At 41.5% G+C, this 257,004-nt stretch overlaps 3 protein-coding genes across 4 annotated transcripts; 1 reads left to right on the forward strand and 2 right to left on the reverse strand.

Annotated features, from left to right (window-relative positions):
• Window positions 1-44,200: 44,200 nt before the first annotated feature.
• Window positions 44,201-130,134, reverse strand: MSRB3 (methionine sulfoxide reductase B3). The gene is given in 10 exon segments (XM_065855961.2): window positions 44,201-46,912; window positions 52,041-52,138; window positions 84,124-84,152; window positions 94,505-94,582; window positions 96,337-96,445; window positions 105,923-105,994; window positions 110,109-110,235; window positions 129,906-129,977; window positions 129,979-130,017; window positions 130,019-130,134. Coding segments are annotated over 10 exon segments (879 nt in total). The 5' UTR covers window positions 130,109-130,134; the 3' UTR covers window positions 44,201-46,747.
• Window positions 130,135-131,081: 947 nt separating this feature from the next.
• Window positions 131,082-180,004, reverse strand: LEMD3 (LEM domain containing 3). Of its 2 annotated transcripts, XM_065842549.2 has the most exons (13): window positions 178,417-180,003; window positions 157,630-157,667; window positions 155,250-155,316; window positions 147,526-147,593; window positions 145,643-145,722; window positions 145,419-145,567; window positions 143,253-143,354; window positions 142,173-142,275; window positions 141,767-141,945; window positions 134,307-134,388; window positions 133,713-133,818; window positions 133,536-133,614; window positions 131,082-133,287 (listed from the first exon to the last, which is right to left on the reverse strand). In XM_065842549.2, the coding sequence occupies exons 1-13, from the start codon at window positions 179,924-179,926 to the stop codon at window positions 133,124-133,126; spliced, it is 2,727 nt and encodes a 908-aa protein (XP_065698621.1). In that variant the 5' UTR covers window positions 179,927-180,003; the 3' UTR covers window positions 131,082-133,123. The 2 variants fall into 2 exon arrangements, with proteins under 2 accessions (XP_065698621.1, XP_071658590.1); XM_071802489.1 differs by lacking the exons at window positions 155,250-155,316; window positions 157,630-157,667 and having other exon boundaries at window positions 178,417-180,004.
• Window positions 180,005-198,955: 18,951 nt separating this feature from the next.
• WIF1 (WNT inhibitory factor 1) lies at window positions 198,956-241,609 on the forward strand. The gene is made up of 10 exons (XM_065847832.2): window positions 198,956-199,145; window positions 199,272-199,411; window positions 222,395-222,503; window positions 226,558-226,698; window positions 230,619-230,714; window positions 232,216-232,311; window positions 233,578-233,673; window positions 237,757-237,852; window positions 238,434-238,529; window positions 240,779-241,609. Exons 1-10 carry the CDS (start codon window positions 199,013-199,015, stop codon window positions 240,898-240,900), a joined length of 1,125 nt encoding a protein of 374 aa, XP_065703904.1. The 5' UTR covers window positions 198,956-199,012; the 3' UTR covers window positions 240,901-241,609.
• Window positions 241,610-257,004: the final 15,395 nt, after the last annotated feature.

Raw genomic sequence — 257,004 nt, forward strand, 5'->3', positions numbered from 1 at the left:
CATGAGAACAAGGAGACTCTTGTGGGAGCCACAGCCGCCGAGTCACTGGATCCGTTATCCCAACCCTAGCACAAGGAAGGGACATCCATCTTTCTGCTCCTTCAGCTTATGGGAAATAATTCCTCAAGGTAATAATTCGGAAATACCGTGAACCTTTAATTCTGTACCTTCATAACAAAGAGCTCTCAGATTCCCTGATGAAAAAGGGAATGCTCTATATCTGTCTAATACTACATTGCATCCAAGGCTCCCTGAATTTATTACAACGGTATTAACAGCAGTTTATTGAATACAGGCAAAATAGTCAATAAGCCCCATCCACAAGAGCTGGAATACCACGAGGTACTCTGGCAGTGCCGAGAACTGTCCTGCTTGACCAAGACAATGCAGTCGCCTTCTCTATTCTTGGCAAAATCTACATGCATGATCTCCTTTAAGCCACTGCAACATAACAGCCAAACCTGAAACAAAAAGTATGGACCTCCTTTGCCAAAGAAGAGGTAACCTGACACCAACAAACAAACTAACAAACTAACAAACAAACTCAGGTGACATGAAAGATATTTAACTGAGTATTGTACAAAATGCTTCTGGCTACTATGAAATTTAAAACTGCCAAATCATCTAGGTATGACCTCCGACAGGAGAAATTAAGTCTGTGACTCAGAGTCCTACCCCAATTAGTGTTTAAATGCCAGCTGTCCATCTGCTGCCAGACCTGGTGAGTGCTGGATCCTGCCTTATGCGCATGTCAGCAGAGCTGAAGTGTTGCTGAGCTCAACCAACAGCCACCCTTAAACCCCTGTGCCTGCTCCTACCTGCTGCCCATTGGGTCCTCACCATATAGGATACCTTCTAAGGCCACTGCCCTGAAAGAAGAGACTGTCCTTTCGCCCCCCAGAGAGCCAAGAAATTACCTCTCCCAGACCAAAACCTCTTTCATTTTTGTGGTACCCTTATTACAAAAGTGGCCTTTCCACTTCGTCAATCACTGCTTCTTTTTTCTTATTTTGTCTTGCCATGTTCACTGCTTATCGGTTTACTCAGCTTTGAGTTTTACTTGGACTTTGAGTTTTAAAGGTTGTCAACACTGTAGGTGTCAACTCTTTCAGAGCACCCCGAATCATGGGAACCAGGTTTGCTGCCACCCTGTGCCACCCCCCATCCCAAAACTGCCTCCTTCCTGTGCTGTATCCCACAGCTGGGGCTTGGATGGGCAGAGGCAAGCCCTTCTGGGCTGGGACAAATTACACTTAAAATGAGGGGGAGAAAAGGAGAAAAAAAAGCAAGAGCCCTGTTAGCTGCAATTGGCAGCCACTGTGTATACAGGAGGACCTAGAGAGCTCCAGAAAGAAAGCATTTCTCTGTGTGCTTTCCAAGATTTGTTTTGAAAAGATGCCAGGCAGAGATCTGCAGAGCTAAGTGGAAGTAGCAAGCATGATGGTGACATCTTTAACCCTGGCCAGATACCAATGGGCTTTTACAGGGCCAGAGCGATAAGACTGGTAGAAGATTATTTTCTTGTTGTTGTGAAATCTCATAGTCCTTGTTCTTGATAGCTGTGTAGGTATTTATCCAAGAATATGTGTTAAAGAAATACCTATGTCACTGAGACAAGAGCAGCCACCATAATTTATATGAAAAAGCTGACATTGCAGCATTAAGTAAAAAAAAAAATCACGACTTTTGCCATTTTTAAATCACCTCTGGGCAGGATATCCAGTCAGACATTACCACAGCCCAATTAACCTGATAAGAGGAGAGACAGCAGCTGACATTCAAAAATACACAACCCTCTCCCCTTGCCTTGTGGGGAAAGAAAAAATAATGAGAGTGGGATTATAAATTTGTTATCATGTCTATTAATAATCAGCCCAAGAGCATGCAGAAGAGACCTTTTGACAAAGCAGAAATTAATAAGGAGTAGTTTAGGGAGATCTGCTTAGAGCAGATTAGAATTGTCTTTGAAAATGTTTCCCCCCTCCCCATAAGATGCTTGGAGTTGCAGTATCATCTGAGGGGGAAATATTGCAAAGACTGCCAAAAAAGCATTGGAAGAAAATTAATACAGAGAGGAAAGGCTGTGACAAGATGGTTTTCCAAAGGTTATGGGCCTAATGTTCAGAATGTCTCTAGTTCAGCCTTTGTCCTACCAACAAAAGGTGCTGAGTAAAAATAAGCTATCTTCTGTTTCTACTTGCAGATATTACTGAATTGTATGTAGTAATTTATTTCCTACATTACATACTTTTTTGGCTTATAAGTGAACTAACATTGAGAGATTCACCATATCACAAAAAAAGTATGTCCCAAAAGGGTCATGTCTCCAAGTTTTTATTTCTGCTCTAAGTGATCAAGAAAATTCTTTTGGCATGCAGGACAGAAGGGCCAGCGTGAAGCCTGTGGAAATTAACAATGCTTCAAATCAGAGGGAAGAAGGGGAGGAATATTTCAGAAAATGAATACATGCAAAAAATCAAAGGTACTAGAAGTCGCCACCAGACACTAGAGTGAGAACTGGGAGTTAAGGGTGTTCAGTGCTTCAAACAAGTGAGAAACGGAGCCAGGGAGGGAGGGGAAGAACAGGGCAATATTTTCAGTGGCAAATTACATACTGGACGTATATAAATATCCTTAGGCAGACATGGTCAAGAAAAGGCAGCAGACAAGAAGACGACCTACCCAAGAAGACAAGCAGTAAGACATGCTGATGAAATTATGTATTTTCCTGGTGTAATGCCACTGCTGCATATCCTGTTTCCTTCTGGTCAGTTAGGTATGTAAAAAACAAACAAAACAAAGCAAAATTCACTAGTGCTTTTTGTACTTCAAAGTGGAAAGAGAGGAAACAGAAAAAGACATGCTGATTCCAAGGGTACGCAATAAATCAACTTGTGTAGAAAAATGGAGGCTTATAAGGGTCTATTACTGAAATAAATTCTCTGTGCATGACAAAGCTTCCTAGCTTAACGCTGTCACTGATAGAAGGTACCTTCTCTCATGTACATTAAAGCTCATCAGAAGCAGTCTTGTAATCACACCACTTAAGTTATTGCTTCCTTTCCAAGCACAGTGTAATCAGGAGAGTGAAGTGCTCCTGCCCATCATATCCTAGCAGCAAGGGTGGTGTTACACAAAATAATGGCTTCCAAACCATCTACAGAAAACATGCTCAAGGGCCTATACCTGACAGCTGAACACAAGTATCAGCTTGCTGTTTCTCTGGGCAGAGCATCAAATCGGTGAGTCACCCTGGAAAGGTGGGAATAGAGTTTAAGGAACCTGGCAGGCATCCCCTGGTGAACTGCACAGCGGCTTAAGACATAGGAGTCCTTGTGCTGCTGCCTTCCCTCTCCCCTGGAGAAGACCATACCCACAGCAGGGACTGTGCACCCACACTGAACCCCAGTGAAGGAGGCTGCTCTGCAAGCCTTACTGCCTATGGTTCACCGTGCACAGAGGCAGGGCAGGGCTCCTAGCTGTGAGCCAGGGCTGAAGCACATCAAGCGGGGCTACCGCCTTTCTTGCAGCAGTATCAAGGCTGCAGGACTCTTCTGAGATGTTGCTGGCTGCAAGGGCAAACAAGATGTGCAGGCAGCCTGAGCCCAACCACCATGGATGCCCGGAGCTGATGCCCAGAGCTGATGGCTCAGAAGCTGCTACATGGCCACACCAGGCTGAAGCCTGCTCCCTGGTCCAGTACCTCACGGTCAGAATACACATGTACTCTAATTCAGGAGCGACAGCAGCTTTTTGTGATTTAGCTTACACTGTGTGGGACAGGTTTATCATGTCTGCTGGTTAAAATGTGTTTCAGTACATGCTTCAGTGTACATGATTAAAGACTAGCCCTTAGTGTGAAGCAGCAGCAAGTTTTTGTTTGCTTTGTTTGTTTTTTTCCCCAGGATTCAAAGCACTACTACTTTTTCCTATGATATTTGATGAGGCTAATGTGAAGTAAAATAATTGCCTTGCAAGAAGACCCTAAGTAAGAACATTTGTGAGCAATTGCATGTGATAGGTTCATTCTTAAAAACAAGCAAACAACAATAAAAACAAACAAACAAACAAAAACCCCCAAAACCCACACCAAACACACAAAAACAAATAAACAAAAAAAGAAAGCTTAAGTGTATGGGAGTAATCATCTGCATGAAGAAGGGAAAGGTGGGCTACCTTTAGTTTCTGCAGTGTGAAATTCTGTGTCTTTTCCTGTGTCTGTGGAATTTAACACATATTATCACTCAAAGTGTGACAGATATGTTTTAGCACAGCAGTAAAGAAAGTCTTCCCCTTTCTATCTGCTCTCCAAGATACCGTAGTAACACAAACCATTCCTCTCTCCATCTGTCTGTACAGCTCCTCATTATTAACTGTATTTCCCAAGGTTCAGGAGTGTCTTCGGTAACCTTGGAAAGTCTTGTTTTCAAACTCAAAATGTAGTTTCTTCCCTGATCCTTCTTACGTCCCCCTCTTTAAAATGAAAGGCTCTCATTCATAATTACCCTTTCTTTCCTCCTCTTTTGCCAGTTTTCAGTCCAATATGCTCATTGTCCTTCTATTCCATGACTTCAGACCTTAGACATTTTAACCAACAGTGGAGAATGTTGTCAAATGCTTTCTGAAAAACGGAGTCTATAATATCCTTTCCCCTTCCTTACCAGGGCAGTAATTTCCTCAAAGAATTCCAACAAATTAGTTAGGCATGATCTCCTTTCCCTGAATTGATGTTAGCTGTCTTTAATCAAGCTCTGCTTTTCCAAGTGTTCCCTATTTGATTCCTTAAAGGAGTTTCGAAGTCTTTCCCCTCAGTGCAGTCAAACTGACAAGTCTGTTTTTTCCCAGTGTCTGGGAAAGCCGCCTTCTTAAGAAAAATAGATGAAAAATAAATGTCCAGTAATTTCAGCAGGTTCCCACCTAGAGACACTTATTCACTCAAAGTTTTAAGCACAGCTTTAGCTGTCAATTGGGGGGATGCATACTAAGAAGGTGAGAGTGAGAACAGAGAGACACAACACCACAGATGACAACTTTGTATTATTGGGTTGTATATTTTGAAAGCTGGGACCAAATGATAAGTATTTCGATGAAGTCTGAGCTTTGCTGGATAAAACTCATGTCCAGGTCCTCTTGTAGGCAAACAACACTGGGATCCATACCAGCCTACAGCACTTCCCTGTGGACTTTGCTGGGGAACATCTGTTGGGATATGAGGTAGTTTGTGTTAAAGCCTTCAGTGCATTTATGTATTTATTGAGGCTTTGCAGGCTGTTCCCCAAACTAGGCTTTCACTTCAGGTGTGAGTAAATTGGGGAGAAGGGTTATGGGAGATTAGCCCCCCTGCTGGCATCAGCATTGCCAGCCTGCATGTGGCCTTGCACACACATATGCTGTGGCTCATGATCTGGCTTCACGGTGGCACGAGCCTCTCCCCACGCACTGTTGAGAGCAACTGCATCTGTGTTGACATCATTTATGTGACACACAGTGCCATAGCCTGTTTCCTGCTCTTGGTGGACATTTGCTGGCCATGGCCAGTAACCTCTGATGGCACTTGGGACCAGCCCTGAGGACCAGGCAGACCACAGCAAGGTAGGAGGCAGCACCCCCACATTTGGACCTTTTCTGTCCAGCCTCACCTGCAGTGCCCCAGGGTGGGGTTGCATGGGGAGCCTGGCACAGGGTGCTTACCATACCCTGCCACTCTCAGGTCTGGGTTTGACTTCTTCTGTAGCTGGGTTTCACCATAATCTCTCCATAAATCATCCATTTCTGCAGAGGCAAGCTAAATTCCCACTGTTCTCCAGGGACAGAGCTGGCCCAAATACAGTAGGAGAGCTGCTGCGGGGAAGGCGACAAAGGCATGACCATGCATGGTGGCCTTGCACCTGGTCATTGCAAAATGCCCCATGCATGTAATTGTATCTGAGAAAAAGAACCCAGGGATTTTCACCACCATCACTGGTAGGAAAAAGGGAAATAAAAGAACCTCGAATAAAAGAAGGAGGTTCTGCTTCTTGTGAAGTAAGAGATCTGCTCCAAGTCATGGCAAAAAGCACATCCCATGATACATTTTGATGCAAATTTGAATTGTATGCACTACATGTTTCTTAGGTTCCAATCTCTGCAAGTGATACTGTATTGATCTAAGTTTAGCAATAAGAAATCCCTGTATCAGTAGGTTTCTTCCCAGAGTGAAGACAATTGCTGGATTCCCCTCATTTCTAAAACAGAATGTTAACACAGGCTGTTCTGGGAACACATCATTTAGTGCCCAAAAGGAAGAGATTCTGGTGGCTGCATCTTTCACGGATAAAGAAAACACAGAAAACAGTAATTAACTGTTTTACTCATTGTATTTTAAACACAAGATAGCCCTCAGAGTTGTTCCTTATGTTTGAGAGAACAATATCCACTACCTAGTTCTGACTTTTTCTCCTCTTACTTCCTTCTTGCCACTAAGAACTATTTATAAAGCATCCTGAAAAGGGACTCCTGGATCACTAGTTCTAATCTGCCAGCATCATAGGCAACTGCACTAAGTAATCCCTTTCATAAACTCTCTCTTAAAATCCTCTTCCTCTTAAACAAAAAAAACCAAACTCCCTTGAAATAAAAAGACAGGTTATCTGCTCCTGGTATTCCTACAAAAGACTATTCAGAAGTTCATCTCTCTCCTATTCTGATTTTCCTTCTTGTTTCTAGACTGCTTTTTAAATGACCCATGAATGTCCATTTGTCTTTGTGCTAAAATTTTCCTTTGACTTAAATATATTGTCTTGTTTTCTGAAGGCCTTCTTTCCTTCTTACTTTCTCTTTTTACTATTCTCCTTCATTTCTTGCTTCTGCTCTCTCTTTTGCAAAGTCTTATCTCATGCATGACAGATTGTCTAGAAAAAATGTTGATGGATCAGGCACCAAATTTGTTCCACTGGGCTGAAATACTCTATAATTAGTTTTGATACATTAGAGAGGACGTGACTCAGATACATCAGCTGAACTGCGCATAACTGACCTTAACTTGTGGCACATATCAGGTAAATCATATAACTTCAAAACTCAGCAGAAGGGATTAAAACTAATATTTGAGACATGTTAGGAGCATAAGCATGGTCATCCAGTTGCATTGCTTAGACCTGTTCTGGAACAAAATGCAGTAGATATCCCAGCTTCTGCAAATCTTACTCTAATTTCGGAGTGGGAACTGCAGCTGGCAGCCGGTGGTTCCCAGCACAGTTCTCTCCCCAGCCCTGGCTGGAGACCAAGAGGGAATGGGCAGCCGAAAGTGAGTTTCATAGCATTACTTGGGAGACCACACCATACCAATCTTATTATTAACTCCTGCAGTGCTAATGAAGGACAACCCTGCATGACTGGTGATGCAACAGAATAAGGACACTTTTAATTATATTTATAAACTAGTTGGAAAATATATCATGTATTGTCCTGGTTTCATGCAACAGCCAGATAACGCTCTCCTTTTATAACCAGCAGCTTTTCACCACAGTGGCTGCACTGTGTTCCAAGGATGCCCAGTGCATCATAGGGAACCCAAAAGAGGAGCAGACCCACTTAACCTCTGACATTTCAGCCTTATGACAGCTCCAACATGCAGCATTAACTCCATTATTAAATCTCAGCCCAACTCAGAAGGTGTTTCAAAATCTCCTCCAGAAACAATAAAATGTTGCTTTTAAAAAGCCAGGCATGGTGGTGTTTTGATGGGCCATTAAAAGACACATACTGCTACAATTTGATCATTTGCCTGTGTTACCAAGACATACAGCAGCTTCTTCCTTTTATCAGACTTGACATTTTCTGATAGATTCCTGATTGACCTCGCATTACTGCACCTGGAAAATGTATCCTTGCTACATATCTGGCATCTTATTAAGATCCACATTCACTCTCTGTTAAATACTACGATTCAGCTGATTTAAAACACTTTGTGTTTGCCTTGAAAACAGGCCTTCAGTTAAAAACATGCCTCCTTTTCCAATTCCTTTTCATAGCCTGCTTTCCAATGCTGACTGCTGGCCTGGCTCTAGGTAGGCCACCCCACGCCACCCTCCCCTAGTCCCTACCAGGACTCTACATGAGTGCGGACGTGAGTACAAGAACCTCATTATGTCTCTTTGATTCCCACCGTGTCCCTTGTCCTGACTCAGCATTCCAGTGAGAGCAACGTGATGGCTGCCATCACTGTTGCTCACCCATCTGGCGAGGTTTCCCCTGCAGTTTTTTGCCTTCAAAGAGCACCAACACCACTTCCCTGGGGTCTACCAGATGCAGGTTAGTGGTTCCCTGCTTTGTACTACGTGCCCATTGCAAAAGGACTTTCGGAAGAAAACCACAGAGAAATGAACTGTAAGTGTATCCTGTCATCCTCCTATGGTGGGCTCAGACTCACAGCACTGTGAGCCTGCCTCAATGAAAAGTGATTTCTTAGCTGACATTTGGGCATGCAGAAGGCTAATAAGTGCTTGCACTGCTTTTCAGCCAGCTAACAAAAATCAATTGTGGTTTATATCTAGTCTTTACCTCCATATGCATCGAGGAAATAGTCACTGGTATTGTCCATTGAAGTCATCAGCATTTTTTCCATGGCCAGTCAACTCTCAATTTTATTCTCAATAGACTAATACGGAACATATGTAAATTGGACTGTAAGAACATATTTAGTACGTTTAGATTTGAAAAATGAAGTTATGATGAACAATGAACATCAAGGGGGAGGGGGAGAAGATGTCTGGGAATATTTTTATCAGGGCACAGCTAATCCGCAACCTGGATGTGCTGCTCCCAGGTGACCAAGATCTGACTGGGTTTCAATCACAAATGTGGCTCCTTTCATTTCTGCTTTAAACCAAAGTAAGCTTGAATTCTCTGGGCTAACCTACATCTTTTTCTCATTGCAGAACTTGGCACTATTCAGTACAAACAGCATGACTTGCTTGAGGAACTGCAAGAGTAATGAAGGCTGAGGCTTTTTGAGCCGTGCCTGAGATGCATTAGCAAAGCTGTGGGGCAGTTCTCGCAGCACCTGCTCGGGCTGCTCCTGGCGGCACTGGGAGCTGTTGGGTTTTCCCTTTCCTCATCCCCAGATGAAAACAACTTTTCAAGAGGTGGTTCCAACTGCATGTTTGATTTTGGCAAGTAATGGCTGATGCTTAGGTGGGAAGAAAAATCATACTTCCCTTTTCATTGCGTCCTCTTTACCTTAGTTTCACTCCACATCTGGTCCTCTTAGCCCGTGCCTCTGCCTCTGATAGACCTTTTCTTCTCTTAGTTTCTCTCTCGTTATAACTTATCCCCCTCTTATGTTACCACATTTCAGAACCGTAATAGCCTATCATGACGTTTCCTGCTATCATTCCCTCCTGACCTCCTCACCTGTGGTCCTGGTTGCAGCCATAATCTCTTTGGGAAATGGACTTTCCACTGCCTCCTTTTTGCATCTGCTGGAGGGGGGGCTCCAGCCCTGCTTGCTCTATGCACTAATAACATGACTAAAAGTAGTGATAACAAGCAGCAAGTTCACTCCTCACCTAAGTAGTTCCTACATATTGCTTCTTTAGAAATTACATATCCAATAGCAGAAAATGGGAATTAAGCTAGAATATTATGTGTTGTCAATTCAAGGAACAGAAGTCACCTCACCTGAGCTGCACTGCTGGCCTGACACAAAATTAATTTTGAATTTAAGGGGAATGAATTTTTCATGAACCGTTTGAAGATGAAATTACTGAAGAAATTAGTGAAAATTTTTGCGTAACAATCAACAACAAGGAAGTCCTGAACTGATCCTGAAGAGTTCGCAAGTCAAAAAAGTGCTGAACTTCATCCAATAAATTATTCATTGTGAATTGTTCGCACAGCTGTACTCTACTTACAAGGGAAGTTCAGGGGGTCTAATAATCCCACTTCATGCAGAATATTTTGTTACATGGGGAAAACGGCGATTCAGAGGATGCTTAATTTTCATGCTCTTGTAATAAATTAAGAAAATGTTTGATTCTGCATTTGTGAGGGAAACACTTTATTTTTCTTCAGTGCCATGAACTATCTCAGAATAGTTGTTTAATGGAAATTATCAGCACGGTTGCCATTAAAAAATCAGTATTGGTCCAGCAATTACTACACAATCCCAAATGATGTAGCAGAGGAAAATATATTTATCCCAGAGACAGTGTGTGGTAACTTATGGTAAAAGTTGCTTCTTTAGGAGCAGCCACCACAACTCCATCTGTTTTAGCTAAAATAACTGTCCAAGTGACCCCAATTTCAACTTTATGAGACTCATATTAATAGGGAATCTGAAGAAAATGAGCCAGAGTTTAGCTTCATGTCACTACTCACATTTTCAAGCTCTTTATCAAGTATCTCTTAAAAGTGTCCTGTATGCTAGAGCTCCAAATGCCTGTCTGTAAGTGATGGACTCGTCTTTAAAGAAACAGGTCCACTTAATGTGTCCAGATACAAACATGAGCCTATTGGTGCATATGAACTAACATGTCACCCTGTGATTGATGTTTCCCTATTACTCTGCCAAAGTACATTAAGTTAAGCTCCTTTTCATCTCCACAAATAGTAGGGACTACAGATGGCCCTCATTTGTAATCCTCAGGAACCAGCAAAACCGAGCGATGCAAGAGGGTGCTGGTACCCACTGCCTGCCTGAAACAGATTAAGGAGGTTTCTGTATGGAGCAGTGTTACAAGAATAAAGTAACATAGCAAGTAGTAATGGAAAAGAAGGGGTGCTGACAGTGGCTGTGAGCATTAGCAAACTGTGCAGACAACAATACTTTCTAAGCAGATGCTTGTATTGGGTGGTGAGTATTTTAGCAGCATGCATAACTCAAATCTGTGTGCTCTTTGCCACTCATCTCCCATGTGCCATGATCAACGTGCACCAGGGGAAGCCACATCCACTGCTTTGGTGGTATCCTGTTCCTGCTGAAGCCCATGGCTAACTTACTCACAACAGTCATGGTCAGAATTTCATCATGGACCAGAGCTTGTCAAGGTCCTGGGTGAGAGGCAGCAAAAGGAGTCTAACGATTGATGGGCACCTCTCAAAGTGTTGTTGGTTTTTTTTTTTTCTCTGCAATGTTTGTATAGGGAGCATGAGTGCCTTAGGGGCTGGCCAGATGCCTACTTTTTAAGGTTATACAAAAAAAATCCCCTGAGGCTTTGCACTCAGGCTGTTTGCTAGAGGCTCCCAGAGTAGGTGTCATGGCCGCAGTCGGTCAGGGGAGCTGCACTCTGACAGTTCTGGGAAGAGGAGCCCTGAGGCGGACTGCAAGGCTGTACCAGTTCAGGCAATGCAAAAAGGCCAGGAAACCAAACATTTGGGAAATCGAGTGCTGAAAATACTTTCCTTGGGTGGACATAATACCAGCCCTTGCAGGACAACTCCAAGGCATATCTTCTCAAAGGGCTACACTGTGTCAGCAAAGAGAGAGGAGAAAGGTCTTGCCCTACCTTCACTGGGATGGGGACACGCAGGACCCAGGCTGCTGGACTCTTCCTTAGGGTTGTACACACGACACTGATTGAAACCAATTTTGGACACGGCATGTGTGTGCCTGCTCGCCAACAGACATGTCCTCTCGCTGTCCTCAGAGCACAAGTGTGCAGGGTCCACGTGGGCCAGTCCTCGGCTCTGGAGCCTGCCAGGGCTTCTGTGGGAACAGCAGGGGCTGGGAGGGGGACACGGATCCTCCTCTCTCATGGGTATCATTTTACCTCACGTCAAAGCTATTTCCATCTCTCATATAGAGGGAGCACGTTGTAACGCAGATGGTCTTCGCTTGACGCATGTTACAAGAGTGAATTTATGTCGTTTCGCTTTTTAAAAGAAGATAAAAAAGTGAAGAAAGCAAACGCAATGGTAGTTTTTGGTGAGGGATTTGCGAGGTGGGAAGTGAGCTCCCGACCCGCTGTGGCAGCCGTGGCTGTGAGCAGACGGTGCCGAGCGAGGCTCGGAGGCCAGACAGGAAGGGAGCCCCAGCCTCCAGACAGCATGAGAGATAACCACCATCTTTCCAGACATCCTTATCTGCTCCAGCAAAGCGCTGGGACTGGTCGATGGACCTTCTCCAGGGAAAGCCACACAAAATTCCTCAGAGGTCCGCGCTCAGCTGGGAGAATGAGGCTGGAGTGGGTTTGCACTCAGAAACTGCAGAGACGGGGATATCTGCATCTTCTGCAGGGCTGCCGCTTGCAGCCACCCAGGAGTCTGGCTGGGCTGGATTCTGGCCATGTGACAGATGAACCAATACCATTCTTCCACATTTTCACATGACGTAGTCTGTGCTGATTGAGGCTGAGAACAGAAACAGCTCCTTCTGGAGCTGGTGCCAATCTCTGGCGCTGCCTCAGTTTCCCTTCTGCATCACTCACTGCCAGCTCCATCAGTGCGATGTGCTGCAGCTGGCCCCCAAAACCCAATATTTCTGCCACAAAAGTCACCATACAATACGAACTCCACATCTGGCTGTTCATCCAGGGTACTGACACAGCAATATGATTCCCAACATCCCTTCTTTCATCATGTTGATGGTCATCACCTTGCATGTTCCTCACTCCTTTCTTGCCTCTCTGTGCAGAAAGAGATGCATCAATGCCTGGGATAACCCAGGGACATCCAGCCTTCCTCTCCCCATGCCTCAGCCTGAGCAGGCACATACAGCCTTTCTGTGTGTCCCCAAGCACAGCGAGCAGCTTGGTGGCATCTTGCAGCCCTGGGTGGATTTCTCTTCATCCAGCACCCCCCTAGGATGCCCAGGGCCCTCAGTATCATGGTCATGGTTGACAGTTTCCCACCACCCTTCATCACTCATGTTTCTTTCTCTCCTGCCACCACCACAAAGAGCCTCGAGACCAGCTTTCAGGGGAGACGGAACAGTTTGGAAGCTCTCTCTGACCCCCAGGTGGAGAGACAGTGGGGGAAGAGGGAATGGTGGGCAAGGGAGGAGGAGAAGATGAAGTGGTGGGAGAAGTTGGAGGCTGGGAGCACACTGTGCGCAGAGGGTGACTCTCAGGTAAAGGGCTCTTTCCCCCTTCATCCTAAATTGCAAGTAGCTTTTTCTCTCCATTAAATAGCAAACTTCATAGAATTGCATAAATTTTCTTGTCAGAGATCCAGTCTCGGATGTTGCATTCAATTTACTGGCATATCTTTATCTTAATCCAGTTGAATTTAGATAAGACTTTTTTCATTATCTCTGCAGAACCGAGTGTCTCATCCCAGAGCCAACTGCATTTTCCTCTAGAATAAAGCAGTTTGTGTAGTAAAATACATTTTTTAACAATTACATTTATAGATTCCAATTAGGACGAGGTTGAAAATAAAGATACAGTGAAAAGATAAATACACTTGGGTGGTAACTAAGTATTGAATACGCAACATCAAAATACACCAGTGATTACACAAGCATGTAATTATACAAGCAAAATATCCATATTCGGGTTATATTTGTGTGCATAAAAGCATGCTTCCTTCTCTTATCTGAAAAGGCTGTAGGTTGAACATCTGCATCTGCTTTTCAAAACAAAAAAGACTCCTGAAATGGAACGCATTAGTGCAGGATGGTCTGTATTTCCAGGATATCTGAAAAGGTAGTAAAAACAGCATTACTCCCTTCTCTTAAAATTTAAGTTTTGCAGATACTCGGATGTTTCATATCTACAGAAAGAATGTTCCCTTTTTCATACAAATAGCTTGATCCTGCAGCCGCTCCATAACCATATGGAATGAAATTGAAAACAAAAGCCATTTTCGTATCTGCTGTCAGTCTTCATTTAAAAGGTGGAGCTGAGTGAACCTTCCTGTTCACTTTCTCAAGAACATTCCTGTGAATAAAATTTTTTTTGCCACGGAATCAAACAATTGTGGTCTTTCACATGCAGCACAGTTGGTACTGATGTGGCCATGTTCACTCCCTGGGTTTAAAAGGCTTGCGTGAAGAATCAAGTGTTTTAAGTTCTCCCTCAGCAAAGACATATGTAGGTACCTTACCGAAGAGAAGGACAAGAGTCTTGGAGAGGAACTACACAATATATTCCCAAAAAGAACCCAAAATCTGTCTGTGCTGGTATTAATATGCAGTACTGAAGGAATTTGAAGGAACCATGTGGGGAAACTTTTATTAATATTTTTAAATCTGATTAACTCACTTCATTTATTGTATCTTCTATGAGAAAAAAGGTGGATCTTGCCCCCAGTATTTCTTTATGTTACACAGAAGATGCAATCCTGCTTTTCTGAACAGAAGGAACATCACAAAAAAGGATCTGCTTTCTCGTTAATCTCTTCAGAGGGCTTAGCTCCTGTGGTGCAACACAGCTGCTCATTGCCACAGCATTCAAGGGCATCCTGGAAGGTGTCTGGGCCAAGAAGTTCAACCACGGATAATTCTGGAGAGCAAGGAACAAAAACTCTTGCAAGTCACCAGGGTTATGTAGAGGCTAATGTTATTGGACTAGCAAGTGGTTTGCCATAAATCGAGACAGACTTTTCTCATCACAAATTTTGTTATGCTAAAAGAACCTAAAAAAATATAAAAATATGTCATTTCCAATGGCACACACAACTTCCACTTTTTATCAGCCAGTAGGTAACCTTTGCAACATTGTTGGTTTACTATGTGTCACTGTAGAAAAACAAACTTACATTTGCAAACAGTGTTTTAAAAAAACGTGGAGACAAGCAGTTCACTACAAAGTTATTGTAACCCTATAAAGAGTTCAGCTTTCCCCCTTCACTCTCTCTCTCTCTCTCTTTGCTGAAATCTGTTCTAGTTCAATGCATTTAAGTGGAGTCTGAATTTTCCTCTCCCAAATCTCTGTTTATAAATCTCAAATGCTGACATGAGCCCACAGTTTTTTCTCTTACCAAACATGCCCTTTCCATAGGATGTAGGGTTTTTTTCCAGGGGCTAATGCAGGATTTCACACAAACGAGCCAGTCTTCTGCATCCCAGTGCCTTATTCAATTTCTGGATCATCTGCTCAGCAGCAGCATTTCAGCTGCTCATGGAGTTTTCTAGCATCATGCAGCCTCCGTTGGGTGCATCGAGGCTTTTATTCCATTGTTGGTTTCCCCGCTATGCTGCCAATGGCTGACGGCACACATATTCCCCCTGAGAGTGTGATGGACTGTGTATAGTTCACCAGGGACATCCTGGAGGTTTGTGAACCGATGCAGGAAATATTGTCAACTATGTGTTAGTGATATATCCCAGCTCTTCTCATGACTCATATCTTTAAAGGTTTCTTGTTTGTTTTTTTTGTTTTTGTTTTTTTTTTTTTTCCTTTTCTATTCCAGCAATTGGTGATGACTGGAACAGACCAAATCTGGTCATTAACCAATAAGGATTTAGTTTAGAAATATCTTAGTTAACTAACCAATTTACTTTCAGAGGACCATTTGAGAAGTCATTTATTTAGTCCCTGTGATCATATCCTAACAGGATGCTTAATTTACAGCTGATTCATCATCGTGCATCTTTAAAAAGGTGACACCCCCAGGAGTTCAGCTGCACAAGGCGAGATGAAAATCAGCCATGAGGAGCCACAGGAGGTGGAGGAGAGGGAGCAAGTGGCAGTGCTGCCTGGGGAAGGTGCTTCTCCTGCACCACGGGGCAGCTTATTCTCCCTGAGCCCCCCAGCCCAGCCCTGCACCCGGTCCTGACTGCAGCTGGATGTGTCTTGCAGACAAATGCATCCTGCATGCTCACATGTACATGCCTTGCACCCTCACATATGCATCTTGTGCACTCATATCTCACACACTCGTACACACGTCTGTCCCCAGCCTCCCTCCTGGTGTGGTATCAGGCCTTTCTTCAACACCTCCAAGAGAAAAACCTGACAGTGAAATGAAGGACCTTTGTCTCCCGCAAATCTTCTCCTGGGCATGTTGGGAGGCAATACAGTGGAACAAAGAAAACTAATTAATTTTTTCTAATCAATCAGCCTTTGCTAATAAAGTGTGAGCAGCTTTCTCTCTCCATGTCACTACAGAAAAATGTGATTTAACTGCAACTGATTTTACTGTTGCTTTACCAGTGACAACAAAACAAATCAGGCAAATAGATGTGATTGTCAGAAGCAGAACTCCTGGCTCCAGCCCGTGGCAGCATCACCTACACCAGCAGCCCTTTGAGCCCGTGGGTGCAGCAAGGCACTACCTGGTGCCATTTTTATGAAATCTTGTGCTTTCCTGATCCCAAATGTCTATCTTCAACAGGGAAGAGAGGCTGCCTACACAGCCCAGACATTTCTGGGCGCAGGAATGAAGTTACTTATAAAGGAGTCCAGATTGCTAAAGATGTTTTGGTTGTATTTTAATTGACGCTGACTTCAGTGTAGTTAAGCAGCCAACTATCCAGAGGAATTTGGTTGATTCCATCCTGGCTATCAGATATTCTCCTACTTTTCCACCAGTCCACTCCCGGATTGCAGCACTGTGAGGCAGGATCACCTCCGCCTTTCACCCTCAGATACATGGTGTGAACTGTGGGACTGTCATATGCAGGGACAGGAATTGAACTCGATGATCCTTCCAACTCAAAACATTCTATTATTCTATTTAATTTAATTAACGATTCTATGTGCAGGCAGCGTGGGACCTCAGGCTGGGCTGAGGACACGGGGTGTACCTACAGCACAGAAAAAGGAGGGTCTATCACTGTTAGAAACATACTGTTTTAAAAACAGCCAGCTGCTTGCTGATACCTGGAGACAGCCACTGCCACCAGCTCTTCAGTGGCAATTTGATGTATTTGTGATGGTTTCATCCAAATTATTAGTGAATCAGGATGAACAATACATGAAAAGATATCCCATAAACTTGGTGACGAGCTAAAGAGACTGACCACCTTCTCACTGTCTTTCTAGCTTCTGGATAAGACCTATTGTCTGGACAAAGAAGGTGACTTTGGGCTTTTGACAGATATTATACCCTATTCAGTAAGCACAGATATTCTGTAAAAGGAGTCATTTACCAGAACACAATAAATCCGTTACAACTTGTTTGCTGGAATTCAAAGTGACAGGCAGTGTAGCTAGCTGCAACTTCCCAGCTACACACACAGTATCCCAGATCAGAGAAAAATCCACAAACCGTGGAGAAGTGGTTAAAGCTATGATAATTGCTACAGTCATGTATTTTCTACTGGCAATGAAATCAGCCTGTAACTCCTGTATGGAAAGAATTATTCTGTACCACTGTCCATTGTTCTGGATCATTACCAGGAAACAGGGTTATTACAAGATCAGGTCTCTTCTGTTAACCCTGGCAAAGAAAAGAGATACATTTTGTTTTTAAAATATATTAAAGAAAGAAGAAAGTAAAGCCTTTCTTATCTGGTGAATTGCTACTGTACACATTCATCAAAAAGGAAAAAGTCTTTTTTAAAGGACATCACAGGCACAGCATGAACCAAGCAAAACCAAGAAAAATCAAAGTTAAGGCAGGCGCTGTGTGCTCAGCTAAATCAGGGATAGTATATTATATCTTTTCAAGAACACCAGAGCTAAGCTACTCTGTGTAGCTCTGCTAGGGAGCAGCCACATCCATTATGGACCTTTAGCAAATACCAAGCATAACCCCAGCCACGACGCGGTGAGCTCCTACTCTGTCGCTGCTGTGGATGTCCTCTCCCTCCAGCTTTGATGGTGGCCTCCAACCTTCAGTAGTTTTGTGCCATGAAGCTCAGCATCTGTGCTGAAACATCTCCATAAATCAGGAGCCAGAGTCCCCTCTTGCAAGACACACCTGCAGCCAGAACTGGGGTCTCTGTGGCTTTCCCAGCACTGGGTCAGGACTGCTGTAATGTGCTGTTCTGATACACTAGCATTTGGGAAGTTTTGGTTCATTTTTTTACATTTAGATGAATTATAACAGTAAATAACAGTGAACACATGCTATAGATTTTGCTGTAGTATGCACTTATACACCATTTGTTGCATTATAAAAAATAAAACAAGTAAGTCAAGGTGACAGTCATTACACATGCTTTATTTTAGAGAAGTGGAAGGATGACATTAAAAGGAGACAACAAAGAGGTCATTTTCAGCATCATTGCCTCCCCGTGTGACATTCTTTCTGGTGCATGGGAGGAAATGGAGCTGTTCCCATACTATTCCACGTAACATTTCTTTTATCTGCTCTAGTCATCATTTTCAGGTGCTTTTTGTTGTTTGCTGCATGGGAAGCAGATTTTCCCTCCGCTGACACAAAACCATAAAAAGGAAAGACTGCAAGATGAGTAGACAAAAGTTTCCAGCCTCTCTCACTGAAGTGAGAGGCAGGGCAAGAAAGGGCTGACAGGTTTTCACCACATGGACAAAACTGCCCTGGCCTGTGTTGTGGCAAGAGGAGGTGCAGCAGGTCTGGGGGTTGCCCACCCTGCCTGCATGTACCTGAGTACTGTGGGCGGACTTTGGAGATGCTGTGCTCAGTTGCCCTCTCCCAGGAGCCCTGCTGTTCCTCAGCCAGGTGCCATGGGCTCTCCTGCACCAGCACGGTGCATCCTGCCCACATCTGTGGCTTGGCCCCAGGGCTCATAGCTGGAAAATGGGTTATCTTGGGCAGTGGGAACACTCTTCTGGGCACAGTACTCAAAAAGCTTGTATCCCACCTGGCAGGCTCGCACAGTCAGCCAAATTTGCACATGTACACCCAGAAAACATGATCTTTTAACGCCTCCTTTCCTCTCACGAACTCCCCTGCCACCCCTGTTGCCTGTGACTGTCTGTAGTTACTTGGATGTTGAATTAGAAACATTAAATATACTCTTTGATCCTTCACTAGAAATGGTAGCCCAACATACTTGGCTGTTGGCAGATTGTGGGGACTGTATGTATAGGCCTCTAAAGCAAATATCTTTGGTTTTGTATAGAAACCCAGCTGTGCTCGTGCACGTGCCATGGCACATACTGCATTGAAGTGTGATGACAATTGCAACTGAAAACATAAGATGCTTTGAAGGCCTTGTAACTGAAGCAAAAGAAGAAAAGCCTGGGCTTAGAGCCCATAGTGATCAGTACCAGGCCATGCACTCAGCAGAAAACTGCCTTGTAACCGGCGGCATTTTACAGACTTTCTAATTGGCTTCCAGGGCTGGTGGCTGTTGCTTGTGCAGAATTGGAAATCAGAGACATGTGGGGACAACCAAGCTGCTGAGGTCTGTGTTGCCTGGGTTTGCCTGCAGCTGAGTGGCAGCAGAGGCGTTCCCCAGGGGAAGTGAAGCAGGGGAAGGAGGGCTGGAAAGGACAGGCCACTATCCACGGCTGCTTGGGAAGATGCCTTGCCACACCACTGCCCTGCATCTTGGCCAAGGGAATGGTGTTTTCTGCTGGTGGCAATGGTTTCATGACATGCCTATGCCTTTTTGGGGTGGGAGACTTTTAACAGGAATTCAAGAGGCCAGTTCTGCTGCTGAAACTGCCTGCGAGCCCACGGCAGCCTTGGCTGGGATGTAATTGCTGTGCCACCGGCCAGCACAGGCCTGTGTAATGGGGATTTTGTGTTTCTTATCTTACCTTATTTGGCTTTCCACAGATGAGTTTACTCTTGCCCTCTCCCTGTCTTTCTCTCTTTCTCTAAATACATGTCTGTACATACCCTATAAGTATATGTAGACCAAAACACACTCATTTATGTAGTGTACTTGTGGTAGTGTTGGCTTATTTCCCTGGGTTAAAGGACTACATGCTAAAGATGCCCATATATGTTTGAATATTCACACAATCCTTTGGCAGTTATTTACTGGCAGTTTGATGGGCTTAATTTTATTTCTTGCTGGTAAAATTTGGTGTCATCAACTTACACTTGCTGTCCAGAGACCTGGGAAACTAAATGCCACATGTCAAGGAGCAGGAAGGACTAACCTCTGTGCTTACCAGAATTTACCAGGGCTTAAATAAAAGAGGTTTACAAGAAGAGCTGAAACAGAGAGGGAAACACAATAAAGCATCAGCTTGGAAAATCTGGTGAATCTGCCCAGACTCAGAGAAAACTACGGAGAAAGTTGCTCTTCCACACCTGAAATATGTGTGGATTCAGGGAAGACTGCAGTTTATTCCAAGCAAAGTAATCACACCCTTATGGCTTGGCAGAAAGACCCAAGATATCTATGCTGGTATTTTTATTAGATTCAGACTAACACTATCTTGCCAGATACTTACTGCCATCTGTCTTCTTCTTCTCCACCACCCTTCACTGTCCAAAAATGCTCCGAAGTACTCCAGCCTTTTGAAATAAGGAGCAAGAACACAACAGTGTCTCTTAGAGACATATCTGGGTAGTCAGATATTCCTTCCCTGAAACCCTCCCCATTTCCTCATGTTAACTCAGCCCAAATCTTGCTTTTCTTCCTACCTCTGCTGGCTCCTGGGGCTTCTGGAACACAAGTACTCCATTTCTCTCGATTTTTAAATGCAAGTATTTTTCACCAAAAGAAAATTCCACATTTGGTTGCAACTGGCAAAGAAATTCCAGCTGGTGTGGTCAGTTCTTTGTGCTCCTCCACCTCTGGCAAGGGCCTGTCTGAAGCTCTCCCAGCCCAGTTGCCCTTCCATCTGTCCTGTCAACAGCCACCAGCACTGAGCTCTTGCCTTTTCCAGGCTTCCGTCCCCCAGATTGTTCATATGCATGTAGGAAGAAAAAAAATAATATATATGTATTTTTATACACACACACACACATACATGCATCCAGGGAGCCCATGGGAAAAGGGAAGGAAACAGAGAATCCTCTGACTCCCCACCCACCCATGGATGCACTGAATTCAATAACCAGAATCATCATGTGAAGTACCCCAATAATAATTTTAAAAGACTAAATGAGGGACATCGCACAGAGCCTGTGCATTGTAAACTAAAGGCACCCACGCCATGGATGGTCTCCAGGGAATCTCCACATTGGGATGAGACTCATTTTGAAGGCATGGCCAAGCTGTGCCATCTCTGAGGTTCAAGACCTGTCCAGAGAAACCCTGGCTGGCCCCAAGTTTGAAAAGAACTCTACTAGCCAGAGGTCTACTAAGCTGTGTCTTTCTTAGCTGGCCTACAGCAGAAACCACGAAGCTGTGACAATTCTGACTGTTGAACCACTGGAAAATTATACAGGACCAATATTTTCCTAATATATTTACAACCCCTTTTTCAAGAATAGCTTGAGGTCATGTGCCCGGTTTCATTGTTTCCCTTAAAAATACTAGTTCTATATAACAACATCAGTCTTGACTTGTCTTCATTTTCATAGAGCTTTTTTCATAATTAACAAGAACATTAAATCAAGAGAGCACTTGTTTAACATTTCAACACATTTTTGTCTGAAGTGATTCACTCAGCTTGTTTTCCTGGAAAAGGTGTTTTCTGGGCCTGTAATCCCCTAGGTATGTGTTTCATCTTCCAATATTGAGCTGGTATGGACACATGGAAATGAAATCTTATCTTGTTGAATAATATCTAATACCATTTCCAGAAAAAACAATAATGATTTGGCACCTCTCCAGCCATTAATGCTTTAAGAGTAACTAACTCCTCAATATGCAGAGTTTTCACCCTTCTTCAGTACAGGAACAAAAAGTCCCAGGCACACGAGGCAGGAACAAGAAGTCCCAGGCACACCAACTCATTTGCCAAGTTTCCTAAGCACCACATCATCACGTATTTCATAGGTGCTCATTGTCATAACAAAGATCATGGTCTATTCCTTGGTATTCATGTGGTTATCTCATGTAATTAATGAACTTGCTTGCTTTTTCCTTCTCTCTTTGGATTTTTACTTCAACAACAGGTATGAACTCTATGCATACTACAGGGAAGGTATTTAATACACAACAGTTGTTCTTTCACATGCAAGTGGTTCCTATAAAGAAACCATCCATCACTGCTATATAATAAGCCACATCTTTTTCTGAATGGTCTGTCCTTGTGAACTGACAAATGTGGAGATAAAGAATATCCACTGCAAAACAGTGGATACATGCAAATACCAAAGTTACTCCTGGAAGAGTTATTAATTTGAGATAAAACTACTGAAAGTTCCCAGAGAGCTTATGTGTCTAAATCCCATTTTCAAAAGCAGATGATGTCTAGAACAGTAACAAGATGTAGATGTCTAATCAACACAAATAACCTAAACTCTAATGTGGTTGCCCCAGACCATGTTTTAGATCTTCAGCCCTTCTGTCCCATGCCATCTGCATATTCATACTCTTGTTAGTGACATCCCCTGGGCTCGTATCTATCCATAGGATCACCTCAGAGCTTTTGAAGCTCACTCTTATTTCCTGCACAGGTTAATCTCTTTGATTTATCTCCCTTCTCCCACTGGTGACTGGTATGAGACCCACTGGTATGAGACCCACTATGGTGTCCAAGACCCATAAAGTTCTTCACTGCCCACCAAACCAACATGGTTTTTAACTAGTCAGGAATTGGAAATTGATTAATGGTGGCACGTCAAAAACAATATATTTCATGAAAATATTTTCGATTCTGGAAACTTTTGCCATCCCCAGACTGAAGTTTTCTTGGCAGTCTTGCAGGTTGGTTGTACTTTGGCAGAACCTGATAAGCAGCGAAGCTCTGGGTCAAGAGCCATGGCTCCCAGGGTCTGCTGCAGAGCTGGGCATGTGGTAGGTCTGGAGGGACAAGAAAGAATGGGACTGAGGAGTTTCAATCCACCACACATCCCAGGAGCAGTCCAGGGGATGCTGCAGAGACGCCTCTGACACCTTTGCACTTCAGACTTGGCAGCCATCTGCGAAGACACCCCACCCCCAGTGAGCATATCTGCTGCATTTGGCTTCAGAAGAAGTGGAAAACAATCTTTTGAGCTTCCCAGAACAAAGTATTTTCAGCATTTCATTTCCACAGAGAAGGTAAAATTTTTTTAGGCTTTGTTACAATTCGGAATGAAAACTGTCTAGAAATGTCAGGATTTCCCACAGAAAGAAAATGCCAAATTTTCACTCACACTAGCCTTAAGTCACTATTTTTAAAATCATTTTAAAAATTTAATAATTCACTCCCAAAGCATGGGAATATTGCTAAATATTCTGTGGAAACTGTAGCTTCAAAGCCCTTGCTCCATATGAAGATATTTCAAATTTCTGCACCGACATCCTTCACCTGGAAGTCATCTCATCCGTGTGTGCCTCCCCATGACTGTGTGTTACACTACTGTGTTGTGGGGTACTTCTGTCCAAGTATGGAACTATGACAAGAAAGGGAATGTCAGCCTATCTGTTTAAACTAGAATTAAATGAAATTTCAATGAGCAATGTGTTACAAAACCATAATAATTCGCAAACAGAAAGGACCTGTTTTTCTCTGGACACCAGAGGGAATTTGCCACACTTTTCCTGATAATACAGAAGGATGATGTATGGTCAGGTCCTTTTGTATGCATGGGTTTCCTAATTTTTCCTTGTACAGTTGTGGTGGGTTGACCCTGGCTGGATACCAGGTGCTCACCAAAGCTTCTCTGTCACTCACCTCCTCAGCTGGACAGGGGGTATAAATAAAAGCTCATGGATCAAGAGGAGGATGGGGAGAGATCACTCAGCGATTATCATCATAGGCAAAATGGACTCAACTTGGAGAAAATGAATTTAATTTATTACCAATCAAATCAGAGTAGGGTAATGGAAAAAAAAAAAAAATCTTAAAAAACCTTCCTGGCATCTCCTGCCCTCCTTCTGTGTGAGAGGAAGGAACCTGGCCCTACAGAGGACAGCCTCCTCCATGGGGATCCAGTGGTCAGCGAGCTCCAGCTCGCAATGGCCAGCATCGTGTCCAAACATCTCCTTTCCATCTTAGCTACATGTTCCACACTCCTTGTTCTGAATCCCTATGTTGTGGCCTGCACGGGTAAGAATCTGGATATATAAATGCAGAATAAGCTGAAGCTACAAAAATTTTCTTTCTCCTTAATTCATTAAACTGGGTATTGCAGTGGAGGACATGAGTCTCACATATTTATCATTGTTATCTGGACATAATCACATGCTTTTGCTAAAGAAGATCCAGATTCTTTTGTGGACCTTCTTAACACACCTTAACTCCTAGCTTCTTGATACCTGCAAGTGAATAATTCTGCTTGCAATAAAAAGTAATCTCCCAAGAGGCCCTCTGATCTTAAAACAAATGCTGTTTAATTCACCACTCATTAGGAGTGTATCTAGATTGATTTATTGAGCACTTCTGACCCCAAATCTTTTGAACAGCATTCCTTCATGATTAAACAGGCAATGGATTTGGGCAACACTTCTGGCAGGCAGACTGGAAGAACACAAGTGATTCTTAAAAACATTCATATCATGTAACTTAATGAAAATATACTACATGTTGGCATGCACTTGGCCCAGACCAGAATGGATGTTTTCTAGCAAAGGCTCAAGTAACTTCTGTAGTAAATATGGCCAGAACAATTAATTAATTATACATTTGTGGCTGTCCCATCTTTGTGTATTTTGGAAATATGCAGTCACATTCAATCAGTCAGAAAAATGGCAATATCTTTGGGTCCAAAGGAAATCAATGTTTTTGGTAAGTAAATGACAGTCTGTGGCAGCAGAAAGTATTATATCCTCTAGAGGAATCAGTTTCTACTTGCCACTTAATATTCAAATAACAGAGAAATGGAAAAAAGCTATCCCAAAAGTCTTTTATAAGTGACTGGCTACAGACAAATGCTTTCTAGATGAGAAAAACAACCTTTTTTGCTAGTCGTACCCAAGTAATTACAAGCATGAAGAGACTTGGCCTCTGTTCTTTGAGCATGTAAACAAAAAACTTTGAACCTTGTAATAAGAACCAAGAGCACAAAATATAACAGCCTGCCATATGCCTTGCCATTCTCATTTGGCTGCAAAAGCAGGATGAATCCATGGTTGCTCTATGGAATAGGCTGTTGGCTGCCTGCCTTGTTTGGCCAACAAAGGCATATGCAGTAAATCTGGTATGTGCCTTCTCTTCTGGCTTCTGGTTAACAGTAGAGTGCAGTATCTGGCTTGTCTCTCCTTGCAGAGATCCAAGAGCAGAGAATTTGCCAGAATATTTGCATCTACGTAGATCATTAAGAACAAATGTTGCTTTAGGTGCCACTCAAATGCTAAACAATGCCATCAGCTCTCATGACTTTATCAGAACATTCCCCCAAAAAATCAGATCTCATGTTTGCAGGAGATTAAGAAATTGGTGACAGGCTTGGTTAGTGATTTTCAAGGATGTAGACTGGGTTTATCACAATCAACTTTATGCACCGAATTTCCCAAATCAGGTACCTATTTCCAGTGGGCTTCCCCTGTGCATAGTGGAGAGCAAGGGCTCCTCCAGACAATGAACTAGGAGACAGCAGGAGGTTACAGTGGTTAAGGTCCTGAAGTAGATATCTGTTGCTTGAAGTTAGTAAGAATTGAGCAGAAAAGACCCACAATGTTGAACACATGTCAATAGTAAGGATCTGACGGCACAAACAGAGGATTTTGCTGTGTGGTGTAGGCAGGTTCCTGTAAGCATGCTTCATCTGGGACATGCAGAATCAAAGTTTTTCCCAAAAGAGGGATCACTGGGCTGGTTCCTCCAGCTGTTGTGTCAGGTGTCAGAAGGGTCAGAGAGCGGCATCCCTTGCTTTGTGAGCATTCACATGGGTGGGAAGGGTGAGCTAGTTAGACAGGTACACACATCTCCCCAGGCTTCCCTGCACACAGGCTCCTGAATTGGAGTCAGGTTGTCCTCATCGAAGCTTTGGTCCCAAGAGAGCTGACCCCTCCACAGGTAGCTCCCCAGAGCATGAAGTTGGGCATGGCCCAGCTGCTTGCGAAGGTGGGTGCCATGAGGGGCAGCCCATGTTTCTGTAGTGGGCAGAGTGGCTGGCTCTGAAGCCAGCCATGCTTCCAGTCCTGCTGTGGCATGCCCTGCTCCGATACGGTCGGCAGGCTCTCTCCTGAGACACCAACAGAGAGGAACAACAGAGAGGAATGGAAACTGCCCATCTCCACACGCTGTCTCGCCCAGGGAACAGGACTTCTCTTTAGTGCAGGCTGGGGAGGAATCCTTCACTCAGTAGGACCTCCACACCCAAGCATGACACAAAGTCATTAATTACCTTGCACTGCTAACAACAGGTGACAGAAAAAGCTTTATATCTTACACCTGCTCGCTGAAAGCACACGGAAAGTTTGTTCACTCTTCTGAGACCCCTCCAAGGGGCCACACAAGTGGTGAGCTGAATAAAGCCAGTTTCAGCCAGATCTGCCTTTCGCTTGGGCTTTCTGGATGAAAAAATATGTGGTACATGAAAGAGCTCTTTGAAGTGACTGATGTTGATGCTGTAGTGCATTTGGGTGAGTGCAGAGAATACCACAGCTGATGGTGTCAGGAGTCTGGGGGGCTCTTCCTCCTCACACAGGGAGAAGCTGAGGATATCTGAGAGCCCTTTCTAATATACTATATATCTATATTTAAAGGACTGGGTAAATTTAGCTTCTGCTGAAAAAGGAGAAGGGTTCATGACACGGTGCTGAAGGAAGAACAGCATCTGTCACTTTGCAGTGGTGCTGTGCCCTGTCTCACAGCATGGCTGCGTTGTTGAGCCCACCTTTCCCTGGGTGGCTGCTACAAATTATTCTGATGGTGGGCTAGATTTCTGACATTGGAAAATGTTCTTCACAGATGTCAGTGAGTGGATTTATTTTTAACCTAAAGAAAATCTGTGATGTAGGGTCTCCAGAATAAAACATACAAGCACCTACAGTAGGTGATAATTTTAACAGCAACTCCAAGAGCTGCCAAATGATATTTCTTCTCTTGGTGGTGAAATAGTTAATCATGCTAGAGATGGAGTCTTCCATGTAGATCTGTTGTAAGGTAATTTGAAAGAAAGGGAAAAAGAGCGTAATGAAAAAATAATAAAGAGAAAAACATCAGCTTTGTGTCATATCCAGAGCCACTAGAAAATCCACATCATGAAACAGACTGAAAGTTTGTGCAGTTTATAGAACTTTCTTTGCATTAGGAGGTATTTTAGGTATTATTTAGAAAACAAATGTTTAGCGTCTCAGGCTGAAGGTGTAACCAAGAAGAAAATCCAGTCTGTCTCCTCCCATCAGACTGACAGGCAACCACACGACCACCCTGCCCCAGCTGAACCCCTCCTGGAATGGCTCTGCTGGCTTTAGGAGAAGCAGGTAGAGGTGACCAGTGGCACTTTCTTCTGGGAAGGCAAAGGTTGCAGAGGATGGGAGCTGGGTGACACAGCAAGGTACTGGCAAAGGAGCAGGATGGGGCTTGTGTGCGAAGAAGAAGCAGGAAAGCTGGAGAGTGAAGGAGATGCATGAGGTCACCTTTGAGCCCTTTATCCCTGTCATTCCTTTAAAAAGGGAAACTCTAGGGCATAAAGGAACCCAAAGATGAATCCAATCTGTTCAGCTGGAAGCATTTTCCCATTCATAAAGTCATGAATACTTCTCAAGTATTTCTGTGTGATTAAAAAGAGGAAATGCAAATACAGTATAAGCTTTGCGCTATGCGATTAGGACTGTAATAGTTTTACTTGGCTTTTTAAAAAATGGGCCTGATCCTGTCCCAGTGAACATGATGGGAGGTCAGTTATCAAGCCACAGGGGGGGAAGATAAAGCTCTATCTGAGTTGCTATTTTTTACCCTTAAAGTTATTCTTATTGGGCCCAGCCCAACTTCATCTGAAGTCAATGAAAAGACTCCTGCTGACTTTAATGGGAGTTGGATTGGCCCTATTGTCCTTTGTTGAGTAAAGTAATTTTAAAAGGTCAAGAGGTGAATTAAAAGAAAAAGAAACAACTACTTCGATAAGCTTTATTCAATGTGCTCACCTTATAGAGAAGAAGTGTTGTCTTAGCTGGTGAAAGTAGTTCAAACTAGTCCTTGTAGACTCCGGCAAGGATAACAAAGTATGGTTTTACTCAAAAAGACAAGTGGAAATGAAAATTGCTGAGTTCTGATTTAACAATCTCCCAGTGGCTTCTATCTGCTCAATTTACAAATAAAACAGACCCTAAAGTTAGAGCCTAATCTCAATGAAACCGACCTTGTGCTGATGCAATTCCACTGACTTTAATGGATTTCTCATTGATACTTGAATGGATTTAGTTATGATTGACACTGATGTGAGAGCTAAAATCAGATGCTGTGTTTCTAATCACTATGGCTAGGGCTCAACTTAAACTACGGACATCTTGCTCTGCTTTCAGTGTGGTCACTTCTCCACTTGCGGCTGAAGAACCTAGTAGCCAAAGTGGCAGCGGAAAAATGTTGAAGGAGGATTAGTTAATAAACTTGTTGATGGTGTAAAAATGAGTACAAGTGCAGCTCATTTTCCAAGTGCTGCCTTGTCTCTGAAGGACTAAGAAGATAAAAAGGAGAGAAACCTACAGCATGTTTTCCAGTTATGCTGTGTGAACCTTCTGGGTTTTGATTTGTGCTCTGGTTCCTCTCCAGCTCCACAAAAGCAGACCACAGGTTTTATCACCACATAGTCAGCAGATAAAACTATCAAATGAAAAGTTGCTATTTTTACACAATACCTTTTCAGAATCAGTAGCATTGTAAATTATAGACCCATCTCTCTCAGAACAGCTCTCGTGCACCCGCTGTCGGAAGATGCTGTTGGCAATCAGCTTCACAAAATTTTTCTTTTCCAGATTATCCCTCTTCCAGGATGCGTTTTAGGATCCAAAGAGCATAAAACATGCTGAATTTCCTGGGAAACGGCTGAAGGAGTTTGGTTTTGATTTCTTTGCATTGTCCTTCTAAATGTTTCATGCTGTGAAATTCGGATTGTCTTCTCTGCTACAGCCAGTAGCAATAGGAAAATTAAAGTGTACCCTCCCCCCATAATTTATTGCCATTTTATATATTACAGAAAATCTCTAGCAAGCTGAGATGAATCAGAGCCATCTTTCCAGCAGATGGTTAAAAAAGAAGGGAGAGAAGGATGGCTTCATTGGGCTAATCCAGGAAAAGGAAAAGCCCTCTGAGCAGTTCCCTTTCCAGGCAGGTTAACAGCCCTGTGCTCAGCAGGTTCTGACCATCAATGAACTAACCCTTTCCTCCAACCTCACCTCCTGCTGGGCAGGAATTCAATGCATGAGCATAGGTCAGTGTTAATGCCATCTTGCTAAAGGCATCCAGCTTTCATTCACAAAACAAACCACTTCACTGGGTTCAGAGGGAAAAGGAAGCAACCCAGAAGAAAAAAAAAATGCGCAAACATTTTCTATTAAGTGAGAATCAGTTTACCATATAATACCAGTCTCAAAAGGGTTGAATCAAACATTGATATAATATATCTTTAAAGCATCTTCTTAAGTGAGAATCAAGGAAAGATTATTTTGCCCATGTCTAAGCTTAATGGCACACTTACAAAAATAAGATGAGAAACTACAGCTGCAGTGAACACTTGCACTGCCCGCTGCAGTTTACAGAACAAACATTTGGGATCTATCTGGCTAATCATGATATATTTTTCATGTGATCATCTGTTTATGCTTCTTTGGTTTATATTTCTTGGGACTGGGCTGTGTGCCAAGGGGCTGGGGGCTGGAGTCGGCAAACACCCCCTCAGCCCTGTGGGACCCTCGGCGGGACCCTCGGCCACAGCTGCTCCAGCCCCACATGGGAACAGGCCCCCTCCACGCTCCTCCTGCTCCCCGGCAGCCCATCCCCGAGGATGCAGCACTGCTGGGAGCTACACAGCCTAACCCCTCCTTTTCTTCCCACAGCCCCTCTTGCGCTGGAGCCATGGACTGGGCACGCATTTGTCAGGACATCTGCATATGCTGTTTAGTGCACATTTTAAGCAAAAAATCGCGTGGTGCCCTGGGGTAGCTCGATTAGGAGGCAAGACCAGCGGTGGAGGCACACGTTTCTAGACTTGTTTCAAAAAAATCGTTTTTTTCCTGTGTGGTTCATGCCCACCAACCCCCACTGGTCAGCAGCAGCATGGGGGACTTGCCGTGGTCGCTCACCGTGTCCCCAGAGGCTCTGTACCATGGTCTCTGCACCAGACCACCCTCTCTATGCATACATGACTCCCACAGGTGTTGTGCCAGGCAGAAACCTTCATCTTTCAGCCATGTGCATCTGCAGAGGCTGTCCTTTCCACCCCGGCTATCTGCCCTGTGCCTCCCCATCCGCAGTCCCACAGCCTGCTCATGCCCCAGGGTCTGGGGCTGATTTCTGCCCTCCTGGACCACAGCCATCAGGACCAGACTGTCCTGATCAGGGGGTGGCCCAGATCAAGTAGGTGGAGGTGCTGCTGTGCCCATCGCAACCCCCATTGGCCTCCATAGACTGGACTCAGTGTGTGCTCCTCCCTAAAGAACAGGTGCAGCAGCAACCTGTTGCTACTTTGACAATCAGATCGCCAAAGCTGGAGAAACAAAATCAGGGTGAAATTTTGGCTAAAGACTCTGGAAAGAGGCCAGCTGCATGTGAAAACTTCTGCTTCTCTCCCTTAGAGGGAGCACAGCTTGTCCAGAAAACGCTGAAGCAGATGCAGTTCTGTAGCGACTGCAAAATTAAGAAGTTAAAGGAACCAGAAATTAGTCAAATAATGGCCTATGCCTCCAGCTCAAAGCAAAGATGATTTTTAGAAGTGGTGCTGCTGGTGGTCTGGCCTCCAGCTGTGATGCAGCATAAGTGGGGTCTCCTCAACATCACAGCACTCCTGCCAGGTGGGTTCGTACCATGACCAGGATGGTTCTAGTTCTGGCAAAGAACTAAATGACTTTGAGCCCCTGCCCAGAGTGGCTGGGATCATTCTGTACCTTCGCAGGCTACAGCACTTCCCTGCAAGCACAGCTCCGTGTGTGGAGCCAAAGAAAGTACAAAAAAGAGAAGGAAATACAAAATGAACCTGGACAAGGCCACAAATATATAGCTCCATAACAATGGCACACACTGTATCTGGTTACTCTGCTGATGGTCACTGAAGCTATCCACTTTCCTGATTAACAGGCAAATAAATAATACCTTGTCACCTCTTTCTTCTCCTTCAAGTAATTGTCACACAGCAGCCATGCAGCCCCAAGCCCCATTGCTCATACAGCAGATCTGGGTCCAGTTCCACGAGAAGCAGAGCCAGTTTAACCTCCAGACACATTGCCCCTGAGCCACATCAAGTTCTTCAAAGCTCTTTCTGATTTGGAGAACTAGGGTCCCATTCAACCTAGAAAGCACTTAGGCTGCATTTCTGCTTAGCAAAGAGGAGCCCTGTGGTTTTTTCACTGTTCAGCTCCATTTCCCAGCTATGACTGTGTTTAAGCAATGGTCCTGGAAGACTTCTGCTTCCTGGAGTAGGTCTACGATGTAAGAGGAAGCCGGGAAGACCTTGAAGGCACACACTAGGTACTCCTGCCCATTTCCAGCCTGCAACCACCTCCTCTTGAGACGCAACCTCAGCAGCTCTCCCAGCAGAAGCAGAGGACCTCAGGCAAGATGCTGGGGCAGAGACATGAGGCCTGTGGTGTGTTCGTGCCATGCGTCCTCCAGAGGTGCTCACCCCACCTCAACCAGGCTGGGGGCTTGTGGGGTTGTCGCCTCTCCCAAACGAAACTTCAGCTGGGACCTTACCCTTTGCTGTGGCAGTGGCTGGAGACCTCGTGGGTCCTTCTGTGTACACGGACACCGTGACTCTGGGGGTCTGGCATATACAAATCGGGGCTGTTATGCCCTGCCTGCTCTCCCAGCACTGCAGGATTTTGAGGGATGGACATCACCTCGGCACCCAGAGAGCTGTAAGCAGAAGTTGTCTCATCTACTCTCACTCCTGGCAGGATCCAAGCCATCACAGGCAGAAAACAGCTCCTCCTCACATCCCATCACCAGGAGAAAGACAGCCAAAGTTGCCCTACAGAGCAGCCTCCTCATCTGAAGAGAATTGTGTCTATACTCTTCAAATGCCTCAGACCTGAGAACCTGACTCACAGGGCTCTGCAACCTCGGTGGCTCCCAGCAATGCCCAGAAGAGCAGTGCTGCACATGGGACTGTCATGCAAAGCAGGACATTAAATTCCTGGTTCAAAAGGGTGAGTGAGCATTTTCTATGCGGTCTCTACCCCCCCTGAAGATGTTTGCTTTGCTCCTTGTGCTTTCCCTCTATTTCCTTCCTCTCCATTTTACACCACTAATACGTTATGCATAGACTAGCAATGAAACTGAAGAAATGAAAATGCAGTCTTGGCAGCAATAGCTCTCAGACTGTGCTAGGAGAAGAGCAAGGTAAGATGGGTGGCTGAGAGAAGGGAGCAGTGCACTTGTCTGGTTTGTGGTCCCCTACAGGGAAGCCCAAGTGCAACGGGCTCTTCCTTCCTTACGTCCCCATAGTGGAGCACTTAGGTCTGTGAGAACACCTTGGAGGTGCAGCAGATCAGAACCATGCAAATTCAACCCTAGCACAATCAATTGCCACCAAAATTACTGGTATGTGTCCTAAGACAAGGAAGTGCAGTGAGGGGCTGTCAGAAGGAAGTCACTGTCTCAGACTTGGGATGTCCCAGCTCACACACTTTTCTAGAGAACTTATTTTTCATCTTGTTTAGAGATGGTTACGTAGTGTAAATCCTCTTCCTTGTTGTTCACCATCATCAATGAGTTTTTCAGGGCCTGGAGGCCTTTTCCCCATGTTGAACGTGGTAAGTCCCATGAAGGTGGTGGGGATGGCTGAACAAGAATACAATTGGCTGCCAGAGAGGCTGGCAGTTGCTGCCTTGGCAATTTTTTGCTTCCCCAGACATTTTATGGGAAAGCCAGGATGTTCCCTTTTCTCAAATCTCTACCTTAAAACACAAGCCCCAGATTGCTTAATGTTCTGGGTGTTGAGGGAATTTCAGTTCCCTGCAGTGGGACATATGTCTACAGAAACTCTTTGTAGTATTTAAAACTTTCTGTAATATTCAAATTTTCTCTCTCTTTCTACAATAGCAACATGAGAAAGCGCAAAGCCTCGCATATCTGATGATTGCACAAGTGGGAATTTGGGGGGTGGAAATTATTTCAGTCTGATCTTTCTCCATGATTTTTTATTTAACTCTACATTCCTCAGTTCAGCTCTGCTTAAATGAAAAGTAGGAACAATGATGTGGCCCCTGTGTGAGGAACAGACTTGGAAGAGACAGTCCCTGGGAGAGCGCAGGTGCTGGTGGCCTCGTTTTATAAGAAGGGGACTGATATCCACCAGTGTCTGGAAACGCCAAGTATATTCATACAAAAAATAAATCTCATGTGAAATACAGGCTTTTATGGATCATCTAGTAAAGATGAACGTTTTTTGTATCATATTGCTTACTAGGAAATAAAAAGCAAAGTGCACTGACAGGGTGCATTGACGGTGCCTTTTCTTCGGCAGATTTTTATGTGTTTTCCAGAGTCTTTAATTCTCTTATTTCAGAGTCCCTCTCACTGTGGATTTATGACATGTTTCCTGCCTCCCTCCTCCTCGTCTGTTCCCCCATCTCTCTTACTTGAACTACTTTAAAGTGACACGTTGACGCATATCCATGTGATGAAAGTGAGCACATAGCTCCAGACCCGACAGAGCATGTTTCTCTGCAGCTCGGTGACCCCAGACCAGCCAGCACACCCTGACAACATCTGAGCCCAAATGCAGCAGACAGGCAGAGGGACACCCACCTGGCAAGTAAGGCCACGAACTGGGAGATGGAAAAGCTTGGCCTGCATGGAGCAGTCAAGATATTGCCTTTTTCAGCCCCTTGAATGCCTACTTGGGGCTGCTGCGTGAAAAGTAAAACTTTTACTGCCATTAAGTCACAGCCCATGATGGCAGCAGTTTGATGGTCCCGTCTAGAATAATTAGCTTCTGGTAACTTCTGTTACCTACAACAGAAGTACTCAGCTTAAAAACCCAAAGCCACCCTACCACCCACCAGCGCTGTCACCAGTGACACATATTGTCCACCCGCAACCTCCCTCCTCACCCTTCTTCTAAGCTCAGGCTACACCTACTTGGTCAAAACTCAAGTAAGGGGCACACAAGGCCAGCATGCAGACCTAAGGGCAGAGCGTGTCCCCTGCATGCCCATGCGTGTCTGGGGACTAAAGCAAGGACGACAAGTTAAAGATTCCCTGCTCTCAGCATTACTGCCTGGCTGACCTCAGAGGGTTCATAACTGCTTTTGTGCCTTAGTTTCCTCCTACATAAACACTATGAGTCTATCTGTTCTCATGGCTTTTAATTTTCTTCCTTTCTCCCTATGTTCCTTCCCAATTCTTACAGATTCAGCTCAATGTCCAAGAGCATCTGCATTTGCTAATGTTTTGAGGTGAAATTATTTGAAACACCTTTTTAAGTCCTTCTGCTTCTCAGTGCACCGAGATCCTAGCGCCAGGTCCAGATCCACAAGTTAAGCACATCAAATGCTGTAGGAGATTGCTTGCCTCTCCCCACCAGTGCTCATTCGTGTTCCCTGGCATAACCCAGGGGATCCCCTTCCTCACTAAGACATGCTTATCCTTAGGGCAGCCTCACAACTCTGCAAAAAGCAAAATGCCGAACACCTTTACAAATACAGTGTTTGTTAGTAGCTCTTCTCAGGACCCCTGTTCCCAGGCAGCCTTTCCAAAGGAGGGCAGCAGCGATCATTCATCCCACAGAAAGAGCAACACGTGGCAACTTGCTGCCTTTGCCTTCTGCTGGACTGAGGCTTTTGAGAGATTTGCAGTTTCAAGGGCTGTGTTCATTTACCTTTGGAATAATATGGCTGCTTCCTGCAGCTTTAAAGAGGCTGCACATAGCCTGGCGACATCACCATAGGGAAATTTCTTGTTCCTGGTCAGTACAACCAGAAGTTAAATCTCAGATGTTCTCTCTGTAAATGCTGCACCCAGAAAAACTTTATGGTGTCAGAGCCTGGAGTTTCTCTGTCCCATAATCACCACATGGAGGATGCCAATGCTATGTAATGTTACAGCTATTAAAGAACTTTTCCCTACCAATAGAGTAAAAAAAACCATAAATAGTATTTTCACCATACTGCTTTCAAACATTAGAAGGGGTTTTCTAGTTATTTGTATAGATGGTGAAAGAGCAGTAAAGTTACATGCTACAACACAGCAACTTGTCACCCCCATTAGGGGTGACACGTTGTTTCCACTGTCCCTTCTTCCAGTCCTCCCAGTCCTTGCTCCTCTTTCCCTCTGCACTTGGCTACTGGATCAAGCGCTCACCTCACCCTGTTGTAAGTCAGTTCACATCAGCAGACCAAGTGACCTGCTTCTTTTTTGCTGAGTTAGTCTTCTGTGGCTTCATAAAGCTAAACCAGCTCAGCACTGCTATAAAAGCAATCACTGTGAGGGGATGGCAGGAGTGGGGGGACAGGGGCAGAAGGAGGGGGTGCAGGACCAGCATCAGCCAGCAACAAGCAGCCAGTGATGGGCCAGAGACACACTCTTGTTCCACCCACCATTATTCCCATTCCCTTCTCTTCTCATCTTCTCTCTTACAGAGTCACGGAGCACAAGGCACTGCGATGGGTTTGGCAGGATAAGGCCCTCGAGCCACGAGAAGTGATGTTTTTGCCACATGCAGCTGAGCAGTCTCAAACAAACGTGCTCTGCGACATTGCTCACACAAACAGCACAGGACTGAGGAGGCACAGAGGAGCCATTTCTGCAATATGCTGTCAGCTGGTGAGAAACTCAGCAGGAAAGAAAGTCCACAGCAGCTCCCAGCTGCCCTGGGCTGCAGGCGTCAAACCTACAGGCAGCCCTGCTGACACGATATAATTGTCCACAAGTAGGGTAGTCTGAATGGCACCCTTTGAATCACAGACTTTCATGTCTCTGGCAAATGGAAAAGCAGACATCGATAGATGATGAATATAGTGAGAATTGTATTCTAATTGGAAATAAGACGTATATTACCTTGTACTGGATCAAATAACACGAAGGATTAAAATGGCTGTGCTGAATAATTGAGATCCCAGTTGTATAATTTTTCCTATCATTTTAAAGTCCTGCCACGGAACCAGCAATATTCCACTAATAAAAGAAAAAGTTACTCATGAAAAGGAAAAATATCAAAGAGCCACCAGTGAATAGGAACACTAGAGAGAGAAGCAGAATTTTCCCACTCTTCACCTTTTTGTGTCTGCAAGTACTACTTTATAGGCTTTGATTCTTTTATAAAATTACAAACACAAAGAAATTAACGATGAGCAGCTAGTGTACTCATACAAGCACATCAGATGTACGGTGATGCTGGTGACTTTTGCTTTACCCTTCCATCCCCATGATGCTGCGTGCACTTGAGGTGCTCCTTCTGTAGTACAGAATTAGCAAGAATTGGCAAGACTCAACTTGATAACCAGAGAAACAGCTATATCCAGTTGTAAATCTGGAGGTTCAAACCAGAAATATTTGTGGGGTTTGGGCCAACTCCATCTGAAGGGATTGCTTTCTAGAACTAGGTGTGAGTAAACAGATTCCTTCATACTGGGGCTGCTTGTCCTCAGCACCGCACAAAGCAAGGGGCTGTAACCATAGGCACATTCAAAGCCTCTGTGTCATATTACTAGTAGCTTGAAATTCAGACTACAGCCTCTTTTAAAAGATAGTATTTTTCCAGAAATGTTTATTTTAAGTTTAGAGCTGTTATTGTTATTTCTTCTCAGTGGTGTAAAAGTCCAGTTGGAAGAGTTTTCTTTCCTTTGCATTGAGGTTGAAAATTCCTGGAAAGCCATGACAATATTCAGCATTCATGATTACACAGACAGACATATTTCATGAAAATTGCATAGGCCTTTAATACAGGATTATGAATGAGCTCTAATGTTGAAATTATATTAGATTGAATTTCAGAACGTATTTAACATATTTCCATACAGCAACCTTGGGATGTCTTTTCAGTAACAGTGATTATTACAGGCAGGTTGTTTTTTATGAAAACATTTGTTCAGGGTGGACAAGGCTTCCTGAAAAATGTTGTACATCTTTATGGCTGACGTTTTAGTTGTTTTGAACTAACTTTTTTCATAGCCAGAATGAAACATTTCACCATATAATTCTTCATGCATGTCTTCAAACACACCCAGAGACTTTGCTGTGAATTTTCTAAACTGTAACACCATCTCAGGGATGAAAACGCTTTGTGGCTGGAGGTGAGTATTTTGTCCCAAGTTATCCTATTACTCTCAAAATATAAATATTCTTAGCTAACGTCTGGCTTTTAAAAGCAGTTGTTGCCTCAGCTGATTTGAAGGCATCTCTAAATATCATCTTGTTAGCAATCCCAGGCTTAGTCTTACTCTTCTACAGGCCTCCTGCAGCCGACTGCCCAGCCCGTGGATCTTGATAAGGACAAGCTGTTTGACTGAGTGGACTGGAGTTCAGATTTTTCTTTGCATAATGGCAAGCACACTGAGATTGCACATCGCCCAGGACAGCGTCTGCATTTGGAAAGCGGAAGTTGACAACTCACCTTTGTGATCTGCCTGTGAGAGCAGTTTTCGCGTCTGTCCCCATTGGCACAGCTCAAGGATGCTCCCCTGGAGCAGTGGCTCAGCTCTGCCATTTTGCCCTTTTTTACCTCCCTTACAAAAAAATCAGAGTTCGTATTCCTTGTTTTGGAATGTCAGTGGTTTAAAATGTAGTTAATTCAGAAACATGTTCACTTGGTAAGGCAATTTATGTGATTCTCTGCGGGGGTTGCTGGCCTTCTCCATATTCACTCCCTGCCATGAAGAGCAATTGGACTACTGCATTACATTGATGCTGCATCCTGTCACATGGGTGTCAATCGGAAGTAACCCTACAGAAAACACTTTAATTTTACCAGCGCAAAGCACTGAAAGGCTTTCCCTCAGTCATTAGCAAGTTTGATAGCTCTCATTAGTCCAGTTTAGTCATTGGAGAAATGAGATGTGTGTTTCCTACACTGGTGGCATAAACGCTACCCTCACTTTTATACTGCTGGAAGAAGTGTGTATTTTCAGGGCTAAAACAGTAATCCATTCACAGTATGCTTCTAAAACCGACCCTATTTTATTCACCTCTCTTAAATGGTCAAAACTGTGTAACTGGATGCCACAGGCTCTATACTCCTAACACCTAATAGAGATTCTTTGAAGGGATGTTTTGAAGACATTTGAAATAGGAAGCTCTGTGCCCTATCCTCACTGCTGTTGTGAAACTCTAGGTGAGTCCACATAGAAGTGGATTTTTATTGCAGTTTAACATTTCTAAACACCATTTTGCCGGTTAAGAATGGGCTGAATCATCTAAAACTGACTTTTATTTTTGCCCTCTAACTTGACCCACAGAATGTATCTACTAATTAAATGTCAACAGGAAATAAATGTCTTCACAGAAGGAAAGAAGTTATCTGTGGCAATTTTGTTTTGTGATGAAAAAAAAATATCCGTGTACAGAAAGTCACATACATTTTAAACTGTTATAAATTCAGGCACGGCCACCCAGCTAGGGATGGAAACGGCTGGAGACATACGGTTCCTCCAAAGCAGATTCAATAAGGTCTAGGAGACCTCCTCAACTGAGCTGTCCTCAGATATGACAAGTTCTGTGGGCTTGGCCACTCAGCGAGAAATTGTGTATCCCGCTCGATCAACTTCAGCCCTGTGATGCAATTGAAAAGGGAAGCAAAACTGCTATATAAAAGTGCTTCCATTTGTATTAACAGTAGGAACCTTTCACACTGTTGTTTTTCTTGCCACTCTAGATCAACTTCTCAAAGATTCATTTCTTCTGTTTTTCCAATAATGACCTAGAAGGAAATCTGACATGGAGAAATCTCTGTAGTCTGAGCAGTTGAACTAACCGAAAGACGAAATAAAATACCTTAAGGGAAGAGGAAAACCTACCACCTCACTGGCATCTGGGTGTAGGAAAAGTGCTGCTCCATTACGACCAAAATGCTTTCAGATGCAACTCACTACTGGGCACTGTCTCAGCCTTTCAAGAAAACACTTTCCACTGTAAACATTGACTGCTGTCACTGTAAAATATTTATTCCTCTCATCTGAGGATCTCCCACATTTGAGTTCATAAGTGAGACTACCAAATATAATTCCTGTCGCATGTACGTCAGTCAGCTCTTGGACGGTCTCCCTCTATGTCATGGTGTCAGCAAGGATGAGTGAAGCTGCCCTTTGGCCAGACAGCTGTTTGGTTTAAAACCCTAGATTGGAGTGTTGCTAAAAGCACCTCCCACCACTGCTGTCCTTGTTTTCCAAAGTAAACAGCCTCTGGCGTCTTGTGACCTGAACAGCCCCAAGTGTCTGACCTTGAGAAACAAAAAATATTTTATTTTAAAAGAAAAACCTGCAGTCTAAATGATTTGGGGCTCTGCTTTCCTTCCGCAGCAGGATGCTGGAATGCCCAGGCTTTGGTAGGAGCTACTTACACACCACAGACATACACAGGAACGTATTTGCCCTCTAATGATATATTAGGCAATGGTTTTGAGTTGGCAAGCTACTAAAAGCTCTAGCCAAACAAAGATAAAATTGTAATTTATCAACACAGAATACTGAATTCATGGTCACTGGTGACTGCTGGGACTGGTGGTAGCCCACAGAGCTGAGGTTGGCAACATGGAGACAACAAATTCTAGAGATTGCTTATAATTTTCTCAGCTTTGGAAAAAATTGTTTGGATTTTTTTCCTAGAAATTGTTCAAACTAGGAACAAGACCAAATTAACCACCTTTCTCAAAATCCTATCCAACAGGGCTGAAGCAGCAAAGGTGTATGAAAACACAGTGATTGCAAGGATCTTCTGCAGCACATCAAGGAAGGTGTGAAAACAAGGGCAGTAAGGATGCAGGCAGAGAGGCAGCCAGGGACTGTCTACCAGGCGGTCAGCAGTGCTCTGCTTTAGCTGGTACAGACCTTTCTTTTGAGACCTTGGTCCACAGTTTTTAAGATTCCTATTCTCTGTACTAGTTATTTGGAGGAGTAGGGTTTTCCAAAGGCATCCTATTCCTATGAAAGATTTTAACGAGTCTTGAAAATATTTAAAGTATGTTGAGGAATCTTTCTCAGTAGACCATCCCTGCAGATTCAGAGTAGCTTTGTTTCTCTGAAGTCAGTGATGTCAGACAGATAGCGGGATGAAGTTAAGAACTGAGACCTATTTTAACAGGGTTCAGAAGCCTGTGTTACTTTAATTGTCCTGACTTAAGTGTGATCTCACAGTGCCATGCTGGAAACCCATGTAATTTAAGATGAACGGGAGGGGCAAACAGCAAGGGGGAAAATGCAAACTCCTCTTTCCCCTTCCCCACCTTCCACCTACCCTTCCATCTCTTGACTGCTCCCAGGATAGAAACTGACTGCTCTCACAGCGAGGAATCCAATCTCCTCACCATGTGCAGCATCACCAAGGTTCTCAGGGATATTGCCACGACGTTTTCTGTGAACCAGTACCAGCACCAACTGATTTCACAAAAAAACAGCGGACAGCTGAGAAATCACCAGGGATGCTGGCTGTTACTGACCCAGGCCAAATGTGAAGTGGTGTTCTGGAGGTGAAAGGATCTCTACACCATTACAGACCTTCTAAGTTTCCCAGTCCCAGGGGTGTACTTTCATGAGAAGAAAAACCTGTTTCAGATCATGCCAGATATTTTCTCTGCTGCCCAGCAGTTATACCTGAGGATGTTCTCCAGATGTTCGTGTTTGCATGAAACATACAATAATAAAGTTGTAAACTGGAGGAGACAATACCCAGACTGCAAGAAGAAGGGCTTTAGGGCAGCCTAGAAAAACATGAAAATTAACTAGCCCACACACAAAATCAACTTGTCTGCTTTAATAGGATGATAAAGACTTGTTTTGTTTGCTTTTCCAAAGAACTGCTACTTTTCCCAGCAAGTGGGCATACACAATTTGTCACAGTTATTATACTGCTAGTAGGTGATTGCTTGTATTTTGGGGAATAGATATTCCTTCCACCTGGGCACACAAGAAGTGAGAAGTACAGGGTCTAAGACAAGGTGAAGCCACAGTTCAGACAGTTTTTAGGCTACAGTGAAGAAAAAAACCCAAAACAATACAAAACACCACAACATTGTCTGGAAGACCAGCTATTGAAAAAACAAAAAAGAAGAAAATCCTTGTGGCAACTGAAAATGGAGGGGATGGAAACAGACCTGTTGCATTAGGGCAGTAAAACTTCCTGGCTAAAAGAAGTCAGACCCCAGGTATCATCTGTACTGAAACTATAAAGAGCACCGAATGAGAATGTGCTGGCTAAGACATCTGCAGAGTGAAATGTCTTCAGTGTTTGCAAGCCGTCTAAAAAGAGGTGAATAAAACTGGAGTTTGACACTGGAAGCTTCTTCTCTTTTCTCTTCTGGAACCACTTCTCTTTTTCTGTTGGCTAAGCGAAAGGTCTGAGAGGCTGGCTACAAGTCCTCGATCTCTGGAGAAGGTTTCTGAGTGTACTATTTCTGCTTAATTTGGGCTGCTCAAGCAGGTCCTGATCCCAAAAACATGTGGACATAACTGAGACCTTTTTTCTTAGTGCTTTTAATATTACACCGGTGGCCCGTACAAGGATTTCAGAACATCACATGCCTAAACTGCTCGGAGTTTGTCTTTTTCAGAGATTTCACTGATTGTGGTGCATTTGGGAGTATTATTGCACGTTTTTAAAAAAAGTGACTGTAAAACCAACATAGTTCCTGACTGCTGTCATGGCTTTGATCTGAAAAGCATAATCAGGCTCCATGGTGTATGACTTCTCTTTATAACAAAGCAGGAGCAAGCCAGACTGGAATGCGGCTCTTCAAATACACAGGACTAAACATTTTTGCAGGTTTATTGTGGGACCTGTAGATGGCCTCACTTTAATAGTCAATAAACCAAGAAGTATTAGTTCAGATTGTCAATGAACTAAGCAATGTTTTGTCTTATTCTACTGAATTTGGCAGCTGAAGAGGCTGCTTCTAGTGCCAATTCATATTCTGTCTTTTGTTCTCTACACAAGTGGGTACAGAGCACACTGATTTTAATTCTGTTTTATTTTCATCCTTATATTTCTTCAAGGGTGGGAAGAAAGAGGGCATGATTTTGAAATGATTTTGAGTTAGGACCAGTAAAGTAGCCTGTATCGTGTATTTCACATTCCCGCCCCCAGACCACAGGTGAAGGAGCAGAGGACTGCTGGTCACTCACTGACATTAACCACAGACATTTTGTAACATATCGAACAACAATAAAAAATACTATATATCACATATTCTGTTAGAAAAGGCCTAACTTCATGGCTTACCAAGTTCAGTCGAGAAAATGGACTGCAAAACAAGGTTAAGTGAATTAAGACTGAGATTTTTCAGTACAATCAACAGACTACCAACATCCACATCCACACGTGGCACCATGTTTGTGACAATGTGTTCTTCAGTGTCACCCCAACAGAAATGACGACTGATGATGTTCTCTTATTTAACTGAGCCATTTAGGGGGTGAGGAAGAAGAGGAAATACAAATAGTGCCAAAGAAAGCTCCATCTTTGTCAGCTGTTGAGGGGGGCAATAAACTCTCATGTCTCATGACAGTTACCTTGGGCAGGTCCTATCATGTGGGCCATTAGTATCACTATTTTGTGTTGGGCAAAGTTGTGTGCTTCAGTTCCATCTTGTCTTTTATCCTGAGAGACAACAGGGCCTTCAGACACCACTTACCTGTGAGCACAAATAAGAGGCCAATGCATTACTTCACAACAAGTCCCCTCTCCTTTCTCAGAGTGACTTCTTTGCTGCATAAATCCAGATGTCAGCCCACCACCATCCATGCGGGGAACACACTATAGCTACTGTCATAACACAGTTCACAGTTCACATACACACACTTTGGTTTTTTTTAGTATATGAAAGCTGATACAGCTTGTGAAAAAGCCTTACTGTTAAGATGCTTTTAATATATGGAAGCCATCTAGCTACAATAATAAGAGAATCACAAAGCGCTTCATTAACTGGCCTCACATCGCTGATCCTGCTGCCACTGCTTCTCCCACCCTGTGGCACACAGGAGAGCAGCAGAGAGAGCGTCTCTTACTAGAAATTTCCCTGTTTTTTGAAGCAGTGGTGTGTACATGTGTCTTAGGCACAAAGGCATGCCAAGCACTGCAAAGGGCAGCCTGCCCTGAGCTGGACTGGAGCACGGAGCTGCCCCTCATGTCTGCTGCCAGGCCAGTGGCAGCAAGAGGACCACACACCTCCAAAGGTCTGCCCTGGCACAGCACCTCTGGGTACCAACAGACCGGACGGGTTCTGCTGAAGGTGCACGGCAAAGCCACCACGGGGCATCCAGCCGCATCTCATTTTAGTGGGTACCAGTTAGTCGCTCATTACAGAAATACCCAACTATTATGGTTCTGAGAAGGAACTACAGTGGGTGGGCAGGAGGGAGAGGGCTACAAGGGATTAATTTTTGGATTAAAAGGGATTCTACTAAATTTGTAAGACAAGTGTTCAGTGTGTCATCTGTCCTGGGACCCTCTGTGATGTTTGAGAACAATTAGCAACTAATTTTCATGTCACTCTCTGGTTCCCACTAACATAAAAATGAAAGCTGGTTGGATAACAGCCTGCAACCTCCCTCACCGCACTCTTTTGGAACCTACGGCAGAGCTGATCCACCAAGTAGCACTAACCTGATGTCCATGGGGCATTCCAAACCTGAATCCTTGGAGATGAAACCTTGACAGAAACCAGCTTTCCACCCAAATTCCTCTACTGCAGACTGAGCCCGGGCAACATAGGGCTCCTACAGCACACTTGCGACTCACTGCATCCCACACTGTGGCTTTCCAAAGCGGTGAAAACTTCTGCCAAGTAAAAGTTGAGCCTTTCTCCAAACATTTACCCTCTCCGTTGGGCCTGGGTGTTTGCAATGGTCTCCTGAAAGCAGGTAAGTGCAGTGACACATGGTACCTGGCAGTGCTGTGTCCCTGCCAGAAACCTGCTGGCTACATAATATGCACAGCAAGTTAAGGGAAAGAAAAGTAAAAGCAGTTCCCTAAGGCATGCTGTAGCTAGGGGTGCAAAAACCTGCCGTAAGGAAGGAGATCAGCACTCTTTATAAAGAAATTTATTTTATATTTGTGTACAACAAATATATGAAAACAAATATAATTTGAAAAATGTATACTCAATTTCTTAAAAGTATTGAACTCTCTTAAGGAAAGGCTTTAGTTATTAAAAAGGTACCGAATGCTAAAATTATACTTGGATAATATATGTGTGTGTACGTATATATATATATATATATATATATATATAACATGTGCAATTTTATATCTATATAGTATATATAAATAACGTGTGACTTACATGATATTTTAAGGTATGCTATTTAAACATCTGAGTAACAATAGAGATATTATAAAATATAGTTTGCTATTTCTATGCAGTCTGCATTCAATTTTTATAAGCATCTAGACAGTGCAAAATTTAAACATACAGAAATATTCTCCTGTTATTCTATACATTGTGTTCAGCTCCCAAGTTTCCTTTGTCATGATGATAACCAGACTGAACCAAACTTGGAGGGTTCAATACTAGCCCTTACTAGCACCTTCTAAGAGCAATAAGAGGAAATCTGTCTTACCTTGCACTGTGCTGTAGTATAGTTTGCGCACAAGACAGAACAATGCATTTCCTATGTTAAATGGTCTAACTCCCAGAGATCACATACACCTCACCATATTGACTCATTTCATTGCACTCCATATCCTGCAAAAATAAATCTCCTGTAGGACAGCATACATTACTGTGTACTGAAGTTTAAGTAATATATTTCTTTAACATAAGTCAGGAATATACTGAAATTTGATAACACTTAAATCCAACAGCAATGTGGAATTAAACCACATTTATGTACCACATTTTTATAGATGCTGCCTTTTTAATGTTTATGTCAGAAAACGTGGTAGAGAAAACCTACTTTTCTTTAAATAAAAGCAAGGGATAAAAGCAGTCCTTCTAGAAGAAATTGCTAAAAAAACATGGGAACAGGAGAAACTAGACTGCCTCGAAACACCAAAGGTCAGTCTGTACAACCTTTCCTGCAGCTGATGAGCAACTCCTTGCATGGTATCTAGGGGAATACTCATCTGAGTAGGTGCTCACTACAGCAAAGCCTGAGTGTTTTAGCTCTAAATATTTATCATCCTTATTGGCATCTATCTGATGTTAAGGTATTGCATGCTTTTTTCATGTCTTTAACATGTTGCTAAAAAAGGCAATTCTGACCATTCCATATGCTTTTACAATAGCTATATTTTAACCGAAGGATGTTTGTACTTTAGACAGCATGTTTATTATCACTGACATAAAAACCTCAATCCTGCTTTCATAAAAATCAGTGGTTGCTTTGCTCCTACTAGAAATAAAATTGGATCCAAATACGTTAGTCACAAAGTTTGCTAATAAAAGTGAATACTGTATTCATCAAATCTCTCAATGCTTAAAGGCAAAGTGGTGTTAGCAAATACCGTACAGTCTATCTTAAAGAACAGTATTATGCACATTTCTAGACAAACCATTACTCAAAAAAATCTAAAAGCAGCAGTGAAAAACACCTGATGGGACAGCAAATTTTGATGTGAAAATTTCTGGAGCTCTGACAGGCTTTTTTAAAATCCATTTCTTAAACCAATCCCCTCACCCATGTCCTACACTGCAAATGCACAAATTAAAGGCTGTGGCCTTGAGGCAGTGTGCATCCACACCAGCTAATCTTTAAAACTGGATACTTCAGGAGGATCTCCCTCTTTCTGCTGCATTCATTCCTAAACTCCCTTTCAGCGGAAACTGTTGTGTTTCCGAATTCTTGTAGCAACCAACAAGATAAAGAGCCCAGTGTCATCCCTCATCTACTTCACTCCTCGAGTTTATCTCTGCACTTGTCCATATAATTACCCCCTGTAGATTCCAATTTTAATTTGAATTTGAGTTACAGTTGCTGAACAGGCCTCACAAAAAGACAAAGCCTCATTAATAGCTCACAAAAACAAACCTTACTAGTGAAAACCTTGACTTAAATGCCAAACAAAGGGGAAAAACAGATGCTGAGACAATGTTTACATCCTTTCAACCACACCCTTGAAATTTTGGCAGTAAATTAGCCAAATGATGGGCTTTACATCTCATCCATCTCTCTGAGTTGGGAAGAACAGCCATAACTACAAGTTTCTGCAGGGTGCGGCTGACGTGGGGAGATGGCTGAATACACATGACCAAAGGCTGCATGCCTCGCAAGTCACAACAAAGCAGAGATGTGCTAGGAATTCAGGATTTTCTTATGCCCAGAAGTTTCCTACAGACTGGAGATAAACACAAGTCCCATCTCCCACACAAAAAGGAATAGTGTTCAAACCTACAGTAAAACAGCACCAAGAAGAAACTAATAACTAATTATGCCAAAGCCTCTTGACTTAAGGATTCTCCAAAGCAATCTCAAATAAAATAAAGGAAAAGAAAACCTGTGAAGTTAGTCAACACATTTTTCAATCCAATTACAAAGCAAATGCACTGGCAGGCAAGGCCTCAGTTCCAAAAAGGTGAGGAAGAAGAAGGATGGTGCAAAATGCTTTCATGAATTTAAACATTCTTAGGATATTAGAAAGCAGGCAACTTAGAAAACATTCCTTGTGAGCTGTGTGGGATCAGCGCAGTTTTCAGCAGGCTTCGCTTCATCCTACAGCTCAGCTTTGCCTGTTTGGGCAGGACTGGCACTACCGCTGCCTTCTCCAGCGTCGTTCTTGTCTGCTGGCTTGAAAGATAAGGAAGCAGAGTTTGTGCAGTACCGTTTGCCAGTTGGGCGAGGTCCATCGTCAAAAATATGCCCCAGGTGAGCACCACACTGAAACAAAACACAATAGAGCATCAGTGTGTCTCTGTGCAGCTTGATGGCATCACTGTGATGTTAAAAAACGATGAAAAGCTTCTTCCAAGGAAGCACCCTGGTGCCTACATCGCCCTTTCAAGTGGGATTTACAATCTACATTTATTGGCAAGAGTGATCAAAGAAGATGATCTTCTGAGATACTATGGGCGCCTAACACTTCAAGCCCAAATTTCCTGGGAGTTTCCCGTTGTACCACTGCGTATGTTTGCTTGGGCCACTATTTCTGAGAAGCCGCTTGTCTCTGTAATGATCTCGTGGCAGGAGCTCAGTTAAAAACACAGTGGTAAGGGCAGCACTGTCCACATTTCACTTACTGCTGTAAGGACAGCTGTATAAAAAAGGGGCAGCCCGAGCTCCAGGTCCTCCTCAGCCTGCAGCCATCTGTAAACCCTCAGAAAGAAAACACTAAACCTCTCAGTGATACTGGCAAGAACATAAAGCAGTAAAGACATTCTTTGGAGTATGCACTCGTACTGTTTTTTTCTTCTTTTCACAGCCTGGCACGCTTCTGAGCATCAGGGTCCTTCTGAGTGCACTGCTCCTCACCCCTGGAGGGGATGAAGCTCATCCACTACTCACCTCATACTACTTTCTGTAGTATGTAGGAGATAGGGACAGGTGATCAAAAAAGACCTGTAGTGAAGGTATGTAAAATACTTCTGAATGAATAATCTTTAGCTGAGAGTAGTTATAAATAGGAATTATGTTGAATTTGCTTTTTGTAAGGAATATGAAACCACAGGTGGCCTGTTGACACTTTCGTTCTGCATAAATCAGCCTCAGATACTTGCAGTGGCTGTCAGGGTGAACACTACTGCTCCTGTCTGTGAAAAAGGTAACCGTCCCTTACTTTAAAGAAGAGTATAATATTTTGAAGAAGCTGATCCAATTGATTCTTATTCAAAATTAGTATTACTATCACTGCACATTATGGCTGACAACTTATCTGGATAATAAGAACTTCTCGTAATTAGTCACTTAAATTCCACAAGTTCATTTTTACAACCTGCCATGAGAAATAAAAAAATAAAACCTTGCACTAGAGAAATATTTATCTTGAACAGGAAAGTCATGCTGCTTTACCAAACAGCCTTGGCCTTTCAAGTCAATAGCCAATTCCGGTGAGAGCCGGAATGGTGTAACTGAGATCACAGGGCTGCTTGTGGGCTCTCAGTCAGACAGCAAAAATTAAAGACTGCAAATTATTCTTAACATTTAATTAATTCATAGTAAACCAAATGCATAGAGGCAATACTGATTATTCCAAACTGTGAATGAGTTAGTGATGGCAAATCTCTACCCTGCAGTTAATGTGTTGCTAATGTTCTCCTGCTGTTACGGCCTTTAATTCACCAAAGCAGTAGGGAGGGTGTCTGTGGAAGCAGATAAAGTCTTTGGCTTCAGGTTAAACTCTCTCAAAAGACTGAAAGGCTGGAGGAGGCTCTCACGCCAGCTGGGAAGGACAGAAACTCTTTTTGTTTAATGACAGCTGAACCAATAACCCTCAGTGATGCCAGGAGCAGGACAGGTGGGCATGGGAAGCCTCAGTGCTCCGGCCCATCCATCCCACCCTCGCAGCCCCATCCCAGGGCTCCCTGCTCCCAGAAAAGTGTCACTGAAACAGCCCTGGCAGTCCAGCAAGGACCCCAGTAACAAACGGGGGGGCTTCTAGGCTGTGGTATCAGCAGGACGAGCTCCCAGAGGCAGTGGGAAAAGGCATGGATGACTTCGGGTTAAGCAGCAGCTGCTCAGCTTTGTGAGGAAGGAAGAGAACACATGGCAAATAAGGAAAAGGCAAAGGAAAGTTGCACGGGAACTAAAGAAGACAAAGTGTCAAGTCTTGCTCCTGAAAGACTGCTGTCTTGCTACCCTTTCCTCCATTCTCCACTGCTTATTTTATTTCATTTCTCTTTAGATTGAAGACCTTTCTTACGCAGTTTGAGCAGAAAACCTGAGCTGTTTCTCAGAGTGGGGTCTCTAACAACGAGGCACTTCACCTGAGTATAAAGCTTTTCCATACCTTGGGGGAAACAAACAAACAAACAAATCCCCCCCAAAAACCCAAACAAACACACAACCAAAACTAAACCAAACCAAAAAAAAAAAAAAAAAACAAAACCCCAACAAACTAAAAATCTTAAGTGCTCCAGAGAGAGTATTGTTCTAAATGTTCAGCATCCTAATTAAATCATCTAATCTCAACTAAGAATGCTTCAAAATCTCCTGGCTAGAAGCGTCAATCTTTTTCAGATTGACATTTAACCAAAGATAAATCATTGCCTCTCCACTGGACCGAAACAGAACAAGAGAAACCATAGAGAGAAATGATCTGCAGGGGTAATATACTCACATACAGACTAAAAAGACAATCTATCAAAAAGGTTTTCCTCACAAAACCAGAGAAACTGTGTGAGAGTCCAAGGTAGTCTCACTACATTTTTGTGTGATGGCAGAATCACACCAGTATTAGATTACTGCAAAATTTGTTACCTTTTGAGATTACCTCTCATCAAAAATTTATGTGGCGATTCTCTCTGTAGAGGACTCTATAACTCATCTGCCCTGAAAAGAAACGTAATTCAATCCTTTGTATCACAGTCTAAGAAACCTGGCCCTCAGCTGAGAGTACAAAGGATGAATTGATTTTGCTGTCCTCCCTACGTGTAATAGGTGACGACCATTTTTCTAGGACATATATACATGTCTGCAAAGCCTCCCAAAAAGAAACAATCATCTGTTGCAGCCTTGCACATAAATATATTGGGCAGAATGCACTGGGATGGTGAAACGGTTAGGGTAAAGCATTTGAAGTATGTGTTTGGGAGCAGGAAAGGGGGTCACTGTGAACTGTCAGTATGCTTGGATCTTCCAAGCCTCCTGGTTCTAATATGCTGCTGGGAGGCACGGAAAGCAGCTTGCAGTCAGCTGCTGTAGCCGAGTCCCAGCTATCCACGTGCAAACAGTACTTCTGTGACTACAGAATTGTATTGATATGTACAGGTACAAATAACAGCTAGGGAGACCTCAGGGGAAGGGACTCCTGAGCAGGAAAGAGAAAAAAGAGATGCAACCCATTTTACAGTATTCCTCAAATGCATTTGTAATTAACTTCTATCTGTCAGTAATCATTGACCTTTTAAATATACCCAGGGTGATGCGTTTCCAAAAAACTGTAAAAGTTATTTCTAGGATAATGTCATGAATGTCTTTGGTTAATATTACAGCAACTTCCCCCCAGTGTTTGCTTCCTATAATGGGGAACATTAAAAGAGAAGTTTTTTATTCTCTCAGACAGGTGGAAGGACCTTTAAAGAAAAATCAACTACTTTTTCATCTGCAAAAGATTAATAACGTTTTGGGTGTGGGAGAGGGTATTTCCCTCCAGTTCTACCAAGGCTTGCCATATCAATCCCACTGCTTTCCAGGCTGCAGTAAAACTGCCTTTTTTTTCTTTGCAGCTGCATGTGCACATTCCTAGGGCGCCAAGGAACGGAGGAAATGGTTTTGTTACGGATACACAATGCAGCGGTATTAACTGAGCTGAGTGATGGCTGCAAAGATGCTCACCACCCCTCAAGCTATTTTCCTGCATGACTTGATCATCTGTGGGGTTATTACGCCAGGAGGCTGGAGTAGCTGGTAGGAAGTTGCCATTGGATTATATAGCAACCTTGGTCGTATTTTTTTCTTAATGCTTTAAATTCAGCTTTTGGTTTTGCTTTACTTTTATGGTGTCTGCGTGTGACTGCTGCGAATACTGCTGGCCTCAGGCCTGCTAATGCTATTTTGTTTGGCAACAGGCAAATGACATTCCCAGACTCCTTGGCCTGACCACAGGCTGCCTTGGGCTTCTCTCAGGTGAAACCAGGAGCTCTGGCCATCTCTTGAAAGGTGTCAGCAGATACAGGCTCAGGAGGTTGGCAATACGCTGATTTTAGCACTATTCAGGCCTACTAAGCAGAGCTGAAGAGAGTGGGTTGCATTTTTTATTATGCCAGTAATCACTGGTGTAGCACGAGATCCCCACTCTGCAGTACTATTGCTACCTTGTTAGGGAATTTAGGGAAATGGATGTTCCCAAAAAGTGTTAAATGGATCTTCTAAAGCATATAATCAATGTAAACACTATAGAATTGGGTAGCACACATGACATATTAGCAGACACACTGATTTGGCCATTAACATGTTGGGCCAAACCCTCTACCCAGACTGAAGTTAATAGATTCTCCATAAAGATAATCTTGCCTCTTTGAGAAGCTTCTTCACTCACCCTGAGCATTTATATGTGAAGACTGCCTGACTAGTAAGGATGCACATTCTCAAGGATTAAATAATTTATCCTGCCACCAAATACTTTCTGGAAAGAGAGCAGAAAATTATCACTTTCTAAATGTAGCTGGTGCTTCTCTCAGGAGTTGGAGCATGTGGAGGTGGAGGACTCCAAGCTGTTGGGGACATCTGCTGAACGCCAATGCAGCAGCTTCTCACTTTGCTAGGTAGTGATAGTGCCATTCCCTTCACAAAGAGGAGGGCAGCACAAAGGATGAAAGTAGAACAAGACAGATAACGGAAAAATTGGGCACATCTTAAAGGACTATTGACTTCATTATTACGGCAGATGGGATTATCTAAGGCAGCCACTAGGACTGTGCTGGGAATGAGTGTTGGGAATGAGTTAGCACGGCTGCACAGTAATGCACAGTGACGGAATCAGCACACACACAGTTGCTCCACTGCTTTTGACTTCCCTTTCAACTGCTCACGTGTGGAGCCAGTCAGGCTCAGGAGCTCCTTTGGAGGGACCCTCTTCAGGAAGACGACTTGTGTAGACTCAGCATCAAGTCCAACTATTTACATCTGCTCCATTAAATCTCACACAAGACAACAATGTGCATTCCAACGAGCCCTTTGTGCCTTCGGCTCGTTCCACCCAGCTGTGATACCTACAACCCATTGTGCTCTCTCACAGTGATTACTGTTTAATGGAACTGAAATGCTTGCAAATCTTAGGGAAAGTACAGCACGCGGTAATGATTTTTGCAGCCTTTGCCATTGGAATGGTCTGTGTGTGCTATAAACTAACCTGACTGCAGGATATTTCAATCCGATGCATCCCATAGGAGAAATCATCATTGAAAGTAATTGCATCAGGACTGATCACATCATAGAAGGAAGGCCAACCTGGAAAAGAGGAACAAGATAAGTAAGAAAAGAGGGTGCTTTCATGGCAGATGGCATTGGAAAAAGCAAGACATAATCACGCTTTGAAAAATGTTCAACTCACTCTAGGGCCTGGAAACAACTGAAATGGAGATTTTGGATCCTAAATCACTTAGGTACTTTGGAAAATCTCCCCCCTAAATACAAAATTGTTTACAGGCAAGGACTGAGCTGCCACTAGCTGCCCATCTTCAATCTCAAGAGAGATTCCTGCACTCCACCACAAGCAGCCGTAGTAGTTTAGTTCAGGCATGAAGGTGGGTGCTCAGGTAAGCCAGACTCAGGCTCACCATCTGTTTAAAAAAAACACAAATTCCACGCTGAAGACAAACAGTGAGACTTTATGGAACACAGGTGGTTTTGTTTTTGCAGTGTAAAGGTACTTCAAAAAAGAGTTGGTAAGTTGCAGTTTTAGAGCCCCAAAGCCTGTCTTAACCTTCACCAAGGCATGGTGACGCCCAGAAGGATGTGCTCAGACGCTGACCCATCACACATCAGAAGCTGTGAGATGACTACTATTATGTCTAATTTCAAGACAGTAATGAGTGCTTCAGATCAGCCATGGGCAGGTGGAGTCATAACTATGCCTACATTAGACACTAGTAGATGGTCTGCATGTGATCTGCATCCAGGACAAAACAATTGCACTCATTAACATACACGTTCAACACAGTTGCTAGCTGCAGCGGAGCAGCGTGACCTGACACCAGATGATGATATGTACACCTGATCTATCAGTAATGGCCACTTATCATCCAAATAATGACCTTCCACTCCTTAGCTATTTCATGCCAAGTCTCCCCCTCTCTACAACACAGGTAAAAAACAACACAAATCTGTTCAGTGTCCCAGCAGATACCCATTACACAGCTGTAACTTTTCAGCCACCCCTCAATAACCTGTCATTATATGCTCCATTTCCTGAAGCTGGGTTCCCACGTAAGAACCTGATAGGCTTCAAGGTCATGTCAACATCTACCAGGTCCCATCTGAAATACCACCGCCTATCTGTCCTTCTCATTCAGTCTCTTGTCAAACATAACATGCACAGGCAGCTCTTGCTCTCTGTGTATTATGCACACATCCATGTATATAAAACTTCCTTGTTTTTTCTAATATCTGTTAAGCATTTCCTATTGATTTCATAAAATGACTTGCAATAAGCTAATAAGAAACACAGCAGCAGCTGTGAATCACTGTATGTAGATGAATAAAGGATGTATACAGCTTCCCATAAGTAAAGTAAGTAAAATTTCCTATACAGTAAAAGGAGGTGTAGAAGCTATCAGGTTTTCTGAATGTGAGTAAAGGAAGTGTGTAAACTGGAAAAAAAAGTCCATCTGTCTTCAGTTGTATCTTAAACCACTAAATATGGAAGAACACTTATCAGGATGCAAGTATAATAAGCCTATTTAAAAAAAAAAAAAAGAAATGCTCAGAAATGCATTTCTCTTCCTTTTGGGAACACCCATACAGTCACATTCCTAAGCCTGCAACCTGATGGCATTGCAAGCCTCAAGTCCTGTGCTCCCAAGGTGCCTACTACCATCACAAGTGTTTCCATCTTTTTTTTTTTTTCTCCCAAAAAAGTATTGCAAATGGAAGAGTTAAAGACACCAGACAGACTGAAGAGCAAAAACTCTGAACAGGGAAAATATCCCGTAAGACAGCAAACACAACTTTAAAAAAAAAAAAAATTATACATATTTATATATTTATATATTTATACATATTCTTCCTCTCATGCAAAATATCCCTTCCAAACAAATACCTTCACAAACAGAAAAGCAATAAATGTATGATAAGTTTTGCAAAACAGACTATCCTGCTGACAGAAAAATTGATATCTCCTAAGTGGTGCTCCCTTTCCAACATCATTTGTCATCTTCTTAGCTGGGCCTCTGTCTAATGAAAATTGAGCCAGTCAGAATATTTGTAATGAAGCTTTTCTAGGCTTTTTTAATCTAGTTTTGAAAAACAGACATCATATCATTTTGCCCTTGTGTGATGGTAGAGAAGTTCCTAAGAGGGAGCTCTTTGGAGTAACCAACTATCTGATTGTGTGAAAGCCTTTGGAGGAGGGACACTTCAGTGCTGCAGAAATTCTCAAAGACAACCCTGCCTCCTCCGTTAACAGCAATAAGGGGGAAGCTTCAAAGGCTGCTACACAGAGATTGAAGCAATCTGTGTCTTGCTGAGAAAATTACCCTGTGAGAAGGGTTTGGAGGAGACGTGTTTATGTCAGCTTTGACATTAAAGAAAGACCAACCATCCTCCTTTCTCCAGACTTCTCATTTTGGACTTCCCATTCACCACAGAAAAATTATTTGCTTTGGATGCACTCCATGCACTTTTATAAAATGAAATCATCTGAAACCTATATAAACAGGCGAGCTCCTCCTAAAGTAGTCTTTGTACCCAACTGGAGTGACTTCAGTTTTAGGCTGTCAGTTCATGCTACACATGACACGTGTTCCGAAGGCTCCACCACTGCCACATACGGTCCCCAAGACAGGGGCTTTACCTCCACAGTGTGGAATTTTAACTCTCAGTCAAACCATCTCTATTTGAGTGACATGGCGGGCCAGGCACTAGAATTACTGTGATGAACGGGTAATTCCATGAGGGTTGACTGAAAACTGTGCAAACTCTGCAGCAGAAAAGGTCCTGAAGGGCACAGTGAGACATGTTGTCACTCTGTTGACCTTGAGAGGAAGACAAGTGAACTGCTCATTGAGTTGATGAGCCAAACTCACCAGGAAAATCAATCCCCTTCTGCTGCCTCATTTCCTCTCCCGAGCTAAAGTGGAAAACCCATTTGATAGTTTGCTAAGCCTTCTCTGGCCATTTTCTCTATTTCAAAAGCTGCCAGGAACAAGTTGCAGAAGGTGTCTGCTTGCCTGCACCTCAGGCAACTCCCAGTGACATAGAAAGCCAACCAGATCCCTGTGAATTCTTCATACAGTCTTTCTGTCTTTCTAAGTGAATGACCTAGCAGTGGCCTTTGTAGACTTTGCAAGCCCCAAGCAACTTCTGCTGTCCCACTGGCTGCTGCTCCTCTGCTCCTGTCCCCCTGAGCACCCACCTCCATCCTGCCGTAAGGCTGCAAAATGGCCGGCTTGCTCTGCATTTTAGACAGCTCAGCCTTGCTTTTGAAGCCTATCTGGCTGCTTGGAAAGGGCATGCTCCCGCAGGAATCGGGGCGGGGGAGAAGCCCATGTTGCACCTCTTCTGCTGAGCTGAGAAAGAGTCACCCTTGGCATGGCAGCAGCTGAGCGCTGGAGGAGACCCTCTGCAAACGCCGGTGCAGAGGCTCAGCCCTCTGCGGGTGGCAGCTTTCTGTCAGGTCTGGCTCAACACGTCTGATGGGCAGCGGGAGTGGAGGCGGCTGTCTTTGGAAGGATAGTAAAACATAACAGGTAGGAAGAAATAGCTGCTGGAGGAAAGGGGCAAAGGGTAATTGTGGGAGACAAGATGGGGGTGGGGGAAGCCTCCCAGCTGAGTGAACAACTTCAAATGACATTTGTGCTTTTTTTTGTGTGTGTGTGTGAACAGCAGCTAAAGTTTGTGAATACATTTATCCTTGAATGTAAGTTTAGTTTGAGGGAGAGTATGACACAGTAACAGTCAGCAACTTTTATCCCATTACAGACATTTAAAATGGGCTCATTCTCATCTTCGCTATCACTTTGCAATCACACTGGCAATATAAAATTGCTCCAATATAAAAGGGCCTGTTTTGTTCATGCTCACCGTTTATATGGGAGTCAGGCAACTATGTCATAAGGGCTAGTTTGTGGTACATTAATAAGTTAGCCCGGGAGATGAGTAGTTTTCAGATGTATAGCAAGTATCCTTTCTTGGATCTAAAATACACTAAATAAAGCAATGAAATTTTCTCCTGCCAAGTACTTAAGTGAAAACCATGTGTAAACTGAACATTACACTCCATCCTTTATGAGTAATAAAAAGGATCTTACGCTGCTGGGTGTCACACACACTGAGTCATGTCCCGTTCTTCTGGGACATCCCCCAAATATTTTGTAAAAGCTGCAAGGCATTTCTAAAATTCACCCCACACCCCCTCACTAAAACCTAACCTCTTGTTTTTCATAATGGTCCCTGCTCTGGCAAAGAGGAGACAGCGGTTCTTGCCACTTTGTCAAAGATGCTTACTTCAGCACAGAGTTGGCCTGGAACTGCCCAGGGCAGCCACAGTGAAGAACAAGGAGGAAGGGAAACGTTGGCTCTGTAACCTGTGCTGGATGCTGCTTTTGCAGCCCTGGGCACAAGGTTTCAAGTCATTCAAAAGAGGCACCTTCTTTCTCACTTTCAGCCCTCCTGTTCCAGGCACCTGATGGAGTCTGTATTACTAATGAGCTGCATTAAGGCAGGTACCTAACACAGGCAGCAGGCAGAAGGTGGGTATGATGACAACACAGGCAGCCAGCACACAGCAGTCCCTGAAAGCTGACAAATGGAACAGGTCTTCTCCTTAAACTGAGATACCAAAGTAGCTGTAACGTCTGAGTAAGGCAGCAAGAGCAAACAGCATGCCCACAGTCCAGCCTGCTTTGGGCATTCCTGGTAGAGATATGAAACCCCAGAAGGAGGAGATTGTTTCTCTCACATTAACCCAGGATGCTCTAAAGCACTTCATCTTGTGGGCTCCTCCAGGACTCATTCTTGGGGCAATGCTGACCTCATACAATAAAAGAAACATTTTGTTCCCATAAACTTTTGGAAAGCAGACCAGCTGTTGACTGATTGATCAATTTTAGAAGCATCTCAAACCTCCTTCCAGTTTTGGAAGTTTGCACACATTTTGTTGTAGTTAGTTCTCCAACTTCCTAATAAATGGATGCAAGCACTCAGACATCTAACCGTTAAAATATGAGTCTATAATTATTTGCAGAAGCAAAACGGCAGGCTGCTTTTGAAAATCAGCCCTGCTAGACTATTTTTTCTCCATCTTCTGAACCAATACTCCTTTTGACATTTTTTTGAACAGCACAATTGCAATCCCAAAGCATCTAATGCTCTGACATTATTCTCATTTCATACACCTGTCGACTTGAGACCTCCACAGTTTTTCAATAACTGTGATGCCTGTAGTTATGTTTTTCATTTTAGATCCCAAAGAGATTAAGTTCAACCTGCATTTTATCATTCTTTGCTGTAATTATTCCAAGCATTTACTTCAGTGAGTTATTTACAGATGGAGAAGTAGGGGGAGACGGAAGATGTTAGAACTACCAAATGGCACCAGATGGAAAAGAGGATCTTGACCTGAAAAATGCCCTGTTTCTCTGATGTGCTGTATTTTTAGAATTCTGATTCCCTTTTAACCTAATGCGGATTAATGAAAACCCAAAGGCTTTTTAAGGTAGAGTCTCATCATTTATCTTCACTGAGAAGCTATGTCTGTGTAAAAACATGAAGCGTATAGGATTTAAAAAAAAGGTAATAAAGCTTCTGCTTTGAAACTGCTGTAAAGCTGAAGGGCCTTCACTTTTTTCTTTCTCACAGGTTTATTGAAACAGAATCTGAAAGACACAAGCATCCGCAGCTGTAACTTTTCACATACAAGTTTAATGTAGAAGTACAAAGTGACATATTGCTATTATGTAGAATGCCAGTGCAAATATAGGGCATTTTTTTGCCAAGCATCCTGGGTTATTTTTCGTACTATCTCCATGATAATGAATGCACAATAAATATTCTTACTTACAAATATTTTACCATCAGGTAACACTACTTCCAGTGAGTTTTATTTAATTTAGCCAAGTGTAGCTACAAACCGAATCAGGCACAGAAACATTTTTCTTCACCAGCAAATGACTTTACATTAGGTATGTATTCCACTGGAAAGAAAACAGTCAGTCCTTTCCAGCACCATGCAGATACAAGAAGGATGACATGGTCCTGTCTTTCAGCAGAACATGCAGAGTGTTGGAGTGGTAGAGAGGTGGGGGGTGGAGGGGGACAGGGGGAAACAAAGACAAAAGGAAGCTTAATTTTGGAAGGAAAAGTAAAGAGAGGGGTTATATCTAACACGGTGTCTCTAACAGCAAAGTTGGGTTACTGCAGCAGGCAAATACCACTCTGACAGAACAGTGTGGGAAGGGAATTTTACAAAACAACTGAACTTCTAATAGCAGCTTTTATGAGACAATAGTCATCTGTTTTTTTCTTTATGTTTCTCACTTGGGAAATAAAAAAGTGAAAGCCATAAATAAAGGTAGTATTTGTTTTCTTCCACTATGGCACTCTGAGCATCAAAACAGCTTACTATGAAACGGCATATGCAATCCAGATTTATTTCTTTGTTACTGTGAGGAGGATTTATATTTGTTTAAAATGATCGTTAAGGGAGATCTGAAACTTTGCATCTACAATTTCATTTGACATCTGAATTTTTCAGAACAAGAGTGCCTCTGATGTCTCCTGAGCATGAAAGCAATTAATAACTGTACCACAATACCGCTATTGCCCCAGCTGCTTCCTTAGTCCCTTCACTGTGCTCTAAATACTGCTAAACACAAGCCAACTCTTTTAGAGCTTTAGTCTATAACAATCCCAACATCTCCAGTGTCTGGGCTGCTGCTAAAATCAACAGGTAGGCAGGAGCTGGGATGTTCCTCAAGTCTTCTTACAAAGATTGAGTTACTAATGGTTTCTTTCTTGGTTCAGGTTCAACAAAACTACTGAACCCAACTCACTTCCTCCCAAAGGATGGGTCTCTCCCCTCATCTGAACAGTGTCTCTTGTTACTTTAAATCACAGCTAATGTTTTTAAAAATATATCTTACACATAAGTCAGCTGTAGATCTTCAGCATCAAAGGAACCAAACAGAATCATGTGAAGCAGTGTAACCTTGAGCTATAATTTTAAAATGCCATCAAGAAATGTCTCAAATAGTTCTTAAAATTTACTGTTGACCTAGTAACCTCAGTCCAAAGCATTCAACTTTGAATAAATGTTTTTGTTTTCCTTCCAAAAGCAGTATTGGTAAAACAAATGTACGTATTGCAAAACATCTTGCAATCGGTATACCTATGAGTTATCTGCACAATTCACTAAAATAACTAAGGCTTTCATACAGGATGAGTAAATCAGGATAGCAGTAGAGCTGGCAGGCCATACGATGGAAGTGATTTGACAAAATTGGAATCCTAATGCAGTGTGTTCACAGAGAAAGTAAAAACCCAGCAAAAGCAACCTTGTAATAATCAGCATCTGGCACTGACATGAACAGCAGTCACAGATGAAGTACATATTTGAAAAATTTGTCATGGGTGTTTCAAGTAATGAACATCCACAATTTGTTTGTTGAAATATTTTCCTGTAGCACTGTTATGCATGTCTGGGAAATAAAGTTTGTAAAGAACGGCCTGAACTCAGTTACACACTAAAACTGAAACTACAGAGGTGGAATTCTGACAGAACTATTTTTAACTCAAAAAAAGCGCCATCTGTACTGTCTTCCTTTTGCAGTTATATTCCTTCTACTGAGCAACATATCTCCAGCACCGAGTGCTCTGGCAGACAAGCACCCTCCTCATTACAGCTGGACAAACAGGCTCTTTACATTGCAGTTGTAAAGTTCTGAAACAAGGGAAAGAGTTATTACACTGATTAAAACGAAAAATAAGACAAGGCCCCCTTTCTTCTGTTTACTTTAGATACTGAATAAGATGTCTTGGTGAGGGAATGTGGTCACAAATACCTAAGAAGGGACATAATTTTCTTGGCCATCAAGGAAAGCTTTTGTCAGGATTCGGGCCAAGACTGGGGCAGTTTGCAGATGGCAACATCTGCCCAAGGTTGACAGAACAGAGTACTGAACAGCAAGGTGAAGACAGAGCCACAAACCACCAGGTTTGCTGTTAGGGCCATTTGGCCACAGGACAAGACTCTGTAGGAAGGTGGGGTACGGCTCCTTTTGTTGCCACCATGAAGAGGCAGAGAACACCTCCCCTCCACCCTTTGCCTAACATAACAGCTTATCCACTGAGCTAGTCTGTAAAACAGACACATTTCCAGAGCAGAATTTTCATCCCAGTGCAGAAACATCTCATCATGAGCTACAGGCTCATCAAACCTCATAAAGAACCTTGTCATGAAGCCCTCCTTCACCTGCGAAGTGCAGAAGCTACTCACTGCAGCTTCATGCAAAGACTTCCAAGGTACTTCTGTCACCTTAGGCATGGTACCCAGGGTAGCTTTACATTGCCCTTTGCCTAAGACTTTGTCTCTACAACACACAGCTGAACACTGCACTGCCATGCACAAAAGCACGCGACAGCTGTAGGCACTGCAGAAAATCCTGAAAGAAGAAAAAAAATAAATTATTTGTAGGGTTAGGTTGTTTTGAGTTACTGTTGGGTTGGGTGGGGGGGTTTAAATCTTTATAACCTCTTATGCAAACAAGAGGAGGTAGGTAATAATGCTGACTAGAAAATAAAGACCTTTCTTCACAGAAAAGCCTGACAGAAACAATATACATGTGCACACACACTCCCCCACACTCCTTTTCCTTAAAGTCTTCTGTGGAAAACTTCAGCTGTACTTTGAAAACTTCTGAAAATTGAAACTATTGAAATGGAAAAGTTCATATTTCAGATTCTAATGTTCACCTTCTGTTTTGCTTTCTGTTGCAGTTTCTAAAGCAAAGCATGCCTTTTCTGCTAAACCCCATATTTTCTTCCAAGAAAGATTTCAAAGGAAAACTTTTCATAGCCATGCTACAGAACCGGTGACGCAGTCCAAGGAAAGAAACAGCAAAGTGCTTAAAAACAATCTCATGAGGACCTGTTCTCCTTTAGTGCTCTGATGGGAGAATCACCCATAAGCCTGAGCAAGCACTAACACGGTTGCTGCGCAGACCAGCTCAGCACAAGTCTCTTATTTGCTCAGGTGCCTGCGCCATTCCTTACATGGGCACCACTTAGATTTCTTCTTCTTCTTTTTTTTTTTTTTTTCTGGATTAGCCTTCTAGTATATTTTTTACTTGAATAAATAATTTAAACAAACGTGCCATACACAAACTGCTCAAGGCATGGAATGAGCTTCAAACCTAAGCTAACAGCATTTCTAATTAGGCACAGTAGGAATGGTCACAGTGGAAATCGATTATACTCACTAGATGTTTTTGCAGACAAATAATATTGGTTTATAAACACCCAACTCACTTCAGGGTCTTGTTTTCTTTTATGCTATTCTAGATAAAGGAGTAATGGGTTTGGAAAAGAATCCTGATGCAATAAGTAAGAGGAGAAATAAAAGATCTAGAGAGTCAGCAAAAAGGAAATGGGCCAATGTGCAGGAGAGGGGCAAGATGCTGGGAGTAGGCATGCAGTCCTCTGACAGATGCCTTCAGTATCTCAAGGAAAACACTCCAGCCCTGTGGGGGTTTGTCTCCATCACACGGTGCCTCCCACAGCACCAGGCCAAATGCAGTCCACATCATCAGCTGTGGACACTCTGTGTAACACCGGGCTGCCTCCCCTGGGCCATGCAGACGTCCCTACCACCCTGCCGGGGCACGGCCCATGGCGGGGAGTCCCTGCAGCCCTGCGGGCGGGCACGGCGGCTGCCCGGACGCTCCGAACATCACAGGCGAGAGGAGGCTGTGCCACGTCCCGCTGTTCCCCCGTTGCAGCTGCCCCGCGAAGGGCTGTTTGCGGTGCGGGGGGCCCGCGGGGAAAGCCCGGCCCGCTCGGGGGTCGCGGCCTCCCCCGCCCCGCCCGGGGGCTGCTCAGCGCCGGCGGCCGCCGCTCGGTGGGGGAGAGCGGCAGGGCCTGCGGGCAGGGCGGCAGCGGCGGCAGCGCATTGCCTTGTCCTTGTCTCCACCTGCTGATTTTATAAGCAAATATACTCGGGGAAAGTAACCATACAAATAAATACAGTTGCCGGTTGTGTGGGAGCCGTGTTTCGGGGCACATATCTAGGACCTTCAGCCACAACCAAGTACTGCGATCTGGGAGAGTTGAAAAGACTAAAAACATAACGGGTAACCAGTTTGGTTGTTTTGTGGTTTTTTGGGTTTTTTTTCTGCTTTTTCACGCAGACTTCAGAAAAACAAGCATGGTGCCATTCTGCCGTCTGCTTCCTCCTGTTCAAAGACGTTCAAAGGCACCAGCGAGCATCGAAATGGAGGCAGATGAAGCTCTTGTGCAAGCAGGCGAACTGGCACTACAATCACTTGATACATTTCTGGAGCTCACATGTCAAAAAGGATCACTTTCAATTCACCGAACCCTTCAAAGAAGCACACACGAGGGCTCCAGCCTAACCTGGCACTCGCCCTCCTCAGAAAGGACTAAAAAAAGGCAGGGAAGGGATATACAAAGGCATTTCTCATCAACTGCTAAATGGTCCAATATACTTGTAACCTTAGCTCTCTGCTTTATAGCAAGTGAGTGATGAAAACCTGATGGGACAGGCAAGCAGGCTGCACTCTGAGCCACGACGGTGCATTTTTGGAATTGGACAAAAATATTCTGGACACCTGGAAAGGGCATGGACAGCAAGGGGATATACTTGGGAGAAAGGAAGAGTTTAAAAAGATTAAGAAAAATTTCTGATTAAGATTTTAAGAGGTGAAGTTTTGGCATGGATCAGGTTTCCTGAAAAGCATGAATCAGGCTCTAAGCTGGCTTCTCAGATGATATTTGGAGACCTCAAAAGCAGAATCATTTAGAAAGAAACTTCTTCAAGGAGTCCAGCTTAAACTACAAAGACATAAAATTCCAGTCAGACACAGGAAATTCTTAGGGGAATACAAGAATTTTATGAGTCAGAAGATAAAAATCCCTCTGAATACCTAACTAAACTAATCTAATGTAGTAGTCACCAAGAAAAGAGTGTGATGAATCTGCATGTCAGGAAGGACAAATTTAAACAAACAGCAAATTGAACAACCTGAAGCTGTTTTCAGTTTTATTCCCTGTGCCCGCTCCGTTTTTTCTTTAAAGGTGCAAACAGAAGAAGCTGCCGTGTGGGTCTGACAGGACTATTTCATCTTAGATGAAGTTTCAATTTAAAAGAAATAAATTGCCTGGCTTCCTTTTGCAAAGTTGGGAAGTAATTTATTTATGATTCATTATTTGCACTGTTGTAGACCCTACAGGCCGTAGTACAATCGACCCACTAATCATTACAAAATAATACAGGAAAAGACAGTCCTTGATATAAAGTTTGTAATCCAAAATTTAGTTTCCTCCCTGGCATGCAGAAGTGAGGCTAAATGCTTCCTATTAGATATTTTACCAATGCTGGTAGCTAGAGAGAGGCTTCAATCCTAAATGGTATAGCTAGCTCCGATCCAGCTTCACGCTGGGGAACATGCTTAGCTTTTGACATGGAGAAGTTGTCAGAGAGGTTTCCAGAGAGATCATCACATCCATAAGGGTCTTGACTTTAGGTACAGAGGATTTTAAGACCAGTTGTGTGAAGCAATTCTATACAGAATGCTGTCTCCTCTACATTACAGAGCCAGGCGGCAGCTACACTTAAAAAAGAAGAGGTTTATGTATGTGCAGTATTGTGTCTTGGATGCCTTTTACAAGGAGCGAGGAGCTTTTTCGATTTATAAACTTTTTATTACAAATTATCTCATTTAGGAAATAAATTTTAGCAAATTGCAACTCCTAAAACTTCAAAGACTGCTACTTTTCTAACAATGTTGCTTCTATACTAAAATTAAGTTTGCATTAAAGCTCTTCTGTTACTTCATATTTACTTCAGCTTGAAAGAAATAAACTTGTACAGAAGACATATTTGTTTGTTTGTTTGTTTCAGCGAGTGTTGTGATTTCAAATGTCTTCATTCCACAACGGACAAAAAGAAAAAGGAAAATTCTCTTTACACAAGGTTTCCTCTAAAACTAGTCTTGGGTTAATTGTTTCATTACACAAAAAAATCATTATAAGAAAACCAAAATACTTTAATTTTGCTTTTTGTATGTGTGTGTAGTATTGCATCTTGTATGCCTTTTTCATGCTAAAAATTTCTGATAAAAAGTTGTGCTAAAATGATTTTGAGATGAAAAGAAAAGCTTTCATCCCCAAAAGACATGCCACCAGCACAGCCTAATGTGCTGCTGTACACAGTAAGTCAGGCATATACTGAACTGACTTCAAACTACTTTTTTATAAATTAGGGCACTGCTTAGTTTCCTATCTGAACTGCCTGTCTAGATCCTCCTATTTGGGGTTGATTCTGGACTCCACTTAAAATACTAATTGTTTATATTAAATAGACAAGAGAATGTGTGATATATTTTAACTGTCAAAAGTGTTGTGAACAGCAGCAGCTGGAAGAGGAATGTTTAATTCACTCCGTTACCCCCAAGCCTTTTAGAATCCTGTATCAGCAGCTAAATCTTAGTCTTGCAGGCAAGAAAAACAGGGTATGAAGGGGTAGCACAGCAAAGCTGCTTCTACAGGAAAAAAAGGAGGGCTATGCGAAAGCCATAGTATTGTCATTATTCAGTCAAAATAGAGCATCACTAAATCTACAACAGCATTGATGCATCCGTGAAAGCTGTGCACATTTTTGTGTGGAAAAGCTCGCATTTCGTGGCTCCTTTCTTGTGCTGTTTCCTTGCACTTAGCTGATGCCTGAGATGTGATGCAGGTAGTGATGGGAGATATCACTTGAACCATTTCCTATATGATACCTCTAAAAAAAGGAATCTTGATGCTATCAGTTACTGTAATACTCTTGCATGTTCTGGACAAGAGGTCAGAGGCTTGTGTAGAGCTGTGAGTAAGGGTAAGTTTCCTCCCTTGCACAATTTACTCTCACAGGGCACCTCACACACATACTCTGGACACTTCCCCCATGATAATTTTTGCAGCATAACCTGGTGCTGGGACCCACAGGGCCCAAACAAGGGTAAGAGTTGTTACTTAACAGAAATTAATAAAGGCATTGCTAAGCAACAGGACGAAGTTGTTTTCAATGTTTATAAAAGCTTCACATTTTCAAAAGTAGGAAAAAAAATCCAACCACAATGATACTATTTTGCAGATTTCCTTGAGGAAATCTTGAGAGCAAAACAGCAAATTAGCTGCACGCAGACAAATGATCATTCTAATGTCAAGGGAAAGGAGGGTCTGAAACACTAAATTAAGAGATGCACAAGCCTGTGCAAACTGCTGTAGTGCAGGTTTTCCTTGGGAGGCCTGACTTCAGCCATGTGATTTTGGTCTTTTTTTTTAATGCCACATTTACAGAATGGGTTTGGCACGCTCAGGAAAGGAACGTTGTTTTTGTTCATCCTATCCATCTTTTACTTGTCCAATTGCCACTACTGTATTAGAAGGAAAAATAGACCCGACAAGGCGTAAAATAATGCTGCGCATTCAAAGACAGTGCTGTACCTCATTTCACTTTAATATTTACTTCAAAAGTAAACTCTGCTGAAACCTTGTATAAATAGCACCGAATGAGTTTGCAAGGTATTCTGAACTTACTGAAGCAAAGTCGACTCACATGTCTAACACACAATTGCTTATTTGGTTCCTTACTGCCAAAACATCTGCCAAGAGAGCCCTCGGATGAAGCAAGTGGGGAGACAGAAGCAGGTGAGGCTTGACTGGAATAAGAATTGTTAACACAACAGAAGTTAGCCAGCAGAAACATAGTCCACACCAACTGACAGTAAGCAAGAATAGCAAGGCTGAAAAGTAGCTGCAGGCATAGATTTTAATTAGATTTTAATTTGATTAAATTTTTACTACTGTATGTGTCCAAATTCTCATTTTCAGCCTTTTCACTTTCTTCTGTCCATTATTTTTTCTTTATGCCACAAGAGATCTTTCTTTATTTTCTTTTTCTCTCACAAAGGCTGCAAACTGGGTGTCTGAGCTTCCTCTCAGGCAGTGTGTGCTTGGGAGTGCGAGGTCAAGGAACCGTAGCCTTGATTAGACTGGATTCTGGAAGGAGCTGTACAGAGATTTTGTTTAGGTTTGAAAGATGAGTTTGTGGCTCATTCTATAAGTAAAGTGTTACAGAGACCTTCACCAGAGAAGGCAAAATACAAAATCTTGACAAGGGGTCAGCAGGAAGTCTTCCATAAAAACAGGCTTTCAAACAAAAGAAACATGAAATGCTTGCTTGCTGGAATCAAATGTTTTCATAGGGATGTCTCTGCTTCACCAAAGATGCACTCAGCCCAGAACAGACAGTAACTTGCTGGTCAGGATGTCCAATGGGAGATGCATGGGAGGCTTCTGTTCTAATCAACTTCTAATATTTTGCATGCAAAGTGGAGAAGCTTTAGCAAGGCTGACTTAACAGAAGGTGTCATAAGATGGTTGAAGCAATCAATCAGCTTCCTGCCCTTCTCCTGCCTCTGCTCTCAGTTGTCCTGGTTCTGCTGCTTCCTCACCATTCACTGGCTCTGGTCTCCATTTGCGGGGAGAAAGTTCAGTTCACTAAACCAGCAGAAAATTATTCAGCTGTTTTTCTGTGCTAGCTAGCTGAAACGGTTAACTTAGAGAGGTTAAACAACCACTGGAGGCAATGCAAGGCCAGGGCAAGGAGTGTATGGATGACAGAAATACAGCTGTGATGACTTACCACAATGTCCCTGATTGACAGAAAGTCTACAGTTAGAATAAGGTAAACCTCTGAGTTCAGCACTGACACTACATCTTTGCACTAATATCACAGAAACATGACTATAAGCTGACCATATGAACAACGGATTTGACTAAAAGTCTGCTGGAGGTCATTGCCTTTATAATTCAAATAAGCCTGTAATCCCTCTGTTCCAAAGATCTCTGCCTCAGCATTACAAAAGGCAAAGTGTGCAAATTTAGAATTTAAAATACACTATCTGGGTTATTATCTGGGCTAAATCTTTCCTCAGAGAGCAGGTAGCAGAGGATGTGCTTTCCAGGAAAGGGACTGAAACATACTGTACTTTTCATTCTCTAAGCATGTTGTGAGAATTTAAAACAGATCATTGAAGAAAAGCTACAGTATGGCAGTTCCCAACCCTAACTTGGATATGACAAAATCTAACCTTTGACACCGAGCTATGCCAATATCGATCCAATTCTATTCAACAAACTCAGACCTTTTTTTAAATGCTGCATAACTCCCCACAAGTACAATGCCTGTTTACTTAAGTTCTGAGTGGGCAAAGCGGATTTAGCAGCATTGCAACAATGGAAGTTGCAGGGATGGGGAAGGACTGGAATGCTGGAGGTTGCTGGGTTTTCCCTCTCTACCCTTCACACATTCATCAGATTGCAACCAAAATAATGCACATTCTGGCTGTGGAGAAGGAAAGGTCTGCTTTGGGTCACTAAAAGGGACTGTTCTGAGCAGAAACCTCCACTGAAATTTAAAGGGCATCTAGTACCCGAACGGTGTGCAGTCAACCCAAAAGCCTTTGTGTGTCCCTAAACTTCTTCCCAGCTCTCCAGGAAGCCGAGGCACACCCATGGTTTCAAATGTTCATGCTGTAATGGTATCACTCCAGGTGTTCTCAATAGGATTCCTTCCTATGAAACAACTAAAGGAGTAAAATATGGTCCAAATCTCTGTAGGAAAAGAACAGAGCCAACAGTGCAATCTGATTCTGAAAAATGACTTGGTTCCCATGCCACAAGCAACAGTCCATAAAGCATCTCACAAAAAACCCAAACAAGCCTTGCAGCTTCTGGCTTTAGAGAAAGAACTGGAGGATCTGGGGACCTCTGACCCACATTCCAAAATGGACCTTAAAAACAGACTTCCCTTCCTTGTAGGCAGCTTAATGACCTGCAGATTTTCAGTACAGGCCATATCTGACATCAGCTTCAGAGCCTCACCTTCTATCAGATTAAAACAGTTGCACATTTTAATGTGAAACGGGATGGTATTTCATTTGCACAAGGCACCATCTCATTGATCTGTTGTATTTTTGAGAGGGGAAGTGGAGTGGGGAGGAAGAATTCCTACTTTGTTGTATCCAAAACAACTTCAGTAGCTTCAGTATTCAACCTTCACACTTCAGTGTCCAGCACGGGTATCACCACGTCTAATATTGGTTTCACGCTGTTAGTGCAAACAACCCGTTTTTTTTTAATCTACACCCTAAGACATGTTAGGTCTAAAATAGTTGCAAAACTATGAATAGTTTTCTAGAAAGATCTGAATCAAAGTGATCACCCTTTGGAGAGCTGTGTGTGCAATGACTGATCATCTCTATTGTTGGCATTCTCAGGGGTCACTGGGGCTTCAGCAAAAAGAAAGGCCGTCACAGCCAGCTGGTTGTGCAATCTAGGAGACCAACTTGTGGGTGCCAGTAATTAAGCATCCAATTAATTTGGGCCTGAGTTTTGAGTTGATAGCAGGTTTGGGATTTTTTTTTTTTTTCCAGTTTCTTTTTAAATAATAAAACTGCCTTAAGCAGCCTCTAGGGATCTAGAAATATTTTTGAAAATTTATCAAATTTTGTAAAAATTTCGACTTTAAAATGGCATAATTTGGACAAAATTCAAATAGCTCAACTGTTTTTGATTCTTCATTTTGAAAGCATATAGTCCAAGCCTTTGTTTGAAATGTTTCCTTTCCAATTATCAATTTTTTGTTAAAAAATCTGAGGGATATACACCCTGCTCCAGTTCAATACATTGAAAAAAACAAAATCTTTTATTTCTGCTTGACAACTTAAAGAAAACTTCCCTGAACACACAAGTCCCCAACCTTGTTTCCACGTATAGGTTTGGTCCCCAAATAAAGAGTCTGATTGTTTTCACGGTTCTAGCTGTGGCTGCCCCAGCCTCTAGGACTAACTTTAGGCCCTGCTATTCGAACATTTTATCACTTTCTACAGTAAAAATGTATAGCAAAGGCCACACATCCATACAGATATGTAAACTGGGTGAGCAGGGCAAACAATAATTTTATTTGCAGCCTTGTATTAGCATCTTTCTGCTGCCCCTGTGTTTAACAATCAACTTTTCTATGTCCATCCCGTGAGATTATTCTTATTTTTTTCTTCACTGATCTTTATTAGATCATTTAAATATTTACCCAGGCTTCAGTAACTATTGGTTCACTTCCTGGGAGTGTAGCATTCTTTACTCTTCCTTTCAATGTGTTTTAAATACCTGCTATCACTGTTGCAACTCTTAATTCCTCATCATTCATTAGTTTTAAAAGAGACTTGCACAAATAAACCACAACATTGAGCTAATGAGAAATGGGTGGGAAGTTTCTATAAATACAGCCTGAATTCAAGGTAGAATGTCTGCATAACTTAGATAATCTTATTCTTTACATTGCACTGAAGATGACCCTGAATGCCCTTCATTTATTAATCTTTATTAATTTGAAGAACACCCTGCCTTATTCTTTCAGCTTCTTTAGCAGACCAACTTTATGCTTTCAAATATGTATTAACATGCTCCTATCCAAATGCTAAAGTAGAACTTCAGGCTGTAATATGTTTGATTACTTAGGCATTTTAACGTTATCGTCCACTTCCATCTGTGTAAGGTTTAAGCCTGACAGTGGCCAATACAGTTTATGAAAATTTTAAAAAAATATGCAAGAACTATTGGCAGAGGAGTGAAAGAAATATACTGTTACTGCTCATACAAATTATGAGAAATTCATTAGAGCTCAATCATTTGTGGATAAGTAAAAACATTCTTAGAGGCAAAATGGGTTCTGAAGTTTCCCAATAACCCCCATCACTGTGGGAAGATGAAGATGGGAATGGATGGACAGAGTCTCTGTATGGTCCACCCCTTTGATCTGATGAAGGAAGATCAGATCACCTTAAGGCCAAGGGCACTTAGATGAAGGTCTATGTCTTCACTCTCACCCAGACACAGTCAAGTGTGACAACGTGGGTTTCAGACTTGGACTTGTGCAGTCTTCACAGGAGGTGAGGTGGTGGTCAGGAACTCATTCCCTCCTTCCCAAACAAGAGCCCAGGAGGGGGCATGTCCCACCAGGGAGTCTCCTGGTCTGTGACATGTCCTGGCCAGGAGTAGGTCCTTTGGGCACAGACCTTCCTTGTGTGAGAAAGCAAAGGGGAACATGAAAACCTATGTTAACATATCATTAAAGAAATTACTTCTACAGAGACTAGAGAGAGGGAGTTAAGATTACAGTTCTGCTACATATATTTCTCTGCTTTTTTAGGAGTGGGACTTACTTTTTATATCGTCTATACTGGGATGCCTGGAACCAAAGGAATAAAAGCAGCTGCCAGCATACATTTCAGGATCATGCTGTTCTTCAACAGTAAAATGCAGCCCTGTTTAATCACACTGCCTCAAAGACACAGATACAGGTACACTTGAGATGTGCCATCGTTGTGGGCAAAGGAAGAGTCTCAGACATGCAGACAGTAAAGAAAACAGAATTATTGAAGATGAGAGCTCCTACAATTCTCTTATCCAGCAAAGCCAGTTACCTGGGTAAGTGATAGCCAATGTAACTTCAATTTGCCACAGTCTAACACTAATTCATGACCTAAAGCTCAGCTCTGACAGTTCTCTTTCACTCACGGATTTTTTCCTATCCTTGGAAGCAGGGAAGGGTGAAATTTCAGTGAAATACTGTATCTTCCCCTCTTGCCTTTTAAACTTGTTTCCACAGCCCTAATGCCCTCAACACAATATTTTATGCAAGAGATTTTTCATTCGCCCACACATGTTTTCCACCACTCTTCAACCTAAATATGTCTTAAGCAGTTTCCAGATATTCTATCAGCACTAACAATTGACATTCAAAATCCCACCCCTCTGCAAACCTGTATTCCTGGGACTCCATTTAAATCCCTTAAATATAAAGTGTGTAGCAGGGCAGAAAAAAAATCATTGACTCAAAGGGAGAGAATAGTATGGAAGTGAATATATGAGCACTTGGAAACACCAGAAATCTTATGGGTAGACACTTTTAAAATGAGAATATAAACAGGGGAATTTTGACTAACTCCTTGAAAAGTAAGAGGCAGAAAAAGAACACTTGTATTTCTAAATTTGAATGTTTTAAAAATATACCTTTCAGTTTTTGCATCTGCATTTATTGTGTCAGGTGTCCTTAATTTGGTTAGAATGGTTAACACAAAGACTTCAACTTCCTAAATGCTCAAGAATCACAACATAAAAGCAGCAAAATCTCTGCCTACTGAGCTTTTGGAAAATTCCACATGCTTTCTGAAACATGAAAAAAGAGCAGCTTAATATTTGGACCCTAACTGAAGCTAAATTTAATACATCTACAACATTTTTGATTCACTCTCGTTACCCATACACCATGTCTCTTTCAGTTATGTGTTTCTCTTCCTGCCCATGAGTGGATGAACAGTGATAAATGATCTATTTAATAACCACATTCTGTCAGCTTTTTCACATCTGACAATTCTTAGTCATAACTCAAGAGGAAGAGCTGAAAATTGTTACAGTTCTCTGGGGTAACAATAACTGGAGACACATAAGCAGATTTGGTGGTTTTGAAGGAAGAAAGAAAGGAAAGAAAGGAAAGAAAGGAAAGAAGGGAAGGGAAGGGAAGGGAAGGGAAGGGAAGGGAAGGGAAGGGAAGGGAAGGGAAGGGAAGGGAAGGGAAGGGAAGGGAAGGGAAGGGAAGGGAAGGGAAGGGAAGGGAAGGGAAGGGAAGGGAAGGGAAGGGAAGGGAAGGGAAGGGAAGGGAAGGGGAAATGAAAAGGCATACAAGGAGTAACAGAACTAAAATAATCACAGGTAAACTAATCCTTCCCATAAATACACTGTACCCAACCTCTGTGTACAGGTGTTTTACTGACATCCAGCAGAAGAACTTGACAGTAATTGGGTAGCTCTCCTCTTAAATTTATTAATTTCTCCTACTACACCTCCACAGCGACAGCTGTGGAAAGTGACTTGGGGATCACACCCGCTCATCCCCAGCTCTCTGAACATCCATTCCAGAGGGAGATGATCTCTCCCAACTTTAACCATAACAGTTACATGCCCAACTCTAAAGGTGATGGGCACTCACAAGGGTGACTCAGTGCACCCCCAGACAGACTTCTCCAGCAGAAGGGATGAACCCCTCTGAGGATGTTTGTATCTTCCAACTGACTCTGGATGAAGCTCAGAGGAATATGTTACGGTAGATGGTTACAGTTAAATAAGATGATCCTACTCCCCCTGATAAGGTAATTGCTTGTACAAAATTTCCCTCCAAAGGCAATGCTGCAATTTCTCCAGACACACAGGGACTGTGTGAAAGCTGGACACAGAGATAACCTGAAAAGGTTATTATGCAAATAATCAAAGCACATCAGTTGCTACAGCTAGTAAAGAAGAGCAAAGACTAGTGCTGTTAGATGCGCCAGGGTTTATTTAGAACAACCAATTGCTGAGAATCTGGATTTTGTAATCTTGATAAGCACGGTATTTGGGGAAGGGCACACAGATCTAAGGTTGTTCAGATACCTGAACCATGGCTGATGACAAAGCTGGGACAACTTACTCTGTAAGGAACAACAGGCAGGCATGACGGTGCTATACCAAAGAACAGAGCATGGTAATTCAGCCTCTGATGGAAAACAAGGTTGCCAAGACTCCTGATCAGATCACATAGGGATGCAATTCATTCCTTGCAGAAATACTTCCAGCCCTTGTAACTTAATTCACTGTTGTCTGGTTTAAGACCTGATTGTGCTGTCCTTACTTGCATAGAACTCAGTGCAAATTGTGTCTGACTTAAACTGGCAGCATTAGAGCTCATTGGTGTTTTGACCTAGGAATTAATCCGAAGCAGATGGGTGTTCACATGTACAATGGCAGCTGCAGTGGTATGACACAAACTTGTCTACCATTACATCTTAAAGGCTGTCGTTGCCACTAAATTAAGTCAACAAAAGACAAATTAATGTTCTTTGCTTCATACTCAGATCAACACTGTAAAGATTTCGATGGTGATCACTGAACATGCTAGCTTGATTAAAAGCAGCTTGCATTTTTCCCTTTACTTTTAGCGGTACAAAACCTGAAATCAGTTTTGATAAGAGACTAAGATGTGAAATACTAAAAGCTGACATATCTTTCTTATGGTTAAACTTACAGCTCTATATCAATGAAAGAAAAACATGAAATATTTTAATCTTTATTAAATCTTCTGTCATTAAAAATTATCACTTAGCTAGTCCGTACAGTCTAATGACAGGAAACAGGTAATTTTTTTCAAATAACAGATTTCTTCCAGTTTCAACTAATACTGAATGATATCATTCTCATCATCTTGTATACAAAAGATGCTAAGGGTTTATTTTCTCTTTGACAAACCCAGAGGGAAGAAACAAAAGCAGCTTTCACCTCTTTCTTGTTCAAATTCATGACCCCATAAGCCATTCTAATCAAAACAGATGATATGCCATTTTCGACAACATGCACTTAGCCACAAAGGTACTACTCTTAATGAGACATGGCCTAAAACCAAAACAGGGAAATGCACTTCACGGTAGTGAGAAAATAATGAGAAAAAGAGTGGACACGTTGACCATAACCATTCTGTCCTGTTGAATTCATCAAGGCACACAGGCAAAAACTACCTTAGAGGTCCTCTTTGCCTAGTGCTTGGCTGCTGACTGTCCCATAGATAAGCTATTGAAATCAAAGGAGCCATCTGACACATAGAGTATGGATGCTGAGGTCTTGCCAAGGTCTTGCCCTCTCATCTGTCCCAGAGGCTGATGAGGTTGGCAGTGTGGTGCTTGCCCCAGTGGTTTTACACAGCTGTAGATCTCCTCTGGGACCAATTTAGGTCACAGCATTGACAAGCACATCTGGATGGTCACAGCTTAAACAATGCTATTGCTGGTTTAAGTTGTTGCTGTCCTTATTGAAGCTGTGGATTCCTCCCAGAGCAGGAAGGGAGAGCCAGGGCAGATGAAGAAAAGCATCCTAAGCAATTCTTCTCCCTTGGCCAAAACCAGGGAGTTTGATTAAGTTTGGTTTGATTTGGTTTTACTGTGAAACTGAAAAAGACAATGTGAAGCAGCTGCCAGATGCTGTAGATGAGAAGATGGGAATGCTGCTCAGCTAAAGAGCCACATTTTTCATCATCTTCATCTGATTCAGTAGGGCATCACATGAACAGAAGAACTTCCCTCCTCCATGAGAAACCAAGTAGGAACTGGATTTTAGTATCTCACAGAAACCACTCTGCTTTCTCCTCTTTTGATCTGGTCTATTTTCAAAGAGGTAGTGCTATGAGGAGCAAGGGACACCTTTTCAAGGGACAATCGATGCAGTGATCCACCCAAGAAGGGTCTAGGAATTACAGAGTCAGCATTTTCTTTCCCAGCACAGCCTTAGTTACTACCTAAATCAGAAAAGAATCCCAGCCCCACATCCTCAGCTGCTCGGCCTCCAGAAAAATAAAAGATGAAAATTTTTGTTATTCACCAGTAAAGGGAGCAAGAGGAATTCTCAGGTGAGTGGAAATAAATGAAAAGGGAATAGAAGTACTCAAAATCTTTTTTTTTAAACTTTCCCAAAGGGTGGAGCAGAGACCTGCAGTGGAGACTCAACGCGGACCTCTAGAATAAGCAAGGCATTTACTGATTCAGAGTAAATTCAGGCATACTGGGAGAGAAATACAGCTTTAAAAGAGACTACTTTTTAAGGAGAGAAAATAAATTTCTCTTGAGAATCCATCACATCGTATCAAATACAGTATATATTAACAAACTGCTTATTAGAATTCATCAATATTCACAGGGTAATGTCTCTTTGATTTCACCTCTTTTTCCCTTTAAAATCAGTATTATTGCCACAAAAATGGAAAATGGCATAGAACTGATGCATGACAAGTGTATAAGATCCTCACTTCTCATGGCCTGCAGAAGAGATCAGACTGCTCAGAATCTTGCAAAATTCAAACTGATTTCATGAACTGATGTTGATCAGAACATTTAACATCCTCCAAGCCCCACTATTTTAAGTGTCACTTGCATTTTCAAATACAAGTGTTTTCTTCAGAAATTAATACATGGATGAATGATCCTGTGATAAATAGGTAAAAACCTGCTTTCTTAGACCTCTATCACTGATAGGAATATTATTCTTAAAGGGATTTTGGAAGTTTTATGTTCCATCAGTATTTTCTGTCCTATGTGCCTGAGCCTTCAGATTATATTTACATGTCATTTAAACTCCACTATTATTACATATTAGGCTTTATTAGGCCTTTATCTACAGCCACAGTCATACTTTCTGCTGCAGAAATCATGCTGTTCAATTACGTGAGAGATTCTGGACCTGGGAAGACCATTTGCACAAACTGAATTTCTTCTGCACAGAACTGAGATCCCCTTGACACAAATTTTGTGGTACGGGTCACTGTGTAGGCAGAGTGAAAAACTCTAATTCAGTTGAATACATTTACCATGCTGCCTTTTATATTGCTTTCCAGAGACTCTTTCTAACATAACTTCATTTACTTAGTCTTAAAGGAGACACTTTGTAAAGGCCACTCATTATTTGATTTTTAGTAGACCTAAGAGGTGATATCAACTGAGGAAGTCTTTCCACTGCACTAGGTCTTGGATGCCTCATAGCAAGAGACAGGTCTTTCCCTGAAAAGCCTTGCCATGTACACAAACTACACAGACAACGGGCAGGAGGAATAAGGTCTAGGGAAAAAGTACTTTGCCCAAGGTCACAGAGCTATCAGACATGCTGGAACAAGGTACAGAATCAGCAGATACCCATACTAACATTAAAAATACGAAGCAGCCATCCTAATTGTGTCCAAACTTGCACGCCCCAGCTATTATACCTATATACACCCAGACGGATGACGATATCTTCTGCACCAGAAGACAACAGAGATGTAAAGAATTATTGTATCCTACAGAATTCTTGTTTCCTGGCACCATGCAGTGAGCTAAACAGTATCCCGTGTTGCCATTCTTCAAAATCTCTGCAGAAGTATGTATATGATGCATAATGCCGTAACACTCCACTTACAAATGAATTATAGTTCAGTTTCCAAATTACAAAGCAGACAGGCAATTTTCCCCCCACACTTCATGGTTTAAGTGAATAGAGTACTAATAAAGCAATGAAACAATACAACTGGAGCTCTACGTGGTGTGGGCAAGTTGCCTCTGAGCTATATAACTATTTCAATGAGCCACAGCTGTGACCAGAAACCTCCCTGCTTGTCCATTCTTGTGGCTTCTCTTGCACATACTCCATTTTTGGCTAATTAAATGGGACTACGGCAAAGTTAATTATCACAGTTAGTCTGTAATAGGGTTAATTTGACTGAATGAATTGTTATTTAACAGGAACAGAAAAACTCTTTACGAAGTTTGTATATATAGGTTAATTCAAAAGTATCACCAAAAATCTACCACTTTGTCCACTGAACAAAACTCAATGCAAGTAGCTCTTGAAAAGCAATTAGGTAGCCTTGTTCAGTAAAAATCTGAACAATGATTAACAGTTTAAGTAAGAATCACATCATTTTTGTATTTAAGAAATCCAGCCCTCCAGAATAGTAAAGATGTTATGCTGCTGAATGTTGCTAACTTGAAAGAACAATTTGCTAACTAACAATAACTAACTCCCCAATAGACCAAACCTATCTGAAGCAGCTTTACTTATGATGACTAAAAAATACTCAAGCAATCTACTTCATTGTTTATAATTTGACTGAGCACCACAGTTTCCAATTCCATGTAATAAAACTATGATTTATATATTACTCATGTCTTCTCAGACTACATTTGCCAAATTGTTTCTTAAAGACAGCCTTTTTTAGCTATTTGTAATGAAATACAAAATAGAAAAGATTGTATTTAGCACTTAGAAAGAAGGGCAAAAAATTTCTCCTAAATAAATCTGATGAATTTGTTTACATTAATGACATTAAAATGGAAAACCCAAGTCTAAATATTTTCATTACAGGACCAATTTAAACACATCGCAAGATCCTTCTCAGCAAGATCCTCGGAGCAAGGCAAGAAAGAAGCAGCAATGATTATTAAAGTATACGTAAGACAAAAATAGAAAATTTTGTTTGTCTTTGTTGATATTATATTCCTGCCTCCAGGAGCAAGGCCCTTTCACACACAGCTCTTCCCACATGGGGACAGGCAGTGTGTGGTGCACGAGGGCGCAGCGAGCATGCGTGCTCGCTCACGAGGGCAGAGCATTTTTAAGTCTTTGCCCCATTAATGACAACACAAACAGGATTTTTTGGAGAGAGGAATATATTATCCAAAAAACCCCGCATTACACAAGTTATTCACACAAGAAAGATTTAAGGCTGTTGTGAGTCAGATCAATGCCGCTGGCCTCCTTTGGTAGATTCATGGACCTAGCTTATGGAAATGAACAGGTTTCCTATTAAGCTACTTTGACAGCTGGGAAGAATCATGCCAATGACAGTAAGGAATAGCCCAGCTCAGCTACCAATAAGATGAACAGAGAAAACAGGAGAAAAAGACATCTGCAACCACAAAGCCAGTATTAAAATTTGGAAAGTTATACATTCTGGCAGCTGCTTTCTTCAAAAATCCTAGACAAGCAAGCTCGCATGTACGCTTAGAAGATTTTTAATCAGCCCTCCATAAATTAAGACATTGTTCTATATATCTAAATAATTTGACCAATTTTGCCATCCTTTACAAGACATATAAGAGAAGGGCGATGGTCAGTTATCATAGGCCAGTGCAGCTACAAGCACATAGTTCACTGGGATGTACTCAGGAGATGTACCAGCCATCTATACTCCAAATTGCATTCCAGTGTGGCCCCCAAAATATTCAACAGATGGTTCAGCTTGCATCTGGATCTAAAAGCTCATCTCACTGCTAAACAAATATAACAGACCATGCTTTCCAGCTATTGCACCCTTAATGATCTGCTTGTAGAGCTGTTAATACCAAGAACAAAATAGCACTGACAAGTAACGACAAGTAAGATCATCTGAACTGCTGTTCTGCTTATGTAGTTGCTGTCTCCCACTGTCTCTCTGTGTCAGTTCATGCACCCTTTCAAGAATCCATGTGCCGGTGGTGGCCAGAGAGAAAGAATTAATTCCTCATAGTTGAAAGAGACTCTGCTGAGGTTACTTGCCTCACCCAGAAAGCTGTGGAGCATCCTTATTCTTCAGTATCTCAGTTGATTCTGCCACCTTTCCCTGTCACAGACTCTGCAAGGAATCTTCTTACATTTTTGAATAAAAAACTCTGTTTGTAGGGTGACTGACGAACTTGTCAATATGATCTTGTCATGAACACCAAATGTGTCTTCCCTGTTCCTGAAACTACTCAGCTTTGCTAAGAAGAAATTAAGAACCCCTCTATCACAGCATGGGTGAATAGGCTGACGTCAATAACATTTAGGAATTTATTTGTTCATTCTGTACTTAGATGATTCAATTGATCAATGGATGATATTACTAAGTGCCCTGCTGCTTCAGGGACCTAAGGTTTCACACAAGTTAAGTTTCTTTTGGGTTTCCCTAGTAGCAAGTGTCAGTAAGAGATGCTCACTTACAAGATGCCTCTTGGTTTTCATTTCTTTCTTACTCGAGTGAAGAGTCCCCTGTGCTCTCAATAGCTGCACCGATGACTTTCATAAATTGGGACTGCTGACAGGCTAAGGAAAATCAGGGATGATAGTGAAAGTTTTGAAAATCTATTGCTGAACATCTGGAAGTGTAACCAAGACAAATTTATTAGAGGAAAACATGTGGACACCCCCAACCTTACAATTCTCCTCCAACTGTTCTCTAGCACCTGTGCTGAATCATGTAGCCTGGCAAGTTAGGACATCACAGACGCCACATTAAGGGAATGATACAGTAAATATAAGAGGTGAGAAAGGCAAGGATGGCAACTTTGAAGGGGATAGAAGGGTGGCAGCACTGTGTAGTGCTGAAGACATGGGGACACACTCATTCTGGTGGAAAATGTGATGTGCAGAGAGGAGAAACAACCTGCGGAGTCACTGGCTGGCACTGTGAGCCCAGACAAGACAGGCAAGGGAAATTCCAGGAACTGTCGGTGGCTCCTTGACTTGCTTTGTATTTGACTGCTGGGGCAGCAGGGATCCAACAAAAGCTAATGTGTAGATGTCTCTCAGCACAGCCTCTAGCTGCACAGGCAGTTATTATAGCTTAATTCCTCATACTAATTGGAATGCTGCCAAAGTATTGACACAAACGGTGATACAAAATCACATAGGTAATCTCTACATTTCATTTTATCTATATAGAAGCAGGGAGACAGAAGAACGGCTTTTGGAGATACATCTCTCGTTGTGAGAGAAGCGGGAAGCTGGCACAGAGGATGGTGAAGAACACAGCTGAAGGCAGTGTGTGCCCCTGGGCACTCCTCTCTCCTATGTCAGGGCTCAGATGTGTTTCGACAGCACGGTGCTGCCACAACTGTCACTTTATTGCACCCCGCGCTTTCTGACTTCCTCCATCCCACCGTCTGAGTGACATATACATAAAAGAGACTCCACTGGAAGCCAAGTGTATTGTCCGGGGATTTGTCCTTTCTCTTTAACAAAGAACAAAACGCAAATTTCTTCCCCTTTGTGATTTCACTGCCAACACTATCACTTGGATATCACATGGCTCACCTCCACAGTGACATGCAGGATACACCAAATATTACAGAAGATACCACAAGAAAGCTCCAGCCCTCCCACTAGGTAGTAGGAAACTCACTATTACCATTCCCCAGTGACCAGTGAGCATGCTGAGACCGTTGTTTGCATTTTCTATGCTTATTTGTCTATTACTAAAGTGGGATTAACAGTGTTCAGCGACAGCTTTTCAGACCTACAAATTCTTCCTGTTATGCAAAAGCATCATGAAGACCTATTTTTCCCTAAATCAAAAAAAAATCTTTCATTAGCTGATTATTCAAATATAGTTCTCACATTCCTAGATTCTAAAATTTGCTAATCAAGCACATAGCGCAAGAAGCATTTTAGACACTACCAAAATACTAATAATTAGAACAAAATTGTTTCAGTTGTGGTTTTTGTGGTTTACTTTGTTCCCTAACAGATTTTGAGGGAAAAAAAAAAAAAAATCCTACAATCTTTTTTGCTTTCAAGTACTTTTTCAGGGGAAAAAAATATCTATTTTCAGTACCAGTGTAATTCATCATATTATGACAGGAAAGCAAAATTGTTTCATTTCATAAAATCTTCTAACAGCATGAAGCTAACCCCATGGTCTCTGAGACAGAAATTCTGCCAGCTATAGACTTATAAAGAATCAGCAGAGAAAAAGAAGTTTCTCAGATGGAACTGTTAGTCATGATGTGAAGAATGTGTGTCCCCTACAGATGTTATAGCTATTTATATGATAAATCCCGATCATCACTATAGGAATTTTACAGCCTTCTTTTAAGTTAATGCTGAAGTTCAAATTAATCTTTTTTTGACAATGTTTGCCTAATATTTCAGTGTTGAACAACATTTCCAGGGTTACATTTATAGTGAGCCTACTGGGCACTTTTAAAGCTGTATTGCAGACTTTGTACTTGCTTCAGAAAGACTTATTTTAATTCTTCAGTCCTTCACAAATTTTTCTAGGAAAGACAAGCACAGTAAGCATTGCTAAATGCTTACAAGGGCACATTTAGATTTGCAAGTTCATTAGAATTAACACTGGGGTTAATTTAGAGCACACGACAGGTTGTAGAACAAACAGCTCCCTGGAAGAAAATGATCATTCTAGAATAAAATTACTTATCCTCATAGTCAACATTTGATCTGTTTGAGTAACATGAGATAAATGAGAACAAAGCATGTTTGTTCCAGTTTGCAGGATCATCGGTTTACTCAGGAATCACAGTCTGGGGAATTCAAAATGGAATGAGGGATACGAAAATACCTTAAGGTGTCTCTAAGGAATTCACGGTTGCATATAGAGTCATCGGTGTCAAATAGCAGCAGCCCTTTTAAAACCAATGCTACGTTTACACACTTCAAAGGCCCACGTTATACAGAACGTGGTGCTACATAGGTCACTGCATCCCCCCGTACCAGAGAAACACTTTCTTATGAGGATGCCTCTCTGCCATCACCAACGCATCCATCCACTCCCTGCCTACACCCTCCTGTTCGCTCACAGGCAGCAGGAGGTCTGGGCTTATTGTCTGGTTTCAGAAAAGGATGGCAAACTCTTAGGTGGGTAAACAAAAATAGTGATGTTTTATTTGGGTGATACAAGTTGACTTGATCTCAGTATCTCCACTTCTCCTCTGCTCTCTCATACTGGGAACAAAAGATAAACTTGCATTTGCTTGCACTATCTGACTAGAAAGCAAAGCTTCTTAGTGGAAGAACTGAGTTCTATCCCTGCAAAGGGAAGGCTGGTGTATTTTTCACAAAGATAAGGGTTTTTTCAGCCTTGGCCATGAAATGTGCTTTGAAGTTATGGAGTTTCTGTGACTTCTTTTTTCTTAAAATGCCATTTGAATTGTGTGCTTAATCTGTTTTTTCTACTATCTTTTAACAAACATCTACCCTTGGTTGTTACCTGAAACCTGTGATGAAAGAGGTAGCACTGATGAGACCAAGGCGTTAAACCTCAGTAATTCTCAGTTCCAAGTACAGCATTTGGGGCAAAGAACACGAGACCAGGAGCCCAGGTTGGCCTGGCCAGCCACACACACTGGCAATCCACAATGGATCACCAGGTGAGGAGCCATAAAAACCTTGGGGTGGCCAGGGTCCCATGACAGGAGAGTTTGAAACTATTCCAACCAAAGCCTTCCCCAGGGATTTAGGGGAAAGGGATCAAAAGCAGTAGGTGAAAGTGAGGCTCTGCAGAAAAAGGAAGAATAAATCTAAGAAATTCCTCAGACCTAGACCTTCCCATACTGTATTCCTGACAGTACACAAAGTGCTTTGATGTTCATGGAACTTGCTGACGTTGACACTCAGCAAAACAGTGTTAATCACGTGCTGCAGAGAATCCTGGTGTGCGTTCAGGGAATATTCAGGTGCAGAAAAAAAAACAGTGGAGACAGAGAAGATCTCGGGTCTTTTACTGCTTATTGACATTTTTATATAAAAATATTTGTGTGGTATCCTGTAAAAGGTCTTTACTTCTAAATCCTTTTGCAACTTTTGTGTGCTCTGTGGTCTTGGGGAAATAAAATTGTCTCAGGGGTTCACAAGGCCAGAGCTCTAGTCTTGTAAGAACCATGCCTAAGGAGTGTCTTCAGAAGAGCAGAGCAGGGAGAGCAACTCTAGTCCTCTGATCTTTGGGCAACTGGGCTTTCCAACACACTTGTGTGAGAAATAAGAGACAAACTGAAGGAAAACAAGCCTATGGAGCTCACACGGATCAAGAGGAGCCATTTAAAAGCTCATGCTCACCCTACAGAGTCCAGTCACAGAGGCCTGGTGACACCGACTGAGCCGGCATTTGCTGCAGCTGCGATAGTGCCAAACTTTTACAGCCACCCTGTGCTCCCTACGAAATACCAAACCCCTGTGGTCATCACCCAGGGAGAGCAGTGCTTCCAAAGACAAAGTCAGAAAACTGTTTGTGGCTTAATCAACCAAGCAAATCAAAGCTCTGCAGAGAGCATTCTCCGCTCAACAGGAAAGTGAGACGTTTGACAGTCTGCTCCACACCCTAGTTTTGGTGACTTTACTAAAAGCAAGGGGGTAATGGCAGACAATGGGTGAAGCTATTCCCCCATGTAAAACTGTTTTGTCAAGATCCAAGAAGCAATCTTAGAACAGCCATCATTCAAGCAATATTTAAACCAAGTAACCTCAAGCTCACAGACTAAAATCATAATAGAAGCAAGATGACTTAAGTATACAAGATGTAGGAATTGGCTCTACAAATGCTTCCTGCTGTAGATATCACTCCCATATAGTTCCAAAGATAAAATGTAATGTGGAAAGAAAAAGCAATGTAATGCCTCACATTTCAAACCCAAATCATGTTGTAACTGGGATAAAAGGAAACATGCGATTTCATAAATACACTGATTAATATATATAATAAAATTCATATCACTATAAGCAACTACAATCACTGCATTAAGCAAACTATATAGAAGATAACATTGGCCTAAATACAAAATTGCCATAATAATATCAGGTTTTCTGCTTAAAACAGTCTTTTTCATCTTAACAATTTTGAATGACCTTTTCAGGTAATGGATATCTCAGCTAGTTTCTGGACAACGGACTATTCTTAATTTACTATTGTTTAAGGAACACCCAGGAATAGTTAACTGAATAAATAACAGTCTGGTATTAGGATATCTGTCTTTTCCCCAACTGTTCCCCTGTTTGCTGTCCTGTGTTTTCTGTCTTGTTAGATACACATTAACCTGTTAGACTGACCTTCACTTCCCTCCCAATCCCTACAGCACATTAAAATTCTTTAAAAAGACAACTTGAGAGAGATTGCCTTTTGGTAAACCTCCTAAAGCGAGCTCTACAGACTGGTCTGGCATGCATTGTGTACATGCATCTGTCACGAAAATTTGATGACAAATCATCTGTTTCCTGACAGATAGGCTGCACTGACTTCAAATTCCCATGAAATGTCTTTGTCCACCAGGAAGAAAAACATTCTCCTTTAAAGCAGTGATCATTCTCAAACTTCACTTCAATCCTCCATTTGCTTTAAGTCTGTACTATCATTTATTTGTACTATAATTTTTCTGGATCAATTAAAGCCTGTTGCAAGATACATCTTCCTGATCATCTTTTGGGAAAATGTAAAGAGACAGGAACTAATGAAAGGAATGAAAACAAATGTTTCACAGTAATAATGCTGTTTTCAGAGGGTGAGAAATGAAGATCCTTTTTAAGACTGACCTACCCCAGTTTGTTTAAAACTAAACTGAACTTGAACTGATAAACTACTCTTTTGAGATTAACCTGAATAGTGTACATTCAGCAAAACACTGTAAATCTAAACATACCTGAATTGGAGTCAAACTTTGTTTCTGACCTGCAAAAGAAAATAAAAGGATCGTAAGTTACAAGAACTGCTTTATGCCATAAAAGCCATTTGTCAGACTGATCACTGAGCAAATATCGTCTTTAACAAGACTGTCTGCCTCTGTACATTAATACTTAATGCATTCAAGTGGATTTGAACCCAAATAATAACTATTACCTTTAACATGTTAGGTCTTTTACAACATAGAGTTACAAAGAAATTTTAAAAGACAAATCACAAAATGAATGCAGAAAATACAATATAAATTTAAAACAGGATTAAATTATATGCTGTGAATCCTGCAACACAGTTGTTCCTATGTAATAAATATTGTTTTCATTCATTTTCATTTTTGAAAAGTCATTAAGAGGATTTAATTTATTCATGAATGTTTCCAATCTATTTTTGAAGCAGATACCGTTTCATTAATGTCATATGTATTGTATCCAATGATCTGTACTTAATTGTACAACATCCTAGGAGGGTTTTGTTTGTGTGTGTCTTCAATTTACTTACTCTGCACATAGGAATAAGCGGTTTGATTTTCTTAAAAGTGGAAAGCAGGGGGTGGGGGAGAGAGAGAGAGGAAGGGAGGCAGACCTAAATTTTAACTTGTTTTAAGTCTTTGCAAAAAGACAATAATGTGTGCATTATGCATCATTAGTTTTAATTGTGCGCTGCAGATTTTTGTCTCTCTAACAACTAGTGGTTTTTTCTAAGGGCTTAGCACTTAGCAAATGAACCCTATAACCTGTATATTTAATAAAAGGAAGAAAAAATTAGCCCTTGTGGGAACATCATGTTTCAGATATAGGTTAATAATACTTGTAAATGTAGAAGCCTTTGAAGATCTCAATTCAACTGTGGGAAAACTTAAGTTGGGTAATTACTCTCAAGATGCTGCTGATGTGCTGTCAAGCAGAATTAACCCTATGACTAGGCCTATCTACACAATCTGCTATAAGACAGCATTGTCTATATCGAGCTCTCAAACCAATTAACGGGCATGTTCCAATCAGATTTATATTGCCCACTAACAATGAGTTCTACACATGGTCATGTCTGTCACAGCAGGACACGAAGTCTGACCAGCAAGAGACCTGTTAAGGGATGTTACGTTGGCAGCAAAATGCATTTCCCCAGAAATTCTAAGGAGGAAGTACAATGTTGGATCCTTTCACATTGCATCAGGGAGGGGATGTATTTTGGGAAGTTACAGTCCTCGTTTTTTCAAAAATAAATGACCAAAGCTCAAGAACTAATTGCAGGTTTATTCTTTTATTTTATGAGCTTGTACATGCAGGTACAGGTAGATGTATTTTACACATACTATATGTATTTGATATAATTGGCATTATAATCCTGTACCAAAGGTCTGTGCTACATCCAACAAATATCAAACCAATCATGATATAAAAAATTAACATGTTCACACCATTAGTTACAGTTAAAGTCATGAGAAAGGAAACAACTCTCTTCTTCCTCCTGCTCATTCTCCACCTTCCCCTAGCGCTCACAATCTTTAATGCCTTCAGTGTAACTCTCAAGTGATTAATAGATGGAAGGGAAAAAAAAGCATAACTTATGCTCCTAGTTGGTGCTTATAAAGTGCCACCAAAAGCACAGAACAAATAAATTAGGTTGCTGATGTACAATCACTGCTCCTGTTGACGGTGTATTTCAGCTGGCATTTACACCCCACAGGATGAAGTCCTCACCCCACGAAAGGTGCATGTTGGTAACTGGGGGAGAATTCCCCTGAGTTCCAGGGAAATCCACTTAGTATTTTATTTACAATATTCTCCTCAAGCTGTACTAGATCTGTCTAGGCTGTTCTCTCTTGCTTATCACTGTATCAGCACCACCTCACTACCTACATAGTCAGAGACAACGTATGAACATCAGCCTCATCATCCATTTATCTCCACAATCAATTTCTTTGCTGCCTAAATTCTAGACCCTGGTTTTCAGCCTGCATGGCTTGGCATGGACATCTGCACTGCAACTTGCGGCATCAACAAACTGGCCCAGGGGCCAAGGTGGCAGAGAGGACATGGGGAGGAAGTTCACAAGGGTCACTGGGCACTGCAATGAGTACCAAAGCTTCAAACAGTCATAAATTATTGGGCAACAAATCAGGGAACTGATACAAGGCGATAAATGAATAGAACTTTGTCTGGCAACAGCAGAATAGCTATGAAAGAAAACACAACATGGGAGGTATCCCTAGGAGCCAGCAGGAGGAGAAGGGTCACCTGCATTATGGTCACCATGTCACTTTGGGAAAACAATGCAAAATTTAGGACACAGTATTACAGAATTGTTAGAGATCTTAGAAAGACACAGAAAAAAAGGGAGGAAAATAATGAAGTGTCTTTGGCATTGCAAATAAGCAACAACTAGCAGATGTGAGAGAAAGACTCTGCAAGAATACAAAATCATCTTGACTACCTGAAGGACTGACAAAGCTTCCAGCAATTTCCATGCAACCAGCACTTTTCCTCTAGATCTTCCAATATTTACATATTTTTCTTGACAGAATGCTAGACAAAGATATTAGAAACTAGTTGCACGTAGGTATTAAAAATATGCAACTGAAAATGAGCCAATAAATAGGATAAAATAAAATGCTGAAGGTATGTTCCAAAGGAATGTTCTGCTACATGCAGAAATATTCACTCTGGTTCCTTTGTAATTTTAAAACTACATTAACTAGAAGGAAAAACTTTTCTGTACATTGATTTTTATCATTGTACATATTCCGATATGCAACTTAAGCATCCTATCAAAAAATATGCACCTTATAGAGCCAGGCACTGACTTCACAAACTGTCTTTTCTCGTCAGTCACACCAAGAGGGGAAAGAAACCCCAACAAACAGCAAATAGCTTTCTGCGTAGTTTCTCTACTTTTGCCCCACAGGAGTACTCTGAAAGTCACAGAATCATTCATAGATATCTTTGGAAAGGAGTCTATATGCCTAAAGAGAACAAGAGGGTATTTATAAAGCGCTTTCCATTTCCAACTGTGATGTGACTTAAATACACACATCACACGGCAATTCAAATGCCAAGTAGTTCATCTGATCACACACAATATGCAAGGAAACAGTGAGCTACTGCAAAGCTTTAGCTCAGGACAAGGTGCCACAATACTTTTAAAGATCCCAGAAATAATTAAATCAAACACAAACTGAGGCTGCATCTGGAGTATTGTGTCCAGTTCTGGGCTTCCCACTTTAAGCAGGACAAGGAAATACTGGAGGGAGTCCAGTGGCAGGCTACAAAGATGATTAGGGGTCTGAAGAAGAGACTGAGAGAGCTGAGTCTGTTCAGCCTGGACAAGGCTGAGAGGAGGTCTCATAAATGTTTATAAATATCTCAAGGGTGGGTGTCAAGAGGATGGGACCAGACTCCTTTCAGTGGTGCCCAACATCTTTACTTTGAGGGTGCCAGAGCACTGGAACAGGTTGCCCAGAGAGGTTGTGGAGTTTCCTGCTCTGGAGACACTCAAAACCTGCCTGGACACATTCCTGTGCGATTTGCTCTGGGTGAATGTGCTTTAGCAGGTGGGGTGGACTAGATGAGCTCCAGAGAACCCTTCCAACCCCAACTATTCTGTGATTCTATGAAACAATAAAATATATGATGGTCACTTTATCTATACTGCAAAGAAGAGCAGGATTTCGACCTGTTCCTTTTAAAAGGCACCGTAAACCTGATGTTCGTACTGCCAACTGCTGAGAGAGAGAAACAGAGTATGGATAATTACCATGTGTTCCTATAGTGTGAATTTTAAACTACTACTTTCCAAAGTATGACTGAAGTGCAGTTTTTCAGCGCCACATACTATGGTGTGACCAAACACACTACAGCTGAAGTTAACACAGATCTGCTACTGCCAGGGATGTGGGCTTTTGGCAAGGAAAGGGCAAAGAGAACTTGCCACAGAACACCTACTCTTGTGTTACAACTGCCTTTTTCTTTCACCCTTCTTGAGGAAGTCTTTTTCAGGTTTATTCAGGTTTTGTTGAAGCCCAGCATTGGGAACAGCCTTTGAAAGCCCCACAGCTCTCTCAGAAAGCACCTGATGAAACCTCTACAGTTCTGATCTTTTTGTTTTAATACTGAAGAAGTCATTGACTCCTCTTGGCTTTCTTACACTTCTGCATTAGCAATTTATACCAGGTTGTATTTCAGGTACATACATACACATAGTAAAGCATAATGTAGGCTAAGACTAACTGAAAATTAGTTCTGACAAGCAGAGTGACTGAAACAGTCAATACAAAGCAGTGTGAAATGTCAAACGAGGAATTATGTATCAGGCTTAGAAGTTTACATAGAATCCATTGAAATTTTACAGTTAAAATATCAATTAAATTCTTAGTAAAATCAGTAGAAGGTATCTATAAATATGTCTATGATGATGGGAAAAAATTGCATTTATTTCTTCTTATTTCTAAGTACCTTCAACAATGATTTGCAATTCAGTCATGCTCAGCAATAAGTAAGTCAAAACAATGTCACAAGCTTGTCTTGATGAGACATTGAAATATTTAATGTTACATTTCAAGTCACTTTTTCCTTCTTTTTTGAATCCTGACACATTTCTCTTAGGAAATCTACATCAATACCTGCCTTTTGGAAAGGATGCTTGCTGAAATGTACTCAGTATAGCAAACTGCGAGATCCACCATATACCTTCTACTTGTTTTCACTGTTGGAGATGGCATCCCCCAGAGAACACAAGCAGAAGGAAATCTCAGGTTTGCTGTTGTATTGGCTTGTAGCTGGCAGTCTCATTAACTCACTCCTTGCCAGTGACCTCGGCCTGCAGTGATTCAGACAGTGCCTTGATACATTTGTGGGCAACAACCAGCTCAGTACAGTGGAGCTGATTGACTGAAAAAATAAGAGTAGGTGGCTTGTGGATGAAAGAAAAAAAATGAGATGAAGTGTTTTTTTGTTTTCCAAACTTGCTCTCCTAGTCCTTAACATAAAAATCTTTCCAGACTTCAGACTTCATTGCTTCATTGCGGTAGAGAAATGAAGGTTCAGCACCAGCCAAGAAGCTGTCTGTTAGAGGATATTAAAAACTACCCATGAGCTGATTAGGAGTGCAGAAGCATTTGCTGTAATGACTGCAGTTCCTCTACTTGCCAAGCATCCAGTGAAAGGAGCCTTTCCCCAAGAGCAGTCCAGCAGATCCACCCAAGGCCAGAATTGTACCATTCTTGCTCCAAGGGGCTCTTGAGGACCAGGAGGACAAAGTCCTGTTCCAAACCACTACAGAAATTAGTAGTCACCAGGTCAAGTTCCCACGACAACCCCAGGCTACGGCTGTGATAAGCTTAGCACATTTTCAGTACCTGACTACATGTGGAAGATGCCATGGGCTGTATTCACAAAGCAACTTTACTGAAGGGATTGCAGTAAATACAGCATTCATATTGAAGGTCATCCTCAGAGGTGGACTAAACTGCCAGATTCTAGATGGCTCCAAAGTAGATGAGCACTCTCCTGTTTTCATTTTTGTAAGGTGATTAGAACTGCATAACAATTTATCATCCAGCAGTGACACAGTAGACTCAAAACAGAGGCTGGTTTCAACCAAAAACTGAGTAAGCAAAAGGAAATCAGTGCGCAATGATAACAACGTTACTGATTTGTAACTTCACCAGCTTTTTGTAGGGGACAGAAAACTGCTGAAGTTCTTCCAAGTTTTAAGATCCTCAAGCTTCTTGGAGCTACAAAAAACCTATTAAAAATCTGAGTTTGGATGAGAACTGATTGGTAATACTGCCTACTGACCAACGACTACACTGCAAAAGCTTAACTTACTCCAAACAAATTTTATTAAACAGAAGCTGTTGGTTTTGACACACAAAACTACCAATCATTTTGAGAAAACAGAGAGTCAATCAGGGCAGATGAAGTTGCTCACGTGGTTCTATCAGATCTCATTAGAGATGCTACAGCAGTTACTTCATATGGGTTCTCCTAACCATATAGCCAGTCCTGAATTGTCATTTGGCCTGCTCAAAGGATACAAAGATTATTAAGAAAGCTTAGAGGCCATTAGTTAGGCACTCAGCACCAGGGCAAGGAAATTCCTTGTATAGATCTAGCCTGGTGACTGAAATCCTCCCTTGTGTTGTGAAGACAAGTGGCATAATGCTAATGGCACTGCAGCATTGCCCAGCCACGCTTTGCTTTTCTCATGATTTCCTTTTGGATGTCTGAGAGATGTTGAGAAGACCTGACACAGTTCAATGAAAATCAAATGAAAACATGACAATGAATAAGAGTGTTGCTATTTCTCCTAGTACATGTTCAGAAGAGCCAACACCATTACCAAGAATTCCTTCCAGGAAGCAATAAAGGCAGCAGTGGGTGATTTATGAAGACTTGGCAATTCATTCCTTGGCCCTAAAAATTGGAAACTGACACAACAATAATATTTCTTTTTTTAAAAGGAAATAATTCTCCCAGGCTTCCCAATTGCCATCTATACCACGCCTTTCTTGCATGGTGCTGCATGTGGATTATTAAATATGGAACAGATCCTCTCCTATGGCAATAGTGTGAGTTGCAGATTTCACTCTGGTCTGTTCTAACCTCCTTTTGCCGTGGCTGTGGACAGAATGGTATTTTTTACATAGTGTACAAGAAAATGACTTGAAAAATTCAAGTAGGTGCAACCTTGCAAATACACTTGGCCCTTAGAAAACAGCAAGGATTTGAGTGGCGTAGGTGCTGCTCTATGAACTGACACAGAAACACAGAACCTTACTGCATGGGCTGTCCAGCCATGATAAACATGGCTCACAACAAATGAACAGGAGCAGATACAGTTGATAAGCATGAGGGTTTTTCCTTTGGTTAGTTTTCTACCAGATCAATGTGCTGCATCGAGACATGCTCCAGCCACACCAGGTGACGTCCCGGGAAGGGGAAGCCTTCCCCTCTACTCTGCCCTGGTGAGACCACATCTGGAATATCGTGTCCAGTTCTGGGCCCTTCAGTTCAAGAAGGACAGGGAACTGCTGGAGAGAGTCCAGAGCAGGGCAACAAAGGTGATTAAGGGAGTGGAGCATCTCCCTTATGAGGAAAGGCTGAGGGAGCTGGGGCTCTTTAGCTTGCAGAAGAGGAGACTGAGGGGTGACATTATTAATGTTTAAAAATATATAAAGGGTGAGTGTCACGAGGATGGAGCCAGGCTCTTCTCAGTGACAATCAATGGTAGGGCAAGGGGTAATGGGTTCAAACTGGAACACAAGAGGTTCCACTTAAAATTGAGAACAAAATTCTTCTCAGTGAGGATGACAGAACACTGGAACAGGCTGCCCAGGGAGTTTGTGGAGTCTCCTTCTCTAGAGACATCCAAAACCCACCTGGACAGCTTCCTGTGTAACCTCATCTAGGCGTTCCTGCTCCAGCAGGGGGATTGGACTGGATGATCTTTTGAGGTCCCTTCCAATCTCTACCATTCTGTGATTCTGTCTGAAAAAAACACCCTAGAGAAAGGTGGGGGGAACAGGGCTGCTTCTTTTTGCATAAGCCTGCAGCTAGATTGGAGTCATTTTAACACAAAACCACATAAGGGGTGGCTTGCAGAAAAAGGAGGTCCTTGAGATTAGTTTATTGTCTCTCTCATTTATTACCTTCTCTAGGCAGCTGTACTGGGATGTAGGAGACTGTCTGGTGTGAAAGTTCAGAGATGGAATCATTAGATTCAATGTCATGATTATCGATTTTATGTGTGAGGCACCTTTGGTTGCGGAAAAAGTTAAAGTATGTTATCCATAAAGCTTGGGAGGTTTCTCATAACACTAGTACAAGCAGGTAGATGAAGAGATGCTAAATTCTAATTGTTTCTTTTATCTTTCCTGTGATAGAGACAGAGTTCTGTTTTAAAGATGTACCAAAACCCAGGTCTTTCATCTGGAGTGTAAAATTCATGTGTTCCCTGACCTCATGTGTCACATGGTAATGAAACAACGTAAATCAGAAATGTTAAAAGTTGAAGTTTGTTAATATTACTGCTGAAGCTCCAGTCTCTTTCCTGGTTAAACTGACAGGTCCATAGTCCAAATATATATATTTACAGATTACAACAACACAAGAGAAAAAATTAATGGACACCCAATAAGAAACAAATGGAAATGCAAGTTTCAGATTACTATCTGGAAATAAAAAATAAAAATTGAAATAATATTTTAAAGCCCCAAAACTACCACAAAACCAACTTGCATTTTTAATGTGGCAATGGACTTTCTTTGTATTGTACTACCATCTTACTCCTAAGAGAATACTTTGGTGATTCACACTGTGGGGAAAATTTAGCAAACGGGATACATTTTGCATTCTCTTACCTATGTTTCCTTCTCACTTTTTTTAGCTGTATGGGCTGAAGCAGTCACCAAGATACAGGAATGTATCTTTCTGAGTTGAGGAAGACATTATATACTGATATTTTGAGGTCAATAAACAAAAGAAGATGGACACCTATCAGCCTATCCATTTGTTCCTAACCTTGTCAGCAATTTCAGAACAATGGCTGAATGTGATGTAGACCAGAGGTGGCAGGAGCTCACAAAGCAACACAAAGACTTTGTGGAGATTGGGCTAAGGCCAGTCCAGCCTTGGGACACAACCAGCAAGGTGTTTTTTTCAGGTGCTCACTGGTCTGGGATTTATTAAATATAAAAAAACTTCCCTCTTTCCCTCTCTCTCCTCCCATAAAATCCATGGGGAGTCTCAAAGAGAATCTGAAAACAGGGACATTTCCATATAGCTCATTTCACACAGAGAAGTCCAACTCATTAACTCAGAAAGTCAAGACTATGCCAAAGCATACTGCGCACTTGAGATAATCACAGGTTAAGTCTCATATTGCAGTTTTTTCCCGTATTAAATGGATTGTGAAAGCAACTGGAAACTAGTTCACATTCATTTATGTGAACTATTGCTGTCCAAATCTCACCCCACAAAAAATCTGCTCTTTCTCCAACAGACGATGGAAAGGAAGCCAGTCTTGAAGGTAGAAGGTGAAATCCTGGCTCCATTGTATTCATTTACCGAATCTGAACTGACTTCAACAGAGCCAGGATTTCCACCATAAAGATTTAGCAATAGTAAGCAGGGGATGTCTAAATGGCAGAGTAGAAAACCAGGTAATGGGGACTTCAGATCCCCACTCTGTAACCCCATGCTGGGCACCACAGTAACACATGACATGAGAATATTGCCTTGGCTAAGTTCATAACGATCAGATATCCAACTCAAAAGATTCACGTTATTGCTGAAGTTTCTGCAGGTAATCCTCCTAACACAAGGAAGGAAGAATCAAACATAACAGAGATGAAATGCTTCTTTCATCTTTACAGACAGTCTCTTGAGAACAACTATCACTGCCACATCTGGTGATCTTGGAGCTACATCAATTTTATTTTCCTTTGTAACCTATTACTGACCCAATTTTCTCTTTTATGAGCGCTATCCTGGCCATCCTGCTTCATGCTGCTTTAAAGGTACCTCTTAAAGTGAGGGAGCCTGAGTCAGTGTGAAGGACAAAACAAGCAAAAAAATTAAATTCTTCATCAGAATAAATACAAGCAGCCAGAAATAAGAAAAAGCACATAAACAACTGAATCTGTGCAGGACAATTCAGTGACTGAGATAATTCAATCAGCACTGCTTCTAGCACCAAATTTAGGGCCATAATTCCAACACAACTTCTAAAGAGTATTTTTCCTGCAAGACATGAAAGTTGTTATTTCTTTCTTAATCATTGCTTCCGTTCCTAACCTAGCTCTCCATGTGCACTAATTGGGATGCATGAAGATTCAATACGTAATGCTATTTTCCTGGATTTCGTTTTCTTAACTGCTTGAATTCTAAAAAAGCACCTACTTTTTTCTCCATTATTGGATACAATGCTGTATCACGGGTGCAGCATTGTTGGTCAGGATCCAGATATTAAAGCTACCTGTGATTAAAGTTACCAGCCAAAAATCATATCTATCAGTGCAGTGAAATACTGTGTTAAAATTATTTCATATGGCTGTATAAGAAGAGGGGGAAAAAAAGAATCATTAGTTTTTACAGTCAATTACCTATTTCACCAGAATGTTTATCTTGTTATCTTATTTATTTACTACGTTTTTATCTTTACTGTAATACTAATTTTGCTATAGCATTATTATTTACATTGCTGCTCATGTATCCCTTGTCAATTTGAATGACTTAGATGTTCTTATACAATTACGTAAGTACTGGAGTATACATAAGATTACATGGGAACACAACACATAAACTAAGAAACAGAAATCTCAAAACTGTGTTTAGCATACTCACTTGAATAAAGGAGTCCCACAAACAACACATTTGTATATTCCTTGAGCTTTATGATGTGTGTACTCCCCCTCAAAGGCACTGGGAAAACAACAACACTACATTTTAAAAATAAATAAAGGAAATTTGGGGGTTTTAAAAATTATTAAATTAGCTAAGACTTTAGAAAAATGTTACAGAAAAAAAAAAACACGATTTAAAAGTTGGCAGTTGTTTTTTATTAAAGGCAGCAAATAAAGCAGGCACAGGAAAAGGGGAATGTCCTCATTAGCGTGCCTCAGGTGTTATGTATCATGCAAGAGGAAGCGAATTGTTCTACAGTTCAAAGGACAGAACAACAACAACAAAACGGGAAAAATGGGGGCCTCCCCCCAATTTGGCAAGTGAAATGCAAGTTTTCATAAACACGGATTGTTTGACACGTAGCTCAAGCTGAGGCACCGCTCTCAGGCCTGTGTTTGGGACACGTGCGGGCAGCGGGCCTGGCCGCGGTGTGAGGCGCGGGGTGCCGGCCGCCCAGGAGCCGCCATGCCGCGGCGCTGGGGCATGGGCAGCCCGCCACGGGGGCTTTGTAGCTGAAAATGAAATAATTGGTCCACGATTTCAAGCTGTGAGCGCCTTATATTTTTAGTTGAAAAGCAATATTACAGCTTTAAGGGAATATTTTTCTAAGTTAACAATCTAAAAGGCTAGGAGGTCATTCATCTAATACGAATCAGCTGCGCGAGCCCAACAAAAAGCCTATGTGCTCGGCAGCTTGTTTTTATTATCCTTTCACCCTTTTTATGAGGTCCAATTTTTTTTTTTTTTTTTTTATAAACAGGATTTTTAAGAATGACCTAATCTCTGATTGTTTGTGTGCATTAAATCACGTTGTTGGTCCTGTACACAGGAGTGAGGAGGGTCGGGAGGATGGCAGGGGCAGAGGACGAAGGGGGCCGGGGCGGAGAGGGCAGTCGTGCCCCCTCAGCACATCCAGCTACACAGCGTCAGGAAGGTGCTGCTGATTAAGCAGGACCCCACGTGCGGCCGAGAGCCCTTTGCAGGTCATGAATGAAAACAAGCAGTTACATCATTAGTACGTTCAGAGCAGAGGTAAAGCCAGGGCCTTATGCCAAGCTCAGTGGTATAAATTAGACAACAAAAAATGGCTGGGCCTTGGCAAGTTACCTTCATGCTGGAATCAGCTGAGAGAGACTTTATTCACTAAAAACAGTCTTGGAAGCGAGTCTTTTTTTTTTCCTCCAGGACTCAGGGCTGGCTTCCAGCGACTAAAGCCATGTGAGGGCAGTTATTGAAAATTTTTGACATTCCAACCACAAATGAGCCAATAAATACCTTCTCCACATGTGCTTCAAAAAGAAATTGGAGTGGGGTGGAAAAGAACTAAATTATGCTACCTTCTTTCTGCAGCCAAAACGTCTATACTTACAATGGCCACCTTCAAAACTTCAGCCTCCTGGCACAGGGCCATTTCCCTCGTGGTTCTGCTTACTGCGATGTCTTCCAAAAAAAGTGTACCTAAACCACTATTACTACCACACATTTTGTAGTAAACTAAAAACAGACTTTAAACATGAGCCCGGTGACTTTATAAGACATGCAGTGTTCATTAAAAGAAAAAGTCACACAAGACCCCTGGCCTCAGCCCCCATGCTGCAGATGCTTGTCTTTGCAGTGGTGTTAATTTGTAGGGGTTAGTAAACAAGTGGAGAAAACCTGGGGAAAAAAAAAATGCCCAAACCTTTGCGGAAAAGGTGAGGAAGCCCCACTAAGAGGAGAGAAAAGGAAGATGCCCGTGTTCGGAGGACTGCGTTTCCTTCGTCCTGCCTTACCTTTCGGTCCCCTTCTCCTGAGTGACATGGTACTGCAAGGGTGTCAGCCGCTTCCTCAGCTCCTCCTGGGAAAAGACCACCTTACAGTCCTTTTTATCCCTACATGACCCTGCAAAGGGAGATGATATGGGAGAAGGAGCCTTTTTAGCTTAAATCCCGAATAATTGCTTTGGCAGACGGCCACAGCATAGCTTCTGCATTCACTTGTCAATGACCAGACCAATCCCTAATGCACGAAGAATGGCTCAGCTGAACTGCAGCTGATTATTTCTTCAAATCCAAGTTTAAAAATGAATTTTGCTTGACTGCCAGGTGATTCCACTGGAGCAGTGACCATGTGCTACAGCCAAAGCCCTTCGGTGTGTTACACGCTAAACTGTTGCGCACACAATCATTCACAAGAAAGTAACATTTTTCCAACCATTTAAAAAAAGAAAAAATCTGCAAAAAAAACCCAACAACTATGGCTGAGACGTTCTTTACAAGACATCTATATTGGAGACTTACGGTAATGGGCATATGATGTTCAGCCAACAATTTCATTACCCTTTAATGTAGCTGAAAAACAATTCTAAATCTTTAGAATTCCAATAAGGTTGATTTAACGTCTAGTTGCATCCTCGTCCTTTTGCTTTATAACATTAACCATTGTATTTTTTCACTGTTGAAGCACTAGAACTGGAGCCCTGAGGAGCAAGTCATTTCCTTATGCACAAAGCCGTACAAGGTTCAACAATAAACTTGTCGTAAAAATTAGGGTTGCTGTTGAAATTAGCCTCCTTTGAAAACGTCACCTCATGTTTTGCTTAATTCACACAGAAAATCCAAGGAGTACATAAGGATTACTGTAGGAAAACATTTGTATAGTGCAGAAATTCACACCACATCAGGAAAGAAAAAACAACAAAAAGTTTGCTTTTGAGAATGAAAACTCCCAAAGTAGCAAGAGAAATTGCCAAATATTCAAGTAACTTCGATAATTGCTTGCAAAAATTAGCTGACAAAATACAGCAGGGAAAAAGCACTCTAATTGTGACAGTAATTCAAATACGGTACAATTAGAAATAAACAGTCCCAACAAAAATATTTTTTGCTAGTAATGTATATACACTCATAAAAAGACCAATTGTGCTCCCAAAGTAGAGGGAACAGAGCTACCCATCTGTATGTCATTTAGTACAGGAGAGGCAATGGCAGGTTTAAATTACATGGTATTGGATTGCAATTTCCTAACATTGGATGCTTTTCTGCTTTTTTACCTTGAGTCATTACTAAGGAGTGTTCATAAAAAGTAGCTTAAAGCACAGATGCTTGCAAATCATTTAAGAAAAGATGTTTCTTTCTTCCTCCCCCTCTTCTTTTCTCATTTTTTTAATGTGTGGGGGTGGGTGAATACGGGAGAGAGAAAAAGAATAATGCTGTTGGTCACTACTGACTAACCCTAGGAAGTATTTTCGGGAGGAAAAAGTAAAATTGAAAACATCTGATTGAAGTAAATAGTGCAAACATAAAAAGCTTTGCTAGTGAAAGAAAGGTATTGAAAAGCGACTTTATTTCATAGATTAGAAATTACTTTTGATCTAAACATTCTTAAAAACAGATTGTTTTCCACTCTGAGCCATCTCATTAGCTGTGCTGCAGAGCCTTCGTTTTAATGGCAAGCTTTGAAAGAGCACTGCTGTATGCCTTTGTTAGCTTCAATCTTATTTGGGAGAGGGATAAAGATTTCATTCCAGGTCTCTTTGTTTGTCTTTCAAGAACCACTAAAGCAGTATTCACACAAATTTTGCAGGAATGTGCCCTGTGCCATAGCTTACAAATTATTTGGTTTTGGTGCACTTAAAGGTCACCTTCCAAATTAGCAAAATTTTCCTACATCCTGGCTTTTCAACCTTAAATGTAAATATTGTTTCCTAACTGTAAGTGAGGTTTGTTCTTTATAACATTTGGTTGCTTATTTAAAGATGTCAAACTTTGGAGGTTTTTATTCTCTGAACGTGCAGGGCTCTAGGACTAATAAGTCTTTCAAAGTATAGCTAACAGGGAAAGGAAGCATATGCATTATATAAATAGCTATTGTTATGTTGCATTACACAGCTCAGAAAGAAACTGTTCGAGAGACAGTCTTTCATCTAAAATTTCAGTATTAAAAAGTAGTGTAGAGAGCAGCAAAGACTCTTACAAATCAACATTTCTTCACCTTCAAAAATATCTTGCAATTGTTTTTTTAAAAAATTCTATTTGCTCTTTAGATGTTGCAAAAAAGCAAACTAAGCATAACTTCACTTTGGAAAAAGCCAGAGAAAATAGGGAATGTTTTGAAGAATGGCCAGTATTCCCTCTTTACTCTCCTTGAATAATTTTTCATCTATTTTAGAAATCTAGTGTTCTTCAATTAATGGGCTCACTATCTGCACAGGAAAATAACTATTTGATCCACAACATAGATCAGGAGCAGGAAGCATGTTAGAAAAGCTTTTTTATCCCTATTGTTTTTAATCATTAACTGCATGTTTCACAATACAGACAAGTACTTATGTCTACAGGGGAATTTTGCCAAACTGCAGTGGGGTAAACTGCAACCTACCCTGCAAATCAAAAAGGAAATCTCTTGGTGTAACCCTCAGCATTCAAAAACAGCCCTGTTTAATTAATTGCACTTACTACTTAACTGCTAGCAACAAAAAAATAGCTTAGTAAATTGACTGCACTATTTCTATATTGCAAAAGAGCCCAGGAGGTAAAACAAGACTCATCCCTGATCGCCTAAGATGTCAGGATAGGTTATCTGAAACAGGGCTAGACCACAAGGCTCAATAAAATGCAATGAATCCTAAAAATTACTGGATGAGATTTGAGAAATACAGTCATTTGGTTAGGAAAAAAAATTACATGCAAGAGGGACAAAAGCGCTCAACTTGCAGTACAAGAGTGGCTGCTTCTATTTTTGCAACTGTTACTTTACGGCATATATGAGATGTCTGCTGCATTCAAGCCAAACATCTTTATCTTGGGAGGGGACAACATAAAGCTACACAAACGCATGCCCAGTATGAGGGAAACTGCCTCTAGAGTAATGCAGCTATTATATTGAACTCGTTATTAAAGGAGAGAAATAAGGTGCAGGCTGAGCACCTTCCTCAGCCCGGTTGCCCAATGGGGCCAGGTTTGAGCTGTAGAAAGGGTTACCATACAGGCAACAAACTTCTTTGGCAACTGAGGCATAAAAGCAGGCTCACCGCTCATTTGCAGATTATATAGTTCAAGGCAGAAGAGAAAAAAGGTCATAAGTTTTACAATAGCACAACACCATTAAAGGTGAGGCTAAATTAAATACGCTGTGAAGATAACAGAGTCTGGATTCATTAGATCTGTATTAGGACTCTGGATTGGATTTCACTTGCTCTTCAGAGGTGATGCTCTCTCAGCAACAACTTGTAGAAGGGCCCAGGACAGGTACAGTCCTAACTCCAGTTAGATCCCGCTGTTAGGAGAGGTTAACACCAGCTTCCAACAGCAGACAAAATTCCCTTTACATTCCACTGCAGGACAGGAGGCCAAATTTAATCTCTCTGACCAGCGCACCTCGGTGCCTTTGTTGGGGTCGGTGCTCATTGTAAGAGCAACAACGGGCAACTGTTCCACAAACGGGCACCAGTGTTTCCACATGAGGCCACCTGCCTTTAGCCTTTGCCAGCAGCTACAGCTGCCCTAAAAGCCGCTAAGATTCCAGAGCAGGATGGAAGGCTTTGTGAAGAAAAGGCCAGACTCACAAATCTTATTGCACACACATTAAAAAAAAAAAAAAAAAAGGTGAGGAGAGCGAAACAAACACCAGCACAAACCCTTTCAGACTCTTCATGGTGTTCCTGTGCTTAGGAATGGCTTTTCTGCAAAGCAATGCAGTGCACACTGCCATTTACTATTCACCCACAGCCTACGGGCATTTCAGAGTTCAGCTCTGGGGTCCTCTGTACAAATGAAGTGAACAGAAAGTATTTTCTGGGTGTTGACCTGATAATGAAGACATTAAGCATCTCACCTCACATATAAACTCCAATTTCAATTACCTTTTCAAATCTGTGGTTCATAACACAGGCATGTGCTATTTCCTTCCACATAAGCAATCACAAGAAAACTAGCAACGAGCTACGTCCAGACAGACGGACACAAGTTAGCAGACCATTACTCCTCACCACTCAGCCCTTCACCTGCTCCAGCATGCTGGAGGGTGGTGATTATTGTCTGACATGCCCTGAAATGTCATGGCGTTTTGCCTGATGGCTTTCCCTCTTCAAATAGTCTTTTGAACCGCTGAACGATTTTCTCTTAGGTTTTGTTGCTTCCTATCACTGAAATTAACTCAAGATTTCAACTGCGTGGAAGACACAGCATAAATTTTTCGCCCTTCTCTGCATGCTTATGTTCCACTAGCATTAATGGACAATCATGCACTGAGCACATACCATTAAGACTTCCTGAATTAAATACGGAAAGGTCAAATATTCCAGCCAAGCACAGCCATATAACAAATTGGGCTCCTAGTTTTCAGTGCTATTTCTTTTAATATAGCCAAGCAGCTTTCTAGGGGTGTTCCAGCACATTTTATTATTCATATACCACCCCAGCCCCAATCCTGCAATGTGACCTATGTGGGCAGACCCTTGAGAATACGCATAGCTCCAACAACTACATAAGGGTCTACAAATGTAAATCAGATTACACGATCTGGCTCTAAGTATACATCTCTCCTTCTCAAAGCCTGTCCCCTCACGAGTGGGTCAGACCTTAGTCACCGATGGTAAATTATCTCAAACTGACATTAAGAGGACTCCTGCAAGGTTAAAAGATATTTGCAAACATTTCTTTAAATAAATATCCTTACATACCCTGTCACTAACATTCAGTATTTTTAAAAGTGGAATATCCCATTTTTATTATTTCAAATTTAATTTACACCATTTATGCCCTTGTTTACAGTCATGTTTCTCTCTGTGCTTAGGAAAAGACAAATGTACAACCCTCTATTTCACTTATGTTAGTCTGTTCTCTGCAGCCTCTAGTCTACAGCCTTGGGAGAATGCCACAGCGTGCTCTCACTGCAAAACAAGCCAGGAACTGCTCATCTAGTTAAAAAAAGGAAAACAAACTAACCAAAACTCTTGAAAATGCAAATGGATGCAAATAATTCTATTGGCTTGTAAGGTGGAAAACACTGGTCTAGAAAACCTGTGTTTTACATGATAGATCTTCTTATAATCCCATCACAAGCCATTTTAAATTACATAAGCATGCTGCTGACTAGGTTAGATGCTGCAAAAGATCTCTGAAATGTGGGGAGGTAAAGTTTACATAAAATCCAAACTTCATCATTAAAAAAACCCTTGTAAATGTTGTAGACATTGCAAAACAGATCTGTGTTTCTTCGCTAAGGGATGGCTCCTCTGCTTTCCTGCTGTAGGTAGCTAACTCCCACCTGCTGTTGAAACACAATTTGCAGTTTCATGGAAGCATTAGGAGCAATGGGGCGAAGACCATTTCCACTATACTGTGCATAGAAAATCCAAAAAGGAGGGTACCAGGGCAACAGTTAAAATTTTGGGTCAAACGCCAGGTTTTATCTTTGAAGAGTACCACCCCAAAATTAATTGTATTAAAAAATAAAAAAAACCAAAACAACTTATTAACACCCAGAAGGGTCTCATGGCCACAAGGGAAGGGCAAGCCCCTTCTTTGCAAATTCACAAGCTTCCCACGCAACACCTAACAGACCTGCAACATTTATTTTTTCCACCTGGTCATCTACATGGCTTGTGTTTCATATACATGTATATATTCTGAGTCACCATCAGAGCTCTCCTGTACATGAAAACAAACTTCTCAAGCACTAAAAAAACCCAACTATAAACTCTCAACTAATGCATCTCCCCTGTGCATCCATTTTCTTTCCAAATAAAGTGGTACTGGAAGTCCTGTGGTCCCAGTAAAGGCAGCATCAATGGGAAGGGAAGCTGCCTTGTTGTTTCCTCAGGTCTGCAAGTATCTTTGCAGCAGGTTATGTGGCTGAGATAGCCACACAAGCCAAAGAGACATTCCCTGGAAAAGAAATCTGAAGCTGCCTCCCCTCCCTGCAAATGTAGAAAACATTTAACAAAAAGACTGAAGTGTATTGTGAAGTGGGGAAGGGGGAAGAAAAGCAGCTCCATTTGTCTTCTCCAAGGATGTCTACTTTACTTCCTTATCTCAGGTTAATTAAATAAATGTCACTACCAGCTACAATCTTGGTCTCACAAGCTTTCAAAATTCTAACCACTGAGGACTCCAGCTGCACCCTGCCCTGGCCGGTGAAGGTGAAAGCAGCTTCCCCTGGGGCTTTTCAAGCTGTCATCTTTACCAGCACTACAGCCGTGGGAGCAAGCGGCTGCTCAGCCAAGGTTGGTGAACAGAAGCAGCTTCAATTAAGTGGAGCAAAAGCTCATTATGTTATAAACTGCCACTTTTGTTAGCCTTTCTGCTGAGACGGCCAAAGACGGAGTACACGGGGCAGCTGACCTATTTGCGTTACTCTTGGATGCAAACCAGGCAAGACAAGATCAAGATCTATTGGTGCAGCAGCAGAGGAGGGAACATTAATAATGATGGATTTCTCTTCCTCTCTCCCCGATCAGATAGAGAGACTTCTGTTTTGCTGATATGGTCCTAGCACCTTTCACAGGCACTAAAGTTGTTTAAATCAAAAACGAGTAAGGCAGAGACAGTGAGCACTCTGTATCTGGTCACTAGATTTCTGTCAGAATCAATAAAAGGGTGCACAACATATGGAAAGCCATTTTATTAACAGCAGAATTAAGCTGAATTTAATAAGAGTGCTTTATGCTACCTTTTGCATTTAAAATATTTTGGTAAGCCATCAAAATAAGTTTATTCACACGCCTTTAATAAAGGTTTAACCCTGCAGTGGAAACAATTGAAAAGTCAGCATTTGCCAGCGGTTACCGCAGTGTTGTGTAGCATATTGTGGCATTCAGGCTGTTGCTAAATCCTCCTGCTGCTTCGTCCACAATAGGAATGTGTGGCCTGTGAAATGAACACTGCGTTTCAAGAATCAAGGTGCCGCGATCTATACTTGGGGTGGGAGTGGAGAAAAAGGAGCAGGGTGGGGAGAGGTCTCTCTTCCCCTCCAGTTCCCCACAACAGCCCAGACCTAAACCCCTGCAAAACTCAGTCTGTCTCCAACTGTGCAGGACCCCTTTAAGCAAAGACGCAAGCAGGCACAGCCTGCTCCGTGGCCTTCCATGCCACATCTCCAAGCGCTGAGGGACATACTCAGTATGAGGACAGGAACAGCTGGAACACACTGTGCTCCAGCTGTTGCTCTGCTATGGCTGCTATGGAAAACACTATTGCCGTCTCCCCTCTCAACTTGCTTCAGGACTATAGGTAGAGAAGCAGCCAAAAAGGTTAGTAACAGACAACTTCTTTCCCTGGCGGACTTTGCAGACTTCCCTGTGTTTCTGTAAAATTCACCCATGCTTTATGGGTCAGGAAGATGGGGTCAAGCCCTAAAAAAGGGCTTTAAGAGGACTTGGTCAAGCCCTTCTCCTGTTCTTCTGCCCTTGGGAGTCCTTGATCTGGGCCAGGGTGTTGAGCAGGGAGACCTTACCTGTGGTGCGCAAAGCTGCCAGTGCCAGAGCAGGGCTGCCAGCAGCTGCCGTCCCAAGAGAACCTCTCCTCCAGCTGGAGCAGCAGGCATCTCCATCCCTCAGCCACACACCCCTTCCCAACACAGCTTCTTTTGAAGGAAATCATGAGATTAGACATGAATTTAGCTTGGAACTAAGAATAAACATTTTCTGCTTCTCAGCCATCTCTGGGACAGAATTCCTCTCTACTCACTTTCTCCCAAATCATAATCTATGCTGTAGCAACCTGTGGTTAACCTAACAGTTAAGCTACAATAATGTCTGTGTCCCTGGTACCTGACTCCTAATCTCTAGACCCATTCAAGGTACCATCAAATTCTACACGCCCTAAGCTGTCCCCTGGATCATCTCCTCCATCACTTCCAAACACACACCCTCACTGACTTCAGGGTTCACGTGTCCATCCCCCTAACTTGCACCTTTTCTTGCTTGCCCTCCCTCAGCTTAGCAATATATAAAATCTCCTGCCTTTTTGTGTAGTGTCATCTCTCCTTTACATCACATTCTTCTCTGCAACCTTCATCACGTACTCCTCAGAGAAAGGACAAAGCTGGGGACTGCTTTTAATTGAAAAAGGTGAAGGCAGTCCTTGAAGGACTTCTCAGAGCTTCTGTTATAAACAGACAGCCCAATAAACAAAAACATAGCTTTTCATGGGAGACTTTAGAACACAGAAACATTGTTAGTGCTGAAACTTCATTTTTCCATACCCAACTAAGCAGAAAATGCAGTAAGCCTGAGCTGCAGAGGGCACGGGAATGGAATGCAGGAAATTTATGAGCTCCCAGAATTAAAACATTCCTGCAAGAAAGGTAGAAATGGCTTGTGGTGGGTCCTTTATGGGAGCAGGAAGGGAAAGCAAATGACCTTAAGAGATCTTTCAGGGAACACATGAAGGAACTGGCTCTGTGCATAGTCTGGGAGCTCAAGAAAAATCTCATCATCCCTGTGCTACTCAGTGCCAGAGTCACTGAGGAGCCTCGATCCAGATGATGCAGGGACAAGTGACTTCTGTTTATCCAGCTGATGAGGGAGAGTGCAAAGCTCTGCCAGAACAAGGAGTTAACAAGGGGGGAAAAGCAAGGTACAAACAAAAAGGGTATATTAACAAGGAGTTTTTGGTCTTCTTTATGATCCCAGCTCTTGGAAGCATCAGGCACAATAAGTGTATTACTCCCAAGGAGATATCTACAAATAAATTTCATTCTAAACTGTATTAAATAAGACAATCTAGATGGAATACTATTGTACACAAGAAACATTTGTAAATACAGAATAACATCAAATATATATTCCCATTAAGACAGCTAGATACACAAAGATAATTTTTAAAGCTCATTTTCAAGCCATTCCAAAAATATGATAATGTTATGCTCTGTTATGATAATGCTACCATCACATTATGATAATTCCACTATCACATGACTAGGAGGCAGGCATGCACACAGACATTTGTATAATAATGACACACAAACAGCTTCACATGCTATTTACTGTTGCGCTCACATACTGCTTGTTTTCAAGACCCTTCTCAAGCATTTATCAAATTCCTCATAACTGTTGGGAGGTAGTCAACTAGGTAATTTGTACAACTGTATTTTAAGTTAAAAAAATCAATTTTTGTTCCAAATAGATATTTGCTTATTAAAAAAAAAAAAAATTCAAAATCAGTGCCATAGAATTGAATTTTAATTTTTGCCCCCCAACCTGTTCTGAGGAACAAGTACATTCAGCTGAGACTTTGTATGACATATTTAAACCCAGAGCAAATTTTTATGTTCAAGATATAAACCCCAGAAAATAGGGATTTATAATGAAAACATTGACAGGCATTTAACCATAGCCACACTAGCAGGTGTTGCTATACAATGTATCGGTCTTACTTTTATTTTCTTTCAGAGCATGTGAAGAGACATCTGTAACAGTACATCTTTGGTGATACACTTTACGGAAAGCTATGGGAAAGTTACAACATACATTATGGAAATTGTATCTGTAAACATAAAAACATGCAGTATGAAACGTCTAGACATACCTAAGTAACACAAAGTTTGATAGCAACTACTGTACTTTGAATACAGGAGACTAAGGTCTGTTCTAGACTTTTCGTTGTTAAAGCCAGATCTGACAAACACTACACACAGAGATAACTCCACTGACATGAGCAGCTTGATTGTTCAGAGGGACAAATACATACAAATAGCTCATGTATGTAACTGTTTGCAAGATCTGCTCCTAAAAGCAATCATTCATGCCAACAGATTACTACTAAAAATCCAATTCTGAAATGTGATAATTTTTTGTTCACTAACAATTCATTTCCATTTTATGGAAAGACATTATACTGAAACTTGGAATTAATAAAGATTTAATAAAACAAGTTACGAGAAACTATACTACATACATTTACTTAATAAAGACTTGCACCATATGCCCAGCACCATCTTCATACAGATGTATTGTACTTTAATCTAGTCCTAGAAAAGTATGGTTTCCTACTAGTAGTTATTTTAGTAATTAAACACTTCAAAACAATTTAATATTATCTAGGACTTTATTATTTCATACAGAAAAAAAAAAAAACACTAAGTCTATCACTGTAATTTCTTCATCATTACTTTTACTTAACTTTACAAGCACCATCATTTTCTTAGATCTACAGGAGAGGAAAAGTCAAATTATCTCATGCAAAAAATGTGATGTAAGCAGCACAACATTCAAAGTGTTAAAGAAATAGAGGGGTTTTAAAAGAAATTAGAACCCATAATAATTAAAAGACACAGCAAAGCAAAATAAGCTATCTTTTTACTTTATAGCTTGGTGGTCTGCTACAGAAAACTTATGTACATGGAATGTGCATAATCGTTACTTGTATCAGTCACGTGCTGCTGTTCACTAAAGCAGCTGAAGTAGTTTTTACATTAAAAGTTCAGAGGGTTTTGTTGTGGGTTTAGGGTTTTTTCAAAAAAAAAGATTGAATTTCTGTGAACTAATCCTGGCAGGTGCTGAGTGCATCCTACACTTCCGAAGAAATTTAGAGCATTCAACTCTAATAAAGGGGGCTGAAGGAGCAACACTTCTCCATCGCACAACAGACACAATGGAGCTGTAATCATTTCTGAAAACTAAGAAACCTGGAACCAACGTGAGCGTAGTTTGTGTATGAGCAGAGATTGACGTGATTTTTTCCCAATGCTCACGCTTTTCTCAAAATACTTGTAAATGTTCATAAGGTCTCAGGATGTACTTTATGTATGAATGACTCCTAAACGGGAAGTTTTTCATAAAGTGCTAAGCACGCACAACAGCATATGCTTAGTGCCATCTACTGGGAATGTCTGCTTGTGCTCCAACTTTACAATGTCGGCTATAAAAAAAGTTACAGGGGCAAACCGTGCACCAGGTTTGCACAAACTGAAACATTTAGTCCTAACTATGGACTAAAAAAGTATTTTTAAAATACAATTTGGAAGAATAGATCTGCACTCCAGGTGCTAATACAGAAAGAGAGCAAGTGAAAAAGCTTCACAAGCACAACTGTTAATTCAGTTTATGAATAACCCAGCATAACTTGCACACACATACAAAATAGTGTTTCAAAGAAGAGGCAGGTCACTCCTGTTCTAAGACACTTCTTAGTATTACTTCATTTTTTTAACTTTTTGGGGAAAAAGAAGAAAAAAAATCACTTGCTTCTGATCTACAACTATCACTTTATACTAATCACTTTTTTGTACTACTTTGTTCCTTACAGGAAGGACAGAGGTTCCATTCCAAGCATAAAAGCCAAAGTGATACTTTCATTCAAGTCCTTTTCCTGCAAATTTTTAACTGCATGGACTCTAAAACTGCTTCTGGAAACCAAATTTACAGCTCTGCCGGCACTTTGCTCCCTCGCATTGAACGAGCAGGGGTGCGAGAAGGTTAGAAAATCTCCTTCCATATTGAATTTGCCATTTAATCAGCAGAAGATCAAACTCCACACCACTCCAGACTTGGTGGGGACACAGCGCAGTGCTATGGTTGCAGGGCTGCAATTCACACAGAACTGGGCGGTGGGAAAATCACTAACTCAAGTGTTGTGTTATGTTATGAAAAAGTCATGAGAACTTGGGGCGTTTTCTGTGCATTCAAAAGTTAAAGTCACAGTGCACTGTGGCATTTAAGTAGATGTTGGCTCTAGATATTGTTCCCATGTTTAATTTGATACATGCTATACTATTTACTTGCAATCCCCTCCATACACCCACTTTGCACAAAAATAAACCCAAACCAAAACAAAACAAAAAAAACCTAACCAAAGGCAAAACAAGTCTACATTAATTTATAAGCATCTGGGGAATTTAGATTACTCTTAAAATATGTGAGATATGTGATTGTGTATTATTCCACTGTTAGTAGATGAATATGGGTTTATTATACATATATATATATATATATGTACATAAAGTAGCCAGTCAGTGGAACTCAATCTATTAATGTTTGCACAGTTAGGGATCAAAGAGACGGGAATAAACAGCAGTGTTATGAGCTTTTTATTCCAAAATGTGACTACTGGATTGTGTCAGAAAAACAACTTGACAAAATAGCTAATCATGTAATGCTTCGCAAACAGATACACCATAGAAAAACCCTCCCACAGCCTGTGTTTCTAGCCGATCAACTTTGAGATCTCATTTTCAGAGCAGGAACAAAATAGCCAGCAGACTGACTGCCCCCATTTTAAGGTAGACACCAGCAATACGAGCGTGCATCCAACGGTCCATAATGAGGGCTAAGGAAATTTGCTTACCCTGTATTTTTAGGATTTTAAATCTGGCTCAGCAGCAAATATAACAGGAAACCAAGGTCAGGCTGACACAATGCGGGCTATTCTCCCTCTTCCTCAATATGTGTTTGCAACTCCTATCTAAGTTAATGGGAGTTTTGTGCACATGTGGGGGGAAACAGAACACAAATGCTGCAAAATTGGATGCAGATTTAGTTCAAATAAAGTGTAATCAGCTCTAGAAAAATCCGTCAGCTTGAAAACTGATGTCTTATCACTGAAAAAATCTTTAAAACATCACCTCCACATGGTTTTTAAATATAGCTCTGGGAAAAAGTGCTCATAACATTTTGCACCCTTATGAACCAGTTGTGAGTGAAATACAGACACCCAAGCTGGTTCTATTTTGATGCGTCAAATACTGATCAGCCAGGATTGTATCTTTTTTAATTTGAATGTCAAGAAAATTCCTAGTAACGTTCAAAATTAGCTCAGTGCAGCTTTTATTTTCTCCCACATCATAATCATGTACACTGACATTACTATGCAGACATTAGATACTGTTGCTGTTTCAGTGAAAAACAAAATAATTAGGTTCAAGGTTTGCATGATATAACCAATTAATGTAGATGGAGTCTTATGGCACCCTTCACAGACCTAATAGGAGATCCTGGACCTTACATGAAAAGTGCAGCTGCATCTGGGCATTCAATTGCAGGTTTCCATTTATTTATCTAGAGGAGTGTCACGCAACTAAATAATACACTGTCAGAGGAACATAAGAACTAAGTCTTAAATTCTGCACACTTTTTGTACGTAATTTTCCGTGCAATGTATTTGTTTTATAATAAAAAAGTAAGAAGGGATACATGGAGTGTAACTATAATATACTGCTAAAAATTTTGGAAAGTATTTTTAAATCCTTTGATCTAACAGCAATCAATATGCTGAATTATTTTATGCACCTTTTTACAAAAAAATATATAAATGGCATTTAGTAAATTATTTCCAGTTTAATTCTGCTATTTTTACCAAGAATTAGGAAAACAATATAAAATTTAAGAGGAAATATGTTGGACAAGGAAGTCAGACAGCATTTCCAAGCATCATAAAGTCTCGTATGAGAAAACCCTCACTCAAGCCAGTGACTTTTATCAAACAAAAAAGCAAACAATCTTCTGGTTCAAAGGAAAATTTAAACAAACCAGAGCAAACCATAGCACATAGTTTCCTGCAGCAGAGACACCCATTCCTACAAGGGCCTTCATTACGCATGACACAACAAGCAGCACCCATTCAACCTGAGGGAAGCCCACAGGCTCGCAGGGCCACTGGCTGGCTCTTTGTCACCAAATGCAGCAGGTTGAATGCAGACATCACTGTGATTTCCTCACCAACAAAACCAGAGGCAAAGAACAGGGGCAAGAGCTGAGTAGGGAAGAAAAAGAAAAAAAAAAAAAGAAAAAAAAAAATGAGAACAAATTAAAACATCAAAAATGTTAAGATACATTCACAATAAAAACAATGCTTACAATTTCATGAGACCATCACATGGGAGTATAACTCTAAGTGCACTTTTCTTAGTATGTTTAGCCCATTTCTGACACATCCACCCCTAATATTTTGATATATATTAAATAGTATTCAGTGAAGCAACTTTCTATGCTACCAAGCAAGAGGGAGGGGACATTTTTATAGTAGGCATTCACAACAGCTGCTTTACATAGCAAACTTGGAGCAACTCAGGGTAGCAACCTACATAGTCTCAAGTGAGGAGGTACCTCGGTAAACCTCAGGACCTCAGCTAGATAGCGGGAGTCCTGCTTTGAACACCCAGGAATGCCTGGCAGATCAAACATGTGGGCTTTTCTATTTATTCTATTTAAAACAAAATCACACTCCGCAACATTTCTGAATAGTGAATGCTGGAAATCAGTCATTGCTAAAAATTGTTCTTTTGATGACTTGTTTGAGGAACGTGACATTTCATTGTAATAAACTTGCCAGATATCTTAAAACCACAACTTCTTTTTTTTTTTTAAGGCAGGAAAAAATTCGCATTGTAAACTGTCCATGAGATATATTTAAACAATCTTCCGGCCAGTTTAAATATAGCAAACACAGAGATGGCAGTTGCAGGATTTTATTTTAGAAGGATTTAATGCATGAATACTAATGGTTTCATTTACCCATGACGGAAAAGAGGAAACGCAGCTGCCCGGCAGCCCCAGCTCACTTCAGAAGAGTATATGGCACCAGGGATGGGAACCAAACCCACCAAACCCGATAAAGAATCTCTCATGGACTCTGGTGGGGGCAGGATCAGGCCCCAGATCACTACTGAGCAGTGGGGCATAACTCCCTGTCTCCTTCCAGGTGTCCTCTTGATTTTCAGCATGTGGCAGCATGAGAGCTGCAGGACGCTGGGTCCAGCCATGGCCCAGAGCAGGAGCTTGTCCTTGGGCATCTCCCCAACCTGGGAGAACCTGATTGCAGCATCATCCTGAAGAACAAGCCCGCAGTACCCGGCCATACGTATTACAGACCACTTTGGGCTGTATCTGACGGAAACCTGCTTGCATCAACTTGCCCGAACCCCCACTGCAAAACCCGAACATCGCTGTGCTGCTGAACGGCGGCAAAGTCGGGGGAGGGGGGGAGGAGGGGAGGAGCACCATTGCACAGAAATAAACCTGTCATTGTCACAATGACATGGGGGGTCACAGGGACATGGAGCGGTCATAATGACATGGGGGACACAATGACAAGGGAGGGACACAGGGACTTGCGGCGGGAGCGCGCAGAACAAAGCGGCGCTCCGCCAGCCGCGGCGCCGCCTGGCGGCCCCGTCCCCGCATTGCCAAGGTCTCCTATAGGTCTCCGTCGAGCCACCCAGCGCGGGCAGATGCGGGCATCCACCGCGCACGGCGCAGCGGCGACGGGACGCACCGCGTCACCTCCCCCCGAGCAGCCCCGCGGCCCACCAGCCGCGCTCCTGGCCGGGCCTCCCACACCAGCACCGCGTCCCTCCCCTCCCCTGTCAGGACCCTAACTCCCCCAAGTGTAAACAGCTTAAAGGAAATTATTCGAAATTCCCGAGGATTATAAAATAGATCCTGACCTCTTGAAAATGTCAAGTATTTCAGCGTTCACCAAAATGTTGTTATTTAGTCTCAAGTATTCATAAAGACTCCGAGGATATATAAGTCCTGAAAGCCCAATAAAATAGAACTGAGTGTTCATGGAAGTATTTTATTGCAGTTAACATTTTATTCTTTTATTGCTGACGTTTTGATCACTATTTTTATTTACTCTGTACGGTACAGCAATGCCCAGTAGGGGACCTCGTGGTGCTAGGTTCTGTATGCACATCAACAAAGCCCTTGCCACGGGGAGCCTGAAGACCAAGAACTGCTGGCAAAGAATCAGTAAAAAGAGCAAAGTCAATCTCCTTGCAATTAATGCATTTGGTTTGGAGGTGCTTCACACCCCATCTGCTGATTGCACAGGTCTAGAGAACAGACTGGTGGAGAATGACAGTAAACATCATTGTGAACGGTTAAGATCTTTCCTCTGCTCTTCCTGCAGCAGGTGCAAGCTTGGCTACAGCCTTCCACGGGTTCAGGAACGGGGGCTGTGTCTCCAATTTATTAAACAGGAACAGTCAGAGCACGACAAGAAACATGGGAAGAAAACACCATCCTGGAAATACCAATGCAGGTGGTTTAAGCGCCTGTGCAGTGCACACCCAGACCTTCCCACGTTAAGCAAAGACTCCATGCTGGTGCTGGAGGTGCCAACCCAACGCCAAGGCAACCCAGTCATGCCAGCACTTTCAATCCAAGAAAGGGGATGCTGCTTTTCTACATCACTTCTTGTTGTTTGGTGGGTTGGTTTTGGTTTTTTTGTTTGGTTTGGGTTTTTTGTTTGCTTGTTTGGTGTTTGGGGTTTTTGTTGGTGGTGGTTTTGTTTTGCTTTTTAAACACATGCTGCTTGCTGCACTGCCTGCAACACCCAGGACATTGCTGGCTCCTCCACAGCTGTCCCCCAGTGTCACCAGATCTCTTGGAGCCGCTTCAGTGCACTTCACTCTTTAACTTAGCACAACATAGGCCAGCGTGGATCTTTCATCTCTCTGGCTCCCCAAAGGTGGACAGGATGCTCAGACACAGCTTGTAAATCTTACCAATATAGATCATACAAATATAGCAGTAACCATGTGGACTTGAGGAGCCTTTTGCTGGGATGATACACATTGTAACTCCAGGAAAGTCTTCCTTTTAGGATGCTGATGTCCTAATGTTGACATACATGAAAGTGCTGCCAGCTTTTCAGAGGTTCTATATTGTCAATTGCAAATGTTCACAAATCACAAGTTCAGCCCCCAAATAAACACTATTTGTTAAAAAGTAACAGGGGCTCTGTCAAATTTGTACTTCGGAAATTAAGAACTTTGTAGGTACTCAAGTTATGTTTTCTCAACCTTTGTCTGCAACTACAGAAATTTATTTGGGGGAGGGACAACATAAGAGATTGAATTCTGATATTATCACATCTTGCTTTTAAGAGCTGTAAGGGAAACATCAAGGGTCTCAACAACTGATAACACGACTGGTTTAAGGTTTTCTATATTCAGCGTTTTTCCTGACAGTTCAGGTCCAGAATTCCTAAAACTACAGGAGAACCCCAGCTCTCACAAGAAAAATGTGAAGTTTTAGCCCTTTACAAGTAAATTTTAAAAAAGGACAAATTCTTAAGGGAACAATCATTTTTTTCTTGCACCAATAATGAGACCTTCATAGTGTGAAGCTTCTACTATTTTTCCAGTTTCCCTGTCCCCACCCTCAAGCTTCTGGCTCCATTTTGAGGGCAGGAAACAATTAGAGATAGGTACATGCCAGCCACAGAGCTGGGCTCTTATATCAAGAACTTCTGTCACTGGAAAAAGCAAAAGATCAAAAATATTGCCACACTGGAGAAACCCAAACAACCACAAGTTAGAAGACAGCAAAGGCCTGTGAGTCTTCTATACTCAAGTGTTACATTAACAGTTTAATTTTCATTTCTAGTCGTTTCGTTGAGTTTCTCCAGTCCAGAAATAAGTTCAAACAGTTGTTTTGCAAAGCTTTTATTTATTTAGACAGAAACCAAACTATAACCAAATGTTTCACTGATAAAGCCTAGTGCAATATTTAATATATACATTTATTCCAGCCTCAGCTTTTGGAATTTTTTTAATTTGGCTTTTGCTCACCTAAAGCTGCTGCCAGTCAGACTCAGCAGACAGAAGAGAAACCACCAGGCATTGCAAGAACAAAAAAGTCTAGCCTAGAGAGAACCACATGAGCAAGTATTTCAGTATATCATGGATTTGTGTCTAAACAGTTATTTACTCCCTAATCATTTTCCCTTAACACGTTCTCTGCCAATGCCAAAGCCCTTGGCATCTCCTGCTCCCTGCATTGCACTTGGTAGTTTTTAGGGACTTCACAGTTTGCAGTGAATGTCTTTGGTTTGTCATGATATGTGCCGGGGCTGGGGGGGTGGGTAAAGGCAATTTTTAATATCTTCTAAGGAGATGTTTAATGGGGTCTGGTCCAGCTGTGGCAGGAGACCAGAGCACAGGAAAACTTTTCAGCAGGGGCATAAGGACTGCTAGCTATTCGTTGGAGAAAGGAGAAGGGAAGAGTTCCAGATCCCCCTTCCGATCCAAGAATATCTCTGATCCTGAAACTAGTACCCTTTGCAGTGCACCATCAGGAAGGGTAGGCATCAAACTCTTCTCTTTAGCGACCAACGACAGAACCTGAGGGAATGTCAGGAAGATGTGCCAGGGGAGGTTTAGGTTGGACATGAGGAATAGGTTCTTCACCCAGAGGGTGGTGAACACTGGAACAGGCTCCCCAGGGAGGTGTCACAGCTCCGAGCCTGACAATGATCAAGAAGAGACTGGACAAGGCCCTCAGACACAGGGTGTGAACTGTGGGGTTGTCATATGCACGGACAGGAGTTGAACTCGATGATCCTTGTGGTTCCCATCCAACTTGGGACATTCTATGCTAAAGTGTTCTCCTCACACACACAGACCTCACTACTTGGGCTAACAATCCCTTCTGTCCTGGACTATCAACAAACAGCCTACTAGAATAAGGCTGCAGCCTTCAGCCCTCAAAAGCTACGCACCCTGTAAATATGCATTTGTGCTTTGTTAACTGTGTTTTTAGACAGCAGCATGCTTCAATGTATTGTACTGTATTGGAAGCATTCAGCAAATAATTGCAAAGGTAATTGACAAAACCTCTGGAAATTCACCTTTAAAGAGAGATTTTTAGGCTCTGGATTTTCATGTGCTTGTACATCCATTGATAATGCAAACAAGGTGTTTGCAAAAGCAAAAGCAAAAGCTTGCTGTCTGATGAGAGTAAAATACTTCAATCATTAACAGCTAACGACATGCAGCAAAACATCATAAGGATAATTTTAAATACAAGCTGCTCAAAGGCTTATTGAAGAAGCACAAGACATTTTAAAAGAAACTAATTGTGCTAGCCTTACAGGTCTACAAAAGTACTAAAGCATTTAATTTACAAGCTTGTCCGCACATACCTTTTCCCCCTCATACAATACCAGCTTCTCAATTACAGCCACAAAAAACCAGAAGTATTAGCCCTGCATTCCCACTTCACTTCTAACACTCCCGATTGAAGCATGTTCTCCGCAGCTGCTTGTCCTAAAACACACAAAATGAATGGCAATCCAATCTGCTTTTAGTAAGTTTACATTGTGCCCTGATAAAGGAGGCTACTACTGCCATACCTCGTAATATTTGAGTGAAAAACCAGGAAATGTCAAGCTTTAAACTTGAAGTCAGTACTGCTATAAGAGTCTAAAAAAATGAAGTTCGAAATCTTTTTGCTTTCTTGAATTTTACATATCTTCCTGTGCTGGATTTTGGTTTTAAACACTTCCCATAACAACTGAGTGTATTTATCACAGAAATTCAAACCTAAAATATACATCTTTCTGCAATACAAAACACACAGTCTAACACATAAGAGATTTTTAAGTATGACTTTGGATGTCATCTGCTTTAGGTTACTGCCAGATCCAGCTACAGGTACTTTAATGTCCCTTGAGGATGCCTAACAGAGGAGTATACTCTGTATCTCCTAAGATGAGCTGCAATGGTTGGGTGGGCTGAAGCAGGTGCGTGCCTGCCTGGCACACCCAGCACAGCACCTGCTGTGGCTGCTCATGCTTGAGGGGCACAGGGACCACCCCAGTCCCACAGACCAGCCCTCTTCATCACATGAAATGGGGTAACATGGCCCAGTCTATTCATGGAGTAATGGTTATAAACTAAAAGAGGGGAGATTCAGGCTACATATAAGGAAGACATTTTTTACTATGAGGGTGGTGAAACACTGGCCCAGGTTGCGCAGAGAGGTGGTAGATGCCCCATCCCTGGAGACATTCAAGGCCGGGCTGGATGGGACTCTGAGCAACTTGATCTAGTTGAAGATGTCACTGCTCATTGCAGGTGGGTTGGACTAGATAACCTTTGAAGGGCCCTTCCAACCCAAACTATTCTCCGATTCTAGGAATGTTATTGACATTCTAGGAATGTTATTGACCATAGGGCACAAGTCTGGTGAGGAGCAGTTGAGGGAACTGGGGTTGTTTAGCCTGGAGAAAAGGAGGCTGAGGGGAGACCTTACTGCTGTCTACAGCTACCTGAAAGGAGTTTGTAGCACAGAGGGTGTTGGTCTCTCCTCCTGCATAGCAAGTGATAGGACAAGACGAAATAGCCTCAAGTTGCACCATGGAAGGTTTAGATTGGATATTAGGAAAAAATTATTCACTGAAAGGGTTGCAAGGCATTGGAGCAGGCTGTCCAGGGAAGTGGTTGAGTCACCATACCTGGAAGTGTTTAGAAAACACATAGATGAGGTTCTTAGGGACATGGTTTAGTGCCAGAGTTAGGTTATGATTGGACTCGATGATCTTGAGGGTCTCTTCCAACCAGAATTATTCTATGATTCTATGATATCTTTTTGATATTCTAGCTGGAAATCTTCAGTAGCAACATATTCTATATTCAGCATTTTAACAGCTGGTGTAGGGGAAGAGGAAGCAAAGCCTCGAGGTTGAGATCAGACAAAGAAATAGAAGAAAGCAGGAAAAGAAGATGAGGAAGGATCAGGCAGCATGGAAGCACTGCTCTCCCTTTAGCGGGAATGTACATTCTCGCCTGCCTACCCTGAGTCCCCACCCTCAATACCCGGTGACAAGCAAAGCTTTAGGGACAAACCACCCTCCATATTCCACCCTTAGGCTGCATGTAAGTTTCTCACTGAGGTGAACTGCAGATCTTTTTAGGAGTGCAGTTTTTAGGCTGTGCTTTATTATCCAAACTTTGCTCCTTCATCTAAGAGAGAGATGAGATTAACACAATAGATTCTAGACTACTGTGCAGGCTAAAACAATTATATTTCTAATAAAATAATCATTAAAATCTTGGAAAATAAAACAGATTTTGAAACCTATGCACACAATTCAGGATAATTTAACTGATTTCAACTGTTGAGAAAAAATACGCTAAGTAAGGAGGTGGAGCTCCATATGTCTGTGAATTTGCATGTATATTAGAAAAGTTATCCGGAATAGAAAAAAATGGTTTGTACTTATAAAAGGAAAATACTACATCTGAGCAAAGAAGAAATATTTGTATTTAATTTTAATTTAATTACCAAACTGAGCTAACATTCTCTTTTTATATGCTGAACTGGCTGCTGCATTGCCCCCCTCTCCAGCTAGAGAAAAACTAGTTTGGCAACAAAGAGGCTGGTGTGCTGGTGTAACTGAAGCCCACAGGTGTGTCCAGGGACCAAATTCAAAAGGCCTGAGATGTGAAAGGATAATCAAAACAAAGAGTTTTTTAAAGGCTGTAGCCTCCTGAAAAGTAAGATGGGGGGGAAAGCGCATTAATGCCTCCCTGGTCTGCAACTGCTCCCATGGAGGAGAGAACTGCGAGGCTGAGTTCTCCTTATTTTCCTGTTTAACATACAGCAGGGTGGTGGTACTGGTCATCTCTGAACAGCCAAAGGACATGGCCTGGTACAGTGGGGATGGAGGGGACATCTGTGCTACACTGAGCACAAGGGGAGGAGGGAGTTAACTAATCATCTTTTGAGTAACACAAAAATTAAGAGGGTCCTTGCAGAAGGGACTCTGGCTTGGTCTTTAGGGAGGGATGTAAACGGAAGGAGATTTCATTACTGTAGAAACAAGACACCGCAAGCCTTGTAGGCAATGGATTAAATAGGAAGAGAAAAGTAGAATTGCAAAGAGCCAAGAAAAAGCAGAGAGGCCCCAAGGACAGGAAGAGACGAGGCCAGTAAGGAGTCCCCAAGCCTGGGACAGAAGAGCATCCTTCGCTAAGGGCAGACGGTGGTGAGTCCCTGAGCCTTGCAAGAGCTCACACATCTGTCATTTCCAAATTCTTTCCCAATAGTTATGCCCAGAGATACTTCCCAAAGGAGAGTAAACACAGGTCAGTTGGGATTTTCCCGCATCTATTCCTGCTCCTCCCAGGTCTGAAGCCCTAAAATAGCGCTGAGCTGCACTTTCATTTTCCCTGCCTTGGTAGCCTGCCACCACACAGCCCATTCCTTTTACAGCAGTGAGTTTATAACTGCCACAGTCATAAACTATTCTTAAATGGGTCTTCCCTGAGAATCGCGATCCTTTCAACATCTTGAAAAATATCTAATCTTTTCCATCCCAGGCGGCCCTCTCCAGCACAGCGGTAAAGATTGAGTTGCTTCTGGTGCTCACATGATGAGATATAAGTGTTCTGGAAATAACCTTTTAATTTAACAATTCCTACTGGCAAGCCTGAAAGCTTTTTGCATTGCTCACCAATAAGGGATTCATTTTCAGTACTAAAAGAACAAAAAAAGAAGGTTTAAAAAGTTCTCTTACTGCTGTGGATGGAGCTATCCAAGAGTACCCTAACACTGAAGACATGACACCTGCTTTTACTATCATCAGGTCAATCTGAGCAGGTACGCTCTCCCTCACCACCAGTATTTGCCTTGTCAAAGAAAAAGCTAGCAAGCTTTCTATTCTCTCTGTTTTTAATTCAGGATAAATCCCATACATCATTTACCAGAATGTGAAACACAACTTTCTTTCCTAGCAGTGAACAGAAGCCCTTCAACAGGAATTTATATTCTGCTTTTCTGAAAAAAACCTGCATACTAGTTTTTACTTCTGAAAGAAATAAAAGACTAATTTTGAAGATTAAACAAATACATCGTTTGGAATTGGAGTTCTTTTAAATCATGTTACACAGTGCTCCATAACTCAGCAGACTTCTTCCTTGGCTTACAAAGCTTATTTGCCTGGTTAACAATACACAACAGATATGTGATACGAGTTTCTCTTATGTAGAAGAGAAATAAAAACGAAGCAAAGAGAAAGCCTCCAGATGAAAACTGATATGACTTAACAGGACTTCCAACCTTAAACATCAAAAAAGTACACTGTCTCAACAAGAGCATTGTCTGACTTGTTCCTAAAATGAGAGGAATGAAAACCAGCCCTGCAGCGGTTTGCTGAGGATGCTCCTGTCCTGCAGGGTACAGATGGCCTGAAGGAAGCTGGCACTTCAGCTGCACAGAGAAGCTGAACTCTGAAACATCACAGGTGAGTTAAACTTGATGACCTTGTTTCATGAGGCACTGTAAGGAAATGCAGAAATGACACTTACTAGTCCACTGAAGGAGGCAAGGTCCCGGACCACATCAGAGCTAAAACCAGTTGTGATTTCAGCCATGGTTTTAGCCTGCAATGTAATGAGCTCTCAGAGTAAAACCTGTATCAGGGAATTAAAAAACCCTAAAGAAACAATGCTTCCTGTCGCAGCAGCAAACTAAAGCATCTTCAACACAGGATCAGATGCCATGGGGTTACTACGGTTTACTGATCATTTTTTGGTAATTTCCTATGTAAGTTTACAGCCAGCAGATTTTTAAGATTTTCAAAACTCTTTTAATTGAAAAAGTAGTTGGTGCTAATGTCCATCTACATATATGTGCATATAATGTCCCTATAAATGCCACACACTGTACTAGAAAATTAAACTTCTAGTGTAAAAAATACATGTAGACCCACGTTCTACTGACATCAGCCTGTGCCATTTCATTCAGCATTAAACTCTTCAGCACAAACCATTTGGAAGCTGAATTATCTCCCTGTATTTTTATAATTTACTACAAGAGAAAATATAATCTTTAGATCAGATTATGAACCAAACCTGAGTTATATTTCGTAAAGACACTCGTAAGTAAAGCATCGGGTTTATAAAATGTAGTTAACATCCCTCTGTCAGGCAGCGTAACTGCATTTCAGACCAATTCAGGTTGGCTGTTTCTATTTTTATCATCCCAGCTACTAGAAAAGCACTTCGACTCACAGACATCATAGCTGCCCATCTCCCCCCCACCCAGTCTCCCTCGCATGGAAATTTCCTGCGTGGCTCCCTCTGAAAACCAATTCCGCCCATCGCCACAGAGAGGAGCCATCTCCCTTCCATAAAATCAGAGATTCCACCGTCTCATGAGCTCCCCTTCTAGCAACATCCTTCAAATAACAACCTCAGCACACAGAAGTCTATGCATACGTTAAGGGAGTAAAAGCACTCTTTTAAAATGTACCTTTGATCACACAGATTGTGTCACGATCGTATGCAGAGCAGCTTTATGAATATACAAGAAAACCTCAGCCTTTTATCCAAAAATAGTTTAAAAAAAATATGATAGCACGAAGAAATTCTGATACCGCACAAAAAAACATAAAAGAATGGCTCACACGCTGTCATAGTAACATTAACAACTCTAAAACCAAATAACTAATATATAATCCACAGCAAAATAAAATTCCGTCAAGTAAACCAGAAACTCCCATGTCTTCCCTAATCAGTGATGTACTTTTATTTCTATGAATAGTAGTGAGAAGACACTACAGTAAATAAGAGTATTTATCTATATACTTTAAATATTCTTCGAACTTACAGTACAATCAGACTTGTTAATACTGAACGTCAATGGCTGAAAAGTGAGAGAGCAAAGAACTATTTCTGTCTTAACGGCAATAAATTTGATTCAAATACAAAGATTATTTTATTTTAAACCACTGCCCAAGGTGGATTAATTTAACAAATACTTTTCTTGCAATGTCTGTAACACCCTTTTCTCAAAACAAATCTTCACTTGGGTAGGCTATCAATAATTGATTAGCAAAATATATATAACATTACACTAATTTTTCTGCCACTATTTAATAATGAGTATTATATGTATATCTACTAGTATTTAAGTAATTACAGGGATAAAAATATTTATTCAGTACTCTCTTTCCTTCTCACAAGAGAAAATGTCCAAAGTTTTTTTCAATGAAAAACGTTACTTGGAATCTATGTGAGCTGAATTCCATTTTCATTCCAATACAGTTTAAAAATGCACAAACATAGCTTTTTTTTAAATTAGCTAAATATATTTACACTCCAGGCAATCGAAAGCCATTTTTCAGCTCATGAACAAAAGTAGTAATAATTGCAGTTAAATATATTACTTTAAAACTTGCTTTGATTAATTTTCTTCTCTTTCATATGTCCAGAATGTGAAGGTGTCTCTTCCAACTCCTTAAAACAACTGAAAATATTAAACCTTATAGCATTCCAATTCACATCTCCCAACCCTGAATGCAGTCAAGATCCAAGAGACTCATCCTATACCTGCCAGCTGGACTTGTACCCAACAGTAACCATGCAAAACCTTTCTGCACAGCAAGAAGTACTTACCTTTGGGGAAAAATGAAAACAAAACAAAAACCAAAACAAAAACAACAAAAACACGCAACAGCAACAACAACCTGCCCCACATAAATACTTTCTCCTGCTCTGTTAGCATAAGCCTACAACAGGGCTAATATTAGAGTTATCTCCAGGGTCAGGTCCCATGGCCCCGGCTAAAAGCCACCTGCGGGCAGGGGCGATGCCACCTGCCTGCTGATGCTGGGGCTGGATCAGCCCACAGTCCTGCCCAGAGCCCCCCAAAAGCACAGACCAGGGCAGGAGCAGCCCCACAGTCCTGCCCAGAGCCCCCCAGAAGCACACACCAGGGCTGCCCATGGGGGAACAAACCCAGCCACCAAGTTCATTTTCCTCTTCCCTCAGCCTTTTGCTAATTTCAAGGCTCTGTAGTTCAGGTTCCCATCTGCATCGATATTCTAAGATAAGTTGGGACATTTTCTTTGCGTAATCTGTTCTTAAAAGTGACATCTGTTCCACTTGCATCAGCAGAGGTAGTGCACGGCAGCCGCAGGCAGCCCCTCCTGCTGAAGCCTGCTGTCAAGACCTTCATTAAGCCTTGCCCCAAAACAGTGTGTTTCTGTCCTACTTGGACTCATGCTCAAAAAAAAAAAAAAAAAGAAAAAAGAAAAAAGAAGGAAATCCTACACTTAAAACATTGGGAGTCCCTCTTTCCCCTGACATTTCGCAGGACTCTCACTGACACATTACAAATTGCTCAGGGACTCAGCTGTGTCCCCACGGTGCCCTCGGTCCCCAGCACAGGACCATTCTCCTCCCACAGTTCATTGCAGAGCATCTCAGTGCTGAGCACGCAGCCTTCAGCACCCCTTATCGAACTGAAATGACAACGGACACAGCAGCTCTATGTCCACCCTAAGGTTTTTTGAAACAGCAATTACTGGTTAGAATTCTGATATATTTGTTTGGAATGTTATTTTTATAGCATTGGTATACATATACAGAAAGACTGTCATTCTTTTACACTTCTATGTGTACTTAAATAGATACTCACAGATAGAACTTCTCTATATGTTTGCAAATTTTATGTAGCTGCTAGACAAAACAAATAATAAATAAGTCATAAGCTATGGTGAGTTAAGCCTACCTGCAAATTTCACTACTTGTAATCAAATACAAAGAAAGCAACAGACATAACGGATTACCAGGCTGGAAACAGACTGACTGCCCAGATGACCTTGCATGACAGTATATTTGAGGGGAATTTTTTTTAATAAACAACAAAAGTAATGATCTGAGGTAGTTTCAGCGATTCGTTTCAAGCCATTCTACCACTGTTGCTCAGACTTTCCTCTGCACACACATGGTCAGCAGAGCATGACAGTCACTTGGGTCTGCACTGAACTATCTTGTCAATGAAGATGTGAGGGGTTTTTTGAGAGAGAGACCTTTATCAAAAGATATCAAGCTTTTCTTTTCACTCTTAGGAACTCACTTCAGGTGCTTTAGCTGGATAAATAGGAGACCGGTTATCAGAAATTAGTCACACTAATGTTGAATCACTATATTCCCAGATGACGGAGCTATTCTGTGTCTATAACCTTTGCCTGAGGCTCCTATTCCTCCTCTGCCAGGTCAGGAAATTTAGCCTACAAGGCTTGTGAAACAAGCTGGGGCCATCATTCAGAAAAGAGCAAGCACCGTTCCAAAATCTGAGGACTAAGCTGACAATATCTATTTTCATAGTAACAAGGGAGAAAAGAGCGACTGGTGAACTACAGGGCTATAAGCCTACCTTCAACAGCCTGAAAGCCTTTGAAACAAATTACTAAACTACCCATAAGCAGGCAACTGAAAATTAGAAAGCAGTAAGCCACCAAGATGAACATGACAAAATCTAACCTCAAACAACATACTTTCTGTCTTTCTTTTTATTCTACAGGCAGGAGGAAAACAGCAAATCCAAATACTTTTTGACAGAGCAAAATGGAAAAGCACCTTCCTTCTGGATCAAGGTCCTAGAATGTGGGTTCAGTGCTTCTCCTACTGACTAGGGTCAAAACCCAGCAAATACGGTCAAAACCCAGCAAGTAGTCTTACTAAAACTGCAGATGCAAGGAGTCTGAAGCACTTTAAAGAGCTGAGCAGAACTCAAGATGGTCATAACAGATTGGAGAAATGTTCAGAAATCAGTGAGATGAAACAGTACAGCCAAGTACAAAGAACCACATTTGGACTTCAAAAGAAATCCTCAAATGCACAAAACCCAAAGGAAGAATACCAGACCAGCAGCAGTACTGCAGAAAAGGATGTCAAGGTTACAGTGACAATAAATTGAGCCAACAGTATGATACTATTAGAAAAAAAAAAAAAAAAAAAAAAAAGACAATCCAGCGTTTATTAAAAAGATAAGTATAATGCATAATAGCAGGGGCTGGAGAGGAAATCTGCTCTCTTCAGCCAGCATTGAGGTACCAGCTGCAATACCCTGCTGCTGTGGGGTGTAGGACAGGACAGAGACAATGAGGGACAGCCCAGAGAGTGGTTCAGAAAACCAAATCCCCATTAAAAATTCTAAGAACTTGGTTTGTTTAGACTAAGGAGTGACTGTGGAAATGGGATAATGCTCTGAAAACCTGCATCTTGTCTTAAATGGCATTACATCACCCAAGTATTACACTGTCCATATTACTGTCACAGTTATTACTTGCTTGTCCTATTTTAGATGAAAATGTATTACTCTGCAATTCATCCATAACAGAGCAACAAAAAAAGGCTTGTTTTCCCTCAGACAGCTACTGTATCTTACATTTTAAAGGACTTTACAGGCAGAGTCTTACAGTCTTGCAAAGTACCAGTTGCGATCCTTCCCAGTGTGGGTCAACAACTGCTCAAATAGTTTGGTACAAGTCAAGTTCAGAGGCAAGCAGCAAAACCACCTTGAGTTTTTGGATGAGGGATGCCAGGCTCTGCAGAAGATCAGAAACCAGCAGTGTCTGCTTGGTCCCTTCCTGAGTGAGCCACTAATTTGCTACAGGAGTCAATGGACATCATGTCCCTGAGGTGTTCTTGCTTTTACGGAAACGACCGAGCCCACAGAACAAGTATGTACACAGACAATTTGGTTTCTCTTATGAAACCAGATTTTAAAAGGTGTGTTGTCAGCACAGAGTACCTTTCCATTGTATATACAAAAGACATAATGAAACACTGATTTTAATCCTGAAAACAATATGAAAAAGCAAGTATACAGTTTAAAAGTACAGTACCCACAAATGGTGCTGATTTTCCTGCAACCATTAGAAAGCAGAGATGATGAAGCTACAAAAAACCCAGATCACTTTATTTGTGGAGTTTCTGCATTTGGCTGATCTACCTCAACTTTTCCACCTGTTCCTGAGTTGGCAGCCTGCGCATCTGTTCCTTTCTTACTCCATTTTCTCCAACAAACCTGTGCTATGGCTACTGTGCTGTTGGAGTGAAGAAGCAGAAGTGTCATCAATCTGGTCTGAGAGCTTTGGTTTCACCATCATTAAGACTGGATTGGTACACTGTCAGTCACTCACTAGTACAAATTTGACTTGAACTGGGTGTAAGTCATCACTGTTCATCAACAGGACACATAAGGAGGGACCTGCCTTGGTTTTATGTTTAGTATCAATCTTCCTCCCAGCAGCACCCTGGTGACAATCTGACCCAGGTGGCAAAGCCTGCTTGTACAAAGGCAACCATTTTTCTTAGTCAGTGTAGGGAACCACAGTGATTTACATCAAACCAAGACTTGCTCTTGCACCAGCTGCAGCAACCCCAAGGCCAGGTTCACCATGCTGTCAAACACCTGCCACATGAACTGACCAGGACACTCCCACGGCTCTCACCCCAGCCCACCCACCACACGGGTCCTCAAAGTGTTTAAAATCACCTGGACCCTCCATGCGTGCAGCTGGCGGCACAGCCTCGTCTGCAGATTTCCCTGAGAACCACAGAGCAGGGAACAGAGAGGAACAAGAACAGGGCAACCCCTTGGCCAGACCGAACAAACGCTCTCTGGGCTGTTTTCTTTTGGTGACGACTGGCACAGACCACACTTCCCCAGGAAGCTGCTAAGGTTCCTTCTGTTGATTTTTTTATTTTCCTATTTTCATTGTGTGGTTGGAGTGAAAGCGGTGGCATTTGGCAGCTACTTTCCATCAGCGCTATTGTTATGCCCTGGTAGAAGGGATTTGTTTTCCATCAGGTGAAACGCAAAGGCCTTGTCCCTGTTTGCAAGAATAAGGAGTTAAAGAGACCCCCTGGGGAAATACTTCCAAATGCCATGCATGATGTGACTCTTAAGATTTCTCGGATGTGGTTAACGCTTCCCAACAAAACAATGCATTAGCACACTATGTATGTTCTGCTATGCTGCTGCCCACATTTCAAAGAAATCATTAATCCTGATGCTCAGAAGCTACTGAAAGAGTGAACTGGGGAGCACCGCACAAGTCCCGTCCTTAAACTTCGTGCAACACTCACAAGCTAAATCATGTTCAAATGCAAGACGCTCTGTAAGGATTGTTACCACTGCTCACCCTAAATAAAGAAGTATTTATGCTACTAATCATATCACAAAACAATGCTAAACTACCACTTAAGTCTGTGAAGACAGCAAAACCATGTTAGCACCTTATAAGTTTAAGTATTGTTCTTGTCTCTTTTGGGCTAGTGTAGTTCAGTTGCTCGGGTCTTCAACTCCTTCCTGAGAAAAGCCTCTTTATTCCACATACCAGCTGCTAGATTGTGTGGTTTTCACATAATGCTATTGGAATTGAGGTTGCTAAATAAGAACTAGAAGGCTAGAGCTAAGCAGATAAATTCTAATTTCCAATTACCTCACCATAAATGGGGTTCCCAAAGAATTCTTCTGCCCTATTTTCAGACAAAACACTTCTTCATAGATTAAGGACACAAAAATCTCCGTTAAAACCCAGAATTACATTCTTCATATTCTGGTAGAAGTTGATGATGTAATATGTGCTCCCTTCGCTTTCTTAAGCGGTTGGTTGGAAATTACTTTTAAAACACTGCTAGCTTGTTATACATTCACAAATTTCAACAGAGGAGGACTTAAATCTTTAGTTTTGTGCCTTTTTTTCTTCCAGCTAGAACTTATTAATAGTTTACTGAGAACCTAAGATCTTTCTGAGGCAAATGAAGTATCCAAAAAGATAATAATACAATCCTACAGAAGGGACAAGAGTGAGGGAAGGGAAAGCTAACTTGTAGCCACTTCTTATTCTATAAGCCCATTAAAAAAATGCACCAAAAGCTGACAGGTTTTTTGTTGTTATGTTTTAAAGACCTCTGGCTTGTGTGGAGAAAGTAGCCTCTACATAATTCCATGTATGGACACAATTATTCCAGAGAAACACCCTATTTCCATCTAGCCTTGGAGTCTGTTCCAAAACAAGCATACCAACTTCAGAGTTACTCAGAGAAAGATAAATCTGTACGCTACTTCATTCTACATTAATTCCTGAACACACTGTCATAAATACACCAGGCATTTGCGAGTCCATTTTTCTGGGGTCTTCTGGCTAAAGGGACCCTTAAACAAATCAGGACTAGACCAAGCTAAAATTAGGCTGATTGTTTATCCCACTTTCCCAGCAGCTAAAGCCTCCACAGCTTAAGTTCATAGCCTGGGCGCTGCTGAAACTGTGGCTTTCAATGGAAAAAGAAAAATAATAAAAAGGGGGAAAGAGGGTCATATTCCCCACCTATGACTAATATTATATAACGCTGCGTGTAGCTTGAGTATTGCTGTGTAATGAGGACACACTCACGTGAATTATGCAGCTCAACAAAGCCATCTCAAAATTGGATGGCTTTACTGCATCGCGAGCTTGTGGCGATGCCAGTCAGATGCAGACAGCAGACTTCTTAACCTTCTGGCTGAGAAGATTAAATCCTTAGCAGAGCGACCTCTTCTCTCCTCCTTCTCCCTCCTATTCCCCCATCTTTTAAAATAAATAACAAAGGAACTTTTAACTTTCCACCTAAAAGGGAAATCTAATTTTCTAGTATTTCTAATGTAATCAGTAGGTTGGACCTCCAATGATATAGAAAAAAGTTATCACCTTACAAAGCTGACAAAACATGAGTAGGTAAACAAGATCCTCCCATACCTTCATAAATATCAGGGCAAAGGACCAAATATCTTCCTCATGTGCCAGTTTCCTTTATTGAACAGCTGTAAGGAATTCTTATGGTACGTACAAACATTAAAATATGTATTAACCAAATCCGTGTGAGAGCATATAACCACCACCACTTGGAAAAATAAGCAAGGTCATCCAGTCAAAAGATTTTATTTTTGTCTAGGATCAACTGCTTTATATGGCTTTGCTACCAAATATAGAAACGTTATCCCACATACAAACGCACTACTTTCAGAGACGTTGCTTTTTGGCGAAAAATAGAAATACGTTTTCCTTCTAAGAGACCTTTTTGAATGTGCATTATAAAATTCCAAGAAACGTCAGACAGGAAAAGGACCAACCAACCACATTCTGGACTGAACTATATATGGCTTAACTCCATTAACTTTAGTGGTTTTGAGAAATAAAGGCAGAACTTTATTTAAAAAAATTAAAATCTTTCATCTCAGAATTCCAGGATTATTTAGTAATTCTGGTTAAGCTATTCACCATATTTAATTCCCCACATAAATTTTAAAAGACAATTAAGAAATACTGTTCTAAAATAAGCCCTGTCCACAGCAAGGCAGGCGATTCTTTTAGAAACTATGAGCAAACGTCTGATTAAGATGACAAGCCACATGGAAACCACTTCCAGAATCAGACTTAAAGGGCACAGTTACCAACCAAATTTGGCAGACAAGGAATCATGACGAAGTGCGAAGGCACGCAGCAGCGCAATAAAAAGTTGGGGATCATCATTAAATAAGACGGCAAGCACTTGTGTCAGTTCAGGGAGGGCAAGAACATAAACAGGACAAATTCTAAGCATTAAACACTGGATTCTGATGAATGACTCGGTGCCACAGCACGAGGGGAGACGGCTCTGCCATTTCCAGACCACTTGCCATAAACAAGCTGTATCGGTAAAGCAAGTATCTGCCTATGCAGATATCGCATTCCAACATCTTTCTATCAAGAGAGCACAGTTTCAGAAGCATTTTAACAGTAACAACAGGAAGCTTAAAAGACAAACAACTAAAAGCATGACGTATATAAGGCTCTATACTTTCCTAAAAGCTGCACCTAAGGTCAGAACTCTGACAGAGGTCTGACGTTTACTGCTAGATAACAGTAGGCATCTAGCCTTATCTGTAGATACCCATCATCAGATTTGTTATTTTTAGTATGTGGTTACCCCTGTTTAAGATCACTGCGCCTTCAGTCTTTATGCTTAGAGGATGATGACTGGAATTTCAGCCCAAGCAGAAAAGTCAGCATTTATAGCAATTTGTCAAATATTACAGGAAGTTAATTGAGCCTCATTTCTATTTCCAGGAGTATTAAGATGCATCAAGTACAACTGCATTAACTTGGAAAGGGGGCAGTAAGAAACAAATTATACTTTATTCTTTGCATCAACTACATTTGTAGCGTAACACAAAACAAACCCAGCAGGCATGCACATTGAGCTCCCTGGGAAAAAAATACCATCAAATTCTGAATGCGTACGTGAAGTTTAAGCTTTTTCGACCAACAAAGCACAATTTACCGACCCGGCGACCGCAGCAGAACTGAACTAATTACGCACTCGGTCAAGCCGCTGCTTCACCAAACCAACTATTTCGCTGTACCTCCCAGAAACTATTTACCTCGTTTCTGAGTCAGCAGCAGCAGCGATAGCAAAGGGCACTCGGAGCCGGGGGTCTGCGCGCCGTGTTCGCGGGTCCCGGCGCCGCGGCGCCCCCGGGGACAGCACAGCCGCACGGCCGGGACGGACGGAGCGCAAACCTTGCCGGGGCCTCGCTCCCCGAAACGAGGACCAACCCCAGCACCGACCCTGCCCCCCGCCGACCGCCGCGGGACCCCGTCAGGGTCTCCCTCAGCGGGAACCGGCTCCTGGCCCGCCCCCCACCGCCCGGCGGCCGCCCCGCCACCCTCCGCCGCGGCCCCAGCAGGTGCGGCCCGGCCCCCCGCGCCGCCGGGGCAGCTCCTCCCCTTGCCCCCGGCTGCAGCCCCCGGCCCGCCCTCCCCGCGGAGCGGCGGCCGGGGCCGGAGGGGCAGCCGCCCGCCGCGGCTCCTACCTGCGGCTCCTGCGGCGGCCGCCAGCGCCAGGCAGAGCGCGGAGACGAGCGGCGGCGGCGCAGCGCGCATGAGGAGAGGCCCGAGGGAGCGAGCGAGCGGCCCCGGTCCCCCCCGCCCCCCGGGATCGCAGTGACGGGCCCGCCGCCCGGGGAGCATGACGGGAAATTCCTGGGCACCGGCGGCCAACGCCAAATATGAACATGAAGCCGCGGAGACACCCGGCCCGGCGGAGCGGGAGCGGCCGCCCCCGGCACCGCTGGAGGGGGAGGCCTGAGCCCGGGCAGCCGGCGCGACCGCGCTCGCCTTTAATTTAAAGGGTGCGCCCCGGACAGACCAACCAAGCACCTTCTCGCTTTTTAATTTTTTAAATTCATTTTCCTGCTGCTCCGAGGCGGCCGGGGAGAGCCGGGCGCACGGCCCCGACGCCCCTTCCCGGGGGGCTGCCCCTGACCTACCTGCGCGGAGCCCAGGGCTGTGCCGGGGCCGGGCCGGGCGGCGGCAGCCGCGGCGCTGCGGGGCACGGTGGCTCTGGCCCGCGGCTCCCACTGGCGGCCAGACGTCGACTGACTGATCTGACTTTTATCAGGCACAGCGAAATTAAGACGGCTCTTAATGACCCCCTTCCGTATACTCAAGAAAAAAAAATAGGAGGGGGAAGCAGAATTGCAACACAATTCTCCCTCCTCCCATTCTCCTTCCACAAGGAAGAGCTAGAAGTGAGCTGGGCAAAAGCACATCCGTAACAGACGAATGCACCTTCTTTGATCTTCCTTCCCCACGATCCTTCAGTACAAATCATCACCAAAACAATTGTGCGTTGTCATCTATCAAAATCCATTTGAGGACTTTCTCTCAAAATACTAGAAATAAGCTGCAAACACATGGCTAAGACTATTCACCCCTATCACTTAACACATCTGACAACATCACCTTCCCCTGGACTTAGAAATCAAGGTAATATCCCATCCCCCCCCGTGTGATTCTGACAAACGACACACTTAAGGGAAGCCCAGTTGTGTTTTTCAACTCCCAGCAGCATCTGCTCAGCTTCAAATCCTAACAAACATTAAAAGTTAGGTGACTATGATGCATTAATTTCCCCCCCCTCACACCCTAGATGAACAAAAGTACCTGAACCCAACAGACATCCAAATATCTAGAAGGTGAGACGCATATAAAAGCCCCTAATAAACCTTTAATTCGAGTTTGGTTTGGTTTTTTTTTGTTTGTTTTTACAGGACAGGGTGACAAATTACAACAAACATCTGATTTTTCTCTGATGTTCAGGTATTATACACATTCCCCTCTGTCTTGCAGGAAGGGATATTGGTCAACTTAACAGTTTAAGGTAAAATAAGCTGCATAATAGTACATATTACAATAATAAAATGTACAGTGTTTACAAGAAATATATTTCAGAAGCAAGATAGATGCATTTGCATCAAGGCGACCTTTTAAAATGCCACAACTATTTTTACATTCACTCTTGCAACAGGTCACAAGATGGGGTGTCACTAAGGTCAGGTTAACAAATCACTATGATGCACATCAAATACAACAACATTAGTTTATATACATATATATAATACATATACATGTATATTATACATATACATATATGTATATAGTAAAACTCATCAAAATCTACCAGACCTGGCACAATCTACTTACCCATCAAAAATATGTACTTGTCCTTGGTAAGTAGAGTTCTGCATGGCTGATTATATATTATATATACTCATTCATTAGCATCTGAGACATAAAACTGAGGATTTAAAATTTTTCAGTTAACAAACTCTCCAATAATAAACATGGTGCCCACAAAAGCACAAAGGTAAGGCACAATAGGATTTTCTGTTGCAGAATAGTGTGCATCATGTTTACTTAACCGTAATAAAAACGTGCATTATTTGTGCAAGTTCATGCTGCAAATCCATCATATCTACAAAGTAAAGTGAATTTCAGTAAAATCTGTGGGACTGGTGTGCTTCCAGTCTCACCTTCTACAGGATATTCAGTTGGATAATTAGATAAAATTGTTGTAGGAGTGGGGATTAGTAAAGCAAATAATCTTAGATTTGCAACTAAGCTTCTCCGCAACAATTTTGTACTTCTAGGTAAATGTTAGTAAGTTTACAAGCCTGGAATCACAAAATGTACTGCCAGCTGTACGTCTAGTTCACATCTGCCAAAATTGTTGCAAGGAAGCATGTACCTTTTAAAATTTTAACAGGTAACTGATTTGTTAAAACAAGTTATAATGTATTGGGAAAGTCACTCAATCCCAACCGTATTTTGTCACAGCCCTGGCAATTGTAATAATAAATACAGCTTTTCACAAAATATTTTTCCAGTATCTGCCAATTGTTTCTTTATTGCTCACAAATTTGAATTCATTACAATTGGTATCAGACCTTTCACACAAAATCATAGTCAGGTATTTTAATATAAAACCTATAAAAGATATTTAACCTGTATCTAATACTTCAAGGTATTTGGCCTCTTGTCATTGTACAGCCAAAACCATATAAAACATTAGGTTTTGAATAAAATAGGAAGCTTATTCACTGCTTCAATGCAGACATCCTCACAGAACACAACCATTTTTGCCACCACCAGCATTTACATTTATATACAAAGCCTAGTACATCCGCACTCAGTCTGTTTTCCCCTCACACTTATATGCAACCACTAATGCCAGATTAACTTTCCCCATACCCCAGCTGCAGAAAAAGATTCTTATACAGCAACAAAAAAAAATAAAATTGACTGAAAAAGAAATTTAACTTATTCACCATCAGGAACTGTAGGTTGGTTGTTACAAAATACCCACAAGATTATTTCACAGGAAACTATGGAAATACAGGAAGTTGTCATTTCTCCATGCTTTTGTGTTTATCAAAAACACTTCTTGGTGCAAAAATACAGTCACCACATGTGAAAAACGTATGATGAAGTTGGTATTCCTCATGCAAAACTTAAATGTGTTGGTTTACTATAGTCACAGAAAAACTTCCTGAAGCAATTGGTTTCTTTTGTCAGCTCAGTATTACTGCCTCATTGCTAAGTCCCTTTGGAAACAAGATTTCTGGAACGTTCAAACTTTTATTTAATTCATTAAAGTATTACATACAAAAAGCACTAAAAAAGGAAGACGGCAGCCAAACAGGAAAACTCCTGTTGCAAGTAACAGTCCTAGCAGTTGTAGAAAGTCTTCTCAGGAACTTCCCTGAGAATTAGTTGTGCCTGTCCGAAGACGCAGATGTGACATAGAGTTCATGTGTTTGTTTGATGGCTTCAGTGGAGTGTTACTAGTAAGAGCCTGGGGAAAACGATGATGATACCGATCTAGTCGCAGGTATTTTACAGTTACCAGCTTTCCTATGAGGCAAAGAAATAGGAAAATAGAAACCTTCTAGTTCAGCATTATTACATTTTCCTTCAGGATGTAACACACACAATCACATCATTACACTGAAATTGGGTTCCCCATTAATGACTACTAAAAAGATCCAGCTTTTGTTACAGCTCAATACTTTATATATAAAACCCTTCTCCATTTAAAATAACTCCAAGTGCACCCATCTTATCATTTCCACCCATGTTTGCTATAAACCCCCAGTTCTTACCATCGAACCAAGAGCCATGTAATGCCTTGAAAGCCTTTCCAGCGTACTCTGGAGAGAGACACTTCACATATACACAACCCTGCATTAAGAAAAAACAAGCAAACCACCAAAACCTTTATTTAAGTCCAAAAGACAAGGATAAAGAAAGCATTAGGATGTTACTGCAAAGACACTTACCTCACGTGAATTTTTGTCAACAGCAATATGAACAATTCCATCATTATCACTACATTTCTCCAAGATTGCTTCTTGAATTGCTAGGTGCCAGTGGTCACCTATTTCCCTATGCAAACAATGAAAAATTTAATTAAGCACACCATTTTTAAACATTGACAACAATCTCATCCTTCCCCACCGAGTCTGGTTTCTCTGTAACTTGACATAATTTTCTGTTAAGTGCCTTTGGGACACATGTAGTACTTTAGCAATTGAACAATCAGTAAATCAGGTTTTACGGTCCACATTAGAAAATCCAACCCTAACCATCTAATGGAATAATCTGTAACTGAGGTGGGGGGATGTGTATCCTGCCCTTTCAGCAGCCTGCCATCACCTTCCTGTCTGAAATCACAGTCATAAACTCATCTTCTCACACCTGCTCAGAGATCCTGGCCACCATTCCAAGGAGAAGGCCACTCCTAGGCTATTCATACTGCCATGGAAGAGGAGCAGGAGATGCAGAAGAAGGGGCTCTGCCCCTTTACTCAGAGGAAAAAAATGGACCTTTCCAGAAGAATACAGAAATACAGATGGATAACTGGTTTTACTTACATAACTGGATCAAACATATTGCGAATCTTTAGACATGGTGTCAAGCTGTTTGGTGGTGAATTTCTTCTATCTAGATGAAATGCTACAAAGAAAAATAAATTTAATAGTGTTTAATGACATGCAAAATACCACCTAGTTAACAGCTGTCAACTTTATACATTATAGCGTTTCTGGTTTTACTCAAAAGAATACTTTCCTTCATCTATGAAAAGCTTTGAGCAAATTAAGTTCCCCACAGTTGTGTTCTGCACTGAAAAACACATACCACACTTAAGTGAATTTTTTAGATTTACAACTTCTACATTTTAAAAGATAATGCACTCCCTTATATCCAGGCCATAGTACACGGAAAGAATTCAGGATATTTAAAAAAAGACCATACAGATGAAGAGAAAATATTTGCATTACATCTCCATGAAAAGACAGACATTCTTAACATCTGGAGCACATTTTTTTGAGCTGCAGGTTAACCATTCACAGTTTTAACTGCCTGATGAATTTTCATTTCGTCCTTTTTGGGCAATATACTGCCCATCTAACTAAGAAATAGGAAGACACTTAGATGGATGTTGTATTGCATCTCTATTGCAATAACAACAGATGTGAGAAGATGTAAGAAGAAAAACAGATGTTAAAAGTAATGGAGTAACTCTTTCAAAGCTGAATGATCCCATGAAATGCACTCTGAAGTTCTAGAGTAAATATTAACTTCTCTAAAGTTCACAAGTTCTGCTTGTGGGAGTCACAACAGAAGACCGCACCATGAGAAACGGAATAAAGGAGCCCTTCAGATTCAAATAAGGTAGTTCCACACCTTGAGAAGGACCAACAAAGCAGCAACACAAATGGAAGGGGATAACTTGGTAAAACAACCTCAAAGGCTTGAAGGAAGTTTTGCTTTGAAGACTTGAGATGAGTAGATTGAAGAGTTTAAAAGTAAGATTAAAGATCTCAACAAGACAAAGTGATACTCCAAACTGATGCTAATGCTTCTCCTTTGGAATCCCCACTTTGCAAGAGTCTGACAGGTTCAAGGTGTTATGTTCCAAGTGTTAGAAAGAAGTCTCAGTTTTGGGCAGATGACACTACATGCCAGTGCTTCTTACTGCTGATCTTTTAAAATTAAAATCTTGCAAGTATATCCAGAATACATGAACCACTCTTCTGCACGTCACCACACCAAAAACCCTGTCACGCAGAAGAAATGCAGTCATATGGAAGACTTCGCACGTGAGAGATGAGCACTAACCAAGAGAAAATTCACTGTCTGCAGATACGGCGTAGAGAAACTTGCACCTTAAGAAATCCCTGAGGCAAAAAAAAGATAACCAACTAGAAGAGGTGGCCTCCAAATCTCATATGGAACCTACCATAAGTTCCTCAAATAACTAAAAATGTTCTTATTAGAGTATACACACACAGAGTCCAAGTCACCAACATCTGTAACAACTGTTTTTTTTCTTAGGAATAGATTTCTAAATATGCTGGTGACACTGCATCTATCTCTGAGCTGCCTATAGTTTAAGGACAAGTCCTTTTTCAATAGCACATGGTTTTGTAAAGTTTTTTGCCCTTGATTAAAAGTTATGCATAGGGTACACAATAAAAACTTTACAGAACTAAGCAACATTGAAAAATAAATGGATTTACCTTACTCATGTAGGTTGGCTCCAGCAGATCAAGGGGAGGGTGAAATGTCACTAGCATATTGTACATTGGGGCACCACACCATACTGGAGAAGGTGATCTGGGGTGGCCTAGTCATGGACCTGGACCTGAAAAGGTGTGGGGTTGATGAAATTATGTGCTGATTGCTAATAGCTAGGTTTATTCAGCGCATGGTTTTAATCCAAGGATAGAGCATGGTGAGCTTATTTGCAGAGACCCTAGGTCCAGAGGATCAATATTTCTGCAAGCTGTTTATGAACTCCAGAAAAAGAAACCATGCTGTTGTTTAAGGCAGCAGCTACATCACTGAGCTATGCAAAAGTAACTATATGGGGAATGCACGCTTTAGTGCAGATACCTATAGAACCCAAGCTCTAATGTCTAATAATCCTGATGTGCTCTTGATTGGAAGATCTCAAGTGCTTGCAGAGATGACTTCAGCAAGAGCACACCATCAGCACTGGCGCAAAACTTATCTTCTACTAACTTAGTGTAACATCATACTAGTAGAGCAAGTGGGCCCAGGGCAATACATGAAAATAAAGATTAATTTTGCTCTTTCTCAATATCTCAAAGTCATTATAAATTAAAAAGTTCTGCTACTTGGATGGAGGTTTTTGTGTACAAGGAAATAAATGGCCACAGAAATCAGAAATGTACAAATAAATGCTAGCACAATAATAAGCACTGAAATGTATGCTAGAAGTGGGACCAAAAGGAGAGGCTAGAAAAGACACAGGCAAAGAAAAAATAATGCTGTACCTACACAGCACAATTCAAAATAGCATAGTTAACAGATGTCTCTTGAACTTCATTACACACCTATAAGAATTAATTTGCCTCCCGCTGCCATGTTCCTCCCAAAAGAGCAAGTTTAACCAACAAACCTATTCAGATTATAGTAGTGATTATTTGAGAAAACTACACTGGCATGGAGCATACAAAATATTCTCTTCCCTATAAGAGCACATGCAGGCATTCTTTTGTGATACCAGTCTAAGCTACACAATAACTAAACACCTCACCTGTCATTTCTTTTCCTAAAGAGGTCTCAACAGTAAAACTTGCAAGATGAGGGTAAAATGGTGGAGATGAAATAGGAAAGCAGAAGCACAACTTTGTGCAATGAGTCACCGACAAGAAAATTTTTAGGACTTTCATAAATTCCCCTTTGGGACTAGTGAGCAACTTCAAGAAAGAGATGCCACTTCATATTTCAGTCATGATGTACTTTGTTTTATTACCTGAAACTGAATATGACTCTATCATTCCAGATTCAAAGAACAGCAACAGCTAAAAGTGAGTGCTTTCAACAACCTCTCTATTGCTGTGACTGGAATATGTCTATGATGGAAGACTTGGCTCTTGCAGAGACTTCAAAATTAACATCTAAGAAATTGTAGTATATCTTCCTAAATGTCCTGAATTGCTACTTTATTCTTGCAGTGAAGGGATTCCCTAGTATCACCACTATGGATAACAAACCAGCCCAATAGATCTTTAGATGTGAATTTGATGCAGCTGATAAGGTTGAAGACTTGCATCAAATATAGGTAACCATGTTTCTGTAGAACAGATTTATTCACGTTAGGCCACAGATAACTAATTTATTAAGCACTAACCCTTCTTATCAAAGGCAAGAACAAAAGACGAAACATTTAGCTGAAAATGTCAAAGCTACATACTTTCACACAACACAAAGGTTCTTCAGTAAAGAGGAAATCAATCTGAAAAGAAACTGAAATAAAAATATTACTAAATGTTATTATCAGAGGAGAGTGTGGTTGACTTGGGGTTTAATATTGTCAGGTCCAGTTACAGAAGACCAGCATGGGATTGATACAGCGTTTTAAAACAAGCATAAAATATTTTCCACAGTTAAGAATAGAGCTGCTTTTTTTAACATTGAGTCAGGATTATATTCTCACAAGCCAGGGAGGAGGGGTGTCATTCACCCAAGGTAACAGGTTACCTTCCACGCTGCAGGATGAAATATCACCCTAGATGTGGCACTTCAGAGAACCTCTTTATCTCATCTCCTGAGCTATCAAGGAACGTTAGCTACTGCTCTTAGCTTAGCTACAATGGAGCTTTGCCTAACTATTCCTTATTTTTTAGAGCTCCAGTTATCAAAGGCATGATAGGACAATAGTATCTGCTCTTTCAACAGAAAACTGAACACACTCTAAGTATTTTTTTTTTACCCACTGATTTAACCACATTTTGGTATGATCAACATGGTTTTTCAGGTGACAATTCTCTTGTGAATTGTTTTCACAGCATCACTGATATTTGTCCATCATCATACAATGAGTTTACCTTTTTTTGGACATCTAATGTATCCAGTAGGTAATATTTCAAAGGAAGCCCACCCAACTCTATTCTGACCCAGTAAAACAAAACCTCCCAAACTGTCCGTCAAAACAAGCTGCATCCTGAAGGACTTAGCAAAATGTCACAGTGATGCTTGAATTCTACATGCTAACAGACAACAGAGCCTAGATCTTCACGCATGTTACAGGTCCCATTTGCAGAATGCATGCCATCATCTACCAATATCCTAGTACACACTGACAGGTGAGGAGGCTTACTTTTTCGACTGCATATACTCTAGTTACTGTGCACTACCAGGCCACAGAGGGTAAAAAAAAATAAAATAAAAATGTGACCTTGAAATTTATTCACAGGATTCAAACCCAACAGTTCATTCTGATTTTGTACGTATTGAGTTTGCTCAGGATCTAGCACTCTTGAAGAGCAGATTTATGAACTTCTCAAAACAGGAGGGCAAACTTAGTTCCAGTTGATTGATACTTCCAAAAATGAAGAAAGAGACACACACATGTAGAATTCCTAACATCAAGAAAGAAACAGCTGTGCAAAAACTAAGAGACTTACATAATGGAACTATTTCCAACAGTCATAGGAAAACAAGGAATGTAGAATAGAAAGAGCCTTTGCATGTGAAAATTGGCTTTGCCTGCTGACTAGTAAGGTATATAGAGCCCAAATGACCTACGTAATGTCAGCCACTCCTATTTCCATGCCCTTCTGTTAGAGCTAAAGTATGCAATTTCAGTTCTTCCAAGATCTTTGATGAACTACAAACATAATAAGAAAAGGAGAAAAATTGCTTTAAAAAGGACTGAAACAGGACAGGTCTTACCATATCCTATTCAACATAAAGCATGAAGTCTTAAGTACATATTCTAGGTAACACAGAGCAAAAAGCTACAGCTGAGAGACAAAATTATGCTGTCCACATTCACAATATGCTCAAGTAGGTACAGATGCTCAAATTTAGGTGGGATCTAGCAGTAGCTACTACAGCTGCTGTCTTTCTAGGAAGTTTTGGAAACTACTGTTCTGTTGGGAGTCTTGAATGTATATTCTATGCAGCAAAACAGCACCTGAGCTACCACACAAACTGAAAAGTCTTTCAGATAAAGTAAAATACAGTCAGATTTCTAACACAGGACAAAATGTTATGGAGTGATCTATATTGTAACCAAAAAGGACAAGAAAAACTGAGACCAAATGAGTAGTAAACAAGAGGTTCCAGAACTGGAGTGTCATGTTTCACAGCCGGTATTGAACAATAAACTACACAGAAGATTCAGTTTTCTAATATACATAGTTTGCAGAAGCTACATTCAACTTAAGTGTTTGAAAAATCAGTCCTAACAGTATTACAAAGATGGAACATAAACAGCTGTTGACAAAACCCACCATTTCTGCACTTGTGCATCCCTAATGGACCATGTCCTACAAGGCAAAGGCTCTGCAACTCTCAGAATAAAGTCACTCTTCACATCACACTAAAATCCTAACAAACTGAAATCATGCAACACAGTTGTCACAGCAGAATGTCAGGTTACTACTACTGCAAGGCAATGATTGCTGAACCTCAAGCCTGCCATAGTATTTATGAAGTATTTTAATAAAGACCTGATTTCCAATTAATGACTTAAAGTCAGAAACATAATGCCAAAACCAGCAGCATAACTTTAAGTATACAATGATATCCCAAAATAACATTTTACCTAGACAAGCAAGAAATGGGTCCCAAGACAACGAAGACCCTCATCAGATAACATGACAAGTATCTGCAAATGTCTCAAAATATTTGGCATTTCAAGTTGACAAAAAGAATTGTTCGGTTTTGCTTTGAACTTACAGGAAAGTAAAATTTAAGACCTGAGGGCTAGAAGCATACATAGAACTTATGAAACATGCAAGTGGACTGGGACAAAACCAGAATGTTAGCAGTACTTTTATTCAGGCAACCAAGTTTGCTACAGTAGAAATGTTCCAGGCCACAAGGAAGCTCCTTCTGTCTTTGGAAAGGAAGTAGTCACACTGGAAGGAGCTACTTTAAACTGTACCTTCTTTTATAGGAAACAATAAAAATACTATTTCTTACAAGTAAAAATGTATACCAGTAAAAAGCAAAAGGAAGCTTATTACTACTTACATTAGCTAAACTAAGACCAAAATGAGCATATTCCAGAACTCCAGATGAGATCGCAGTTGCTTGCCAGTGGGAATTTTTAATTTAAGTGGTACTAGAAAGGGCAGAAAGTCTGTCTGTTTTTTAACTAGGCTTTTTTCAGTGTCTAGTTCAATGCTGTAGAAGTAATGCACAAAACAACTTTGATAACAAGCAATTTAAAATGCTGAACTAAAAACTGGAGAAGCAACTACTCCCTCCTTCCTCACCATCAAAATAAACTGATGAGCTAGAAACCAGGATTCTGCACAGCATTCATTTCAGTCCCACTGGATAGATAATACAGCATTACAGAATAACATAAGGCAAGACAGACTCTTTTAAGAGTCAACTTTTAAACAGCTGGCCATTAAAATTTCACTTTAAACATTTACCTTCCCACTCATTGATACAAATGACTATTTTTTTATATTGCAACCTAGAATTCAAGTCTTATATTTTCAATTTTTCATTGACACCTCATCCCCTCAAAAAAAAAAAAAAAAAAAATCAAAAACCAACCAACCAAAAAACCCAACACCAAACCCACACACCCACAAACCTGAAGCTTAACATAAAGGAAAGCAGAAAGAAGTAGGAAAAGATGAACACTGCAGACACACTGGATTCTTGCCACATGGCTCCATAACAGAAGTTGAAAAGCGACAAATCACTGCAAAAACCATGTGTGACAGCCTCCTCTATTAAAGTAAAGGCTTTGCTGCACCACAGAGCTTGAAATACAAATGCAGTGTAGAAAAACATTTATGACATAAATGAAGCAATACTAGCAGCTGCTCAAAATCCATGTTCTGCTGATTGAGGAGTCTTTTGTCCCAGCAGTTTCCCTTTCAAAGCAAACAAACATTTCTTCCACCAAACTCTTGTCTTTACACACACCTGACTGATAACAGTAGTAAACTCAAGCCTACAAGCTCCAATTTACCTGCTGTCAGATACAACCAATTATATTACTTCAAATAAGAAATGTCAGAATTTGACCAACTAAAGAGTATTTCTTTTAAATTCATTCAAAGGAACAAGCAACTCACTTGGGCTACACAACCTCTGCTGTATTTCTGCAGTAGCTATCACAGAACAGCTCATTTTGCTTGAAAACAAGGCAGACACTGAATGCGCAGAGAAACTAAGTCTATTGAACAAGATAGAGACATAGCACAGACAGTTCACAAGAATACTTAAAGGTGTGAGAGAAGTCTTTCATGTTCAAGCAACATAATACCATCTAGAAGCTAGACAGAGAAATTTAAACCATTTGCAAAATATAACTAAACTTCAATACCTTGGCCTTGCCACACTTTCGATGGTATTACTAAAGTTTTGTCACATGCTGCAGAAGGTTGCATCCATTTCCAAACCAAGAACTCAGCACCACCTATTCTTCGTGTCTCTGTGCGAACTCTAGATTCATTTGCTGCAAGAAAATCAACTGCTCTATTCCAGACTTTCTTCATTTTCTTCCTTAAAAATTGAAGCAAGGATTACAAAGTTAGCATTATAGCCACCTGCATTGCTGACATCCAGCATGTAAGAGAAATTCAATGTTTTTTACCCCCACCTGCATCAATGAGAATCTCCAAAATAGTACACAATGCAACCTACTGAAATTAAATTTATCGACAAGTTTGTTTTTACTATTTTTCCTTACTTACATATAAAGAAATTCAGTACTTCCAGTGAGAACATACCTGTCCTGAGGTGGTATTAGAGAATCACGCACATGTAAAATAGGCATGTAAGGCTGCAAGTCTTTGTTTTCAGAACATGCCTCACTGTGACTTCTTAGAACATCTGAGGATACCATAAGAAAAACTGGTAACTATGTAGTTCATGCAAACATCGAGAAAAACATCAATTCTGGCAATGCATAGCTACTCTGAAGAGCCCTCCCAATTTCAGTATTTAGGGTGGTTTTGGCATTTTTGAAGTATTTTTCCTCCTAACCATGCTGAAGGCAAATCAAGAAAACTAAACACACACAGTGCCTCCAACTACCCCAATCACCCTGGGATAAAGAAAAAGAGTTCTTGCAGTTCCTCTTGAATGGTACTTTTGACTGCTAGCAAAGACAGCCACCTTTGAAAATAAAGTGCTTTCCCCCACCTCAACAAAACTTGATTTGCAAAAAAGGTAGGAAAATGTTAAAATAGGAAAACAGCTACAATTTGTCTACCATCTTTGAATTGCCATGTATGAAAGGAATCAGAGCATTTAAGTAAAATTTAATCCCAAAACAGAGCTTAAAAACTACTGAAAACATTGCGGATTCAAGTAGAAAGGCAGAATTTGAGAAGTCTATTATGCATTCTCTTTTAGTAACATTATTTCTGCTCAAAGTGACTAAAAAGCTGCTTTTTCTATTAAATGCCATTAAGGATGGAACTGAGAGCTAACACACATTTTAGAAGTAGGTATTTTAGCTAAACATGGTTTAAAAAACAGATACAGAAAGTAACATGTCACCATACTTCTAGTCAAACATCACATTTATATTTGTTTTCAATACTAAGATGAAATACCACCAAGTCAATGAGAATTTTTTACAGCCAGGTTGATGTTATTCAGAAATTACAATCTTTTTTACCAAAAGTTTTGATGAGGTTTAAAAGGATTAAAAAAAGAGATGAACCACACATTTGACTAAGAGCTCTAACAGCATGATGACTGACAGCTGAACAGGCAAAAAACACAACTGAATTAATAACACTACTTCGAAAGCTTATACAGAGCTGATACAGATACACCAGATGTGACTCAAGAAGCCATACCTATGATTTTTACCACCATATCATACATTTGCCTTGTTTCTTCTTCCTCTTTTGCCCAACGGTATTTCATGTAGTGCAAGACTCCCCAAACCATTGCTACACCTGCATTAAGATGTATAATACTCTTTAAACAGTACTAGAACATAGGTTATGTAACAAAATTTACAGCACATACTTCAGAAGTTGGTTGAATTAGCTAACATTTTGAAGTACTTTACATTCAAAGCTAGTGAAATACACCATACTCACTGTCAATATTTTCTATTTTACTAACACAGCAACGCAAAGTCTTGAACTCTGAAGAACAGTTACCTTTAGAAAAATATGTCATTGTTTTAACAACAGCCTGGTATCCCATGACTGTGGTTTGAAATTTTACCCATTCGTGAAGAAAAATAATAAATCAATTTATTGGAAAAAATCAAAGTCATATCAAAAGTCACATAAACTGGCAATTTGAACATGTTAAGACTTTAAAATGCACAATATTAATGAATTCATAGACAAGTCACATGCTTTAGGTATCACAGAATTATAGAATAGTTTGGATTAGAAGAGACTCTAAAGATGATCTAGTTCCAACCCCGCTGCCACAGGCAGGAACACCTTCCACCTTCCTTGAACACTCCCAGGGATGGGGCATCCACAGCTTCTCTAGGCAGCCTGTTCCAGTGCCTCACCACCCTCATGATGCATTTCTTCCTTCTATCTAATGTACCTTCTATCTAAATGTACCCTCTTTCAGTTTAAAACCATTACTCCTTGCCCTATCACTACATAGCCTTGTAAAAAGTCTCTCTTCAGTTTTCTTGTAGGTCCCCTTGGGTACTTGAAGGCTGCTGTAAGGTCTCCTCGGAACCTTCTCCTCTCCAGGCTGAACAACCCCAGTTCTCAAGCTAATTAACTTGGACTGCTTCAGTTCAGCTACAAATTTGTATTTATTGCAACAAAGTACTGCATGCTCTTTTTCTTCAAAGATTATTCCCAAAAAGGACAATCTACTTAGGAACACCAGCAATACAAACTGAAAATAAAAACCTTATTCTTTCTTCTGTCTCAGGCTGAGGGCAACACTACACCTATGATCTCTTTAACAATTAAAAAACCCCACAAAACAAACACCAACAGCACACATACACAAATTATAGTCACATAGTTTGTTTCATATACCAGTGATCCCAAGGCAAAGTTAATTGATACATCAAAGAGACTGAAAGACACCATTTTAGGTCACAATGGGTGCCAGTTAATGACAATGCATCTAACATTTATACAATAGTTTATTTTTGAAAAGGTGCTCCATATTAACCTTAATTACAGACAAGAAAGCTGAGAGAGCAATTTACTCAGTTTCATCTCTGCATCTCAATTCCACATTCATATCCACTATTATCTGAAAGATGCCAATCTGGGACAGTTTGCCCTTGATTCTTTTGATTTTTCAAAAGGCTAGTGAAGGAGGCCTCAGGTCTGCTCATAAGCATGAACTTGTTAAGATATTGGGATAAAAAATTTATTAAATATTCAATAGGTGCATGAGATGAACTCTGCATCTTCAATATTTGTAACCAGCCACATGGAAAGGAGACAAGTGTCTGCACTCAGCTGTATGGCATTTTTATGCTGCACAGTTTTCAGTATGGTTAAGGATTAAATAAACTTGAAAGAATTTGAAACTTAACTAGGGAAGTGTCAAAGACTAAATGAGTAATTCTTACTGAAGGACTAGATACTTCCATGACTATGTTGTAAAAATGTAAGAATTTTTTTGTGATAATCATATTGGGTATCCAACTTTTCCTAAAACCAGGAAAACCATCTCTTCTGTAGTTATGTTTCCAAAGCTCCTGGAACAACAGCGAAATAGCCTAAAAATTAAGGCTATACTGTCTTTTTACTGGAATTTTTGAAAGCCACAAGGTATTGCTTTGTCAGGGAAAAAGACAGAGTTCCCAAAGAAGGACTTAGTTCAGCTGACTACAGCAGCAGCAGACAGTAACTAAAGTGAAAATACAGTGGTGCTACAGAACTGCACTGTAATCAAGATACTGGTAGGAACTCCAGGTTTTACGGTTGAATAAAAGCCTTCTCTAAACATGGCGCTTACTTTTCCCCACGTACTTACAATATATAGCAAAAAAGTTTGATTTTTTTAAATTAACTTACCCAAAAGCAATATTGATAATCTGTGAGTTACATTAACAAACGCACGTCGAAAACGACACCTGAAAGACATCTTTGGACTAGTGGATTCCAGATACTTCACATCTGTCACATTAGTGACATTCATCTCATTAGGGTCATTGCTGAGACACCTATTCAAAAATATACAGTATTAGTGAAAAACAATAAATTCTGTCAAAAGAAATAAAGAAATAAAGACCACTTACTTTATGCCAACATCTTCTCCACTACTCAAGATCCATTGTAATGCTGTGTTAAGTACACTTTCATATTCTGGATCTAAATTCTGTCAAAAGATAAATACTAATCAGTAACTACATAAATAACCAGAAAGTTATCACACCACAATAAAATTCAAAGACCACACAGATTAGTAACCAAAACTATGCCGTTTTGTTCTTGATTCTTCAGAATTTGCACAAATGTTTACTACAACAAGTGAATCTATACACACTATAAGCAGCTATCAGACTTACACGCATAACTTAAGGACTGCTTGAAAACTCACACCACATCCATTGTTTCACTAATTCTAATCTACAGCAAGAATTATTCAGCCACTAGGCGGTGCTCATTGAAAATCTACTTCAAGAGGAAAACTGAAAGTAGATAATCCACCCAGCTGACAATGGGTCCTATGAAAGCAGTTCAGGTCTTTTTTTCTTTTTTAAGAAGCTTGAGGAAAATAAATTTTAACTGATATTTTGCAAATAATCCGGTGTTTGTACTTTAAGAACTGACATTACTATATGGAAACTAACTTTTTTTTTTAAATTGGTTGGTATCAACTATTGTAGAACATTCACTACTGCCTGAGCTAAGGCTGTCTCCATAGTTCATCTTGCATATTCTTTTGCAGAAAACTAAAACCAGAAGTCACTATTGTATTTGAAATTACACTCTCCAAAAATATTTATCTCCATCTTTCCTTTGAACTTCCCATAATGTAACTGGCCTGGAATTACAGGATAAGCACTTAAGATAAAAACAGTAACTGTTTAATTTTCACTTTGAGAGTAAAATATTAAAGCTTTATCACTGAACAGTGAAATTCAGCAAAGGAATTATATTTATACTCACAAAATGAGGAACTAGAGGGCTAAACAAGACTTCATACCAAGTGACAAATTTTCACATGAAATTTGAGCTTATCAGAGCTAACACGGTTGTTATGATAACAGCACAATAGACGGGTAAGACCCTCAGTTATCTGACATCGACCTTATTTTTTCCAATGTATTCTCACAATGCACTGGGTTTAACAGATATAGAATATCACTGCCAAACCTTAAACCAGTGTTACCAGCTTCTTCAGGATGCTCTTAACCTGTCCCTTTTTGTCTACTATGTAAACATCTGCCAAAATGTAAAATTTCTATAACTTGTATATTTAAAGTCACATCAGGTTAACTCCCCCCCCATACAATCAAAGAAATATACTCTCAGCTTTTTAAAAGCTTCAAGTAGTTTTCCACTGAACGGTATACCAATGTGGGCTAAATTAAACTCTACAGCTGTCAAGACGAGGCAAGAGTCATCTTTTATTTGGGGAGCAAGGCAGGGGAACGACAGCAGAGAGAGTGGAATTTCATAATGCTGTCCACCTATCAAATGAACAAAAAGGCCTTTTTTGACCATTTCTATTTAAAGCATTGGTGAATGGTGTCTCCGTACAGCAGTTGCCTGTCAGGTCCACTGCACTGATCTAAGCACCAGCCTCTCCTCCCAAAGAAAGGAAGACAGTATCCTTTTCTACAAGTCTCACATCAGTACACTGATTTTTGGACAAGCTTCTAGAGATTCGAATTTCATAAACTTATGATTTTTGTGTTGGTGAACTGTTTCTATCAATTCACATTATGTCACTTCCATCACAATTAAGCCACTTCATTCACTTTCCCTCTCCCCTAAAACCTCACTACGTCCCCAAATAAAAATCATAAGTAGCACATGTTAAAGATATCAATTCCAAACAACATTCAATACTGAGTCAGATTTAATCAATACACTAGATATGTAACCAGGTCTTACAAGTTGCAACTCATATGAATGTTACATACAACCAATGAAAAATACCTCATTTGCTTACTTTTAAATATGCAGCTGCCTCCTGGACGGTAAGATTTCTTTGAATAGAGCTGCCACATTCATGTTCCCCTAGTAAAACAAAACTTCCGTTTATTTTGATCTACTTATTATTGCATTATATAAAATAAAATCACCTAAACACAAGTTTACGGTTAACACAATCTACACAAGCAGCAGTAGCTCACTAATTCTCACATGTTCCACTAAAAATATGGAAAAAATTACCCATGCTCTGGACAAATTTCTCCTTCAAAAAAAGTTAAACACATGGAAGATTGTCACAGCTAATAATACGGACAAATCACATCAATACAACCTTCATGCACTGGTCAGAAAGTACATTTTGGTATTTACACTGAAATTAGAACAAAAACCAACATGAAGAAATACCAAAAGGATGTTACAATAAAAGAGTTGCTGTACCCTGACTCAACTTCTTCCAAATAATTTCTATTTACTCTGAAATTATTATCTTTTATACAGACCAAGTTAGTTCCAGTTGCAATGTATCCGTAATAGTATTTCAGGCACTACGAAGCTACTACATTTTAGATTGATTCCTGAATAAGCACACAATCTCAATATGGTCTGAAACTGCTGGTTTTACCACCCTCTTGATTCTTTTAGAAAGCATGCAGAAGTAGTTGGGAAATAAGGTATTATATGCATAGCCAGCCCTCACAGCCACATGTCATCATCCTCCTGATTTTCTTTGATAAACTGGAGGTACTCGATTCACGGAAAAAAAAAAAAAGTAGCAACAGTCCTACCAACACAAAGTCACACGGAAAAAGTCTAACACCAGTTTTATCTGTCTCTAAGCCATCGTTTCTGAAGAACTCCCAGGGAGTGGCAAATGACTTTTTTCTCCGATTTTTAAAAAACAAAAAAATCATCTTAGCATCTATAACTACAATTTTACTGTGTCAAAACAAAGTAGGAAACGACAAATCCAGTCTTTCCCTGGCTGAGGGTTACACCTGCTTTAACTTCCTAAATCCATGCCAAGCTGTATTATTCTCAAAGCCACAGCAAGGCTAGGAAAGTTAAAGATATTAATGCACATACAAAATATAAACTTTTTCTTATATTCCTACAAAGTCTTTAAAGTTGGAATTACTCCACACTGAAATACCCTTTAAATGGAGCAACAACACAAATGAGAACGTTCGAGGCAATCTGAGCAAAACTTAGGAAACACTAGCAGGTTATGGAGAAGCATCTTCACGTCTAATTCACAGCAGGGAGTTGCAAAGAAGTGTTTTTACAATGCTAAAGCAAAGTTTTGTTCAATACACTTCAACAGATTTAAGTGAATTTGGCCTTGCAAGCACATCAGCATAGTAGGGATGCTCTTCTCTTACTGCTGGGTTACAGAGGAACAGGAACGCTGTGAGCGTTCATATGCGGTCTGGTCTAGAAGTGCTGCTGGAACTACAAGCCTGCGTGCATGTACATACTTTCAAACAAGCACTGAAAAGACAGTACTTTAAAAGTGGCTTCACTTGATAATTAACATACGACACCTTAGATTTTCAAAGTGTGTGAGTCTACTGTAACAGCAAAACTCCAGAGATCACTGGTATAAATTGACATGGTCTTTGCCAAATAACACTGAATTCAGAAGTCAGCACAACAACTGGAGTTAGAGGCTATTCTTCTGTGTAATTTTGGCAGACATTATTTTTGTGCAGCATAAACTCTACAACCTGTAAATTCACACGTGTAATCATCAGTGATTCCATGTTTCAAGATCAGCAACTTGGGACAACTATGTATCCTACTCGGTCTCTGCTGTAAACATAAGTGTTTTAAATCTAGAACTGATGGAATAAATACAACAAAACCAAAATGTATCTCTGTAGAAGCCCTATCCACAACCTCAATGACGTATTATGTTTTATGAGGAGCAAGTTCAATGGGTCCATTTAAGCTTTTTTTTGTTGTTCAGTAAGACCCAAGTCTTCCTGAGGTCTTTCTAACACAGAAAAAGCACCTCAGTCATAATATGATTGACCAAAAGAGCTTGTGAGAGCAGGGGATGAGATTCTTCCGCTTAGGAAGTTCCATTTGTCTGGGGTTTTTTTGGGGGTTTTTTTTTGTTTGTTTTTGTTTTTGTTTTTTTTCCTTCAATCTAGACAACTGGGAAAACCCATTTATGAAATAAATAAGAAAGACTAGAAAGGGTGAGGCTAATACACAGAAAACAAACAGAACACACAAGCAGGAGATAAGATTGTGAAAAATTAATTCTTAATAACACATTTCAGGATTCATTTTGCATTTTCAGTCTTATGAGAACACAATATTACCTCTTGTAAGAGGACAAAAGCTCCCTTAGATGAGGGACTACTGTAGTACTTCAGTAGTTTAAAATTCTAATCTTATTTGCATTCTTCCAGGAATTACATTTATGCAGTATGCAGCCAACACACTAACTTCACAGATTCTGGTCTCATCTTCAAAAACCAGCAGACAACTTCCTCACAGCCCTGCTTCTGAATTTTTTTCAGACTGTATTCCCCCTGAACAAGTTTAACAGTTAAAAACGCCTTCGCTGCCTAAGCTCTAACAATGTCTTAAGGCCTATCAGTTCAAATTACCCTCATGCAAGGCTCGGTGGGGGGAAAGAATCACTTTCATCTTGCCTCCCACTCTTGAAACAAGAAAGCTAATCAGTGTTATGGAGTTTCAGCCCTGTACAAAAAGCTACTGGAGACACAGTTTCTCATTCCAGCCCTGCTATTGCTAAGAACCATTTAACAGCTTTCTTCTGAGAAACTCATGAATTAGAAAGCCTGCAGAAAGTTAAGCAATTCACAAGTCAGACAGCCTTCTATTTTACTGCAAACAGCAGGATATTCCTATATGCCATTTCAGTCACCGCTTCAGCTAATAGTTCTGCAAATGAAGGCTTATTTTGAATAACTTTGGTGCAATCATTAACCACTTGGCTTGGAAACCCACTTTCCATAGTCTGAGCCAAAAATATTTCCCAACTGTTCCATTTGAGGCCCTATATCCAGGAATAAAACTGAAGCAGAGGCAAAAACCTTTACACAGGTCTGCTGCAATATAGCTCTGCAAAATCTGTCCCTCTGTTAAAATGTCTATTGCAAGCTTAGCGAAAGTATGGATCTTTGCACTCAAACTTCCCTTGGGCACAGATCACTTCAGTTTCAAGTGCAGAGAACCATTCCACTCATGTTTGTAGGGAGGCAAGAAGTAACAGACGCCAGCACGGTTCTGGTCAACAGCAAGTTGAACATGAGCCAGCAGTGTGCCCTGGCAGCCAAGAGGGCAACCGTGTCCTGGGTGCATCCAGCACACCATTGCCAGCTGGGCGAGGGAGGTGATTGTCCCGCTCTGCTCTGCACTGGTGCAGCCCCACCTGGAGCTTTGTGTGCAGTTCTGGACAACACAGGATAAAAATAAAGATATAAAGCTACTGGAGACTGTCCAGAAGAGAGCTATGAAGCTGGTGAAGGGTTTAGAGAGGAAGCTGTATGAAGAGCAGCTAAAGTCACTTGGTTTGTTCAGCCTGAAAGAGACTGAGCAGATACCTCATCACGGTCTACAGCTTCCTCACAAGGGGAGGACGAAGGGCAGGCACAGAACTCTTTAGTGACTGATGACAGAACTCAAGGGGAGGTGTGTCAGGGAGGTTTAGGCTACACATGAGGAAAAGGTTTGTCACCCAGAGGGTGGTGGAGCACTGGAACAGGCTCCCCAGGGAGGCGTCACAGGCCCAAGCCTGAGAGTGTTCAAGAAGAGACTGGACAAGGCCCTCAGACACATGGTGTGAACTGCGCGGTTGTCATATGCAGGGACAGGAGTTGGACTCTATGATCCTTGTGGATCCCTTCTGACTCGGGACATTCTGTGAATCTACATTAGTTTACTTGGGCAAGCCACATAAGAAGTTGAGTTCTCAAAAATATGAACCAAAAGAAACTAAAGCCTCAGTTCTAAAGAAACATTTAAGTCTGTTCTCACAATTGTTTTCAATACAGAAAGTAAGTCAGATCAGCTTTTCCATGCAGGCTAGAATTTTTGAAGCTGACTTTCGTTTGGGCATTTATCTTAATTTGCAAGCTACACCGTATAAAGTTAACAGAAATATTCAGAATCTTAAATATTTCCTTTACAATGTAAATCATCATTTTAAAGTACCAGAATCAAAACTCAGTGGAAATCTAATACTTTAAGGAATACATGAATTTAGCACAGATCTCTAGTTCACAGCTTGATGTGATACAGTAAATCAAATCAAAAAGTAAACAGCATATAAAACATTTAGCAGGTGTCATGCTTCTAGGCTACTTGCAGCAGGACACTAAAATGGGTAGCTGAAGAAAAGTAAGAGCAGAACAAGTGTTGCAAGAGCAAGTGAGAATACCTGATCTCCCAATGGCAAATTCAACAGTTTAATAACACTGCAGAAGACCAGAACTTGCTAAATGGTCTCTAAATCACTGGCTGGAAACAGCACAATATCAATCACCCAAAGAACTAAAGATGAAGGAGAACAACAGAACAGTGAGCCTGTGACAGCAATCAGATACAGTAGCTGACATTTGAAATAAATATTAAGCAACATTAGTGTTTTGCCAGGATTTTCCTTCCAGCCATGGATTTATCAGTAAGCCTTATTACACATGGGAGTCTAATTCACCCCTGCATCTCAAGGACCCGTGCTGTCCATTAGTTCAGAAGGAAACCGTCTGATAGATCATCACTTAATGGAAAATACCAAGCAAAAGCAACATCTAGCTACAAAAAAAATCTTTATGTACAAGAAAGTAGTGTCATACCCATGGGCAGCTGGCTGCTTCTTGTAGACATAGTGGTTAGGTTTATTCATATTGCAAGCCTAACTGGAAATGGACTATGGAAGTCCCTCCATGAAAGACCAAGACATCCAGTAATTAACAGGCCTGAAGGAAGTCTAATTTACATAAAGCACATATTTTGGTTTAGGAGAAAGTGTTAGGCACTGAAATACATTCTGTCTATAACAAGTCACTGCTTTGAAGAAAGGCTGAACTGTTAGGCAAGAACACAGGAAAAAAAACTTCAACTCAGAACTGGATGAGTACATACTGCTTCTCCCTCTAGTTTCTTGTGAGGTAAGGTGTTACTCACCATTGCCTTGGCAGACTAGTAATTCTGAGAACAGTGATGCATTAAAGGCATTCTATTTTCATACAGGATAATTAAATCATTTTTCATCATATCAGAGCATCACAGTACAGAACAGACGTCTACAGCTGGAACATAGTATATTAAGGCAAATATAACTAACACATTGTTATCCTGACTTTTTCTTCTTTGAAACAACGTCCAGTATTTCACCTTCTAAAATAAAAGCCCCATCACTTGCTCTCTAGTTGAAGCTGACAAGGCAAGAAACTAGTTCAGTAGAACTTTAAGAACTCTAATAAAACAAAGAGGGCTAGAAACCAAATTCTGAAGTGACCATCTACATGGTAGTCATGATGTTGAATAAAGCTTAACAGAGCAGCCTTCTGCAAGTTTCCAGCCTGGCTTTTTAATATTAATATTTTTAACATGAACAAATTATTCATAGCCAAGTCCGAAATAAAGGAAACTTCCAAGTATGTGACAGAGAGACCTGAAAAGCACCACTTTCACTAAAACTATATTCCTTTTGAAGTGGTGCACTATGTACAAGATCAACAATTTTAAACCCTACATCCTCTAGCAGCTTTCTGTGTTCTATGACTTTTAAACAGCTTCCAGATATTGTGCCAGGTCTACATCAATATGGTGTTCAAAAATGGATGTTAGACTTCTTTCTCTCATGCCTTAAGAAACCTGGCATCAAGGATAACTTCTAAGTACAGAGGTATTAGGTCATTCTTTAGACTTCACAAAAGCTATTCTGCTGAGCAACCAAGTAATTTCAGAACTCAGCTTCAGTTTGGGGATCACTTAACCAGAAAGTATAGCTATATTTTTTGAAAGTGAGTACTGAAGATTTTCCTGGCCAGGAACAGGCTAATAGAGATTAATGCACCTGGAGAAGAAAGTAGTCATCTTGGAGCACACAAATTTCTCTTATAAGGCAGACAGATAAACATTCTTATAAGTGTACATGCACAGAAGTAAGCCTCAGCTAACAAAGAAAATCCCCTTTCTTTCACAGCCAAACCTTTTTATCCAGGCAAGTACATTTTTTACTGTATGGCCACAATGGACCAAATGACACACTGAGAGAAGAGCAAACTTATATTTTATTTTCAAAAAGAGGGAGAGAAGTAGCAGAAACCCTTTACTTCCACTGCACAAAAGTCAGTGCTCTACTACACACAGCTATGGGTCTTGTAAGACATTCCTACACACCACAGTTCGGCTATTCCACATGGAAAAACAACAACAAAAAAATCTTTTGCTTCCAGTGATCTGTAGTATAGAATTATCTATTAAATATGAAACAGTTTTGAAATGGATAAAAATGTAGCAAGATGTAACTGACCTGTGAAAGATCTACTCTGCAAGGCATTCATAGTGAGAAAGCAACAAAATGAAGACTAAAGCAACTATTACTTTGCATGCACTCAGGTTAAACATAATTCTTTCACTATTTTTTGGGTTAAAGATTAATGTAAACAAGAAGAAATCTGTGGGTTTTGTGCAAACAGCTATTACATTCACTGTGGGTAGTGTAAATTCTCTGGAAACAAAAAGCTTCTGCAGGAAGATGACTCTTGCAATTTGAAGGTATTACAAAGCTGCCCAAATTTCTCACATTTCCTATAGAGACCTGACATATTAAATTGTCAGCCTCCTATGGTTTCCACATTTTTTTAACGTTTGAGAAGTGTGGAAAAGCCTTCTTGATGAAACTTGCTGTTGCAAAACAAATAGTTGGCACAAAGAACAGTAAGGCTTAAAAAACAAAAACTGAGGCACTGCCTCCCAAATGCATTATGGACTCAATTGGCAGGGATGATAAATAAATGGCTTAATAGCCATGAAATAGGCTCTGCTGTAACTCATACTCACGAGATGACAAAGTTATAAACACAGTCTTAACTTTACCATTTCCTGATTATGATGTGTAAATATCTATGCAGTTTAAAGCTGTGTTAATTATGACTTCAGGCAAAAGAACTGTATTTTTTACTTTGAATATTCAATAACTCATACTAATCCTAAACATAATCTCTGACATGTTACTATACACTGCACTTTTCATTACTATATAACTAGTATGGTTAAGTTGAACTATTTTGTTGTTAAGTTGAACTATTTCTAATAAGGCAATCTTGTTCAACTGCTATTGTTCTTCGTATTAATATCTTCTAATTGTTGCAAAATATTGTTTTTCAGACATACTTCCACTACAGTGAAATAACTACCTTTAAAATAAATATGTATATTCCTCTCCATTTATGGCATATTTAAAAAATTTAATGAAATCATACTAATAAAGAATTAAGACATTACATAAACATACAGGATCGAAATATTCAACAGCCTACCCTGTTTATCAAAAAATACTGCAACAAAAGGTACTACACTGGTGAAAAAGGCAGTGTAAGTGAACTAGAAATGGGATTTCTAGTTTCCCCAAAACAGAACTCCAAACGGCTGTCAGGGCCTTGGCATATATCAGTTGCTGCAAATCGCTATCTGAGCATAGACTTCTTTGTAGCTGTTGCCATAACATTCTTAGTCACAACATTTTTCAAGTGTTACCTGCTACTTGTGCCAATTTATCATGAAGTGCATATAGGCTGTTCATCATGAGACTTATTTCATCTTCCTAAAATTAGAAAAACACATTAATGTTAAAACAAACATTAGTAGAGATTTATTTTCTTTCATTTAGCAAAAAGATCTTTATATATTATGAAAACAAAAATATAAGGTTTTCACACATACAGGTGGAAAGCTGTAGTATTTCACACACCAACAAGGATGCAAGCAACAGATTTTGAAACAAAGTATTCACAATATTGATTTTTCAGATCTTGATTGAAAAGAAACTAGATTGCAGCCTGGACTCTGATGGATCTGCCAGGTAAAACTGACAGCTCAAAAGGTCATTTTAATGTTACTAAGAGAACAGTACAACGACCCAAAAGAAGTTCAGTGGGTGGGTTTTTTACATATCCACTATGTAAAAATAAAACTTTTATTCTTAATAAATGTGCAGTGACACTTCATACAAGCCACACTAAAGAACCATCTGGTCATATTCCCACATAAAATGCACAGAAAAATAAGATTTTTTTGCTGTTTATCTTCAAACTACAGTAAGCTAGTTAAAAAACAAAATAAAACAGAAAGCTGTGGACAACAATCTTGCTGATAGTTCCTGCATATGCCACTAGTATAAAAAGCCCTAATTCCCCAAACAAGCATGAATATGAAATGCCATGTAATTGTTACTTATAGGGGAGTTAAGCTATCAAGATATTGAAGACATTCAGAAACATTTTATATTATAATGAATTAAAATATGAAGAGGAGGAACCTGAAATTATATACACCTTGTACAAAAGGCCATTCTAAAACATGTTTAGGTGTTTTTTTTAAGTTGGCTCTGACTCCTGGGGCAGAGTCAAATGGCTGAGGTAAGACTAAAGCATATTCAGAAAATATGCAAGGAAGGAATTCTCCAGTTTGTGCATCTGCTGATTATACTCACACTGAAATAAACTAAATATACTTTAATTCCCTGATGCACCAGCACTATCTGACAGAACTTTAAAATTTGAATGCTACGTTTTTTCTTTCTGTAAGAAAACTGCTACCAAAAAGTAGACTACTTCTTTCATTGATCAAACATTTGACAAATTTATTCCCATAGACAGTATCAGCAATTACCAGCATCACCTCTCCCTATTTTGGTTCTATAAAACCCTAACCAAGATTGAATTGCTATAGTTGGTACTCTCTAGGAAAGTAACCAATTTTATGAACTCATTTCCTAGCTGGAAAATACTGGGCACGGCAGAAGAGGAAAATCAGTCCTCTACTGCACACAAACAGCAGTACTCCAAGTTCCATTTATTTGCCTGTAAGTACACCCATGACTTCATTAATAACTACACTGAGACAGACACGTGAAACATGTTTGCGACCAAGCTCTCTTTTCTTAAATTAACCGTCAGACCACATAAAGGAAGGAACTGAACAGTATAACCTCCGTAGCCAATGAGCAATCAAGCATGGAGCAGGATTACTATGGAACAATACACAAGAAACATAGAAGAAAGTAACATTAAAATGGTTCTCAAGCTGTCAAGTGCACAAGACACATTCTCTCTGCACTAAAGTCATTCTGAAAGAATCATAATTTATCTCACAAAATTTTATTTGTTCAAAAGATTCATAAACATTTTCTTCCCAAGTAACTAGCCAAGTCTATCTACTTAAAATACACAATCATTCACTTTTGGAGGGCTCAATCCTAGACAAAAGAAAAAAAAACCTCACATAATTATCTTGCAATACAGAACACTATGTTTACAGCCCAAGCAAAAAGACTGAAGGCCAGAAGAGAACCATCAAAACACATGTTGCAGAACTAAGAATAACAGAGATACCTTCAAAGGTAATATCTCAAAAAAGCTTATCCCAATATTCCAGTTGAAAGAGTGAATACAGGACCAAGTTACAGAACAGAATAAAAATTAAAAAGACAAACTTTTAAATCCATTTCCTCAAGGAGGTTAACAGTTGCTTTTCCATGGCACTAAGACCCTGGAGTTTCAAGTGAATCATCTCTTACCAGCTGCCCTTTCAAGGTTAAGAAGCCAAATGGTAACAATTAAAGAGAGAAACTGACAAATCTAGCCTCCAAACTTACACCACCGTTTTTCTCACAGCTCTACAACACAAACTATGTAACATTTTTTTCATGCAACCAGCGTGCCACAGCCAAACCATGTAATCCTGGTTATATTGCCTGAGATGAAAAAAAATTAAAACATTAAAGTCACAAGAAAAGCGTTCATCTCATGCAGAACATTCTGAAACTGCATCCTTCTGAACAGATTTATATTGTTTTTATATAATCATTTGACAGACTATTAAAAAAAAAATCTCTATTTTAAGTGGTTTTACTTACTTTTATTTTTGGTAGTTCTTCACTGAAGGGATTCTTGACTGTCAAAAAAATAGAAAAAAATTAATTCCTTGTAGAGTCTGAAAATATTACAAAGGTATACCAACACTGTAGCTTTATGACAAGACTGTAATCTTTAGATAAAAACGTCTGTAATATGACAAACAGCAATTAGACAACTATCAACCTTTGACTTAACTCCACATTTGATACTACACTATACTAACATTTACATTAAACCAGAATCTTGTATACTTGCAAATTTCACAAATCTGTGTTTGCCATTTGCCACTCCTGCTTTAATGACTCGGTTGCATTGAAATAATAAAGGTTTTACTATCCAGTTTCAAAAAGAAAAACTAGAACTACTCTTTTACTTAGCAATAATCCATACCACAAAGTTGTAAAAGTCATCAGCGTTTTCTGTTTTGACACACTGAAAGCCCAGGTGAAAAGTGCAGCATGATTAAAGTACCAGTCCTTCTTTTCTAAATAAAAGACTTTCTACATCTTCTGAAAGCATAAGTTTATCTGTTATTTTCCTCTTTGTTACAAAAACATATTCTTCAATAAAAAGAAGCTGAAATCAGACAAGTAATTTGTGCTATGCTTCCACTTTCAGACTGACCAGCCAGTAACTAAAAAGTTACCAAGGCATGATGCAATCACCATTAAAGCATATTGCCTTACCTTTCTAAGCTACAAACTCGTTTCACCCACAGTTTGAGTTTATACAGAAATCAGCAGTTCTACCTGCTATTCAAACAGAAAATGAAGGTGCTACTGACCATAGTTCACGGAGCACAAACACAAAAATTTTTAAAAAGTATCCCAGGAAACCTGACACAAAACTGAAGGTCTAGGTTGTTAATGTTATCACACTGATGCTGAAAGCACCCCAAGAACAGGTACTCACTTGAAGGGGTACACTGTTCCATATACAGTTCTAACAAAAGTAGAGTTCTTCCAAACAAACAAACAAAAAAGTACTTTCCACTACTTCTAGGTCTGGTGTCTGTGCATAGAGAATGTGGAATAAATCTCAGTCTGCGAAGAATTTTATGCATTTTGAAATCTTGCAGTTCAACTCTCTATACCAAGGTACAGTAAAAGACAAGTATCATGTTAAACAGTGACTAAAATATGTATATTCATTTACATGATATAATTACACCCAGCCCCCCACCCCAGATATTGCAGTCATTTACACAGCATTTCTGCTTGCATCTGAAGTTAACTCAGCAACAGCCTCTGATAGTGCTCACCAATTTGACTTTCTTTTAAGGCACTCGCATGGGTAAAGATAGTCACACAACATGCCTCCCCAACAGTCAACTGTTTTACACTTACCTTGACTCCTGAACCATAACCATGATTATTAACCTGAACAGTTAATTTAGTCATAAATGGGGGAAAAAAAAAAAAAAAAGAGAAATAAAGGTGAATAAAGGTGGACACAAGAGATCACATTCATGGCCAAGATTTCTCATTTAGGACAAATGAAGGATACAAAAGAAACTAAGGACCAACTTATAAACCAGCGGTTCCCTAACCTTTGCCAAGTGTAATAGCATTTGGATAAGTAACTGGAAAAAGATATATATATACACATGTATATATATAAAACAAGAAAAGAATTATTTGTGAAACAATGTAATTTTTATTACCCGCACAAACTTCTGTAGCACTGTTGGCAGCAGCCAGATGTGGCAATGAAAATGCTTTGAATGAAGAAGAAAGTTTGACTCTGAAACCATGTCCGTGTGCCAGCTTCTTCTGACACCCCAAATTAATAAAATTTTTTTTAAAACCCTACCACACACACAAAAACCAAAACCTCCAAAACACGGGGACTGGTTTTCACAAACACCTGAGTACTTCATTCACATATCAGATTTATTAAAACTGATAGAAGCAGATGATGTTCAAGCACCCTTGTAAACCAAACCCTATGCCACTTTATGATTTCATTCTACAGGTGCAGATTCTCAGACACTGCCTACTAGATTATCAAGCTACCAACTTTAAAAAGCTTTTCTGTATTTCATTTATTAACTTAGCAGAACATTCCCAGTACACTAAACTTTTAATCTGAATAGCCTAAAATAGGATTAGAGAAACACTGCCAAGGCTCTAGATGACTGCCAACCTTCCAGTTTGATCATTAGTTATCCAGACAGGATAATTATGTAATTACGGGCTCTTCCCAAGGTCAAACTGATTGAGCATACATGAAATCTTGGTTATGTGGTTTTAGACTGGAGGGGGCAGGGAAAGGGGGGGCATGAGACACAAGAGTATAGATTTTGGTATACTTGACAAACATACATTTTAGTGCTAATGGAAGCCATGAATATGTACAAATGCAATACTTCATGCCCACAAAGATGCAAACTGAAAACTGTCCGCTGCAATTCTACATACACTAGGACAGTATAGCAATTGAGTGAAAGCAACAGGGTTATTACACTCAGACTTGCCACGCATCACAATCCCAGTGTAAAGTCAATCTCACATGTGAGCCACTTCGTATTTGGATAAATTAAAATACTGAATTTACAAAGCAATACTGATGTTTGCCTCTCCTTATCACAGAATCATAGAATGTCCCGAATTGGAAGAGAGCCACAAGGATCATCAAGTCCAGCTCCTGTCCCTGCATATGACAACCCCACAGTTCACACCGCGTGTCTGAGGGCATTGTCCAGTCTCCTCTTGAATACTCTCAGGCTTGGGGCTGTGACACCTCCCTGGGGAGCCTGTTCCAGTGCTCCACCACCCTCTGGGTGAAGAACCTTTTCCTCATGTCCAACCTAAACCTCCCCTGGCTCATCTTCCTGCCATTCCCTCAGGTTCTGTCATCAGTCACTAAAGAGTTCAGCACCTTCCTGCGTTCCTCCTCCCCTTGTGAGGAAGCTGTAGACCATGATGCGGTCTCTTCTCAGTCTCCTCTTTTCCAAGCTGAACAAACCAAGTGACTTTAGCTGTTCCTCATGTGGCTTCCTCTCCAAACCCACCATCAACTTTGCAGCCCTCTTCTGGACACACTCTAGCAGCTTTTTATCTTTTTATACCATGGCTCAAATTTGTAGTAGTTACAGCAACAATCAACAGAAAAGATGGACTCTCTCTCCAAAATTATCTATCATGAAAACTTAATCCTTGTAATTCACTAACTACCATTATAGGATTTTCATGAAATCCCTCTGAAGTTAGTGATTTTATGGCAAATTAACCAATAAGTGAGATACTTTTTATGTAAGATGTTAATATAGTTCAGGATGCCTGACATCTTTAAGAGGCAACTAAGCTAAATGCAACTACAGCAATTTATCACCTGCGTATGCAATTAACAACTCTTAATCAATCTGCATCTACTTACCACATAACCTTGATTAACTCGAGTTAATAAGGCCACTCCTTAACTACTTCAGTAATTCCTGTTTTGAATCCACCCTTCTTTCTTTTGTCCAGGATCTAAGCTCTTACCAAATCCTCCTACTTGCTCCAGCCACAGATGTAAAGCTTTCTTCTATGCCAACACATCTAAAGTATTTCAATATACTACATCAACATTATTAGTTCAGAAGTTTCCTGACAGTTCTTAAAATGTATCAGTATAGTTTTGAGACTAACAAGTTCTTCTTCTACCAAACTAAGCATTAATTTAATAATTACTAATAGATGAGTTTCCTATGTGACAATACCATACTTTCAAGTCTCCTCCTCAAAAAGGGTTCAAGACAGCAACAATCACCAGCCTTGAAAGCAGTCTACCCATCAAGCTCACATTTTTACGAGCTTCAAAGAAAAATTCTCATCTACTTACACTACAAAGCTAAAAACTATAGGATAATTTTCTAAAACAGATATCTCCTGACTGTTGTCCTAGGGGGTCTTCTCTCCAAGCTAGCCAACCGCTTCCACTGCCCTCAAAAAATGAGGGATACAACAAACTATCGGAGCATGGCAATCTTGTTATCCAGCAGAACTCCCCAAACAGCAGTATGGTGGCTCTACCTGGCCACATGGGAATATTAGTTGCAGGATAAAAGAGCAAGAGTATTTTCACAGAAAAAAAAACTTAAAAATTTGACAAAGGGAAACAGACCAGCTATCCCAAAACACTGTAATAGCTAAACATTCTGCTTGAAAGTTTGGTACATTGTGAGAAGAGCTTTATTCCTGGCAAGGTCTAAGAGTACTCTTTGGCCAGACATGGAAGGAAACAAAAAGTAACCACACTAACGGACATCATCTTCACATGAAACTTGACTTCAGAACAGGAAGACATATGTTATTCTTAAGATTTTTTTTTTTTTAAGAAGTGATCTTATTTAAATGCTAGTTAATCAAGAACAAGACAATAAGATCACCAAAAAACCTGCAAAAGAAATCAAAGCAACATACAATTAGTGTTCTGATTAATTGAAACGACTACTAATGACCCTTAGAAAGAGCTAATTTACGCATATTACTGTTAGGACAAGCTGTAAATGACGACTTACAGACTACTAGAATTCCTCGCAATGGCAGAACTGGTCAGTCTCAAATAACAGAAAGTCACCAACACAAAGCTAAGGGTCACAGCACAGCTCCAAAGCATTCCAGCCAAAGCTGTCAACACAAATGCGCATACCAAGTCACCACAGATATGCTCAATTTTAGGAAAACAAGTGCAGTCAGTGTCAATATACAAGGTTAATTTTCACTAAAATACAGAAGCTTTCATCTTTAAAGCAATAATGAAACCACTCACCACTTCAGCCTCCATTTTCCTCCCTAATACATTGGTAACAATTGCAGACAGACACAATATTTACAAGGGTCACATATTCTTCAGTAAGACAAACAGGGAGCATAAAGTGGGATTTCTCCTCTTTTCCAAAACATGCTTTAACAGACATGAAGTTGCAGCTTAATTGCAGACGTTCATGAACGCACAAGTCAGCTTTTATAGAGCCTTAATGGGACAAGTTCCAAAGACTGATCTATCTTTGAAGACTGTCATACCTGGTAAGAAGACATGCACAAATAAAAATACCTTCACTTAGGACATAAGCTAGAATCCCATCACTAACATGGTACAAAAATCAAGGATTCTGTTACCTTCTGGTCACTGAATTAAGATGCCAAAAAGTAGCTAATCCTTCCACTACAGCTATCTCCTAGATGCCATCATGCCTTGTCCTGAACAGTGTTATCATTCCTGCAGTTTCAGTATTCTATGCACTTCAACAGATAACACCAAAATTGTAGTATGAAGAAGCAGTCACACGGAGACAAGCCAGGGATTCAACTAGCCCAGAATCCTACCTCCAGCAGTAGCAAGTTTTACTCTTTTCAGAGACACCTGTCCCTAACTGGAGGGAAGAAATCAAGAGAACAGTGGCAAAAATAAGTGTCAGAGCAGAAAAATGTCAAGTATACGCAGCTACTTCAACAGAATATTCTCCCAGAAGCTTCCTGTGACATAAGTGGCTGGCTACTCTGGCTACTTCTCTTCCTAAATGATCATCTCCAATGTATTTTTCCCCTACCAATTTGTCTAGCCTCATATTAACCCCAACCAAGCTTTTAGCTTCAGCAATGTATGGTCACAAAGACTTCCACAACTTAAACGCGCAAGTGTGAAAAACCAGTTTCTCTGCTTACTCTGAGCTTGCCACTTGTTAACTTGAGAAACTCCTCCTTGTATTAGAGGAGACAGTGAGTAATCAGACCCTACTCACTCTCTCCATAATACTCATGCCTTTACTTCATTCCTCAGTCTTTCCCTCGGTCCTCACTCCTCCGCACTTAAGAGGCCTATTCCTCCTTGCTATGAAAGCAATACCGTGCTTTTGATCATTTTACTACTGTCCAAACCTTTCCGCAGCTCTGCTATGTCCTTTTCTGAGGCTAGGGATCAGAGCTGGACACATAAAGGAACACCAGGAATTATAAGTGCCATACTGACATTCTCAAATATATCCTCTGAAATATAATTTGTTCTCAATTCCCTTCCCTAAAAAATAGAAAATCCTACCGTGTTTCCTTCCTGACTATTACCGCATATTAAACTAACATTTTTTACAGAATTATTGTAATGCCATAATTTCTTTCTGAATGTACAGAACATCTGATTTTACCAACAAAAAAGTAACTTTCAATAGAACCTTAAGGAGCCATAGCTGCAGAAACAAGAATGATCTCAATTAACCGTAAGCTTTTCATTTCTCAATGTGATGATACCAAAAGTGCCAAATACCATCCACACAAGGATTCAGAGACTGCATGCTGCACCACACGCTTCCAAGCTAGTGACTTCTGCAGAAGAATGTCCCTCCCTGCAAACAGCAAAGTACTTTTCTCCTCCCCACCCACCACGTCACAAGCAGACTAATCCCAAAAGAGCAGCAGTATTTTTTCCAAAATTTGTCCTGTAAAGGTGTGTTCAGTAAGTGGATAACCTAATGCTTTCCATTAAATTTTTTTTCTTAAAAAAACCCGACACACCACACCAAATACACACACAAAAAAACCTCCCACAGAACACACCATTAGCTGGATAATCTATTGCTAACAGAGGAAGCAACAATACGGGAAGGACTGCTATCCAAAATGGGCCTTTAGCCCAGCCTTTTTCTACATGACCTTGGAAACAAGTTCTCAATACTTTTACAATCCAAGTACTTTCAACATCAACTAACATATGTAACTTTTATCGATAAATTTGAGATCAAGTACTAATTCCACTCAGTGACATCTTGCATACATGTCAAGGACAATTTTAAAACATTGTCTCTTAAAGCTCCCCAAACAAGTTATTACAGGAAATAAGTTCTTCCAGAACTCCACCTTTCAAAAAGCTTCAATAAAATAATCCTGCCTTTTTTTCCTCACTGTAATTACTCAATGCTCAAAACCAATGAACAGTTTTGCATGGCCTCCACCTCCAGATTGCACTAATTCAGGGAGAAACCACTTTCAATCAGTAGGCTAAATCTCTGTGCTTTGATATTAAGACCACAAGTCATACATCAAGCTGTGTAAGCCCTTCACTACAGATCTTTGTGTGCTTTGGAAAAAGTTTTTATATTTCTAAATCAGTACACCATTACAGTTTGAATAGTCCTTGGCCATGCCAATTTTGAACAGCAGCACAATCTGCCACAAGAATTCTAAAACCAGCTGAATCTTTCCAGTCCTTTTTTTTTTTTTAATTGCCACAGTTTAGAGAGCTTTTATTGATAGTTTTTCCCCAATATCACTTGAACTCATTCTGTTTGTGAATAGGTGATATACAAGTAGATGATACAACCAGACTATTTCATAATCACTTAATAAAAACCAAAACCAAAACCCAAAAAAACCCACAAAACCCTCCTCTAAAAGAACTAAAACTATCATATTTGTGATAGACATTTCAGTTCAGTTACATTTTCTATCAGCCCTGAAAACAGCAGTCTTCATTATTTTAGGTAAAAAGGTGGGAAATACCAGAATTTCTCTTTAGAGGTCTTCACTGCTTCTTAAAAAAAAAAAAAAACTCTCCATATTTTAGCTGTATCACCTCTTCTAGAAACAGTCAAATCTACTCCTGCCTATTTAAATACTGTTTAGAAGAGATCCGAGTGTTTAAAGCTGCTCTTGACAGTCATGTCAATTTGGTCCATATTTAAGAATAGAGACTAGTGTTTTGAGAGAGCTTCTCACCAGATTGTTCAGTTTTGCTACGGAAAAAATAGTAGTTTCATTCTAGTACTGGTATTAATGATTGAAAACTATGAATCACCATTTTTGTGTTTAAAAGATTAAAGTAAAATATTTTAACCTGTGTAGTGCCTGTAGCTATCTCAGCACTGCCAAATTGAAACAATAATTGGCTGTAAGCCAGTTCTTAAGAATGTCACCTTTTTTAATCAAAAAACCTTAAAAAAAAAAAAACAACAATTCCAGAACTGAAACAGTAGCCAAGACATCAGAGCTGACTTTAGAGGATGTTTTCACTCCTTTATTGCCACATTCACTCCATGAATACTGCTGTAAGCTAGAATCTACCGTACTGAAGCATCCATTTCAAATAGAGTTTATACCTCAAACTAACACTTGCAAATATTAACAAAGAGCCTGGTTTGCTTTCTTTCAGGTCTCCTGTTTCCCAAATATCACCAGCAAACATAACAAGACTGAGGAAAAACAAACAAACAAACAAAACCTACAACAAACTCACCCACTGAAAACCCAAAGACCTACAGTACAGAGAATTGGTTTCAAAAGGAAGAATGTGCAACCTGCCTGTGTGTATGAAGCAAGCATGGAATGGCACTATTTCTATTAGAAGACACTGTGAAAACAACTGTGTGCAACAGATGAAGGAACTAGTAAATTAGTCCAAAGAAGAATCAATGCAGTCACATCAAGAAACAGAACAAACTTCAGAACACCACTATCAGCAAGAAAATATTACTGCATTTTAAGTCCCCAGTTCCATACACAGATGAGAAATTTGGACAGAAGAAACTCTGGTGGTATTTCATAGGCTTAACTCAGTGAGACAGGAGAGGGAGGTGGGAAGGGTTGGGAAGATGTTATCAGAAATTTTGAGCACAAGTCACCAAACACTCCAGACAATACTTGCAGCTGCTATACCCATGAGAAACTGGTTTCCACCCTAAATTCTCTCCTCTATGCATACACTAATCTCTATGAAGACTACATATTCAGTACTAGAGCAAACTTAAGGAAGAGTACATTTGTGGAATGCTAAAGTGATTTTTACAATAAAGTATCCTCCTCTTCAGTTTTATTTCTACTAGTATGTGTTTTATAGCAACGGAATTTGCATGCATACTCTTTTACATTATATTACAAAGCATATTATATTTAAATAGTCTGCTCTATTAGGAAAAAATAGCTCAAGAGAAGTGCATCTGCTATGCATTGTAAAAATTAGATAACACTAGACTCTTTGCACACAGTCTTCATTATAGGTTCGTGTTAGTACAGGAAGAAAAAACAAACACACTAGAACAACTTTTATCAACAGTTGCAAACAATTATCAGCAGGAACATTAGACTTCAGACATCTACCAGCATTTTACGATGGGTAGAGAATACCCTCACTTGTAAGATAATTGGAATAGGCTTCTGAAATACCCCTTCTTCCTTCTTCTATGCTCCTTTCCAAATATTTTTAACTCCTTAGTCTTTATAAGGTAAAAAATACCACCCTATGACTTTGATAACTGATCACAAATGAGAGGAAAATCAAGACATTCAGAAGCAGGGGAAACTCTACCTTGAAAACACAGCAGCGCAAGCAGCTCAATATTACATTGGGAAGTGATCTGCTTTTCTCAAACCCCAAAGTTCAAGATGGAAAGCAAACCTCAAGGCAAGTGCTATTATTTAAGAATCAATGGGAATCTGCAATTAAATACTAAATCTGTCACTCTGCCAAGGGGCCCAGTCTGGACAGACACATGCCTGTGATCTCATACAAGGAGGAAGGATTCCTGTCTTGAAGAGTTTCCAATGCAAAAATACCCAGTTATAACCTCTTTTTTCACAAAGACTTCAAATACAAAGTATTAGTAATATACTATAATAGTATGAACACTTTACAGCATACAAAGATAACATTCAAATGGAGAACACTGCCAGGAAAACTCTTAAGAAACTTCTCATTTACAAGAGCAAAGACATTAAAAAAACAAAACAAAACAAGATAAAGATCACACAGGGATTTTTCATATTTAAAACTGGGGTTCTACTGTGCCTGTCCTTTTAACCATTCAGCACATATTGGCTTATCACTGATTGCTGCAGTAAGAGCAGCAGAACTGCTGAACAATGATTCATGCAAAGCTTAAACGCAGTAGTAAAACTCTGCAAATAGGTGCACTGGTATATGCTAGGGAGAAAGAAGAGCTTACTCTACACAGGACATGCAGAGATAGCAGCTAGCAGGTCTGTCATAACAAAGATGAGCCTTCACAGACAAAGCAGCAGCCAGCTCATCAGAAGTATCTATATTAGCTAAAAGAGAAGGAAAACTGCCCACGATGTACAGCAGAAGTTTGCAGAGCTCAAAACCAGGATGAACTCGGCAGTAATTCAACACATAGCACCATGTGACTGGAAATTAATAAAAACAGACAATATTCAATAGCTCCCATTTTTACTCAGCTGAACTATGACTCTAAAGGATTGGCTAATCTTTCAGGCTGCCTACCATACAGGCTGCACTTGTTTGATAGCACATACTGACTAGTTCAAATTTTAAAAAGTATTATTTGAAGGGAACAACTGGACTACCACACAGTCACGCATCACCATTGCCCTTATGTATATATGCCCTGCCATTGGCTGAAGAGTCTGCTTGAATTAAGACTTCCAATATTGTTATTATAATTGTTTATTAATTAAATAGGTTACGCCTATTAGTTAAGGGGTCATGTCATCAGCTCATGGATTAAGTTGATCAATCTTCTAAAAGTACTGTATGCACTTTTGAGCCAGGTGGATCTAGAGAGGAGAAAGAACCTATCTTAGCAAGAAACTCATCTGTCATACAGAAACAGGAAAAAAAAAAAAAAAAAGAATGGAAAGGAAGACATGACTCTTACTGAGATCTCAAACACTGGGGACAATAAAATCTTAACACACCATTGGCTCTTTGCAGATATATAAGAACGCTGTAGTAACCAAGTCACTACACAGCAGTACAAAGGTAGGTGCTTGAACTATAAAACAAAGTTTACAAAACAAGGTCTTAACTCTCCCTTCCTTAAACCATTTATCTCCTGCTTAAAGCAGCACAGCTGGCCATGTATCTAGTAGTCTAATGTCAAGGTTTGTGTAAGAAGCTCAATACGTTCCCATCTCCTGAATGACAGAGAATATCACATGCTAATTCATTCATAGACAGGACAGACAGACCCTATTTAGCCTTCAGTCCTCAGATCACCAGGACAGCTCCTTCTCAAGGCTGCTGCTTTCATGTGATTTCCATCCACAGTTTGCTCTCCCTCCAAAGGAATGACTTTAATACCGCACATCCCATTCAGCAGAATAAAAAGTCTGGATTTAACATCCCATTGTTTTTTTTTTCTTTCCCTACTTTGTATGCACTTGTACTCAACCTGCACATTTCTGTTGTTAGCTCATAAGCAGCACCTTTGGTTGAAGGTCAAGAAAAACACAGTATTTAAAGCTATAAATAAAAAAAGCATTAGCCACTGCATTGTCCAATTCCAAAATACACTAACACATTAGTGGCAATGTAAAGAAGGTAAAAAAATGTCTATAGCATTTCTGTAAGGAGTACCACCTTTGATGGAAGTCAAACTTAACAGCTGCTGGTCATAATACACTACCTGGGATCACCAAGTCAGATTGTGCATATATACCTGCCCATTCTGAATGAGCTCTCAGGAGTACTTAGAAGGCTGGTATATCTGGTTTTCAGTGAGAAATTAAAAACTACTAGCTCAAAGGACACAGTACAGACAGCACAACAGTATGGCTCTTTCAGATGTTCTCAACACTCAATTTTATTGAGTTTTCATCAAAATGAGTATGTGTTTGCTATATTATATACAAAATACAAAGTACACAAACATGAATATACCCTTTGATACAGCTCAAATTCACCATTTCCTACAGTGATTTAGGAACACCTTTATTCAAAGCTACTTTTGGTTAAGCAGTACTTCACATGCTTAAAGGTAAGAAAAACAAACCCCAAAAATAAGTAGTGAGACCAGTTGCTTGTCCAGAAGGAAATCTGCATCTCTAACCTCCTCCTGACAGCATAAAGATCCTTTGACCAAAAAAAAAAACACCACCACCACCCCCCATACAAAAGAAGAGCCTTTTTGACTTTTTCCTTGAAATACCAGAAGTTTCCTTAGATCATATACCAGGGGCAAATCAATACAGAAACAGACTAGGATAAACCTGACATCATATTCTCCTCTTCATTTCCAGATCCCACCAAGGAATTTCAGAAATAATTTTCTTATTTACAAAGTAACAGTAAACTATTCCCAACGAATTTGCAAGAATGAGAAACAGCACAAGTAAGACTGCCAGAATGGCCCTTTCCCAATAGTTCGGTTTGACTGTGGATTGCCATAGGCTGAAAAAAGCTTCTCATGGGCCTGTTACTCAACAAAATTAACAAATACCCTCTTCAGTTGTCTGAAGCACGACACCTGAAAAAGAACAAACAGCCCACTAAACTTTAAGATACACGTCAATGCCAGATATGAACAATAAATTTCATAATGAACATTTTACCATTTCCATTTTCTAGAAAATAATCTGGGGAATTAAAAAAAACAAACAAAACCACACAAAACCACCAACCAACCACATACCACTATAAAGAGTTGTTTCACGCAACACTAACAAAACAAACAAAAACAATCACACATCAACCTATTGACATTTGAAACCCCTCATTCACAGTAAATGCTGCATTACTCAATATCTATTGACAGGTTTCAGATTAGTTCTATCTAGACTTCTGTTCTGCATGGCCAACACCACCTACACATTCAGAGAAAAAAATTGTTTTATGAAGTTGCACTGTGAAATATGGGAATAAGGAATACTGGACATGAGACACTCATGTCGTGCAGCTTGATGATGCTGAGCAGAGAGTGGGATAAATATTACTGAATGAGTGTGCTGTGAAATGTTTTATTGTATAACTACATAGTGAGATGATGAGTATTGAAGGGACAAATGGCTAAGGTGAATGGCTTTGATACGTAGCATATTAAAAATATTTAAAAGCTAACATAAGCAGTTCTGACGCCAATGAACAGTCTGAGGCTTCTCCAATAAGCAACTCAGAGATTGAACTGACTTTCAAAGAAACACTTTTCTGTGGAGAAATGGAAAATTAAGATCTAGATGTGGCCTTAAAATCAAGTTTGGCACAACACTGTGTTTAACCAACTCATCCCAGCTGTCCTCTCGTGATAAAGTTTTGTTCAGTTGACTGCCTAGCAATGACAGACAATGTTGCATTTACCCAAGATGCCCTGAGTCCACGTATAGAAGTCTCTTGTACTTCTTCAACAAAGAAAAGCTTAAGGGGATTTGATCTGTATATGAACCCTGTATTAAGAATAAAGTTAATAAATGCCACATAAAGGAAGCTTAGTATGTATATAAAACAATTATTTTCTAACAAGTCATCTTCCAATTTTTAATTAAGTAAATGGACTTCTCTAACACAGAGAAAAACTGGCCTAGGAACTGGTCTACAATCCTTCATTTATGAACAGACTTCTTACTTATGTAGCATATCACTAGAATTCAATGCATCTTGTAGACTACTTAGTAAGTTTTAATACCACTTAATTCAACGTTAAACCTCTCTTTTAAATTCCCTGCATCTTCTCCCCACATTAAACAGCCTTCTATATAATCCAGTCTGTCACTCAGGGTTCATTTAAAGCACCTAAAGCAAAACTCTAAAACAGCACCTTTATTCAAGATTCCTGTGTCACAGTATGACCCTCAGCAAACAGAAAACTGTCCTTTCCCCTGCAAAAAGAACTCATCTCTGCAAAACACCAGACATAACAGCACATCTCCAACAAACTGCACCCAACAGGCTCAACATCTTTGCCTGCTTCACATTTAGTACACATCCACACTCACTTGCTCCTTACCCTCTCACCCTCCACAATAGACTGTGACACACATGAAAACAGCAAAACAGCACTAAATAGCATTGTGGGAAGTACAGCACAGTAGCAGGGAAAAGGTAACAATAATAAGGATACTGGAGGAAAGGAGCCACTAAAACCGAAGTACAGTACTTTGGGGCCATACAATTTTTCTCCTAATTACAAAGAGTACCTCTTGGTGAAGACAAATTTCTTATTCATGCCATGATATCCTCAAGTAATCTAAGTATACTTGATCCAGTTTCCATCTCCATTACTTAAATTTGTCTCCAATTCTTCCAGCTAGGCTGAGAATCTTACTGAATGGACGGAACTGTACAGAATCCCTAAAGCTTCTAGAAGAGAATGCTAGAAATACCTCAGACTAGAAAAGTGTGAACCCAAAACACTGCTTGGCCTGGATCAAAAAACTGTAGAAATACTGAGATAACATCAAAGTAGTGTCTTATCTGAACAGTCAGCTACACAAAGAGGCCATACCTGCATGGAGTCAAAGCATCAAGTCTGTTTGTCTATCCCCCAGTTTTGAGGGACAGCACACTGACATCAAGTGTAAAGCCTTCATGTCATCAGTTTCATCCAGGAAGTTGGTATTTTTTCAAAAATATTTTTTACAACAGGACCCAACATCAGATGTTTTAAGCTGCAGCAAACCTTCCACACAGAAGGAGTCTAAATAAGATCAGCTTTAAGTTCTGCAGTGGCTCTTTCATCTGCCCTCACATCAACGAGTATGTTTCTTTCTATCAGCAACACTTTCCTTCACCAAATTTCTCTAAATCAGGATTCCTCAGTGGACAGAAGCCTTCAAGGTTACTTTGATCAGTGGCAGTTACACCACATCCTCATTTATTATAATCACAGCAAAGGCATTACCACCTTTGTCCACACGCCTGGACCTACCAGCAGCAACAGCAGGAGCCAAGAAAGGATGAGTAAGGACAAAGGTACTACCACTGAAGTCCTCAGCAAACACACAAGTCCTCTGAAAAGTCACTTTTTCTTTTTAATGTACCTTGATTTCACAATCCCTTAAGCACCAAACTTACTCCCCTCAATCTACCACAAATCACAACAGACAACTGATTCTTCCAGAGAAACAAACACCAACAGGGACTTTAAGGTTGTAAGGAATATATGCCTCATGATTACAATGGACTCTGCTTCTCCACAGCACTGGAACAACAAAATCTGACGTACTTTCTTATTTTACTTGCCTAAGCTTCTCTGTTAAGCGACCAAACAAGTTTCTCAAACAGCAGCTCTCGTCTGTTCACATGTTCATACTATTTTTGAAGCACAAGTCTAGAAGCATGACATGGATCAGTTTGGTATGACTCTAGCACTCCTGCCAGCTTAGCTGGGTAAGCAATCAAGCCAAAGTTCTGTGACCTGCTACTCCCAGATGAAACACAGATGTCAACAGGAGTTAAATACACATGATTTTTTAGAAACACAATTGGTCCCCAAGAATAGAAAGACTGCAGGCCTGATCCTCCTCTCATACTGGGATAATTAAAGATTATGAAAGAGTGCAAAGTGGGGCTCATACAATGCTAAATTTAAGCCATTGGGTACCATGAGCTCTTCCTTAAAATATTTCCACTGCATCCATTATCGCTGTATGCTGTATGCATCTGTCCTAAGCAGAAAGAAAACTGCAACGCTACTGAAAAACACTATTAGAGTTCTTAGTAGAAGGAACACAAGTTTGCTTTTTGCTTTCCCACTCCTTTCTAGTCCGCAATGCTTTATAAACAAGGAAAAGTCAAAACCATATCTTCTTTTAGATCCTAGATCGCCCTTCATTTTCTCACATCAGAAACCAAATTTTCTTTTGAGAAAACTACCATGCACTATGTAATGAAGTGCAAACTTTCAATCAGTTTTGGATACCTAGTGAAAACAGATCCTGGGTGAGCTCTTCTACATGCCTGCTCCCCAGGTAAGTAATTTTTGTTCCAATTTCTCTTTACTTACTTCAGAAAAAAGCATATCCTACAACAGTAAAGTTGAAAAATGTCATTGTAATAGTATTTAAAGCCATAAGGAAAGTTCTGTGCACATTGGCAAACAGCAGCACATTTAAGGTATGAATGTCAAGTAAGTAAGTTCTAAATACTCCTTAAAAAACAGACATTCTGAAGTTGTATCATTTTTGTTTCAAATACTGATGATCAATTTTCATATTTATCCTTTATATTACAGATCTACGGCAAAGGTGAACAGGCTGTTTATGAGTCTTTAGGAAGGATCTGAAGTTGTCAGCTAAGATAAACTATTTTGCCCTACATAACAATTATTTGGACTTTCCTGAGTACAAGTCTTGGTCAAATTTGTTCCTGATTTTTAAGAGTTTTTTCTGATACACCATAAGGAAGACTAGCCATATTACTTGACTATGTCAAGAATCCTAAGGAAATTTAACTATTCTGCCTGTCTTTACCTTATGAAAGCAGCCTGGGATTTTTTTTATCTACTGATCTTAATCCAAAACTCAAACTACAGAAGCAAGATTCACTACAAGAGAGATTAGTCTTCAAAATGCACATCAGGATTTTCTTTTGTATCAGCTAGAAGATAAATACTTGCTAACTAGTTTAAAGCAATATACAGAACATGCAACAGAGCTATACGCTACGATGTCAATAGAAGTTGTTATATCATAAAATACAAGTCAGAGCATCACTTCTAAATCTCAAGCAACATTAATAGCCACACAACACAGGAACTCTCTAAATCCTTTAGTTTTGCTTCCTCCCTTTACTGACTTCTCTTCTACAAATATTTCTTATCCAAAATCAATTTTTTTCTATTAAAGTCAACACTGTCAAGAAGACAGACTTTTCTGAGAACATGGTCTTAGAAGGCAAGTAGATTTGTTGCAGTTATCTGTGAAATATCCCAGCACTTTAATAGTCATTCGCAGGCCAGTGAGCATAACAGTCATCTTCTCGTCTTTTACAAAGCAAGTCTAACTTCTTAACAATTAAATTCCCTGCATAAAATTTCATAGAAGTTTTAATGCCTGAGAGATTTAGAAGAAACAAAGAAACATCAATGGCATAGAATGAAACTTTAGAATTGCCATTTGCATAAGCTTCCACTTGCAATATACCCAACTGCTAAGTCTCCCTGAATTAGCATTTCAAAAACACAAGTTGAAGCAAATATAGTAAGGATTATCCTCCCAGCAGTTGTTTTGTAACACCTATTGTAGAAAGACCAAAATCACTAGCAAGAGATGTCACTTTCAGAAGTCTCTGGTAATAAGAGCATAAGATATTAAACAAGACCTATCCGGAAGTTTCAAGATTACTTTATTGTAATTGTTGTTATTTTTATTGCTACATCAACCACTCTCCAGGTAAAGTACCTGAGCAGAAACAGTGAGAGTAGCTTAAATGCAACCTGTTTCAGATTACAACCTTAAAAAGCACCTGTACTGGTGCCCTGATCTTTCAGAATGAAACCCACAGCTGATAACATCATCTACTGATCTGATATTGTATCAATTTTCCATGAAAAATAACTTCAGAACTCTCTCCCAAGAGCAGGCACCTGAGATGCTCAGTATCACATCAAAACACAAAACTACAGTTGGAAGAGACACCCAACTCTTCAAGGTTTATAGAATCCTAGGAAGTAGACAAAAGTCAATTCTATCACTTTCCTGACAAAATACTAGGCTGGCTTGGCAAGAAGTTGATAAAATTTCAAAGTATTTTGAAGGCAGGTGCAAGCAAAACATGCTTTACGGCAAGCGCCACGTGAATGAGGTTAACAGCACCACACCCAAAGTGATCTTTCTTTTCACATACACCACTGTCACAAGAGCAAGCATAATATGCAATTATGCATTAGTTGGTCTTGTACATAAGCTTCAAGAGTTGTTTAATTTCATTGGTTTAAGATGCTTTAGGAAAAGCCCCATAGATAAATATCTGTTTTTTAGACAGCTATATGTCTGAAAACCTTACCTCAAGTGACCGACCATATGTAGGTTAGACACAGAAGAAGTAGCCCCGTTCCAATTTGTCTTTGAACATTTTATGCCGCATGTGCGGAAAAACTAAAGCACTTCATAGCTATTTCAGAGCTCTGAATAAGAAATCATTTGGACATTATACATGCTCTAAGTGACAATCCTCTTCCGAAGTTTTCTGCTTCCCATTTCTCAACTGTATTTTACCTGGCCTACATTCAACCTCAACATTTAGTTATAAGCCTACCCCACTATGAGAACTGTTCTCAGATTACAGCCTGACAAATATCATAAGTGCTGATATTGGGTGTACTTGGTGATAAACATTTTTCAATGTGATACATGTAACATCACTTTATTTTGATTGCATTTCATCTTAGGTAGCGAACAATTAAGGCAACCAACACTAAGTTCACTGTGTACCATTCCCTGAAAAGTTAATTATTTGTATATTTGGGTGGCTTCTTACTTTAACAGTCATTTTTTGTTTCTTACGTAACTATGTTTATTATGGAAACAGGTATAGTTCAACCTCACTGAATCCTAAAACTTTTTATGATAATAGATTGAAGTTGAAAATAACTGAGTTTTCCACAATCAAATCACTCTCAGACAACAGAATCTTACCTACAACCATGTAAAAGACAGAAAAAACCCAGTGTCAAACCACCTAACTGAAAGGTTGATCCTTGAGACACGGCATTTTTTTAAATAAAAATGTATTAATCAGTTCTGCTTCTATAAAGAAAACAGACAATACATCCACACAAGCATCAGAGCCAAAGGACTCATTCAGATGATGTTTAAGCTTATGGAAGCATCTAATAGAAGACAGGGTTCTTTACCTTCCCAGTAGCAATCAGTCTTCATTGGCCTGTCTTGTCTGTTCTTGCCTGTTCTACAGGTCTACCGTATTTTTGTTGCATATGGCCATTTGAGAAACAAGAATTTAGTGAGCACATGCCGAGCATAAGGGCAAGGTAAATCCCTGCTTATTCCCACATTATTTAAAAAAAAGCGCCTGCTCCTGTTGTTACCAAAGGAGGTAGCCACAAAACCTGCTGTTTGCTTCTTCCAATGGGCCCTATTCCCTGTCTTCCCATTTGTTGTGTTGCAAAGCCCAGGGCTGTGAGGAAGGACAGATGAAGTGTGAGTGCCACTGCCAGAACAATTCTCCAGGAAACTCACTTTCTGGAGTTTCACCGAAAAAAGAACAAATAGGAAGAGGTCAAGAGATGGCTTATATTGAACTATCAAGCAACACCAGGATACCAGACCTTTGGCAGGGCAGCCTAACCTAAGCAAAAGCACAGAAGAGAACCATTTTCCCTGTATATCAGTTCCAGCTGGGCCAACTTTTTAAGAACAATATACCTAACACAGTGATCACACATGGTCTGTAGGAAAACTCACATATTCAAAGACTGTTTTCTTCCCAGAAAAGAAGTTCAGAGTGGATTTCTTTTCATAGTATTATTGCTATCTGCATAGCTGAGACATTCAGCTTTAAAACTCACCTACCATGCTAATTTTTAACTCAACCACTAAATTTGACAGTTTGGAAGTTTACCCCAGTAGGCTGACAGACCTTCTTCCCTATTAAAAAAAATCATCAGATTTCAAGACCAGAAAAAAAATCTAATACATGTTAGTAGAATTACATTACTTGTCAGTTCATACAAAAATTTATGTATGTCTCTAGCAGTTACAGACAGAAGTCGACCACAGAATACGAGTACTCCCAATAGTCACACTATACGGTATCTAATTTTAGCACACCTGCATATGTTCACTGCCTTGCCAAAAAATCAGTCTGAACAGCAGTTAAGAGCCACATGGACAGCAATTAAACCACTGCAACTGCTTAAGTCCTTGCTGCTACCATCCTTCCTAAACAATAAATCCTTTACTCTCCCCTTCAAACAGCGCAAAACAGAATTAAGAACTATTCTGCTACAATATTGTAATGAATAACGTTTGAAAGGCAGGGAAAAAAAAAAACACAACACAAACACAAGCCTGCCTATACTGCTATTTCTGCCCTGTACCATCTAGCAGATCCCAATCTAACTGTGGGATCACTCCTTATAAGGCACTATTAATATATACATGCCCACACAATAGTTTGCAAATCTTCTACTATCTATGACAAAATACAGGCACATGTATACACTCCGCATGCCTTCCTCAAACATTTCAAGAAAAACGCCAAGTCCTCAGGACCTTCTAATGCTCTCATGCCCTAAAACTAGCTTTTTGCATAATTTTCATCACTCTTGATGAGAAATTAAGATAGCAAGGGCATTTTTCCTTCTGATGTTAGAATCTCCACTGTCCATTTCAGAGCAGTCAAGAACTGAGTTAGCATGAATCACCATCCTTAGGTGGTATGTTTCCATTTTCGTACAGTCTGTGAATAGAAAATGGTAGTTTCTAAATCCATTCCAAGTTGCTTTCACATATTAAAGAAGCTCCCAAGTAACTCAGGATTAATAAAAGAATGCTCCGAAATTCAAACTAAAGCACAATACCGCATGTATAAACATACTCTCAACTAAATTTAGAAAAAAGTACTTATTAGAAAACAATACACAATAGGTCCAGCAGTAACTGCACAAAGTTTGCTGCAGCACGTTAAAATCACTTCAACCTAGTATTCTTTTTAAGTCCTAGTGCACATAAATGAAAACAAGCTGCTTTATTACCAAACAACTACAGTCAAATGTTAGCCCTGCAGGAGTCCCAGGTATCTAAATGTGCATGACTACTTCTCTGAGATTAGCATAAAGCCTTACCTCATCAGTTCTCTAGTAATCACACTTCTACTATTGAAAAAAAACACATACGATTGCTTTGCAAAGAAAACATGGTAGAAAACGATGTATCAACACATTAGAGCAGGGAATGCCAGGATTTGAGCTTATCCCCAAATGTCTTGCAAGCTTATTATACCAACTTTCAAGGTACATACTTAAGGAAAGACAATTTCTCTGTGCTCCATCCTATACAGAAAGATGGAACCCAGAACTGCTCTGAGCACACAAAGGTGAATCAACAGTTGTACATCTAGTTGCAGAAGGAAACTGCTCTTACCCTTCACCTAATACTTACTGTTGGCTCCCACATCCTCAGCTACTCCAGAACCTCTCATTCTCAGGTATGTGAATCCCAGTATCAGAAAGAACAAGCATGCAGCAGTTAACAGGAACATTGACAGGTAATGTGCACTGAAGCCTCCAGTGGTGGATACCTCCTCTCTTTTGAACTGTTGGAGAAGCTCCTCCTCGGGCTCCGAGAGATTCTTCTTGTAGGTGTTTTTCAGGTAGGTATGATTTGAACCCGTATGATTGGAGTGGTTGAGTCTAAGGGAGGAGGTGGTTCCACCCGGGGGAAGGCTGTTAGTAGCTGAATAGATCCTGGATTCAACGTTATAGCTACCAACAGCACCGCTGAGAACATGATTATTGGTCGTTTTCCTAATGGTGCCTGGAGGGTCAGTGATTTTACTGCTGTCCACGTCCGTGAGCGGTGGCGGCAGCAACAATACTGTTGGGGATTTTTTTGGTAAGCCAATGCGGTATCTAGGGCTGGGAGGACTAGAGTCCAGATTTTCGCATCCTCCTCCCCCCGCCGCCTCCTCCTGATTTCTGCCCCTGTCTAGACTCCCGGCAGCAGACGCCTCCGCCGCCGCCCTGTCATTCGTTACGATTACACCAGCACCACAGCCTCCGCCAGCCCTTTCTTGGCCCGTCTCCATCACGCCAGCACCGGCTGCAGCACATTTGCTTGTTATGAATGGAGCAGGAGACTTGCTGAGGCTCCTTCTGGGCCGGCGAACTGCAGACTCCTCCTTCGGTACCTGCTGCTTGGACCTCGCCTCCTCCTCCGAGTCAGAGTACTTGTCCCTGCTGCCGCCGTAGGAGAGGAGACGGTTACCGTTCACGGTCCGGTTCTTCCACCGCTGCTGCTGCTCGCTCTCCTCCTCCTCCTCCTCCTCCTCTTCGTCGTCCTCTCCCCCGTCCTCCTCGCCGTCCCCGGGCTCCCGCACGCCCAGAGCTCCCGCCGGTCTCCTGGCCGCCGCCCCCCACCAGGCGTTGGGCTTCCGCCGGGCCGCCTCCTCCGAGGGGGAGCTGCTACTCACGCCACAGGCGCCGTGGGGGGCGGCGGGCCTCGGGCCGCGGAAGAGGGCTGAAGCCCGCTCCCTCCTGCCGCTGGCGCCGGCCTGGCTCCGGGGACTGGTTTCCACATCCGACTCGTCCGAGCTGAAGCCCAGCAGCACTTTGCCGCCCCCGGCAGGGGGTGCTGCGCGGCTCCGGCCGCTCCCGGCGGCAGCCCCGGGGAGGTAGGGGTGCTCGGCGCCCACCAGCCGCGCGCCCACGCCCGGGGCTGCTCGCCCGGGGCCGCCGCCGCCCGGCGCCGCTCCGGCCCCCGTGTTATTGTTGTTGCTGTTCCGGGTCTTGTTGGCGCCGCCGCGGGCCCCGGCCCGCTCATCCTCGCGCAGCTTTTTCAGCTTCTTCAGGTAGACGGGCCGGGTGCTCTCGGTGACCGGCCCCGGAGAGAAGCCGAAGCGCCTGAGCTCCGAGAACAGCTCCTCGTCCGTGAGCTGCGCGGCCGTCGCCATTTTCCGATCCCCCGCCGCCGCGGCGTTTCCTACCCACGCGCCGCGCTCCCCGCCGGAACTGACGCGTGCGCACTCGGCTGTGGCCTAGACCTGCCTGTCACCCCGCGGTGCCGCCCGCCGGGGCAGACGGGGGAAGGGGGCGGGGGGGCGGGGCCGCGCGGCGCCGGCGGCCCCTCCCCCACCCCGCCGCCCGGTGACGGCTGGCGCGCGGGGCGCTGGTCGCGTCGCTCCTTGCGCTGCGGTGGCGGGGGCGGGGGCGGCTGGACGAGTCCCCTGCGCGTGCCCTGCGCGTCCCCTCCGCGTCCCTTCCGCCGCCGGGAGGGGGCCTGAGGCGGGGATCCCCGGCCTGAGGCCCGCACCCCGCAACTCGGGCGGAGCCTGCGGGAGGCCTCCTCGCCGGCGGTTCGGGGAGTCGCGCCGTGCGTATCGCCCGCGGGCCTGGGGGCGGCGGAGTCCCAGGTGCGAGAGGTAGAGGCGGCTGGGATGTTGGAGGTCGGGTTTGGAGCACTGTTATGCACGGCTTTAAATAGACATTAAAACGGGGAATTGCTTGAGAGAGTCCAGCGCAGAGCCACGAAGATGATTAAGGCAGTGGAGCATCTCCCTTAAGAGGAAGGGCTGAGGAAGCTGGGGCTCTTTAGCTTGGAGGAGACTGAGGGGTGACTTCATTAATGTTCATAAATATTATAAAATATATAGAGGGTGAGTGTCAGGAGCATGGAGCCAGGCTCTCCTCGGTGACAACCAACGAATAGACAAGGGGCAATGGGTGCAAACTGGAACACGGGAGGTTCCATTTAAATTTGAGAAGAAACTTCTTCACGGTGAGGGTGACAGAACACTGGAACAGGCTGCCCAGGGCGGTTGTGGAGTCTCCTTCTCTGGAGACATTCAAAACCCGCCTGGACACATTCCTGTGTAACCTCATCTAGGTGTTCCTGCTCCAGCGGGGGGATTGGACTAGATGATCTTTCAAGGACCCTTCCAATCCCAGACATTCTGTGATTATGTGATTCTGTAAAATGTGTGTGCTAGCTGGATGTCAGATAATTTGGGGATAAACTGCAGTGAGAGGTGTCAGACCGAACACCCTTTAACACCAGTTCCAGGTTACGAATTTAGCCTCACAGTGGCTGAAGAAATCCAGAGAGCCTATGGGTGCACTATCAGGCCCTTCACAAAGGTGGCAGGCGGTGTGCTGGGTGAACTTTCCTCTTTCAGAAGCCTGGCATCAGGACAAGGCAGCTGTGAGGAGATGGATGGAGTGTAAGGGGTTGAACGCTCTGGGAAGGTGCGTTCTCATGGCCAGTGGTTGAGCACCACCCTCAATAAGTTTTTAATTGGGTTTAATTTGCTCTTTTCTCTGGGAAAAGATGGTCTTTCAGATACATTACAGTTGAAACTATCACTGTAACTATACACAGAAATGTCTGCTTGTCACAATGCTTGTGCCAATATAAAGAGATGGCATACTGGCGTTCCTCAGAGCAGGAGGTGTGTACTGGTGCTCCAGATTGCCCCTTCGGCCACAGAACTGACAGACCTCATGCAGAGGCTTCAATATCTTCTTCTGACCAGTGTGTCTGTACCCATCAATCCTGAATGACAAAACCATGGACTTACCTACTGCTTATTGCATCATAAATGCAAGAGGTTGCGTTTCCATTTTGACCTATCTCTGACCGGCCTTCTAACACCATGTGCAGAAGTGGTTCAGAAACAAGATCCCACTGCAGGAACAGTTGTACATTCCCCCTCACAACCTGCTGCAGTGAGGGCAGCATGGATGTGCCCTGCTAATGTCAAAACTGAAGTTACTAATCTTGTTATCGAGGAACATTTGCAGAGCAGGAGCTCAGGTGGCTGTGAGGCAGCTATGTGCCAAAGATCACGCCAGGTATACAGAGGTAGAAGAGTGGCTTAAAGCCATCTTTCCTGATGATGGTGATGATGGTGAATGGTGATGATTAACTTGTGTATCCCAGCGTCCATTTCTGACCAGCAATGCCTGGGAATGCAGAATGTGTCCTGTTGTTCATCTAAGCCTCCTTTAACACAACTCTTCTGAGCCTGAGAAGCACTGGACAAGCGTCTGTATTACAGGTGTGCGCTACATGGCACCATGGTGCACAACCTCCTCCTCGTTTCCCTGGCAGAGGAACCATTTCATATACAGCAGTATTGTGCATTGGAGCAATGCACGAATTCCAGCTGTAAGGAAGGTTACACTCAACGTGAACTTCATTGCACATTAAACCGCTAACATAAATGCACCTGTTCTGACCTATCTCCCAATCTGTAGTAGCTGATTGTTATCCCACTTGCCATGAGAAATGCTTCCAACATTCCACTCCTCCTCAGTGAGAAACAACCACACCTTATAGAATGTCATAGAATCAGAGAATAGTTGGGTTGGAAGGGACCTTGAAAGTCATCTAGTCCAACCCCACTGCAATGAGTAGGGACATCTTCAACTAGATCAGGTTGCTCAGAGTCCCGTCCAGCCTGACTTTGAATGTTTCCAGAGATGGGGCATCTGCCGCCTCTCTGGGCAATCTGTGCCAGTGTTTCACCACCCTCGTAAAACATGTCTTCCTCATATCTAGTCTAAATCTCCCCTCTTTCAGTTTAAAACCATTACCCCTTGTCCTGTCACAACAGACCCTGCTAAGAAGTCCATCTTCATCTTATAGGCCTCTTTAAGTACTGAAAGGCTGCAATAATGTCTCCCTGGGTCCTTCTCCAGGCTGAAAACCCCAACTCTCTCAGCTTTTCCTCATAGGAGAGGTGTTCCATCCATCTGATCATCTTCATGACCCTCCTCTGGACTTACTCCAACAGGTCCATGCCCTTCTTATTTTGGGGGCTCCAGAGCTGGACACAGTATTTCAGGTGGGGCCTCACCAGAGCAGAAGGGGAGAATCACTTCCCTCAGCCTGCTGGCCACACTTCTTTTGATGAAGCCCAGGATACATTTGGCCTTCTGGATCACAAGTGTACATTGTGGGCTCATGTCCAGCTTTTCATCCACTAGTACTCCCAAGTCCTCCTCCAAAGGGCTGCTCTTGATCCCTCCATCCCCCAGCCTGTGTTGATACTGGGGGTTGCCCCAAGCCAGGTGCTGAACCTTGTACTTGGCCTTGTTGAACCTCATGAGATTTGCATGGGCCCGCTTCTCAAGCTTCTCCAGGTCCCTCTGGATGGCATCCCGTCCCTCAGGCCTGTCAACTGTACCACTCATCTTGGTGTTATCTGCAAACTTGCTGAGGGTGCACTTGATCCCACTGTCTATGTCATTGATGTACACATTAAACAGTACTTGTCCCACTACAGACCTCTGAGAGACACCACTTGTCACTGGTGTCCATCCAGATATTGAGCCATTGACCACTACTCGTTCAATGCGACCATCCAACCAGTTCCTCATCCACCAAACAGTCCACCATCAAATCCATCTCTCCAATTTAGAGATAAGAACATTGTCAGAGACTGTGTCAAAGGCCTTATGGACATCCAGATAGATGACATCCATAGCTCTTCCCTTGTCCACTGATGTAGTCACTCTGTGAGGGAGGATACACTGTCTTTGACCTTCCTTTTTCTGACTGACATATCTATAGAAGCACTTTTTACTATTCTTTGCATCCCTTGCCAAGTTCAGCTCCAGCAGTGCCTTGGCCTTCCTGACCCCATCTCTACACAACTGGGCAGTGTCCCTATGTTCCTCTCAGGATACCTGTCCCTGCTGGCACTGCCTGTGCATTTCCTTCTTGCCCTTTAGTTTGACCAGTAGGTCTCAACCCAGCCATGCCAGTGTCTTCCTTTCCCAGTTTCTTACACCTGGGGATCAAGAGCTCTTGCGCTCAGTGGAAAGTGTCCTTAAAGATCTGCCAGATATTTTGGATACATGTTTGAGTATGCCCCTTCACATTCAGTGCTTGCCTCTGTCTGCCTGTGGCACTGGCCAAACCAAGAGCAGTCAGTCCCAGATCAGATACCACTCTGACAAGTGCACTTCTGGCTAACAACCTCTTAGATACCTTCCTTCTACTAGAAGAATGCATGCTGTCCTACAAGAGTTGAAAGTCCTATTCTTACCAATATAACTCATATCTTCTGTCTGTTTATTACAGCAAGAGCATGAGTTAGTTTATAAAACTGTTTACTTAGCAGCAGGAGGGCAGTAAATACTGTAAATTGTTAATAATTGAATCATCTGCAAAACTATAGCACGTAGATACACACAACAGCTGACTGAAAAGTCTGCATATTCCAAGTCACGCTTTAAAATTGGTGTGCCAAAATATTTTGAAATGTTTCAAAAATATATCTTCTGGTTGATACTGAAGTAAGGGTATTTCCACTACTGATCCAAAATCTCCCCACTTCTTTAATAGTATACATTAGAATCAATAATGTCCATTCCTCATCAGTATCAATACCTCCACCTAGTACATTTTTAGGTAGATAGTGAAAGCAGATACTTTTTTAAAGGTAAATGTGGACTGCAGGGAGTGTGGAGACTGTTCTTCATCAGGAAAAAAATGGTTGTTTTTTTTTTTTGAATAAGACATTTTGGTTTATATTTTCCATCTCATCCTTGAAGGACTGGTGCTCTCAGGAAGCTGCCAGTTCTGCATTGTGTTAAAAGGTGGTGTTCAGGAATTTAGCAACCATACTTCGGTCAGCCTCATTTGGACTAGGATTTAAAGTTGTATTTTTATACCTCTTTTACTGTTTTTCCCCAATTCCAAGTTTGTGTGATGTTTATGCATTTTTATAGGTACTTAAAATCTGTTAATGACAGCTGTCTTTCTAAGGTTAGCAGGTCTCTTACTGCAACTTTCTCTGGTGACTAATGCAACCCAGTCTCTATATAACTCACTGTTGCATACCTGAAGCATTTAGAAATCATGCATCACATCTAAAAGAAAAATGCTCCTCTTGTAAAACTCACAATATTGTAAATACTGGTGTAATTTCATTTACCTTTTGATTTTTGAGCCTTAGGGAATGCTCAAATCACATTCACATTCTGTTATGAATATGATGTTAATAAACATGAATGTTAATGAAGAGTAGGAATGTGCTTTCGCTTTATTTTTTAATAAAAGTGGAGACTCTCACACAATCCCAGAACTGCAGGAACTAGTACAGTTACTCTTAAGACAGTACGCAGAGGCAGAAATCACTCTACACTATGAAAACAAACTGTATTAGTTTACTTTTAAGCATATTTACTCTGATATATCCAGTTGTTTCAGATACTACATGATGAACATGAAATAACATTCTGCTTATAAAACTGAATGGACTTTTTACTAAGTAAACTAGTTTCAAAATATTATAGTTGCTGCCACCATGCTAATTCTGTGTAGACAGACTCACTTACATGTCCCTCTTTTTTAAGTTCTTATTTCTCCTCACTCAGCTGTTGGTCCCTAAAGCCTTCTTGCCCTGTTATCTTGTGTCTCAGAGTGATTGTTGTTAAAAGACTGCTGGATGCTGTAATAGACAATATTAAGTAGGTGACGAATCAGTTGTGTAATTCATTTTCTAAAGCTTTGCAGTAGATTACATCCAGAGTATTTTAAGTTTGAAAAGGAAAAAGCAAAGCTGATCTGGGTGATCAGGCAGGATATTTTTCATATTGGTTCACTTCCTGTGACATACAGAAACTCTGGATAGGTAAAACAAATATTTATGACCCAGAATGGGCAAAGGTACTTCTACATACATATAATGCCTTACCAGCGCAATGTTGGCACAATACACTAGTCTGTCTTTTGAGCAATACACTATCATGGCAATACACTATTCTGTCTTTTTAGCATCTACTTTCCTATTATCAGGTATCCATTTCAAATATTTTCAAGATCTAAGGAATGATAAAAACTAGAGATGCATCCTTAATACTGGGAAAGGATCCTGTCTGTCTGAAATCAACAGAACCCTGAAAACCTGGAGATGCCTCATTTCCTGCATTCCTATACCATTCTTACTTATGGAAATACCTGTGAACAACTTGTAGGATGTGCAGACATGTTGAATCTGCCTGACAAGAATTCTTGATCGTGTCCTAAACAACCTTTAATATAGCTGTAGACATGGCACTCTAGCCTGGGACCTTGTAGTGTTTGGTGGCAACATGAAGAGCAGTGTAGACATAACCACAAAGAGCTCACTGTTTACTCTTACATCCCTCATTTTAATCCAAGGCTAACATCTCAAAAAATTATGTTTATTTCATTCATCTAATAATGTTTAAAAGAAGAGCCATCATTCATGGAACAGGAAAAAATGAAGTTTACATTTTACATTTTCATTTAAGGCTAATTGCCTAATGCATTTATTGTTCCACAAAACTCTAATTTCAGTTTATTCAATGAACAAGCAGGACATAAATAGATACAATAGATAAAAATAATCAAATCAAAGAAGTTCAGAATAGGTCCACAATTGTGCTTTCCATCCATGTCATTAGGCTGCTGCAAAGCACCAAATTCAGTGTGTTCCAAACATTTATTGGTATTCCTGTCTATGCTTGTTTGGCACTTGGAGATCTGACCCATTATCATTGCTTTCTTGTATCTGGCACTGTGCAAACACCAGAGAAGATATTCCCTGTGTCTTGAATACACACTTGCCTCCATTACCTCCCACCTGAACTCCAGGCAAGATGCATAAACCTTAGAAAATCCCACGTTCATATACAAAGCACTTGTACGACTCAGCAGAGCAGACTGCCACAAGCATGACAGTCTCCTGCTCTCAGCTTCTTATTGAGTATTTAATCAACCCTTTTGTTGCAAGTGCTTAGTGATGTGGGCCTGGCATATTTAAAAGATTTCCTTAAGCTGTGCAATTTCCACTGTCAATAACTCCACCCACATAGAAAATTGATCTCATAGAGGAAGGAAGAACTTCCATAACACACCCTCACAGACAACAGGAACAAGGTCCCACTGGCCTAGAGGACTACTGTTTCCCACTCGAAGTACATGCCACGTTTTTATAACTTTGTTTTCTCTTGGAAAAATCCAATATGTTACCCACATCTCCATCTAAAGGCAGCTCTATCCTACCAAAATCAAAGCTGCTGTGTCACATATCATGTGTGACACTCTAGCATGCCCCACACACTCTGGTTGTCTGCCACATGTAGATAACATGGTTGTTTCCTTCAGGGAGAATGATGGACTGAAAGTTTTCCTTCGCCACTGGCTAGATGTCCTCCCTGAACTATTCTGCTAATGACTTCTGCCTCATTGCTTCAGCCTCTGTTCTGTGGGGCATGATGTGGCAGCAAGCCCAACAGTGGACCACGTGCATCCTTTAAAGGTGCTGAACTCAATGTGCCAGGTCACTCAACAAGAAACAGTTGTTCCAAGTGTTTGGGCAGTGCATGGCAGAGCGGACCCGGTTCCACCACTGAAAGGCATCTAAGGAGTCTGTCCTCTGCTCAGGAAAAGGTGACTATAACCCAAATACACGTTCTCCCCCTACTACTCCTCTTAGGTTGACCCGAATGTGAGCAAAGTAAAGTGTTCTTCAGAGCCAGGCTCCTTTGTCAACAGTGCTGAACATCTTGGTTGGAGAATGGAGCTAGCAATGCCAGGAACCTGATGCCCTGGTCCCACAATAGTGTCCTCCAGTTGGCCTATTCTTCTCTCCACATGCTTGTTACAGACCAGAGTTTTGCCTCTCTTCTATGTCAGGCTTCATATAAAGGCAATATCCTTCAAGACCAGGATGTACAATGTAACATCCTGACCAAAAGTGTTATTTAATTTCTCTGACCAGAGATATATCTGACAAGCCACTCTTGGTTATTGTACCTGAACTGGAAAAAAGATGTCCGTTCCTGAACTTGCATTAGAACTGCAGTCCTTTTACTGTAAACTGTTGGACCAGCTCCAAAATTACTTCTGGGAAATCCTCACACCAGCAAAGCCCTCATCTTCTCCCTGCATAGCCAGACAAGAGCAATACTTTCTGCCAAATCTCCAGCTCACGCCCTCATGCTTTTATGACAGTTTGGGCTAGCGTGGAACACATCCATTTTGTTGTAGAGAAGCAGCATAAAAAGGAAAAGGAAAAAACCAACCAACCAACCAAACAAACAAAAAAACCCCACAGAAATACAGAAGTGAGAAGATATAGTAGAAATAGGAGAAAGAGTATCAAAAAGAAGGAAGGTAAGAGGAATAGAAGAAAGCAGAGGCAACAGCAGAAAGTAGTAACATCAAAACACACAATAAATTTAGAGTCAAATACTGAAATGACTGCTTTATACCACATGAGGCTTTGTAGGACAGTGCAGAGATGTTCTTATGAAGAATGCTGGAGGAAATATTTTGAGGAGCTTTATGTGCAAAGGGGATGAGGTGGGGCAGGGGAAATAAAGTGGTTTTTTCAGCTATTCATGCATACTGTGTAGGGAGCAATAGGTGGGGGAGAGAACTCTCATCCACACCATGACTTCATCTGGAGCGCAGACAGTTGTGCTCCAGATGTCTATGGAAAAAGAAAATAGCATTTGCAAAGATGAAGAATTGGGGGCCCATAGCACATAGGTAATGTACCCTATGAGCATCAGAATAGACTTACCACTTTCTGTCATCTATGGACAGAGGTTTACCCTGGCTAAAATTAGTTATTGTGAAAACTTTCTGGGGAAAAATAAACGCAGCAGGAAAAATAAAATATTACCTAATATAACAGTGCATGGATCAAAAAATTCTCTCCTGTGAAGAACCTGTGAGAAAGAATGAACCATCCATGTATATGGCCAATGTACTAGTGGGGGGGTTTCCAGCCAGTTGTGATCTTAAAAAAATGCTTAAATTAAACATGCACTTCAGTGTTAGCAGAATAAAGGACCGAAATTACTCATGTAAGGTCATAAAGAAGATTGTGGCAGAGCTGTAAACTGCGTTAATGTCATGAGAGCATCAGGCAGGAAATGAAGAACCTTGTTCTTTGCTCTTGGCTCTGCCACTGACTTGCTGTGTGGCAAATCGCTTCCTCTTCAGGTGACTCAGTTTTTCCTGTAGGCATATGCAGATAATGATTCATCCTTATAGAAGTCCTTCAAGAATGAAGATGGAAAATGTTATAGAAGAGCGAAGTAGGAATTCCCTTCCACTGTTCTCCACAGCCCATACTTGGTCCTCTTCTTGCTGGATTTTTTGCAAAATGATGTCTTTGTTACTGTGAATGGTATTTGTTTGAGATAATAAAGCTGCAAATTATACAGCAAAAGCATGTGAATGAATTAAATGCTGGCTGATTTATATTATATACTATAAATGAACAGAAGATGTGCTAAAATAAAATTGTGTTGCAGAGTCAGTCACGCAAAAAGTGGAATACCAGTTTGCTACTCATATGTGACTATGTAGTTTAAAAAGCTGTCATAATATAAGCAGAAACAAGGTGGGCATATACTGTTAGACTCTTAGAGGTGTGCTGAAACAGGCACAGATACATTAACTGAATGAGAATGGTTTAGATCATAAAAGGAAGATTATAATTTTAAAGTCCACAATCCTGTTTACAGCAGAGACAAGAAAGCATATAGCAGTTGAAGTAAGGTGCTATAAGAGGACAAAAAGCAGTACAGGCCTTACTTTTTAATTGATACCCAGATAAACTGAATTAACTCTTCTACAAGCTTCAAGAAGTTAAATGGTGAAGATATGCAAACCAGAGTTTTCAAATGAACCTTTTGTAATATGTTGCTTATCTTCCAAGTGTCCAGGTTCAGATATACACAAGACCAATTTTTGGAAATGCTAATAATTCACAAATCTAAACGAAATTAATTGGAAAACCATCTAGAAAAATAGAGGGAAACCTTTCCAGTTAAAAAACTATAATAGCTATTATTAATTATTTGAATGAAAGTTTTCGATATCATACATGCATATTTGCAACCTAGTGTACACCTGCTATTTGTTATAACCACATGATAATCTACAACCAACCAATTAGCCAGCTGTATCTTTAATTAACTAAGATGGTACCTTCAAATTCATGCTTAAATGTACATTTTATATATGCAACTGAGCACAGATAATTTAGAAATGATGTTTCAATTTTATTTATAAAATGTTATAAACCCTCTGGCATTGAGAATATTGTGCAATCTCAGTAAAAACCAATGTCCAATAGGTCTTGAGTATAATTTTGTTTTGCTTTAGCCCAGACAAGTTTTCCATGCTCCTTTATGGATCCTAAGCTCGAGGAAAACTCCATGCCCATTCTTAGATACATCTGGACCTATTTTGATCGCCTGAATGAATATAAATATATGTATGAAGCTGAATTGTTCCACGAAAACAGTAGTTGCTTCAATTGCTTCCATATATTTTTTATGACGCTGTGACATTTATTTTATATCACTGCCTTGTAATTTGCTTTTAGCTTTCATTTATAACATATCTTTGCTTTCCATGGCTTTTTTACTGGCTCTCTCTGGAGCATTTCCTATTTAAATTATCATTTACTGAAACCATGCTTTAGGGCCTATTACTCCTTACTTCTTCCCCTAGGAAACATTTTACTATGCACAGTTCAGCATTTTTTACATCATTTTACGTCATTCATGTTGACATTGTGTTGGCTGTATGAGTTCCCTCATTCATTTTGGTAACTGTGGAAGCCTGAGCCCTTTTAAATCTATCTGCAGTTGTCATTAGGATTTTCTGAAGAACTCATGCCATACAAAAGTCTCTAAATATATGTTGTAGATAATGTATACATCTGAGCACTCTCATTATCCATCTGTTGCTCTCAGAACTCATATTTTACTTCCAACTATTCCGTAATCTCACATTATTTCTTCTCCTTTTGACATCTGGTAGTGCTGTAGTACTGCAACTTATATAATGAATGGATTGCTGAGAATACATAGAAAATCCAGATACTCCATCACTCCCTTCACTGAATCCCTTCCTTCTATGTGTTTCTCTGTTGGATTTATTAGTCTTAGCATGCCCAGTCTGATTCACCTGTTTGGTAATCTCTGTGTGGTACTCAGTACTACATGAACGATGTGATTCAAGAACGTGCTGTGTGTAAAGAACATTAACCTATCAACAAACATGCTATGAGGTTGCAGTTCGCCCTCTGCTTCAGGTGCTGCCTGTGTAGTTTGGAACCAAAAAGGCTCTTGCTTGTTCTCTACAATCTGCCACTTAGGTAAAAATATTTCTGAGTCCTGGCTCTTGAGAAAACCTCCATCTCCAGGAATTAATATGACAAAGAGAAATCCCAGTGTTGAGCTCTCTAAGCAACACAGTCCTCTTGTATGTCACACAGGCACCCATCATCACTACCTGCCATGGACATGAAGTAAGAAGTCCTCTGGAGTGCCTACTGCTTTCAGTAGAAAACCAGCACCAGATGTCTGCAGAGATTCAGAATTCTCTTTCTTTCTCAGGATACCCTATTTTAATTAGATAATTTTCAGAGCTGTCGTTGAGTAAATATGGAAGAACTTTAATACAATTAAAAAGGTTTGTAATTACTGTATTTAATGCCAGGCATGTCATATTCTCTTGCTGATTAGGTCCTCTCATAGTTTTTGAATTTGCCAACACCCTGTCCTTCTGCATCTGTTACTGCATTTCTTCTCTCAGCTTTCCTTTCTGCACACCGAGGATTACAACCCTTGGCATCTAGTTTCTCAGCTCCTTTACCCTTCATTACCAAAGGGACTGAAAAGCCTTTGCTCTTAGTCTAGATGTTTTGATCCTCTGTATCCACTCCCACACGAAACCCTCGTCTTAGTCTGCCCCATACCAAGGCAGCAGAAAGTCCACAAAGATTTTATTCCCTCATCTGGAAGAAATTAAGCTTAGCAAGTCCAATAAACTTTACCAGTAAGAAAACAAAAAGTGGCACAAGAATGCCCAGGGAACAGAGAAATTAAAACTTCTATGGCAGAAAATAATTTGCTGGAGAAGGAATATTCCACAATTGGAGAATGCAAGAGGCCCTAATTGTAAGTTCACTATTTTCATGGTATAGTTCTTTGTTGTTTCCAGTCACCTCAGTGTGTCATTTTTTCCCTCCATCTACCTTTATACAACTCAATATACTTCACTTACTTCTAAATGATGTTATGATTACACAGCTGGAATTGTATTGGGGCATGTCATTATACCTTTGTCTGCTTCCCGTGTAAGCAGAACTACCACAGGTCCTGTCTTTTACTAAAATGGGGGGTGTGAATGGAGCTCCTAAAATGCATTCCTTCTGGGTTTCCTGTGTATATGCTCCCAGCTCTCTGGCTGCATGGTAAGGAGGGCAGCAAAACTAAGGAATTTAAGGGTTTTACTCCAAAGAGAAAAGTAACTGTATTCCCTTTCCTGTAAAACCATGGCAAATAGGCTGTGTTTAAAAAAAAAAAAATAGTGACAGGAAGGAAAGCTGACAAATTAGCAGCTTCACACAATGCCATACTCCTAACACCACCTGAAATTCACGTATGTGAAATGCACAGTCCAGGCAGTCCCGTTCCAAACATGGACTTGACGTTCTGTCATATCTCCTGATGCTGTCAGGAGAGCTGTGCGGTGTGGCTGCGCGGGGCGATGCCTCAGCAGGAGCTGCACAGTCATTCCAGGAAGATGCAAGCATTGAAGATATAGAGTGAGACGGAAATTCTGGGCCCACTAGGTCAATGGCAGTTTTACCACTGTCTTTATTTAGGCTAGGATTGCATCCGTGTGCCTGACTCATATTGTACTGACCCCTTGAACCGTGTCAGGATCCCTGCCCTGCCCATCCTTGCTCCTCTGTCTCCTTGCCAGTTCCAGCATGGGCAAGGTTTGAACTGGAACATGAATGGGGCTGTGTTCCTTTTTCTTTAGCACTATTCAAAGTATTGTGTAGTTTCTCATATAGTATGTCCGGATCCTGCTCTGTGTACTGTACAAAGGCAGCAGGAGAATGCAGTTGCATGGCTGTGCTTCAAAAACCACATAATTTTTGGATTATTTTGTTCTCCCATGCAGTTTAATGCCAGAGGAGAACATATGGCTCAAAGTGATTTTTCCCACTTTACAATTCACATATTCTTTACCATATGTGAGGCATTATTTCATGCTATGGCATATATAATCCCTTCTGTGTCTATTCTTCCCTACTGCAGGGCAGACATTATAAATTTTGTCTTTCCGCTCTTAAGGCACTGTCACTCTGCTGGTCTTTTCAGACATTGGTTGTAGATTTCCATGAACGTTCCTAAAATAGTTTGATGTGCTTTTTTATTATCTCCCTGAGAAATTGTAATGATATCTTTAGTTTTAACTTTGATTCTGTAAGCGCTTAGAGCTTTCTTGCTAGGCAAGTCACAGACCACTTGATCAGTTATGAAAGAAGCTTGCATGATCCCATAGCCACAGAATTTGAGCTTCTAATCTCCAGCGTATGACAGATGCATCAAAGGCTTTGTGGGCAGCCACATTCATCAAAAAATCATATAGCTCTCCTACATTTAATTCCTTTTCAGTGAGCAATATTTATCAAATCTGCCCATTATCTCCTCCAATAGATGTTGATGTTAAACCCTCTGAAGCTGATGTTGCAGGTAAGTAACTTTGATGAAAGAGATAGCTTCCTTTGATACAACACAAGAATAATTTTCTAAAGGATGGGTTTTTGTCAACTGTTATTCATGTTCTCTGTCATTTTTAAGGTAGAAACTTAATTGCATCCACTCTTCTCTCCTTCTTCCCTTTCATTTTACACTTTGCTGAGATCTTCTAGCTTTCTCTCTAAAATCCCACTAAATTCTGTGTTGCTTAGCATGCCACTATGTCCACTAGAGTGGAAGAAATAAATTCCAGTACCTCTTCATAAGATCTAAGATTATTTGTCCCAAACAGGCATAAGCAACTGAGACTGTTGAAAAAGAGCTAAAAGAGTTTATGTAAAAATGGGATAATGAACAGTACTGGTCATCTCAGAGGGTACTGAATCTAACAGACTGAATTACTATAGTTTGCATCTGATGATTCATTGATTTTCCATCTAAGAAGGTGTAATCTTCAACTGAAGTTGCCCCTGCATTTGGGGACATCTAGGGAAAGTAATTCTATTATATGTAATAATGCATGAGGACAGAGTACAGTTCTGTCATGGGCAGGACATTTAGAGAATGTCTCTTTTTTTTTTTCCCTGCTCTGCTACTAACTGCTTCCAATAAGATATTAAATATGCTTCGGGAGTATATTATACTTATCTGCCAAAATGGATAGAAATCAACTAATCAATTCACAGAAATTGTGCATGTAACACATCAATGCATTGTAAGATGGTAGCTAATAACACAGTTGCAGAAAACAAACAATGCCCACTTGATACTTCATTTTCTCCAAACTTTGTGTCATCTGGCCCTGATCTTCTCTGCTGTACTACCCTTTCTAAAGACAAATTATGTATTTTTGTGCTGCCTTTGGGATTACCTGCCTGGATTCTGGGATTCTGTAGACAAGGCTGAAGATCTGATGTCAGGCACCCAGAAATGAAGAACAGAAATGGGTGACTACCTGGGAAAAAAAAGAATGAAGTAACTTGCCTATGGACACACAGGAACATGACAGAAATGAGGACTGGAACATCTCTCTCTGGCTTCTTTAGTGATGTGATCATTTTTACTTCTGCAAAGTCCTGTCTGATTTGCTTTGAAACTTTTCTACTTCAGCAACGAAAGAGGCAACAGCTCTAAAATTAATTGTCTTCTTCAGCCCTAAGCCTGGTTTAAAGCCAGGTCAATTCCATGCTCTCCAATGGATGAACCAGGAATATTGTAGGGAAAGGAACAGAACGGATAATGAACTGTATCATAAGTGATATAGAAGACTTATTTCACTTTTTGGGTGTGTGACATGATCATCTTCAGTGTTGCTTTAACATAGTTTTTAATACTATAATGTAGACTATGTTCTAAAATAAATAATTGGAATGTTACATTCAGAATAACTGAAGCTGGAGCCTGTAATTTCTCATTTCAAATTTCAGAGACTTCAACATATTACAATTCCAGCAAAACTGATTTTTCTAATAAAAATGGTTATATTATTTTTTTCTTCCTGCCAGCTCTTAATGCCAGTTGTTTTGGCCTAACCAGCAAGAATTTCAGGGGATCTAATTCCTACTGAATAAACTTTGGGTTTGCTGAAACTGGCAGGAATTCTGTGATGCACTTCTGAAAATCCTGGTGCAGTTTGGCATCTTTTTCCTTATTTAAATTGTGCAGGTGTTAGTTACCTGAGAATGTTCACCATAAAGAAACAAAGAAATAAAAAAATATATGCACTATTTCTGTACACTTGAGGGGAAGCAGTGTGTAAGACCTTTGAGATGAAAATTGTCGCCTCAGGTGACATTTATGCCCATTACTGTTATTATTTAGGCATTTTCTCCCATCTTTTATATTACTCATAACTGATGATCAAAGGGCATCAGGTACTGACTTACATATCACTCCCTAGGTTTATCATCATTCAAACTCTCCATTCACTCATTCCAAGGCTGCCATCAGGGGGATACAGTCAGTTGCAGACTGCAGGCCACAAATCCACTGTAGATGCATTCCTATGAATGTCAGTGGATCTTGAAGCCACATTCATAATGTAGAGCTGTTTTTGTGTACGTTTTCCTTTTCACTAAACAAAGAAACACAAAAACTTTGCTTTTCCAAGTATATTCCAATTCAATTTCCATAGTGCTCTCAAGTCACTTAAAAAGTGACTATTATTCCCTAAAATATGTCACGTAAATTAGGAGGAAGGGACATTTAAATAAGGGCTCAAGAAGAAATATAACAAGCTTTTACCTAGATTTTCACGTGGAATGCCAGCAGGCAGTACGAACATGAGCTCTACAGCCACATCCTCAATGAATCTCATAGTGGTACAATAGTGCAATAGAGAGAAACTCGAGAGAACACACTGCAGTACAACAGACCATCTCAGCACTAACATGGGGCTCACCTGCGCCTTGATAGATGTTACCAGAGAAGCGACACATAGAGTGCAAACACAGACAGAGGTGTATATGGGCTGGGATTGTCTGTAGATATAAATACATACACACTGAACAGCATTTCAGTCACTACTAACTACTTATTCCTGCAGAGAGTGAGCTGATCGCTACTGCATTTTTTACTCATGAGTTTTTACCATCACAGTTTTGGAAATTATGTTCCCTTCCTTTGCTAGATCTTGAGAAAGACCCTTTGAGGGACAGAGAACAATGTAAATAATTTTATTAGAATATACACAATTTGTATCTGTAATTTAACTCGTTTTAACCTCTTTCTAAAAGCTATATATAGTTCAGATGTTATTTTTCCCCACTACGTTTCTCTTTGGTTGCAAACTTAAAATCGCTTGTATATTTTGAAGCTAAGAAAAAATAATCATATTTAATTCTTAAAATGTAATTTTTTGTGCTTTCTGAAATCAAATCCGTTAGTGATAAATTAAAAACAAGAAAAAAAAGCGCGCTGTTCTTGTATACGTATCTCAAATCTCCACATCATACAATTTTATTTGGCATGGAGTTTTTTTGAACATCTGCGGAAAGTTGTTCTCTCTCTCCCCATTTATCAGATTATTCATGAGAGTCCCTGACAGTCCAGCCCATGGGGATAAGAGCCCCATCAGGTTGCCGGAGCCAGGGGTGCGGCGGGACCCGCGGAGAGCCGCCCTGGGCGGGGGCAAGGAAGGAAAGACGGAAGGAAGGGGGAGCTCTTGCAGCCTTCGCTGCAGCGAGCAGCTCCCGCCGCCCGGGGGCTTGCAGGGGGCGGCTGCGGCCGGCAGATCGCGCCCTCGCACCGGCAGTGCCCCGGGTCCCGCCGCCGCGGAGCCGTCATCCCGGGGCCGCCGTCCAGGGGCCGCTGTCCCGCAGCCGCCGTCCCGGAGCCGGCAGGACAAGGGGAACGCACCGGCTGAGTCCTTTCAGCAGACGGGAAGTGTGAATTCGAGAGCAGCCTCACCCACAGGTAGCCTTCTAACCGTACACAGTCAGCTAGGGGTAAGCACAGGTGAGTGTGTAAGAGAAAACACATTTTTACACAAAATAAATAATAGTAAATAATTACCCATATCTAATAAGGATCTAGAGGTGGGGCGTTTCTGTTACAGTACATATGCTGACTCCAGCTTTTGGAGCCTAAGGTTTTCCGGCTGGGCAGGTTGCTGAGGAACCACCTGAGGATTTAGGACAACTGTGTTCCAGCCTACATTTGCCCGCAAATGTGTTTTTCAGGTAAACTTGTGCAAGTCATTGCCTCTCCGTGCCCCAGCTCCTCATCTCTAAAATGCCATGAAGGTTTGAGGAAAAATGTTTGAAAGCAGTGGGAAGTGTACAGGTGCCTGACCTGTACTTGTATACAGAGAATTTAGAGATGTTTCAATGTTCTGCTTCAAAATTACAGGTTATTTATGAACATATATATACATAAATATACACATATACACAACATGTAAGTGTGCATGTTTCTCTCTAGTAGCCATGTGTGCTGTTCTGGGAAATTTGACAACACAGTCCTGAGCACACAGAACAACAGAAATGAGGGAGAGACACCTACTCTAGGACAGAAACAACAACACAGAAATAGTGGAGTGATCCATTGATGGTGGCAGAAAGTTTCTCAGAAGCAGATGCAAGAAAACTTACAGTACAACATGTGAATGGGAGGGTGAGGTTACTTCATGTGTTGAACCATACATTTTTTGCTTAAAAAAATCACTTACCAGTTTGGCTATGCTCTTTGAATATGAACATGAAAAATGAAGACACAGCTCAGAATTTTTTCTGGGTGTAAGCTGACATGGCAATTGCTGCTCAGATAGACCTGTCTGGAAAAGCAAGACCAACTTCATCCTGTTTCCCATGAGCCGAAGAATCCAGTTTCAGGCAGTTAAACCAGAGGTAACTTTTCCAGTCACATTAACAGTGTGGGATGGAGCACAGCAGCACCCAAGGAAACATTCAGAGGCAGAAAATACCCTCCAGCTCCTTCCAGAACATTACAGACAGAAACTTCAGGGTTTTACTCAAACTTTATCTACTCTGGTTAGTTTTAGCTTTTAGGCTTGTTTTTTCCTTATCTAAGAAATCAGCAAATCGAGAAACTACTTTTTCCTTTAAAAGGCACGATTCTGTTTAAATAACTTTTTGAACAGAACATTTTTTCAGCTTTACTAAGTTTCTACATTCAGTCAGTACTAGTTTCTGTGTAACAGCCAACATTTTAGTGTTTTTCAGACTCGCCACTCTTCTTGAGACCAGACAAATGCAAGGCAAAAGTGTTTTCTCTCTTTAGAGTACTGTCACATTACCTGTGCAGTTCGCTAGGGTTGGGAAGAGCTGTCCCTGCTGTGCTGTGGGGCTGATGGCTCACTCTGCCGTCTGGCCTGCCAGTACGGGCGGCCAGCTTGCCCAGCTTCACTGGATCCAACTGAGAGCCCTTACCCAACTGTACCCACATGCCGTTTTGGTGGTGCTTCCCCAACCCCTAACTCAAACGCCGCATGTACCAGGTGACTGCAGCGTACAAAGCTAGTTTCTTCATGCAGACATGAGTGTCTCCGACCATGCTTTTGTGGCTATGGTGGTGCCAGGGTGAACACCGTGGGGTGAACACCGGGAGATGGCCAGAACACACAGCACCTCATGCACAGCATATGCCGGGCACGACGACCCCGTGGCACGTCTCCCGTGATAGAAGAGGTGTCAGTCACCCACCGTGTCCCAGCACTCGGCTCTGGCTGCGCGGGAGCGGGCGGCCCTCTGCAGCTGCGGGGGGGCGGACGGTTGACCGCCCAACTGCACCGTCGCTACCCGTTGCCCCGCCGTGCAGCCGCCCTCCGCAGCGGGGGAAGGCACACGCCTCAGGGAGTTCGCAGCACCGCGCTCCTCGCCGTGTGCGGCTGCCGGGACGCCCGCCGCCCTCCTCCTGCCCGCCCCGCCCCGCGCCCCCCTCCCGCCGCCCCACAGCGGCAGAGGGCAGGCGCGGCCGGAACGGCGGCGGTCCCGGTCGCGGCGGGCGGGCGGTGCGGGAGCATGGCCCCGGCGGGGCGGATGTGCGCCGCGCTCCTGTGCGGCGCCCTCAGCCTCTGCAGCCTGCGGGCCGCTCCGTGGCAGCCCGACACGCTCTACATGTGGATCGACGCCCAGCAAGCGCGGGTCCTCATCGGTAAGCGGGGCCGCTCCCCCGGCCGGTTGCCGCGGCGGGGGCGGAGGAGCGCCCTGCGCGGAGCGGAGCCCGGCCCGGAGAGGCTCGGCGGAGCTGCCGCCCATCGCGCCCCTTTGCCTTTCCCAGGCTTCGAGGAGGATATTCTGATCGTGTCCGAGGGGAAAATGGCCCCGTTCACCCACGACTTCAGGAAAGCCCAGCAGAGGATGCCCGCCATCCCCGTCAGTATCCACGCCATGAACTTCACCTGGCAGGCAACGGGACGGGTAGGTGCAGAGATGGGGCCGCGGCGAGGGGCGGGGACGGCTCTTTAGACCCAGGCAGGTGGTTTGGTTTTTGGAATAGTTGAGGAAACCCTCCCCGAGGCGTGCCAGGGCGGCCCCGGGCGCGGGTCCGCTGCCGTCGTGTCTGTCGCCGGACCCGGGTGGGCCAGCGCCTTCAGCACCGGCGCCCCGCGGGGTCCCGGGGCGCGGGCAGGGCCGTGGAGGGGGCGCGGGGAGCAGCGAGAAACGCGGCCACATCGCTGGGAAAGTGTGAAGGTTGGGTTGTGAAGTACGTGGGAGAGCCTGGTCTCTCGGGCAGTGGAGAACCCGGCAGGCTGGTGTGGTGTGGGGGAAGAGTCAGAGCTCACCAGGAAGACATCCAGTTGCCTTTACTTTTAATAAAATTTTACTTGACGGTAGTTATGTGGGTGCAATTTTCTTTCAATGTTCTTTAGCTTATGGACAAATACTACACGTACTTTATTGATCTCTGTTTACTAAATGTACATGCTAATGTGTAGTTCTTGCAAGTAATATGTCTCTTCTGTAGACTTATTTTTACCAAGTTTAACTGCAAAATCACGTAAATCTGCAGTGCGTTGAATACCTTTGGATTATTTTGTTGGAAAGATAAGAACGCATGACATTTTCATGAAGACACGTATACACAATTTGACACACTGACAACATATGTTGAATTTGCATAAAGCTGAACCATGTTGGCATATGTTATCATGGATACAGAAAAAAATAATTGTAACATAAAACCAATTTACAATGCTGAACACTGACTTCATACAATAAAGAGCTTGGTAAAGATGAAACAATATTTACATGCAAATATTCAATGAAAATTGTTTGCATAATTCAGCTAATTGCAGCTTCACAAATTTGTTTGTGGTTTTGGTTGTTTTAAAATACTGTTTATAACTACAGGACTTGCTTGACTTTGATGTACTGTCTGTGACCCTTGTAATATTTGCTATCCTCACAAAGCCTTTGAGTTTAGGAAACACTTTACCTGCTCTTTTAGAGAGGAGGGGAATGTGGGGAGACAAAACTTACTCACAAAGGCTGAGTGACTTGCTCAAAGTGTTTGGCGTTCCAGGCTAGCTTTACAGAGAAAACAACTTTGTACACCAAGGCTTGACATTTAAATGACTAGAAATAATTAGTGTGTTTTGGTACTATATGTCCTGCTCCATTTCTCTGTCCACTTCAGTTGCTGTCCATGATAAAACTGTTTTTGGAAAGGAAGACTGAGATGTTAGTCTGAACCCTCTTGCTCTTTTCTTGGCCTTCTTTCTTGTGCTCTCTCCTCCCTTCTTTGCTGCCCACAGGTAGCTCATTAGGAAAATATGATTTGTAGCACTGATTTCAGTGAGAAGAGTCACAGACTTAAAGACAGCATAGGCAAGTGTTCCCCTTGACGCAACTTGCAGGACAAAATCCCTTCTGAGTGGTGGCAAAGCTGTCTAACCCATTATTCCTCCTCCTCCTCTTTGCTGAATTACTGAATTCCTGTTAGACAAACCATAATTAGTAAGTGAAATACCTAAATGGTTAAAGTAACATCATTGCACTGCTGTGTTCCGAGAACAATATGTTAACTTTCAGGTATTTATGGGTCAAACAAGTGTTAAAACCAAGAGACTCTGCATTAGGAGATTTTACAGCCACCTTACAGGGTACACCTTACAAGTTCATCTGTGTACAGTCAATACAAACATTGGCACTCCAGTCTTGTGGTTGTGGATATTTAAATACTTAGTCAGGTCTACAGATGAAGAGCAGGATTTCAAACAGCAGTCTGAGCTAAGAAAGGAGTTTCAACCCTCTGGTGTTTCAGGAGGCGGGGAAACATACTTAGCATCCTAGAGAAAACGTATAATTTTTGGTAGCACAAACAGTCCTGTTGATTTTTGCATCCCTTAGAGGTGTTTGAATACAGCTGCCTGTTACTCATAGTTCTTGTCAGCCTCTGTGGAAATGAGGGCACTTAGTGTCCCTATGCCAGTGTCCCAGACCTTTTCCTGAGGAGAAGGGATGGGAAAAAGCATGAGTATTTCTTCTGTAGCCTGTAGGAAGACATTGGCATACCTTCTTATATGTTGTAATTGAACAATGCCCACAGTAGCACTGCAAATAGAGTCAGATAAAAGTAATTTGTGGCAAAAAAACGCAGTTTTGGTTGGGTTTTTTCACAGCATTTCCCATCTCTCTTTTTTTTTTTTTTTTTTCCCCCAGTGTTCTGTTTTGGTTTTGAGTATACAGGTTCTTAGAAATTTCCACTGACAAGTCCAGGAAAATACTAAATACTTGCTACCTTTATTCTGGCAGAATACTTTTGTCTGAGAATTTCCTGAATCAGGGAAGGGAAAGTGGGAAAGGGAATGAGGGGAGAGGAGGAGGGAAGGAGGGGAGGAGGAGAGAAAAGAGACAAGAAAGGAAGAAGGAAAATGTAAAAAATACTAGTACTCTTTGAAAGAAGAAACATATTCAAGATATTGGAGTTCTAGACTGCTTTCTGTAAAAAAACCCTGTTAACTAGCATACAGTTGTGTCCTGTTTGGTAAAACTGAAATAATTTCTTCTGTGAGTCTCGTATATTGTGCCTTATAGACCCTTGTATCCCACCTGAGATCTAAAGATATTTCTCTAGGGTTCCAAGGTTTTGGGTGCTGTCACTAGCATATGCCATAGCCTCTAGCAGTAGCTTAGAACCCTTTCGGGTCTGTAGATATCAGACTTCTCCAGGAGATCCTGTCTGTGTCATTACGTGGTTTCTAGCCCTGATATCAATAAGACAGGGGAATGAGAGAGTGGCTGGGTGAGTGCCTGGGATCTTCAACAGGGTAGGGCTGAGTCTCTCCTGAAATGCACCTTGCATCCCTCTTTACACCTGTGGGTATAAATATCCTGTGAGTAGATTCCATCTACTTGGTCCTGGGATAAATAGTGATCCAAGTTGTAGGTGAGTAAATAATTCAACCTAGGAAGTGGCAATACCTCTCAGTCCTGAACTGCTGCATTTGTCCATATTCTAGTTTAAAAATGTCTGTTGAAAGGAAGATTTTAAGGACTAGATTATACTCGTATTTGATGTAAACTGAAGTGGTAAAAGCCTACTACATTTAGATGTTACGTTTCTGAAACAGTGGCCTTTGTGCCCTGAAACCATTTTATATGGAAAAGATTTTGTATTGTAAACAATTGAAACCATTTTTGCTAGAAAACATTAACCAAAGAAAAGCAGTTTCTTAGTCCATTAGTTCTAATAAATATTAGGAAAAATTAGGGGAAACCCCACATTTCAGGGTCTGAAGGTGCTGAATACCTACTTTTTCTGGTGAAGTCAGGATGAGCCAGGGGTTACAAGAAGGGTAGAACACTGTGGAACAGAATTGTTACACTTTTATGCACCTTATGTTTTCACCTGTGAATTTAAACATAAGATTACAGATGTTATGGTCTCTTTAGAAAAAATGTAATATGGGTAAACTGGTAGTTACAAAGATTGCTCCTTGATTTGAAAGGTTTAAAAAAATGAAAATCAGTGGTAATATATAGCCTACAGTAGGCATCTGTGTAACCACTAGAGCTCACTGGTGTGCTTCTTGCTCTTATTCTGTATATTTTTTGCAAAAGAAAGAATAATGACTTCTGGGGATTGCATCCTCTGGGGAAGACCGCACTTCAAGACTTGTCAATGAGAGAGGAATAGATCCTGTTATGCTAATGCTGCAGCATGTTGCACTATGTTCATCAGTGGAATGTGCCAAAAGTTGCAGTGACAACATAATCTCTATGGCATTTAGGAACTTTATGAAAGATATTCAATCTCCGAATCTACGAATACCAATATATATGCTTAACTTTCAGTGGGACTTCTGACAGTGATAAAATTAAGTTTGTATGTAAGTATTGGTGGGAGAGAACCATATTAAAAACAAACAAACAAACAACATTGATCAGTGCAGAGGAAGCATGTGCTCAGTGACAGAGCAGCAGTCGGGTTGTTATAATAGATGGGAGATGAAAAAAGAAACCAAAAAGCAAGTTGGAATTTTTGTTCTGTAGCAGTCCCTACAAAAACAATCAGTCTTGGCCACAGCCTGCCCAGGCTGCTTTCTTCCTTTTAAATATGGGAGAAGTATTTGGGGTCAGATAAATTAATGTAGCTGCTTGCTTCCTACTCCTGGCTATGGAATGTACCCCAGGACTTCTCTCCTGTTGCATGATTGAATGCGTGTTCATGAGGTGACATCTGAATACTCCGTCCTGTGCTGGTGAGTGAATGGGATTTGGCGCCTGTGACTGGAGGATGCACATGTACACAGAATCACACACAGAATCACAGAATGTCAGGGATTGGAAGGGACCTCAAAAGATCATCCAGTCCAATCTCCCCGCCAGAGCAGGAACACCTAGATGAGGTTACACAGGAAGGCATCCAGGCGGGTTTTGAATGTCTCCAGAGTAGGAGACTCCACAACCTCCCTGGGCAGCCTGTTCCTGTGTTCTGTCACCCTCACTAAGAAGAAATTTCTTCTCATATTTAAGTGGAACCTCCTGTGTTCCAGCTTGTATCCATTGCCCCTTGTCCTATCATTGGTTGTCACTGAGAAGAGCCTGGCTCCATCCTGGTGGCACTCACCCTTTAAAAACCTCAATGAGGTCACCCCTCAGTCTCCTCCAAGCACAATCAATCAGCCTTTCCTCATAAGGGAGATGCTCCACTCCCTTAATAATTTTCATGGCTCTGTGCTGGACTCTCTCCAGCAGTTCCCTGTCCTTCTTGAACTGAGGGGCCCAGAACTGGATACAATATTCCAGATGTGGTCTCACCAGGGCAGAGTAGAGGGGAAGGAGAACCTCTCTCAACCTACTAAGCACCCCCTTTCTAATACACCCCAGGATGCCATTAGCCCTCTTGACCACAAGGGCACAGTGCTGGCTCATGGTCATCCTGCTGTCCACCAGGACCCCCAGGCTTCTTTCCCTTACGCTGCTCTCTAACAGGTCATTCCCCAACTTATAGTAGAACCTGGGTGCATGGATATCGTATGTATATTGCATGCTAAAGATACATCCAGCCTTTTGCTGCTGGCTGCTCGCCTTTTTTGTGATATGGTAGTGGTGGTCCTGCCCTACGACAGGAGAGATGCATGTGCACACAAGGAGATGAAGTGCTGGAGGAAGAAAGGTCTAGGAGAGTTTTTGGTCACAGAGCACAAGGATCAGGAGGGAAGGGGGCATCCCAGCGTGTAATTCTTCGGCAATTGAACCTGTCCTTACTGGAAAGCCTGGGTTACTTCTAATCAAAGAGCTATTGATAATCATGAGTAAAGCAAAAAGATGCCCACCTCTTAGGAAGAGGAGATATATGTCATCAGTACCTTTTCTAGCATCATTTCTAAATTGTGAAGTGCAGCTTAGGAATGTTATATAATTCCAGCTCCTGGAGGCTAGTTCTGATCTGAGCAATGTGGCCATCAACCTGAACAGCTCAATTTCTTTCTCTGGAGTTGCCTTGTCTTGCTGAGATGTAGCCTGACCATGAAGATAAAATGAAGTATCCACCTATGACGGGAGAAATTTTGTTTCCTTATCCAGAGGAAAGCTAACAGGCTTCTCATTTTAAGCCTTTACTATTTCCTTGATAAACTGAGAGAAAACCTGGTGAATTTCAAAACACGTAATTCTTCAAAGGGAACTTTTCTTCAAAGAGGCTGCTAAACTTTTTGTAAATATTTTATTCATACACAGTGATTACAGTGATGCTTTTCAGCTTAAAAATGTCTCATATGCACAATTCAGGGTTTTTTCCAATAAAAGTATGGCTGTTCTGGAAGTCTGGTCAAGGCAATCGCATAAACTTACACTCTTGGGATTTACAGTAGCACCTTCACTGCGGTTTCATGTCACCAAACAGAGGAAATACTTTGTTTTCTGACCTGTGTACCAAAATTTCCATGTGGAATGTGAAGATGTTTATGTCCTGTGAGCATGATTTTTAGACAGAGGGTTCTCATATCGAGAGCAGAGCTCCAAACCTTTAATATTTAGATTCTGCTCAACTGTGGTATTTTGCATCTCAGTGTTGTAGACATGCCACCAGGGATCAAAGTAATGCTGTAGAGATCCCACTTTCTTAGTAAAGCAGGCATGTGCCAGCCATCTGTTGTATCTGCTGATAGAAAACAGCAGTAAAGTTTCTCAAAGTTTTGCCAAGAAGAAAAGGGGGGGATTTATTGCTCAGCAGAGATGAGTTACAAGGCACCTTGTAGTGTAAGCTACATCTGGTTTCCATAGTAATTTACACGATATATGTGTAAACTACACAATTATTCTTTTTACACGGCAGTGTAAAGCTGTATTAAATAAACCATTCTTCAAGGTTTTCATTGCTTATCCTTTCTATAAATATTTTAATACATTTGTAACAAAAAAATCATAAGTAAGAAAATATTTTCACTACTTTTACAGTAGTATCTGCATTGTACAACATAAGTGTTGAAAAGCACTGGAACTAACAGGACACCCCAAACTTCAAGACTATATTTTGTGAAAACATACAGATTTCTCTCCTGATGCTACTAGAAGTTTTTCTGAAATATAAAATCTGGGCTGTGTTGCTTTCCTCTTCTTTGTGTAACTGAAAATGTTTTCTCTTCATATCACCTCTTTTTTACAGACAGTTTCCTTAGTATGTTCTTAGTGTTCTAAAGTTAATGCCATTACAAGTAATGCCATGGAGTAAAAAGTAAGAAATTAACCATAACAAGAACTAGCAGGAAGAATTTCTTAATGTATTTAACTTCTTCTGCTGGCATCATACTTTCCAAATAGTTTTTAGGTGGTTATAAAACAAATACAATAAGCCACATTCTTCCTAGGCCATGTGCATATGTAAGGAATATGGTATGACCCTGAGCTTCAAAACAGTGGTATGTAGTATATACTTGCATCATGTTGAATAGAATTTTAAATATTGTATATCCTAGCTCAGAGCACGGAGTTTCCGATTAGTATTTTTAAAGCTTTCGATAAAATGCATCTCAAAGCCTTTTTTATTTCACTTTACTGAGGCTTTACATTTGGCTTGCCAGGGTCTGTTCTTTTATTTTCTTTTTTTCTCTTTTTTTTTTTTTTTTCCATACAAATTCCAACTTCTGAAAGATGCTGGTTTACTTCAGTTAGTCACATTTATTCTGCTGTTAGACCATGTTGGATTTTTTATTTTGCTGGCATTTTTTTGTTTTCTTGTTTCATTTTTAACTGTTCATTTTTGGCCAAACTCTTCCCTACATCAGACTGTAAGCCAGGCATGGTAGAAAGTGCAGTCACCCGAAACGCATAGTAGAGAAGAGATAGTTGCATTGCAAACCTTAGTCTTTCCATAACAAAACACATCATGTTATTTGCAGTGAATTTTATTTATGAAGTGTAGTAGATGTCTGCTGCAGGTGTATGTTTCAATAAAAACAGAATATAGCTTTATTGGCATTTTCTGTTACATAAAGGGCTTTTCGGAAAATTTTAAATGGAAGAAACACATAATCAGTCATGTTTTGGATATGTTGTTGAATGCACATTTAACTTGCATTTTTTCCCTTCTGTTTGGTTTGTGGAGACTGCCGTTCTGAAATCTTAGTTGTAATAAACCGTGATTGTAATAAAATATATGTAATAATGTGTGTAATAATATAATGAAAGACTGGCTTTTATTATACAAAATAAAGTTGAGATCCATGTACAAAAAGCATCTGGGCTATCTGTGACACTTTGAGCTGAGTCAATTGTATGAAGTACCAGAAGTCCTGCTTAATGAGTACATGTGCATGGAGATCAGCTGTGTTTTCCCCTTGGGTGGCAGCCTTGCAGGTGATGTGTATGAACTGACAGTGGTGCGGGGCCTCTGCTGGCCTCCGTGGTCCTCACAATGCCTTATTAGACCTGTCAGCCTGCAGAAAAACCTGCAGAAGATTTCTCTCTTTCCTTACACTTACTTCATAAAAGAAAGAGCCAAATAGGGAAAACCAGACGTCTTCAAACTTCTGAGAGGCATGTTCCCATGCCTTTATGCCACTTTGCTGGACTTGCTCAAATATGTCCCTGTTTCTCTTGCACTGGGGAACCCAAGACTGGACCCAGCACTCCAGGTGTGTCTCACCACTGCTGGGCAGAGGGGAGGGCTCACCCGCCTGGACCTGCTGGCAATGCTCTGCCTGATGCAGCCCAGGAGGCTGTTGTTGGCCTTTGCCACAAGGACGCATTGCTGCCTCGTGGTCAACTGGGTGTCCACCAGAACCCCAAGGTACTTTTCTGTCAAGCTGTTTTACAGCTGATGGGCCCCCAGCATGTACTGGTGCATGAGGTTGTTCCTTCCCAGATGCAGGGCTTTGCACTTCTCCTTGTTGATCTTCATGAGGTTCCTGCAAGCCCACTCCTTCCATTCCTCTATCATCTGCATACTTGATGAGGGTGGTCATCATCCTCACAACATCGATCTCATTAATGAAGATGTTAAAACAGTATGAGACCTAATATCAGCCCCTGAGGTACACCACTGGTGACCGGCTTCCAGCTGGACTCCGTGCTGATGGTGATAATGCACTGAGCCTGGCAGTGCAGCAGTCCGCCTCACTTATGTAAATTCCACTTCACTACTTCTTCTGTGACGATGTTGTGGGAGAAGGTGCTTAAAGCCTTACTAAAGTCCAGATAAACAAAATCCACTGTTCTCCTCTAATCCCCCAAGCCAGCTATTAACACAAAATAGGTCAGGCAGCAACACAAAACTGAGACAAACTTGTACAATCACAGTGAACTAGCAAACTGAAATGTGCCTCAGAAAAACTAATATAAATAAAGCCAAGACTGTGATACTGTTGTAGAGACAGATGTACTGAGAGGACTTTATCCGGCTATGATACCTGAAATCCACCACAGTATGTGGATTCATAGTCCATTCATAGAAGACCACCTAGCTGCACAAAAATGTTGAGGAGGAGTTACCCAACAAGTCTGACTTGGAGAAGAGGCACACATGGGATAAAAATGCCTTAGTAAAGGCTTACAAAGATTTAGGGTGGATTTGTTTCAACCAAGCAACAAGAAAACCCCTGCATTTTTTGCATTTATTTATGAAAGTTTGCTTTGTTTTACAACCAACTGGTGGAATCCAACCTGTTTGGCTGTACAGGGAAAAGCGGGCAATAACCTTCTGGTTGCTTCAGTACTTGCTGCCATCACTGCCAAATACTGTAATAAATAACTTAGAGACCAAAAAGCACTTTCAGAGCTGGTCCCACAAATCCTCTGAAGTTACCCCTTGGCCTGGATAAACAACTAGCTCAACCCAGCTGATCTTAAAGGAAATAAAACCTGACATCAAACCTGGCAGTCTCCTAGCCTCAGGTTTTGGCCCATCACCAGGGAAAACAAACTTCCCAAACAGCAGCCCACTGAGGAGAAGACCTGTCACCAGCTCTGGGCCCTGAAGCACAGAAACCAGTAGCAAGAGCAGCAGAGCCAGCCTTCACAGCGAAGACATGGAAAGATCACAACTTGTTGATGAGCTGGAAAAGATGGGCTCTACCTGCAATGTTTCCTAGTAGCTCTCAACTTGCAAATGTGAATATTGATATAGTCAATGGGAATATGAGACTAAAAACCACACAGGCAAATAATCAAGTCCACTGAACACCTTCAGTAAGGAGTACAAGTACCACCTTCAGCCTATTCCTTTTAAACTGCAGGAAACACTGATTTCATTTTTCCAAGTTTGAACTTTAGCCAGTTCCCTTTCTTGCAGAGGTTCTGGGAAATAAATTGAACTGTTGAAACAGAGTCCACTTGAGTGACCAGGTTGCAAGAAATTTATTTTTTTCCTTCTGAATCCGCAGGTACATCAAATAGCTGCAAGCAGCTACATGCCTGCAGTCCACAGAGGGACCTTTGGGGAGAGCAGGCGTGTTGCACAGTGGAGCACACAGGCATTTTCCAGAGAGAAGAGAGGCAAAATACAGTTACCTGGATCTGTAGTCACAGACAACAGATGAAATGCATAGCCATATTAAGAGCTGGGAAATCATTTGCTAACAGGGCATGTTGACCATTACCTTAGTTGATTTTATATTTTTTTAATTTATGCTGTGTTTATTCTCCTCCTTCCAGTTTTGCACAGGAACTTCTATTCAGATTGCATAGGCATGATCAGATTTCTGCATTGGCAAAGGAGCATCGCTGAAAGCTTATGGCCCAACATGTTGCTCCCCTCTAGTCAGAGCTGTGATGTATCAGTATTAGGTACAGGGTGGAGAAGCTTACACTGTCCTTCCCAGACAGAAATTAGAGGCCTTCATCACATCAAGAACAACTTGGGTTTCACGTTTTTACTTGACAGAACATTAGCTTCCCTTTGACAGGACAAAGTCTGCACCTTATCCTGCCCACTAATGTAGTTCACATTTGAACTGTATCAGTGTGAATATCCTGTTTACTTAAAAGGCCCTTTTTAATTGTCCTGCCAAACATTTGCAGTCAAGTAAATCCCATAATTTATATAGTTGGTGCCACGATGCCACTGTTACTATGGTTTGTTTATACAACAATTAATCGAAAACTAATGGTAGGTTTGCAAAATTTAAAACATTTCTAAGTATTTAACATTTATATAAGACCTTTATTCATCCAAAAGTAAGGTTTTCTCATGCTGTAAAATACTATCAAACAGTGTAAGTTTATTCAATTAAATTAATGGGGAGGCATTTAAAAGGATGCAGAACCTGAAAGTTTGCTGGCAGAACAAATGGCTACCTGGAGGTACAGAGCTTTCAGCCTCTGCGAGTTCTCATGAAATCTCTGTTCCTCTACCTCTCCATAACCCCAACAACTCCAACAGAAACTTCTGTCTTGTCCCTGTCTGCAAGGGTTGAGGTAACAGCAGTGAGGTCTTTCTCCCCTTCTTGGCTTAGGGCAGGTGACGGAGCATACCCAGGTTCTTTGGGATTTCTTCCCATCGCCAGACCAGAGGTGTCATGAAGAATGGGAAGCAGAAAGCCAGTTTTGTGAGATGGAAATAAAAGGGATGGCCATTGCCCTTCTGTGAAAGTGGTATTGTGAGGTTCTTCCCTGTCTGATTCCTTTATAACCACTCCCCATCAAAACAGAAGAGGGCACAATAACTAACCCTCTCTGCTCTGAGGAGAGAGTTGTGCCAGTCCATGTCTAGTGGAGGAATTAGCCAGTCTGGAGGGGCTTCCCTAAGCGTCGTGAGACATAGAAAGGAGAGCAGGAGCTTTTCTTACAGCCTGAGCAGAATTTCTTGAACTGATATTCAATTGTGAGAATTTGCAGCTCTGTTTAACACATCATTATTATGCCTTGACAACAAATCTGGTTTTGCTACCCCTGCCACATTCATGGGACAGTTTACTTCAAATGCACAAGTGTCTACTCTGATGATAATCAAGCAGCAAAGAGTTGTTTGGGTGAAGCTTGCTTTTTATCTCTGATTATAGACTTCCATATAAGCCACATTTAGTAATGGTATGCTTAAATTAGTTTCTGTGGTAAAGCCCAAGTTATTTCTGGCAAGCATAGGATGAGATACTGACCACTCTCAATGCATAGAAAATATTTGAAGGCATTTATTTGAAAAAAGAAAAAGCCTTGGATTAGAATTTGTACAACCTGTATGTTGAAAATTCAACTGTTAACTAAACATACCTTTTGGTATTTCATTGAAAATGGACCTTTGGACTGAGGTGTGTTGTTCACCTGTTGTCCTTTAGGAGTCTGTTAATATCCTACAGATAAATCATAATTTTTCGGAAAACTGATTTCTACTACTTTAAAAATCTGCATTTGAAAACATTTGTGGATATTTCCATATGACCAGCATGGTTTGGGCTTAGGAGTTTTTTCTGTACACATTTCCCCAGAAAACATTTCCAATGAATCTTGTGGTCAGCAAGCTGTGGCGTTCCAGTCTCTGCCACCCCTAATTCATATGCATGTCAGTTGAAAAATACAAACGAAAGGTTACAGAAACAAACTGTTAAATCAAGGTAGTTGGCCTTTATGTACAAACGTGTTTTCCCTAGACCTCTGCATGTCTTCTAAAACACATCTTGCAACTGTGTGGTTTACTCTGTATTTGCATATTAATGTTTCCATGACTTAATGGGGCAGATTTTCAAAGGCTTCTCAGCATTTGTAATAGCCATTCACTCGGAGGAAACCCACAGGACTTCAGCGCCAGGTTTTTTGCCTTTTGCCTGTATAAGATTCACAATTATAGAAGAAGCTCTATGATATTATGCCTTATAGATGAGAATTAGTATGGGATCATATACCTAATGAGGTTTTAATGTCCTGTAAAAACAAGGAGACAGAGCTATGTCTGTACATACAGCATTATTCACTGGTATTTCCTGACTTTTGGCTGCTTAAGTGGATACCATGAGACTTATTGAAACTTTTTTCTTGTTAACACGAGGGGGTTTTTTTATAGCATTTCCTTTGTTTCCTAAAACAAAACAAAACAAAAACGGAAAGGTAGAAAGGAAAAGGAAAAAACCTCACTTTGGCTAGACAGCAGTCTAGACAGCAGTGTGTCCCTTTGCTCTGAGCAGAGCAGAGAAGGGGAGAAGGTATCTCCTTCCCCTCACACTGGGGAGGGCATGGGAGGGTCCCTGTTGTGAGCAAACTGAAGAGAGCAGGTTGTGTGGTGTCTTCCTCAGCTGCAGTGCTGCTAAGCTGTGCTTGCATGGTCCTTCTCTGGCACATCTTAGGAGACCCACAGGAGGGAGCCCATATGCTGTGTGCACCACTGTAGCGGCAAAGGCTGCTGGAGAAGCAACAGCCTGTCCTGATTCGGGAGTGCACGTGTTCCACCCTGGTTTGCCCAAGCACCTCCTGCGCAAAAGCAGCAGAGCATGGGCCTCACCTTTGCACCAGAACAGCATTGTCTTTAGCTGAGACAAGTCAAACCCTGACCAGTGGATTTCCTCAGTGACAAGCACCTAATGTACATACAGTTGATACGATCACAAAATCTTCCTGATGCAGCATCCTTGTCCACTCTCTTCTGTAACACTCTGTACAACATTTTCCTAAGATATGGCAAGACAACCACTTGAAAACAGATGTGCAGCCTATCCTCAATTCAACCGCACAGCATACCTAAGTGGCATGTCACAATTTGAAAGGTGGCACTTCGCATGTGTCTCACTTTCCTGAGAGGTGTGTCATATTCCATTTAAAGAGTACAGCTCCCTGGTCACATTTCAGAAATGTGTTTTTAATCCAGTGTTGCTCCAAATAAACCTGTTAACATGAACTGCCTCAAGCTTAAAAACATGACAAACATGAGTCAACTTGAATTATTCCCAGTGTATAATCTTAATGAACAATTGCAAGATCATATGACTGAGGGTGGAATCATGTGTTTGGATCTTTCATTTTTCTCGGAGCTAAAAAGCCTTGTGTCTACATGACAGCTCTGGCAGTGCCATCAGAAGCGTGCATGCCCTATTTGGATGCAGGTTCTGTTGGTTTCAGTAGTGCGTTGGAGGAATAATCATTTCACTGATGATTCTCAGCTTAGTTTCTTCCTCACTCCAAGATAATGAAATTTGAGAGTGCGGTGAGAAAAGCTGATGTCTGCCAGTGGCACAGGAGCAATTTGCCTCGCTTCCAGTGCCGTTCTACAACAGCTTCACCCAGGCTAGCAGCTGACACGATCCTGTCTTCTTTCCCATGCCTGGTCACACATTTCCATTCTCTTTCTTGTGCCAGTGCTGTGTGGCTGCTCAGAGAGTTGCTCTGGCTGAAAACTAGCCCTACAGAAAGAAGTGATTAATCTTTAATTCGGTCTACTGTCTCAGTTAGCTCACCACACAGCCATGTCTGAAGAGTGTAGGACTGCAACAGCCCGATCTTGGGCTGCCTTCAGCTGCCCTGGTGCAGTCCTGCTATGATGAGCTGCAGAAAATGTGGCAAATCAAAACAAGAGACAAAACTCCCAGACCTCAAGTGTCTTCTAGCAGGCAGAAATTGAAGCATAACCAACAAAATTGACTCAGCTGACTGGCATCACAGCGAGTCCTGCTGCAGATGACAGGGAGGGTTTGACCTATGGGCTGCTGTGCTAAGCACGGCATTTCTGTAGTGATACAGATAGCAGGTCCAACAGCTCAGCGAGGTTTGCAGTGTAGGATGTCATTCTGCTTCTGTGTTTCTTTCTTCCTGAAAGTACCATGGACTGCACTCAGCCCAGAGCTGCTCACCTCATTTAGTCAGTAAGGGGGATTTGGAGAACCTCCAGCAGGCTCTGACTTCAGCAGAGTTTAGAGGCTGTCAGCTCATCTGGATGTACTAAGTGACAAAAAGGACAATTTGGCCTTAGTCTGCAAGACCAGACCAGATTTACCATAGCTGTGCATCAAGGAATAAATTACATCTCTGATCTTAGCAAAACTCTTTAATCCCACATGAGGCAGTTATCTCAAAGCAAAGTATAGACTTCTGCTGCCATCATCCTACTGGTTTTTCATCAGAGGTAAATTTGCGCTTGAGAAGGTCCGCACATTCATGTCTGAAGCTGAACTGTCTCACTGGAATTTTCTCTAATAAAAATCAGGTTAGGGTCTCTGCAAAGCATTCTTCTGGGGAACTTTCAGCTGCTGGCACTCCCTGACAGGGTTTATACTGACAGGTGATAGGTCACATTATCCAGAGTAAAAACAAACAAACAAAACAGAAGGATGGCTTTCCTAAAATAAACTTCATACCTTTCTGAGTAGGACTCATTCTGCAAGTGTGTGCAAAGGGCTCATCTGGAAGCTCAACTTGACCCTGACTGTCATAACTCTTCCTAATTTCTTTCATCTTCCTCAAAGAGAGGATTGACCTGGTCATGTCAAGCACTGGCTATATCAGAACAATATTTTTGTCTTTCATCAAGTTCATATGCAGAAAACTTTTTACCTAGAAAGTGCCAGGACCATTTCTTCATCCTGTTGAAGAAAGGGGCTGTAACAGAAGGAGACAAAACGAAAACCAGCATGGCTCTTTGCCCTGTTTACCATCTGAATCCCATCTAAAGAAAGATTGTGACAGGAGGAAGGGCAAGACAAAAAGGACAGGCCTTGAAGGGTAGCAAGGGATTAGTACGCTAGCAATGGCTGGGGGCATAAGGAAGACATTTTTAAAGAGAGGATTTCTCCACGTAACTCTCACTAAAACTCAGTAAAATTATATCAAGCGCAGAGAGCTCTGCAGTGCAGCCCATGTGCCACAGTGAAATTCAGGACTTTCCACATCTCTGGGCTATGACTTTGCTAGAAAACTAGCACACAGAAAGAGTGAGGGCTGGTGAAGATGCCTGCACTGCAAATAGACTCCATCTGCATCCAGGGAGAGAGATAAAGACAGTTCAAGGCAGCAGGTAAATCAGACTTCTGGCTGGACTGAATTTTCTTCTGCAACTGCTTGTCTCTCTCCTCTCAGTGTGGAAGAAGTCAGGGAGAAGCTGACTCTAAAGAAGATACTTCATTTAAATGCTGGCAAATATATTCGACTGTTCTGGACCTTAACTCAAAAAACTGGACCCTGTGAGACTGATTCTGTAACCAAGGGATGAAGCTGTGCAGAGGATGCCTATGAACAGCCTTAGAAACAGAAAAGTTCCTTGTAGAAACTGTTCAGTTCTGAGTAAACTCCATAATTAATATAGTTGGTGCCACGATGCCACTGTTACTATTATTTGTTTATACAACAATTAATCGAAACCTAGTGGTAGGTTTGCAAGATTTAAAACATTTCTAAGTATTTAACATTTATATAAGACCTTTATTCATCCAAAAGTAAGGTTTTCTCATGCTGTAAAATACTATTAAGCAGTATAAGTTTATTCAATTAAATTAATTGGAGGTAATACTCCCCTGCTTTACTATGAAGATAAGTCCGTCTTGCTTTGAAAAGTTCAGAGTATAGAGGACATAACTATATGGAGGCCTGTGTGGTATATGGATATATTACAGTAATATGTGTCCACATACTGGGGTCTTGTCTCAGTACACAAAGCAGTGTGATTTCAAGTACAACACCAAACACACAAGTTCCTTTTCAGATACACTGATCAAACATTCTATCTAAATAACGAATGTAGTTCTTCTTTCACAGTAGTACCTAGAATTTGCTTTGGTCAGTGCCAGTGTGTAAAAGAAGAACAGAATCACTCTGGATATTCCAAAAAGCATTTGAAAAATCAATCCAGCAGATGTTAAAAGAGAGCAGTGTTAAGGAAGGCTTTCTAACAACTAGTCAGGAAAGAGTCGAATTTTTTAAAAACATTTTCACCATAACTTTTAAACACTTGTTTGCTTGGAATACAAGGCTAAAGACCATTATCTACTGAGCAGTAAATGAAGAAACTCCCACTCAGAGACGCTGCAAAATTTCTGTCGCTTGAGCGTACTGAGGTGGAAGTGTCTCCCTTTGAGACTCTAGAAGGACTCCAGTCTGACACAAGGTGCTGTGAGATTTCATGACTTTTGAGAAAGTTCATTGCTTACATTTTGGGGAGAGATATTTATTGTACGGGAGTGCCAGTTACAGCCAAGAGTGAAACACATGGACTCAATAAAGGCCCAATTACATGACCTTTGCTGTTTGCCACGCTTTTAACTTGTGTGAATTATTGATTACACTTTCATGAGATCATAATCAGAAGGTTGTTTTTTGGTAATGGTGTGCTAGAGGAGCTTTATCCTCAACTTCAAAGCTGTCCTGTGAGGCTTAAGAACAAAGGGTTGGAAGTTTGAAGCACGGCCAAAATGAATCTGTGTGCATTATCTATGTTTACCACCATGCAAGAGGCGGATTAGCTTAATCTTCAGCTATGAACTTTCTCTCATCACATCAGATGAGCCATTATCTCAAAGGTTTACATTTGTGCTTTTAGAAATACTGTTTAATTAAATGTAGTGTCCACTCAGATCTCCATCATCTAAATATTTATTAATTAGCTTGTTAGTGCAATCATTTCTCTAATTGTAAAGGTTTTATTGAAATTTTATTTGACATTCTCTGAAAAGAATTTTCAAGCTAATCTATTAATTTTAAGTAAATGTTTCCAGAGCCTGAAACTGCAGACAGTCTGTAATCTATGTAAAGATGCACTCCCAGGATCAGCCAGCCCAGGTTTCCACTTACTTTTCAAGCTGTGAGGGGAAGAAAATAACCTCACAGTTTATTTTCAGTGTAGATAGAGCAACCATGTTGCAGGTGCCAGTAGCAGACCTGTATAGAATTTTTTGTTGGAACTAACCTGATGAGACAGTATTTATTTATTTTTTTTTTCCAAGGATCATGGATGATGTCCCCCTTTTTTATTAGCCTTAGGAAACTGGCATTTTGGACATCTTTGATCATGAAATCTCCACTGGAGAGAGCACTGATCTTTTGCTGAATCACAGAAGAACAGATGAGCCTTTCTTGTGCAAGAACAAGACATTACTTTTCAGCAGAAGAGCTTTTACCAGTTCTTGGGATACCAGACAGCATGTTTCATTAAATATTTGAAGATAATGAAGGCTTATGTGTATTTTCTTCTTTTTTTTTTTTCAATCTGAACTCTTAATGCTGTTTCTCTTTTTGGTGTACTGCTTCCTTCTGTGCTCTTCCCCTTCTAATTTTAATCTGTAAGACATAGGAGAAAACAATTTAAAGAAACCCTGTGCACCATGTATACATCCCAGTCTGGTTCACGCTGATAAATATCGTTCCTTGCTAGAGATTTTCAAGATATAATTAACTGTGCTAATTTATCAAAACCCTAGTGTTTTTGTCTCCTTTTAACATCTTTTTCTCAAAAGTATGTCTAGAGACATAGGAATAAAATATGTTACAGAAAACCCATCAAACAAGAAAACTAAATATGGGGAGTTGTGCTCTCTTGGTTTCCCTTTTGTTTCTGAATAAAACAAGGTAGAGAAGGAGCGAGAAACATCAAGTCTTTCCTTAACGAAGAGCTGTAAATTTGTTGCGACTTTGTTTCTTAAGAAATCCTACACACCCCATGCCTTTGTAGCAGTGTACTTGTACCTACCTGGAAATGGCTGTGGTTGTATTCACCCAGACACTGCCTTCAGAGGCTTTGGCCTTGTGGTCCGAGGCTGTGGCCCCACTGCCCCCACCGCAGTTACCTGCTGCATCAAGGGATTGACTCTTGACTCTAAACCAAAATCGTATTTTCATTAGCAGTCTAATGATGGGCAATGGGTATTTATTTGGCCCTCTCTTTCAGGTAGCCTGCTTTTCCTGTGCGTGAGGATGAGTTTCAAAGTTAATGCTCTGCTGGTGTACTTGGATCTGTCTTTTTCACTGGTGTCCCTCTCGAACTCCTCTCTTTACATTGCTCGTTACAGCAGCGTCTAGATTGCACTGCAGTAACAAAATGTGCTGCTGACATATGTACCCATACTCCAGCCAGACTCCTTCAGTGGCCTGATATGTGGGCTATGGCTGCGACCTCCCGTCTTTGTTGAAATTTATCTCCTTTTGCTTCATGCTGCATCTTGGAACACAGATGAACCAGCTTCTCTGACCTAATGCAGTTAATATCTTGGAGAAGTAATGGTCCATGCTGTAAACACCTGACAAACATATACATTGCCTCACTTTGTGATTTTATTTGTGGCATATGTAGCTGTGAGCATCTGCTATGGATGATGCATGCTAGAATCTTCCAGTGTGTGCGTAGTCAGAAATATCCATGGATCTGGGATAAAAAGGAACTTTTAAAATGAGTTTATTTCTTTAAATGTAGAAAATTTGCATTAGGATATATTTCTCATTTAATTGGGAACAAAATAGAACATTCAGCACTGATCTCTTTAATATGATGAGAAGAAAATGTAGTTAATGTCTCACATCTACTTGCAAAGCTAACACACATTCTCTTTTCTTTGTTAGAAAGTCTGCAGATTTCATTAGGTTATTGAGCTGTGACTTATAACAATTTAAGCTACTCTGCCTCACTTTTAGATACTGCCATTACTTCTAATCCTATGTCTTTCATGTAAAATGAAGAAAACTTAAAGCACATTCTTGTGAATGTTTTGATTAAATATGAAGCAAATAAAGGTAGGCACAACATGGCATCTGAGTGATAAGAAAACTCAGATCTTATACTGAGGAGCGGAGTTCTGTAGGAATTTTAAGTGTATATCATTTAAAACCAAACTGCCGACGGATGTTTGCTACAATACTTGTTAGAGGGCTTCGTTATTTTTATAACCTTTTACATTCCTCTGATTTATAGAAAACAGCCATTTAAAGTCCATAAAAGTTAATCCTGAGCATGGAATTATTTGCCTAAAACTAAATTTCCTCCCTTTGCTGAGGGCTTTGCCCACATGGGGAACTGTTACAGAGCAGCTGCGCGGGGCTGCCTGCTGACCCAAGGCACCCAGTTCCCGCACTGCTCACACAAGGTCTGCAGGGGCCCTTGCCTCCATTTCTGAGGGTCTCAAACAAAGTCTTTACACAAAAGTAAAGCATATTCTTCTTTGGGTGCTTCCTGGAGTCAAGCCAAACCCCAGAAGTCCTCCATGCAGGCAGAGTGTGCAATTGTCAAAGATCAGCAATTTATCTCAAACCCTATTTCCTCCATCAACTCTGATAACACCGTTGCTCTAAGATTTAGCTTCAGTACCAAATTTTGCCCCTCATGTACCAGACAGTTCATAGGCTGCCTTAGAAAGAAAAAAAAGAGTTATGAGAATGTTTTTATAATGGAAAAGGGATTATAGATTATGGGTTTTTCCCATTTATCCACGTTATTCCCATTTATTCCTGTTATCAACAATATTCAATGGAATTTTGTTCTCGCTACTAGGTCATTCACTTTGAACACGTACGGCACAAATTATGGTAGTCACTAGACAATATTTTAATTGCACAGACCTGTCTCTTCAATTAACCATCATGACTAAATTTCATGCTAGGCTGGAGCATGATAAATATTTGCTGAGAGTATGTTGTTTGCTCATGATGATTAATACAAGTTAATTGGCAATCAACTCAAATTACAGCAGGACAATACTGGAGACTGGATGTAGGGATTGTGTCAAGACAGATTTTTTTCCAAATAGACAGGATTTACAGCAGCCATACCTTGTTTCAGATTGACAGGTTTGAGGAGTTAAACTACTCTGCTCCACTGTGCAGTCTCTCTAGACTGTGGTTTTTGTATATAATTTTTATATCAAAACTAAACCAACTCAGTCGAGCACATGTGATTTGCAAACATACTCTGCAGCACATGGTTTCATAACCTTGAAGTCATGCTAGCTGGATCTACCTGAGGTGTTTCAGTTCTTTGTAGATACTACCGTTTCAAGAAGTTCAGATTTTGTGAACTCAGCAGATGTATAAACCTTTGTACAGAAATGGTGAGAGCGGGTATCTCTCTGCAGTGCAATGTGTGGCTTTCCTCCTGAGCAGCCAGTTGCTTGTGCAGTGTCATTTCCCATCTTTTTAATGTGTGAGCAGAACGTACTCCTGCCTCAGGCACTAATCACTGCTATGCCTCTACTCTGGTTAGGGGGATTCCTTTGTTGAAAGGCTGTGAGTATTGTGGCTCAGGCAGCAACTGATTCCCTTTCCCGCAGTGAACTTCCATTTTGACTCTAGAAAATGGGATTTCAGTTCCTTTCCTACAAATCAGGGCTCTGGCTCACAAGCTGACTTGCTACCACAGCGTGGCTGGAGTGGAAATATGGGAGTGGAGCTGTTTGGTCTAGTTACCAGTTGTTGTTTACTAGAATAGTAAGAACATAATGTTTTAATATTCCAACCCATTACGACCTGGTTTAGATATAACCGAACATCAAAGCTAACCAATGAGAAACAGACAGTATGGCATTGACTCACTCACTGTACTATTCTATAGATGTGTAGAGACATAATTATTTTTCTGAACCAAAGTTTTATTTGAGAACAAAAATGTTCACAGTCTGACTTTATGGCTTGTTTTCATATTTTGGCATGGTATATTGTATTGGAAAAATGTCTTTAATTAAAAGCAGCCTTTTGAACAGTACACCAGACTTCAGTTTTCATCTCCTGTTTTACTGCTTCTCTCCATGCCCCCTCTCCCTCCCACATATATTCCATGTATTTAACCCACCCTTAAAACTTTTCATCACTTCCTCCCCTGTTGTTCTGCAAGTCCTTCTCCGAGGTCTCCATGCCTACATAACACCCTCTGAAGACTGTCCATGCGGAGTGTAGCCCCTGCATGCCATTTGGGGGCTCCTTGCTGTTCCCACAAAACAAATGGATGGGATGCGTTGCCAGGGCTGATCATGAATTTCATAATGACCTTTCTGCCCACCTCATGAATGCTTTGCCAGTGTCACCAGGAACTAAAGGGAGATGGTCTTCCACATGCTTCCATGGCTGCTGTTCGAGTTAGCAGAGCACAGCATCACGGAAGGGCCAAAGCTGATCTTAGACCAGATGGTCTGATCTCAAGATCATCTAGTCCATCTTTCTGCTCTCCCTCTCCCTGTATGTCAGACGCTCTGGTCCCTTCATCATCTTTGTGGTCCCTTATTGGTCTCACTACAGTAAGTCCATGTCTTCAATGTACTGGGGAGACAGGATATTGTAGGAGAAAAGGGACAGTCTTCTGGCTGAGGACATTGACTGCCGTCTTGTATGCAGTAATAAAGTACTATTTGTCAGCCCAGTTTGCTCATAAAATTTTGGCTTTAACCTCTCTGTGTTTCACTATATTAGCTAAAAAGCAGACATAACAATACTCTCTACTATCAATGTGTTGCTGGATGAAGACACATTTTTGCCAGTGCCCATGCTAAGGTCTCAAGTGCTTTTCTGAGAGCAACAGGTACAATTACCTGCTTCAGGGTGAATGAGAAGCCAGACTTTAGGGAGAAGATGAATTTCTACTTGCTTTGTACATTGGCAGCTCTGCCATTGACAGTAGTGAAAGTCTCCAGTGACTTGCTAAGGTGGAGACATCTCAGGGATACATGATGTGTATGCTGCAGATGCATGACATTACTTTGCATGGAATATGAAGAAATATTGAACAGATGACTCAACAGAGAGGCCAGGGTCCCATGCAATAAAGTACCACAGCCTATAATCCATGCCACAATGCAGGTGCATATCAGGAGGAGGATGGAAGTAGTGGAAAGTAGTTTTTAAATAATGTCAACACCTTTTGGGGATTGCCAAAACAAATAATTTATGTTCTAATTAGTAATGACAGACATGAAGCCAACAACTCTGTAGGAGAGCTCTCAGCTCCACCTTTGGAACAATTTAATAAACTGAGGTTGGACAAGGCAGTGTCGAAGCTGTAAGCAAGATACGTGTCTTAGCATGGTGCTTCAGCAACGTTGCTATTCACTGTCTGGCTCTGCATCCCCTGGGCAATGCACTGTGCCGTGCAGATCAACCAAGAGCAAACTTGGATATTCTCATGCCACAGTTGCATGATGCATGTGGGTATGTATGTCGTTTAAACTGTACTTGTGGTGCAAGCAGATCATCTGGGCTCACCAGTCAGTTTCTGGAGGATTCTGCGCAAAAAACAGCTTTAAGAATTAGCCTGGTGTTCATACATTTTTGTGGTCTGCCAGATAAAAGGTGTGGCTTGTAAAAAATGTCTTTTCTGTATAATGTACGTTCACTGTATGCATGTCATGGTCCTTGCTGTTATGCTATGTCCTGATTACTGTGTGGTCACTAGCAATCTCTGAAATTATCTGAAAATTATGCTTAGGTGAAGAAGCACTCAGGGAAATAATAGAAACAAATTCAGTGAATGGCATAATGAAAACTGTACTGTTTTTCTGCTGTAGTTAATACGTTAAATGGTCTGTTTCTGTGAATACAATTAAAATACATATCAACTTTTCGTTTATTTTGTTATAGGCTGAGTACTTCTACGAGTTCCTGTCCTTGCGCTCTTTGGATAAAGGCATAATGGCGGATCCAACTATAAATATTCCTCTGCTTGGAACAGTTCCTCATAAAGCATCAGGTTTGTGCTGTTGATGTTATAAATGATGTTCCTGTAAAAAGTATCCCACAGCCAGCAAAACCTAAATATTTTATCATGAATTACAGTTCTGAAGTTTATTGCTAAAGAAATGCTTGCCACAGTGCTTGACACTGAACAGTGTGTGTCTTGCAGCGTATTTTGTCTGAGCCAAGTCACACAAAACTTTTATGTGTAGATAAATCAGCAGAAAGTTTTGCAAAATTGTTGTATAAAATTCATGTACATTAATATTATTACTTACGTTGTGCAGCTTTTCGAAAAAGAAAACTTTGATCAGTGTAAGAAACAGTTATCATATTCTGTTTCTCAGAGGTTGCAGTTTGTGGACATTTTACTTTCATTTGGAGTCAGCTGTTGTCATCAGGCATTCAGCTGAAAGACACAAGTTCTAGTTTAGGGTATTATCATTTACCACTTTTCCCATAGTTACGCATTCTTAGTCCTTCACTGGAGCTTACAGGTCCACAGAAGAGGCTGAGCTCAAGCCAGCGTAAGTGCTCCAGAAGCACCATGGTGCACAGTGAGTTGGGTGGAGTAAAACAACTTTCCATGAGAGGTTATCAAACCCACTTTGCTCTGAAGTGGATGAATAACAGTCAGCATGTTCTGTTCCAGGGCTAATGTGTGGTAGTCTCTGGAAGGAAGGCAGAAATGTACATCTGGGTGACAATAGTGTCTTAGTGATCTTCATGACCAGCCTTAGCCAGCCTAAGACCATGTGGGATAAAATGGGAAAGACATAAGAAATGGAACAGAACAATGGGGCTGCAAATGAACCACTGATACACAAGTTTACATCTTTGGCCAGTCTCCTCTCCTCTCCTCTCCTCTCCTCTCCTCTCCTCTCCTCTCCTCTCCTCTCCTCTCCTCTCCTCTCCTCTCCTCTCCTCTCCTCTCCTCTCCTCTCCTCTCCTCTCCTCTCCTCTCCTCTCCTCTCCGCTCCCCTCCCCTCCCCTCCCCTCCCCTCCCCTCCCCTCCCCTCCCCTCAACATAACCTACAAGTGCAGGGAGGCTGGAATTGAGATCTCACAGTTCCAGCAGAAGGTCTGTTAACTTTCAGGATTAAAGCCGAAAAGTACCTACTCTGTTTGCAGCACTGGTACCTCAGTTCCAGGACTGGCACGAGCATGTCCATGATGTTTCCTTCTGTGGATCATGTGCAGTGCACCACTGTGCTTAGCATGTGTAATGTCTGTTTGGCATTATGGTGAGTCCAGTGTTTAACAACGATTGATAATCAGTACACGCATGCTACTTGAAGCCTGTGCAGTATTTAACAGTGAGCCACTAGTATGATGGTGTTTTTTTCACACTGCCATCTAGCTTGCCAAAATTAACCAAGTAGCCTTAAATGAATACATGTTATAAAAGCAGTGAATGTTTGCTACTTCTGCCACACAGCCCGCCAGCCCACTGGTCTGGCTCAGAACACCTCCTTTCCCTGCCCACTGTTGGTGTTGATGCATTAAAAGGTACATGCTGAGCAACCAGTGGTGCTGAAGTGCTCAGTGGGAGAAGCTGGTGCCTTCTCTGGGTGCAGCAGCATCTCTGCTCACCATGCCATGCTGGTGGAGAGGGACAGTGGGCTGCAGGGCTGTGCATGGACTCCCACTCTTCTCTAGGCCCTGCATGTCCACTGGCATCTCACTGGGATTGGTAACTCAGAGATGTCCCATAAGCAGTCCCACCCTTGAGACTGTAAGTGGCTTTTGGTGGTGGCTTTTACATGTTAGTCAAGTGTGTAAAGCAACTGCCTGCAAACTTGAAGATCTGTGCTACCAACACAGGAGTTACTCTCAACCTGCCTCCATTGGAGACAATATAGGGAACCTTGTTTTCCTGAGCAGAAGGAAAAGGCATTAGCTCCCAGACAAAAGGGATTAGACCTACATCCTCCACATCCCAGGAGAGCATTCTAATTACCAACTAAAATTAAATTATATATAAATCATTAAGCTTCTTGAGGTTCCTTTTCACACTAGTTGAATTTTCCTCAGTCCTACTAGAGCCATCTGCTCTACAGCCCTGGGTGCAAGTGCTTCAGAGGATGCAGAGTATAAATGTGCAAGAGAGGCAATTCTGTGGCCTGGTGGTGGGATGATGGCTGGCAGAGAGAAGTCCTGAGCTGTGATTCCCTCTCCTTGTTTTCAGCCAGTGATGGGCAAATGTGAACTGCATCCTAAATTGGGAAGCGAGGAGCAGACCTTGGTTTTGCCCTGTCACAGCCCTGCTCAGTGCTTCAGTAGCCCATAGGAGTTCATGGCTGTGGTTCTCAATGCAAGGAGCTTTTGCTCTCTGCTTTGTTTTGATTCTAGTTCTGTTGCTGCATGTTTAGCATTATTCAAACTGGCATAAAAAAAAGCAGAGATCCAGGCAGAGTTTAGAGATGTTATTTCAGCTCTTAACCGCCACAGAGCTTCACCAGGATCCAGGTGCTTATTGCTCACAGGAGGGTCCTTTACTGCATGTCTGTGTGCCTAGGGGTTTGGACATCTGGGCAGACCAAAAATGCAGACGCTTCCAGGGTGAAGAGGGCTGGAATAAGGGGTTACTGACCTGTCGTCTCAGGCTTTAGCCGTAAGAGATGCATGTCTGGTCTTTGCATTAAACCCATAGCCAAATCTTGGGGAAGATCAGGGGTTTACTACCAATTCAGTGAAGTCCAGATATGACTGTAGCGCAATCATTAAACTTCTGCCATATCTTCCTCCCCATAGCAGTTTGCTCCGCCAAGTCACACATATCCTGATACAAGCACTGATTTCCTGCACTTGCACTGTAAGAAGGTTACTACAGTTTAAGAAGTTCACTGCATTTAAACTATGTTTAATCCACTGTAAGAATTTCCTTCTTACCACATGGTTGCATGCTTTTTGTACCAACCTTTTAAAAGACCAGTGTAAAAGTACTTCAACAGTGAAATTGCTTTATAATGAAAACTGCAACAGACCTTTAAGTCTGTAGGACTTACCAGAAGCAGAATGTGTTTCAGCAATAAATTATTCTATATTATACCAAGGCAACAAATTAAAAAAATGGCCCAATTATGGCTTGCAAAATTTATTCTAATAAGCAATTTAAAACAAACCAAATGTAGGGCCGTTAGCTCAGTACTTGGTCTGAAATCTCAGGCCATCTTCAAAAGAAAGAAATAAACAATTTCTGTTAGCTGGATCTAACTTATAAAGCGGCTAGGAAGAGCCAATTTTGAAGAAAAGAGATAAAATTGTTTCATCTGAAGATTGTTTAAGATCACTTGTGACGATCACAGAAGAGCATTCCATAGCTCTGAGGTAGCAGGCTTGCTTCCTCATTAAAATACCCCAGATTTACTGGCCTTAATTATTTGCTAAATCTCTTTGTAGTTCAAAACTGTTTGAATACTTTTCCTGGAAAGACAATCTCCAAATATTGCTACACTTATCAAGTTCTGTCAGTGATATGTCTCTGTCTTCTTTTCAAATGATTGCACCCATAATCTTATTTATCAAGTCTACCATCTTGCCAGCACTTTATGCAATAAATTTTGATTAAATCAGTATTTTGTTTATGTATTAATTGCAGTATCCAAAACAGCAAACACATCCAAAGTAATGTGTAAGGTGTTTTTGCAGAGTTTGTGAGAGAACTTGGAAAATCTAGACTCAGAAGTGATCAGCTCAGCTCAGAAAATTAAATATAAGCCTCCAGCTTGTTTTGATGTGTCCTTAGATACCTCCACATGAGTAGTTGCCTCATCTGCAAACAAAAGTGTCTTTTTGTCAAGATGACTGTCTGTGCTGCAGACTGGTGGGGTTATGTCAGTAAACAAGCACAGGCTCATCTCCTGTGCGTCTGTACTTCTAGTCCTGGAGCTGCCTAGGAATAAGCTTATCTGTGTATCTCTGCATTACAGATTTTCATCAATGCCATTACTCTAAAGCTTAAATATAAATATTATCAATATATTTTAGTACTTCTCTGTATGATTTTGTATTTATGTAGATATATGCACATGTAAATATAAATATTATTGTTATTATTCTCCTCTAAGTCGTTCAGGTTGGATTTCCTTGCCTTGGAAAACAAGATGGGGTCGCTGCATTTGAAGTGAATGTGATCATAATGAATTCAGAAGGCAATATTATTCTCCAGACCCCTCAGAACGCCATCTTCTTTAAAACCTGTCAGCAAGGTAATGCTAAAGAGGACGTGCCATGATACCATTAGACCTGGTCACCTAACTTGCTTATGTTTCATTTAGGAGAATGGCTGGAGAAGATAGAAATAACGTGCTCACACAATGTGTAGCAATGGTGGTGAATGCCAGGCTGTTCTGGCTCTGCCTGTGCATTTGCTGTTCATTTACCACGTTTACTAACCCTTTCCTTACTGTCAGCTGTGTCTCCCTTAGTAGGCTGGGTTGGAGGCGTTTCTCCTGCTGTTCACAGCTCATCACATCAAGGATGTTGATAGAAATGTATCATGTGAGAAGCACCTGTCAGCAAATGATTCTTGGTGCTTGGGGAGAGCTAGTCCTGTGAAAATAAGATGAGGCTAACATTTCCAGAAGGGGTGTAGGATTTGGAGAACTGAACTTCTAAGATCTGTAGTAAGGACATTGACTTCAACAAGTACTGTCCGATGCCTTATTTCAACAGTTCCTTAAATTTCAACTTGCACATACAAATGGAATGCAAAAATCCTAAATCAGAGCACTTTTGCAAAATCTGGCTTTGCCTTCTCTGAAGCTCAGATGGCAGCTTCTTGGATTTGGATACAGGTAAGGTGGTGGAAGCTGGTCCGCAATACTTGTAGTCATCAAGCTGTAAACACAACACAGGATGCACTGGTAGAAGAAGAGCACCATGAAGTTATAGCAGTGTTTACTTGGAAAGGAGGGAACCTATTTAATCTATGCACCATAAACATTATGTAATAAGACTTTCTGGATTAATTTTATACACTACAGACAGCTATAATTATCACTTTAAACTGAGGCTGTGGAAATCGAAAAATCAGTATCTTAAGGCAGTTACCCATGTCATGTGCAGTTGCATTAAATTAACCCATGACAGGGCTGGCATACAAAGAGTCAGATTTTTATCCTTCTATTAAATCTTTGTTCCTAGTCACACACGTTCTTCTCTGCACTCTTTTCTCTGAGCTAATTGGCTGTAGTGTGGCTTCAAACAGCAAGCAGCAGGAGCAGGAGTTGTTTATTCTTTGAAACCTCACTACACCTAAATAGCAAAGCTGCTTGTCTCCTTTGAAGCCTTGCTGCTGCCAGGGAAAGCAGGGGAGGGGGAGAAGTGGGCAGAGAAACAGGAAGGAAAATGGGGGCTTGGTGGAAGTAAAATCAGTCAGTTCTCTTGTACAGATTTGGGTGTCTGATGTAAATGCAACACAAAATATTTGCTATCTTTTTATTTTCAGTTCAGTTCAAAGATACTGAACTTAATAAACTTTAGAAGTAGTGTTGGGGTAATCTAATAAGGAAAGCAGAGTTACAGATCTGTATTGTGGAAAAACGTGGCTTAAATAGAGAGGGCTCCAAACCCAGTTTAGTAGTAGCATTCATCCAGGTTATAATTTCTGTGCTATTAGTTGTTGTTGTTGTTGTTACTGTTTTGATGTGAGATGTAATATTTAACAAATTATCAGTATTGCATTATATGGTCTCTCAGGAAAGCTGGGGGTGATTATTGTCTCAATTCTTTTTTCCCGGAGCAAGCTGAGAGATGCAAGGACCATTTCCCAAACTCAGAGGAGGGCAGAGGAGGAATTTTTCTCACCTCGTCTCTTCCAGACATACTGGGGTAATTCCCACTCCTGCCCTCTCCCTTTGAGGTGGACACTGCAGTGTTCTGGGACAGATGCTAAGAAGGATGAGAATGTCCTTACTATTTGGTGTTAGAGTAGGGGTGAGTTTCCTTCCGCTGAAAGATGTTGTTCATGGTTAGGAGTTCTGATTCCTTCTGCCGGGGCCCCGGTCACTGTCTCCAGTCATTCTTGGACATCCAGAAGGGCCTCCACCAGAGGAAGTGAGGAGACCAAGGGAGCGGTTTTGTGGGAGAGGAGAGGCTTTGTTGTGGTGAAGAGATGGCCACAAAAAAAAAAAATGTTTTCCTATTTTTTGGTTTGAAATGGTATGTATTTAAGCATGCATTTTCTGTAATGAATAGCAGCTCTGCATTTGGGTACAAAGAGAGAAGCATTTCCAGAAAGAGTCCTAGAGTACGTTGGTCGAACACAATAAGACAAAAAGGCCTTTACCGCCACCACTACTGCTGCAAACAGCTTTACTTCTAAAGTAACACTTTTTGTTTTGTGTTTCTATGGCCACGGATGGAAGAATAATTTTTAAATGACACTTTTCCTCCTCTCTCTTTCCTGTTTGTTTGGCAGTGTACACAGCATCCAGCCACCTGACTGATGGCTTTTTTTCTTTCTTTCTTTTCCCTTAGTCTCAGAGTTACCTTTTGCGTCCCATTAAATAGAGAGCTATAACATGAGTGCAGCAGAATAGCGCTTGTAGTTATAGCAGCCGGCATTTCCTGTGGCTTTAATCAACTATTAGATAAATTTTGAAAAACAGAAGTTTATTTGTGTATGAGTTTAACTAACAGACGTGTCACCTGACTCAAATATTAGAAGAAGGAAGGATCATTCAAATTTGTTTAAGTCCAGGGTTATGTATTCCTCTGTATTAATAGGAGTTGCAGTTTAAAGTATCTCTGTAGGCTGCAAAAATGTTTCAGGCAACATGATCCTCTTGAATTTATAGACATCTTACTGCGCCTTACCACATGAAACAAGTGCACTTAAAAGGCTATAACTTGAATTTGAACTCTGATATTGTTCAGCTAGAAATCGGTATGAATCAATGGCACATCTTTACAGCCTGTGGTCAGTAGGTGATGGCACTTCCTGAGCAAATCAGGTGACAAGGCAATGGAGGAGAAGTGAGGATGCTCTTGGAAGGTGTTCTTAGTCATGATGTTTACACGGCTGTTACACTTAAGGAAAAAAAAAAAGACCTGATGCCAACATTAAAGCCAATTGCTGTCTAATAAATTACTTTCAAGTTTGAGTTGAGATGGTTGCATTAAGATTGCTCTCTGAGTTTCGGCATGCCTCAGAGTTTTTGGAACCTTCTCACTTGGAGTGTCACCCAGCATAACATCAAGATGAGAAGGTCACGCCTACTCTGCTAAACTTGCCTTGTGGCCCTGGTACCACTGCTCATGAGCGATGTTCACATTTTCTATAGGGAGTAGGCAGCCTCTCCTGCCTGCAGCCTTCTCTGTGACACATCTAGGAAGGTATTTTTGAGCAATTGCTTTTCTACCCAGCAGTCATGTCTTCGTGGGGTTCCATGGGGTTCAATTTGTTTTGCCTCTTTTTCAATGGATTCTGGTGTTTTGAGGATGGTGATGGTACCCAGAGGTATTTCTCATCCTTGCATAATGCAGCCAGCATTGCCAAATGCTTTAACCAGTGTTTGATGGATAGTTGAGATGTGAATGAGTTGCATGACGACATAGGACCACTGCAGGAATGCTTTCATATTCCTTTCTGGCATTCTTTTTCTCTAACCTTGAAGCTGAACTCTTTCATTTGAATACAGATTTCGTCATTTTGTCACCTTGGTAGCAACAGATATAGCAATTAATGCAATGCAAGTTGCAGCGCAGTCTACTTAAGGCTGCAGAAATTGAAACTGGACCTGTGTACTGAGGGCAGGTCTAATCAGCGATGCAAGCCCTGCACTGCCTGCTTGTTCCCCTGTGGAGGAGAAAGTTCTGGATTGAGCAGGGCAGCCACATTACTCATCCACTTACAGAACAGCAGAGCAATGGAAATGCACAGTCTGTCAACAGCACATTTTGTGTTTGTTTGAACACATGATGAAACCTCTATATGTAGACTAGCAAAAAAGAGACTAATTTCTCTTGAGGAGGTCTTAGCTGAACTTCTATTTCTGCCAGCATTTGCCTGTCTGTCAGCAAATATTTTTACTGTTGTGATAAAGGAATATATTGATCCTACCAAAAGTTGGCTGACATTGCAGTATGTAATATCCAATTAAGATTATCATTATATTTTATAAAGCGGAGTGTCCAGGAGGATGCAGAAATGGAGGATTTTGCAACGAAAGACATGTCTGTGAATGTCCAGATGGATTTTACGGGCCTCACTGTGAAAAAGGTAATTAAAAAAATATCTTCTCAGCTGTCTTCTTTACTTCTCAACAAAACTGTAGGTGCTGCACTGTAGCCTCTTCTAAAAGAATGGCCTGTTCTGAAGATTTTATATGTTTTGAGTCCACAAATGTAAGAGAATCCATCTGGTAAACAGATTAAATAAAATTCTTCTGCTAATGAGGACTAGCTGGGAAACAAAGCACAGGACTTTTGTTGTTCAGCATTTGTTTATTTGGAGATAAAATCTAATTTGGAGGTAGGCTGACAATGAGGATGGGAAGATGAAGGAAAGAGTCTCCCTTTCTGTTAGTGACTAATAGCCCCAAATGACAAATCCAGGAGTGAGGGACCAAGAAACTGAGTGCCTTCACAAGGAAACTAGCTCTTCTTCCTACCTTTTCCTTCACCTCCCCCAGTGGCAGACCCTCCCTGGGGTGACCTGAGATGGAGTAAACCATCCCTGTGGGCATCCTATACCAATGGCATCCTTCACTGAGCTTCTAGATACTCTGGCTACATCCAAAATATTAAGTACAAAAGATGAGTCCTCTGGCCTGTAGGCCAACTGGAATGGTGCAGTTTGCATTTGTATGTTTAATAAACTCTTACTCTCCAAAAACCCACGCTCCAAACTCCCTGCTGGGAGGAGCCTGTGGCTACTGCTCACTCCAGGGCCATGCCCACAAGGGTTTGCTGGGTGACTGAGGACAAAGCTGTGCCAGGAATGACACCAACAATTTCACAAGATGGGTGATTCTGTGCCCCAGCTTGTCCGTATGCCTGAGTACTGTTTAACTCACTGCTATGGACCCAGCCTCGCTCAGTGGTCCAGTTGTGGGCAACCACAAAATGAAGCATTACTGCCTGATGTGCCTCCCTGGAAGAGCCTTGTGGGGTGGCCGCTACTGCAGAGAAGGCTTGGGAGAGCACAGGGGCTCTGGAGAAGGTTCATGGGGAACATGCAGCACAGTTTGGCCACCAAACCAGGACACGCGACAAGCTCCCCTGGCCTGCATTAAGTATCCATGTTTATGCTCAGGTATGCAGAGGGAGAAGGGAGGGATCATTATAAAGCCTGCCTGGGAATCCTGCTGCATTGCTGACACCTCTGAGTGCACCCCTAAAGAGACAGCCCTGTCTGCAGAGCTGAGGCTCCAGCTGCAGCACCAGAGTCCAGTTATAGAGACTTCAAATATCCAGAGGGTCTAGATGGCCCCTTTGCTCTTCCCAGTTTGGAATTAAACTGCACAAGAAGCAATTTCTGCTTACATATGAGACCAGACTGGAACATAATTTAATCTTCATTTTCTTAGTACCGCTGGATACAGATTGCCAGATACAGACCAGAGGTGCAATTGATTTAACCCACTTACAAAGATGCTTTACAGAGGTGACTTGTACATTCAGCAGAAGGAAAACTAGCTTAAGGAGGCAAGGTGCTGTGTATTCAAACAGGCAGTTGCTATCACACCAGTGATGTTGTTTCTGTTCTTCTTGCTCCTCAGCGCTGTGTGCTCCTCGCTGCATGAACGGTGGGCTCTGCATTACCCCTGGCCTCTGCATCTGTCCTCCAGGGTTCTATGGCATCAACTGCGACAAAGGTAACTATGGGTTAACCCCCCCGCCCCGGGCTCCGTATTCAGCAGCCTCTCTATTCCCCTGTGTTAGTTTCCTTCCAAGGGTGGATTTTGGAAAGTCAGGCAAGTGATGAAGTAAGTAAGTTTTTAAAGTTTTTTATCTCTTCGTATAGATGCTTTAGCACAACCTGGGAGCTGTTGGAAGTGCTTTAACAGGTGAATGTGCTGGCATACATATGCATCAGCTCCGTGAAGGGTAATTTAGATAATCACTTTAGTTGATGCACTGATAGCTGTGGGACTTACCACAAAATTCATTTATATTTCTGGCCTAGGAAAAAAAAAAAAAATCTCTCTATTTGAACTCTAGTTTCCTGGAGTAAAGATAGTTTTACTAATGATTTAGTACCTTAACTTGCTGTGCCTGAACACATGAAAAAATAAGCAGGCTATTCATTTTTCGGTTGCTGCATTGTGGCTCAGGAAGGATAGCAAGGATCAATCAGTTGTTCAGAACAGTAATTTGTAACAGTCCAAGCTACCACATTGAAAAAAACAAGTAGTTTCCTGCAGAAATATAGCTGACCTGCTCATGGCAGAACAGATCACAGAACATCATATTGCATTTATTGTTGCAGAACTGTATGATGTGAAGAGTAAATGTGAAAGGTCCTAGTGGACTTTCCAGCAAAATGATGAGACTTTTATCACTTCTTAAAAGTGTTTCAAAAGTGCATTGTAATGAAAGGCTCCCAATGGCTTGGAGGGTTAATATGAATCCCAGCTTTTTGGCAAAAAGTCACATCTAACACAATGTAGGTAATTTGGCAGGTGAGAGACAGAGCATTTACATCTATGTAACCACATAGCAAAAACTTATAAAGGTTTCTGGTCAAGGCATTAATTAAGAACTGTAGTGAAGCATCCTCTTGCAGAAGTAACTTGCAGTCCTATGTTGTGCTCCTTTTATCAGACACTGGCAGTTTCAACAGCAATAGTGATTTGATCCTTCAACGAACTTTACATGTGAGGATTGATAAAGATGTAACACAGTCTGTCCTCAGGGATCTCATTGCCGTATTGTTCACTTGTCTATTTCTATACTGACTTGTGTGTGTGCCCATGTAAAGCATTATATAGGAAAAAGCACATTTCAGTCTTCCTTTGTAAACCAGATGAAATGATGTTTTTAAACCTACTCAATGTTTATTTATGATGAGCACCAGAAAAGGCCAAGTCAGACTGAGTTCATATTAGTGACTTAACTCACTCCTGTTTTATTTGTTTCAGCAAACTGTACAACAACCTGTTTGAATGGAGGAACATGCTTCTACCTGGGAAAATGCATTTGTCCTTCAGGCTATGAAGGAGACCAATGTGAAATTAGTGAGTAGCATCTCCGTGTGCTTGCTTTCGCTTCCATCAACTTATTCTGGTGTCAGTGTCTGAATGATGAAGCGCCGCCTGCCTCTGCAGGGCTCACAGTGAGGGTCTCACACAGCTGATTGGGCTCTTGGGGAGTCAGATGCCACATGCCTTCAAACAAGTCTCCTACTGATGTCTGACTCACTGTCATATCACCTCATCCCCTGCCTTGCTTTGTTTTTACTAGTAACTGAGCCGGGTAAGAACCCTCGAGCTGTAAGTGTGCAGGCAATACTGTGGCAGATGGATGTGCTGCTGCACCAAGCCTGTGTGGAGCGGCTGTTTTCAAACGTTACTGCAATTCGTAGCTGTGTAGAGCAGATCAGGTTTGACCCCGCGCCTCTGAAAGGGCCACTATAAGCTGGGAATAGAAAGGCTTGGGGTAGAGGGAGGATAAGAGCAGAGAGCTTTCGCTTAACATATTAAGTTGCATTCACATGGCAACTTGGAAATCCATGTCACAAACATCAAAAGACTTGCTATTTTCAGAAGTTTAGCATCAAAGCAATTCAAAATATTTTAGTTCATGGTTGATCTAAGTGTGCTCTGTAAAGTTGGGGGTGGAGATACAGCCAGGCTGGAACAGATCTGGGAGGTCAGCTGTCAAGTATTTGATCTCACTAAAAGAAGAGTTTTCTCATAGCTCAGTTAAATTGGATTACTTCTATAGTTCCCCACACTTGAATAGAGTATGAGCATTTTGGTTTTGAGAACATACACCCGGGCTGTTCTTTCTGGGCTTAAAGCTTCTAGTAGGATGCTGTGCAAGGAGCTTCTCCTGCTGTAAATAATCTCGCTGACATTCCCTAGTGCCTTCACGGGAGTGCAGGGAGCAGCATTTGGCCTGGGAGGGCCCAGAAGATCTGATTTCTTAATATGCATCAGTAGAGACAAGCTTTTCTCACAGTTATGAAATTTGTATCATCAAAGCATTTGGAAATGCGTGGAAATAAACTCTAATACCAATGTGAGACAATAAAATAATTACTGTGCAAAGAAAGAGCACATATACCTAAGACCTACATTTTGCACAGTATTTACATGTAGATAAAGAGTAGATGTAAGTAAATGTTTCACTATATCCATTACAAGGAATTTTATAACTCCTTTTTACCTAATCAAAAATGAAGCCGAATGGAAGCAGTAAAGCTTCATTGTTATTAAATTAATAAAAATTGCTATTTGATACAAATTCAGATCAGATGTCAGTGAGAACAGCAGTGTGGGTTTCCACTGAATTTACCTTTGCTTATATCAAGTTCAAATTTGACACTCTGACAGAACCTCATTTCTTTCTTCAGTCTCCAAGAAGTCAGTGCTGATACTTCTCAGATGATGAATGAGTTTTGGTTCAAAGTTTGAGAAGCATGTATTTTATGTCAGTAGTCATTTTTTTGAGGAAAACTCTTAGAACTGATACCACATCATGTATAATTAAGAGTGCTCCACTTAATTGGTCTGTCCCAGGGGCTCTTGAGCTTGTAGTAGTCTACTGCTACTTTGGACAGGTACAATGGACTTTGGCTTCTGACAAAGGCTTACCTGTGTGACTCAAATTAAATTATTGAAATACAGACAGTAAAGTAGTTTCTGTACAAAAGAAAAAAATATCAGTATCAGAGTATGCTAAGAGCTTAGCTGGGATCCTGTTGATGAGAGCAAGGAAAGCTATGCACTTCCTTTGTTTTTTGTAAAGCTGGAACAGCAATTGTTAGACTGTGATTGATGGCTGCTACCACCTCTGGGCACTGAACCAGTGCCAGCACAACAGTGGAAGACTGCGAGAAATGCTAGACGAGTCTTAGAAACACCAGAGGAGAAACACAGCTCAGACTATTTTCTTAAATCCAGGGCCAGCTACATTCAGTCATGAGAGTCTTGAAATAACAAGGGGAGAAAACCTTTCAACAGGCAGAAAGCTATCTTTTGAAAACTGCATTTTTTTTTTTTTTTAATATTGTTTAAAGATTTTGACTGCTTGTCTAACAGTTGAATCAGCCTCTAAGACTCCTGGGAAATGTACTGGACCCAGTCTACAATACTAACAAGCATTCAGTCTTTCAGATTTTTTCTAGCTATGGTTATGCTTTGACTCTAATTAGTGTTTCAGTTTGAGTGCAGAGAGTCTTATTTTGTTTTGGATTTCTCCCCATTTGTTACCAACTGTTTTGTTGTTTTTTCATGTCTCAGTCAATAACAGAGAGAGTTATTACTCTTTCCTTCCATTTGTGAAAATATCTTAGTCCAAAGTTAATTGAGCTGTGCTGAGCCAAGTATTTGACTAATGCAGTTCTGTGAAAGTTGGTATCATACCCCTTGACTCATATTCTTCAGATTTACTTCAAGAAATAGGAGAATCCCCAGATTTCCTCAGCACTTCTCCTTTCAGTCATTAATTACTTCAGATCCAAATGCCTGCAAATTAGAGTACCTACAGGTTCCCTCTCCAAAGGCTTCTGCAGGGAAACTATGCTTTTGCAGAAACTCTCCTTAGCATGTTTTTTTAGTCAACTGGTTATGAAGCTTGTTTCAGGGCTATTAAGATAATTATGCACATTAGGAACAAATGTCTCTTTTATATTGATGATACACACATGCATCGCAGAAGTCTGATGGGTTTGAGAGCTGAGCAAGCACTAGAGGGTTATTGAGCTCCCAAGGGAAGTGCCTGTGACCATGATATGAGTGCATTCACTGAGATTGTCAGCACAGCAAACCAGCAGTGGAAAGGATGAGTGTTGATGCATAAATTATCATGTGCAGGTCTCAGTTAATTTCCTTTAAAAAAAAAAAAAAAAGGAAAGGAAACAGTTTGCTGCCCCAAGTTCCAGTTTTCATTTGCTCATAGATTCAGGTAAATATTAGTGCTAAATCTAGAAAGGGGTTGGGGTTTTTTTTTGCTGTTCTGAAGAATTCAGAAAATATTGTGGGATTAGAAAGGATGCAACAAGGTTTTGTACAACAGTGAGAAAAGCTGCACTGGTACATATGGCCACCAAGGAGGTGAGAGGTTGAGGGTGCAGCTTCTGGTGGCCCAAGAGTGGCCAGGAAGGTGGCAGTGAGCCCCCCTCAGCCTAGGGGTGGTCTGGCCTGTGGGGGCTGTGCTCATCCTTCCTAGAGACAAGTAAAGATTTAACTAGTCCAATAATGGAGATAAATTCTAACAAGGGATTGACAGTCTGGAGATGGGAGACCGGATATTAAGTCTGAGGATGGCCCTTGGTGTGAGTCAGGCCCAGCAAGAGCTTGAGTATGGATCTCCTCCACCAACATGGATCTCATCCCTCCCAGGCGAGTTGGGGCTAAGCAGCACCATCAGACCCAGTCTTTTCCTCTGGCAAAACATGAATGTGAGGGCAAGTAATTTCCGGATCAAAAGCCTCAAAAAATGTCTGTGAGTTTTAATTACTGTTGCCAAAGATGCTCTGCTCTTTGCAAACAGGAAAGAAGGGTGTGCTTTTAAATGCACCTTTAGTTTCTGAGCTGTAGTGTGGAATAGTCCTCACTGCACCATACACAGCATCATGGTGGTCAACAGCCACAAGGCGATACACACACATCCAATCTATCTACTGTCTGCAAGTAGCACCATACCTGTCAGTAACTGAGCCTCCTAATGCTTAAAATCTCTTGGGGATGCCACTGGGTTTCCTTCTGCTTGTGCCCTCTGGGTATGGATTCCACTCTTTGCAAACACCGCATCCGAACACTGCTGCGTCCCCAACAAAGGGTGAGAAGAGCAGGAGGCAATACTGGCTGGTGGCATGGGGGACACTGCGGACTCCCAGGTGGCACAAGTCTGGGCAAAAGCTGCATGGACACATGGGCTTTGGCTGTGCCAAATCATTATCATATTTTCAAAGCAGAAGAATGCATATAAATTGGAAGCATAGACTTGCAGCAGAGGCTTCCTGATGGATCAACAATGCACACTCCTATGTCAGCATCCAATGAGTTTTTCAGGTACAAGGCAGGCTTCTCAGACACTTGTCTCCAGTAGGTGCAGGGGACTAAGACCATTGGTTTTGTGCTTTCAATTTCTAGGTAAATGCCATCAGCCCTGTCGAAATGGAGGCAAATGTACTGGTAAGAATAAATGCAAGTGCTCCAAAGGCTACCAGGGAGACCTGTGTTCAAAGCGTAAGTACCAAAACCATTGTATTAGTCCTTGTTGTAGAGCGTCAGACTAGCTGTACAGTATCTTTATACACAACATCAGAAATAGTTGTTTGTTCAGGTTAATTTACTTTCTGGACGTACAATGTACACAGAAAGGTTTTTTACAAAAGCCTCCCCACAGTTTCTTCTGTACCCTGGGTTTCTATAAACCAGCGATGTGTCAGCTTACTAATAGCAGTTTAGTAATAAAGAAATGCTTAATAAAACATCAATACATCGCAATGTTAAAATCCAATGGGAGTACTTTGTGGGGGGATGCTGGGGCTGCCCTTCTCTCCCACTGCTTCTGGTGTACGCTCAGCTCTACTGTTCCATCTGCTTCTCCTGACAGAGACTGAACCAGACCTTGCCAGGGAATAGGGGGCGTGAAATGTTTTGGGGCTCTGCACCCATTCAGTGCAAAGTCACAGATTTACTGTGAGAACCCCAGCCCGTGACAGGACCAGACTGTCATGAGGAACAAAAGCAGGGAAAGCACATATGCAACCCTGTCTCTGGATGGAACATCAGGAGGTCAAGTGTGTGTGCTCACTATCTTACAGCTGTCTGCGAACCCAGCTGCGGCCTGTATGGCACCTGTACTGAGCCCAACAAGTGCCAGTGCAAAGAAGGCTGGCACGGGAGACACTGCAACAAAAGTAAGTGAGAAACAAACCTGGAGAGTCCCTGTTGGAGCTCTTACACATCCGATGCCGCACAGAAATGACTGCTCCAGGAGCCTTTCCAGCCTTATTAATGATGCTATGCTCCATTTTTTCCTAATCGTTAATCCAAACAATAAAATTAAGATTTTCAATACTTCATAATTTTAACTGTTGAAAAAAACCTCAGAGTTATTTAAAAGTGTTTTAGCAAGATTGCCCTTGTATTAGAAATTCCAGAATCTGGCATCAACCAGGTTTCTAGGTGACCTCGTGTGTCTTCCACCCATGCTGTGGAAGGGATCTAAAGTCCTTCAGTACTCCTCAGTAATGTCAGCTGGCCTTAAAATGTCAGGTAGGCATTTTTATAAATAAAACTCTGTCAGGTTTTAAAGCTGATTAAAACTTAGAAAAAATGTAATGTCCTTTATAAACTTTGGGGAAAACTTGAAGAGTTTTGTAAAATCTGTGCTTATGGACTTTCAAGTTCTCTTCCCCACCCATGCTTCACACACCACAAAAGATATTGTCCCAAAGCAAAGTTAAAGTCCTTAAAATGAATTTCTGTTGTGCTTATTGACCCATTTGACACCCACTGAGGCAACCGATCATTTCACTGAATTTAAAATGGCACTATAAAGTTATTTGAAATACCATTGTATATATCCAGTAACAACTTCAGATTCAATTTTATATTTCATGTGCAACAGTGTTGCAACAGCAGATCTTCAAGAGACATTGTGTGCATTCTCCTATGAGGTATTAATGTTTAGCTGAAACACTGTTAGCTAATGATTCACATTTAATGTTCTAAGTGGCGATGATTAAAAAGTTGAAAAAATTTGCAGCTATAAAACCTACCAAATAACCACAAGGAATGGGAACCTTACATTGCAGCATCAACTGAATATTATTATTTTTTAAAATTCTGTCTATGCCTATGATTTGTATCGCATTAAAATATATTAGAATAAATATAGTTTTTTCATTAAGAATTAGTATCACCTAACTAAAATGGTTTATGCTGTTAAAATGAAGTTTGGGAAGTCCACTTTTCTGCTGTTAACTGGTGGATCTGTGTTTAAGAATTTATGTCATTCCCTGAAGGAGAAATACCATTAATATAAGTTATGGTTAGAAAAAATGGAAATCAATATGAACTTCCTAAGTTTAATATGAACTTTTTCTTCTTGCAATACTCTTCTTATAGAGAACTCAAGACAGCAAGTGAAAAAAAAAATGTACTATGGATGACTATCCTCAAAGAACTAATTACCTGTACAACAAAACCAAAACTCATAACTGTGTTACAAGGAGTCAATAATCACACAGTTTTCCATCCTTAATTACTTGTGCTTTGGGTACAGCACTGCTGTGTTTAGCACTGCAAAACTCTCTTTGTATTCAGCAAAGAAATTGAGATTGGGTAAAATTCATCCCCATTTTAAGGACCCATGTAGGGCTTAAATTGCACAAACAAGTCTGCACGCACTGCAATTCGCTCTCTTAAAATAAAACCAAACCTCTCCTGATCTTGAGAGGAGATTTATAGCTAATTGGAGAGACTTGCTTCATATTACATCAAATCAATGGCTCCTTGGTAAAGTTGTTTTCTTAAAAAGAAGTGGTTAAAAAAAAATTGAACCTGGGACTCAGTTTTTCAACATCATTTCCATGAGCTTTAAGTAATGAGATGGGTAAATGAAACTACAACTACAACATAATACTTTGAATTCCATTTTTATTGCTCGTTTTCATTTTCCACAACAAAGCAGCTCTGCTAAGCCTGTTTCAGACTGTTTTTTTTTTTCCCCTGTAGATGTTTATTGTTGCTGCTGTTCTTTCTCTTTGCGTTCAGCCTTAAACCAAAGCCAAGTTCAGGTAGCTGGTGCAGGTTCTCCCCAGGGGGTGATGCTTACGCCTCTCTTCAGAGCTCGGGTCTGGTGGAGCGGTTTCCCTCTCCCTCCGCTCTGGCATGGCAGTGCACGTGTGAACCCAGGGCTAAGTGGCAGCCTGGGCACACTGATTGTCCCCTGGGCTCCCTGGTGAGGAGAGAGCATCTTTGCTTTTGGCAGCACCTTGTCCAGCCCGGGAGGGGGGCACAGAGAGGGGTGAGCACTTGAGTAAGGCATAGCAAAATCTGTTGTCCAAACGCAGGGGGAGGACTATTTCCACTTGAAATATTAGTGGCGGATCATGAGCCTGCTTCTGTGGTTTCTCTTCTCCTGAATTGGATAATTTTCCAGGGTACGGAGCCAGCGGTCTGAGCGCCCTGAGGCCAGCAGGCAGCAAGCACAGGCAGCACACACCTTCACCCAAAAAGGCCGAGGAGAGGCATGTTCCACCCGAGTCCAATTATATCTGGTGAACTCCAACATCTGAAACGGTTCGTGTTACACAAAGTTCATAGCCTTCATTAACCTCTCATGGATTGAATGTTAAAATGCTGTTCATTACAGTTGAGATTACCGACTGGAATTTTATTAGCTTTGTTATAAACCACTGAGCTGATATTTACTATTCCTTTTAAGTTTTTTAAATACTTCTATAGCATGATTATATAGGCTGCTTCTTTCAGTGCTTTGGATGGTGTTTTGTACTATACTTCAGTTATGTTTAAACTTTCTATTTGATTATATAGCTGCGAATATTTTCCAAAAATTAAGTAACAATATTCAAGCAGAAAACCTCATGGATGCTAACCTGAATCATTTCAATAACTACGGATTTAATTTGCCTAAGACAAAGGAAATGTGCCTATTACATTTTTGCTATTGTGTATTTAGACTTTTCCCTAAGAAAAATAAATAAGTTGGCTGATTAAAAAACTGAATAACTCAATTCAATGTTATTTTTGGTCTTACAGTTCTGCAAAGTACCATGTATTAAAAATACACTGCAGTGGTGCCATTTAACCAACATAATATATGGTAAACAAAGTACAACTATAATGTATGAACTTTCTGCATCAGCTTGAAGCAATATAATATATTGTAAACAAAACAGCTCTTATGTAATAAACTTTTTATACTGACAGTTATGTATAAAATAAAGATGCCGCTTTAGTTTTTCGAGTACTTCTCTGTGTGGCCTGCTGCCGTCTCACCAGCACTGGGTTGGGACACTGGCTTTTCTAGAGCACCCTCATAAAGCAGGGGTACAGTGGGGTTGGTTTCCCTGTCTCTGCTTTTAGCTCCAATGATCTTAAAAATATTGCAGAAAAGCAACGTCTTCTTGTGCATTTGCAAAGGACAGGGTAGCACCAAAGTCCAAGTGTTTCTCTCCTTGTACTTGCCTTTCACCACATCCTCCTTTCCCCAACCAGCCACACCAAGCTGGTGTGCCCTGTTCCTGGCACCTCTGGTACCCAGGATCTTCTCCTCAGAGCCTCTGTCCAAGTAGGTAATACTCCAGCCCTGGCAATGTTTCCTGATCAAGGGTGATGCTCCCATCTCGTGTTGTGTTCAGACTGTAAAAGGTTTGGGCAGTCAAGGGCCACACAGTTTGTCATGTGCTGTGGCTGGGAAGCAATTAAGAGCAATACTCACTTCAGCAAATGATCACTGACCCTTGCTGTACTGTAGTTCTGAGAACCTTATTATGTGGGAGATAAATTTAAATAAATAAATAATTAACACATAATTTGGGGCATAAAATTTATGAGTGGGATGTTTTGAGTTATAAAGAAATAACCCAGGTTTAGTAACCTGACTTTGAAGGTCTTAGTTAGTCAGTGAACCGGCAGACCAAGTAAAAAGACTTGCTTAGGCCAGAAGACAACTCTCTTAGGATCCAGTTTTACATTGTCCTTCGTTCAGTGGGACTGTGGATGCTTCCCAGCAAGCCTGACCCAACAAGAAACCAACCCCGCTTTGCCACACATGGCTGCAGCCGTGCAGGTCCGGTGCAGGGAGAAATGTGGCTGGGAAGGAGAAGCAGGGCCAGACTGATCCCCCATTACACCCCAGGCGATAACAAGAAACAGCCCAAACAAGGTGGTTTGGCTGCTTGCCTGATATCCTTCCCTAGGGATGGCAGTAAAACAGCTCAGGTTTGCTGAAGGAGCTTTCTTAGCATGGCTGTGTGTAACAGCTGTGACTGGTGTGGTCCAAAGTGGTGGTCCCCCAGCCCTCCAGTCTCACACCTCCTGTGGGACCCCCAGCACCTCCCCAGTCTCCAGGGGAACCAGGGAGAGGCTGAGGCATGGGGCACTCGGTTGGCAACGCAGGACAGGATGCGACCTGCAACCAGCTTGCCTCTGTGTGCTGCATGGCTGTGCTGCAGGGATTTTGAAGAGCAAACCTCAATCCCCTCAGCAGCCCCTATACTCCTTCCTGTGTCCTGGTAACCCATGGATCTCTCCCTCACACCAAAGCTGTGGTTGATTATGGTGAAATCAGCTTTCCCTTAAAAAGGATAATCTGCTGTGTCTACAGGCAAGAAGGCAAAATACCAGCTGCTGGTGTGAGCTGGGCTTTTCTCTTCACCAGGGCCAGCAAAGGGGGCAATGGGGCAGGACAAGAGCTCAGCTGTGCCCTGTCACTGAGCTCCCGAAAGTGTCCTCTTGAGGTCAAAAGAGAATAGAAAAGAGGAAGCCTGAGGTACAGGAGAAGATGCTTGGGTGACAAAAACCCAGGGGAGGTGTTGAGGATGGAAACATTTTTTGAGGTTTTCCTTAAAAGTGATGAAAGAAGGAAATTAATATTAAGCTGAGGTTAAATGGATACATGCTCTGTATCTCCAGGGATGCCCCAGCAGCTGTTTATAAACATGGATGTCACATTTACTAGCTTTTTGCTCTTTCTGTAGCAAAGATTGGCTTAAGTGATTGGTCACACGCTACAGTAAAAAGCACAGAAATTTCTTACTTAAAATTCCTCAGATATTTTGGCTGAACTTTTTATGCTCCTGTCAATTTCTTAGAAAGTGCTTCTTTAAAAATAGCAAGTGTATTCTTTTATATGAAGTAATTTAGTTTGCTACTTGTTCTGAACACACTAAATGCTGCTGCTTTGTTTTCTGAGTTCTATCACTGATTTTTGGAAATATCATTAATCAAGAGAAGAATAGAGTCAGAAAGGTTATGAAAGGAAAAAATATTATTCAAAGTGCACACTGTAACATAACTCTTTTTCATAAGTAACATCAACTTTCTGCACACAAATTTTCCACCGCTTTGCTTTTAATGACAGCATGAGCACGAAGTTTCCTGTGTAGACACAGTCCCCCGAGCCAGGGAAGTTTTAAGTCAAAGTCTGTGATACCTGATAATGCTGAAAGAAGACATTAATTCAACAGAAAAAGTCAAGTAGAAATTTGGAAGTGATTTTGCCATTAGAAAATAAACTACAAAATTTATCATACCCTCTCACTGGTCATGATATAAGTATGAGAAAAAAATATCTATGTGCCACAGATGACAATCAGTTAAAGAAAAATAACATTAAAAAGTCAAAAAACCAATCTACTGCAATAGGTAAGACAGAAACTGCATTTTCAACAATGTTCAAAAAGTTTGTATCTACGCAGAGCAAGATGCCAAATATTGCACTTGTGAGCGGCAGACATGATCAAAACTGGTAAAGAACATGAAATGTTAAATCACTATAGCTCTGTCCCAGAAATCCCAATTTAAGCAACTGACAAAATTAAAACTTAATAAAGTACTTCTAATAGTGCTTGATAATCTGGACATCTAATGTTAGTATCCTGCTAAGTCCAGGTGTGCATGGCAGTTCAAAGAACAAATACATAAGGCACAGAAAGAAAGCAGACATTGAAGCCCCTAAGGGCAAACTGCCTTTTTTGTACCCCTGCCATTAGGAAATCAATGCACATGCTTTTTGGGGGGGATAATCTACAGTCTGCATTATTATTGCCTTAACTCCGGCTGTGCTGCTTGATTTAAATGTATCACTTTTAATGCCTCCTCACTTAACTTTTTGGGAGCTGGAGAGCATTTGGGCCTTTTCTTGTTTGTGCTATGCTTGAATTAGCTCCTGCAAAGGGCTGTGCCACAGGAGTAGCAGGGAGCCGGCACCATTCTGAACATGGGGTGATGCTCACAGGTGTCAGACTGGGCAGCAGCGCTGGCTGCCAGGACCCGGCAAGTGTTCCCCATGTGCTGTGAATGTATTGTCCAGGTGTTTTTCTTCCAGATTCAGCTGCATTTCAAGAAATACCAAGGAAAAAAATTATAGAGGAAAAAAATTCCAAAGCTGTTCCAGATGACTCGCTGCCTGTAAGATTCAAACTCCAAAAGGCAGGCTCAAAGATTTGGCCAGACTTAGTGCTATTAGTTCAAACACTGCAGCTTTGTTCTGCTGGACAGATTTGTTACCTTCCCCTCCCTCTCATGTCTCTACATCACCTGTTCTGCTGAGTCTGCCCACTATGGAAGAAAATCCTGCTGCCAGATACTAAAGGGAGATCTGGCAGCAGCAGAATGGGAGCTGCCTGAAATGGCCTGAAGCTACATCAGGGTTTCTCTGGTGCCTACCCTGCCCATGGCATTGCATCCAGGGGTGTCCAGGCACCGCTCATAACCAGAGTTCCGCAGCAGCTCTGGGTCTCACAGTCATTTCAGCTCAAGTCCAGAGAAACTGCGTCAGCCACAAGTGCTCTTATTGATAAGAGGGATTAAATCCTACTAAATCCTACAGGTCTTGCAGTGTGAATAGGACTTCATGCTCAGTGAGGTGATGAGGTGCTGTGATTAGCCAGGCCATACACAAACCTTAGATCATTATTAGATCAGTGACACCCTCTCCAGCCTTAAACTGTGACAGCTCACATGATGCTTTAAATGAAAAAGCACCTAGTTAAAAAATATTCTCACATGAAATGAGTCACGGTTGTTGTTTGTATTTTCTTGCTGCACCCTGTTGGGATGGCTGCTGAGCTGCAGGCCAGTAATTCATGCATGACTCCCAGCACCCAGCTCCTGCTGGAGCACGGCTAATGGTACACTCCTTGGTGCCTGGCTGGAGGCAGCTGCCCAGCCTGGCCATGCAAATTCACCGACACTCAAAAATGATGCAAAGCCGAACTGGACACAGAACAAGTGAGTCAGGAGAACAGCAGGGTTTGGAAAATGCATGCATGCAGATTTAAGCAAGTTTATTGCTTTCTTCTGTGACTTTCTAAAGTTTGCAATGTTCAGACAATATTAAGTGAACTATCACAATTTTAAGGTTAAAAAAATAATAATCTATATATCTGTGTTAGAACAACATATGCTATTTTTTACACTAGTTACAGAATTGCCCTTTAATCCCTTTCCACATGACCCATCAGAGGACAGGAACAGCCTTGTCACACAAATCTTTCCATGGCAATGTGAACTTTTCAGACAGTTTAGCACACATACCCTGTCTGGCTAAGCCATAGCTCATACACAGTTCAGATGCCTATGAAGGACATCCTTACAAGTACTTTCTAACTCTTTCTTTCCTGGGAGATGCTTGGAGGATCTTATGGATGGGGAGGGAGGAGAGGCCAGCCTGTGTTTTAACCACGTACTTCGCAGAAGAGACCTCTCTCTCCTCCCACCAGGTTTAGAGGCATAGGCTAAAGTGCCAGGCACATCTTGTAACTAGCTGCTTCTGGGCACATGTGCCCCAAAATGACGAAGAAGTTGTGAAATGTAGTGCTAGCTTCAGCATCTGCCTTTTTGGTGCTACCTGTGGACAGCCTGGGCAGAGGAGAAGGTGACACTGCCTGCAGCCAGCAGCCCTGCCAGTAATGGCCATGAGAGGCGAGAAACATACTGACAACTTGTACCGAAGAGCTAAACGGCTACAAAATCAAACTGCAGGTCAATGCTTCTAGTACAACTGGGGGACACATTTGATTTGGTCACATCACCGTCTTTGCTTCCTCCTGCTCTGCCCAATGGGTCATCCTATCAGCCTGCACTTCCAGAAACAAACCTGGCAGTATCTGCAGCACAGTCCTCAAGTGTGTGTTTCCTAATAGTCCCCACCCACTGCATCTGCAGGATTAAGGACACAGAGTCACTGCACCCAGGCTCCACTCTTCCGCCCGCTCCTTCTAGCCATACCCACTTCATGCATGCAGACACTCCCCTTTTTGGGTGGCATCTGTGGCTTGCAAGAAAGGTCCTACCTATCATCCTGCCCATCCTGTGCGCCGGGTTACAATTTTAGCATGTAAAACCTTTCACTGAAAGAACATAGTTTCCATTGTAAAGTCAAATACTCAGAGCAGCCCGAGCCAGCTGGCTCTGCAAGCCCTGTACAGCTCCCCCCAGCAGGTAGGTATCTGACCTAGTGGTGTCTGTACTGTATGAGAATCCCTGTGTCCCTGAAGGCTGACAGCTTCTGTCCATGTACACAGTGATAGTGCAGCTCCTCAGGACTATGCATAGCCTTCTGCATGCTACCTCCCCAGGCTTTCCTGCATGCTGTCTCCACTCCCCTCTCTGAGGTGTTCACCACCACTATAGGACAAACGGAAACATAATCTTTATCTCCTTCTGTATTCCCCATCAGTTTCATGAGAATAATCTCGTGAAACTAATAAGGGTCTAGAAAAACATTAAGGACATTGCTGAATGCCCAGCTGCTCATTATTGCCAACTCATCCACAATAGCACACCCAATTTCTTCCATTCACTTCATATTTCTTATTTTCCATTTCATTAGAGCTTTTATTACCAGCAGTTCCAATAAAAGTCAAAAATTTGGTCATCACATATGAAGTGTTTGGAGCACTGTTCCTAAGCCAGTCATGTGCCAATATACATCCCCTAATCATTGTGTTCCTGTTGTGCTGCTCCCTGCTTGACAAGCAACCCCAGTGATAGTCACACATGGGCAGGGACCAGCAGGACTCCATTAATTCTCCAGCAGCCAGTATTTAGAGAGGTCACCCCACAGTGTTTATACCTAGCGCACCACATTTCAGCATCTTCTGCTATCCATCATGCTCAAATGGAGCCCACCATGACCCTGATCTGGCATTTTCCCCAGTCATCACACTACAGATTACCAGACTCTGTTGAATGAACTTGGCTACTGTGTGAACTCCTTGCGTGCTGGACTCTGGCTTGCTTCAAATTAGACTAATCTAAGCTGAAAGTCAGAGGACTCAAAGTCCTGGCTAATTTTGGCATGCACAATTCTACCCTTCAACAAGAAGGTGGTGACTGTGGGCACGACCTCTCCCTTGGTCCATCCAGAGAATGACTGCCCCACCTGTACACCTCCCAGATGGTGCCACTGTTAAAGAAATTAAGTGAATGCTCAGAGCAGTTCAAGTCAATTTTTAAAATCACTTTATTATATAAAGGAATAAATCATTTTCTCCTTTTACAGGTACAGCCATAGTAAAGAACCAGAAACTTGCTATTGTCTATACTGCTTCACTCTATTTATCATGTATAAGACAGTGATTCAGTAGTGATAATTCCACCTCCAAGGCTTATTCTTAAAAAGAACCAATTGTGTTAGAAATGCAACTGAAATGGTGACCTACTTTGACACTTTCTCCCACCCCAAAAATTACCAGCACTCCTGAGTGTTTCAGATGCCACAAGTTACATCAATCCACTTAATGAGATATGAAGGTTTTCCAGGGAGAGGTGGGTTTGGGGCTTTTATTCACGTCTGTGTACCTTTGAGATCAGTGTGAGCAGGAACTTCCCCAAGCCCAGAGGAGTCTCACCGGTTGGTGTCAGGGTAAGGACAGCAGCCCCAGGTGAGGTGGGTGCACTGACCTTTGGGAATCAGATGCATCTTGGTTGCCACCAAGCATCAAAAGACCCCTGGGTCTCTGCAGCTGGTCCTGAAACCCTTTACAATGTGTGGTTTTGCAATACAGAGTCACAGAATCACGGAATTGTTTGGGCTGGAAGAGTTGAAAGAGACCTTTAAGGACCATCTAGTCCACCCCCCTGCAATGGGAAGGGACATCTTCCATTAGACCAGGTTGCTCAAAGCCCCATCCAATTTGGCCTTGAATACTCCCAGTGATGGGGCCTCCACAAGTTCTCTAGGCAATCTGGTTGAGTGTCTTACCACCCTCGCCATAAAAAACCTATTTTTTATGTACAGGAAAAAACTAATGTATTTCAGTTAAAAACTATTGCCCCTTGTCCAGTTGTTACAGGCTCTGGTAAAAAGGGGTCTTTCTTATAAGCCCCCTTTATATAATATATTGAAAGTCCATAATAAGGTCTCCCTGGAGTGTTTTTGTCTCCAGGCTGAATAAACCCAACAGTCTCAGACTCTCATCAAACATCAAATACTTGATTTATGTTTTTCCCCTCTACTACCACTCCTTTTTTTTTTGGTCAAGTTAAAACTCAACAGCTTCAAATAAACAAACAAACAAAAAAAGACAAAGATACCACGAGTGACTGAAAATCCACAAGAACAGCATCTGTTCAGAATTCCCCACCTCTGGCCTATTTGGAGGAGCCATTCAATCCTGCAGGAACACGGTGCTTAGCTCTGCACTTATCCTTGGTTGTACAATAACACTACAATGTTTTGAACACCTTGTGGACCACCCACAAGTGAAAGGAGCAGCAACCATGTGGCCAGCAGAATGCCTTGGATGTGGCGTTTCCTTGGGGATTCAGAGCACAATAAGAAATGTTTGTGGGTTAGGATTTTGACTGAAACAGGTTTTGATCACTCAGATGAGTCTGTTCTGCTTGAGAGAGTACAGCCTTCTCTGAAGCAAATGAAAAACACAAACATCTAAGTAAAATGGGTAAGCTGTTAAGTACAGAAAGTACCTGAAAAGAACCATAAGGGTAGTTAAATATTTAGATTCCTGCTCACTTTTTAAGTGGATTTGACATACCCCCATGCAACAGCTCTGACTACACTGCAGTACTCTTATATCCATCACAGAGTTTGTTCTGGAAGAGTTTAAGATAAAAGATCTGCCGAATACAACATCTTGATGGAAAGAGGAATGGAAAATCCCACATTTCTTTTTAACCCTGCTTCCTCTCCTAGCAAAAACCATTCCTTTTGTATGTGTCCCCTTCAGCATGCCAGAAAATAGAGAGGGATAATTACAAGGAAAGAAGTGGCTAATTGGGAGGTATTCTTTGTCTGTCGTACGCAGGACAACAAGTAAGGTCTCTAAAAGATCAACCGATGAATGTCCCTTTGAAATTAAGGGAAGGCAGGGGAAACAACCTTTTAAAAACCTTGCAAGCAATTTATAGTAATTATAATCTCATCCCTTATTAATGCCACCTTCCTATCCATCATGCAATACTCCATTCAGGCTTCCTCCTCTTATAAACAGACAGTGACATAACAGTGTTATTACATATCTCTGAAGTTGTTATTAGAGGTAAACAATTTTGCTGTGAAACTGGAGTGCAGCTGTAAAGCTGCTGCCTCCCTGCTTTGGATCTGAAAACACAGCTGCATGGCACGAACTTCATTTGGCTCTTGATGGGACATAATTGGAGCTTAGAAGTAACTTCTGCTGAATGCATTTAAGGTTTGTTTGACTTTCAGGCCATTTCAAGTCAGCTGTGTTAGTCAGGTCCTGGAGATTGTCCCAGCCTCAGGGACATCTCAAGCTGTTTGATCCTGCCTGCTTTTCCCAGCTTAGCAGAGCTCTCCCTGCTGAGTTACCCATCAAAGTACAGAGGGGAGCAGCAACAAGGAGCCGACAGTGGCCCTCTTCCCTTTCAGACAGTATGGAATCATCCCTCACATCAAAGGACAAGAGATGACTTTGCAGTGATGTTGATGTAATTTTCTATGAAGGCAGAATTAAAGATCTTAGCCAGATGCTGTTATTGAAGAGGTGTAGCACTAGGTCCAGAAAAAGAAAAAAAGAAAAAAAAAAGCAAAAAGCCTGCTTCCAATATCCATATTTCAAGAGAAATCTTGGAATATTTACAAGAGTTGAGAAGAATCATGGAAAAGTCTGTTGAAGAGTAGTAGACTTTGAACAGGATTCAAGAGGACTGGCTGAACTGCCCAAATTACTCCCTGTGGCTAGAAGAGAGGCCCTTCCTTCACCCCATGCACCATCCTCACCAGAAAAATGCTGTTTTCTGCTGGTTAAGTGAGATCAAACAGCTCTCCATCAGATCAGCAGAAGAGAGGAAGAAAATCTTTAAATCTTTAAAAGGTATCTCATCCACGGTCTTCAGCTACTTGCAGGACCAATTCCCTTTTACAGAAATACCAGCTGGGCCTAAAATAAATTAAATAAATTTCAGACTGGATCCAGGGTACATATTTTTAAAAGTAGATTAAGCAGCCATTAGGTTTCACCTGGGACTGTGGCAGATTCCTCATCACCTGAGTCTTAAAAGCAGGACCTTCTAAAAGATACTGTTAAGTAAAGATGAAGTGACAGGCTTGATGTAGAAATTATAAGACGAGGTTCTGGTACTTTCTACATTGAGTACCTCTGTATAGTTTCACTCCAGATGTGGATGAAGCTTATTAGTGACTGAAGTCGCAGGTAGGTGCTCTTCATACACTGATATTTGGTCCATAACAGGAACATTAAAACTTCAGCTAGCAACAAAGCAAAGAACTCACGGCTATGTAAAACCCTGAAATACATGATTTCTGAAGAGTTGTAGCTTTTTCATTTCCTTCCTTGCTCCTGAAGTATATTTTTTCTGTCCCTTGGCAACAGTTTTCTCTTCACCCTGTTGCTATGTGTGAATTGGGATTCCTAAAAGCTATTCTGAAGGAGTTTTGAGAAAAATTTCAAAAATTCACACCATTTAAAGATCAGGAACAGGGAAATTTCAAAAAAAAGACAAAGAATATCAGTGAGGCTGTGATATGAGCCTTCATAGAAGCAGCTACTCGCAAAAGCCCCACAGCAGAATGAATGTCTTGGTTTATTTTAAATGAAGTGGTTTTGTAGATATGGTCACAGCTGTGTGGCCTTCATTTTCCAGGGTACCAAGTGTGGGTCACAGTGGGTTCCATGGTTGCTCCTGCCTGTCTTGGCACATCAGGTTTGCCAGTCCTGACCAAAGTTCAGCCTGGACAAGTGTTGCCTTTATTTGCTGGCAGATCGTTCAAGGGATCTTTCTGTGCAAGTGACAGCTGAAAAACATTAAATTGTACAGTAAATCATTTAGCTGGAGCCTAGAGTGTGTGAACACCAAACCACAAACTCTGACAGAAGAAAATCAGGATTTATTTCATGTTTTGAACAGTTTTAACATTAATGGCCCAGTTTAACCACATGTAACAAGCATAATCTGTTCAGTTTTCAGCAAGGTCTTCAACTGGATATTGTATACCTCTGTGGTGGCTGCTTCTAAATTACTTGAGGTTTCTTGCTTGTGATTTTTATTGTTAAAATCAATTTTATTCTCTTGAAAGGTGGCAGAATGCTAGCTGGGGAAGACAAAGTCTGTCCACATCACAGTTCAGCAGAGGCAGTAGCAAACCTTGCACACTACCCCTGCTCCCATGATGCAGGAACAAAGGATGAAGAAAGACAATCTGGGATGAACCGCAAATAGCTAATGACACTCTTAACATTCAGTCTTGAATTCTCCACATCTTGTGAAGGGTCTGCATTTTTCTTCTTGGTTTCAAGAAATTCTTTGTTTTGAGAGTTTTATTTAAATGAAAATAGATTCTTATGGGGAAAAAAATATGTTGATTTTGACAAATCAGCATTTTCTACGTGAGGCATTTCATCAAAAACTCCTAAGTCACTCTGTTCAGAAAGTATCCTCATCCAGCATCCAGCCAGTTTGGATTCGTATAACCTCAAAAATGTAAGCCATATTCTGAAGTCAAAGTGGACCAAGCCAAGGAGAAAGCCAAAGGCTGAAGGAAAGCAAGCTCTGGGCAGGCAGAAGACAGCTGTGAAAGAAAGAGAGACCTGCTGAGGCCATCCTGGGAGCTGTGAGCAGATACCGCTCCCGGCAGGAGGGACAACAGGCACTTACTGATATATCCTGGCACTGAACTGCCAGTTTTTGGTTGAAGTCTCTAACAGCTTTCCACCCAAATTCAGCCCAGCATTTCACTTGCACAAGTGCCCAAGACAAAGCCTTGGCTTGTGGGATGTTGGTGTGCTGTAGCCAGCCAAGGGCTTGGAAAGAGGCGATGGCATTGAAGCTGGAGCAGCCAGCCACCTGCTCACCTGGCAAGCCAGACTCCCCAGGACACAGGAGGAGATACAGCACTTGTAAATGGCCAGCACTGTGTGGATGTACTGCCTCCTGAACAGGCCATGGCCATTAGGCTGCCTATGCCCTCCTCTGGCCTTTGCCTTCTCCAGCCACCCATCCATTTCTTGGCCACAGCTTCCAAGTAGACAGAGCCCGTTCACAGTCACTGGCACACCAGACCTCTGGGCTTAGTGACATTAGGAACCAACTTCCATACTACAACAAAACCCACAAAAACAAAAAAAACCCAAGACACTGCCAGATGTGAGAGTCTCATGAGCAGAACAGTGCCAACACGACCCTGCTCCAGGTGCTCCCAGTCCCTGCCATCAGCTTCATCTTCACCACCTGCTTCTTGCAGCTGGACCTGTTAGTGCAGCTAAGGGGTAATCAGAGGCTTTGGTTTCAACCTTAACACTCATTTCCCCAGAGCCAGGGGACATGTACTGCTGTTATTCCTTCCAGCAGCTGCCCTCCCATGGACAAGGGATCAGTCCCTCTGCAGCACTGTCTGCAGCCCCCTACCACCACTATGAGGGCTCTCCAGCCATCCTGACCTCTCGGAAAGACACGCCAAGTGCCACCATGTTGCAGAGCCAGAGATCAAAAGTACTCAGTGTGTGTGCATCTTTGGTCCTGTGAGGAGGCACTGCCAGGTCGCCCCGTTGCTATTTGAGGCTCCCGTGATGGGGAGTTTCAGCCTTTTTGACTTCCAGCAGTTTGGATGCCTCCTGTGTTTGAAGCTGCTGGAACCACATCAAACGGCCGCGAGCAAAGAATGCTGCCAAAGGATTTATTCAGCCTGTATATGAGTGTCGCTGATGGGAGAGAAGGGAACAACAAAGATTTCTCAGCCACCATTGTGATTGACCCATTTAAAAATATTTTAAAAAAAAGAAAGGTTCATTTTACTATCAAAACCATTTGGCTCAGCATTTTACTGTGGACCCTGAGCAAGTTCCAAATTGCCTGGCTTACATAAATAACTCTACCACCAGTGGGCCTTTGCAGAAGGAAAATGTTTATAACTGAGTGGTAAAGCTTACTAAGTGACAATCATGGGATACAATACATATTTTAAAAGCCAATTGTCAGGTTTTTGAATTGAAAACCTACACCTGGAAATATAAATTCCATAACAATAAGTAGATTAAAACATTACTGTAAATAAATTAGTTTCACACTAGTACAGTAATGCATCTGTGTACCAAAGATAATAAATTGTAACTTTTTGTACTTAGGGAAGCTGATTTTTATAACAATTCTTTTTCTTAGTTCTTTGTCTTTTTTCCACACTTTGTTTCAGACTCAGGGAGGAACATCAGTCCAATATACTTCCATCTTTATGTTATGTTTAGTGCATTCAAGAGAGAGCAAAAGCCCAGTCCACAAGCACATTTGCACTAACTAAATATACCCATTTTAAAAACTAGTTTGCACATTAAACCAGTGTGAATTCCCCTTCCCTCTCCCTATATAAGTCCAGTTACATCTCTTTAAACTGGCCATTTTTCCTGCCTTCTCATGCTGGTCTTTTACAAGAAAGAGAACCAATCAGAGTGATCTGGAGTGATCTGTAAGGCTTTTTGGAGTTATTTGTACTGCCCCTGCTTTAACACTGTGTCCTGTTACCAGGTTTAAGCAACACACGTTTTGCCTTCCTTGCTTTTGCTGTTCTTTCTTTGCTGCCATTACAAAGGGTGCACCTAAAGGGAAAGTGTAGAGAAGATGGAGACTGGAGTCTTTCAAGAGGTGCACAGTGACACAAAAGGAAGCAGCAGATATAAGCTGCAACAAAGGATATTACAATTCAGTAAAAGGGGGCGGCGGGGGGAAAGGACTTACCATGGTGATTGTCAAACACTGGACCAGATGTTCAGGGAAGGTAGGGAGTCTCCACCCTTGGGGGCATTCACACTTGCCCAGACACATTCCTCTGCAGCCTGATGCAGCTACCAGCCGGACCTGCTCTGAGCAGACCCTCCTAGAAGCCATGCTAAGGCACATGGAGGACAGGGAGGTGATTCAAGACAGCCAGCATGGTTTCACCAAGGGCAAGTCCTGCCTGACCAACCTAGTAGCCTTCTATGATGGAGTAACTACATCTGTAGACAAATGGCAGGCTGTTGATGTCATCTATCTGGACATCCATAAGGCCTTTGACACAGTCGCCCACAACATCCTTCTCTTTAAATCAGAGAGAGATGAATTTGATGGTGGACTGTTTGGTGGATGAGAAACTGGTTGGATGGTCACATCCAGAAGGCAGTGGTCAATGGTTCGATATCTGGATAGACACCAGTGAGAAGTGGTGTCCCTCAGGGGTCCAAACTGTTTAGTATCTTCATCAATGACATAGACAGTGGGATCAAGTTCACCCTCAGCAAGTTTGTAGATGACACCAAGCTGAGTCATGTGGCTGACATGCCTGAGGGATGGGACACCATCCAGACAAACCTGGGCAAGCTCAAGAAGTGGGCCCATGCAAATCTCATGAGGTTCAACAAGGCCAAGTGCAAGGTCCTGCACCTGGGTTGGAGCAACCCCCAGTATCAACACAGGCTGGGGGATGAAGGGATTGAGGGCAGCCCTGCAGAGAAGGAGTTGGGGGTACTGTTGGATCAAAAATTGGACATGAGCTGGCAATGTGCACTTGCAGCCCAGAAGGCCAATCTTATCTTGGGCTACATCAAAGAAGTGCAGCCAGCAGGTCAAGGGAGGAGATTCTGCCTCTCTGCTCTGCTCTGGTGAGACCTCACATGGAGTACTATGTCTAGATGTGGAACGCTCAGCAGGGGAAAGACATGGACCTTGTTGGACAGGGTCCAGAGGAGGGCCACCAAGATGATCAGAGGGATGGAACACCGCTCCTATGAGGACAGGCTGAGAGAGTTGTTTTTCAGCCTGGAGAAGACTGAGGAGACCTTATTGCAGCCTTTCAGTACTCAAAAGGGGCCTGTAAGAAAGATGGGGACAGACTTTTCAGCAGGGCTTGTTACGACAGGACAAGGGGCAATGGTTTTAAACTAAAAGAGGGCAGATTCAGGCCAGACATGAAGAAGAAATTTCTTACAATGAGGTGGTGAGACACTGGCACAGGTTGCCCAGAGAGGCAGAAGATGCCCCATCCCTGGAAACATTCAAGGTCAGGCTGGACGAGGCTCTGAGCAATCTGATCTAGTTGAAGGTGGCCCTGTTCATTGCAGGTGACTTGGACTAGATGGCCTTTGAAGGTCTCTTCTAACCCAAACTATTCTATGATCTCCTGAGGCGCCTCCCAACCTGAATTACCCTGCAGTCCTGTAATAGCCCTTAATGAAGGGACACAGTCAGGTAAGTCTGGGATCTGTAATGAGATCACAGACAGGTATGCACTGTACCTGCTGTCTATGTGCTAGTTCCACACATCATGTGAAGATAGGTTTGAGACAACAGATAAAGCTATCCATATCAGACAGGTCTGACAGGAGCAATACCCTCAGACCAATTTTGTTTTTTAAAGTTCTTGCAATGCACAAGCATGTCCTATAGTGCTCAGACCAAAACTTTTTCTCCATATCCATCCCTGAAGACATCTAGAATTTAAAATAAGTGTGTGTATGTTCAAAAGACAGCCTTTGTTGAACACCTTTGACTTATGAACAGCACCATAAGTTTCAGGCGCAATTTGACCGTGATTTATCATGCTCTGCAATAGCCGTAATCTCACTTGTCATTAATGACCTGCTTCACACACAGCCATACTTTTCAATGGACATAGTCCTTGGAATCGCAGAGTTTCTTCAGAGTTTGTTGCAGTCTTCCCTGCTGGATGCTGGGTCAGAGCAGGAAAAGGAGGAAGGTGGTTGGAAACAAGACCAACATGAAATAGTAGGGCAAAAATAAATGCCTACCAAAATGTCTAACATTTAAATTTTGTTTAAAAAAAGAAGAGGTGAAATCAAGTGTTGCTGGCTTGGCATTCTTTTTGTCTCAGGACCAAAAGAAATGTCCAAGCAGGACTGACCTTGGAAGGTGAAGAGCAGAAACAAATTAATGAGAAGACAGATGGGAACCTGAAATACCACCTCAAACCTTCCTGCCTTTCCCTCTGGCTGGTGGCCACTTATCTCTGATTTCCCCCTGCAGCACACAAAGCAAATAACCTCTCCTTGCAGTGCTTTCTTTCTGCCTGGTGAGAGCCACAGTTCTAAAATACCTAAGTTTCAGTTAGTATTTCGTGCTAGTTTGGAAATATGTCAGGGGGGTTTTGTGTGTGTAATATAAATACCTCCCACTGCAATTAGTCTCTGCTACTGGGAGAGGAACAGACTG

This window comes from Patagioenas fasciata, chromosome 1 (genome assembly GCF_037038585.1).
Source record: "Patagioenas fasciata isolate bPatFas1 chromosome 1, bPatFas1.hap1, whole genome shotgun sequence".
Classification (NCBI taxonomy): domain Eukaryota; kingdom Metazoa; phylum Chordata; class Aves; order Columbiformes; family Columbidae; genus Patagioenas; species Patagioenas fasciata.

Bases quoted from the DNA above. Each gene is read 5' to 3' on its own strand.
- WIF1 (XM_065847832.2), top strand. From the start codon at position 199,013: ATGGCCCCGGCGGGGCGGATGTGCGCCGCGCTCCTGTGCGGCGCCCTC. The intron at 232,312-233,577 runs GTAACTATGGGT...TATTTGTTTCAG, and splicing joins TGGCATCAACTGCGACAAAG to CAAACTGTACAACAACCTGT. The intron at 237,853-238,433 runs GTAAGTACCAAA...ACTATCTTACAG, and splicing joins GGGAGACCTGTGTTCAAAGC to CTGTCTGCGAACCCAGCTGC.
- LEMD3 (XM_065842549.2), bottom strand. From the start codon at position 179,926: ATGGCGACGGCCGCGCAGCTCACGGACGAGGAGCTGTTCTCGGAGCTC. The intron at 145,568-145,642 runs GTAAGTGGTCTT...ATTTTTGAATAG, and splicing joins GGAGAAGATGTTGGCATAAA to GTGTCTCAGCAATGACCCTA. The intron at 133,615-133,712 runs GTAAGTGTCTTT...TTCTTAATGCAG, and splicing joins TTGACAAAAATTCACGTGAG to GGTTGTGTATATGTGAAGTG.